The 273,801-nt window shown below is 41.6% G+C and overlaps 9 protein-coding genes across 9 annotated transcripts; 8 read left to right on the top strand and 1 right to left on the bottom strand.

Moving 5' to 3' along the window:
• Positions 1-15,176: 15,176 nt before the first annotated feature.
• LOC134612320 (olfactory receptor 11A1-like) lies at positions 15,177-26,555 on the bottom strand. Its single transcript, XM_063456659.1, has 3 exons — positions 26,471-26,555; positions 25,818-26,044; positions 15,177-16,109 (listed from the first exon to the last, which is right to left on the bottom strand). Exons 1-3 carry the CDS (start codon positions 26,553-26,555, stop codon positions 15,177-15,179), a joined length of 1,245 nt encoding a protein of 414 aa, XP_063312729.1.
• A 17,049-nt stretch (positions 26,556-43,604) lies between these two features.
• Positions 43,605-44,528, top strand: LOC134612319 (olfactory receptor 11L1-like). Its single transcript, XM_063456658.1, has one exon. It carries the CDS (start codon positions 43,605-43,607, stop codon positions 44,526-44,528), a length of 924 nt encoding a protein of 307 aa, XP_063312728.1.
• A 25,142-nt stretch (positions 44,529-69,670) lies between these two features.
• LOC134612318 (olfactory receptor 11L1-like) lies at positions 69,671-70,594 on the top strand. Its single transcript, XM_063456657.1, has one exon. The coding sequence runs from the start codon at positions 69,671-69,673 to the stop codon at positions 70,592-70,594; it is 924 nt and encodes a 307-aa protein (XP_063312727.1).
• Positions 70,595-78,404: 7,810 nt separating this feature from the next.
• On the top strand, positions 78,405-174,854 carry LOC134610459 (olfactory receptor 11L1-like). The gene is made up of 2 exons (XM_063453424.1): positions 78,405-78,517; positions 173,842-174,854. The coding sequence occupies exons 1-2, from the start codon at positions 78,430-78,432 to the stop codon at positions 174,801-174,803; spliced, it is 1,050 nt and encodes a 349-aa protein (XP_063309494.1). The 5' UTR covers positions 78,405-78,429; the 3' UTR covers positions 174,804-174,854.
• Positions 80,863-82,005, top strand: LOC134610458 (olfactory receptor 11L1-like). Its single transcript, XM_063453423.1, has one exon. It carries the CDS (start codon positions 80,950-80,952, stop codon positions 81,871-81,873), a length of 924 nt encoding a protein of 307 aa, XP_063309493.1. The 5' UTR covers positions 80,863-80,949; the 3' UTR covers positions 81,874-82,005.
• Positions 174,855-177,852: 2,998 nt separating the features above from the next.
• On the top strand, positions 177,853-178,776 carry LOC134612317 (olfactory receptor 11L1-like). Its single transcript, XM_063456656.1, has one exon. The coding sequence runs from the start codon at positions 177,853-177,855 to the stop codon at positions 178,774-178,776; it is 924 nt and encodes a 307-aa protein (XP_063312726.1).
• Positions 178,777-181,826: 3,050 nt separating this feature from the next.
• Positions 181,827-182,770, top strand: LOC134610457 (olfactory receptor 11L1-like). The gene has a single exon (XM_063453422.1). The coding sequence runs from the start codon at positions 181,827-181,829 to the stop codon at positions 182,748-182,750; it is 924 nt and encodes a 307-aa protein (XP_063309492.1). The 3' UTR covers positions 182,751-182,770.
• Positions 182,771-202,837: 20,067 nt separating this feature from the next.
• Positions 202,838-203,761, top strand: LOC134612316 (olfactory receptor 11L1-like). Its single transcript, XM_063456655.1, has one exon. It carries the CDS (start codon positions 202,838-202,840, stop codon positions 203,759-203,761), a length of 924 nt encoding a protein of 307 aa, XP_063312725.1.
• A 9,510-nt stretch (positions 203,762-213,271) lies between these two features.
• On the top strand, positions 213,272-214,195 carry LOC134612315 (olfactory receptor 11L1-like). The gene has a single exon (XM_063456654.1). It carries the CDS (start codon positions 213,272-213,274, stop codon positions 214,193-214,195), a length of 924 nt encoding a protein of 307 aa, XP_063312724.1.
• Positions 214,196-273,801: the final 59,606 nt, after the last annotated feature.

Below are 273,801 nucleotides of genomic sequence, written 5' to 3'. Positions count from 1 at the left end.
CCTTTATGGATTAAGAATATAATGTAGAGCTAAATACGATTCTACTGTAAGTGAGTAATGTAAAGATACATGTTAGATTTATCTTATCAATTAGTACAAGCCACTGAGTTATAAAAAACCTTAAAATAACTAAGTTTCAGGATGAAATGAATAATGTGTAGGTGTATCTAAGGGAGAGCCTGTCATTAGACCAAGCAATGCCCCACAATGTGATTCAAAGAATTACAAAAAAAAAAAAAACGGTGTACAACCAAGAGGAAATTGCCACTTACTGGTGGAACATCTACTTTGAGCAAAATTACATCAGTTATATCTAATATTTTCCATGAGTCGTTGTTTTCTCATTTATTAGGGAAGGGCACAGATATAATATCCAGTCAGTTTAGAATTGACTTATTATTACACAGCCGCCAACAACAGATACCTTGATTTGAAATATGCTGACCTTGTTAACATTATACCCTCAATCTGTATATAACAATCCGTATAAGAGTCTGTGATAATGTGTCTTATTATGGCTTCCTTTGAGTTTTTGACCTCTATAATACACATTGTAAAATAATGTTCTCAGTATGTAAGAGGCCACCAGGGGGGAAAAATCCAGTAGATCAGAACAATTTGGGCTCAGCAGTTGGTAGCACAATTTAATGGTTAGAAGATAACTGGGTCAGAAGGCAGGTAGGGGTTCAGAACCTGCACCGCACTCAGAGGTTAGGTATCCTAGAGATATCGACCAAGTTCATAGCAAGTATACTGGAAGTGAGGTTGGCAACCAAGCAAAGAGTCATGATCTCTTACAAATTAAAAGATATGGTGGATATGTTCATTGCAACATGTCTAAATTATTCTATTTGACTTCATCAATGTAACAATTGCTTTTACAATATCCTGGTTCCTTAGACTATAGATGATTGGATTGAAGAACGGTGTAAAGACAGAGTACAGAAGATACAATGCTTTGTTTATATCCCATTTATTTGGAACAATGTATATTGTGATCAGTGTTCCATAATATGCACTCACTGATGTCGAGTGGGAACTACAGGTTGAGAATGTCTTCCGTCTTCCAGCTGCGAATGGAATTTTCAGTATGACTAGAAAGATATTGACGTACGTTGAGAAAATAAAGACAAAAGGGATGAGTATAATAGGGATGGAAAGCACGAAGATGACAACTTCCACAACAAATGTGTCTGAACAGGACAACTTCAGAAGGGGAACGAGATCACAGATAAAGTGGTCGATAACATTAGGACCGCAAAAATCCAACTGAAACACCATTACAGTCGTACAAAGTGTTACGCAAAATCCCAGCAGCCATGAGCACGTAACTGATGTGAGACAAACCGCAAAGTTCATGATGTAAGTGTAATGTAAAGGACTACAGATGGCAAGGAAGCGGTCATAAGACATAATAGCAAGAATAGAACACTCTGCGATGGTCGATGCTCCATAGAGGTAGAACTGAATGACGCAGGCTTCGAAAGACATCGCAACTTTTCCTGCTAGTATAATGTACAACATATTGGGGGCAATATTCGTGGTAAATACAATATCACAGATGGATAAATGAATTAGAAAAAAGTACATGGGTGTATTTAATCTTGGACTCGCAGAAACCAAGCCAGCAATTAAAAAGTTTCCCCATAATGTTGCAAGGTAAATTATAAGAAAGAAAATAAAGATTAAAATCTTTAGATCGGGAAGGCTATCAAATCCAAGGAGAAAGAACTCAGATACACCTGTCTTGTTTCCTGTTGTCATTCCGTGATGGTGTCTGACTGTAGTAAGGAGTACAATAGTTACCAAGTCACGCAAGAATTCTGACTGTGATTTAAAGGAAACACATTAACTTTAATTAATTTACTTTAATCACCACATTATATAAATTATCCGCAAACCATTTGCAGACGGTGTAACATTTTCACGGAGTAGTTATTAATGTTATTAGCTGTCATAGAGTAATAGATGATAAAGGATGGTATTTTAATACACACATAATGCTTAGCTCAGAGACTAATGAAAGTATTTAGAAAACTGAGCAGACTAGATGGGCCGAATGGTTCTTATCTGCCGTCACATTCTATGTTTCTATGTGTTATAAGGTATGTAAAAAATATTTTAAAAAAAGATAAAAAATAAGTTGCTTGCAGAGTTAGAGGAGAAGCCCACCCTGCAATTTATGGGGCTGTTTACTTTACAGATTGTGGGTAGATTTGGATGAGGCTTAGTGACATCTGTGCAAAATGCAACTAACACAAGTTAATTAGCAATATTTCTAATTAGAGGATATTTTGATTATAAACATCGGGGAAAGGCTCTTGACTGATGAACTGACATAAATGAGAAATAGGACTAGTAAGGATTATAGATCTAATGCTACAGGGTTAATCACTAGCGTGAAAATTCAAAGTAAATTCAAAGTTAATTTAAAATTTAAAGGGACACTATAGTCACCAGAACAACTATAGCTTAATGTCGTTGTTCTGGTGAGTTTAATCATTCCCTGTAGGTATTTTCATGCAAACACTGTCTTTTCAGAGAAAAGGCAGTATTTACATTGCCCCCTAGGGATACCTCCAGTGCTTTCTGGGGCAGTGCTGCACAGTGTGACTGCCACTCAGCTGAATTTTCCTCATAGTGATGCACTAATTCAATGCGTTTCTGTGAGAGGAGGTGCTGACTGGCCAAGCCACCAATTAGCCCCACCTCCTTGCCGTTTTCAGCCAATCCTAAGCTTTCCCTATGGGCAAGCATTGGATTGGCTAAAAAACATAAATTCATGATGTCAGCAAGGAGGCAGATTGGGGGCGGGGCCAGCACTGGTAGCGCTGCAAATAATGTACGTTTTATTACCTTTTAATGAGGTTGAGGGAGGCCAGCCAAGTAAATTGTGGTTTTAACACTATAGGGTCAGGAATACATGTTTGTGTTCCTGACCCTATAGTGTTCCTTTAAGGTCAAAGCAGCTGAAGTCAGTTTTGCTTTCAGTTCTGCTATATAAAGCCTTACATTTGAAATTCACTCGTTTAGTAAATAACCCTGTTACAATTTATTTTGTTGTGTATTTCAGGTTTGCTGGCTATTACCACTGTCTTGTAAAAAGCAGGTCTGTATTTATTTCTTTAGCCTCTATATACACTCCTTTACCTCATTGGGATTTGTTATTGCCTGAATCCAAGCATCACATTCTGCCGTTTCGTGGAGCTTAATTGAGAAATAAAAATAAAACAGCCCCATTTTAATGGTCTAATAATTAATATTTACCAAATATATTTTTTATTCCCTTTAGACTTTTGGCCCAACCTGCAGTGATACAATCAAATATATAACAGGTGTAATATTGTAATAGCTTCCTGTACGGTTCAGGATCACATTCGAACTACTAACACTAACCTACAAAGCCCTCACTAACTCCACTCCCCACTACATTTCCTCTTTACTCAACAAATACATCCTTTCTCGTTCTCTTCGATCTGCCAACAACCTTCTCCTAACATCTGCTCGTTCCCGAATAGCCAACTATCATCTGTAGGATTTTTCAAGGGCTGCTCCTTTCCTTTGGAATTTGCTCCCCCGAGCCATCAGACTCTCCACCAGCCTCTAGCCCTTGAAGACGTAACCGAAAACACATCAGTTCCCTCAACTCCAAGGCCAAGCTCACTCTCTCTTCTGCTACTGTTCGGTTCTTCCACACACCACGTATGCAGGCTTATTTCAACACAAGCATCTTATCCATTAATCCCTACCCCCTCAGGCATGATGTTATTTCTCTTTTGTATCTTTACCCCTTCCTCACAGATTGCGAGCTCATTTGAGCAGGGCCCTCTTAACCTCTTGTTATATTCTGTATGTAAATTACTTGTCAAATATCACCATTTTATAATTGTAAAGCACTGCACAATATATTGGCACTGTATAAATGATAATAAATAATAATTATATAATTGTAATGTTGCGATAAATAACACCTTTAACTACAGATTTTAAGGATACTCGGGGGCTGACAATGAAACTAAGTGTGCTAAAATCAGACTTTTTAGGCTTTTCAGAAGCTGACTCAGATCTTAAGCCCATATCAGCCCCACTTGAACAACGTCCCTGTCCATGGAACAAACCTATGACTGTTTAGAATATGTAGCATCTAATTAAATTTGAGAATAAAAGGTGGAATGCCACATCTGCAAAGGTCCCCTGAAAGTTAAGCATCCACACACCTATCTACACTGATTAGCCACAACATTAAAACCACCTGCCTAATATCGTGTAGGTCCCCTACTGCTGCCAAACCAGCTCTGATGCATTGAGGCATGGACTCCATAACATCTGAACATGTCCGGTGGTATCTGGCACCAAGACATTAGCAGAAGATCCTTTAAGTCCTGCAAATTGCAAGATGAGACCTCCATGGTCAGATTTGTTGAAATCTGGGGAATTTGTACAACAGGACAACACCCTGAACTCTTTGTCATGTTCCTCAAACCATTCCTGAACAATGTTTGCAATATCGCAGATACATTCTCGTGCTGAAAGAGGCCACTGTCATCAGGGAACACCATTGTCAAGAAGGGATGTACGTGGTTGGCAACAACCTCTAGATCGGTGGCACGTGTGAAAGTAAAATCCACCTGACTGCCAGGGCAGAAGGTTTCCCAGCAGGACATTGTGCCCAGAGCATAACATTGCCTTCACTGACCTGCCTTCTTCCCATAGTGTATCCTGCTGCCACCTTTTACCAAGATAAATAATGCACATGCACCTGGCCATCCACCTGATCTAAAAGAAATGTGATTCCTCAGGCCAGGCAACCTTCTTCCATTGCGCCATGGTCCAGTTCTGATGCTCACATCCCCATTGAAGGATCTTTCAGCAGTTGACAGGGGTCATCATGGGCACTCTGACCGGTCTGAGCAGTGGCGTACACATGACCCATGGGGCCCTGGTGCGAAAATTGATCAGTGGCAACCCCCCCCCCCCCGCGCGCAGAGTTACTCTGGGCACCTGGTCGCAGGGGTTGCAGGGCTGCGACCCCTGCGACCGCGGTATGTATGCCAGTGCATGCAGATGCACACACACTTAACCCCTTAAGGACCAAACTTCTGGAATAAAAGGGAATCATGACGTCACACGTCATGTGTCCTTAAGGGGTTAAAGGACCACTACAGACACCCAGATCACATCAGCTCAATGAAGTGGTCTGAGTGTCAGGTCCCTCTAGTTTTAACCCTGCAGCTGAAAGCATAGCAGTTTCAGAGAAACTGCTATGTTTCACTGAGGGTTAATCCAGCCTCTAGTGGCTGTCTCACTGACAGTCGCTAGAGGAGCTTCCGTGATTCTAAGACACTGAACGTCCACAGGAAAGCATTGAGTAATGCTTTCCTATGGGCGGTTTGAATGCGTGCGTGGCTCTTGCAATGCATGCGCATTCAGAGCTGAGAGGCAGAGAGATCCCCAGCGCCAAGGGAGTCCGGCGCTGGAGAAAGGTAAGTGCTGAAGACACACACTCTCACGAAACAGACGCATACACACTAGCTAATAGACACACACACTTTTACTGACAGAGACACACTCAGCGACAGACATACATACACACTCACTTACAAAACATACACTCTCACTGACAAACAAACACTCACTAACAGACATCAAACAGACTCACTAGCAGACACACAAACACGCTCAGTAACAGACACTCACTAGCAGACACACACTCAACAGACACACTCACTGACACTCACTAGCAGACACACACACTAACACTCACACTAACACTCACAGTAACACTAACACTCACACTAACACACACACACACTAACACTCACACTCACAGTAACACTAACACACACACGAACACTCACACTAACACACACATACTAACACTCACACTAACACACACACTAACACTCACAGTAACACACACACTAACACTCACACTCACTAACACTCACACTAACACTCACACTCACTAACACTCACAGTAACACTAACACTCACACTCACAGTAACACTAACACTCACAGTAACACTAACACTCACAGTAACACTCACACTAACACTAACACTAACACTAACACTCACAGTAACACTCACACTCACACTCACAGTAACACTAACACTCACACTAACACGTTTTTTATTTAATTTAATCCCCCCAGCCTCCTTACCTTTTGGAGTGCTGAGGGGATTCCCTGGGGTCCAGTGATGCTGCTGGGCTCTTGGGCATCCAGTCACTGGGCGGGCATGCAGGCTGGCGGGCGCGCGAGGGAGCACTCTCCCCTGAGTGCTTCCTCTTCAGCTCCCTCGTGCGCCACGTAGGGATGCCGGCGCCGGAAGATGACATCATCTTCTGGCTCCGGTATCAGTGCGGTGCGCGAGGGAGCACTCAGGGGAGAGTGCTCCCTCCCGCGCCCGCAGGACCGGCCGCCGGGTGACAGCAGGGCCAGCCAGCCTCAGGGGGCCCTGAGGTGGCCGGCTCCTGGGCCCCCCAGGAGAAGAGGCTTGTCACAGTGGGTACATACTGGGTCGCAGGGCGACCGGGCCCCCTGGTGGGCCGGGCCCGGTCGCAGCCGCGACCCCTGCGACCCCGGTATGTACAGCTACATAGCCACATATACTGCAAACTGCAATGCGCTGTGTGTTCTGACACCTTTCTATCAGCCATTTCCTGATATAAGCAGAGCTGTATTAGTAAATGTCCATGAGAATATAATGTTTGATATGTTTTATACAAATTCTATAAGAGAATCAAAGTGCATTTCATTAATGTGATTGAAGAAAATATAAAATAATATAAGAGCTTCACTCAGATTCTTTAGCTCCCTTAGGTATTATTTTGTTTAACCCCTTAAGGACACATGGAAATATTCCGTTATGATTCCCTTTTATTCCAGAAGTTGTGTCCTCAAGGGGTTAAAAGACACAGCTGGCTGCTGTTTTATTTCCCAGCCCACGGAGCTATTAGTCTATTAAATCAACTATTTACGTCCGCACTTATCAGAGTTATCCATTTGAGGGCATTGGCTTATTTCCATCCTGTGTGTCTCACCATTTGTTGTTATTATGTACCATATAATTGTTTTATCTTACAATATTGCATTTAATTATAATTGTATTCTACTTAGGAGTTATTGGGTTCTCTATGTAGTTTTAATTTTAACTGTATTAGTTAATACATTTAAGGTACTTTTAGCACAATCTTATAATTACAGTTTTGTGAATGTAATGCAGTTCCTCATATTGACCACAAGATGGTGGCAAAGCACATGCATATCTGTGCTCTGTAATGTTGCATTCACATCCACTTCTCTCCAATGATCTCTGGATGATGGCCAAGCGTATGTGGCAGTACTTAGATGTAAACTGTGCAAGCGTCTACAGAAATGGTGCTTTTTTTAAAAAAATGTATCTTCCCTCCACTGCTGTTTCCAGCAGAGCATCCCAGTACTTAAAAACAGTAATGGACAGGGGAAGACGAGGTGCACGTAGTGATGCGACTGTTATAAAAAATATCACATTTATTTAGAAAAAAATATAATTTCTTACATTACGCACAGTGCTAGATTTATCATAGAATCAGCTTTGCTGAGACTACTTACCACCTCCTCATTCGGCTGGGATCAGCTATTCAGTTGTGCTGTCTAACGGATTGATCATCTTATTGTCAGATACTGTTTCCATGTTTATTTCACTGTTATAATTATTATTTATATTACATTATTATTTGTTTTTTTAATATGTTCCATTTGAGTGTGGGCTTTATATAACTTTTTTCAGAACATATAACCTCCTATTTTTGGTCCATCAGAGCGCAGTGACCTCATTGATATCTTGCTGAGTGATGTATTTCGCAGGTAGCGCTGAAATATTACGAAAATGGATAAAGTGTAAGGCAGATAGAAAGAATATAGAACTGAAGCCAGCCATTCTATTTGTTTAGACACTATACTGCCAAGTAAAGGAAAAAATCCCCCCCCCAAAAAATGACTGATTAGTATGTGAACCAATAATTTGTAATTGGCGGTATATATATAAAATATCAGCTTGTTATTTTGTTCTTTGCAAACCCTCCCCTTCTAACCCGCCCAGACTTTATGTGCCTGCCCAATCACAGACTTCCCAATGTAGCTCAATGAGAAGTCTTTCCAACTGCCTTGTGAGTTTAGTTCCACTGAACTAATCAAACCAGGAAGAAACAGGACTATTTGTCTGATTGACAGCCAGGGGTGTAACAAGATTTGTTCATAAAAATGTTTTCAATTTCTGTTGAAATCTGCCTATGTGTTTTAGGGGTCTTGAGTGTCTCTTTAAGTGGAGACTTACTGCTGCATGAGCATAGATAAGAACAAAAATGTTGATATGCATTACAATTGAGCAAATTATCTCCCAAATTACCATATTATCCAGGAGCCTTACAAATAGCATAGTTATAAAAAAGATTAACCAATGTACTATAGTCATCCTAAAGTATCAGGATAAATTTAATATAAAATTAAATTTTATCATTTTTGATAAGCTTTTCAACTGATTTTATATTTTTGAATACACTTTATATCATATTAATATATATATATATATATAAAAAACTAAAAAATCAGCATTCCCAGGTATTTTCACATAAACTTCTTTACTGAAAAGAGTGTCAAAAAATCATCAACGTTTCAGTTCCCAATAGGAACTTTCATCAGGACATATTCTACATATTTAGTGCAATTGAGCATCGGGTTAAACCAACCGTGAGTAGGAGTGCAAGGTTTTTTTTCTCTTTTTTATACATATATATATATTTTAAAAAAAAATATTTACCCATTTTAAATGACTTTATCCAAAAATATGAAATCAAGGTCAAAGTTAAGAAAATATTTGGAACAAGTCAAATAAGCCATTCCGTATATAATGGTAATGAAAAAGCGGTGGTTATTGGATATGGTAATACCATATTGTCCATCAGGCATAGTGGAAAGTCTATCCATGAAGTCATATGATGCTGTACACGTCCATGGTGCTTATAAAAAGTATAGGTTGAAATGAGAACATCCATCTTTGAAAAACTCCAGCACTTACACATCACCGTAGACCTCTCTGAGCCTCTTAGTGCTCGTTAAAGTCAATACCGTCCACCTAGCAGGCATCAAATATACCAAAGCAGTCACCAGATCCCCTGAGGTCCTCCAGTCCCTAACATCCTCCACCACCATTCTGTACCTTGTACAAGACACCATGAACCTCTACTTGGCTCCCCTCCATGATGGCCACTGATCCTCTCCAAGTTGAGACAAGGCACCCAACCACTAGTTTGTTGGTCATCTGATTCCCCCATGCAGCAGAGCTCACAGTGTATGATAGTGTGTTCCTTTAAGTTTCCCTTCAAGCTGGAGGTGCAAAGGTGACTTAGTCTGCTGCATAATGTACCAAAGGTATTCGGTGATGGGATACTCTCCTTCACTATTAAAGCTAGGACTTCAAAAACAAGTGTAAATCTGACTGTCACCTATACTGGACTAAAAAGATTTGCCAAGTTGTACCTGATACTGTATAATTATTGTGGTATATTAGTGCTGTAACCAACTTGGGCCCTAGGGTGCTACCAAAACTGCTTGTATTTTCATAACATCTACAATATCTTAAAGGTGAAAATTATGTATGACTAAATCTGTATATTTTTGCTTGACACAGCTAATGTTCTAGGCAAGATTTTTAACATAATTTTTTGTGTATTGATCCCTATCTGTGCAAAACGTTTCAATTCAATGTAATACTGTGAATTCTTATTCCTTTATATTAGAGATCCATAAACCACCCCCCGGAAATATATTTATTGGAAAATAAAGTTTTGGTGTTGCATGCTCTGTATAGTAAAGACCATTAATTATTTCAGTTTTTTTTAAATCACCCAGGAAATAAAAGGTAGCAGTGACTTTATCTAAAAAAAATATCTGATAAACCAACATACCTGTCCAATTCTCACTTTTCTTAATATTCAATGAGGTTAAGAGTGAAATATAAACAAACTAAAGAATACAAATATATTTACCACTCTGCTTTCATCAGACAAAGGAATTCTGTATCTTCAAACATTGCTGACAATTGTTTGTTTTTATATAGAATTCGGAACATACAGTCCGTAAAGATTTATCATTTAGTCCAGAGAGAAATTAGACTGTGTCACTGTGACAATATCCCAAGAGGAGGTTAAGATAGATCTCTATGTTTTATGTAATATTTGTGCTTGGGTCTAGTTTGCCTAAATAAATAAGGATAGAACAAAGGTTATTCATAAAAGTGTGAATTATTCAACGTGAATTCAGAGGTATTTTTGTGAATGGTTTTCAGTTTACAATAATTTGATATTTATTGATCTGACTTCTTTATCTTCAGGTATTCACATAGTAATGGGAATGCTAAAAATGCAGTAAAAATAGTAAAGTGATGAATCCTCAAGCCACGGCATTTAGGTATAGATGTACATATGTCTTAAAGGACAACTGTCACTCAAAAATATATTTTTTTAATTGTGCTTCGCACAGAGCACTCACCACACTGGCAGAGTAGCCACACACCTGGAGATCCAGGACTGAGACAGACTCAGGTGAGTTAGACACCATATATTGGCCATGGGGAGGGGAAACCGGAGAGGCCTCACACCTTGCTACCAAGCCTTCCAGAGCCACTACCAACTAAAAACAGGTTGAAGCTAGCCACAGACTATACTCCACGTGACTCTTACCTTACAAGGCCTACATGCTCCCCAGCTTCATTGGATCTCTTTTTTTTTACAAAGGGCCTGTGAAAGTCACACGCCAAATACACAATATTTCAAAGTGAATATTTTTGTATACTTTGCTTTATTTTGATTTGGTTTTGTGCCATTACTTTGCCTGCCCTATTTTAGCAACAGAACAAGCCTATTTACTGCAACAAGCCTTAAATAGTGTTTGTCTTTCTGACACACAACAAAGATGCTTACTAAATTCAGCTAACAGACATATAGGCAACAGACCCATCACGGATTGGGGGCGAAGCCTAACTGCTGAGCTGGCTAGGTGCACCGTATAAGAGCTCTGGACGATTTGCAACAATCTCATTAATGTTATCAGCCAAAATGGATTTTTCCATAATAGGAATGCTTCCCATACATCTAGAAGGTCCAGGCTGCTGCAGTTGATCTTGAAGCAGAAGCGCCAGTGTTTGGCAGTACCAGACAAAGTCAGAATTACGGTCTACTACGTGTGGGCAGAGGGTGGCGGACATTTCTTCTGCTCTTATACTTACTGTTCTATAAGGAGACCACCAAAGTATATCTCCCCCACCCCTGCCTGTGAGGGTGATCCCAGTACCCCTGTTACCCCCCAGATTACATTATGGCTCACAAACACAAGAATCCATACTACACCGAGATGGGTACACTCGCTGACATTAGGCTGTCATTTGAATAACTAGCACCACCTGTACCTGCCAGAGCGGCACTTGATTCCTGGAGAGAACTGAAGGCCTCAGATGACTCACATGAAAAGGGGGAAACGTGTACTTGATCTTATCCTTGTGAATGAATCATAAATCTCCCTCAACGAAAGGAGACACCAAGAGACTTCTTTTGAACTTAAAAGAGGTCTGGAATGCTGACCTGCAGTAGATTTAAGCTGAAATAGGTGTTCTGCACCAGAGAGTGAATGCCGTGGAGGAAAGGGAGAAGACGCGAGACAATCAGCTACAGGACAAGTGAAGGGTCTCATTGTTAACAGCTGCATAGGATGTTGGCCGTACAACAATCTCGTCACCAGAGTTGGAACATAGGCCTATGAGGCATACCTGAAGGGGTAGGAGGAGAAGAAATCTTTTGTCATTTGTTCAGAAACTAATTGCTTCCATGGGCATTGAATGCAGTGCAGATGCCCAAACTATTCTGTCTTCTTTCAGAATATGTAAATCAACTGCAGCAGCAGTAGACACATCCAGGGACATTATTACAACTACTAGAGACATTGCCGTGAGAACCGCTATAGTGAACAGATCCAGATCCTTGGGAAAGGTGACCTTTGAAGGCCACATAGTGTCACATAGTGTCCGTATACAGCGACATTTCCTTCTCTGCCCTCACAGGTAGAAGACAGCTGGCACCAGTTGCCAGGAAACTCGGGGAGCATTCTATTAATTATTGCTGGAACACAGAGGGTTTTTTTGCGGTTACACAAGGCACCGACCTACTTACCGTACTTACCCTGTCCTCCTCTGATAACCCAGAGACACACTGTTATAAATTGGGCTTAAAGGCAACCCGAGTAGACGTGCCGCAAAAGAAGAGAAATTGGTGAGAGGAGACTTATGCAGCGATTTGGCCCAACCGAATTCCTCCCAACCTAAATCATTCACAGGCACGAGGGGCATTGTTTTGCTGTTGTTAAATAATGCTGTTTCTTTTCTATTTTCTATTTCTTTCTGTGTGGCTTTGGGGCTGGGGATTTTTGTCTAGGGATATCCCACCTATTTAATATTACGTGTGAGCGAGTCAGACAGCTGACTACCTGAAGCATGTGATGGGCTATAGGTTATGTCACAGCTTTAACCTCGAGATTTCTCCATAAATATTATTATTATCTTTTTCATATTCTTCTTATTGAGTTACAGTTGCTGAGTTGCATCCAGGCTTGTTTATCGCTACTCGGCATGTATAGTTGTACAATTTCATACTATGTGTACAAAATCATCTGAAATGAAAAAGGAGAGTTTTCTGAAAACCGAAGTGATGAAACATAAAGAACCAAATGTATCCAGAGCTCAGAAATTTATCAAAAAGACTCAGAAGCCAAATAACAATGCATGGCTGCAACTAACCTAAAACTCTCGCTTGCATATGGTAGCTTGCACATTCTACGTTTTATGTCTCTGCTCTTTACTTTCTGGGTTTACTTGTTATGTCAGAATCCTTTCAGGCTTTTCTTTGTTAAAGAGAGACGAAAATGTGAGGCCACAAGGAGGGGATCTGTGCTAAGCAACCATTCTGTTTGTGACATGCCATCCAGAATAATAAAGAAGTCAATCAACTCTGCTTACATTTTGGTCAATTTAGGACCAAATTAGACACTGAAAATTGATCTGTAGTATTATCACACATAATATAAACCTGCAACACATGTCCCAGCACATACTCAATTAAGCAGATAGAGGCTGTCATCATTCCATATCTGGCCAAGTGGAACCTGGTAGAATTTGGCTCAGCTCAAAACATACATTCAGATAAGTCTAAGAACATTCCCATCCACCTCCCAAAAATATACACACATGCATACAAACATAAAGCTCACTGACACACAATCTCACACGCACGCACGCATGCACACACACACACACACACACACACACACTGACACACACTCATACACACATAGACACAAACAAGCTTAATGACAAACCCTCATACACCCACAGCCACACACAAAGCTCACTGACACATTCATACACACAAAGACACACACACACACACACATGCTCACTGACACACACATATACACATAGACACACACAGGCTCACTGACACACCCTCATACAAATATAGAAACAGAAGCTCACTGACACACACTCATACACTCACAGATGCACACAAAGCTCACTGACAAACATTCATACACACAAAGACACACACACAAGCTCACTGACACACACATACACACATAGACACGCACAAGCTCACTGACACACATATCTCCTTATATCTGCTTATCTTAATGCCTGCATTCTTTCTATAACTTTACTATAGGTCTCCCCATCTCTTTGATTCCATTCTTATTCCTATTCCATTTTCTTAAGCTTTTTCCATTGCTTCTCCACGTATTTCAGTATTCTTCCATTATCTTCCACTGTCATCGCACATATCTTCTGGAATGATGTTCGGTAGATTCCCACCGAATCATGGGAGCTTCTAGAAAGTCCCATCTTGTTTAGTCATGTATGATTACACAGGATAGAGAGGAGATATGGAAATGATGAAACTCCTAACACGTTTACCATGATTTTCATGGATCAACTTTGAGTAAATGTAAATCAATATAATTTATTCTCAACCTTTAAACTATTGTCTTTGGTGTTGTGTGCATGTGTTTCACAGAAAAATGTAAAGTACACAGACATGACAGTATGTACACAGACAGCTATATTTAAATTACCAGAAGGGGCTGAGACCCAGCCAAGGGCAAGTGAAAATACAGCCGTTAAAGGTAGACATTCACTCTGGCGAGTGTACCATGGACCCTGCAGGATGGCATTGGCTAGTAACACTTAGGCCAGGCTAGTAACGTAGAACGTGACATTTTGAGCCTTGCTCTATTAGGTCAGGGCTTTGAAAGGTGCTTGAATACCTTTTTTTATTGAAGCAAAGTTATAACAGTAGGAAAATAACATTGATTTGCATGGTAACAGCTCTAGTTTGATACTTGATTAAATAATTGAATGTTCTTTTTAAGTTAGATAATGTCCGCCCACCCCCTGCACATCTCTCAGATTATCAGTGGAGCGTAACCACATAGATTGCTTGCTGCTCTCAACGTCCGAGATTCTTTGTTTCACTAAACAGACTCAAACTTAGAAATTATCTGTTAATTGAGACTGTCAGTGAGTTTTAGAGAGAGTGATTTACTGACTCACCAGCTGTGGAATAAGCTTTAAAAAAAAAACAAAACCTCACATCACTTACACAAGCAAATAATTTGCTAAATACTAATTTAGTATTTACTAATTTACTTAAAAATAAACTTCATATGACAATGTGGTCCATGATCATCTGCAGTGACAGTGTTCACAATCAGCAACCTGTGCCATCGGCTATTAGCTTGAATAACGAACACACTATATTCTGGAGAATAAAAGATTTTCTTAAAATAAAATTAGTTTTTAGAAAAGAAAGTTCATTCGCTGTTCCAGAAAACCTGCAAGGGTCACATTCTGCCTGCAGTATGACATTTGTTTTAGACTGACTTAAATATGAATATTTTGTCTTTAGAATGAAACACTTAAGTTTATTTGCTCCAATTTGCTTTAGTTTGAAACAGTTAAAATAGAGTGCAGTTTCATAAGGAACTATTGTAATTTAAAAAAAATTAAAATAAATTTATTCTAAATCTGTACATTTTTTGTTAAAACAGCCATGGCCAAGTTTACGGCATAGCCAGTGTATAACATTAACACTTTTACATCATGCGAAGCATTTTCCACAATACAGAATGGATATCCTTATTCCTTAGACTGTATATGATAGGATTGCAAAGTGGTGTCACTACAATATATAATAGTGATAGAGCTTTGTTTACATTAAAAAAGTGCCCCTGACTAGGAACCATATAGACAATAATTAATGTTCCGTAATAGGTGCACACAATGATGAGATGAGAACTGCATGTGGAGAATGCTTTCTGTCTCCCGATTTTGGACGGAATCCTGAGGATCGTAACGAAGATGAAACCATAGGTTGCTATGATGAATACAAATGGAAACAGTATTACAGGTACAGAAGATACAATTATTTCAATTTCCACTCGGTGGACGTTGTCCGAACACGTTAGAGATAAAAATGGTGCAAGGTCACAGAAAAAGTGGTCGATGACATTGGGGCCACAAAACTTTAGCATACCAACCAGAATACCAGGGTATAGGGTAAGGACAAAACCCAAAAGCCAGGACCAGACGGCAAGATTAAGACAGAGCTTGAGGTCCATGATGGAGATATAATGTAATGGGCGACAAATTGCCAAATATCTGTCGTAAGACATTACCGTAAGCAAGAATGACTCAGTAGTTGTGGAGCCACCAAAGATGTAGAACTGAATAATACAGTTTGTCACAGGCATAGTGATTGCTTCTACCAATATGATACGTAACATGTTGGGTATTATGTTTGTTGTACATAGCACGTCACACAGCGACAGATGGCTGAGGAAAAAATACATAGGTGATCGAAGACTTTGACTTGATAAAACCAGTGATATGATCAGGATATTTCCAGTTAATATAACAAAATATACTAAAATGAACAAACTAAAGAGAGGAATTTTCAGAATGCGGTGTTGGCCAAATCCTATCAGCTGGAATTCTGAGATCGATGTCTCATTCTCCTCCTGTATAGACTGAAAAAGAGAACATTAATTTTCAGAAAATGTTTAGCAAGAAAAAGAAATACTAAAAAAATGATGATGAAACATGAAAAGAAAAATAATGTAAAGGGCATATACTCAGCATATTTTCATTTATCAAAGTTTTTAAATATAAACAATATATATTTTATATCATATGTGCTGAATTGTTTTTTTTTTAGTTACCAAAGTTTAAAAAAATAAATATATATATTTTAGGATACATGCCTTATATATTATTATCTATCACAGATTTAGCAAAATTACTTTTTAATTCTTACTTTCTTATTCTTTATGATTTATATTTACTATATAAGTCACCGAGGTATATTATGATCATCAAAATATTAGCAAAACAGAAAGAAACTATTAATTTTAAACTAATACATACCTTTAAATGGTTTACAATGCTTCCTGTAAACATATTTTTATTTTTAATCAGAAATGCTGCAGTCTCCGGGAGAAAAGAGCCTGAAACAACATTTTTATGGCCCATTATTAAAATGATAAATGTATGTGTGTATGTTTTTGTGTGTATATGTGTGTGAGCACTTTGTGTTACTGGTCATGACCTGAATTCTTGCTCAATTCTGTTTAGCTAAGAAGAACATACAGTTTAATATTCTTTATCAATCTAATGACATTATTTCCCTAAAATACAGGTGTTCAAAGAGTAGGAAAACACCCGATTAGCTGCATACACGTGGCTCGTTTCTATACTTGAAGGTCAAAAGCAGCTTGTAACGGATCGCCTGGCACCCCGACTTGGTACCTCCGTTAATGGATGCTCCTAGCGTTTCCTGAGGACTCCAAGCACTGCAGCAGACACCACAACCACCGAATCAGAGAAGCGTATAAATCCTCTCAAGCATATGAATGCTGTAGACAGTTGAATAGGAAACCATACGAATAGGTTTACACTCCTAGCAGTCAAACTGGAACAGCATGCAATAAATCCTCCCCCAATAATGAGACGACACTTCACTTTGAGGGTTAAACAGGAACTCTGGACTGGCTCATCCAGCCTGGCTTTTATTTCCATCTCACACATACAGGCCACACCCAGGGGGAGGCATAAAATGACCAATAGTATCACGGGTGCAACCCACACATCCCCTCCCCTTAGTGTGACACATAATCCCATTATGCATACAGTTTAAAACATACTTTTTACACATTATTTATAACTTCAAAACCATACATCACATTCACATAAAAATACATATCCACAATCAATCCATTAAGGGGAACAACATATTAAAAAATGGCATGGATCAGACCAGGGGTTCAAAAGTTAGTAAAGTATCTTTTAAAACCCCTAGCTTTCCAGCTCAGACCGTTTTTTACAGAGCCTTCTCTGTGCTGGAGAAGTAATCCAATTATCTCCAGCACAGAGACAGACTCCATTAACCACATGGGAGCACAAAGACAGTAAAACACTTTAAAATACATAAAGTTACTTTTTATCCATAACGCACAGACATTTCACATATCCCCAGATAGCTGGGATCTGAGCGCACAAAACTACAGAATAGCGCGCAGATCCTATTCACACAGTACAATTGCCATGGAGCTAAAGTCTTTCCCATAGTCTTTCATTATATGAATAGGCTCCATGGTATAGCTATCTGGGTTAACGCATTCACATAAAGTCTGGTCCATAGTCCAAAGGCAAGAGGCAGGCAAGCAGCCCCCTCCAAGGACACGTGGCGAGGTCGGTTTCGCCACACAGCTGTTGAGCACTGTTACTGCCAACAACAGGTACATCATTGTGGCTACAAAATATCGACCGGTATTCCACCCCTGACTTTAATGTTTGCACGGAACTCTAATCTATTCCATTTATACCAACCACTAGCTGCTGTTCACTATTTTACAAACTGGACAAAATTGCATGTTTTTGTAACTTTAGAGCACCTTCACCAGTACACTAAAAACTTTAATTTAGTGTGTTTGCATTCCAACTGCAGTGGTCTGAGCAATTTGCCGTATACCCAGAAAACGGGGCATTTTTTTCAAAAGTGCCTAAAACTCTTTTCTTTATTTGTCTTTTATATTATTTGTCTTTAGCCAAAAAAAACTTCTCCAGTGAGCCATGCGCCCAGTTCAGCTACCTTGGCCTAAATCTGAAATTCACTTTGAATCTTCACTTTAGTTAAAAAAAAAACTGTATTTTAATGTGTTTTGATCCTTGTTTGCGCTTTCAAAGCTTTTCAATTCAATGTCATATTGTGGATATTTATGCCGTTGTTCGTTTTTTTAAATAAATGTTCATCTTAGCATTTTTATACAACAAAGCTAAAATTGACCAACATTGATACAAAATACAGAAATATATAGGTTGCGAAATAAAGATATGGTTATTTTCATATTCTGTATAAAATATGACCAGTAAGCTCAGAGTTCCATCTAAAGCCATCTCCGATAAACCAACATACCTTTCTCACTTCTCTTAATATTCACCGGAACATTTAATGTGTGAAATGAAGACTGAAATATTAGAGCCTTTAGTATACAAATATATTGTCCTCTCCGCTGTCATAAAACAATGACATTTTGTATCTTTGAGCGTTGCTGTCAGTGCTTTGTTTGCTCTGAGTTTATATATGGAATATCTTGAAACAGGAATTCCACAAAGACGTATTATTTAGTCCAGAGAGAAATTAGACTGTCACACCGTGATAATACCCCGAAGGGAAGCTAGGATTGACATTTATCTTTTTTGGTAACAGATGTGCTTGGGTCTTGTTTAGCTCAATTAAAAAGCAAACAGAATTCTTAATTACATGGTGAATTAATGAGAATTCAATGTGAATTCAAACTGAATTACTCATTTTAGACCACAATAGCCAAATTAGAAGAATTAATCTTGGCTTTCAGCTTGGCTATTTATTCCAAAAATGTTAAATTAGTTTTGAATTTACTTTGAGTTCCCCAAATTTCACATTTTAGTGAATAAGCCCGGGAATATAAATAATACATTTACAAGGTAATTCAATAAAGTGGATGATAAAAATTAGGAAAATTAGATGGTTTGCAAAATTTTTCATCTTAATTATAGCCACGACTTGATTATTAGGCTTAGAGATTAGTTTTGGACCAAACCAAAATTATGCCAAATTTGGGCTGATCGAGTGTTGAGCTGAATGATATATACCCAAAGTGTGGACTAACCGGACCATGTCATGCTGAACATGTTCGAGGGGAGTATGGGGAAGGGGGGGGGGGGGGGGGCAATGAATGGCTGATGGCTAGGGAACAGCCACTAAAATAATTTTATTCAAGGACAAGAGGAGCAGTAAAAAAAAAATCTCTCTCTCTATATATAGATCATGTATTTCATAAATAAACAGGCTGAGCAGAAATTTGTCTGACTTTGGTATGATCGGGTGTTGTGCAGAATGAAATATCGCTGGGGATGGAGAACAGACACTTTATGAAGGTCCCCAGATTGCTCTTTTGTTTTGGTCATCCTGTGCCCAATAATGTATTGATTGTCCAGGTTGTATACCCCCCCACCCTTCTCCCGTCTTATTATTCTCCCAGCGTGGTGTTGTCTCATGGTTCCAGGGACACTTCCAGACCAGTTCTAAGTGGATACCCTGCCACTAGTTTTAATCCCCCACGTGATTCTCAGCCCTTGCTTTTGTCTGTCCCCACCACTGGGGCCGATTTATACTGGTTGTAAGTTTTGTAGTGTGATTGGTTGTTATCCCAAGTCCATATTGCTATTGGTTGGCTTGAAATCTTTTTATCCCAAATGTTATCTCCTTTTAGTTTTTCATCTCTAATTAATTACCTCAATAGCCCCATGTCTCCCCACCCATAATAGTGTGTGTTATTTCTTTTTTTTTTCTAACCTCAGACCTTATATTTCAGACTGGGCCCCTTAAAACAGCATTAACACCCAGCACTCCCAAGCAACCAAGTCCTGCTGAATCTTCAGAGCAGAGGTATCATCTCTGGAAGATTGCCCACCCTACCCTCCCCACACCATCCCACCCCATGGTCAACAACTTACTTATAGATAGTGCACATCAGCTGGTTTCCTTAACACACCAATCAAGTCACTAAACCTCTCCTCACCTGAATTTATTTAACACACTGCATCCTTACATTGGTTTAATCACTCATTGATATTTGTGTGTTTGTATATATGATCTACATATCTATATAATACACTTTTTCTAATGTTCTCCCTTCTATTTTTCACTTTAACACTAACTTCTCTCATCACTAAAATATCCCTATCCTTTCACTCACCTGTCCCTAGCAACACCATAATTATTACTTCCACCTTACTCCCCTCCCCTCTCTATTCATCCCATGCACTCTACACATACCTTTCCAGCCTATCTCCACCAACTCCTCCCAAATCCTCTACATACATACCCTCCTACAAAACTTTCAAATCCTACTCCCACCTTCACTTCCTTTCTATCCTTCTGCTCCTAGCTGCTGGTGATGTCTCTCCTAACCCCGGCCCCCTCGCAACAAACTCAGCACATACTAACCCAAGGATCCACACTAATCTCATACCCATCTCATGTTCCTCTAAATCCTCCTTCAATACTGCCCTCTGGAACGCACGCTCTGTTTGCAATATAACTAAATCCACTGCTGTCCATGACTTCTTCATCTCTCGTTCTATAGATTTACTAGCCATAACAGAAACCTGGCTCTCCCCCTCTGACACTGCCACCCCTGCATCTTTGTCCTTCGGTGGTCTCCAACTTACCCACAACCCAAGAAACTCTGAATGTAAAGGTGGTGGTGTTGGGTTTCTCCTCTCCCCTCACTGCTCTTTTAAACCTCTTCCCACCCCCCCTTCTCTCTCTTTCCCATCATTCGAAATACACTCAATTCGCCTTTTCAAACCCTTCTCTGCTAACATTGCTGTTATTTACCGCCCCCCTGGTTCCCCTCTTCTCTTCCTTGACCACTTTGCTGCCTGGCTACCCTATTTCCTCTCTTCTAACATTCCATCCCTAATTCTCGGGGACTTCAATATTCCTATAAACCCACCTTTGACCTCTGCAGCCACCAAACTACTTTCCATGACTTCCTCCCTCGGGCTATCGCAGTGGGCAGATTCTCCCACCCATGTAGCTGGCAATACCCTTGACCTAATCTTCACTTATGCATGTACAGTATCTAATATCTGCAACACTCCATATCCACTCTCTGATCACCACCTCTTATCATTTGCTCTCACATACCCCCTCACCCAAAAACCTCAGCCTAACCCCCCTCAACTCAGGAGGGACCTTAATTCTCTTGATCACCAACAGTTGTCAGCTGACATTGATTCACAACTGCTGTCCATCCCTTCCCTCTCCTGTCCTTCACAGGCCATCTCCATATATAACTCTACTCTTACATCTGCCTTGAACACTGCAGCGCCACTCCAAACAAGCACCTCGAGGAGGACCCGCCCCCAACCATGGCATACTAAATCAACGCGCTACCTGCAAAGATGCTCCCGTTGTGCTGAACGCTCCTGGAGGAAGTCTCGTACACAATCAGACTTTCTCCATTATAGATTCATATTGTGTTCATACAGTGCAGCCCTTGCCCTTGCCAAACAGTCCTATTTTTCCACTCTCATTAGTTCATGTTCCCGCAACCCCAGGCGTCTCTTTCACACCTTTAATTCTCTTCTTCGCCCTGCTGTGGCCACCCCCAAAACTAACCTTACTGCTGATAACTTCGCATGTTACTTCACTGACAAGATTGAACAGCTAAGGAAAGAATTCTCCCCTCCTTGCCTTTCTGTTTCTCAATCACACATAGATCATGCCTTTCCTACCCTTCAGACATTCTCCCCAGCTACTGACCAAGAGGTGGCTGCTCTTCTTTGCTCCTCTCGCCCCACCACTTGCCCGCTCGATCCTGTCCCATCTCACCTTATTAGATCTCTCTCCACTTGTCTCGTGCCTTCTCTAACACACATCTTCAACTGCTCGCTCTCCTCTGGCATCGTCCCTGCTGACCTTAAACATGCCACTGTAGTACCTATACTAAAAAAACCATCCCTCGACCCATCCACCCCCTCTAACTACCGTCCCATATCCCTGCTCCCTTTTTCCTCAAAGCTTCTGGAAAGACTTGTCTTTACCCGTGTGTCTCATTTCCTCAATTCCAACTCTCTCCTTGACCCTCTTCAATCTGGCTTCCGCCCTCTCCACTCTACAGAGACTGCCCTTATCAAAGTTACTAACGACCTAATCGCAGCTAAATCCAAAGGCCACTACTCCATACTAATTCTTCTTGACCTCTCAGCGGCCTTTGACACCGTTGATCATGCTCTCCTTCTTCAAACTCTTCAATCGCTTGGTCTCTGTGACTCTGTCCTCTCATGGTTTTCCTCTTATCTCTCCCAACGCTCATTCAGTGTCTCCTTTTCTAATGATACCTCCTCCCCTTGCCCTGTCTCAGTTGGAGTTCCCCAAGGCTCCGTCCTTGGTCCCCTTCTATTTTCTCTTTATACTGCCTCTCTTGGCAAACTTATTACCTCTTTTGGATTTCACTACCACCTGTACGCTGATGACACCCAGCTATATCTCTCCTCCCCGGACCTCTCCCCTGCCGTCCTGCAACGTGTCACTGCTTGCCTTTCTTCCATCTCTGACTGGATGTCCTCCCGCTTTCTGAAACTCAATCTCTCAAAAACTGAGCTCCTTGTCTTTCCTCCTCCTAATACTGATCCTCCTCTTTCGCTCTCCCTCCAAGTTTGTGGTACCAACATCAGTCCATCCTTGCAAGCGCGCTGTCTTGGCGTCATACTTGACTCTGGTCTCACCTTTGAGCCTCACATCCAGCATGTTGCCAAATCCTGTAGATTCCATCTTAAAAACATAGCCCGCATCCGCCCCTTTCTTGCACCAGATACTACCAAGGAGCTTGTCCATGCTCTAGTAATTTCCCGCATGGATTATTGTAACCCTCTCCTGATTGGTCTCCCCAATAGCCGTACTGCACCCTTACAGTCCGTAATGAATGCTGCTGCTAGATTGATTTTCCTCTCTAGTCGCTTCTCTCACACCTCACCCCTCTGCCAGTCCTTACATTGGCTTCCTGTATGCTATAGGAGTCAATTCAAGGTACTAACTCACACCTATAAAGCACTGAACAACTCTAGCCCCTCTTATATCTCCTCACAGATCCATAGGTATGTCCCTTCTCGGTCTCTCCGTTCTGCCCGTGACCACCTCCTGTCCGTTGTCCGCACTCGTACGGCCAACTCGCGCTTGCAGGACTTCTCGCGGGCGGCTCCCTTCCTATGGAATAGCCTGTCTACCGCCATCAGATTCTCCCCTAGTCTTGCATCTTTTAAGAAGTGCCTTAAAACCCATCTCTTTAGGAAAGCTTATGGCCTCCAAGACTAACCCTTACCTCACATACCTGTCTCTTGCCCTCTCCTAAAGGGCAGCCCACCTTATTTGATTGTAAATTCCTGTCCTAATGTGTTTTACACCCCACCTCCTATAGAATGTAAGCTCGTTTGAGCAGGGTCCTCTTCAACCTATTGTTCCTGTAAGTTTATTTGTAATTGTCCTATTTATAGTTAAATCCCCCTCTCATAATATTGTAAAGCGCTACGGAATCTGTTGGCGCTATATAAATGGCAATAATAAATAAATAAATAAATAAAGTGTAATTTGTTACTTACCCTAGTCCATTCCGCTATTGGTGGACTTGGGATATGTAGTGTAATTGGTTACTAATCCAACCCCATACTGTTATTGGTTGGCTTGGGATATATAGTGTAATTGGTTACTATCCCAAGTCCATGCTGTTATTGGTTGGCTTGGGATATGTAGGGTAATTGGTTACTAATCCAAGCCCATACTGTCATTAGGTACCACTGTAACCCTATTGAACGTAAACAAGGCTGTGGAGGTATAAATACATGTGCTGTTTTCAATAAAGGTAGTTGTTCTCCCCTTCACTAAGTGTCGTTTAGTGCTTGGGGAGATGGGAAATAATCCTTATAGCAGCATTCTTCCAACCTGAGGTCACTCCAGCGAAGATACTAATTGGAGTATTGGAGCTCCGCTACACCCAAATTATCGACTAACCGGACCATGTAATTCCTGATATGTTCAGGGGTGGTAGAGGGTATGGGACGGGGGAAATAAAAGATGATTTAAAAAAAAAAGAAAGTTGAATAATAGCTCGGGAACAGTCACTAGATTGATTTTATTTACAAATCAACGGAAAAGTAAGCAATAGCATGAAAATACATTTTATCTAGATTTTTAGATGATATATTTAACAAATACATATTCTATAATTATATGAATATATATTGTTTTTTGTTTTTTTTTTACTTTTCCTCCTTGTCTTCTCTCTGGTTACTTCTCTTGGTTACTTATTCTCATTGATCTGTGAACCAAGTGTACATTGCTCCTATCAGTGTACTCAAACATATATACATAACATTATAACATTTTCTATTTTTGGGAAAAATTATACAGAAGAACCAATATTTCTCACTGTGCACAAGTCTATTGGTTATTTAGGTCTCAGTTTTGAAATTATTATTAAAATTCAGAGTTTATTTAACACGCCTGTCAAACTTTCTCTCATTTTTAAGTATATCCTGGAGTTATCCTTGAGTTCAAGGTCAGATTCATCAATCTCATCCTGTCCTCCAGATAGCGATCCTTTCACAGTAATATGATCCTTCCTCCCTTTTTGTCCGGTTTCACAATAACTGTCTTCTTTGCCCGGTAATTAGGTTTTTGGAGAAGAAATACGTTTTTCTTTTTTTAGAGCCTGCCAATTGACAGAGAATAAAAAAGGACATAGGTACAAGCTTTTAACACCCACATATAACAATTAAAAAAATATCCACTAAAACAGCTAACTACGTGTTACATGAAAATGCAATTTATGGGTTGGTCTGTCCTCGTGGTCTTTAGTTTGTGGGAAGGACAATAAGACCACTACACATCCGAATAGAGGAAACCTGTAGAAATATCCTTAGTGAATCTGACAAACACAGTGTACCCGTACATCCTAGTTTATACCATAACGCTTATCCAAAAGGACTACAATTCTTTGTAATACAAATGATCTCAATGTAGCCTTTGAACTCTACCATTGTCTATGAACTGTCTCATTTACATTAACATTTATGTTAGATTAATTGGTATTCAAATGAATTGATTTATCTTGCATTTTAGCATTTTTTAATTATTTTAAATTTACGTTTTTAAGGGGTATTTTCCCTAGAATATTGAATTTTTTTACATCACAAATTATAATCGCCATCAAACATTTTGTAACCCTTTTTCCCAGAATAATTAGTAGTCAGTGTTAATTATTCTATATTACCCCTTCTGCCTGGAGAGGGTATTTTTGTGTCTATATCTATGTATATTATACATCATGTTGTAAAATATTATTGTTATTCTTTTAAATGTAAGGATGACATTTGTTCAGTACAAATATTTTATTTTCACATTCCATTATTTACTACAGAATTACCCAATGTTCTATTCTTTATTTTATGTTTTCATATCATGTAGAGCATCTCGATGTTAATGATACTCACAGACGGACTGGGAAAAAAAATTCAGCCCGGGCATTTTTTTACTCACAGCATTCCAGTGAGAAGGGTGTGGGACCAGTGTTTTGTCAATGTAGCGGACGGCCTCTTTTGTAGTAGCACTTTTGGCACTGATGGCAATGTACAGTGCTGGGCTGGCGGAACCGCTGCTGTGAGGTGGCTGGTGGGGGTGGTGGAAGCTGCCGAGGAGGTGCTGCTGAGCTGGTGGGGTAGGTAGTCCCCACTGTAGATCTTACTGCAGTCCTGGCTGGCACAGTTTTCTGTTGCCTGCGGGCATTCATATAGTCATCGGCTTTCCTGGCCGCTTCGGTGAGGGATGTGGGGGTGAGGTCTCTTATCCACTCCTGAACATCTGTTGGGACCCCATCATAAAATTGCTGCAACAATAACATTTGTAAAAGGTCCTCCATGGACCGTGCTTTGTTAGCTTGTACCCATCCTAGGACTGCCCGGTGCAGTCGACAAGCCCATTCACCATGCAAGTCTTTTCCCGCCTTCTTCAACTCCCTGAACCACCTCTGGTATGCCTCTGTTGTGATGGCATACCGAGCCAAGATGACTTCTTTTACCTGACTGTAGTTGCGAATTTCTTAGTCGGGTACGGTGCGATACGCCTCCACTGCTCTCCCGGTTAGCCGACCTGCTAGGATGGGGACCCAATCCTCTGCACTGATTTTATGTAGGGCACACAGTCTTTCAAAGTCCTGGAGGAATGCATCTATGTCTTCCTCTGCCTCTACTTAGGTTTGTAAAGCCTGGTAGGGTATCTAAGGCTTACCCTCCTGGATTGTAGTCATTGCTGGGTTTCTTTCTGGAATTTGCTGGTTTCTTTGTCGTAGCACAAACTCCTGAACTTCGGTCATTGTTCTGGAGATTATGTCCGCCGGTGGATTTTCCCCATAAAATGAACTCTGATTGTTCCTGTTCATTTGCTGAACTGCTCCGTTCGGGAACCAAACCGCCCTCCGTTCGGTATCCCACCATCACTTCTGAGGGTATTTTTGTGTATATATCTATTTATATTATACATCATGTTTTGAAGTATTATTGTTATTTCTTTAAATGTTCAGTACAAATATGTCACGACTAGTAATGTGGTCCAGCACGCAGAAACTATGTAAACATATACATAAGTAAGAAACGGAAAATAACAGGATAGAGCGTAAACCGGACCTTAGAATGGCCGGACTAATATGCTAGAGACAGAGAATGGTCAAAGGGAAAGCCGAGGTCAAGGAAGACAGAAAATACTCAATACCGATAAAACAAGCCAAGTCAGGGAAACCAGAGATCAGAATAACCAGGGAAACGCCAAGGATCAGGATACCAGGAAATCAGAAACACGAGAATAGCACTTTCAGGAAAACAGGAAACTGAAACCACGACATGGCAAAGTACTGGGGTGAATTAGGGGTTTAAATACCCCTCTCTAAGCTATGATTGGTCAGAGGGCGACCTCTGACCCCAGAACGTGCGTGTGCGTTGACGTCGTGACGTCACGCACACGTTAGTGTAATTCTCGGGGGCGGGGCTATCCATAGACGCGACCACGTGGTCGGCGCCATATTGGATTCGGGCGTGATGCCCGGAAGAACTACGTGCGCGGTTCCCGGCTCGCCGACGAGCAGGTAAGCTCGTGTAGTCGGTGCGGTCGTGCCGGTCGGGCACGGCCGTGAGGCTCGGCGGGCCGGTGACCGCAACAGTACCCCCCACTCGAAGACCGCGCACCGGGCGGGAAGGACCCGGCTTAAGAGGAAAGCGGTTGTGAAACGACCGGATAAGACGGGGCGCATGGACCCGGTCAGCAGGAACCCAACAACGTTCCTCGGGACCATAACCCTTCCAGTCAACGAGATAGGACAAGACACCTCTGGATAATTTGGAGTCCATGATAGAACGGACTTCATATTCTTCTTGATCACCCACTACCAAGGGCGGAGGAGGAGTGGATAACCTGGTGTAGCGATTGCAAGTAAGGGGCTTGAGCAGAGACACATGGAAAGTATTCGCAATTCTCATATGAGCCGGTAGTGCCAAAGAATAGGTCACTGGATTGATACGTTGGGTAACTCGAAAGGGACCTATGTACCGAGGGGCAAATTTCATGGACGGGACCTTAAGTTTGATATGTTTTGTGGAGAGCCACACCCTGTCACCTGGAAGATATACAGGATTAGCGCCCCGTTTTTTGTCAGCTTGGGCCTTTGCTCGTAATGAAGCTTTTTGCAGAGCTGAATGGACGGAATCCCAGGTATCATGAATTGATTCTAAACGGGTGTTCAAGGCAGGAATTTCCGTGTCTGAGAATTCAGAAGGAAAAACAGCGGGGTGATAACCCTGATTTACAAAGAATGGACTATGATTAGAAGATTCATGAGTGGCGTTGTTCCTGGCGAACTCAGCCATGGGTAAGAGTTCACACCAGTGTCACGTCTAAACATTTGTTATGAAGGAACACAACTGCAGATTTCTTATAGTTTGAATATTTATTATCAAAAGTAAAAGGTATTGACTTTAAGTCCAATTACAGGTACTGTAGCTTTAATTAATAAACGATAACTGAAGTCCACAATTACAGGCACTGTAGCTTTAAGTAGTAAACGATAACTGAAGTCCACAATTACAGGCACTGTAGCTTTAAGTAGTAAACGATAACTGAAGTCCACAATTACAGGCACTGTAGCTTTAAGTAGTAAACGATAACTGAAGTCCACAATTACAGGCACTGTAGCTTTAAGTAGTAAATGGTAGTAATTAGCAGACACTGAATCAAAAAGAGTCTCTTAGTAGTATTAATGAATTAGGTGATAAGAAGTTACAATAGCTGTTCCATAGACTTTAACTGAAGCGATACAGATGCAGCTAACTGAGATAACGTATGAGTTGAAGTTAGCTGTAACGGTTTTGTTTTATCGAAGGACTTTGAAGACAGGAAATAACAGCTTTGAAATGCAACGCTTATCACAGAGGTTTTACTTAGCTTCCGGCACATAGAACACTGGTTCCCGAGATCTCCTCAGAGGCGGTTATCCTGGAAGGAGAGAGTTCAGCTTTAGTCGTGGAAGAGGAGAGGTGAAGGGAACTTGAAGTCTTCTAGTCCGGTCCGGTAACAGAGGGCTTTCACAACGATGTTGCAGCCGGTTCGTGAGTACGGAACGTAGTTCAATAATCCAGCGTCGTTCAGCTGGTGCGGTCGGATTAAATAGGGAGACCGTGTCATAAAGGGGTGTGGTTAAGCTGCGTGGAACCAGGAAGTAAGAGGATACCATAGTTAAGGCATGACAGTACCCCCTCCTTAATGAGCAACCTCTGGGTGCTATTGACTTGGTTTAGAAGGGTAACGCTTGTGGAAATTGGAAATCAATTTGTCAGCATGAACGACAGAGGAGTTTTCCCAAGTATCTTCATCAATTCCATATCCTTTCCATCTGATGAGGTATTGTAAAGAGCCACGATGGATCCTTGAATCCAGTATACTTTGAATTTCGTATTCTTCTTCGCCCTAGACCAATATGGGATCAGGAGAAGTAGTGACATTTCTTTGGAAAGGGTCAGGATGATGAGGCTTTAGTAAGGACACATGAAAAACAGGATGTAGCTTCAAAGTAGGTGGAAGTTTCAATTTAACAACATTACGGTTGATAACCGATAGTATTGGAAAAGGACCAAGAAGGAGGGAACTTAACTTCTTTGATGGACGGTTTGTAGAGATGTTCTTTGAGGAAAGCCAGACAAGATCACCGATTTTATAAGAGGGTGAAGGTTGTCTTTTTGTATCAAAAAACTTCTTTTGATTGGAGGAGGCCAATTCTAGATTTTCATGTAATTTCTTAAATAAAGAGGACATATGATTGGATCTTTGGCATACAGAACAAGATTTGACATAAGATTCAATAGTTTGGTCTTGACGAGGCCACCAATAGTATCTTTTAGACAATTCAAGGGTCTTTTTTATACCTGGATGACCTGCCAGAGGAGAATCATGAATAAATTCGAGTACTTTAATTCTGAAAGAGGGAGGTACGTAAATCCGGTCTTTAAAATAGTAGAGACCGTTTTTCTTGGATAATTTAATTGATTTAGGAAGTTCAAGAGCATCTTCACTGAGACCTTTAATGTCGTCAATAAGAGAAGATAAGATTCCAATGACTGTAGACGGAGGAGGTTCAATTTTAGTGTCTTTATGGACCCTGGAAAGGGCATCAGCCTTTTTGTTTCTAGACCCAGGTCTAAAGACTATTTGGAAGTTGAACCGGGAGAAAAAGAGATTCCATCTTACTTGTCGAGCAGACAGTGTTTTATTGGAGTGAAGATATTCGAGATTTTTATGGTCAGTATATACGATTAAAGAGTTCTGAGCACCTTCAAGAAGGTGTCTCCAGGTTTCTAAAGCCACTTTAATACTTAATAATTCTTTTTCCCCTGTAGGATAATTCTTTTCGGCAGGAGATAATGATCGTGAGAAGAAGGCGACAGGATGAAGAGGTTCTTGAGGAGTTTTGTGTTGAGAAAGGACAGCTCCAATTGCAAATTCCGAAGCATCCGTTTCAAGGACATAAAGATATGAAGGATTTGGAAGTTGTAGAACAGGAGCTGTTGTAAACTTTCTCTTTAATTCATTGAAGGCACTTTGAGCCTTCTCGTTCCAATTGAAGGGATGTTTTTTACTGTTAAGTTGATTGAGTGGGTGAGCTATCTCAGAGTAGTTTTTAATAAATTTTCTGTAGAAGTTGGCGAACCCTAGAAATCGCTGTAATTCTTTTACTGTAGAGGGAACAGGCCAGTTGATGATACAATCGACTTTTGAATTATCCATAGGGGCACCAGGTATGAGGTCTATAGGACAATCGTAGGAACGATGAGGTGGGAGCGTTTCAGCTTCTTTTTTACTGAATACGTCTGAAAAGTCTGAATAACAAGAAGGTATAGTTGGTTCTTTGGAGATCTGAAGAATAGGAATTTGCTGTAAACATGTTTCTTTACAATAATGTGAGTTAAAGGTGAGAGAGAAAGGAGACCATGAAATTTGAGGGTTGTGGTTCCTTAACCAGTTGATCCCTATTATAACGGAATAGAGAGGTGATGGAATAACATCAAATACTAGAAATTCAGTATGAATATGATTGGTGGTTACCTTTAGAGGGATGGTTTCATGAAGAATCGGTCCCGAGGATATAAGGGAGCCGTCAATCACTTTAATAGGAACAGAAATGGCTTTTCGAACACAAGGAATTTTATTCTTTGTTACAAAGGTTGAATCTATGAATACTCCATTTGCACCAGAATCGATGATAGCTTCAGTCACAATTCTCACCTTGTCCCACTGTAGTATAAGGGATATAGGAGTGAACTGAGTGGTTGGTGTAGAAGGGAGTGCACTGAAGATTGCAGAGGTATAGGCTTGCCTACCGGCCTTTGTCCGTTTTAATAAGGGACAATCAGAAACCAAATGATCTTGAGAGGCACAATACATGCATAGGTTTAATTGACGTCTTCGGTTCTTCTCTTCAGGAGTGAGAGGACTTCTTATTACCCCTATTTCCATAGGTTCGCTTGGTAAGGAAGTCTTTTCAGGAGCTTTTGAGGGAATGAAAGGTTTGAGGTCTTTAGAATGTAGAAGGGCCTTTTCGTCCTTTCTTTCTCTTAATCTTCTGTCAATACTGATTGATAAGTGAATTAGAGCGTTCAAAGTAGTAGGGAGTATTGTTCTAGATAGTTCATCTTTTACAGCTTCAGATAAACCAATTCGAAACTGGTTGCGCAATGTGATGTCATTCCATTGCGTTTCTATAGCCCATCTTTTAAATTCAGCAATGTAGTCTTCAACGGGTCTATTTCTTTGCTGTAGTGTTCTGATTGTTAAATCAGCTGTAGCTTGTTTGTTAGGATCTTCATAGAGAAGAGACATGGCTTCAAAAAAGTCATCCAGTGAACCTAAGATGGGGTCATCATTGTCCAAAAAGGTATGGGCCCAGAACATAGGTTCACCTCTTAGAAAGGAAATAACTGAGAAAACCTTAGATCTTTCTGTGGGATAAGATCTAGGTTTTAAAGCAATCAATAATTTGCAGGAATAAAAAAACTCCTTATATTTGGAACGATCTCCAGAGAACTTTTCAGGGTTACATACAGCAGGATCGCTAGCTGAGTGCAGAACAGTATGAGGAGTATGAGTTTTTAAGTCTCTGACATAAGTGAGAATTCTTTCGTTAGTAACTTGCAGTTCTTGCACACCTTGGGCTAGTGTATCAACTCTTTGATTCAGCGTAGTTATCGTAGAATCGAAATCTGCTGGATCCATTACAATGGCTGGATTATTCTGTCACGTCTAAACATTTGTTATGAAGGAACACAACTGCAGATTTCTTATAGTTTGAATATTTATTATCAAAAGTAAAAGGTATTGACTTTAAGTCCAATTACAGGTACTGTAGCTTTAATTAATAAACGATAACTGAAGTCCACAATTACAGGCACTGTAGCTTTAAGTAGTAAACGATAACTGAAGTCCACAATTACAGGCACTGTGGCTTTAAGTAGTAAACGATAACTGAAGTCCACAATTACAGGCACTGTAGCTTTAAGTAGTAAACGATAACTGAAGTCCACAATTACAGGCACTGTAGCTTTAAGTAGTAAATGGTAGTAATTAGCAGACACTGAATCAAAAAGAGTCTCTTAGTAGTATTAATGAATTAGGTGATAAGAAGTTACAATAGCTGTTCCTTAGACTTTAACTGAAGCGATACAGATGCAGCTAACTGAGATAAAGTATGAGTTGAAGTTAGCTGTAACGGTTTTGTTTTATCGAAGGACTTTGAAGACAGGAAATAACAGCTTTGAAATGCAACGCTTATCACAGAGGTTTTACTTAGCTTCCGGCACATAGAACACTGGTTCCCGAGATCTCCTCAGAGGCGGTTATCCTGGAAGGAGAGAGTTCAGCTTTAGTCGTGGAAGAGGAGAGGTGAAGGGAACTTGAAGTCTTCTAGTCCGGTCCGGTAACAGAGGGCTTTCACAACGATGTTGCAGCCGGTTCGTGAGTACGGAACGTAGTTCAATAATCCAGCGTCGTTCAGCTGGTGCGGTCGGATTAAATAGGGAGACCGTGTCATAAAGGGGTGTGGTTAAGCTCCGTGGAACCAGGAAGTAAGAGGATACCATAGTTAAGGCATGACAACCAGTTAGACTGATTGGCATTTATAAAGCAACGTAAATAGGCTTCTAAAGACTGATTCGCCCTCTCTGCTGCTCCATTTGTTTGAGGGTGATACGCCGACGAAAAGGAGAGTTCGATGCCCAATTGCTTACAAAAGGAACGCCAAAACCTAGAAACAAACTGGGTACCTCTGTCAGATACTATGCTTTTGGGTACACCGTGCAACCGAAAGATCTCTCTCAAGAATATTTGAACTAGATCTTGAGCAGATGGTAATTTTTTAAGGGGAACAAAATGTGCCATCTTTGTGAATCTATCGATAACCATAAGGACTGTATTAAACCCGTTTGAACTGGGTAGATCCACAATGAAATCCATGGCTAAATGGGTCCATGGAGCATTAGGTATGGGCAGTGGTTGTAACAGTCCAGGAGGCGATCTAGGAGGAACTTTAGAAACGGCACATATTTGACATGCCCCAAGATATTCTTTGATATCGTTTCTAAGAGCAGGCCACCAAAACCTCCTGGAGATGGCAGAGAGAGTTTTATGGACTCCAGGATGGCCTGCTGTGAGGTTGTCATGGAACAAATCTAGTACCTTCTTTCGAAACTGAGGTGACACATACAGTTTGTCCGGAGGTTTTCCCACAGGTGCCTGAGTTTGATCTGCTATTATGGCACAGAAGAGTGGAGAAGATACTTCGGAAACTGTAGTGGCAATGAGGCATTCAGGAGGTATAATAGGATATATCACCTGTTCCGGAACTTCATCTGTCTCAAACTGCCTAGAAAGTGCATCTGCCTTGGTGTTTTTAGTACCAGGCCTGTACGTAATTATGAAATTGAATCGGGAGAGGAACAATGACCATCTAGCCTGACGAGAGGACAATCTCTTAGCGTCCCCAATATAAGCCAAATTCTTATGATCAGTAAAGATCAAAAGTGGCTCTTTGGAACCTTCCAAGAGATGCCTCCATTCCTTAAGGGCAAGTACAATGGCCAAAAGTTCCCTATTCCCTATGTCATAATTCTTCTCTGCAGGTGTGAGTTTGCGAGAGTAAAATCCACAGGGATGTAAAGGTGTATCAGGACTTTCTCTTTGAGACAGAATGGCTCCAACTCCTGTCTCTGATGCATCCACCTCTAGGATAAATGGTTTGGTTGGATCAGGATGGGTCAGGACAGGTGCTGAGGAAAATAAAGATTTTAACAGTTCAAATGCCTCTCTTGCTTCTTTGGGCCAAGATATACAATTTGCTCCTTTTTTGGTTAAATTGGTTATAGGGGAAATCACGGAGGAAAATCCCTTTATGAATTTGCGGTAGTAATTCGCAAAACCTATAAAGCGTTGAGTGGCTTTAAGGCCCTTGGGTAATGGCCACTGTAAGACTGCCTCCAGTTTGCGGGGATCCATCTGGAAACCAGACGGAGATATAACGTATCCAAGGAATTGTATCTCCGTTTGGTCAAACTGGCATTTCTCCAGTTTACAGTAAAGGCCGTTCTGTAACAGGGTTTTCAGTACAATTCTCACATGTTCGTGATGTGTCTCTAGGTCTGGGGAATAGATGAGAATGTCGTCCAAGTACACTAGAACGAACATGTGAAGGTACTCTCTTAGGACATCATTAATAAAATCCTGGAATACCGCTGGAGCGTTACATAATCCAAACGGCATAACCAAGTATTCGTAATGTCCCATTCTGGTGTTAAATGCGGTCATCCATTCGTGACCGTCCTTAATCCTGACTAGATTGTATGCACTTCGGAGATCGAGCTTGGTAAAGACTCGAGCTCCCTTCAATCTGTCAAACAGCTCTGATATAAGGGGAATAGGGTAGGCATTTTTTATGGTAATCCTATTCAAACCCCTATAATCAATACAGGGACGTAGGTCTCCTTCTTTTTTTTAGAGACAAAGAAGAATCCAGCCCCGGCTGGTGAGGAGGACCTACGGATATGACCCTTTCTGAGAGCATCCTTAATATATTCCTCCAAACAAAGATTTTCCTGGGGGGACAAGGCATAGACTTCTCCCTTGGGAGGCATAGTCCCTGGTAATAAGTTTATGGTACAGTCATAAGGTCTATGAGGAGGTAACCCTTCTGACTGGACCTTGTTAAATACCTCTTTCAAATCCATATACTGCGGTGGAATTTGTGTGGTCAAGGGAGGTGCAACAGGAACATTAATGGTACCAATAGGTTGTGGGATTTGCTTAAAGCAAACACCTTTGCATCTCTCACCCCAACTCACAATCTCTCCTTCAATCCAATCCAAACATGGATTGTGTTTCAGGAGCCAAGGGAAACCGAGTATTATCGGAACTGTAGGTGAAGATATGATTTGAAAGGTCATTTCTTCAGAGTGGAGAATACCCACTGAAACAGTGATTGGCAGAGTTTCGTGTGTGATGAAAGGCTGGGTAAGAGGCCTTCCATCAATAGCCTCGACTGCTATAGGTTTCTCTTTATGTCTTAAGGGCAGGAGATGTTTTGCAGAGAATTCTTTGTCTAGGAAATTCTCCGCTGCCCCAGAGTCAGTCATAGCCTCACACTGAACAGTAGTGTTCTTGAAAGATAAGGTTACTCTGACAAGGAAACGGTTCTTAGTCAATTTAGGGGACATATACATCACACCTAAGGTCGGTCCCCGTACGTGCCTTAGGTGTGCAAGTTTTCCGGCCGAACCGGGCATGACGATCTTAGATGTCCCTTCTTGCCACAATACATACATAACCCCTCGTTACGTCTGTGTTGTCTCTCTGCCTCAGTGAGTTTAGCGCTACCCAATTGCATGGGTTCAGGTTCTGGAAGAGGCGTTTGGCTACTCACCACTGGGTTAGAGAAACGAGGAGCTATGGACAAATTAGAACGTCTGTTACGTAGTTTGTTTTTCTCTCTCTCTCTGAGCCGGTTATCAATGTCTATCATGTAGGCAATAAACTCATTAAGATTAACCGGAAGGTCTCTAGCTGCAGTCTCATCTTGTATACTCTCAGCTAGACCTTCAGAGAAAGCAGCCACCAGACCACTATTGGTCCAATCAACCTCAGACGCTAATGTCCTGAACTCTATTGCATAATCGGCTACAGAACGACTGCCTTGCTTGATTCTCATAAGGGCTTTGGCAGCATTCTTCTCCCTGCCTTTAGGTTCAAACGTAGCCTTAAAGGCCGTAAGAAAGGTACTGTAATCACGGGCTACTGCATCACCACTTTCCCATAAGGGGTTAGCCCAGGTCAAGGCTTTTCCAGTTAATTGGTTCATCAGATAGCCTATTTTAGATCTATCTGTTGGGAATGAACCTGGGGAGGCCTCAAAGTGGTATTCAATTTGTTTTAAAAAACCTCTGAATTCCTTAGAATCACCTCCATAGCGAAGAACTACGTGCGCGGTTCCCGGCTCGTCGACGAGCAGGTAAGCTCGTGTAGTCGGTGCGGTCGTGCTGGTCGGGCACGGCCGTGAGGCTCGGCGGGCCGGTGACCGCAACAAAATATTATTTTTTTACATTCCATCATTTACTAGAAAATGACCCAATTTTCTATTCTTTATTTTATGTTTTCAAATCATGTAGAGCATCTCGATGTTAATGATACTCACAGGCAGACTGGGAAAAGAAATTCAGCCCGGGCATTTTTTTTACTCACAATGGTCCAGTGAGAAGTGTGTGGGACCAGTGTTTTGTCATTATCAATGTCAAGCATATCCCACCTCAAAGTGAGCATGTTGTCTCAATGTTCTTCCAGTGGAGACCATGTGCAGAGTCCTAAAAAAAGGCCCTGTATTTGTTCTGCACAGCACAAGCAAATTTAATGACACTCTTGCACTGTGTTTGCTTGTGACTTGTCTCTGGTGTCTCCATAAGTGCAACACCACAGGACAAAAGAGGCAGGAAAACGTATTGTGCATGTGTTTGGAGGCTGCTTGTGGGATTGCGTGTGTGTAGAGTGAGCTGATTGTGGTATGGTATTTTGTGTACATTTTCAGTCAGTTTCAGTCATGTTGTGTTTCTGGTGTACAATGTAAGTGGGGTGCAGTGTGTGTGTGAGGGGGTATTGCGTATGTGGGGCAGATGGGAGTAAAGCAAAGGTACTTATTTTTTTATTACTATAAAAATATATAAAAAATGTATATTCCCCCCTTCTTTTTTACCTTTGACCCAGGCGGGACATTGTTTGCAAGCCATGGTGGTCTGCTGATGAGAGAACTCTAGCCTGCAACTCCTCAGGCTAGAGTTCACTCTTGCAAAGTCTGATCGAAGCGTTGCCATGGTAACCATGGCAACACTCCGTCCTTGCGAGAGGAACCTTTAGGACCTGACGGAGCTTCTGGCTAGAGCTCTTGGGTCCTCCTCTACTGCATTTCAGTGCAAGTGGGCTAGTGAGGGAGATATTTGTTTTCCCCACCAGCCCTCATGGCACAAAGCAGGGCCAGCGCTTGGATAATCCCAGCACTCCAAGGGCCTGAGGGGGAGATCCTCTGATATTGTGTGGCCTGGGCAATAAATATACTGCAGTTTCTGTGTACTGAGTATTGGAACGATGTGGACTGATTGGATATGTTCAACACCCCTACATTGCAACGACACAAAGAGTTGCTCGCGCCACCAACTGATGACTTTGGTGGAGGGAGATCTAAATGTGGAAGCATGGAGACTAAACAAATAGCAATTGGTAAAACTCCAGTGATGCAGCAAAATGCACATTGGAAGCATCCTGTGGGCTTATCAATCTTACTATTATTTGTTTTTAGTTGTTTGGTTGCGTGCCAAATTGTTTAATATTTTAATGAAGTAGTTTTTTTTTTAATGATAGCCCTCTGCTTGCTGTTCCAGTTTCTTTGTAACACAAAGCTGATACATCACAAGCTGGGTTTACAGGCTCACTGTAAATAAATCCTTCTGCCCAGTCATTATAATTATATTATCAAAGGGAGTGGGGGGGGGGGGGGGGGGAAGGGCCTTCTTTGTGCCTTAAGCTGTGGTCATCTGGTGGGGGCATTAAATTAAATAATGGGGAAAGGACAGATCCGCCTGCCCCCACCTGTATCCAGTAAAAAAAAAACCATACAAGTGGTGGATGTTACCATTTGAGTCTTTGGTCAGGAAATGGGGAAAACATATTAAAAGGGAGTGATTTAATGTCCACCACAGTCATTACCAATAGGCAATTGGTGGGTCTATTAACTTAATAAACAAGGGGGTCCTAATGTTCCCCATCCCCCACCCACAGGTGGGAGGTGGGGCTATTAACCTTAAAAAGAGGGGGACCTAATACCTCTAGCCCAGAACCAGGGGCGGCAGGTATTTATTAATGAATGGGTGAATTACATGCTATTGTCCACACGTCAGTCTCTCCAGCCAAGGACTTTGGGTCGGTGGTATTAAATGTGATTACAGTTGGTGGACATGCCAACCCTCTTCCTCCAAGTTAGGGCCAATTCTACCACCAACATGTGGCTTGGGGTCTCCAAGCCCATATCCACCTCCCAAATAAAAAAAAAAATCATATCTCCATATCTACCATCTCTTAATAATTAAGGGGGAGGGATAAACCTAATACCTGTAAGAGAAAAAATATATATACATTTACCTTTAGAAGTTTTATTTTCTTTTATTCAATATCCCCCAGTCATTGGATGTGGGTGGGAGCTTCAGGATAAAACACTGATCTGTCAACCCCCATGATTTCATTTAAAGTACTGATCTGATGCCCACCTACCAGATCCACCGTTATTTAGCATTCTTCATCCCAATGGCATGGGACCTTTCTAATGACTGATCTGTCACTAGTTTTTAATTACACGGAGCATCCACTGGCTGCTCCCTGTTCAGCAGACATGTCCTGCCACATTTACATTGCAGGTAGGTTTTTAAAACACTTTGTAACACTTTTTAATGTGGTAGCTGTAATTTAAGGTGTGTGCTGCCGAGGGTCTTTTTTTTTTTTTTTTTTTTTTAAACTATTTTCCCCTTTTCCCTGCCAGCTAATAGTTTGGATTTTTAAAATTTGGGCAAGGATTTGATGCATTTTGACCTAGCTTCCTAGCTTTTAACAATCCGGTGCAGATTTCAGCAGCCCGGCAGTGTTGAATCTGGCTGAATTCTGGACCATATATACAATCATTTGGAACTTGCTCTCCAAAATGTGGACATTGTTAAAAAGTGTGGACAATGTCCGGATTTGGCAGTCTGAATGGAACCATACACATTCAGACTAAAGTGGATAAACCTGGCAAACATACGAAATTAGAGCACTCCCATGACTTTTAGATACATCTTCAGATGTATTTATTCCAAGTAAGACAAAGAAAGCAAATGGATCAACATTTCAGTGCTCTAACATGGACTTTTTTCAAGAAATATATGTATTTTTTTTCTACTGTTCCTCTGAATAAGAAATATAAAACTAATATTTTCGGACAATTCATAGAGCATTCCTGGCATCGTAGCATGTGACCACCTGCCGTACCCCTACTGTCAATTAAATCCACCTGCATCTGTTTAGTGTCAGTTTTATGGGATCATATAAAGTGAGGAAAAAAATTATTTGATCCCCTGCTGATTTTGAACATTTGTCCACTGATGAAGAAATGATCAGTCTATAATTTTAACGGTAGGTGTATTTTAACAGTGAGAAACAGAATAACAAAAAAAAAAATCCAGAAAAACGCATGTCAAATAAGTTATAAATTGATTTGCATGTCAATGAGTGAAACAAGTAATTGATCCCCTATCAATCAGCAAGATTTTTGGCCCCCAGGTGTCTTTCATACAGGTAACAAGAAAACACAACAGTGCTGAGATTAGGAGCACTCTCTTAAAGGACCACTCTAGGCACCCAGACGACTTCAGCTTAATGAAGTGGTCTGGGTGCCAGGTACCTCTAGGATTAACCCTTTTTTTATAAACATAGCAGTTTCAGAGAAACTGCTATGTTTATAATGAGGGTTAATCCAGCCTCCAAATCCTCTAGTGGCTGTCTCATTGACAGCCGCTAGAGGCGCATGCGTCCATAGGAAAGCATTGTAAATGCTTTCCTATGCGACCGGCTGAATGCGAGCGCGGCTCCTGCCGCGCATGCGCATTCAGCCGATGACGTCGCGATCAAGATGGAGAGGAGGAGGAAAGCTCCCCGCCCGGCGCTGGAAAAAGAGGTAAGTTTAACCCCTTCCTCTCTCCAGAGCCCGGCGGGAGGGGGTCCCTGAGGGTGGGGGCACCCTCAGGGTACTCTAGTGCCAGGAAAACGAGTATGTTTTCCTGGCACTAGAGTGGTCCTTTAAAGGGAATGCTTCTAATCTGTCCACAGAAGAAATCAATCAATCAGATTCCAAACTCTCCACCATGGCCAAGACCAAAGAGCTGTCCAAGGATGTCAGGGACAAGATTGTAGACCTACACAAGGCTGGAATGGGCTACAAGACCATCACCAAGCAGCTTGGTGAGAAGGTAACAACAGTTGGTGCGATTATTCCAAATGGAAGAAACACAAAATAACTGTCAGTCACCCTCGGTTTGGTGCTTCATGCAAGATCTCACCTCGTGGAGTTTTAATGATCATGAGAAGGGTGAGGAAACAGCCCAGAACTACACAGGAGGATCTTGTTAATGATCTCAAGGCAGCTGGGACCATAGTCACCAAGAAAACAATTGGTAACACACTACGCCGTGAAGGACTGAAATCCTGCAGCACCCGCAAGGTCCCTCTGCTCAAGAAAGCACATGTACAGGCCCATCTGAAGTTTACCAATGAACAACTGAATGATTCAGAGGAGAACTGAGTGAAAGTGTTGTGGTCAGATGAGACCAAAATAGAGCTCTTTGGCATCAACTCAACTCGCCGTGTTTGGAGGAGGAGGAGGAATGCTGCCTATGACCCCAAGCAAACTATCCCCACCGTCAAAAATGTAGGTGGAAACATTATGCTTTGGGGGTGTTTTTCTGCTAAGGGGACAGGACAACTGCACCGCATCGAAGGGACGATGGACGGGGCCTTGTACCATCAAATCTTGGGTTAGAATCTCCTTCCCTCAGCCAGGGCATTGAAAATGGGTTGTGGAGGGGTATTCCAGCATGACAATGACCCAAAACACAGCCAAGGCAACAACAGGAGTGGCTTAAGAAGAAGCATATTAGGAGTGGAGTGGTCTAGCCATTCTCCAGACCTTAATCCCATAGAAAATCTGTCGAGGGAGCTGAAGGTTCGAATTGCCAAACGTCAGACTCAAAACCTTAGTGACTTGGAGAGGATGTGCAAAAAAGAGTGGGATAAAATTCCTCCTGAGATGTGTGCCACCTGGTGGCCAACTACAAAAAAAGTCTGACCTCTGTGATTGCCAACAAAGGTTTTGCCACCAAGTACTAAGTTGAAGGGGTCAAATACTTAATTCACTTATTGACATGCAAATCAATTTATAACTTGTTTGACATGGGTTTTTCTGGATTTTTATTGTTATTCTGTCTCTCAATGTTAAAATACACCTACCATTCAAATTATAGACTAATCATTTCTTTGTCAGTGGGCAAACGTTCAAAATCAGCAGGGGATCAAATACTTTCCCCCCTTACAGTAGATGAGTTGAAGACATGTGTTTGATATGAAGGCTTAATTTTCTAAATTAAGGTAAATTGTAGTGAGCTGACATCTAAATAAAATAAACATAGATCAATATCTAAAAGATATGGCAAACTCAAATTAATAGATTTAAAAAAAAAATCTAATTAAAGATATTTGCCACATTTTTGAAAATTATTTGCCTACTCACACAATGAATTTTTTAGCAGAAAAATAAGATGTTTTGTTTTAATGAGATCATCAGTTTAACATATTAAGTTTAAATAATACTGTGGATATAAACTGTTTTATAAGTACTAATGATAATATTTGACATATTGCTATAATCCCATGGTGATTGCCATTCCTTTCTGAATTGTATCAGGAACATATAGTTTACCTATAAAAGAACACAATGTCTTTATTAAGTGATTATTAAAGGTAGGCGCTTGGCTTCATCATTTCTGTAAAAATTATTAACAGAAACAACCAACTTTTGTTCATTTATTTATTTACAAATGGGTATCAACACAGACCTCTGTATTCTCCACTCGATAAGAGCAATATGGATCCCGAGGTGAGCATAATAAAAAATACAAATGTAGACAGTGTATACTACAGCATGTAATAATAATACGAGGAGAGGACAAATATCAGAGACGACACGTAGGAAATTACTTTTACCTTGAAATAACCGAATCATCATCACAAGAACATCTACAGAGGTGAGTAATATAGGGTCGATGTAAAAAAAAAACAAAAAACATAATGGTGCTATAAGGAATATTTGCATGGAATAAATTTTTTAAATGGGTTTTTTAAAGCAAAACCGTGAATCACAGACATTTTAACAGTCCAAATAGTCAATACTCAAACTTTGGGTGTGTTAATCATAAAAATGGCAAAAAAAACTTTAATGTATGAAAACATAGCTAAATTAATGTCAGTTTGTGCCATGAGCAGTAAACCTACATCAGCAAAGATAAAGTGATTTAATACAGAATGAATCCAGGATTATTTTATCAAACCGCTCTCTAGATATTTCTATACTCCATGTGCAAGTGTGATACTTACTTGCAAAACACTTTCAAAACCGAGTAAAACGTTTAACAAAAATTTGCATGTTTAATACGGTGAACATAGGACGTAGGTACAAGCAGAATACTTAAGTGAAAAAAAACACAGCAATTCTTACAGAATCAGGTTCTAATAAACCGCAAAATAAAATAAAAATGTACCCTTTTAATTGTGAACCGTTTTTAAATGTGATAACTGTTGAAACATATTCACACATTTTCAAACATTAAAATTACGCAGAAACAGACTTTCTTTTGAGAAAATCTCCGTGTGCATTTCTGTTCAATATTTACCAGTCTGTCTCTATTTCATTGCCTTTCTTCATATCCTGTAGTTAAAGCTCAAATATGAAAAATTAGATGGATCAATAATTCGTTCTTTTTCTCACACTGCTACTCATTTTTAAAATATATTTTTCAGTTGTGGCCGAATCTCACATAATGTAGAGGATAGTTTAGCTTAGATTTTTTTGTTGTTGTTATTTTTCTCTCTGCATCCATCATTTAATGAAATACAGCAGGAATATATTGTATCACTGAACAATGTGAGAACAGACTGTCATTTCAATAAAAAAAATAAAAAAAAGAAAAACCCTCAGGATGTGTGTGCATGTGTGCGCAGATGCTATGCCATGTTTTAAAAAACACAAAACAAAAAAAAAAAGAAGACAGAGGTTATCACATCATTCTAAATATGATTTAAATATTGTATTTAATATTTTTTTCCAGTTGCAAAATATATTCATTCAGAAAGTTACTTTTTATTATATTCTACAAAAAATAGTAGATTATATGAGATTATATACCCTGCCGCTTTTATAGATTATCTGTTAATTTCAGATGTTATTGTATTATCCATAATGCATCCAATCTCATTTACTGTAGTGAAACATATTTGGAATTTATTTTATCATCTTTATTCTTTGATTATTTTGTATTGTTCGTTGCTACTCCTATTTTGTTTAGATTTCTATATTTGTGGTCTTTGTAAAATTGTCCTACGTTCTCCACCAGCTTGCCATCTTCCTCTGTTTTTGATAATGAACACAGTCAATCTGTAAGTCACCCGGATAACCTCCTATATATTTACAGATAGAAAAGGAATCATTTGTCATCTGACTATGTCCCCAACAAACAAGTCGCGGGTTACAGAGTTCATTCTTCTTGGCTTTGGAAACATCTACAGCTTCAACATTTTATACTTCATTGTATTCCAAAGTATTTTCCTCTTTACGTTAATCGCAAATCTTTTGATCATTGTGTTGGTTTCAATCAGCCATCACCTTCATTCTCCCATGTATTTCTTCCTTTGTCATCTGTCACTGTCTGACATCCTGCTTACAACAAATACTCACCCCAACCTTCTGGCTGCGCTCTTGCTGGGTAAAAAAAAAGTGTTGTTTCTTGATTGTATAACTCAATTCTATTTCTTTAGTGGCACAACTATTACAGAATGTTTCCTGCTCGCAGTGATGTCCTATGATCGATACTTGGCCATTTGTGTCCCTTTGCGTTATATCACTATCATGGACTTTACATTGCGTATGTGTCTGTCTGTCTTGCCTTGGGTTTTGGGATTTTTATTAAATCTAATAGCCGTCATACCTGTTTCCAAATTTCAGTTCTGTGATGGAAACATTATTGACCATATATATTGTGACCTGTCCCCTCTCCAAAAACTTTCATGTTCGGACACATCCCTTGCAGAGTTTGTTGTTTTTGTATTTTCTACCCCAATATTTATTTGTCCTTGTGGTTTTATTGTACTGACGTATGTCTATATCTTCCTTACAATACTTAAGATACCATCCACAACAGGAAGACAGAAAGCTCTTTCCACCTGCAGTTCACATCTTCTCATAGTGAGCATGTTTTATGGGACATTGATAACAAAGTACATGATACCATCTACAGGCCATTCACTGACTGTGAACAAGATAATATCTTTGCTACATACTGTATTTACCCCATTATTTAATCCTATCATATATTGTCTTAGAAACCAGGACATCAGGGTAGCTTTAAAAAAATTTTTATCCAGATAATTGTATCATTATTATTGTATTTATTATACAAACACGATAACCTAGCACACCACCATTATTACTCAAAACACAAACCATACCAAGAAGAATATTTGAATCAGTATGCACACGGCCATCTTTAAAGCGGGGCAAACGGGGCAGCTGCCCCAGGCCAACTCACTCCTGGGGGGCCCAAAGCAGCTGCCCCGTGGGCCCCGCTGTCCGCCCAATTTTTTTTATTTGCCCCCTGGGCCCGCCGGTGCTGCGGCTGCACCGGGAGCCCACACACTAAGAGGGCCCGGTCGTGCGCTGTGGCCCTTCAACAGCGCGACCGGGCCCCCTTGTTTTACCGCAGCAGGCTGGGAGGAAGTGACTGCCGTGAGTCACTTCTTCCCAGATAGAGTGAAGCCGCGCGGGATGGAGGAGGAGGCGACCGTCAGGAGGGAGCTGGAGTGCAGGAGCCTCACACTCCTAACGACCTCAGCCTGCCACTGGACCCCAGGGAACCCATAAGGTAGGCTAGAGGCTGGTTTTATAAATGTAAACTTTGCATGTGTGTGTGTCTTACTATGTGTGTATGTGTGTGAGTATGTCTGTCAGGGTGTCTGTGTGTGTGTGTCACCATTTCTGTGTGTGTGTCAGTATGTCTGTCAGTGTGTCAGTATGTCTGTCAGTATGTTTGTCAGGGTGGCTGTGTGTGTCAGTATGTCTGTGTGTCTTAGTATGTGTGTATGTGTGTGAGTATGTCTGTCAGGGTGTCTGTGTGTGTGTGTCACCATTTCTGTGTGTGTGTCAGTATGTCTGTCAGTGTGTCAGTATGTCTGTCAGTATGTTTGTCAGGGTGGCTGTGTGTGTCAGTATGTCTGTGTGTCTTAGTATGTGTGTATGTGTGTGAGTATGTCTGTCAGGGTGTCTGTGTGTGTGTGTTTATTAGTATGTCTGTCTGTGTGTGTCAGTATATCTGTGTGTGTCTTAGTATGTGTGTGAGTATGTCTTTCAGGGTGTCTGTGTGTGTCAGTATGTGTGTCTTAGTATGTCTGTGTGTGTCAGTATGTCTGTCAGGGTGTCTGTGTGTGTGTCACTATGTCTGTGTGTCAGTATGTCTCTGTGTGCATCAGTATGTGTCTGTGCGTGTGTCAGTATGTCTGTGCGTGTGTCAGTATGTCTGTCAGGGCCTTTGTGTGTGTCAGTATGTCTCTGTGTGTCAGTATGTCTGCCTGTGTGTCAGTATGTCTGTCTGTGCATGTCAGTATGTTTGTCTGTGCGTGTCAGTATGTTTGTCTGTGCGTGTCAGTTTGTCCGTCAGTGTGCGTGTCAGTATGTCTGTCAGTGTGTAAAAATGTAAACTGTACACGTGTGTCAGTATGTCTGTGTATGTATGTCTGTCAGGGTGTCTGTGTGTGTTTCAGTATGTCTGTCAGTGTGTATCTCTGTTGCCAGTATGTATATCGGTGTATCTGTATTTAGTATATCTATGTTTCTCTATGTGGTCTGAGTGTATCTGCATGCGTGTCAGGTTGTGTATCTGCGTGTCTGTATGTGTGTCAGTGTGTGTATCTGAATGTTATCATTGTATGTATTTGTATGTTTTTCAGTGTGTGTACCTGCGTGTGTATATCTGTGTGTGCATCTGTATATAGTCAGTGTTTTTATCTGTGTATGAATGTGTGTCAGTATATGCATCAGTGTGTCTGAGTATCCATATGTGTCAGTGTTTGTAAATATGTCTATGTATGTGTGTCAGGTCGTGTGTCTCTGTATCTGTATGTGTTAGTGTGTGTATCTGTGTCAGTGTGTATCTGCATGTGTGTTAGTGTGAGTGTCAGTGTTTATGTCTGTGTATCTGCATGTGTTTCAGTGTGTGTGTGTGTGGCAATCTATGTGTACCTGTGCATACATCTCATCATTCAAATCACCAACACTACACACAAGTGCACCCCTGCATTCAACCTTCAACACTACATACAAACACAGTCCTGCATTGAAACGTCAACAATACATAAACACCAAACATATATATAAACACACCCCAGCATTTAAAAAAACAAGCAAACAAAAAATACACATAGATGCATGCTTGCATTCAAACACCAACACCATATACAAACACACCCCTACATTTACACAAACATACTCCATACACAAACATGCTTCCATTCAAACACACAAACACAACTCAGTGCTAAATACGACTCTGCAAGCATGGGAAAATGGTTCCGCTACTGCGTTGGGAAGTGGAGAGCGTGATTTCATGTCAGGGAGTGGGGGTCAGGGGGCCCCATCAAATTCTTGCCCAGGGCCAAATCAATTTTAAAGACGGCCCTGTCATGTCTTGGTTCCCTTTACATTCTTACTTCTTAGAAACCGAAATTATGAGTGCAATCGATTCCTTAAAAAAAAGAAAAACACCAGGGCCGGATGGATATCCAAATATATTTTATCAACAATTTAAGGATGTCTTGGTATTACATCTTAAAGATCTTTTCAACAATAAAGTTAGAGAAAAAAATATACCTAAAGAAATATTATATGCAAATATAATTCCCATACAAAAGCCAGACAAACCTACGGAATTTGTAAAGAATTATCGCCCTATATCCTTGCTAAATTCAGATATAAAAATCTATGCAAGCATTTTGGCAAATAGATTACAAAAAGTCCTTTCGTCCTTAATTGATCGAGACCAGGTTGGTTTTATGAAGGATAGACAATCAAATAATAGTCTAAGAACTATGATTGATATTTTAGATTATACTCATAAGTCAGGTACTCCATTGCTGCCCCTGTCATTGGAAGCGGAAAAGGCCTTTTTCAGGGTCAGATGGGACTTCCTTAGGGAGACCTTGAAAGCTTTTGGCTTCGAAGGCTGGATTCTGAATGCCATTATGGTCATATACAGTGCCCCGATGGCTAGAACAATCGGGAAGGGCATAATCTAAGAATGGTTCAATATAAGCAACGGGACAAGACAGGGCTGTCCCCTGTCCCCGTTGCTATATTTGTTATATATAGAACCCCTGATTTGTGACATTAGACATAATGAGAAAATTAAGGGTATCACAATAGATCAAGAGGAATATAAAACGTTACTCTATGCAGATGATGTCTTAGTTACCATCTCAGATCCTCTAACATCAATAGATGAACTGCTGCGTGTGGTTCATGAATATGGACAGTATTCCAATTTTAAGTTAAATTTAGATAAGACAATTATTCTTGCTAAAAATATAAATAAAGAGGAGAAATCATATATTAGAACGAAACATACTTTCGAATGGGCAAATTTTTTTATTAACTATCTGGGTATAAAGATTCCTAGCAATCCGGCCAGGATTTTAGAATATAATGTTATGCCCCTAATGATGCAAATTAATAAACAACTGAAAGATATGAGAACTGTAGAAATATCATGGATAGGTAGAATTAATGTTGTAAAGGCTTACTTGATTCCCAGATGGAGCTATCTTTTCCGCATGTTGCCTTTGAAAATGCCTAGACCTTGGTTTATGATGATACAATCAGCTCTAGAAAAATATATATGGCTGGGGAAAAAACCCAGGGTTAATAAAAAAAATCCTTAATTTAAAGCCTAAACTAGGAGGGATGGGAGTACCTGATATTAAAGAGATATACGAATCTTGTTCATTGGCGCATATTGTATCCTCTATGAAAGAGAGCTCCAGGGGAGAATCATGGGCAAAAATTGAGGCTAGAAGAGCGAAAGTTCCAGATTTATTGGCCTTATTTTGGAAAATAAAAAGGGGTGAGAAAAAAGATACGGGTCTAATTTTAGACAATTTATTGGCCCAGTGGAAAAACTGGAAAAAAAGATTCAAAATTTCAGATAAAATTATTATAGACTTACCCCTGAATGTCTTGTCCATTAATATTGAGGATCTTATCCCTAAATCATGGATAGGTAAAGGCATTAATAGAATAAACCAGTTATTCCAACAACAGCAGATCAGACCTTTTGAAGAGATTAAACAAGCCTTCTCTCTTCCTTACAGAGACAATTTTACTTATCTAAGGATAAAACATTTCTTAATGGGACACAGCATAGTGGATATTTCGGAGGAATTACAAACTTTCACTGATTTATTAAATAGCAAACACGGTAAAAACGTAATCTCAAAATGCTCTAAAATATGCGACAGATTTAAGTTAATCCCTGAATTCCCAGCATTAAAAACTTGGGAAAAAGATTTACAAATCAGAATTACGAGAAATGAATGGCTTAAGGCTAATAGAGCAGTAATTAAAGCCTCACACTGTCTAAACCTATCAGAAAGCCATTATAAAAGATTATTAACAGATGGCACTATGTCCCAGCTAAGCTAGCAAAGTTATTCCCAGATATGCAATATCTCTGCTGGCGATGTGCTTCTTCTAGAGCAGATTATGTCCACACATGGTGGTCATGCCCGAATATATTCCAATTATGGCAAAAGGTAGCGAAATTCTGTAAGGAAGAAATAGAAGTGGATCTAGACTTTACGTGTAGTTCTATGATATTACATCTTGGATGGCCCATAATGCCAAAGGATAAAAAAGAAATAACTATCCATATCCTTACAGAAACTAAAGCTACTCTTGCAAGATACTGGAAGAATCCAGACTCCCCGTCTTGGGAGATGATAAAACTGCAGGTGCTGAATAATTGTAAAATGGAGATAGGGATATTGAGACAAGATAATTATTTTAATCCACGAATTGAATCTTGGCAGAAATGGATTATAAAGCTAGGAAGAAGAAATGAGACTTAGCTTTTACTAGGCTCTACACGCTTGGTGAAATTCTTTATTTCCCTTTCGTTGTATAAATTGTTCAATTATAATGAACTGTAAAGAACGGTAATGTTTTATTATATATCTTACACTTTCTGTATTTTTTTTTTGTAATATTATATGTGAATACCTTCTTTTTATTGTAAAGAGGAAAGAAAAAAAATGGGAAAAAAACTTTCAATAAAGATTAAATATATAAAAAAAAAAAAGAAATATAAAACTTATATTTTTGGACAATTCATAGAGCATTCCTGGCATCGTAGCATGTAACCACCTGCCGTATCCCTACTGTCAATTAAATCCACCTGCATCTGTTTAGTGTCAGTTTTTTGGGATCATATACAGTGAGGGAAAAATTTTTTGAGCCCCTGCTGATTTTGAACATTTGTCCACTGACAAAGAAATGATCAGTCTATAATTTTAACGGTAGGTGTATTTTAACAGTGAGAAACAGAATAACAAAAAAAAAAAAAATCCAGAAAAACGCATGTCAAAAAAGTTATAAATTGATTTGCATGTCAATGAGTGAAATAAGAATTTGATCCACTATCAACCAGTAAGATTTTTGTGTTGTCTTTTATACAGGTAACGAGCTGAGATTAGGAGCACTCTCTTAAAGGGAATGCTCCTAATCTGTCCACAGAAGAAATCAATCAATCAGATTCCAAACTCTCCACCATGGCCAAGTCAAAAGAGCTGTCCAAGGATGTCAGGGACAAGATTGTAGACCTACACAAGGCTGGAATGGGCTACAAGACCATCACCAAGCAGCTTGGTGAGAAGGTGACAACAGTTGGTGCGATTATTCGCAAATGGAAGAAACACAAAATAACTGTCAGTCACCCTTGGTCTGGTGCTTCATGCAAGATCTCGTGGAGTTTTAATGATCATGAGAACGGTAAGCAATCAGCTCAGAACTACATGGGAGGATCTTGTTAATGATCTCAAGGCAGCTGGGACCATAGTCACCAAGAAAACAATTGGTAACACCGTACGCCGTGAAGGACTGAAATCCTGCAGCGCCCGCAAGGTCCCCCTGCTCAAGAAAGCACATGTACAGGCCCGTCTGAAGTTTGCCAATGAACAACTGATTGATTCAGAGGAGAACTGGGTGAAAGTGTTGTGGTCAAATGAGACCAAAATCGAGCTCTTTGGCATCAACTCAACTCGCCGTGTTTGGAGGAGGAGGAATGTTGCCTATGACCTCAAGAACACCATCCCCACCGTCAAAAATGTAGGTGGAAACATTATGATTTGTGGGTGTTTTTCGGCTAAGAGGACAACTGCACCGCATCGAAGGGACGATGGACATGGCTATGTAACGTAAAATTTTGGGTGAGAATCTCCTTCCCTCAGCCAGGGCATTAAAAATGGGTTGTGGATGGGTATTCCAGCATGACAATGACCCAAAACACACAGCTAAGGCAACAAAGGAGTGGCTTAAGAAGAAGCATATTAGGGTCCTGGAGTGGTCTAGCCAGTCTCCAGACCTTAATCCTATAGAAAATCTGTTCAGGGAGCTGAAGGTTCGAATTGCCAAACATCAGCCTCGAAACCTTAGTGACTTGGAGAGGATCTGCAAAAAGGAGTGGGATAAAATCCCTCCTGAGATGTGTGCAAACCTGGTGGCCAACTACAAAAAAGTCTGACCTCTGTGATTGCCAACAAAGGTTTTGCCACCAAGTACTAAGTTGAAGGGGTCAAATACTTATTTCACTTATTGACATGCAAATCAATTTATAACTTGTTTGACATGCGTTTTTCTGGTTTCTTTTTGTTATTCTGTCTCTCAATGTTAAAATTCCCCTACCATTCAAATTATAGACTAATCATTTCTTTTTGTCAGTGGGCAAATGTTCAAAATCAGCAGGGGATCAAATACTTTCCCCCCTTAATGTAGATGAGTTGAAGACATGTGTTTGATATGATTCATTCATAAGATTGAAGGCTTAATTTTCCAAATTAAGGTAAATTGTAGTAAGCTGACATCTAAATAAAAACAATATAGGTCAAAATCTAGAAAGATGTGGCAAGCTCAAATTAATAGATTAAAAAAATCTAATTAAAGATATTTGCCAAATTTTTGCAAATGATTTGCCTACTCACACAATTATTTTTTTAGCAGAAAAATAAGATGTTTTGTTTTAATGAGATCATCAGTTTAATATATTAAGTTTAAACAATACTGTGGATATAAACTGTTTTATAAGTACTAATGATAATATTTGACATTGCTATAATCCCATGGTGATTGCCATTCCTTTCTGAATTGTATCAGGAACATATAGTTTACCTATAAAAGAACACAATGTCTTTATTAAGTGATGATTAAAGGCAGGCGCTTGGCTTCATCATTTCTGTAAAAATTATTAACAGAAACAACCAACTTCTGCTCATTTATTTATTTACAAATGGGTATCAACACAGACCTCTGTATTCTCCACTCGATAAGAGCAATATGGATCCCGAGGCGAGCATAATACAAAATACAAATGTAGACAGTGTATACTACAGCATGTAATAATAAGAGGAGAGGACAAATATCAGAGACGACACGTAGGAAATTACTTTTACCTTGAAATAACCGAACCATCATCACAAGAACATCTACAGAGGTGAGTAATATAGGGTCGATGTAAACAAAACAAAAAACATAATAGTGCTATAAGGAATATTTGCATGGAATAAATTCTTAAATGGGTTTTTAAAGCAAAACCGTGAATCACAGAAATGTTAACAGTCCAAATAGTCAATACTCAAACTTTGGGTGTGTTAATCATAAAAATGGCAACAAAAACTTTAATGTCTGAAAACATAGCTAAATTAATGTCAGTTTGTGCCATGAGCAGTAAACCTACATCAGCAAAGATAAAGTGATTTAATACAGAATGAATCCAGGATTATTTTATCAAACCGCTCTCTAGATATTTCTATACTCCATGTGCAAGTGTGATACTTACTTGCAAAACACTTTCAAAACCGAGTAAAACGTTTAACAAAAGGTTTGCATGTTTAACCCCTTAAGGACCAAACTTCAGGAATAAAAGGGAATCACGATATGTCACACATGTCATGTGTCCTTAATGGGTTAATATGGTGAACATAGGACGTAGTTACAAGATGAATATTTAAGTGAAAAAACCCCAGCAATTCTAACAGAATCATGTTCTAATAAACAGCAAAATAAAATAAAAATGTACCCTTTTAATTGTGAACCGTTTTTAAATGTGATAACTGTTGAAACATATTCACACATTTTCAAACATTAAAATTACGCAGAAACGTGTTGTTTTAAGACTTTCTTTTGAGAAAATCTCCGTGTGCATTTCTGTTCAATATTTACCATTCTGTCTCTATTGTATTGCCTTTCTTCATATCCTGTAGTTAAAGCTCAAATATGAAAAATTAGATTAAAGCTAAAAAAAAAAAAAATAACAAAACAAAAAAACAAGAAGACAGAGGTTATCACATCATTCTAAATATGATTTAAATATTGTATTTAATATATTTTCCAGTTGCAAAATATATTCATTCAGAAAGTTATTTTTTAATACATTCTACAAAAATAAATAGATTATATGAGATTATATACCCTGCCGTTTTTATAGATTTTCTGTTAATTTCAGATGACAGTAAACATAAGCTATGATATGACATTTTCACAAAAACTAAATTATGAAGATATTAAAGGTAATAGTAAGTGAGTTTACATAATTACAACTTTAAAAGAAAATAATTAGGCTGGAAAAATCTCATAAAACTTAAAAAATTATTTTTCATATTGACTACTGTGCTTTAATTTTTTTTTTGTATACTATACAATGATTGATTCTGTTATTGTATTATCCATAATGCATCCAATCTCATTTACTGTAGTGAAACATATTTGGAATTTATTTTATCATTTTTATTCTTTGATGATTTTGTATTGTTCGTTGCTCCTCCTATTTTGTTTAGATTTCTATATTTGTGGTCTTTGTAAAATTGTCCCACGTTCTCCACCAGCTGGCCATCTTCCTCTGTTTTTGATAATGAACACAGTCAATCTGTAAGTCACCCGGATAACCTCCTATATTTTTACAAATAGAAAAGGAATCATTTGTCATCTGACTATGTCCCCAACAAACAAGTCGCGGGTTACAGAGTTCATTCTTCTTGGCCTTGGAAACATCTACAGCGTCAACATTTTATACTTCATTGTATTCCAAAGTATTTTCCTCTTTACGTTAACCGCAAATCTTCTGATCATTGTGTTGGTTTCAATGAGTCATCACCTTCATTCTCCCATGTATTTCTTCCTTTGTCATCTGTCACTGTCTGACATCTTGCTTACAACAAATACTCACCCCAACCTTCTGGCTGCGCTCTTGCTGGGTAAAAAAAAAGTGTTGTTTCTTGATTGTATAACTCAATTCTATTTCTTTAGTGGCACAACTATTACAGAATGTTTCCTGCTCGCAGTGATGTCCTATGATCGATACTTGGCCATTTGTGTCCCTTTGCGTTACATCACTATCATGGACTTTACATTGCGGATGTGTCTGTCTGTCTTGCCTTGGGTTTTGGGATTTTTATTAAATCTAATAGCCGTCATACCTGTTTCCAAGTTTCAGTTCTGTGACGGAAACATTATTGACCATATATATTGTGACCTGTCCCCTCTCCAAAAACTTTCATGTTCGGACACATCCCTTGCAGAGTTTGTTGTTTTCGTGTTTTCTACCCCAATATTTATTTGTCCTTGTGGTTTTATTGTACTGACGTATGTCTATATCTTCCTTACAATACTTAAGATACCATCCACAACAGGAAGACAGAAAGCTCTTTCAACCTGCAGTTCACATCTTCTCATAGTCGGCATGTTTTATGGGACATTGATAACAAAGTACATGATACCATCTACAGGCTATTCATTGACTGTGAACAAGATAATATCTTTGCACCATACTGTATTTACCCCGTTATTTAATCCTATAATATATTGTCTTAGAAACCAGGACATCAGGATAGCCTTAAAAAATGTTTTAGCCAGATAATAGTATAATTATTATTGTATTTATTATACAAACACGATAACCTAGCACACCACCATTATTACTCAACACACAAACCATACCAAGAAGAATATTTGAATCACTATGCATCATGACTTGGTTCCCTTTACATTGTCCATGAAGATCAAGTCAAGTAACTGGTCAAAGTTCTGGGTGTGTGTCTTTTTTTTCTCTGGGTGTTCATGTGTGAGTTGGCCAAATAAATTACATGCTGCGTGTAAAACCATGATGTATATTTTACTTAAGACATATTCATGCAAAACCTGTGTCTTGAAAACAACTATAGAAAAGCCACATGATGTATGTTAGTTGAATAATAAAACCGAGATCCAGGATGTCCCACGTGCCCTTAGGACTGCCCAGTGGTGCTTGCTAAACAGGGGCCCGGTCGGGCATGATGGTCTTTTAAGAGCACAAATGGGCACCTTTTACCACATTTGCCAGCTGGGAGGAAGTGACAGTGATCACTTCCTCTCAGTTTAAATAGAGAGCCATGCAGGAGGGTGGAGGCAGCACAGGAAGCAAGGGGACTGACTGACCAAGTACTGGTCATATTGGAATGCCAGAAGCTGCATGTGAATAATCCTGCACTGAAGTCGGGACTGTATGAGTCAGTGTGTGTTTGTATGGGTCTATGTGTGTGGGTATGGGCAACTATGTGTGTGTGTGTGAATCACTGTGTGTGTGTTGGTTACTATGTCTGTGTGGGCCACTGTGTATGTGCATGGGTCACTGTGTGTACGGGGGGAGGGGCCCTGTGTGTATGTATCTGTCATTTTGTATGTGTATGTATATCTGTATCAATATGTATGTGTATGTGTGTCAGTATGTGTGTATATGTATCTGGGTCAGTATGTGTGTGTATCTGTGTGTGTCGGTATGTGTGTATCCATGTCAGTATGTGTGTGTATTTGTGTGTGTCGGTATGTGTGTATCTGTGTCAGTATGGGTATGTATCTATGTGTGTGTCAGTATGGGTGTGTATCAGTGTCAGTATGTGTGTTTATCAGTGTGTGTATGTATCAGTGTGTATGTGCTTCTTTGTCAATATGTAAGTGTATCTGTGTCAGTGTGTGTGTCAGTGTGCATATATATCTGTACATATGTCAGTGCATGCCTCTGTGCCAGTATGTGTGTGTATCTGTATGTATCAGTGTGTATGTATGTGTCAGTATGGGTGTGTATCTATATGTGTGTCAGTCTGTATGCGTATCCCGGTCAGTATTAAGAGAATTCAATAATTGTTTAGAGCTTCAGTAAAACACACATTTCCCCACTTTTTTTCTAAGGTTCCCCCCAAATTATATATATATTTATATATTTTTTTCCCAAGGCTTTACTCTATCACAGTATACAGTTTGTTTTTATGTTCAAGGGATCCTATAGTGCCAGGAAAACAAACCAGTTTTCCTGGCACCATAGGCTCCTGGAGTGCCCCCTCCCGTAGGGCGGAAGGGGTTAAAACCCCTTCAGCCACTTACCTGAATCCAGAGCCGATGTCCCTCGGCGCCGGGTCAGGTGTCCCCACGCTCCGCCCAACGTCAGCCGAGGGGGAGACCTAATGAGAAAGCGCGACAATGGCTGTGTGTGCATTAGACCTCTCCATAACAAAGCATTGTTCAATTATTTCCAATGGGAAAAATCTGACGCTGGAGGTCTGTGAGGTCATCCAGCATCAGAAAACAGACCAAAAGTCAGTTTGGATTCCAGAAGCCCTCTAGTGGCTGTCTGTTAGACTGTCTGTTAGACAGCCACAAAGGGCAGACTTAGAGCTGCAATGTAAAAATTGCAGTTCTCTGGAATTGCAATGTTTTACATTTCAGCACTAAGTGCAAAAGGGACACAGTACCCAGACCACTTCAATGAGCTGAAGTGCTCTGGGTTCCTACAGTGTCCCTTTAGCCCCTTGTGTGCATATATAATGCAAAAAATCTGAACATTTTAATCAAATAGATTAAACATATTTGTGTGTTAAACTACATTTTTAAAATCCAACATGAAAGATTTAAAATGTTAGGATCACCTAACATACATGGTTATATAATTTTATTCCACATTAAGCATTTAAAAAACAGTCCGCAAATCTGCTTTGTTGTATTCTAATGTTCAGCCATGACAAGGAAAGGAACAACTATATAACCTCTTGTTGCTAAACAGCTTTAAAATCTGCAATGTTTGGCCAATTTAGAGAAAATTCCAATAGATATAGTAAAAACAAGAGGTCAAAGCAAACAAACAAAAACAGACATAGACACCATAGAATACATAATACAACCTCAGATCTCTGCTGGAGGTGTAAACAAAGAGACGCAAATCATGCCCATATCTGGTGGCAATGTCCGTTGATAGCCAAATTTTGGAATAGGATCCACACGATCATACAAACAATATTTCAGGTCAAATTCCCTACCACAACTGACACCTACATCTTCCTCCTAACCCCACAAGGTTTCTCGAAAACTGAAGCGGACCTCTTCTACCACTTAGCCATGACAGCCTCCCAATTAATCCCCAAACATTGGAAGCAACCAAAAGCCCCTTCAATTAGGGAGTGGGTTCAGAGAGTAGAGAATACAAAATAGATGGAAGAAATAACACAAGCCAAACACGGGAACTTCACTAAATTCACGAAGACATGGGAACCCTGGATAAAATTTGTAACCCCAAAATACACACAACAACCCGATGTAGTCCCTAAAACCACAACAGAATGAATAACCATCATGACAGTAGTTATCCAAATCCCTGACAACTGGACAGATAAAGATACCTCATGACACCATTAGTCACCACCAGCTGGCACATCCACAACGACACCATATGCTCTTTACGCAAGACCCATTGTCACGAATTACCTACCTAGACTACGGTCCTGGCACCAGGATGACAGATACTATTGACAAAGCGTAATTTTAACAATCTATTAGTATCACTGCTGCAATGTATAGTACTGTCTTACTGATCCAATGTCCGGTTTGAACCTAAACTAATACTTAAATACCATAACTAGTAACCTCACGCTTCCACTGATCAATTTCCTATATATCACCTCTGTACTTATACTGCATTGTATACTTTTATCTACTATCATCGTTAAATTAATACCATTGTTAAATACTTTGTGCACTGTAACACGCTGTACCTATGCCTCATACGGTATCACTGTATTTATTTTACTATTACAAGACATATCTGTACTGTTAAAATATACGTTTAAACCATTGTATGCTTTACCTATGTTTGAAAAACAATAAAAAAATTAAATACAAAAAAAAAAAAAAAGACAGACAAAATTATCTTATTACTGTTATACCACAGATACTGAACAATTTTAGATTCCTTCTGATTTCTAACATACTCTAGTTCAAGGCTCAAAATTTCCACTCACCCAGTAGCCATTAATAAAACAAACGCAGTCTTGGCAAATAGAAATTCTCCTCTGGCTAGCAACTTGTAGGCCCCTTTGGAAGCAAACATTTATAGTCCCTCACTTATTTTTTCTCAAAAATGCCAACATAATTGTATAAAAATAATCTACTTTCAAAAAATGCATTTGTGCATTTGTAATTTTGCATTACCTAGAGGTGCCAAACGCTCTTATTTAATAAACAACAAACCAATCTCTCCAGTTAAGGTTGTTTTGAGTACTCTTACAGGGTCGTCATCATCGTAATTATGATCACCTGACACTAATGGAAAAAATAAATCCAGTTTCTTAGAGGTGTAAAAAGAACCCAAATTGTTAGATCTAAAAGCCATGGTTGAAAGGACATTGACATATTAATCCCCTTATCTCTGCAACAGAAACTCTACAACCCTATCCCCAACAGACATGCTAAATCATCAATACCTATATATTGGTACAGGTACATAAAAGATTATTTAAAACAAAAAGTTGATTGATGGATAGGAGACATTCACTAAGACACTAAATTATTTTATTCTCAGATCAACTGAGAAGTAAGCAATAGAGAGTAAGACAAGAGGAGCACTAAAGAAAATCTTTATTTTTAGATTATATCTTTAATAAATATTAAATTATTATATGAACGTAGATTTAGTTTTACTGCTCCTCCTGTTATTCTCTCTATTGGTTCATTTTTTTTTCAATGATCTGTGACCAGGTGTACGCTGCTCATATCAGTGTACAGGAAAATCTGCCGCCCCCAAAACAAAACCCCACAAATAGCCTCACCACACATACACACACACATACACACACACACACACATACACACACACACACACACACACACACAGACACACACACACACACACACACCTACCTCTCAGTTTAGTCCCTCTATTATCCTCTGGTATTCCGCTGACATGTCATGATTCCCTTTTATTCCAGAAGTTTGGTCCTTAAGGGGTTAAAGGAACACTCCAAACACTATAATTAAAGCATGCAAATTAGAGTACTAGATGTGCACTGGCTAATGGTTTTGCATCTTACCAGGGGACCACCGGTCCTTCCTTTACTTACAGCCACAAGCTCTCTGTCTGAGCTAATCTTGGTGGTGGAGGGCATAGCTCATTGACTGAGAGCAATCAGCCAGGGTTTATCCCAGGAGACCTAACGAAAGCACCTGGACGACCCCAGATAAAAAGCCATATAGAAGAGCAGTAGTGTTCCTCTAGATTTTCTTGCACTGAGTTAAACCAATTTATTAGAATTTCCCTGTGTGAGAGCACCAGCTGATGCACACTTTAGCATGTCATTGTTGATGACACAACATGCCCCCTCTCAGGTCCCATACCTCATATTGGGCTGAGGTATGGGATGCCTGGGTCAAATCTTTGTTCCAGTCCGACCCTAGATACAGCAGTAACTTGAAACTATTCTCACACTAGGATCACTGAAACAATGACAATCTTCTATCTCTAAGTTTAACAGACTTATTTTGTAAAGTGAGAATTCAAAGTGATTTCAAATCTAAGCTTTAAAAGCAAATATCTAATTGGGAAAATTCTCTAAATCAGCTTTGCTTTCAGTCCGGCTCCTCCGGCCTTAAAATGTTAAAAATTCTCTATAAAACCACTTTGAATGCATACTTTACTAAAATAACTCAAAGAGTTGTTTCAAGTGCCACTAGCACAAGCTAGCGAAGTAGATACAGCAGTAATCTAAACCTAGTCTCACTCATTACTGGGCATATAGCTCACATGATTGGACAGACATCTTGTCCATCAATGCAAACTATTGCTTATTTGAACTCTTATAACTATAATTCATGAAGCATTTGTTGGAGCAAACTTTAAAGATTGCAGCAACTTTTCTTTTCTGCATGATGAAATACTTCAACTCTAAACTCCAGCACTACAGGGACGTTCCACTAAACTCCCCCGGCATAAACAGCGTACAATATAAAAGAGGATCACAGAGGGTCTTAGCATTATTTCAAACATCTAATATGGCTTTGATGGAGCCCTGGAGTGAAGCTGAACCTTATTTCGGATGAGTTGCACCTTTCAAAAAAAGTAATTAGAGGATATTTTCCTCCTCTTTTCCTGCATACAGTAACCAGATTTCTAAGCAATCTTTTGGTAAGTAATTGTACTAATGTAGCTATTTTTTTAAAAGAATATACAACAAAAAAATTATTAAATGTTGAGTTAAACAAGATATTATACTCTGTGTAGTACATTGTTTATTAAATTATAGAGGGCACTGACCTGGCTATATGTTTGGAAATAGTGGTATATATTTTAATATGCTGAAAGAGTGTTTTAGTACAATATTTTTTCATGTTTCATTTAGCATTGTAATGGCAGTGGTTTGTTCTATTTACTAAACATATTTTAAACATATTTTAGAATTCTGAACTCTGCATCACAAAATGCAGCTATAATTTGCTGATCTGGTGAAATTCTTCTAAAGCCACAGAATGAGTATTTTAGCCTCAGTTTTGTAACTCAGATTTAAATCCTTGGTATTGTGGTATTTAGTTAAAAAAAGCGTGAATTGCCGACAATTTAAAGCAAAATTAAAGTGAACTTAAAATTAAATGCAAACACGGCTAAATTAGAAAAAAATCTGCAAGCCATCTATGTTTTTAGTTCAGTTTTTGTGGGCTGCAACTTTATGTTCATTAAATTATTTTAATTATAATTTTCACTGAGCAAATTTATAATTTGCATTAATAAAGTGTTTTTGAAGGTTACTCTGCCTGCCCTGTCTATTCGATATTGGATCCACCTGTAATCCGTGCACTATATAGGAGGGGGAGAAAATCGCTTGTAGTCTGAGCATGCTTACCTACTCCTGGCTTGTGAGTCGCATTCCATCTGCACTTATAAATTATTGCATCTAACAAAACTACTCTATATGTGTTTAATTTTATTTTTTATGTGCACACCAATTTTGATTGTGTTACTACTAAATGTCCTATATATGTGAGTAAAGTGTGATCCACTTTACACTAAAATTAAACTTTATAGAGGTTGCATGATTTTATACATTTTACAGTATAATAATGATCCCATTTGCACAGCATGAGTGGTAGTTTATATTTATTGCAACACAATTCATCAAAGTGAATAATAGAGTGAGTCACTATTCAAGATTTACAGATTTAGCGCACATTTTTTGGTAGATTTTATGTTATGTTGTTTTTCTGAGCTATTACACTTGTAAGGTGCAGCTCCCATTAGCGAATAATTCTTTTAACTAAATTGTTTTAGCACCATTTTCTTTTTACTTGATTTTTGGTAACAGAATTATGGATTAACGACAATTGACTTTCATGACAATAATGCAGATTGTTTTTTCAGGGTTTAATTAACTAAACTACAAATGATGGTAAATTGAAAACCGAATGACAACATTTAGACAAAAACAGTCAAATTGCGAAAATTGCGAAAATCGCTGGGTTGGGAAATATTTCCAAAACATTTCAGAATAAAATCTGCAATTTGATTTTCGACTCACAATTCACACTTTAGTGAATAACCCTGTGTGTCTAATTTAAAATCTAAATTCCAAAAATAAGACTTAAAATGCTTTTTCCCCTTTCTAAATTCTGGTAAAAGCCACAATCCATTAAACTGCGCAGATACTAAAATATTACCATGATTTACAAGTTTTGTAGCAGAGTGATATTTCCTTTACTAAAAATGTAAATTGCAAACAAATATTATTCTGTTTTACTGTCATGTATTGTTTATTACATTCTATTTGATCTTTATTTATATGATATGACAATGATTAATCAGTTATAACTTTGTTCACATTAATATCCTGCATCCGGTATAGCCCCATGTGAGCTCCCGCTCTGTCTATAATTCTGTTTGTCCAAAACAAGGAACAGGTGTAAATGTATTAGGATTCAAATCAGCACAACGTAAATGTTCTCTAATCACATTGCCTCGTTCAAATGACATCATAGGTAAATTCTGAAATTCCAGGATAAACAGATAACATTCTTGATACATACGACCAATACTCCTTAAAAATATGACTAAAAATGTGACATCAGTCTAATAGTAATTAAGTAATATTAATTACAAATACAAAAAGAGAAGTCCTGCGCTTAAGCAGCAAGGACTACAACACACATCAGCCCCAATATATAGTAAAAACCAAAGAAAAAAAAATGTTACTTGCGCTTTCTCCTTAATCCCTATGTATATTTAGACAAATGGAGGTCATTTAGTTGCTCCAATGGCCATTGGAGGGATGCCCGCCTGCCAACGTCAAGGCAGACCCCCCTAAGCGGGTCCTAACACTGACCCTTCAGCCTGCTTCCCTGAGCTTCTGGCAAAGATATCTCTAATGAGACAGAAAGGGGTATTTTTTATATACACCCCTTTACTTATTAACCCTTAATAGGGAACACATGGGATGGGTAGCAGCATTGTAACCAGGCTGTGTGATACAAAGTAAATACAAATACAAAAAGAGAAGTCCTGCGCTTAAGCAGCAAGGACTACAACACACATCAGCCCCAATAATGGCCATTGGAGCAACTAAATGACCTCCATTTGTCTAAATATACATAGGGATTAAGGAGAAAGCGCAAGTAACATTTTCTTTTCTTTGGTTTTTACTATATATTGGGGCTGATGTGTGTTGTAGTCCTTGCTGCTTAAGCGCAGGACTTCTCTTTTTGTATTTGTATTTACTTTGTATCACACAGCCTGGTTACAATGCTGCTACCCATCCCATGTGTTCCCTATTAAGGGTTAATAAGTAAAGGGGTGTATATAAAAAATACCCCTTTCTGTCTCATTAGAGATATCTTTGCCAGAAGCTCAGGGAAGCAGGCTGAAGGGTCAGTGTTAGGACCCGCTTGGGGGGGTCTGCCTTGACGTTGGCAGGCGGGCATCCCTCCAATGGCCATTGGAGCAACTAAATGACCTCCATTTGTCTAAATATACATAGGGATTAAGGAGAAAGCGCAAGTAACATTTTCTTTTCTTAAGTAATATTAATTAATCCTTTATTTGAGTCCTGATTTCTATCAGGTTTGGATATTAGAATTTTTCTCTTTCCTCTTGATTTTTAACATATTGCAACTTATTTTCTAAAAACCTTATTTTTCAGACCAGTTTTTTTTCTTTTTTTCAACAAATAAATCTATTAAATAAGCATTGTTTTTTTAAATTGTGGTGTCTAAGGAATTAATCTGCTTAACACTATAATGATGACTATAATTGTAGATTATGCTAACGTAGTGTACCTATAATCTTAATTTTAATAATGACAGGAGGCGAGTATTTTGCATAACTTTCTTTACTTTATGCCTCCAGCAGCACAAGTCAATCAGAAAACTTTAAACCAATCAGTAACAGGCATCACATCCATATATAAAGCCCTGACAGTCACATGATTTCCTCTTTCTTTGATGCGAAAAACAGTCCATTATAACGTCAGGGAATTCAAATAACAGTCTTGAGTAACGTGTAGAACATAATTTGGAACATGACTTGAAAAAAACCTTCCAGCTTTATCTTGATCTTTATCATTATGATGGTTACTCTGAAAAGAACAGAAATAAGTGAAAGGTGGTGGAACCCAACTGATGTCCACATTAAAAAAAAACCTGTACTATATGCATCTATATTTATATTACGTTAAAAAATTACAACATTAAACAACCATAGATTACTTTAATAATCGCCATGGCTGTAACACCCGTCAACCAAATAAGCATCCCGTAAATATACTGAAATATCCAAAATCTTATAATTAGACTGAAAATGGTAACCAGAAAAATTAGAATTTCCCAGAGTATAGGGAGGGAAAATACTCGCCTCCTGTCATTATTAAAATTAAGATTAGGTACACTATGTTAGCATAATCTACAATTTTATCACATCACAGGAGGCTTCGTATTTTGCATTTTTAAAGCTGTGGTATGATCGAAAGGATGCGTGTGTGGTTGACGAAATAAATATATGGAAGTTGTCTCGCCGTGTCCAATTTGCCGCCTGTAAAAAATATAGAGGCCCCTCGTGAAGGCCTGAGGAGCAGCCGTGCCTCATACCGAATGAGTACCTAAAGCACGTCTCCTCCCCCGTTAACGATAACAACCAGTGAAACCATCTAGACGGAGTGTTCATGGTAACTGGCTTGTATGGTTGTTATAAACCCCACCGATGTCTTAGTGTGTCAATCTAAGTGTTGTCGGGATCTCCCTATAACCAAACACCGCTATAACAGCACAAAGACTGTAAAAAAACCGCCGGGAACCGGGTAAAACACGGACGCGAAAAGGATTTAGTTCTACGAGACCGTAGAGGTCCTTCCTTCTGGTGATACCGAAAACCATATACTCCAGAATATCTGATATCCGACGAAAATCCGACGTAATGTGATTATGACTGATGGCTGACGAAGGGATAGGTTCGTGTTATCTGACTAGTTCCGAAAAAAAAAAACAATCAAAGTCTCACAACAGTGATACTTTAACTCATGGTTTTGGACCTGAATGCTACCCCGCGGAAACAACGGTCTATCAAAGTTTCTTGATCGACCGTAGTGTCGTGAATCGTACTATGCGCTGTCGAAATAACGGAACATATCCCGTTAATGGAGCGGTCGGAACGTTCCGATCGGCTCGTCGTGAAATTTATGAGCAAGATTCAACATCGAGGTAGATAGGGGTAATAAAAGGATCGTAGTCCCTTTCCATACCCCAGCGACTTCCAAGTGTTCCATGTGGATAAATCATTTCGGGGAATACCTGTTGTCCATGAGTCCCATGACTCTAGTTGGTTGTGATAGTCCCCTGACATACCAGTCTCCCTTGGAAGACACCAATCCACCAACTCTAGCCGCTCCTGCGTTAACAATCGATGATGTTCTCCCTTTGATCTGCCCGAAGGCAAGTTAAAACTGAAGAAGCAGAGGATGATCCCAATTAAAGACAATCATTCTAGAAGTTCCGCTTAGCTCCTTTACCTCTGCAACGAGTACTATCGAAGTCCTTGCCATTCTGATCCCAATTTCGTAGGTGTGTCCGGATCTCAGGCAGTGAGCTTTCAGCCGATGTCTGGCCCGTCAGTGAAGTGGTCCTGGGAAGTAGTCAAGGTACTATGGAGCCTTTCCGTCATATCCGTCGAATTTCCTTACGAAAGTCGTTATTGCTGATGTGGGGAAGATGCAATCCGTCCAATGTGGAATCTATTCCGAAGTAGAGGTACGTAGTTACTCGGAACTGGAATCGAATCGACTCCGCTCCGTTCACTATGAATCCCAACAATTCCAGGAGCTGTGACAATAAATCTCGTTTGTCTACGCAGTTAGGAATTGGGTTTGCAAAGGGTCAGCCAGTGTTACAGTGGATACCCTTTGCTCTTCAGTGCGTCCTGACCAGCTTCCAAAATTTCTTGAGGTACTATGTGAGCCAGTAGGTAAGTGTCCTTTCAAATCTAACCTTGCAAAAAACCTTTTCGAGGAGTAGGTCTCCTAATAGATGTATACCTTCCTTCTTGAGATGTCGGTACGTCCCCAAAACCATTGGGTTGGCCTATGTTGATGACGATGAGAGTCTCCTGTCTTCTTCTTTACTACTTTACGTGGACCTCGGTCTGATCGGAGCATAGATATCCCTGTAGTGACACCGAGCTCCCTGTTAAGGACTATCTTGTTCGTTCCTAGATGACATGGGCATTCCATCCTGAGCTTGTTTCGTACTTCTTTCCCCGAAGCCGGAGGTTTGCAAGGTGTGCCCGGTGCTTCGGCAGAAACCCTTTTCAGATGATCCTGGGTGTCTGGTGGTACGCGAGTCAACCGAGGTTTTCCAGTGTGCCAAAAGAAACCTTTTCTTGCCAGGCGGGTTCTGTCACTTTTCCTCTTCCGATGGAGACTCTCCGTTCTCTTATGATCTCCAGAGAAAGGGAAGAATGGAGTCCTCGTACCCTGATGAAGGGGTCTGAGATGTTCAATGTGTAGGACGTTCTGAGAGACGGTTCCGCTAAGTCGGGGTGTTCTCTTTCCCCTTAGGGGAAGTCGCGTTGGGCCCTTCCCATGGTGCTTAGGTGGTAAGGTGCCCGACTTGTTAGCCAGCCTCTTGGAGAGGGCTTCTTCCCCCGGAGCTGCCCTGGCGGCTTAATCCTCACCTGGAAATTTGTTCGGTGAATTGAGGGAAATCCGACCTGTTGGTTCACACCCTCTCGGTCTGTGGAGTCAGGATTGTACAACAGTACGCTTATTGCCCCTCAGTATGTCTCTGTGTATAACCGGGGTCACCCAGCATTTCGATTAATCGGTACCACTTTCACAGGATCTGGGTAGTGGTCTGAGAATGAGGACACCCTCCATAGGACCGGGATGTACCCTGGTATGGGAGACGTGAAAGTCTCCCTATATATAATCTAATGGTTCATCCTTATATGTCCTAGAGTTGTGGAGTTTGGCGGTATAGTGAGTTCTCCTTCTCGGTTAAGGGAAGGGCGTACGGGTCCTCCAATTGGAACATAGAGGTGTTGGAACACATGCATGTAGTGTGCCCTGGTCTGTGCATGCAATGCCAGAGCATACTCTGAAGGTAGAAGCCCTAGACAAGGGCACGGTGATCACCCCTTCGTACCTATGCCACTAGCGCCGGGGTAAGACTATCCTGGGGTCACCCAGCGTAGGGGGTCACCCCTGTATGTATGTCTCTTATGGCCTGTTTGGACCCTCTTCCGGTGTGTGGGGTACCGAGACAGGTGTCAGGTACGGTAATACACTTATTGCCACTAGTGGGTCTCCACATACCGCTGGGGTTCACCCAGAACTGTTTCCATCAGTACCACTTAGAGATTCCCTGGAGTGGTCTGAGGAGGGGGTTGCCCTCAATAAGACCGGGCTGAACGGTCAGGAATGTCGGGACGTAAGCCCGTATGGGGAGGTACGGTAGACTCCAAATTATCCAAGGGGTCACCCTTATTGGGTATAGTACTGTGGAGCTTTAGCAGCACCGTGAGCTCTCCTTTCTTGGTGCTGTCGACATACATGTGTCCATTGTGTTCCGATCTGGCATACAGTAACAGATCGTACTCCGTGGTTATCAGCCCGTCCTAGGGCGTGGGGGTTAGACCCCAATATCTATATGTCCTTAGCCCTTCCGGGTCTTGGTTGGGTTCTCTGACTTCCTGAGGTATGTCTTGCCAGACCTCCTCCTCTGAGGGAGAGTCCTCTGCCCTCCATTCGTCTATGATTTCTAAGGACGATGGAGATAATGGTTCCTCATCCCCTGATGAGGGTCTTGCGGAGTGTCTGACACAATGGTAGTATGATTTTTCTCTGTCTGTGGGGAGACAGAGTATACGTCAGTGCGTATGTGTCTACACAGTGGCTTCCACATACAACTGGGGGGCACCCAGGTACCATGTAATCAGTACCACTAGGAGTTTGACTAGTGGTCTGAAGAGGGGTCACCCTCTTATCGACCGGGGTGAACGGTCTTTAATGTTGGGACGGAGCCCGGTAATGGTCGGGACGGAGCCCGGTAATGGTCGGGACGGAGCCCGGTAATGGTCGGGACGTAAGCCCGGTAATGGTCGGGACGTAAGCCCGGTAATGGTCGGGACGTAAGCCCGGTAATGGTCGGGACGTAAGCCCGGTAATGGTCGGGACGTAAGCCCGGTAATGGTCGGGACGTAAGCCCGGTAATGGTCGGGACGTAAGCCCGGTAATGGTCGGGACGTAAGCCCGGTAATGGTCGGGACGTAAGCCCGGTAATGGTCGGGACGTAAGCCCGGTAATGGTCGGGACGTAAGCCCGGTAATGGTCGGGACGTAAGCCCGGTAATGGTCGGGACGTAAGCCCGGTAATGGGAGGTATCGAAGACCTCAGTACGCTTTTGTAAGGAGTCACCCTTGTGTATGGAATTTTGTGGAAATTTCGCCATTGCGGATTGTGCGTACTTCGTTATAAGCCCTTGATTGGGTGTGGTGGTCACCCTTTGTAAAACAAAATTGTCACTTCGGATAATGCCAGATTTTTTTTTGTTGTTGTTTGTTTGTTTGAAATGATTTCTGGGTAGTTCTTCAGTGCTTTGTGCCAACCATCATAGCCTTCTGTGAGTGTTCATCTAATTGGGCAGTGCAGCCTGAGCCTGATGGGAGTAGTTCCTGGATTGGTGTAATACAATCCCAATGGTAAGTTACCTGCAGTGGCCCTTTAACACAGAGTTGCAGGGATTAACTGCAGTGAGAAGTGTGTTTAGTTTTACACCTTTATATTATGTGGCAAAACTTTTATTTCCGACAATATCAGGAAATTTTACACTTTACCTTTAAAACTAGGTTAGGTGTCCTGTGGGTAGGACCAATTTATTCATGTAATTCTTTAATGGCACATATCCAACTTGTTGCAATGCCTGAGCCTGATGGGAGTTATCCTGCTGACTTGGTGTTTGGTAGTATACAGACCCACAGTGCAGTGTCTCCAGCCCAGGACTGTGATTAGTTATATGACATGTAGCATATGAATCCCACATATTGAAATCTTCCATTTATTGGTGTAAAAACATTTAGATATTGATAATTCTGTGCCAGTTCGTGGGAATGCGAGATCCAAGATGGCCGCCGTTCGCGCGCAAATTAGCCGCGCGGGCCGCGATCGCGGACCGACGGTATCGGACGGCACCCCCTCTAGCCCCCCACCTACCCTTCAGTACCCTGGGACTATTGTTGAAACCTGGCGTTCCAGCGCGATCACGGCAAAATGCAGCGGACCGCGAGAGACCAACAGGCAAGCAGTCAAACAGTAACAGACCCCAGCAGGGGAGAAAACAGGCAGTATGACAAAATACACCTAACAGTCCAGGGAGGAGGATGGATAAGGTCAAGGGAAAAAAAGGGGAGGCAGATGAAAGGGGTGACAGTGGAAAAGTAAATGTACAATGCCCCAAAATTATTTAAAGGGACCAGAAGACAAATTGTATTACATATAGATAAAGACAGTAGAGAGCTAATACTCTGACCTGTGCCTTGGCTGGAAGCAGCAAAGAAAGAGGAAATCATGTGACTGTCAGGGCTTTATATATGGATGTGATGCCTGTTACTGATTGGTTTAAAGTTTTCTGATTGACTTGTGCTGCTGGAGGCATAAAGTTAAGAAAGTTATGCAAAATACGAAGCCTCCTGTCATGTGATAAAATTATATTTTAGCTAAATTTAAGAAGGGATTCCAATGAAACTCCCCACAACACCAAAGTGTTATCAATCACTGAGCGTCCATTGGCTGAAGTTTTCAGAGATTGTCAATAATGGATCATGATATGTGGAAGGTGTGTCTATTGGTGGCCAAAGCTGCATTTGAAACACACTGTCGTGGTGTTTGGAGACGGGGGAAAGAGTCCTGGAGTCTTATCTATAAGCCAGTAAAAACTTACCTGGTTATGTTGGTATTTACTATGAGAAGTGTGGAGCTGGTGAGGACATTCAGAGATGAGCCAAGGGCAGCTACCCGGTGCTCCGGAGCACAACCAGCAATTCCACAACGAAAAGGTACTCAAGGTGTTCAAGCCTCAGGCAGTTTTAATAGAAGAGAAAACAGCAGCAACGTTTCGACCTGCTAAGTCTTTGTCAAGCCCAGGAGGACTGGGAAAGGTAAGATAAGAATCTCTTAAAACCAGTGCCATCTAGACAAAGGTTATGGAGAAAATAAGTTGACGGTCCACCGTGGGAAAAACATCAGAAATTAGAAAATCTATTCGCAGAGAGTCTTAAACTTTGGATTTAGTTACAATTAAAACATTGATTACATTTAGTTATGTCTTTCGAACTGTTGCCATACCTTTTTATTCTGTACATGGAAATAATATACACATCTTGTTATATTTTTTTAGATTGTAAAGTGTCTCATCTACATGTAGTTGATTGGACTATGACTGTAAGGAATGAATCGAGAGTCACAGAAATCATACTTCTAGGCTTTGGAAATCTTTACGGCTTCAACATTTTAATTTTCATCATATTCCTGAACATTTTCTTGTTCACAGTAACTGGAAATCTTCTGATCATTGTGTTAGTTTTAATCAGCCATCACCTTCATTCTCCCATGTACTTCTTTATTTGCCATCTATCAATGTCTGATATTGTCCTCACAACAAATACTTTACCTAGCCTAATAGAAGCAATCTTACATGGTGGGAAAGTTATGACAATTCTTGGCTGTATAACTCAATTCTATTTCTTTAGTGGTATAATTATTACAGAATGTTTCCTGCTTGCAGTGATGTCCTATGATCGATACCTGGCTATATGTGTTCCATTGCGTTACATGTCTATCATGAACTTTACATTGCATACCTGTCTGTCTGTCTTACCCTGGATGTTAGGATTTACCACAAACCTAATTGGATTCATACCTGTATCCAACTTACAGTTCTGTAATGGAAACATAATTGATCATATATACTGTGACCTTTCCCCTCTCCAAAAACTTTCATGTTCAGACACGTCTCTGGTGGAATTTATAAGCATTGTATTTTCTGCTCCTTTCTTTATTTGTCCTTGTGGTTTTATCATAGTGACTTATATTTATATCTTACTTACGATTCTTAGAATCCCTTCTACAACCGGAAGACAGAAAGCCTTTTCAACCTGCAGTTCCCACCTTCTCGTGGTTTGTGCATTCTATGGGACATTAATAATAAAGTATATGATACCATCCATAGGAAATTTATTGCTTTTAAATAAAATGATGTCATTGCTGCATACTGTATTTACCCCGCTATTTAACCCTTTAGTTTACAGTTTAAGAAACCAAGACATCAGGATAGCACTAAGAAAGATTTCTAAACATTAGAGACACTTTTTATACATACACATTATCATCTCAGAAAATGTCTCTAAATCAATCATTCTCTGACAACCTGCACTGCTTTGCTCTGATTCACTGACAGAATGAAGGAATCAACGAAAATGAATGTGTCTGCTTTCAATAAAATTACATAAAATTTTATTCTACATTTTTATATAATCTTAATGTATTAGGTATGAAAGGGTTAATGCTGTTCTGGACACAACTCCCCTCAATTCTCGATTCTCCGGTCACCATAATCAATATTGATGGAGAATCATATAGGGGTTGCATCGTGTGTATAATGAGCTGTTGTTATAATGTATGACAGGCTTGCAGCTCTGGATACAGAGAGCTAGTCTCTGTATTCACCGTTGGGGTGAGGGTGGCACGGTTGAAGGAGAAAGTGTGACAGGGCAATGGGGAGGTGAGAGTGACAGGATGAGGGAGGGTTATGTGACAGGGTGAGTGTGGCATGTCTAGGCAGGATAAGTGACATGATAGGAGAAGTTAATGTGATAGGGTGAAGGGGGATAAGTTTGACAGGGTTATGGGTTATGTGTTGCACAGCTGGAGGAGGGAGTGTGACAAGACGAGGGAAAGTGAGTTGGACAGGATTATGTGACAGGGTGGCATGGTTGGGCACGAGAGAAAGGGTTAATGTGAAAAAGGATGAGTGTGACAGGATGAGAGACGATGAGTGATAGGATTAGGGGTATTAATGTGATAGGGTGAGTGTAGAAGAGCAAGGGCTGGTAATTGTGGTATGGATGGAGGGGGTGAGAGTGACAAGATTAGGAGAGGTTAATGTGAGCAAGGCTGGGTGAAGGGGGCATGACAGCATGTGGGGGTGGCTGTATGTGTGTGGAATTGTGACGTGGGTAGGTGAGAGTGTGGGAGGCAGTGTTGGAAAGGGTAACAGTGTGTGCAGGGGCAGTGTGTGGGAGGCGTGACTGTATGTATTGGTGACATAGTGTTGGGGCTGACAATATGGTGTGTGAAAGGGTAACAGGGTGAGAGAGCAGTGTGGAGGAATGTGACAGTTTTGGGGGAAGGGTGTGAGTGGGTGACAGTGAGGGGGGCAGGGTGTGTTACAGTGTGGGACACAGTGTAGTGAGTGCAGGGTGTGTGACCTTGTGGGTGTCAGAGTGTGTGGGGGAGCAGGGTGTGTGACAGTGGGGGGCATTTTGTGTGAGAAACAGTGTGGGGAACAGTGTCTATGGTGGTCAGTGTGATGTTAGTGTGGGGGCAGTGTCTGTGGCGGTCAGTGTATGTGGTGGTAAGAGTGGGGGAACGGTATATAGGGGGCAGTGTATGTAGTGGTCAGTGTGGGGGGCAGTGTATGTGGTGGTCAGTGAGGGAGCAGGCCATGTGGGGGCAGGGCATGTGAGGGTCAGTGTATGTGGTGGTCAGTGAGGGAGCAGGCCATGTGGGGGCAGGGCATGTGAGGGTCAGTGTATGTGGGAGTCAGTGTGGGGGGCAGGGTGTGTGGTGGTCAGTGTGGTCATCAGTGTATGTGGTGGTCAGTGTGTGGGGGGCAGGGCATGTGGCTGGCAGGGCAACGTGGGTGCAGTGTATGTGGTGGGCAGGGTATGTGGGTGGGCAGTGGGGGTGGGAGGGTAGTGTATGTAGGTGGGCAGTGAGGGTGGGATTGGGAGGGTAGTGTATGTAGGTGGGAGGGCAGTGTTTGGGACAGTGAGGGTGGGCAGTGTTTGGGACAGTGAGGGTGGGCAGTGTTGGGGACAGTGAGGGTGGGCAGTGTTGGGGACAGTGAGGGTGGGCAGTGTTGGGGACAGTGAGGGTGGGCAGTGTTGGGGCAGTGAGGGTGGGCAGGCAGTGTTGGGTCAGTGAGGGTGGGTGGGCAGTGTTGGGTCAGTGAGCGTGGGCAGTGTTTGGTCAGTGAGCGTGGGCGGGCAGTGTTGGGGACAGTGAGGGTGGGCAGTGTTGGGGACAGTGAGGGTGGGCAGTGTTGGGGACAGTGAGGGTGGGCAGTGTTGGGGAGAGGGTGGGTGGGCAGTGTTGGGTCAGTGAGCGTGGGCAGTGTATTTGGGGCAGTGAGGGTGGGCAGTGTATTTGGGACAGTGAGGGTGGGTGGGGAGTATTGGGGCAGTGAGGGTCGGTGGGTAGTGTTGGGGACAGTGTGTGTGGAGGCTGTGACAAGCCTCCACACACTAAAATACCTTGTTTTGTAATAAAATTCCCTGGTGGTCCAGTGGCAGCAGTCCCTGGTGGTCCGGTGGGATGGATATTCTGTCTGCAGCTCCGCGAGAGCTGCAGACCTCGTTCTCGCGAGCGCCTGTCAGAGCATTGCCGTGGTAACCCGCGGCAATGCTCTGTGTGCTCGCGAGAACCTTATTATGTGATCTGCAGCTCTGCACTCGGCGGAGCTCCAGATCAGAGGCTGGCTCTCCCTGTGGACAGACCATGTGGAGGGGCCACCCGGCGGAATACTGGGCAAGCCGCCGGGCCCCCCCTCACTGTCGAGTCCTCGGTCACTGACCGAGGACCCGACAGTGCAGTCTGCCCTAAGGCGATTTAGGCGGCCGCGAGGCTCCAGCAAGCGCGAGGCCTTAGGCGGCCGCCTAAATCGCCTAATTAGAGAGCCGCCTCTGGCAACCACATATATCAAGTGCATGTGCAATATTTAGATTGTAAGCTCTGTTGAGCAGGGACCTCATTGCCTCTTGTTCCATGAAGTAAAATTTGTGAGTTGAAATTATTATATGTATTGTGACCCCCACAATACAGCACTGTGGGAAAAGTTCTTAATAAATAATACTACGACTAATAATAATACAAAATAATGATATGTTAAGTAAGCTACATTTTATGATGCTTATTATAGTCTTATTTCCTCTTGTCTGGAGTTTAAAGTGATCCACACTGATTAATAATTCATCAGAAAAGAACCCCATCAATGATAAAGAAGGGAAATAGTGAAAATTCAAAAGATATTTAGATTTCTCCACTTAATAAGCTACACTTACAAATTAAAAATGGGCCAATGGTTCTACAGACATATTAAATAATTATTTGGTATTCACTAACAAGCAGAAAGGGTAACCTGTTGTGTAGGTGGAGTAGGCACTCAGGAGATCAATCCAGCTGTAGAGATGATATGTAGAGATGTCCCGAATAGTTCGCTGGCGAATAGTTCCTGGCGAACATAGCTTGTTCACGTTCGCCACGGCGGGCGAACATATGCTATGTTTGGTCCGCCCCTATTCATCATCATTGAGTAAACTTTGACCCTGTACCTCACAGTCAGCAGACACATTCCAGCCAATCAGCAGCAGACCCTCCCTCCCAGACCCTCCCACCTCCTGGACAGCATCCATTTTAGATTAAAGGGAAACTCCAGTGCCAGAAAAACGATCCGTTTTTCTGGCACTGGAGGGTCCCTCTCCCTCCCACCTCCCAATCCCCGGTTACTGAAGGGGTGAAAACCCCTTCAGTCACTTACCTGGGACAGCGGCGATGTCCCTCGCCGCTGTCTCCGCCACGCTCCTCCTAGTGATTACGTCGGCCGGTGGGCGAGACTAATCTCGCTCACCGGCCGAGGAGACCTAATGCGCATGCGCGGAAATGCCGCACATGCGCATTACGTCTCCCCATAGGAAAGCATTGAAAAATCATTTCAATGCTTTTTTATGGGGTTTTGAGCGACGCTGGAGGTCCTCACACAGCGTGAGGACGTCCAGCGACGCTCTAGCACAGGAAACCTGTGCTAGAAACTAGGAAGTGACCTCTAGTGGCTGTCTAGTAGACAGCCACTAGAGGTGGAGTTAACCCTGCAATGTAATTATTGCAGTTTATGAAAAACTGCAATAATTACACTTGCAGGGTGAAGGATAGTGGGAGTTGGCACCCAGACCACTCCAATGAGCAGAAGTGGTCTGGGTGCCTAGAGTGTCCCTTTAATTCGGAAGCTACATTCTTAGTGAGAGGAGGGACAGTGTAGCTGCTGCTGATGTAATAGGGAAATTGATAGCTAGGCTAGTGTATTCAGTGTCCACTACAGTTCTGAAGGACTCATCTGATCTCTGCTGTAAGGACAGCACCCCAAAAAGCCCTTTTTAGGGCTAGAACATCAGTCTGCTTTTTTTTTCCCATGTGTAATCTAATTGCAGTTGCCTGGCTGCCAGCGTGTGTGTCAGGCTCACAGCGTATACTGTTCCCACTTGCCCAGTGCCACCACTCATATCTGGTGTCACAATAGCTTGCATTTAAAAAAAACAAACAAAAAAACAAAACTTGACTGTAATATAATAGCAGTCAGTTTCCTTCACACGTGTGCGTTTCAGGGCCTGTCAGGGCACAGTGTTCCGCAACACTTACTATAGCTCCAGCCAAAGACACACAAGTACATAAGCAGCCTCTCTCCACATGCAACTTCCAAAACAAACCCCACAAAATCAGTTTCACCACACACTGTTACCCTACTAGGGGTGATTTGGGTTGGAACTCAACTGCAGCTTGTAAACGCCCTAATTACAATAGTGAAGAAATGGAGAATCCTTAAGTATCAATACTGTAGCTTTAAGAAAAGAGAGAATCACTGGTAACTTGATTCAACTGAAGTTTTAATAAGTGTTAAATTTAAATGCATTTAGGCAATAATCCAATAATACGAAGTGCAAGTAATCAACAACACAAAGTTCATTATTAAGTATTTCTTCAGAGATGCATCAAGTAATATTAGTTCATGAGAATAATCTTCAATAGGAACAATAATCAAATAGCTGAGAATATTTGCAAAGCAAGAAACAGTTCATAGTGATTAAGCATGATGGGAGTTGTCCTTCATGAGATTAGTAACTTGAAGCACTGAATGTATTTGCAAAGCAAGAAACAGTTCATAGTGAATAAGCATGATGGGAGTTGTCCTTCATGAGATTAGTAGATTGAAGCACTGAATGTATTTGCAAAGCAAGAAACAGTTCATAGTGAATAAGCATGATGGGAGTTGTCCTTCATGAGATTAGTAACTTGTAGCAATGAAGATTTGAGTAAGCAAGCATTAGTTCATTAATACATGATATTGCAGACAATTACCTGAAAGATATACTTAAGGTTTATATGGGTAGTCCTCCAATAGTTCAGACATATGGTCCACTTGTAAAGTAGCAAAGTATCCGTTCTCCAGTAATCCTTTATGGCATGCAGCAATCCTTGCATTTGCTCAAAGGCTGAAAGGGCTTGTCTGAGCTTGTGGAGAGATAAGTCTGGTGGAAGCAGTTCCCAGTAGCTGAGACTGTGGAGCCCACAGAAGCAGCTCACACGTTAGCTCAAACAATCAATCACCAAGCACCCTCCCTCTGGCCCAGTCTCCCTAAATACTGTCAGAGCTGTGACAGAGGGGGGCGGGGTCCGGCTCCTCACAGCTGAGTGCCGAACCCAGAAGTGTTACTCCATGACACACACAACATATTAGATGATCTACCCCACACACGCAACACCACAGGCAGCCTACCTCCACAAACAAAACCTCACAAGCTATAAGAAGCCATATAGAAGAGCAGTAGTTTTCATTTAGATTTTCTTGCACTGAGTTAAACCAATTTATTAAAATTTCCCTATGTGAGAGCACCAACTGACGCATACTTTAGGGGCTTGCATGTCTTTGTTGATGACACAATATGACCCATCTCAGATCCCATACCTCATATTAAGCTGCTCTGCCTTTTAAATGTTCAGGTTACATTGTTGTTCCAGCTGGACCCTAGATACAGCAGTACCTTGAAACTATTTTAAATGATTTTAGTGATTTTAAATTTAAGCTTTAATAGCAAATTTCAAACTAAGAAAATCCTCTAATTCAGCTATGCTTTCAGTCCAGCATCTCTGGCGTAAAATGTGAAATTCTCTATGAAATCACTTTGAATGCTCAGTGTAACGGATCACCTGGCACCCTGACTGGGTACCTCCGTTGAAGGATGCTCCTAGCGCTTCCTGAGGACTCCAAGCACTGCAGCAGACACCATAACCACCATAGACTCCTTCAGAGAGCAAGACAGGAACAAGCTCTTACAAGAGCTTAGCAGTGAATATAGCAAGCGAGTATGCAGAGCATAGCAGACGGCACTCCAAATTGAGGGTGAAGTAGAACTCAGGTTTTTAATGACACACACTCTGCTTTTATGCAATTCTCCCATGCAAGGGAGACACCCACAGACAATTATGAATTACCCAATCACACACTGGTTACATGCCACACATCTCCTCCCCTTAGCCTGAGAGGTAACACAATTAGCCGTACAGTTTAAAACATACTTTTTACCCAAATTTCACAACTCTAAAACTATACACCCAATATTAATAAAATCACATATTATTAATCAGCACATTTCAAATACAAACATACCCAAAAATCATTTAAATCCGTTCAGCCGTTCGGGAGATAGATAGAAGTCACCTTTGACCGTCCGCAAGCACATTTTCATGCCCAAAACAGTTCCAGAGAATCAGGCCGTGCGGTCGGTCTATTTCCCATGTTAAAGTCAGTGCAAACAGACGAACGACAACCATTCGAATTGTCGAACTGTCGAATGAACTGTCAAATGAACTGTCGCATGAACTGTCAAATGAACTGTCGAATGAACTGTCGCATGAACTGTCAAATGAACTGTCGAATGAACTGTCGAACGCGTTCGAACTGTCGAATGCATTGAAGTCTGGAGAAGGTAAAACTTCAGCTGAATTAAAGATGGCCGCCGCCACATGTTCGTTTGCACGAACTGCGGCCCCCCAGTGGTCGGCAATTTACCTACAGCAGGCTCCCAGCCTGGGAGGTAAATTGCCTGCACACTTCCACTTCTGGGTGGTCCGCCTGTGTTGTACCTGGTTCAGTAAGCCCCATTTACTGAACCAAGTGGGAGAAAGCCAGGAACACAGTATATTAACAGTCTGGGGACACTGGGGACAAAGTCTTAAAGGAGCATTGTCCCAAATAAGTCTGGGGACACTGGGGACACCGTCTTAAAGGGGCATTGTTCCCAAAAGTCAGAGTAAGTCACCAGAAGGTTCTTAAAGGGCCAGCAGCAGCATAATAAAATACAATATGCCCAAATACTGTATTCAAAGGGCCAAATCTCCCAGGGGCCATAGTCAGCAGACAGGAGACGGGCAAGCAGGCTTCTCCATTGCCCAGTGGCGAGGTTGGTTTCACCACACTCAACGAGTTGTTTTAAGTGCCACTAGCACTGGCTAGAGAAGTAGGTACAGCAGTAATCTAAACCTCTAGTCTAGAATCAAGATCTTGACTATCTCCCACTACAACACAGGCACAGCAAAGGTAAATAGGTCAATAGAGGCCTGTCTCTCTCACTAGCTGCAGTCAAAGTGTCTGTAATTATTCTGCTTTGAAGTATAGATTGCTTTACTGCTAATCCTATGTTCCACTCTATTGGTTAGTTGTCATTTGATCTGTGGATAAAATCAACATTTACTGACTGTCCCCCAACCAATCAATCACTTTTTTGTTTACCTCCTCATTACTGGGCAGGGGATATAGCTCACATGATTGGGCAGACCTCTTGTCCATCAGTGCAAACTATTGCTTATTTGAACTCTTATAATTATAATTCAGAATCACCATGTTCATGCATTACATGAATCATTTGTTGGAGCAAACTTTTAACTTTAAAGATTGCAACAGCTTTTCTTTCCTGCGTGATGAAATACTTTAACTCTAAACTCCGGCACTACAGGGACGTTCCACTTAACTCCCCCGGCATAAACAGCGTACAATATAAAAGAGGATCACAGAGGGTCTTAGCATTATTTCAACTATCTAATATGGCTTTGATGGAGCCCTGGCGTGAAGACGAATCTTATTTCGGATGAGTTGCACTTTTAAAAAAAAGAATCAGAGGATTTTTTTCTCCTCTTTTCCTGCATACTGTAACCAGATTTCTAAGCAATCTTTTGGTAAGTAATTGTACTAATTTATATTAAATAGTGATTTATCAGGATGCATGTGCTGAGATTTCTTTCTATTTTTTTTAAGAATATCCAACAACAAAAAAAATAATGAAATGTTGAGTTAAACAACATATTATACTCTGTGTAATAAATTGTTTATTGAATGATAGAGGGCACTGACCTGGCTATATGTTTGGAAATAGTGGTATATATTTCAATATGCTGAAAGATTGTTTTAATACAATCTAATTTCATGTTTCGTTTAGCATTGTAATGGCAGTCTCTAAGGGGTTGTTCTATTTATTAAACGCATTTTAGAATTCTGAAATCTGATTTACAAAAATTCTCCAATTCATCTAAAGTCACAGAATGAGTATTTTAGCCTCAGTTTTGTAAATCAGATTTAAATCCTTGTTATTGTGGTGTTTAGTTAATAAAACGTGAATTGCCGACAATTCAAAGTGAAATTAAAGTGAACTTAAAACTGGATGCAAACACGAGTTAATTAAAAACCAAAATTCTGCACCTCATCCATGTTTCTAGTTCAGTTTTTCTGAGCTGCAATTTTAAGTTCATCAAATTATTTTAATTATAATTTTCATAGAGCAGATTTATAATTTGCATTAATAAAGTGTTTTTGAAGGTTTGGCTGCCCTGTCTATTAGATTTTGGGTCCACCTGTCATCCTTGCAGCATATTGGAGGGGGAGAAAATCGCTTGTAGTCTGAGCATGCTTACCTACTCCTGGCTTGTGAGTCGCATTCCATCTGCCCTTATAAATTATTGTATCTAACAATACTACACTATATGTGTTTAATTTTATTTTTTATGTGCACATCAATTTTGATTGTGTTACTACTAAATGTCCTATATATGTGAGTAAAGTGTGATCCACTTTACACTAAAATTAAACTTTATAGAGGTTGCACTTTTTTTTTATATATTTTACAGTATAATAATGATCCCATTTGCACAGCATGAGTGATACTTTATATTTATTGCAACACAATTCATCAAAGTGAATAATAGAGTGAGTCACTATTCAAGATTTACAGATTTAGCGCACATTTTTTTGGTTGATTTTATGTTATGTTGTTTTTCTGAGCTATTACACTTGTAAGGTGCAGCTTAATGTCATGTATTGTTTATTACATTCTATTTGATCTTTATTTATATGATATGACAATGATTAATCAGTTATAACTTTGTTCACATTAATATCCTGCATCCAGTGTAGCCCCATGTGAGCTCTCGCTCTGTCTATAGTTCTGTTTGTCCAAAACAAGAAACAGGTGTAAATGTATTAGGTTTCAAATCAGCACAAACTAAATGTTCTCTAATCACATTGCCTCGTTCAAATGACATCATAGGTAAATTTTGTAATTCCAGGATAAACAGATAACATTCTTTAATGATACGACCAATGCTCCTTAAAAATATGACTACAATTGTGACATCAGTCTAATAGTAATTAAGTAATATTAATAATCCTTTATTTGAGTCCTGATTTCTATCCAGTTTGGATATTATAATTTTTATCTTTCCTCTTGATTTTTAACATAATGCAACATATTTTCTAAAAACCTTCTTTTTCAGACCAGTTTTTTTTCTTTTTTTTTTTACAAATAAATCTATTAAATAAGCATTGTTTGTTAAATTGTGGTGTCTAAGGAATTCATCTGCTTAACACTATAATGATGACTATAATTATATTTTAGCTAAATTTAAGAAGGGATTCCAATGAAACTCCCCACAACACCAAAATGTTATCAATCACTGAGCGTCCACTGGCTGAAGTTTTCAGAGATTGTCAGTAATGGATCATGATCTGTGGAAGGTGTGTCTATTGGTGGCCAAAGCTGCATTTGAAACACACTGTCGTGGTATTTGGAGACGGGGGAAAGAGTCCTGGAGTCTTATCTATAATCCAGGAAAAACTGTTCCTGGTTATTTAGGGATTTACTAGGAGAAGTGTGGAGCTGGTGAGGACATTCAGAGATGAGCCAAGGGCAGCTACCCGGTGCTCCGGAGCACAACCAGCAATTCCACAACGAAAAGGTACTCAAGGTGTTCAAGCCGCAGGCAGTTTTAATAGAAGAGAAAACAGCAGCAACGTTTCGACCTGCTAAGTCTTTGTCAAGCCCAGGAGGACTGGGAAAGGTAAGATAAGAATCTCTTAAAACCAGTGCCATCTAGACCAAGGTTATGGAGAAAATAAGTTGACGGTCCACCGTGGGAAAAACATCAGAAATGAGAAAATCTATTAGCAGAGAGTCTTAAACTTTGGATTTAGTTACAATTAAAACATTGATTACATTTAGTTATGTCTCTTGAACTGCTGCCAAACCCTTTTATTCTGTACATGAAAATAATATACACATGTTTTTATATATTTTTTAGATTGTAAAGTGTCTCATCTACATGTAGTTGATTGGACTATGCTTGCAAGGAATGAATCGAGAGTCACAGAAATCATACTTCTAGGCTTTGGAAATCTTTATGGCTTTAACATTTTAATTTTCATCATATTCCTTAACATTTTCTTGTTCACAGTAACTGGAAATCTTCTGATCATTGTGTTAGTTTTAATCAGCCGTCACCTTCATTCTCCCATGTACTTCTTTCTTTGTCATTTATCAATGTCTGATATCGTTCTCACAACAACTACTTTACCTAGCCTAATGGGAGCAATCTTACATGGTGGGAAAGTTATGACAATTCTTGACTGTATAACTCAATTGTATTTCTTTAGTGGTATTACTATTACAGAATGCTCCCTGCTCACAGTGATGTCCTATGACCGATACCTGGCTATATGTGTCCCATTGCGTTACGTCACTATCATGGACTTTACACTGCGTACCTGTCTGTCTGTCTTACCCTGGATGTTAGGATTTACCACAAACCTAATTGGATTCATACCTGTATCCAACTTACAGTTCTGTAATGGAAACATCATTGATCATATATACTGTGACCTTTCCCCTCTCCAAAAACTTTCATGTTCAGACACGTCTCTGGTGGAATTTATAGCAATTGTAATTTCTGCTCCTTTATTTATTTGTCCTTGTGGTTTTATCATAGTGACTTATATTTATATCTTACTTACGATTCTTAGAATCCCTTCTACAACCGGAAGACAGAAAGCCTTTTCAACCTGCAGTTCCCACCTTCTCGTGGTTGGTGCATTCTATGGGACATTAATAATAAAGTATATGATACCATCCATAGGAAATTTATTGCTTTTAAATAAAATGATGTCATTGCTGCATACTGTGTTTACCCCGCTATTTAACCCTTTAGTTTATAGTTTAAGAAACCAAGACATCAGGACAGCACTAAGAAACATTTCTAAACATTAGAGACACTTGTTATACATACACATTATCATCTGAGAAAATGTCTCTAAATCATTCTCTGACAACCTTCACTGCTTTGCTCTGATTCACTGAAAAAATTAAGGAATCAACAAAAATGAATGTGTCTGCTTTCAATAAGATGACATTAAATTTTTTTTCTAAATTTGTATATAATCTTAATGTATTAGGTATGAAAGGGTTAATGCTGTTCTGGACTTAACTCCCCTCGATTCTCGATTCTCCGGTCACCATAATCAATATTGATGGAGAATCATTGTTAGCAATAAAGACACGGACACCACAAATGTGCTTTAACAAGATTCTCAAATGAGTGTATTTTCAGGGCTAGCATTTATACACAGTTTGTCACGCAAGCAGCGAGATGTATCACTTCCTTATAGTTAATAGTACATACTTGTCTGACATTAAAAAGATGAGCATTTGAATAAAGACGGGACAGGAACATCCTGAGGTCGAGCAAGGTCGCACATCCTCTAGAACAGGGGTAGGCAACCTTCGGCTCTACAGATGTTTTGGACTACATCTCCCATAATGCTTTTACAGCCATATTGCTGGCAAAGCATCAAGGGAGATGTAGTCCACAACATCTGTAGAGCCGAAGGTTGCCTACCCCTGCTCTAGAAGGAAGACCTTGGTACGAAATAACATCTGCCAAAGTCAGCATAATTATTTCAAATATTATTATTTATTTTTTTTATTTAATTTTTTTTGTTTTATTAAGTTGTAGTCAACGTGTACATTTATGCAAAAGAAACGGTTATGCATTATACATAGGTATGCCATATATACAGTAATGTAATATCTTTAGTGATGCAAGACTATAGTTATGCAATATAATTAGTAATATAATTAGTAATGCACTATCTCCAGCATTATAGTATTATAATAACGTAGTAATATAATTATGCAGTATATTTAGTAGTGCAAGATATATGGTAGTGCAGCTTGTATAAGTGTGCAACAATTTCAATAAAGCAATATCTCTGGTAATGCAACATCTCCAGCAATGCAACATCCCTGTTAGCGCAACACCCAGCAGTGCAACATCCCCAGCAATGCAGCTTCTCTAGCAATGTAGCATCCCCGGTTAGGCAACACCCCCAGCAATGCAACAGCCCCAGCAGTGCAGCGCGCCCAGCAAGGCAACGTTCCCATCAATGTAACATCTTTAGTAATGCAACATCTCTAGCGCTGCAATATTTCTAGCAATGCCATAGTTAGTGAAGCTATATTATAGTGTTGCACTAATACAGTGGTGTATTATATTTAGTAATGCAAGATATTTAGTAGTGCATTATTTGGTAATGCAGCTTATACAGTCAAGCAATATTAGTAATGCAGTGTAGTATGTAGGTAGGCACATATGCCAATTGTGTAGGTAGCCGCTTTATGTTAAACAGGTGTGCCGGCCCCTGGGTCTCTACGGGACTGTCCATGGAGAGTGTCTGATAAGTAATGGGGCACCAGTTGCTCGTCGTGTCCGCCTCTGTGTTGTGTTTCAGGGCCAGTGGCCGAACTTGGGCAGGTCAGCAGGTTAAGTCAGTTTACCAAAGGGAGTCCCTGGTGGTATCAGTTTTTGTTCGGTCCCTCGTCTCAGATGGTCGTGGTTCTGCAGCTCTGCGTGCTGGAGTCAGTCTCTTCACCTTGAAGCTGGGTAGCTTGTTTTGTGTGTGGTTGTTCTCACTGGGACTTTCTGGACTTTCGAGTCTCTTGGCGGGAGGGGGGATTTCCCGTGTCGGGGGTAGACCCACCTTTTGCAGGGAGGGCTCCGGATCATCTCCCGATGTCAGGACCACACTTTCTCCCTCTATTTCTGTTAGGAGGGTACCCTCCACTCCCCATCGGTATCTTATTCCTAAGTCTCGCATTTTCTTGGCTATAGGTGCCAGCTTTCTTTTCTCCGTGAGAACGGTGAATGGTATATCAGGGAATTTTGCCACTTTGTGACCTTCATTAATGATTGCCCCCATTTCTCTGGAACGTGCCATTATAACTGACCTTGTAGCTATATCTAGAGTCACCATGATGATGTCCCTGGGTGCTCAGCTTGGGGCTGCCGCCGATTTCCGCACCCGAAAAGCTGAGGAGAGCCGCTGCATGTCTTCACCTCCCCCTACGCCCATATGTGGCATATGGCAGGAGCTGCTCATCGGTCACTGATTCCGGGACCCTCTCGGAGACGGAGGTTTTTCCGCCGGTGCCTTGCCTCAATTGTGGTCACCGAGCGTCTCAATTGTTGCACTTGAGATGTGAGTTTTTCTAGGTGGGTGTCCCTGGCCGTTAGGTTAATTTCTGTGGCTGCCTCACGATTTTCCAGTGCCTGGACTTTTTGGTGCAACTCCACTACCCCTGCCTGGACTTGCTTGAGGTCCGCTCCCCAGATTTGTCTCATTTCTGTGAGGAGTCTTTTTATGTCCCCCTTTGTGGAGGGTATCTCGTCTTCCTCCATTTCAGAAAGGCAGGATGGTGTTTCTGACCTGGGGGAGGGTATGGATTCCTCTTCATCCTGCAAGGCCTCAGATTCCTCGTGTGTGCGGCGAGAATCAGGCGCCATATTTGTGACCTGTGAGTTTGTCGGCCGCTCAAAGGAGGTTCTAATATCCAGCTGGCGGGGACCTGCCGGTCCGTGAGCCTTCCTATTTTTTCGCCCCATTGTCTCTATTGGGGGATGTCTGCTTTTTGGGCTGAATCTCTGTTTTTTTGTGGCTATAAAGGTAGATATTTTCTCTACTTTTCTCTATTTTCTGAGCGGAGCTCTGCTTAGAGACGTCCGTTGGGTATCGTTGGTAGCCACGCCTCCTCTTCAAACATTATTTTAAAGCATATTAAGCAAAACGAGTTTAACTATTTCATATCCTTACAGTCAGCACTAATGATTATAAACCTTATCTAAGCATAAAATACATATGAACAAGAAAAGTTAACTACTTCATATTCTTACAAGGTATCCTTAAACAGCAATCTATATAAACAATGTCTTATTATTACATCCTACTTTCATGTTCTAATTGGCAACCACATATATCAAGTGCATGTGCAATATTTAGATTGTAAGCTCTGTTGAGCAGGGACCTCATTGCCTCTTGTTCCATGAAGTAAAATTTGTGAGTTGAAATTATTATATGTATTGTGACCCCCACAATACAGCACTGTGGGAAAAGTTCTTAATAAATAATACTACGACTAATAATAATAAAAAATAATAATATGTTAAGTAAGCTAAATTTGATGATGCTTATTATAGTCTTATTTCCTCTTGTCTGGAGTTTAAAGTGATCCACACTGATTAATAATTCATCAGAAAAGAACCCCATCAATGATAAAGAAGGGAAATAGTGAACATTCCAAAGATATTTAGATTTCTCCACTTAATAAGCTACACTTACAAATTAAAAATGGGCCAATGGTTCTACAGACATATTAAATAATTTTTTGGTATTCACTAACAAGCAGAAAGGGTCACCTGTTGTGTAGGTGGAGTAGGCACTCAGGAGATCAATCCAGCTGTAGAGATGATATGTAGAGATGTCCCGAATAGTTCGCTGGCGAATAGTTCCTGGCGAACATAACTTGCTCGCGTTCGCCACGGCGTTCGTCGGGCACCTAACTGGTACCCGTGGTGTTGTACGTGGCTGGGGGCAAGAACATACCTTCAGTGAGATCACTGAGGACGAGGAACGTGACATGAGTAGCTCGGCATCCAACCTTGTGCAAATGGGGTCTTTCATGCTGTTGTGCCTGTTGAGGGACCCTCGTTTAAAAAGGCTGAAGGAGAACGACCTGTACTGGGTGTCCACGCTACTAGACCCCCGGTATAAGCAGAAAGTGCCTGAAATGTTACCGAATTACCGCAAGTTGGAAAGGATGCAGCAGTTCCAAAATAAATTCAAAAGTATGCTTTACACAGCGTATAAGGGTGGTCACAGCACAACGGGAATCTAACAGGGGAAGAGGTGGAAGTCATCCTCCTCCTCCTCCCACGACCACGCCGGCAAGGACAGGACGCATTAAAGACGTGTTGTTGATGGAGGACATGCGGAGCTTTTTAAGTCCTACGCATCGCCACTGCCCTTCGGGATCCACCCTCAGAGAACGACTTGACCGACAGGTAGCAGACTACCTCGCCTTAACTGCAGATATCGACACTCTGAGGAGCGATGAACCCCTTGACTACTGGGTGTGCAGGCTTGACCTGTGGCCTGAGCTATCCCAATTTGCGATAGAACTTCTGGCCTGCCCCGATTCAAGTGTCCTGTCAGAAAGGACCTTCAGTGCAGCAGGAGGTATTGTCACTGAGAAGAGAAGTCGCCTAGGTCAAAAAAGTCTAGATTACCTCACCTTTATTAAGATGAATGAGGGATGGATCCCGAAGGGACTGACACTGGGCGATACATTCGACTAAAAAAGGCCTGATGAGATGAGCTGCCTTGGGCTAAAAATGGTCCACACGCTGCTGTATTTTAGCTCTGAATGCCGGTTGACTTGCGTGACTTATCCGCCACCAACTAGGGTTCAAGCCGCAATGTTTAAGGGCACTTTCTGCCTGGGAAACAAACATCATTTTTTCTGGGCTGCAACAATACCTAATATTTTTTTTTTTTTTTTTATTCTTTATTTTGGTTGTGCAGGTGGTTACAGATAATTAACAGACGCCACAACAGCGTATTGCAAGGTTACAGTAGTTATGCAGTGACAGAGAAATTGCTAATTTTTTATTATGTGATGGATAGCATGCTGGGCTAAACGGTTACGTTGTCAACAAGTTGTTGGTTAGCGTGAGGTAAAGCAAGATGTAGAACGAAACGTGGTTAACAGTGTCTGTGTAGCCATAACAGTCGTAACAGACGCATTCATGTATAACATAGTAAAACATTTTCATGGCATAAGTTAACTTAGTACGTTTTTGTAATTTAGTGAACAGGAAATACAATCTTAAGTGGTGTACGGTTCAACACATGTGTGAGCAAAGGTGTGTAAGTAGCTAGGTTGCATGTTGGTTTACGCCTTTATGTGCGGTATACAGTATTGTATTTCGGCAGTAGTTGTGGGTGTCGGTGCGTATGTATCGCTCGGGGCCTATGTACTAAGCAGTAGCGTGAAAACATTGCGCAAAACGAAACCATCTAAAGTATAACATTGGCAGAAGTCTGGGCTGATCTTGTGTGAGTAAGTAAATATATAGGTATAGTGTAGGGCACATACCTAGCTGATCTTATGGTGCTCCAGCAATATGTGTGGGTACAGGAGCATATATTTCGCTTAGGGCCTATCCGCTAAGCAGCTGCTTATAAACATGGCGCAAAGCCAAATTTGCTATAAGTACACAAGTTGCTTAAATCCTGGCCAATCTTAGCTAGTGTACTCATATTCTACAATTGAATAACTCTTTGGATAAGGAGGACCTGGTTCTCCAAAATACGGAAAAAGGAAAATTGCGTAACTGCAACATTTAAACAATAAGAAATAACAAGTGGGTATAGGTAGGATAGTGTTCATTGCTGCATAGTTACATGCCAAGTCCCTTGGATGTAGTGGGTGGCCCTGGGGTCATCGCAGTGGGGACAGCTTAGCCAATGCCTGCCTGATGGTGCACAGAGATCCGTGGCCATGTAGTATACAGCAGGCTGACTCATCCTGCGGTGGATCGGCAGTTAGGAGATTTCTCTGGGGTTCTCCTTAGCACCTTCGGTAAGTCCAGTAGGCTTGCCTCGTTGGTAAGAGTGTGAGGCTGTGCTGCATCCGAGCGCCCCATGGTGTCTTCACCGACAGGCCCGCTTTCTTGTGGAGTTGTGGAGGTCGGAGCCAGGGGTGGTAGTGTGTGGTTATGGCTGGGCCCACTTCCTGGTCTGTAGGCCAAAGCAGGTCCCTTGTGGCTTCTTTGTGCCTGTGAGTGGCATTGTGATACGTGACCCTGCCGCCCGGGTGCTTTGGGTAAGTGAGGTCGGTCCCTGCCGAGTAGTCGTCTGGTTGAGAGGGCCTGATTGTGTTGTCATCCTGCTTGGATGGTCTTGGGTGCTGCGTGGTGGCGCGGACGCCGGGATGCTTGAGGGGGTTCGCTAGGCAGTGCATGTTTTGAGGAACTAGGGGGCCAAGGTAGGGCAGGTCGGTTTAGCCTACTCTCCAGCTTCCTCCAGAATTCCTCGAAGTGCTGGTCGAGTCGCGTGAGGATATCTGGTTTGGTGTCTGTCGATTCATCGGCATATGTCTTGCCCGCCATTTTAGGTGTGCCTCCGCTCTTTTTTGTGGGCGATTTGCCGCTTCTCATCCTGTCCGAAGTAGTCCTCCTTAGGTGGACCGGGATCACCCCCGCCGGTCCAGGGGGGGGGGGGTAGCAGGGCTTGCTTACGTGGCTTGTAGCTCCAGGGCGCCCCCAGCTCAGGGGAGCGGCCGCCTCCCCCGCCCGGCGGGCGCTAGGTCGCAACGCCGTTCTTGGTTCCATCTGGTCCCAGTCAGGTAGCGAAACGTTCTGCTGTGAGCCCCTGGTATTGGGTGGCCAGTGAATGTTCGGAACTGATGGCTGTGTGACCGTTTTGGATCGATTTTCGCTTGTTTTGCCGAGATTGTGCTGGAGCTCGTGGAGAATGCGTCTCTCCGCCATGATGGTCAGGCCCCGCCCCCCCTAATTTTTAAGGCATGTGTACATGCCCAATTTTTCTGGCCTCTGGTGGCTTCAAAAACCAAACAAAAAAAAAGGCACATAACAGGGATTAAACTGATGAGAATAGAACTACTTAACACACCACTCCTATCTGGTGGCACATTAGATTGCACGCAAAGTGCCCCAAATTTGAAGTGGGAGGACCGACCAAGCATCTTTTTCCATCTCCCGGTGATACCGGAGAAACTGACGGAAGCCAAGCACAGAGAGATGGACACAGGTTTCTTCAGGAAGGAAGAGATTCTTTATTCGGTTCACCGATCGGGACTCAGAGGGACTAATGTCACCAAAATACAACAAGATCTGAGCCCCGGACAATAGTGTAGGCTCCTTATATAAGCATGTAACTCCACCCATAAGTAGCTCCACCCACACATTCTCTTACCCAATCAATCGAATAAGAACTAACTTCCGGTTTGACCGCATGGCTTGCCCAGCACAATGGAGGAGGGGAATACTACATCCGGTATTCTCGCACATGCTCCGTACACTACTGATCGTATCTTTGCCACGTGCAACCAACCGACCGATACACCAGTATATGCACGTACACATGCCACGTGGTAATCTCGGCCTACTAAATTTATTTTTACCGAGATTCCACCACACCGGTTCCTAAAATCGATGCCATATACACGTCCCCTGATAGGGGACGTAACAGGTATTAAACTGATAAGAATAGTACTACTTAACACACCACTCCTATCTGGTGGCACATTAGATTGCACACGCAGTGCCCCAAATTTGAAGTAGGAGGACCGACCAAGCATCTTTTTCCATCTCCCGGTTCCTAAAATCGATTCCATATACACGTCCCCTGATAGGGGACGTAACAGGGATTAAACTGATAGGAATAGTACTACTTAACACACCTTAAAATAATGCAGAGAGAGGCAACGCAGAGAGAGGAGTCTGAAGAAGAGGAGTCAAAGGAGGAAGGTGGCTTTGAGGAGGTGGAAGACCAAACACAGCAGGCATCCCAGGGGGCTTGTTGTCACCTTTCGGGGACCCTTGGTGTTGTACGTGGCTGGGTGGAGGAAGAGACCTTCAATGACATCAGTGAGGACAAGTAAACGGGACATGGCTAGCTTGGTATCCAACCTTGTGCAAATGGGGAGTTTGTGGTTGTGCAAATGGACTGTTTGCGGTTGTTTGCGGTGCATTAAACGGGGAGTTTGATCTGTCACTATGAAGCGGGCGTAACCCTTACACTACCTGATCGATACAACATCATACCTGATGTTTTAAAGCACATTATTCCAAACAATTTAGGAATGTTAGGTGATTTATGCCCTTTATGGATTAAAACCAGACTCTGCATCAACTATGTAATTTTCCATGGGAGATTTTTCATGGATCCCCCTCCGGCATGCCACAGTCCAGGTGTTAGTTCCCTTGAAACAACTTTTCCATCACTATTGTAGCCAGAAAGAGTCCCTGTGGGTTTTAAAAATCGCCTGCCTATTGAAGTCTATGGCGGTTCGCCCGGTTCGCACGTTTGCGAACATTTGCGGAAATTCACGTTCGCCGTTTGCGTAATTTGCGTAAAAATTTTATGTTCGCGACATCTCTAATGATATGTAGTCAGCATGGTCTAAAGAAACCACCGTGGTGTCCTGGACAGTATTTAATAATGATCTATAGCCATGAAATCAGCTTCACACTTACATATTATGATGATGGGAATGTGATGAACACATTACATGGACTTCTTGTAGATATCAGCATGAATAGAGTTTGCAATGTTTCTATACAAGCAGTTGATATTATTTAAGCAAAACATCCACTTCTGGGACTGAAATGTTGCAATGATTTATTGCATCCCCTATCTGCCCTACAGACACATTACACCCCCTATCTCACCCACAGATAAATTACATCACCTATCTCCCTGCAAACACATTACACTCTTTATCTCCCCCATAGTCATATTACACCCCCTTTCTCACTCACGGACACTTTACATCTCCTATGTCATCCACAGACACTCTACACCCCTATCTCCCCCACAGACACATCTGAACCATCATATTTCCCCAACAGACACATTACACATTCTATCTCCCCCACAAACACTCTTCACCTCCCATCTCCTCCACAGACACTTTACACTTCTGATCTCCTCCACAGACTCATTACACCCACTATCTACTACACCAGGGGTAGGCAACCTTCGGCTCTACAGATGTTTTGGACTACATCTCCCATAATGCTTTTACAGCCATATTGCTGGCAAAGCATCAAGGGAGATGTAGTCCACAACATCTGTAGAGCCGAAGGTTGCCTACCCCTGTACTACACAGACAAATTGAACCTCCAACTACCCCACTGGCACATTGCACCCACTCTCAGAAACAGAAACATTACACACTCTATTTCCTCTACACACATTACACCACCTATCTTCCCCACAGGCATCTTGCACCACTGTCTCCCCCTATAGACACAATACATTCCCTATCTCTTCCCAGACACTCTACACCCCCTATCTCCTCCACAGACACATTTCACGCCATTTCTCTACCACAGACCTCTTGTACCCTCTATCTCCTCCACAGACACATTAAGCAGACTATCTCCTCCACAGTCACACTACACCTCAATCCCTCACAGCCACACTCCACCACCTATCCCACCCACACACAGACACATTACAGCCCCTATCCCCCAACACTTACTACAGCCCATGTGAAGAAATGACCCTGTTATTTTGGTACTCTCCTTGTGTGGCCGCCGTTTGTATAGTTGAAAGCCACATGCAGGAGAAAACGACGGCCATCTTGTTCGCATGAAAGGAGGCAGCGGGACTTGGTTGTCGAGTGTCTGGAACTAAAATCGGACATTTGACTTACCGAACACTGGTCAAACTTTAAGAACGCCTGCTTCCTTTTCCCGACCAGCTAGGAGAGCGCTGTTCGGTAGTTTTGTTGCTACAAACTAGGGGGACAAACGCTACTATGAGCTAGGGGGTACTGTTCGTGGATCTGTTTGATTTGCAGACTTTCCAAAATAGATCGACCGCACAACCTGAACTCATAATTCTGGGCAAGAGCCTCGTGTGCGGTCGGTTAAACCTCCATGAAACTCCTAAACCCCTGAACTGATCTCGGTGATTTTTGGATATGTTGGTCACCCAGATCAGGGCTATCAGGGGATGTAACATTTATGGGGATTTCAGGTATTTTGGTGTACTTTTGAAGTTTTGTGGAAAAATTTTTTTCTGCCTGGAGATAATTGAGTTATTACAGTATCTGACAATTATCTCCTAGGCAGAGAGGAGGCTGTAACGGATCGACGGGAACCCCGACTGGGTACCTCCATTGAAGGATGCTCCTAGCACTTCCTGAGGACTCCAAGCACTGCAGCAGACACCACAACCACCGAACCGGAGATGCATACGAATGCTCTCAAGCCTATGAATGCTGTAAACTGCTGAACAGGAAAAGCATACAATCAGCTTACACTCCTGGCAATCAGCATACAATCCAATTCCCCCAATAACGAGACGACACTTCGTTTTGAGTTCAAGCAGAACTGACTGTACTGGCATATACAGCCTCTTTTATTCACAATCCACAAACATAGTACTGCCCACAGGGTTTTGAAATACAACCAATCAATCCGTACAATAAACACAGACACTCCCACACAAAATCCTCCCCTCTGCCTGTGATATGATTACTGAACACAATGGGTAATATAATTATCACAGGCAGAGAAATACAGTTTTTACAAACTATTAATAACTTCCAAAATATACATGGCATTCACATAAAACATACATTTTCAGAATCAGCATGCTTGAAATTGTCAGGCTCACTTGAATATTATGAATAGATTTGGAACACAACTGCAGATATCTGATGTTTCTTTAATTAGATAATTTGGTTTTAAGCAAACAAAGATATTGATACTGTAGCTTTAAATCTCAACGTAGTTAGACAGGTAAGTAGAGCAGTTTGAACTTGAATCAAGTAATGATACTGATACTGTAGCTTTAATTATCAGCGTAGTTAGGCAAAGCAAGTAGAAGCAGATTCAATTGAAGCAAGAGTTAATACTGATACTGTAGCTTTAACTGTCAGCGTGGTTAGATGAAGCAAGCAGAAGTAGTTTGCAATTTCAAGAAAGCAATTAGTTAGTCCATGAAAAATGACTGCTTCCTGGGAGTAACAATGAGGCAAGTTTGCAGGAAGGATTGTTAGTTGTAGCAATAGAAAGTTAGACAGACTTGTGTGTAGGTGAAATCCGAATTAGCACTGAAGATTCTACTTAGCTTTTGATGAGAGCAGTTCCAGCCTGCTTTTAGCTTGTCGCTGTCAGGATTCGAACCTGGGAACTTGGCAGCTCTGGTGCTTTGGCTTACCTCTGAGCCATCTCTCCACTTCTCTGTTTCCTGTATCTAGCCCTGTCTAGTATTTAGTACTAGAAGCTGGACATTCGTTGGAATCTCCTGTCACTCATGTTACACCTGAGCCTGATGTCTCGTTAGCCAGGTATATAACACTGCCTCTCCCAGAAGGCAGTGTCAGTTCCTTAACTCTGGTGATCATTCTGTTGTTTCGTGTTCTCCAGTTTATTATTGACCTCTGGCTTGTTACTCCGAATATCCTGACTTCTGGCTTCCTCTGACCCTTGGCTTCCCACGACTATTCTCCTGGTTTATTTGTTCCTGTACCGCGATTTGGATTTACCTTGCACAGCCCCCGTGCACCGACTCACAGGTCAGGTGAATTCTTGCCTGACCACCTTGGCCTGTGTTTTCTTGCAAGGGTGAGCATACTTCTCTGCCTGCCGGACTCCCAACCCAGGTAAGACCCTGACATAAGGAACTGACCAATATGGAGTCCGCAGAGATGTGCTCACCCCTGTCCCAGCAAGTGTCTAGCCTGGCCTAGACTATCTTGGAGCTGCAGCGAGAAGTTCGTTTTCTTAAAGGCACGGTAGGCCCAGCCCTGGAACCTGTTTTTCCTGAACCGTTTACAGTTATGCCGGAGAGATTTGATGGTAACCATGCTTCCTTCCTATGCTTTAAAGTGGATTGTGAAGTGGTGTTTTCCCTGAAGCCTCGGACTTATGCTAATGACTTCATAAAGGTCCGAGCAGCTATAAACCTGCTGTCTGGAAAAATGAAACAATGGGCACACAAAATGTTGCTGTCTCAGAGTCCTGTCCTTGCTGGATGGGATGCTTTCATGACTGCCATGGAAGCACAGTGCAAGACTCCTAGCAAGACCGCTGTGCCTAAACCAGCACCACGTCCCAGAGGATCCCAGATTCCCAGAAACAAAGGGAACCTGTACCTATACCACAACCCTGTGTTGCCTCATTATGCTCCTGATCCTAGGAAGGCCCCAGAGCAATCCTACCTTCCTCTCGACTCAGATGAACCTATGGAGATCGGATATATCAGGACTAGGTTGCCCCTAAAGGAAAGAGACCGTAGGAGAGCCCATGGCTTGTGCCTATATTGTGGAGAAAGAGGGCATTTCATCTCTTTCTGCCCAATTCGTCCACCCAAGCAAAGATCCCTTCTATTGAGTGCCCTACGTACCTATCCAGTCGTCTCCGAAACTTCGTCTATATGCTGGCAAGGTTATTGCCAGTCATGTCCCCATTATGTGACACAGAAGGGTACACAAACTATGGTGTATAACTTACCCAGTGCTCCTGAGAAATCTGAACCACCGCCGGTAGAAACTTATGTTAAAGCTGGTACAATCATCCCTTCCTGTCAACCTAAAGAGGAGTTACCTACCGTCTGTACCTATGCCTCCAATGGTAACGTACATAAGGAAAAAGGTTCAGAGAATAAGACTCCTGGGATCAAGTTACCTGCCACTTGCAATGTATCCAGTGCCAACCCTAACCTCTCTCCAGTAGTACCTGAAAATGCTAATTGTTCGGTGAAGAATGATCCTCCTTCTGGCTGTACCTATGCCTCTAATGGGACTCTAGTCCGGAAGGAGGACTTGCAAGCATTTGAAAGGGCCCTTATAGCTATGTCCTCCGATCCTGCTGGCAAAACCAGAAACAAGAAGTCAAAGAAGTGACCTCCTGGGCCGTACTTATTTTTGCCTTTTCTTGTTTTTTCTCGCCTGGAGGCGTCTTTGAGGAGGGGGTAATGTCAGGATTCGAACCTGGGAACTTAGCAGCTCTGGTGCTTTGGCTTACCTCTGAGCCATCTCTCCGCTTCTCTGTTTCCTGTATCTAGCCCTGTCTAGTATTTAGTACTAGAAGCTGGACATTCGTCGGAATCTCCTGTCACTCATGTTACACCTGAGCCTGATGTCTCGTTAGCCAGGTATATAACACTGCCTCTCCCAGAAGGCAGTGTCAGTTCCTTGACTCTGGTGATCATTCTGCTGTTTCGTGTTCTCCAGTTTATTATTGACCTCTGGCTTGTTACTCCGAATATCCTGACTTCTGGCTTCCTCTGACCCTTGGCTTCCCACGACTATTCTCCTGGTTTATTTGTTCCTGTACCGCGATTTGGATTTACCTTGCACCGACTCACAGGTCAGGTGAATTCTTGCCTGACCACCTTGGCCTGTGTTTTCTTGCAAGGGTGAGCATACTTCTCTGCCTGCCGGACTCCCAACCCAGGTAAGACCCTGACAGTCGCTAAGCTGGGGAGGATATTGAGCATGCAGGGGTGGTCCGTGATACAATCCAAGGTTGTAGTGAGAAGAGAGGGAGTCAGCGATATCCAGTCCGGGTCGGTACACGTGTAGAGAAAGCGAAGAACTTCAGCCGGATATGTGATTGCGGTCGTAATCTTTTTCAATAATCCAGCAATTTAGATCGGGCGCGGTCTCCCTAAGTAGCGTGGGATGACCGCGTCAGAAAAAGGGGGCGTGGCAAGGCTCCGGCTACCCGGAAGTGTCAGGGTATCGGTGATACCATCAATTAAGCTATGACAGAAATATACACATGTAACGGATCGCCTGGCACCCCGACTGGGTACCTCCGTTAAAGGATGCTCCTAGCGTTTCCTGAGGACTCCAAGCACTCTGGCAGACACCCCAATCACCGAATCTGAGAAGCATATAAATCCTCTCAAGCCTCTGAATGCTGTAGACAGTTGAATAGGAACCATACGAATAGGCTTACACTCCTAGCAGTCAACTGGAACAGCATGCAATAAATCCTTCCCCCAATAATGAGACGACACTTCACTTTGAGGGTAAAACAGGAACTCTGGACTGGCTCATCCAGCCTGGCTTTTATTTCCATCTCACACATACAGGCCACACCCAGGGGGAGGCATAAAATAACCAATCCGAGATATGGTACAACCCACACATCCCCTCCCCTTAGCCTGAGAGATAATCCACTTATTATACAGTTTAAAACATAACTTTTACATAATATATGTAACTTCAAAACCATACATCACATTCACATACAAATCACATATTCAGAATCAGCATACTTTAAACATAAACACTTCCAAAATGCAGGCAAATCCCTCCAGTGGATCAAAAGTTACACGGAAGTCCTTTTATGACCAACCGCAAGCACATTTTCTTGCCCAAAACAGTTCCATATATTTGGGCTGTGCGGTCGGTCAATTCCTGGCATAAAAACGGCTAAGTCCCATTCGAAGTGTGCCTGTACTTCGACTTTAGTCGAAGTGGAGTTGATGTTAAGGGTCGGCGGTGTTCGAAGTTAAAATGGCCGCCGCCACGTGGTCCTTTGTCCGATACCGCCCACTTCGACGACTTCGACAACTTCGACAGCTTCGACTGTTTCTGAAGTGCCATATACAAAAGTACCAATCTGTCCCCAAAGTATTTAAAGGGCTAGGGACAGTATTATACAATCCACATGCCCACAAGTAGTTCTTAAAGGGTCAGTACATTATGGTAGCAGTCCATAAGCCCCAATTCAGTCCCTTAAAGGGCAATATCTCCCAGGGACCATAATCACTGGGCAGGAGGCTAGCAACCAGGCTTCTCCAGTTCTCAGTGGCGAGGTTGGTTCTGCCACAACACATACTCAAAAATCAGGGCAATTGGTTCAGGGGTTAAAAAGTTAAGGGAAAGTTCTATTTGACCAAATGAAGCATGACTTTTCTGCCCAAAACCAGTAGATAGCTTAGATCTGAGCGCACATTATGACTGAATGGTGCTCAGATCACATACATACAGTTCATTTGCCATGGAGCCAAAGTCTTTCACATATTTTCCATGGCATAGCTATCTGGGGTAACACTGCTCACATAGGGAAAGTACAGAATGACCCGGCTTTCGGGTCTTTGCAGGGGAAAATCAAGCATTTCAACATGGGGCCATAGTCACAGGGCAGGAGGCTGGCAATCAGTCTTCTCCAATGCCCAGTGGCGAGGCTGGTTCCGCCACAGAGGCATTGTATGTTTGTTAGGGGAGTGTCATACTTTGTAACCCTGTTGTTATTGGTTTATAACTTTGTGTTGGAGTCCCCGACAAGGTCCATGTGGGAGTGCCCCTTGCATGGGGACTTGCATAAAAGCCAGTGTGGCACCAGTAAAATTATTCCTGTTAAACCCTTCATCTAGTTTTGACTGATGTTTGGGTACCTGTCTTCTTTGCTGGGAGAATACACTTGGGAGGCTGACATTCATAAGGAGAATCGTTCGACCCAAAACTCGAACTGCAAGCTATAATCACTCAGGCTCTAGCAGTTCGGGAGAAAATAGGCAAATGGATATCTGCGATACCAGCATTCGTTACAATTGGTGGCAAGCGGCGGAATTCCTATCGGGAATGGACGTCCAGAATTAAGGAAGGAGTGAATGGCTCAGCAATACAAACTATTGAAACAAACAACATTACTGGAAGCTCAAGGCATGGTGGCAAGCAACAAGAAAAAAGCCACGTTAATTGCAGAATTGGTAGAGAGCGACAGAACCAGTGATATGGAAATGGAACACCTGGAGGAAACGGAACTACAAAAGGATGTAAGATGGATGGTCAGCATTTTGGGGGGGTTTCCCAATCCATTGGCAGACGCTGCCATACAAATCATGGCACAAGCCAGGCAAGCGCAGAGAGATTGGGAAGAGAGAGTACCAGGATGGCTAGCGACTTGAACCAAGTGGAGGGCATCCTGCTTTCAGACCATCCTACCAGGTACAGTGTACTCCTCCACCACCCAGATCTGCTCCTTTCAACCAGGCACCTGCTCCAGCGCACCCAACGCGGGACACTTTTTTATGCCATCATTGCAACCAGCCTGGGCATATGAAACACGCCTGACCTAGTCGGAACAGAGGAGGTTGGGAAAGACCAGCACCCCAACTCCCCAGCGCTGCAGCACATTTTTTTTCACCAAGAGGGCCCCAGTGACACCAACACCAGAGAGGAGCAGTGGACAACTCTGCATGAAGCGAATCCAGTTCAGGAGGCAGGGGACAACCAAGAACATCGCCACCAGTGTGTTACCATTGACGGAATGGATGCATGGGGCTTGAGTGACACCGGCACCAGTCTCACATTGATCCAGCCACACAAAGTTCGTGCTCTAGCCCGTACTAACAAAACAGTAACAATAAGGGTGGCAGGAGGCGCCATCCATAAACTTCCTATGGCCAGGGTGCATCTCAACTGGGGTTCAGGAGACAAGCACCTCGAGGTGGGCATCGTGAGAGAACTACCAGTGAAGGTGTTATTGGGAAATTACTTGGGCTGTGTAACCTCCCAGCTCACACACAACTATCCAGCAGAATCCTATCCTGTGACCACCTGGAGGAACGGCTGCACTCCGAGGAACTTCAGGTAGGATCTTTGGTCCCTTCCCTAACCGAAGTCCCCTCCCCATTCTGGGATACTCCCCAAGGCTTTGAGCAGGAGCAGAGAGACGATCCCACACTAGAGGGGTATAGGAATGAGGCAGCATCCCCCAGAGAGAAAAAGCCCAGGAAAAGTGTGAAAGGAACAAGGGACTGTTATACCGAGTCACAGGGGGAACACGGAGTGGGGCGGCATAGATAACTAAAAGGCATTTGATAGTGCCCTGCAAATTTAGGGCTGGGCTACTCAAGCTCAGCCATGATATCCCCCAAGCAGGGCATCTGGGGGTCCGAAGGACTAAGAACCTGTTAACCCAAACCTTCTTTTGGCCAGAGATCACACAGGACCTAATGAATTATTGCAGGACGTGTGACACTTGCCAAAAGACTGGGAGAAGGGGTGATCGCCAAAAGGCCAAGTCATACCCGTTACCCATTATTGAGGAACCCTTCCACCAAGTAGCAGTAGATCTGATAGGCCCTCTCAGTAAGCCCAGCACCTCTGGGAAGAGCTACATTCTCACGGTAGTAGACTATGCGACTAGGTACCCGGAGGGTGGCTCCTTCTAATATAGAAGCGGAGGCTGTGGCAGAGGCTCTGGTAAAGATTTTTTACTAGGGTTTGGTTTCCCAGGGAGTTTCTGTCTGATAGGGGGACTCAATTTACTGCAACTGTGACCCAACAGTTATGGCAGAGTTGCAGAGTGAAACCCCTGTTCAGCTCTCCCTATCATCCCCAGATGAATGGACTCTGTGAACATTTTAATGGCACGCTTAAGCAGATGCTTAAAATGTTCACAGCCTCCTGTGTGGCTGTTTTCTAGCAACTCAAGGCCGCACTGAGCGAGGCACCTGTGTTGGCAGCCCCAAACCATACTAAACAATTTCTTGTGCACATAGATTCCTCCATGTTTGGGCTGGGAGCCGTGTTAAGCCAAGTGGGGGATGATGGTTGCATATCTCAGCCAGTATATATTACCCAGAGAAGTCAGTTATGCCACCGTGGAAAAAGAATGCATAGCCCTTGTATGGGCATTGAAGAAATTGCAGCCATACCTGTACGGTCGTTCCTTCACCCTCATGACTGACCATAAACTCCTTATTTGGCTGAACTGAGGGGCTGAAGACAATCCCCGTTTGTTGCGGTGGAGCCTGCCCATACAACCCTACAATTTTACCATGCAGTACAGGCCAGGCAAACAAAACGGCAATGCAGACGGTTTATCCCGGCAATCTGAGCTGGAAGGTTAGCTGACTTCCCCGGACATCCCCAAGCCAACCCAGCAGGGGTCTAGATGGGTATGCCGACCCATGGAACTAAGGGGGAGCGATGTGAAGAAATTACCCTGTTATTTAGGTACTACACCCAGAGTTCCTTTTTCTGTCTTCTTATACCTATATTGTGGAGAGAAATAGAGGCAAGATTCTAAATAACAAAAGGGGTTTAAGTTGTCTACCTTAAAGACACGGAAGCCTGGAAGTTTAGAGCCTAAAACCTTAAAAGGCTCTAAAAAATGTGAGTAAATTTAACCTCACAAAAAATACTTAATCACTGAGTACTTATAATACTGCACAATTATTTTGTACATTCTTTTGTTTTTTATGTACACCCCCTAACAAGAAAATTGAGAGGGGTGAGTTACATACACCTACTTCTAAGATCTGTATAGTGCTGCACTCAAACTAGAAGCTTGGAAGGTGGAGACACCAACCAGACCTCAAGTTATTTGTTTTTCCTGGTGTTTTTGTCTTAAGGTGGGGTATTTGGAGTACCCACAGAGTGCTTTCAGCAGCTAAAAATACACTGTATAAACTATAACAAGCGCCAACTAGAAACATAGAAACATAGAATGTGACGGCAGATAAGAACCATTCGGCCCATCTAGTCTGCCCAGTTTTCTAAATACTTTCATTAGTCCCTGGTCTTATCTTATAGTTAGGATAGCCTTATGCCTATCCCACGCATGCTTAAACTCCTTTACTGTGTTAACCTCTACCACTTCAGCTGGAAGGCTATTCCATGCATCCACTACCCTCTCAGTAAAGTAATACTTCCTGATATTATTTTTAAACCTTTGTCCCTCTAATTTAAGACTATGTCCTCTTGTTGTGGTAGTTTTTCTTCTTTTAAATATAGTCTCCTCCTTTACTGTGTTGATTCCCTTTATGTATTTAAATGTTTCTATCATATCCCCCCTGTCTCGTCTTTCCTCCATGCTATACATGTTAAGATCCTTTAACCTTTCCTGGTAAGTTTTATCCTGCAATCCATGAACCAGTTTAGTAGCCCTTCTTTGAACTCTCTCTAAGGTATCAATATCCTTCTGAAGATAGGGTCTCCAGTACTGTGTACAATACCCCAAGTGAGGTCTCACCAGTGTTCTGTACAATGGCATGAGCACTTCCCTCTTTCTACTGCTAATACCTCTCCCTATACAACCAAGCATTCTGCTAGCATTTCCTGCTGCTCTATTACATTGTCTGCCTACCTTTAAGTCATCAGAAATAATCACCCCTAAATCCCTTTCCTCAGATGTTGAGGTTAGGACGCTATCAAATATTCTGTACTCTGCCCTTGGGTTTTTACGTCCAAGATGCATTATCTTGCACTTATCCACATTAAATGTCAGTTGCCACAACTCTGACCATTTTTCTAGTCTACCTAAATCATTTTCCATTTGGCTTATCCCTCCTGGAACATCAACCCTGTTACATATCTTAGTATCATCAGCAAAAAGACACACCTTACCATCAAGACCTTCTGCAATATCACTAATAAAAATATTAAAGAGAATGGGTCCAAGTACAGATCCCTGAGGTACCCCACTGGTGACAAGCCCAAGCTTCGAATATACTCCATTGACTACAACCCTCTGTTGCCTGTCACTCAGCCACTGCCTTACCCATTCAACAATATTGGAATCCAAACTCAAAGATTGTAGTTTGTTGATAAGCCTTCTATGTGCAACAGTGTCAAAAGCCTTACTGAAATCGAGGTAAGCAATGTCTACTGCACCACCCTGATCTATAATTTTAGTTACCCAATCAAAAAAAATCAATAAGATTAGTTTGGCATGATCTCCCTGAAGTAAACCCATGTTGTCTCTGATCTTGAAATCCATGTGTTTTTAGATGTTCAACAATCCTATCCTTTAACATGGTTTCCATCACTTTCCCCACTACTGAAGTTAGGCTTACTGGCCTATAGTTGCCCGACTCCTCCCTATTACCTTTCTTGTGAATGGGCACAACATTCGCTAACTTCCAATCTTCTGGGACTACTCCTGTTATCAATGATTGGTTAAATAAATCTGTTAATGGTTTTACTAGTACACCACTAAGCTCTTTTAATAGCTTTGGGTGTATTCCATCAGGTCCCATTGACTTATTTGTCTTTACTATAACCACATCTGGTTGTGTCTACATTTTCTTTTGCATTTACTCCCCTTTGGTGTGAGGGCAGCTGAAAATATGTCTCTTTTTGAAAAAAAGAACAAATTATTGCACTAATATTGACGCTATGTTTGATACTTCTTCCATGAACCAGAACCCAGATAGTAGAACAAGTAACTATGAACTACAATGCCAAATTAAACTCACAAAATCAATGAGTAAAGAAGTACGTATAATTTGGGAAGTAGCAACACTTGAAAAATACATAAGAGAAAAAATTACCCCAAGGGGTTTAAGATATAATAAGTACCCTACTTTTGATAAAGGGGAAGAGGAGTTCATGGAAGAATGGCAAGAGATGTTAGAGTCCTTCTCATTTACAACTATGGAGATGATAATTAAAAGAAGGAAATTAACATTATTAAAATTCGATAAAGAAATTAATGAAACGCAAAATGGTTTATTGAATCATACATCCCCTGAGGAGTATGAAACAATACCCCAAAACATACAAAAATAAATAGAGAAAATCGAAACAGAGACAAAAAAAAGGAAGTATAAACGAGATAGGTATGACTACGATAATAATCAAGTAAAAACATGACACTAAATTTAATTATTCAGATACGCAATACCAAAGACATCCTAGGCAAAACCAAGTTTCTAGGAATATAAGAAGCTATGCCGAGGTAGTTAGGAAGGAGAATCCACAAAGAGGAGACAGACTACCCTTTAAACAAGCCCCTTTAAGGGAAAGACATTTTTCAAACAGCAGAATATCACCTATTAGACATCCAACAAATGATTTCAGACTCGCTAGACCTACTCAAATAACAAGAGAGGAGGAAAACAAAAGGGGAAGAAGGAGGAGTGAAAGATCACCCATAATCACTAGAAATAGAAAAGAACCCCCCAAAAACTATACCACAACATATAATAGATTTAATACTCTATCAGACACTCAAAGAGGAGAGGATTTTTTTCAGGAGGGTCGACAGAAAGGCAAATACAAAAATACTCAATGCCCTCAAGATACTACCCCACCCCACAGGTCCCCATACAAACGACAACGGAATTGCAGAGGGGGAAAGAAGTTAAATAGAATAAGGAATATATCCCAACCAAAATCAATGATTTTTAATCTGACCACGAAAAATCTTACTTTCGCACAACACAAAGTATTACATAAAGGATTAAAATTTGTCCCAACAAAGCCACTAGATAAATTTGATCTGTTCATAGATCTAAACAAATTTAAAAGACAACTATGCCTAAAAAAAATGCTTTATGCGAGTAGATAGACATCTAGAACAGGGAACAACATCACAATATGTTCGTACTAACCTTAAAGAAAAATCAACATTCTTTCCTCAAAACTTTATATCTAAAGAAATGACCACATTTGAACAATCTGTTATGAAGGATATAAATAATATTAAACCTATAAACAAGAAACAGATGAATCTCAATAAAGAGGAATGGACAGCACTAAAGATATTACAGAAAAACAAAGAAATAGTAATCAAACCTGCCGATAAAGGGGGTGGAATTGTAATCATGGAAACATCAAAGCATATACAGGAAGGTAAAAGACTGGTAGACGACCCATATACATATAAAAAATTAAAAGGTGACCCCACAAAGGATATAAAACAAAGATTTAAAAACCTGATAGATAAAGGAAAAGAGGAAGATATTCCAAACGAAAACGAACATAAATATCTAAATATTAATATACCCAAAATACCCGTCTTTTACCATCTACCAAAAATACATAAAGATCTGACTAACCCTCCAGGTAGGCCGATAGTCTCAGGCATAGGGTCAGTATCCAGCAGACTGTCAGAATACCTGGATAAATGTTTACAGCCGATTGTTTAAAAAACAAATAGCTATTTAAAAGACACACTGAATATCATACAAATACTGCAAGAAATAAAATTGGAATCAAACTTCTTCTTGGTAACTGCCGATGTCGGCTCTTTATACACTATTATTGCTCATTCAAAAGGCATAGAGGCAGTAAAATTATTTTTAAATGAAAGCGGTATATATCCTTTGGAACAAATTAACTTTATTTTGGAAGGAATAGAATTTAATTTTATCAAACAACTATTTTTGGTTTAATAATGATTTTTATCTACAAAAGGTCGGTACAGCGATGGGGACCAGGTTCGCTCCCACTTACGCCAATCTTTTTATGGCATTTTGGGAACACACTTTTATTCTATCTAATAATTACTGGGAAGCGAATCTGGTCTCCTATAAAAGATACATAGACGATATCTTCTTTATCTGGAAAGGCACGGAAGAAAGCTTAAAATCCTTTTTAACTTTTTTAACACCAATGACTGGGGAATTATTTTAACCTCAGAATATAGTAATATTAATGTAAATGTTTTGGATTTAACCATATATATATATATATAGATCAAGATCAAATCAAAACAAAAACTTATTTTAAAACAGTAGATGTGAATAATTATATTTATCTTAATAGTTGCCATTTCTCCCCATGGTTAAAAAATATCCCCAGGTCACAATTCCTTAGAATTCGTAGGAATTGTACAGACATTAGCACTTTCCAAACTCAAGCTACAAAAATAAAAGAACAATTTATGGAAAAAGGTTATGAAGAAGATCACCTTCAAACAATAATGGAAAATGTAGGACAAACAGATAGATCCCAACTTCTAAAATACAAACAGAAAGACAAGAATGAAACACACAACGTGTCCTTTATTTGTAATTATAATCAAAATAGTAGAAAGATTAAACAAATTATAAATAAACACTGGCCCATTTTAAGAAAGGACCCAATGTCACATACAATTCTGTCAGATACACCAAGAATTATACACAGAGGAGCACCAAATTTAAAACAAAAACTAACTCATAACCACATTAGGGAAAAAAATCCAACACCTTCTTTCATCAAGAAGGTTTTTTTGGATGTGGGAATTGTCTGGCATGCAGGAGTACTAAAGTGAGAAGAGACACCTGACCACATTTCAGGATCCAAAAAATAAAAAGGAATATAAAATAAAAGATATGCTAACTTGTTTTTCGAAACGAGTTATTTACATACTAAAATATCCCTGTAATCTCATGTATGTTGGGAGAACTAAAAGACCACTACAGGTCAGAATAAATGAACACATACGCAACATCAAAAAGGGATTCGATAAGCATAGTGTCTCAACACATTTTAAAGAAATGCATGAGAGCAACCTCCAACTTTTAGAATTTTTTGCAATCCAGAAGATAGAATTAAACTGGCGAGGAGAGGATGAAATTAAGAAATTGGGCAAAATTGAGACAAAATGGATTTTTAATCTAAACACTCTGGTCCCATTCGGTCTGAATGCCGATTTTGAATTGTGCCATTTTTTATAATAATATCTTTTTAAAACTTCAAACATAATTTTTCTTAACTTTTATATACAGCTTCTCTATATGGTAAAAGGTACTTCCTAAATAGAAAATCTAGTAGGAAGTACGAAGAGAAGTGGGTTATAGGGGTGGTAGTAAGGGCATAACCCTGCATATAGCACAAAATATTCAAAAAATAAAAGGTAAAGCACCCCGTATCGAAACGGGCTGCTCTCCTTTAAACCACCCCAGAAACAGCGTCTAAGCAAAACAAATAAATTTTATTAAATAACCATTAAAAACAAATCACCTAGGAACTCCTATGGCAAGCCTATTAGTTGCAAGGTTATAGTGACAATTGCAAATGAACAATCACTGGTAGTTGTAGCAATTTGAAACTTATACAAAGTTACTGCTAAGAGTGAAATATGCAATAGAAGCCCAGCCTTGCAAAAGGTCAAGGCTTGCAGGGTTACAGGCACTTAAATAGAAATCGAAAGGATAGGGGAGATAATATACATAGAGAAGAAAATGTAAAGGGTAGGAATGTTTAGATCCAGTCAAAAACAGGAATAAACTGGAAGAGGTTAAAGGACCACTTTAGGCACCCAGACCACTTCAGCTTAATGAGGTGGTCTGGGTGCCAGGTCCTTCTAGGGTTAACCCATTTTTTCATAAACATAGCAGTTTCAGAGAAACTGCTATGTTTATGAATGGGTTAAGCCTTCCCCCTATGTCCTCTAGTGGCTGTCTCACTGACAGCCGCTAGAGGCGCTTGCGTGATTCTCACTGTGAAAATCACAGTGAGAGCACGCAAGCGTCCATAGGAAAGCATTATGAATGCTTTCCTATGTGACCGGCTGAATGCGCGCGCAGCTCTTGCCGCGCGTGCGCATTCAGCCGACGAGGAGGATCGGAGGAGGAGAGCAGGAGGAGATCTCTCCGCCCAGCGCTGGAAAAAGGTAAGATTTAACCCCTTTCCCCTTTCCAGAGCCGGGCTGGAGGGGGTCCCTGAGGGTGGGGGCACCCTCAGGGCACTCTAGTGCCAGGAAAACGAGTATGCTTTCCTGGCACTAGAGTGGTCCTTTAAATAACCTAACAAATAACAAATCCTACTAAGGCTCACCCCAGCGTACTGAGCCAAACCCGATCAATCCTAGAGGTGGCTATGACACCCTATATCAATAGGAGTCTGTAAAGGTGTAGAGAACAAAATAAATAAATAAATCACATAGGTGAAAAGAGCCCTGCCCAACGCGCGTTTCGGCGGGATAACCACCTTTCTCAAGGGCAAAGTAGACTGCTTAGAACTCACCCATCCTCCGTGTTTAAATAGCTCCTTTGTGTCTCCCGCCGGCTCTCGCTAAACATTATCAGCTGATATCATCCAATCATCTCATTACGAGTGATTGGGCACTGCGCATGTCTAGTAGACCCTTCGCGCATGCGTGCCAAACATAGAATCTGTTCACATCGTTAGTTCATATTTGCACACTGCGCATGTCTGGTAGACCCTTCGCGCATGCGTGCCAAACATAGAATCTGTTCACATCGTTAGTTCATATTCGCACATGCGCACCAAACTTAGAATGTGTAGCTAATTCGTCAGTGCGCATGTCAGAACATATCGACGTGAACATAGCGAGTTAGGCACAAAGTGGAGTAGAAAAACACTCATATTGCGTTGTATGTGTGGGTAATTAAACCCTTTGGACGTTAGTACCGGGTAAGGGGCAAGTGTCCAATTAGGAAGAGGAATAGGAGTGGGCAAATTGCGCGTGTCCGGCCAAGGCCAAGCGCGCATGCGCACCAAACAGGGAATCTTCCACAGTATGCATATGCAAAAATATCCACATATATGCAAGGGAAAATATAGATTCCGTTCTCTCCAATCACAATATAAATGGTGCGGGCAATAAGCCCCCCAGGGGGAAATAACAATCTTAACTTCAGAGGTGTTAATAATTCACTAATAAATAATTAATAGTAATGGAGCGTAGAGCCGGTATAGAGCAGGAGGAGGGAGGAAGGGATGAGAAAACTAAGATCGTGTTGGTATAGTATAATAAAAATAAAAACAAAAACAAAGTATATACAATATAGACAAAAGTGGTTCAAAGTAAAGAACTTTCAATATAGCTGGTAGTAACAAATATAGATATAAATTTAGAGAAAGTAGATGATACATATATAAACGTATATATATATATCTATGTATAGTCATAGTGTTGTATCATATGAAGGGGGCGAAAGAGAATCCCTCATTCAGACCAAGAGGTTGGAGTGTTCTAAGTTCGTATATCCATCTCGATTCCCTCTGTCTGAGTGTTTTATCAAAGTCCCCACGTCTCTGGGTCCGCTTAACCAGTTCCAATCCACAGAATCTGAGGTTATTAGGGTCCCCATGATGAAAATCTCTAAGGTGTCTCGAGATCGGTGTCTCAAGACGGTTCCTAGGGGACCTCACGTGTTCCATGATCCTATCCTTGAATGCCCTAAATGTTTTCCCCACATATTTCTGTCCACATGTGCACGAGAGCAAGTATACAAGGCCTTTCGTTTTACAATTGAAGAAACTTCTAACTTTAAAGGAACCTTGTCCTTGACTATCGCTGATGGTCTTAGAGTTCTTAAGAATGAATTTGCAGGCTACACAATTGCCACAGCCATATGTGCCAGTTGGTGGGGTACCCAACCAGGTGGCTCGAGGTTGTAGTTTAGTGGAGAAATGACTGGGTACCAGTAGGTCGCGGATGTTGCGTCCCCTCCTGGCTGTGATATTAACATGTGGGCTTAGGACTCCCTTGAGATGTGTATCATTTAGTAGGATCGGCCAGAACCTCTCGAGTGACTTACGTACTTCCGGCCACCCCCTATCAAAGGTAGCGATCATACGGATAGTTCCCGCATCTTCCTTGGTCATCTTTTTAGGGAAGTCACACAATAAGTCACCCCTCTCAGTTTGTAGTGCCCTTTTGTATGCTCTTTTTAAGCAGCGATTCGGATAACCCTTCTCCTTAAAATATTGTCGAAGTTGTTTCGCTTTCGTGATGAAGTCCTGGATGGCACTACAGTTTCTCCGAAGACGGAGATACTGACCTACCGGAATACCCTCTTTGAGGGGTCGGGGATGGTGACTAGTCCAGTGTAGGAGAGAGTTAGTTGCCGTAGGTTTTCTGAACAGTGTAGAGTGGATTGTACTATCTTGGCCGATACTGATGGTCACATCAAGAAAGTTTATAAAAAGTCCTCCGAATTCAGATGTAAACCGAAGGTTTTCATCATTGCGGTTGAGTAGTTCTACCATATCAGAGAACTCCCTAGGGGTGCCCTGCCAGACAATCAAAATGTTGTCGATGTAGCGACCCCACCATAGGACTTTCGGTAGATATTCTCTCAACATGCCTGAATTACGGATCTGATGTTCCCACCAGCCAAGGTGGAGATTCGCATATGAGGGGGCACAGGCCGTCCCCATAGCGGTTCCCCTTATTTGGTGGTACATACGGTTATTAAATAAAAAATAATTGTGTGACAAAATGAAACCAAGAAGTCGTAGGACAAAAGCCGTGTGTAAATCATCTCTAGGGACCCTCTGGTCAAGGAAGAATCTCACGTGTTCAATTCCCCTATCGTGGGGTATGGAGGAGTAGAGGGATTCAACGTCCAAACTGCATAATTGTACAGTGGGGGAGAATTTAAGGCTCGAGAGTTTATTCAAAGCTTGCTTGGTATCCCTGATGTAGGAAGGTAGTGATTCCACAAAAGGTCTTAGGACTCTGTCAATATACAGGCTGCCATTTTGTGTGAGGTTATCAACCCCAGAGACTATTGGGTGTCTCCAAGCTCTTATGAATTTTAGGTAAGCAGAAGAAGGTTGCTACTTTGGGGTGACGAGTAAGAATGAATTCAAGCTCGTCACCCGATAGCAACCCCCCACTGCGTCCCTCTTCCAGTATCTCCCTATATTTGGACAAAAAAATCATCCGTAGGGTCTTTTTTAAGGACTGCATATGTCTCCGTATCCCTAAGAACCCGTTCGGCCATTTCCAGATATTTATCCACATCCATCACTACAATATTTCCCCCCTTATATGCCATTTTTTATATAAAAGCTTTTTCATTTGAAAAGATTATCAATTCCTATTTATTTGTATATATGTATTTATATATATATATATATATTACATATAGATTTGATGTATTTTTTATATTTTGTACTTCTTATTTTTATTATATATATATATTTTTTAATTTATTTATTTTTTATTTTTTATATGTTTTCTATGTATTATTTTTTAGGTACTTAATTAGAAGATATACACACACAAACACACAAGTAGATCATATAAAAATACATAGAAGATTTTTAGACAACTCCTTTTTTATATTAAGACGTAGGAAAATGCAATTTATAGATGTTTATTTATTTGTCTGAAACATTGATAGTAACATACAAAGAGATGTGATACATGATTCTTCTTATTATTTTTCCCATCTGTGGATATATTTATATTCTGAGCGGAATAATCACAAGGACATTAAAAGAACTATATAAAGAATGATTCACACGCCGACGAAACATACCGGAAATTATACAAACGCACAGAGAGCATCATAGGATTTGAAGTCCCAAAAGTGCCGGTCCGGAACGGAAGTGACGTAACGCAACATCCCGGACCGGAAATTACGTTACGCAAGCAATGAAGCAAACCCATACGGATTGGTTGATTGGACTACAGGAGGGCTTTTCAAAGAAATAAAAAACGGAACCAGCAGAGTAAAATTTACAGCCAACTGAGGAAGCTAATCGGAGCGAAACGCGTCTTGGCAGAGGACACACAGACTATTACTCAGAGTATCCACTCACTGTCTTATATATTGATTTTCTATTTTCTAGTCTTTATGTTAACTTTTATTGAATTTTTTTAATGTATTAAGGAATAAATTTAGATACATTCACTATCGAATCCTGCACTTTTCCCGGTAAGGGGAAGTGTCACCACAATTTGACAATAAGCCTGCAAACTTAGAGCCAGTGACTAAAAGGCTCTAGAAAAGGTGAGCACTAGAGATGTCCCGAACAGTTCGCCGGGAACCGTTCGCTGGCGAACATGAAAAGTTTGCAAACGTGTTCGCCACGAACACGCGCGATGTGTCGGTCCGTCCCCTATTACGTCATCGATGAGTAAACTTTGACCCGGTACCTCACAGTCAGCAGACCACCCGGTGCTCCGGAGCAGGACCAGCAATCCCACAACGATAAGGTACTCAAGGTGTTCAAGTCGCAGGCAGTTTTAATAGAAGAGAAAACAGCAGCAACGTTTTGACCTGCTAAGAGGTCTTTGTCAAGCCCAGGAGGACTGGGAAAGGTAAGATAAGAATCTCTTAAAACCAGTGCCATCTAGACCAAGGTTATGGAGAAAATAAGTTGACGGTCCACCGTGGGAAAAACATCAGAAATTAGAAAATCTATTAGCAGAGAGTCTTAAACTTTGGATTTAGTTACAATTAAAACATTGATTACATTTAGTTATGTCTCTTGAACTGTTGCCATACCTTTTTATTCCATGCATGAAAATAATATACACGTTTTTATATATTTTTTAGATTGTAAAGTGTCTCATCTACATGTAGTTGATTGGACTATGCTTGCAAGGAATGAATCGAGAGTCACAGAAATCATACTTCTAGGCTTTGGAAATCTTGGAAATCTTGGAAATAATTTTCATCATATTCCTTAACATTTTCTTGTTCACAGTAACTGGAAATCTTCTGATCATTGTGTTAGTTTCAATCAGCCATAACCTTCATTTTCCCATGTACTTCTTTATTTGCCATTTATCAATGTCTGATATCGTTCTCACAACAACTACTTTACCTAGCCTGCTGGGAGCAATCTTACATGGTGGGAAAGTTATGACAATTCTTGGCTGTATAACTCAATTGTATTTCTTTAGTGGTATTACTATTACAGAATGCTCCCTGCTCACAGTGATGTCCTATGATCGATACCTGGCTATATGTGTCCCATTGCGTTACATGTCTATCATGGACTTTACACTGCGTACCTGTCTGTCTGCCTTACCCTGGATGTTAGGCGTTACCACAAACCTAATTGGATTCATACCTATATCCAACTTTCAGTTCTGTATTGAAAACATCATTGACCATATATATTGTGAATTTTCCCCTCTCCAAAAACTTTCATGTTCAGGCACGTCTCTGGTGGAATTTATAGGCATTGTAATTTCTGCTCCTTTATTTATATGTCCTTGTGGTTTTATCATAGTGACTTATGTTTATATCTTCCTCATGATACTTAGGATCCCTTCTACAACCGGAAGACAGAAAGCCTTTTCAACCTGCAGTTCCCACCTTCTCGTGGTTGATGCATTCTATGGGACATTAATAATAAAGTATATGATACCATCCTTAGGAAATGCATTGCTCTTGAATAAGATTATATCATTGCTGCATACTGTGTTTACCCCCCTGTTTAACCCTTTAGTTTACAGTCTAAGAAACCAAGACATCAGGGCAGCACTAAGAAAGATTTTTAAATGTTAGAGATGCTTTTATACATACACATTATAATCTCACAAAATGTCTCTAAATAATTTTTTGATAAGTTTCTCTGCTTCGCTCTGATTCACTGAAAAAATGAATGAATCAACGAAAATGAATCTGTCTGCTTTCAATAAAATTACATTAAAAAGACATTTCTATATTTTTATATAATCTTAATGTATTAGGTATCTATAAACAGCGATCTGTAGAAACAATGTCTTGTTATTACTAGTGATTAGTGATGTCGTGAACACGAAAAAAAACGGGAACTTCCGCGAACCGGCGAACCGGGCGAACCGCCATTGACTTCATTGGGCAGGCGAATTTTAAAACCCACAGGGACTCTTTCTGGTAACAAAAGTGATGGAAAAGTTGTTTCAAGGGGACTAACACCTGGACTGTGGCATGCCGGAGGGGGATCCATGGCAAAACTCCCATGAAAAATTACACAGTTGATGCAGAGTCTGGTTTTAATCCATAAAGGGCAGAAATCACCTAACATTCCTAAATCACAATGGATATGGATTGACACCTGACATATGACATATTGACACCTTGACATATGGATTGACACCTGTCTTCAGAGACCCTGATACACACTGACACAGAGCAGAATAGGGACTGTTCCCCCTACATAGGGTCACTTGGCAGATAATGATTGACACCTATCCTAAGGATCCCTGATACACACTGACACAGAGCAGAATAGAGACTGTTCCCCCTACATAGGGTCACTTGGCAGATATGGATTGACACCTGTCCTAAGGATCCCTGATACACACACTGACACAGAGCAGAATAGGGACTGTTCCCCCTACATAGGGTCACTTGGCGGATATGGATTGACACCTAGCCTAAGGATCCCTGATACACACTGACACAGAGCAGAATAGAGACTGTTCCCCCTACATAGGGTCACTTGGCAGATATGGATTGACACCTGTCCTAAGGATCCCTGATACACACTAACACAGAGCAGAATAGAGACTGTTCCCCCTACATAGGGTCACTTGGCAGATATGGATTGACACCTATCCTAAGGATCCCTGATACACACTGACGCAGAGCAGAATAGGGACTGTTCCCCCTACATAGGGTCACTTGGCAGATATGGATTGACACCTGTCCTAAGGATCCCTGATACACACTGACACAGAGCAGAATAGGGACTGTTCCCCCTACATAGGGTCACTTGGCGGATATGGATTGACACCTAGCCTAAGGATCCCTGATACACACTGACACAGAGCAGAATAGAGACTGTTCCCCCTACATAAGGTCACTTGGCAGATATGGATTGACACCTGTCCTAAGGATCCCTGATACACACTAACACAGAGCAGAATAGAGACTGTTCCCCCTACATAGGGTCACTTGGCAGATATGGATTGACACCTATCCTAAGGATCCCTGATACACACTGACACAGAGCAGAATAGGGACTGTTCCCCCTACATAGGGTCACTTGGCAGATATAGCGTGGTCGTGGGAGGAGGAGGATGACTTCCACCTCTTCCCCTGTTAGATTCCCGTTGTGCTGTGACATCACCCTTATACGCTGTGTAAAGCATACTTTTTAATTTATTTTGCAAATGCTGCATCCTTTCCGACTTGTAATTCGGTAACATTTCCGCCCCTGTCCGCTTATACCAGGGGTCTAGTAGCGTGGACACCCAGTACAGGTCGTTCTCCTTCAGCCTTTTTATACGAGGGTCACTCAACAAGCACGACGGCATGAAAGACCCCATTTGCAAAAGGTAGGATGCCGAGCTACTCATTTCCCGTACCTCCTCCTCACACAGAGCAGAATAGGGACTGTTCCCCCTACATAGGGTCACTTGGCAGAGATGGATTGACACCTATCCTAAGGATCCCTGATACACACTGACACAGAGCAGAATAGAGACTGTTCCCCTACATAGGGTCACTTGGCAGATATGGATTGACACCTGTCCTCAGAGCCCCTGATACTCACTGACACAGAGCAGAATAGGGACTGTTCCCCCTACATAGGGTCACTTGGCAGATATGGATTGACACCTATCCTAAGGATCCCTGATACACACTGACACAGAGCAGGATAGAGACTGTTCCCCCTACATACGGTCACTTGGCAGATATGGATTGACACCTATCCTAAGGATCCCTGATACACACTGACACAGAGCAGAATAGAGACTGTTCCCCCTACATAGGGTCACTTGGCAGATATAGCATGGTCGTGGGAGGAGGAGGATGACTTCCACCTCTTCCCCTGTTAGATTCCCGTTGTGCTGTGACATCACCCTTATACGCTGTGTAAAGCATACTTAATACTGTAATTCGGTAACATTTCCGCCACTTTCTGCTTATACCGGGGGTCTAGTAGCGTGGATTCCCAGTTCAGGTCGTTCTCCTTCAGCCTTTTTATACGAGGGTCCCTCAACAGGCACAACAGCATGAAACACCCTATTTGCACAAGGTTGGATGCCGAACTACTCATTTCCCGTTCCTCCTCCTCAGTGATGTCAATGAAGGTATGTTCTTCCCCCCAGCCACGTACAACACCACGGGTACCAGATAGGTGACAACGAGCACCCTGGGATGCCTGTTGTGGTTGGTCTTCTTCCTCCTCCTCAAAGCCACATTCCTCCTCTGACTCCTCTTCCTCACAATCCTCTTCCAGCGTTGCCGCAGGTCCAGCAAGCGATGCTGATAAGGCTGTTTCTGGTGGTGATGGTGACCACAACTCTTCCTCTTCAGGCTCATCTACGGCCTGATCCAGCACTCTTCGCAGGGCACGCTCCAGAAAGAAAACAAATGGTATGATGTCGCTGATGGTGCCTTCTGTCACCTCCTCAAAAGGACGCATGAGCCTACAGGCATTGCGCATGAGCGTCCAGTAACGTGGCAAAAAAATTCCCAGCTCCCCAGAGGCTGTCCTAGCACCCCGGTCATACAAATATTCATTAACAGCTTTTTCTTGTTGGAGCAGGTGGTCGAACATTAGGAGTGTTGAATTCCAACGTGTAGGGCTGTCGCAAATCAAGCGCCTCACTGGCATGTTGTTTCGCCGCTGTATATTGGCAAAGTGCGCCATGGCCGTGTAGGAACGCCTGAAATGGCCACACACCTTCCTAGCCTGCTTCTGGACGTCCTGTAAGCCTGTGTACTTATGCACAAAGCGTTGTAAGATCAGATTACACACATGTGCCATGCAAGGCACATGTGTCAACTTGCCCAACTTCAATGCCGCCAACAAATTTGTTCCGTTGTCACAAACCACTTTGCCGATATCCAGTTGCTGTGGAGTCAGCCACTTTTCCACCTGTGCGTTCAGGGCGGACAGGAGTGCTTGTCCGGTGTGACTCTCTGCTTTCAAGCAAGTCAAACCCAAGACGGCGTGACACTGCCGTATCCGGGATGTGGAATAGTACCTGGGGAGCTGGGGGGGTGCCGTTGATGTGGAGCAAGACGCAGCAGCAGAAGAGCACTCAGCCGAGGAGGTTATGGAAGAGGATGGAGTAGGAAGAGTAGAGGAGGTGGCAGCAGGCCTGCCTGCAAGTCATGGAGTTGTCACCAACTCCTCTGCAGAGCCACGCATTCCATGCTTGGCAGCCATCAGCAGGTTTACCCAATGCGCAGTGTAGGTGATATACCTGCCCTGACCATGCTTTGCAGACCAGGCAGACCATGCTTTGCAGACCAGGTAGTGGTCAGATGGACCCTTGCCCCAACACTGTGTGCCAGACATGCCATTACTTCCTTTTGCACAATCGAGTACAGGTTGGGGATTGCCTTTTGTGAAAATAAATTTTGTCCGCGTACCTTCCACTGCGGTGTCCCAATAGTTAAAAATTTTTTGAACGCCTAAGACTCCACCAGCTTGTATGGTAAAAGCTGGCGGGCTAATAGTTCGGACAAGCCAGCTGTCAGATGCTGGGCAAGGGGGTGACTTTCTGACATTGGCTTCCTACACTCAAAAATGTCCTTGACAGACACCTGACTGTGGGCAGATGAGCGGGAACTGCTCAAGGCGGTATACGGAGTGGCGGATGGTTAAGTGGCGGCAAGGAGGACAGCAGTGGTTGACGTGGCTGAAGATGCTGGACCAGGAGGAGGATGGCGGCTTTGAGCTTCCGTGCTGCTTTTAATCATGTGTTGATCCCATAGGCATTTGTGATGTACGATCATGTGCCTACGCAAAGCAGTTGTACCTAGGTGGGTGTTGGACTTCCCATGACTCAGTTTCTTTTGGCACAGGTTGCAAATGGCATCGCTGTTGTCAGAGGCAGACACACAAAAAAAATGCCACACTGCTGAGCTCTGCAATGACGGCATTCTGGTGGTGGACACAGCATGCGTTGATTGGCGTGCTGTCGGGCTGACCCCGGGTGAAAAAAGTGAAAAACTTTTTTTCTTTTTAAAGGCACGCTCTAGTCACACCAGATATGAGTGGCAAAGTGCACTTGCTGAGGTTGGCATAGTACACGCTGAAGGCCTGACATCCAGACACTTGCAGACAACTAACTGCTATTAGCTTACAGTGAAAAACTTTTTTCTTTTCAAAGGCACGCTATAGTCACACCAGATATGAGTGGCAACGTGCACTTGCTGAGGTTGGCAGAGTACACGCTGAAGGCCTGACACCCACTTGACGACAACTAACTGCTATTCAATCTATAACAGTGAAATTTTTTTTGTTTTTAAATGTCAAGCTTAAGCTAATGTGACACCAGATATGAGTGGTGGCACTGGGCAAGTGGGCACTGGGCAAGTGGGTACAGTATCCACTGTGAGCCTGACACAGAAGCTGGCAGACAACTAACTGCTATTTAATCTATTACAGTGAAAAAAAAAATGTTGTTTTTAAATGCAAGCTTAAGCTATTGTGACACCAGATATGAGTGGTGGCACTGGGCAAGTGGGCACAGTATCCACTGTGAGCCTGACACAGAAGCTGGCAGGCAGGCAACTGCAATTAGAAAAAAAGCAGACTGATGTTCTAGCCCTAAAAAGGGCTTTTTGGGGTGCTGTCCTTACATCAGAGATCAGATGAGTCCTTCAGGACTGTAGTGGACACTGAATACCCTAGCCTAGCAATCAATTTCCCTATCTAATGAGCAGCAGCTACACTTTCCCTCCTCTATCTAAGAATGCAGCTTCAGAATGAATCTAAAATGGATGCTGTACAGGAGGTGGGAGGGTCTGAAAGGGAGGGTCTGCTGCTAATTTGCTGAAATGTGTCTGCTGACCGTGAGGCACAGGGTCAAAGTTTTCTCAATGATGACGAATAGGGGTTGGATCGAACCGCGCATGTGTTCGCCCACCGTGGCGAACGCGAACACGCTATGTTCGCCAGGAACTATTCGCCAGCGAACAGTTCGGTACATCACTAATGGTCAATGATGTTTCCATCACAGAACTGAAAGCTGAATAAAGGTATGATACATGTTAGGTTCCAGCATGGGGTCTCCAGTAAAAACATAGTAAAACCCTCCCACAACACGCCCAGGAGTCTCTGTGTCTTGGAGATAATTGAGTGTACTTTGCTTAAACTAATTATCTCCCACGCACAAGAGATACAAAATATAAAACAAAAAAAACACCCCAAAACATATATAATATTATTAGGGACCCCTACAAATCCTATTTCCCCTGATATCTTGGATCTGAGCACCCAAAGTGTCCAAATAGATACAGCCGAATCCCCAGTGTAAAGTTATGACCGACCGCACACGTGGAATCTGACCAAAATAGTTCCATGAGAAAGGTGGTACTTTGGAAAGTCCAAAAACAAAAGAAATACTGAATGGTTCCCTTGGCTCATAGGTAGTGATTGTTCGTCTGGTTCGATAAACAATCCTACTGAACAGCACTCTCCTGGCTTGTCAAGAACAGAAGCAGGCGTTCGTATGAAGTTACTGGTGTTTGCGGGTTACCAAGTACAGCTGCCTGCTTTCTGAAGATAAGATGGCCGCCGTTTTCCAGCGCACATGTTGTTCGGTTATACGAATGGCGGCCATACAGAGAGAGCACTTAAGTTTGTGGTTTTCTTTGAAATTCAATGAGCCAGAGGGGTGGTCAGTTTTTGGTAGATTACAGCTCCTGGACTGAGGAAACATATTTGTGTTTAGGGAAACTTTTAACACGAACAAGGAGGGAACTGTCCTTAGAATAAGAGAAATAGTGATTTTGTCACATTGTATATGGCCCTTATTCGGTGGGCAGGATTCCAGCTTCCGCACTCCTCCAGGAGTTCGTGGCAAATGAACAGGGTAAAGAGCGTTTGTCACAAAAATGTTTTCTTGTTTCAAGGTGTTTCACCTTAAAAAAATTTAAATTATTTTCTAAGAAGTCAACATGAATATGAATGTATTATAAATAATAAAGAAAATAGATTTTGACTAGAGTAAAATCACCAATCATTTTCAAGAAAAAAAGGATATTAGACAATGAGTTGCAGCATGTTGAAAATCTTAGCAGAGAGGAAATTTTAACATCTACACTAATCAGGACACAAATAAAAGACTAATATTAATCAATTACATTTAGCTTTATGTTACATTTTTAAGCATATTTTTAGGAAGCATTGATCATATCATTAAATAATGTTATCTGTTCATCCTGTAATTTCAGAATTTACCTGTGATGTCATTTGAATGAGGCGCTGTGATTAGAAAACAGAATGTTAGTGCTGGTTTAACACCAAATACATCTCCATGTTTTCCTTCTTTTGAACAAACAGAATTACAGACAGAGCAGGAGCTCACATGGAGGCTACACTGGATGCAGGATCTTAATGTGAACCCAGTGATTACTGATTGGTTATTGTGACCTCGTATAAATAAAGATCAAAATATAATTTAAGAAACAGTATTTCACATTAAGACAGAATATTATTTGTTTTCAATTTACGTTTTAGTAAAGAAAATATCCCACTGCTATAAAACACACTGTTTTAAATCATGATAATATTTTAAGATCTCTGCAGTTTAATGGATTGACATTAACTGGAATTTAGAAAGGGAAAGAGCATTTTAAGTCTTATTTTTGCAATTTAGATTTTAATTTAGACACACAGGATTATTCACTAGAGTGTGAGTTATAGTGAGTTGAAAACCAAATTGCAAAGTTTCTGCCGATAGAGTTAATTCGGAAACATTTCCCAACCCAGCAATTTTCACAGTTTGACTGATTTTGCCTAAATTTTGCAATTCTGTTTTCAATTTACGATAATTGAAGTTTACTGTAGTGAATTAAACCCTGAAAAGCAGGCACGTTTACTTAATATATTTAAACATTTGCACTTTGTTTTACTTCCATAATTTAATTCAAAAATAAATAATACAATTCATGTGTACCTGATTTTCTCTGCAGTTTCAAGCATTCAGCAGGATTCAGTATTCAGTAATGATTTATACCTTACTGACAGCTCCCGCTTCGGTGGAATTCCTTTTTTTTTTACTTTGTATTCCTCTGATCTTCTTTTTAGCTGTTTAAGTTTGAATCCTTATCCAAAAAAATCTGGAGTAAAGTAGAGCTGTGCAGAAAATCTTCACAGGCAGCCTCCTCGTCACTTATCTCTTTATCTCTATCTTATCTCCTGTAGCTGTATCAGTCGCGTTCTCTCCTTACTCGAACCTTGAACTCAGCTTTTCAGCATGCCTCCTGGCCCACTCTCTCCCTCATTCCTCGGAGTCCCTTTTCTTCCATGTTGAAACATTCCCCTCCCCTCACGGCATGTGCGTATTATGTCATAAATAAGAATATATGCAGAAATATTCTGTTTAAAAAAAAAAAAAAACATATATTTAAATATGTAAAATTAAAGTGTAAAAAATGAGAAAAAAGGACAAAAACAAGAAAAACAGCTTTCATCCATTTTCTCCATACAAGACCCTGAATTAATGGAGAAAAACAGTGCAGATAAATCTCTGTCATTATCTCAAAATATACAGTCTCACGCAGCAGAACACTGTCTTCCCAAGTTTCCTAAAAGATTGCCTCGATATAGTGCTGAAAGAGCTTAAAAATCAAATAAATAATAAATTTATAGACCTGAAATCAGATATCCTGTCTCTTAACCAGAGAATTCAACATATGGAACAGACAGAAGAACAGAGAGGAAATCAACTTCAGGATATGCAAGAAAAACGGAATAGGATGGAATCTAAACTAATGCAGTTAGAAGAAAAAATAAATGACCTCGAAGATAGATCAAGGAGAACAAACGTAAGATTCCGGAACATACCAGAATACATTGAAGATAGTAAATTAAAAGATTTCTTAAAAGAACGCTTTCAAAAAATGGATGGATGCCATAGACTTCCACGTAATAGAACAACACCAGATCATCTACCATGTGACGTCATAGTGGCTTTCCACTCTTACGAATTCAAATGGAGAGTTATACAGGAGTTTAAGAGAAGGAGTTCATTGGAAGATAAATTTAAAGGACTTAAATATATTGCCAGATGTCTCTTACCATACACGTGCAAAGAGGAGATCCTTTTCATTTATTTTTTAGAATTATAAAACAACAACACTTAAAATTCAAACAGGGATTTCCAACTGCCCTGAGAATTATGTATGAGAATAATTGGTACATATTTAATAATCATGTCCAAGCTACGGAATGGGTGAAAAATAAGAATTGGTTATAATATGGGAAACTTGTTTTGTGTTTTGGGAGGATTGTTTGAGGAGGGGTTGAGGGGATAGAGGGATGAACTATGGTGTGTTAATAAAAGGAAAAACATAATTGTCACTAGAAATAATTTAAATTAATATAATTATAAATAGATAAGGTACAAAGAGAAATTCAATACAGATACAGACAGTTAAAATAGATGAGAAATATCACTACTCGATGACAGATTTATTTAAACACGTCTTATAGATTAAATCTTTATTAAACAAAATATAATCACATGGGATTTAACACTAAATGAGATGCCAATAAAGGAATACCCACATGGTCACTTGTAGATTATAGCCTAAGAAAGATTAGACAGTCCCAAGACAAATATTTTTATTCTATTTTTTTTAAATACATAATGTACTAAGAGATTTGTAATCAGCAGCATGACATAATTAAAGCACATTTAGGGTTTTCTTAATTACATAGTTAACAAGATATACAGAAATAACATATAGTGTATAATGTATAATAATTTGAATGAATTATTGATTAAGCACATTAGGGCAATGATTGAAGACATAAATGGAGTGTGATATGGAATTATTCCAAAGCTCATAATTTAACCTCTCATTAGATAACCATTACTAAACTTGTACTGAGCAGGATTATCACAATAAATTTAAATTTACTTGTGGATTAGACACAACATTTCTTAGATTTAAACTTGAGAGTCGAAGGCAAGTACTATGAAAAGAACTCTACACACAGAAGATAAGCTGAGGAAATAGGTCTAGAGGTTATTAGAGTTCTAGTTTTCTATTTCATTTATAATTGCTTATCCGTTACCATCCCGGGGTACAAAATATTGTATTGAGATTAAAAAGAGATTTCCCCTACCTGTGGGTACTAAGAAGGAACTTAGGACTTGAAGACAGGGCAAGTCTTCAAGAGATATGTTAGTCAGGAGTGATAGGAAATATGTATTGTCTTAATGTTATGTCTGTCTGTTGTTGTTTTTTAAGACAGCAAGGCTGTAGTGCTTATTAGGGGTGATATGGAGTAATGCTTAGGATAATTTCAATAAATGCCCAGGGTCTTAATTCTCCTGGTAAAAGGGGTTTCCTGTAAGATACACTATTGAAAGAAAAGGCACAGGTGGGTCTTGTACGGGAGACACATTGGGTTCAGGAACATAGGCAACTATGGAAATGTAATAAAATCCTCACTGCAACATCCAGACTGCCAGACAAGGTCACCCCAGAAGTGCCCAACAAGGGAATTGAACCTGTGTCTGCTGTTTTGCCTCTGAGCCACCATACAGCTCTAGTAATAGCCTGAAGTCTAATCTTGCCTTGTATCCAGCACTGGGTGCTGGACGTTATCTGTGGCTGCTCCAATATTCTCAGCACACCTGAAGCTGATGGCCCCATTAGCCAGGTATAAGACACTGCCTCTCCCCTGGTTCCTGTATCGCTGTTTGTGTTCCAGTGTTTTCCAGTTGGCTCCTGACCTTGGCTTGTTATTCATGTATCTTGTCTTCTGGTATCCTTTGACTTTGGCTTTCTACTCGTTTATCCTGACTTCTGGCACCCTCTGACCTTTGGCTTACCCACGACGATTCTCCTGCTTATGTCCGTATCTGTACTGCGACCTGGAGCATTATCCTGTACAGCCCCCGTGCACAGACCCACAGGCCAGGTGAGTTCTTACCTGACCACCTTGGCCTGTGTTTAATTGCAATGGTGAGCACATATCTCTGCATACCGGACTCCCACTAAGGTAAGCCGTGACACATAGTTTATTCCGCATCAAATGAAAAAAAAATGAAAGCTGGCGTAGCAATAGTGTTTTCTAAAGAAGTTCATTTTCAGTGCCAATACAAAAAGGTAGATCAGGAAGGAAGATTTATTATTTTAATAGAGCAAATAAATGGAGAAGCTTATACGCTAGTTAATGTCTATCTGCCAAATATGGCCCCCACAAGATTATTGTCAAAAGTTATCAAATTGATAGAACCAATTCGTATAGAGATTTTGTTGATTGCAGGTGATTTTAATTGTGTGGCAGACCCTGTCTGGGACAAGTTTGTGAGTTTTGGGCAGAACATAGATAAGAAAGTAATAAAACAAGCAGCAATGCTGATTAGACTAATTAAGAAATATGACTTATATGATTGTTGGCGACTTTCCATCCAGGGGAGAAAAATCGTACTCATAGGTCTATTCCTCATGGATCTGTGGCCAGAATTGACATGGCATTGGGGAATAACGAATTAGTGAATTCTATTAAAAATATTATTATTAGAGATTACACCTGGTCCGACCATGATTTTTTAATTGGTAATTTAAAAGAAACATATAGACGTTCACCCCCAGCATGGAGACTGAACCATACTTTACTATATTCAAAAGATAATACGGATTATATTGAGAAAATGTCAGATCTATTCTTCAAAGAAAATGTTTCAGAGGGAATTTCCTTCGAATGCCTTTGGAATGCGTACAAAGTAGTAACTAGAGGATATTGGATCAAACTGGCCAGTCAAAAAAGACATAAGAGAGGTATTAGTTTATCTGATTTATACATCAAATATTTTAATCTGTCAACTGAAAATAAAAACAAATTTTCAATAGAAAATATGGGTCGGTTCAAAGAATACAGAGACTTGATCAATCTAAAGATAACAGCTAGAACAGAATATAATTTACGTAAATGAAAAATGAAATTCTACAATCGAAATAACAAGATAGATCAAATGCTGTCGAACAAACTGAAGGGAAAAAAATGGATAAAAATATTTATAAAATAAATTCAACTTGTATTATGAAAAATTATATAATTCAGCAGCTGAGATTCCAGAAGATGCAATTCTCAACTATTTAAATAACTCTTTAGTACCAAGGAGCTCAAAAGATCAATTGAAGACTCTGAATAAAGAAATTAATCAAGAAGAGGATACTAATGGGATTCGCAGAGTAGATAAAGCTAAAACACCGGGCCCAGATGGTTTTTATAATGCATTCAATAAATATTTTGGAAAATGAATTACCCCTCACTTAACAGCAATGTTTAATGAAATAGCTGGTAAAGGTAAAGCATCAAATGATCTATTGAGGGCAAATATTCTGCCGATTTTAAAACAGGATAAGTCTCCTATTGAACTGGCCAACTACCATCCGATCTCTCTGATCAATGTTGACGTAAACTTATATGCATCCGATTTTGACAGAGAGGATCAAACAAGTGCTTCCATCAGTTATTCATGAGGATCAAATTGGTTTCTTATTGGATAGACAATCAAATAATACACAGAGAGTGATTGATTGATTGATTGATTCACTGAACTCGGCTCAGTCCAGGAGAGTTCCCCTTCTGACCCTGTCGGTGGATGTAGAAAGGGTCAGATGGGGATTTGAGAAAGGTGCTGACTCAGTTTGGATTTATTGGTTGGATAGCGGGAGCAATTTAATCTTTATATTCATCACCTATGGCGAGAATAGTTGGTTATGATATCTCTACTGGTCGGATGAACATCACAAGCGGAACCAGACAGGGCTGCCCACTATCTCCACTATTGTACGTATTGTGTATAGAGCCGCTGGCGATTAATATAAGGAACAACACTAATATAACTGGAATTGTATTAGATGATAGAGATTTTGGAATGTGTCTGTATGCAGAGGACATTCTATTTTTTCTAATCCAACCCTAAAGAACCTCTTGCAGAGACTATGAAAGAATGTCAAGAATATAGTCGTATAACTAATTATAAGTTAAATGTAAATAAAACCATCGCTCTTGTTAAAAATATAGACATCGATACCCTCCACTCACTTAAAAGTCAATTCGTATTCAGATGGACTGAAAAAGAATTCCAATATTTAGGTATTTTGTTATTACCTCTTATCCTAGAGCTATAATGAGAGCTAATTTTCTGAGACTCATTAAGGATACAAATAGGCTCTTAAAAGAATGAGGTTCTCATGAGTTCTCTTGGTGGGGACGAGTGAACACAATCAAGTCTTATATCTTGCTAAAATAGGCATATTTATTCAGGATGATTCGGTTGTCAATTTCTAATAATTGGTTTGACATAATTCAATCAACTTTTACAAGTTTCATCTGGAAAGATAAAAAATAGTGTATGAAAACTAAGGCTTTGGCTCAAAGAGGGTATCAAACAGGAATAGGCTATCCTTTAATAAAATACATATCAAGTGAATATGATTATACGCATATACAAATTACAACTAAAATAATCAATATCCCAACCATGGTATGCGATAGAGTCTAAAAAAGCAGAAATAGGTAATTTATCACCCTTTTTATGGTGTGAGACAGGCAAGTTCAAATTTTCAGTATCAAATAATAAAGGATATGGAATTAAGACAATGTATTCAAAAGCAAAAGAGTTAGTTAAAAATGAAATAATACCAGAGATCCCCTCAGTCTTTAGAAAATGGGAAAAGGACTGTCGGAGATATCTACACATTTTAAGGATTGGGGAACAGCCTTTATGAAACTGAAAAAAATCAATACATTGTCTAAATTTATTGGAAACACAAGTTAAAATTTTATATAAATGGTATCTAGTTCCTACTAGATTAACATGGATCTCTCAGACTAATCCCACTACATGTTGGAGATGTATACAATCAGAGGGTAATATGGAACATATTTGGTGTAGGTGCCCTAGGATTATAAGATTTAACTGGTATAACATTAGATAAGAAACAGGAAGTAGCATTGTTACATTTAAATTGGCAGCAACAGTCTAAACCCCATATTACTTTGATAATACATTGTTTTATGACAACTAAAGTCCTTATTGCCAGACACTGGAAACTAATAGAAGTCCCATCTAAAGATTATTTTATAAATCAACTTCTTTATCAGCTTGGTATGGAAAAATAAATCAATATATTAAATCCAAGAACAAACCGTAAACAGGCAGAGAAATATGAATATTATATGAATTAGGTTAAGTACTACCATAACAGACTACCTATCGGATTAAATTTAGATCCATAAGCATTAGACTATTACATGATAAAGACGGAATGGTGTTGCCACGGCCTTGACGTCAAGTTTAAAGGGACAACTAAAGATAACAATTTTCTGTATTTATAACATGATAAATACTTCCTTTTGTAGTATCAATGTATTTGTTGTAAGATAAATGTTTCTATTTAATGTACTTCTCTTATGTATGTTATTTATTGGAAAAAAAATAAAAAATAATAAAAAAATAAAAAAATGAAACCCTGAAAAGCAATCAGCATTATTGTCTTAAAAGTCAATTGTCAGTAATTCATAATGAACCTAAAATTGCAGCCAGAATTACTGAACTAAAAACATAGACTTTTTTTTTCTAAATTAGCAGTGCTTTAATTTAATTTTAAGTTCACTTTAATTTCACTTTGAATTATCGGCACCAAATAAACACCAAATTCCCAAGAATTTAAATCTGAATTACAAAACTGAGGCTAAAAAACTCATGTTGTGACTTTAGAGGAATTGGAGAATATCTCCAGACCAACAATGTTTAGCTGCATTTTGTAATACAGATTTTTAGAATTAAGATTCACGTCAAACAATCTTTCAGCAAATTGAAAATATACCATTATTTCCAAACAGTCACATACGTCAGTTCAGTGCCCTCTATTATTAAACAAATCATATATTATACAGCGTATGATATTTTGTTTAACTCAACATTTTATTATTTTTCCTTGGATATTCTTTAAAAAAAATTAGAGCAATCTCAGCACATTCTTCCCAGTAAAACATTTTTTAAAGAAATTAATAAAATTACTTACTAAAAGATTGCTTAGAAATCTGGTTAAAAAAAAAAAAAAAAAAGAAATCTGGTTACAGTATGCAGGAAAAAGGGATAAAATATCCTCTGATTATTAAAAAAAAACAAACTATAACTTGTCAGTAAGAAGATACGGTTGAATACCAGAAAACTCCATAAAAGCCAGATATTTTAAATATTGCTATTCGTCTATAATCCCATTTCATATTTTATGCTGTTTACACAAGGGGCATTTAGTTCAAGGTCCCTATAGTGCTGGAGTTTAGTGCAAAGTTATTTCATCATACACATAAAGAAAAAAGGAATGTTGTTACAACACGTTAAAAGTTAATTCCAACAAATGATTCATGTAATGCGTGACAAACTGCCATTTGCCACTGGGCATTGTAGAGGACTGATTGCTAGCCTCCTGCCCTGCTACTATGGCCCTGGGATGTATTGCCCTTTAAGGACTGTATTTGGGCTTATGGACTTTTATTGTACAGTGCTGGCCCTTTTAAAAACAGTGTATGGACACATGGAAACTTTTTGGACACTTTTTTTCCCCCTTTGAATCCCTGGGAAGTTGAGGCTCTTCCCCTCCCCCAGCTCCATTGTTCTCCAGCAGGGCGTTGTCCCAGGGACACTACCAGACCAGTGGGAACTGGTTTGGGCAGGAAAAGCCATGCTTGCAAGTGATAATAATGGGCTCATCCGCCGTCTGTGACAGGAAGGCGGGCAGTGACCGCGAGAAGCGGTCACGTGTCCCGCCTGACTCTAAGAGGGCGCCGCGGGTATCGGGCGCGCTCTTAAAGGGACAGTGGGAGCCTAAATTGGCAAAGGCCTCCCATTGGTCCCTGTCATGCCACACTCCCCATACACTTACCTTTTGGGGGCGTGGATATGACAGGGGCCAATCAAAATAGAAGTTTAGGTATATATACTCACCTTTTTCCCTTAGTTCCTTGCCCTATCGTGGTTTCTGTTTCAGTTCCCTTTAGCGCTTGTTGTGTTCAGTTGTGTTCCTTCGTACTTGACCTTGGCTTTGTTTCTGACTACGTTATCTCTTTATCCTTATCTGTTCTGTTTGCCGGCTTGCTGTTTACTGTGTACCAGACCCCGGCTAGTCTTAGTTTACGCTGTCTCTTTGTGCCCTTGACCTCGGATCGCTCCTGACTCTGTACTCCTCTCATATACGTCGAGTCCGGCCATTCTAAGGTCCGGTAGACGTATCTCCCCTCTGTGTTGTCTTCTGTTGAGTTGAATCCTGCGTGTTGGGGTATATTTTCGTTACACATACAGGGTGGAAGGAAGACGGCGAGACTCCAGTTAAGGTACGGCGGTTGTGGAGTATGCAGTGGTTGTGGTGTCTGGTGCGGTGCTTGTGGTCCTCAGCGCAAGCTAGGAAGTGTCCATCAATGGAGGGTACTCGGTCGGAGTACGGGGAGCTCCGTTACATTATGAATATAAATATTTTGATTCATGATTAAGAGTGCAGGTCCTGGGGCCAGATAATAGAGGGATTATGTTGAGAAGAGGAGTGTGAGGTAGCCACCATCACCAAGAGCTTAAGATGGACACTTCAAGTAGGTCCCTGGATGACTCATATGTTTAAGTCACCCTGTGCCCATGGTGGGTGAAGGGTGTGTGTAATGTAGTTTGGTGTTAACTGTTTTGTGTGCTCTGCTGTCCTGCTGATGCTTTCTTTGGTAGCAACTGCTAAATTCACTACCTGAATAGCAAGACTCTGTAATACAGGAGAGATATTTCTTGTTAGTTATTTTTTTACCTACCCATTTATTAATGTGCTATTGTATTGTTATGGTTGCAAACAGTGGGGACATATGGCCCGGGAATGTACCCAAAACTGTGGCAAGCCCGCCTGGAATCAAGGGCGCCCAAACCCAGCCCCCAGGGCTGCTGCCCATCACTATCAAAGGGAACCGGCCACACAGGAGTTGTGGAGTGTTCACGCAGAGGAACCCCTGGGCATTTTACATGAAGTAATGTCAGTCCGGGCCACAGATAACCGGCAGCATCACCGACAGCTGGTAACCCTAGAGGGGAAAGATGTTCAGGGGCTGCGAGATTCGGGAGCTACCTTAACCCTGATCGCACCCCATTTGGTCTCCGATGTGGCACACCCTGGCGGATCTGTGGCAGTCCGAGTGGCAGGGGGGGCAGTATACCAACTACCCACTGCTAAAGTACATTTGAATTGGGGTGCGGGAGAGGGGACAGTAGAAGTGGGACTGATGCAAAATTTACCAGCAGATGTTGTACTGGGGAATGATTTGGGCCAGATGACCTCTGCTTTTGTCCCACAGGCTCCCTACCAGGAAGCCCATCCAGTCACCACACGGCAACAGGCTCGCACCACGGCTCCTCCAACACACTCTGAGGCTCAGGTAAGAGACCGAGACCCCCACCCGACACGTATGTCTTGGGATACCCCAGCTAAGTTTGAAGCCGAGGTGAAGTCCGACCCCACACTACAGGTGTACAGGGACAGAGTACGCACTGACCAGGGGGGGGCTAGAGGGGGAGCGGTACACTTGGGAGAAAGGGCTACTGTACCGCATTGCTGAACAGGAAGTAGGAGGGTCGGTCACAGTGACCACCAAACAGTTAGTGGTTCCCCAGAAATACCATCCAGAACTACTTAGGATTGCTCACGATATCCCCTTGTCTGGACATCTAGGGATGACCCGTACCCGATATAGGTTAACCCATGCATTTTTCTGGCCAGGGATTTCTAAAGATGTGAGACAATACTGCACATCCTGTGATATATGCCAGCGAGTAGGTAAGCGAGGTGACCGTCACAAAGCCAAACTATGTCCCCTCCCTATTATTTCAGAACCTTTCAGTAGAGTGGCCGTTGACATAGTAGGACCCTTACCCAAACCCAGTCCCTCCGGGAAATGGTTCATCTTAACCGTAGTGGACTATGCCACCCGATACCCCGAGGCCGTAGCCCTCACTAATATCCATGCAGAGACAGTGGCCGAGGCTTTAATGAACATATTCTCCCGGGTGGGGTTTCCCCAAGAAATAATATCCGATAGGGGCACCCAATTTACCGCCGAGGTCACCCAGCAATTGTGGAAAATATGTGGCATTAAGCCCATAGTAAATTCAGCCTACCACCCCCAGTCCAATGGGCTATGCGAAAGGTTTAACGGTATGCTGAAACAAATGCTCCGTACGTTTGGAGAAGCGCACAAAGACTGGGAGCGGTTTCTACCCCACCTGCTCTTCGCGTATAGGGAGGTACCCCAAGAATCAACAGGGTTTTCTCCTTTCGAATTACTGTTCGGAAGGAGGGTACGAGGGCCGTTAGACCTAATTAGGGAACATTGGGAGGGGGAGGATAGCCCAGAGGGAACCCCTATCGTATCTTACGTATTGGAGTTCCGGGACCGTCTGGAGGCGCTTACTCAGACTGTGCGCACCAACCTCCAGGCGGCCCAGCAACGCCAGCGCCGCTGGTACGATAGGGAAGCCAGAGACCACAGCTTTCAAGTGGGGCAGAAGGTTTTGATTTTAAAACCTGTTCGCACAGACAAGCTGCAGGCCATTTGGCAAGGCCCATAACTGGTGGTGGAACAGAGATGTGACACCACCTATGTGATTGGCCCCTGCTCAGGGGTAGGGAAGAGACACATGCTCCATGTAAACATGCTAAAACCCTACCATGAGAGGATAGAGGATGTGGCGGCGATATGTGCCTCGGCCTCAGAGGATCAGGAAAACCTTCCCCTACCCGATCTATTAGAACCCGAAGAACAGATAGAGCCGTCCTGGGGGATTTAGCTGGGGGAGCGGCTAAGCCCTCAAGAGCATGCTCAGGTACAAGAGCTGATTGTAGCTAAAGGGGCTACCTTCCAATTTGCCTGGGTACACTCCATTAGCCACCCACCGAGTCGAATCCCCGGGGCAGCTACCCATGCGACAGGCTCCATATCGTGTCCCTGAATCAGTCAGGACCCACATGAAGGCAGAGTTAGACGAGATGTTACAGCTAGGGGTTATCGAGCCCTCAGATAGCCCCTGGGCATCGCCGGTAATGCTGGTACCTAAGAAGGAGGCACAACACGGTTCTGTGTCGACTACCGGAGGTTAAACGACAAAACAGTGTCGGATGCCTACCCGATGCCCCGGATAGACGAGCTGTTAGATAAGATGGCACGGGGCCAGTATCTCACTACCATCGATTTGTGTAAGGGATACTGGCAAATTCCACTAGCCGATGATGCCATCCCCAAGTCGGCGTTTGTCACCCCGTTTGGCCTGTACCAATTCCGGGTCATGCCATTCGGGATGAAAAACACTCCGGCAACCTTTCAGCGGATGGTAGATCGGCTACTGGACGGCTTCCAAGGTTATGCCTGTGCGTACTTAGATGACATAGCCATATTTAGCCAGACCTGGGAAGAGCACCTCCAACATATAGGGGCTATTCTAGATCGTATTGGGGAGGCAGGGTTAACCCTCAAACCCAGCAAGTGTCACATAGGGATGGCCGAAGTGCAGTATTTGGGCCACCGGGTGGGGTGTGGGCAACAGAAACCCGAGCCAGCCAATATTGAAGCCGTAGCAAAGTGGCCCACCCCAAGGACCAAAACCCAAGTGCTAGCTTTCCTAGGTACAGCGGGGTATTATAGAAAGTTCGTGCCCAATTACAGTGCCCTGGCCAAACCCCTGACTGACTTGACCCGCAAGAACCTTCCCCGACAGGTTGTCTGGGCCCCAGAGTGTGAGCAGGCATTTCAACAACTCAAGACTGCTTTAACTAATGCTCCTGTACTTACGGCTCCTGATCCAACTAAAAGATTTCTTGTCCACACAGACGCTTCAATGTTTGGATTGGGAGCAGTGCTGAGCCAAGTTGGAGCCGATGGCGGAGAACATCCCGTAGCTTACTTGAGCCGAAAGTTGTTGCCCCGTGAAGTAAGCTACGCCGCCATTGAAAAAGAATGCCTGGCTGTGGTGTGGGCCCTCAAAAAGTTACAGCCGTATTTGTATGGACAACCTTTTTCCTTACTCACAGATCACAACCCGTTGGTGTGGCTGAACCGTGTGGCTGGGGACAATGCCAGGCTGCTGCGCTGGAGTTTGGCGCTGCAGCCCTTCGACTTTACCATACATTACCGCCCAGGGAAACAAAACGGTAACGCCGACGGGTTATCTAGACAAATTGAACTTGAAAAGTGATCTGTGAGTACTCTCCCGGACATCCCCAAGCCGATCCGTTGGGATCAGACTGTGTATGCCGGCTTGGTTCTGGGGGAGCATTGTGGCAAACCTAGCCACTTCTGGACTATAATGTAGAAAGGTTGTCTGTAGGCTGTATTATGTGCTGTGTGTATTTTGCTGTGTGTATACTGTACTATGGTGGTTCGCATGCTGGCAGCCGTAAGCTACCAGCATGCAAGTACTTAGTTCGATGAACAGCGGCTATCCGGGCTGTTCGTGGAACGAATGCGGGCTCCCCTGATAGACCACACACTTAGAGGCGTGTGGCGCTTGTTAACCGATTGCAACAATGTTGCAATCGGTAATTAGAGGCTCTCCTAGGTGGCCGTCGTTCGGCTACCGACCATGCGGCAGTCGGCCATCTTGGATCGTCTATTCTTCAGCGGTGTTTGGTCGTCGAGCGCCTGGAACCGAAATCGGCTACTCGATGAAACGAACACCGCTGGACTTCCAGACCGTTCGGGAGCCCGGTGTTCGGTAGGATCGTTCCCCTAAGTGCAATCGGCAGATTGAGGGGAACTTCCATATATAACTGTATTTGTTGCGGCGTTCGGTCAGTTCAGCTGGGAACTGAGCAGTATTCTCTCAAAAGATGCGCTCAGCCCCCAGCTATCTACCGAACGTTCGGTTACCTCTGTATACCGAATAAAACTCAGAAACGGTATTTTAAAGTAAATTGTCCGTTTTGCTGCACGAGGGGATAATCCACTTAATCGTCCATTTTAGTGGGAGTATCCTTCTCGTGCAGCAAGGCCTGTTGGGAGAATTATGTTGCATGATGGGATAAATCCCCTGAAACCTCTGTAAGGAAACCCCTTGCATGGGGAACTGTATAAATATGCAAGCTTGTGAATAAAGCCAGTTAGTTGACTCCCAAACTGTGTTTTGTCCGGTTATTGGGAGGATTGGGATATTGCCTTACTTTTCAGCGCTGACTATGGATTTACCTGTGATACCTGCGGAGATCGTGGACTCTAATACTGCCCTCCGCTACAGTCACCCGGTGCCCATTATTGGTGCAGGGTATGTTCAATGTATTGCTTGTCTGTGCCTCTCCCCCTCCCCCTTTTTCCTGTCCTATTGCTTCCCCAGCAGGGCGTTGTACCAGGGACACTGCCAGACCAGTTTAAACTAGCTGCTTTGTCCCTTCTCAATCTCCTATCAGCCCTTACTATTGTCTGACCCTACTCTTCCTTGTACTATAGTACTCTTTGCACCCTGTTGTATGTAAATGAGGTTGTTGGGGGTTTTAAACTATGTCTGCTATTCCTAGTAAAATCAGTTGACTCCCAGAATTGTGTGTCGTCCAGTTTCTGGGGGAAAGTGTCTTGGGATATTTTACTGCTTATTTCCGCTACGAGAACTAAACATCAGAGATACCTATGTTAGGTATTGGAGCTCCGCTACAATTGGTACTAGCTGTGGGATATAAGCCTCACAGCAAAAGGAAGCAGCTTTTATATGTGTCTGGTTATACGAATGGAAATGTGAAGCAGCAAGTTTGTATGCAAACAGCGGTTTGTATGCAGTTTGGTTATACAAATGAAATAGTGAATGGAGATGAAATATGCAGCATTGAAACGAACAACATTGAAAGAGTTGCTGGAGCCAAGGCTACACTTAAAGTAGAACTATCACAGAGGGAGACCGGTCCCGCAACAATGGAGACAGAGTTTGATAAAGAGGTAAAACGCTGGCTATTGTTTTATGGAGAAAACCCCATATGGAAATTATACAGGCAACGTTAGTCTGAGTCGATGCCTTCATCACAGCAAAGGAAGGACGGGAGAACCAACTCTGACTGGCTGAACAGCGTGCCTTTGAGAGACTGCCAGCTACCACACAGGCAAAACATAAGGTAAGTTTAAAAAGTGTGTGGAAACAGAGGAAGAGATGGACGGCTTCCTACAAGATTTTGAGCGGCAATGCATACTATATCTAGTACCCCCAGAAGATTGGGTGCGAATTCTGGCTGGTAAGCTTTCAGGCAATGCAGCAGAAGTCTACAGAGCCGTACAAAAGGAAGAAATCACAGATTATGCCCGGGTGAAGGAAGTGATTTTGGCAAGATATGCCACCATACTGGAACCGTACAGGAGACGCTTCAAGGAGATGCCAAGACAGGAGAGACTCTCACACAGAGTGGGCCTTCCGAATGCAGCAAACAGCCCTAGCTTGGTTTCTAGCCAGCCAAGCTAACACTGGGGAGGAGATCACGCAGCTGAACTTATTAGAACAGTTTTACAACGGGCTGAACCCAGACATACAAGAGTGGGTAAGAGATAGGAAACCCACTACCCTGACTGAAGCTGCCTGCCAAGCTGATGAATACCAGGACGCTCATGATTCCTTATTGACAATTTCTGTAGACATCTGCCAGTGGACGCTCAGTGATTGATGACATCTTGATGTTGTCAGAAGTCTCAGTGGAAATCCTTCTTAATTGTATCTAAAATATAGTTTTCATTATAATGATAAGCAGATTATTTTGTTTGACACCTAAGCTGAAAAACCAATGCTTATTTAATAGTTTTGTTAAAAAAAAAAAATAACTGGTATGAAGAATGTTCTTATGATTCAAAGTGTTTCTTAAAAAAATATTTGCAAATATTTTCCAAGAAGTCAAGACAAATATGAAATGTATTATAAATGACAAAGAAATATTTTTAGACTGGAGTAAAGTCACCTGACAGCTTGATGTTGTGGGGAGTCTCAGTGGAACCCTTTCTTAAATTTATCTAAAATATAATTATAGTCATCATTATAGTGATAAGCAGATTGATTTCTTAGGCACCAAAACTGAAAAGCCAATGCTTATTTAAGGGGTTTATTTGTAAAAAACAAACAAAAAAAAAACTGGTATGAAGAATGTTTCCTTGTTTCAAAATGTCAAATCATTGTCACCTCATATAAATAAAGATCTAATAGATCTAATAGAATAAAAAAAAAAGACATGACATCAAGACAGAATACTATTTGTTTGCAAGATGTTACTTACCTCTCCTGCAGCTCCTGTCAGCTCTCTCCTCCTCCGCGCCGTCCGGTCAGCTCTTCTGTCAGCTCCCACTGTAAGTCTCGCGAGAGCCGCGGCTCTCGCGAGATTTACACTGGGAGCTGACCGAGGTGCTAAACGGACGGCGCGGAGGAGGAGAGAGCTGACAGGAGCTGCAGGAGAGGTAAGTAACATCTCTGCCAGCCCCCACAGCCCCTGTCTGTATTATGGCAATGCAAATTGCCATAATACAGATTATTGACTCGAGTATAAGCCGAGTTGGGGTTTTTCAGCACAAAAAATGTGCTGAAAAACTCGGCTTATACTCAAGTATATACGGTACTTAACATGTCATTATTTTTTTATTATGATTAGTAGTAGTATTATTTATTAAGCACCTTTCCCACAGCTCTATATCGTGGGGATCACAATACAAATAATAATTTCAACTTTACTTAATGGAACAAGAGGTAATGAGGTCCCTGCACAACAGAGCTGACAGACGTGACAATCTAAATATTGCACATGCACTTGATATACGTGGTTGCCAATTAGAACATGAAAGTAGGATGTAATAATAAGACATTGTTTCTACAGATTGTTGAAACCCTTTTACAATCTTGAAAGCAGACACATTCACATTCGCTGATTCCTTAATTTTTTCAGTGAATCAGAGCAAAGCAGTGAAGGTTGTCAGAGAATAATTTAGCGACATTTCCTGAGATTATAATGTGTATGTATAAAAAGTGTCTCTAACTGCATATTACTCTAGGTCTATAGTATTTAAAATGTCAGAATGTCCTGCTTACTTCCGTGCTACATCTACAAATGTGCACAGTATTCCCAATGCCAAGTTGTATACAGATGCTCCTCGATTGCCTACCGCTAGTGTGGCGCGGAAAACACGATAGATACGTAAATTTTTACTATGCCCAACACGTACCCTAAGCGAGAACCCCCACGCATACTATTTAAAGCCTGCATATTACCCTAGGTTTCGACAACACACAGTAGGTACAATGACTGAATAGCGTGTTTACTAGTGATGTACCGAGCTGTTCGCCGGCGAATAGTTCCTGGCGAACATAACGTGTTCGCGTTCGCCACGGCGGGCGAACACATGCGCAGTTCGATCTGCCCCCTATTCGTCATCATTGAGTAAACTTTGACCCTGTGCCTCACGGTCAGCAGACACATTCCAGCACATTAGCAGCAGACCCTCCCTTCCAGACCCTCCCACCTCCTGTACAGCATCCATTTTAGATTCATTCTGAAGCTGCATTCTTAGATAGAGGAGGAAAAATTTAGCTGCTGCTCATTTGATAGGGAAATTGATACCTAGGCTAGGTTATTCAGTGTCCACTACAGTCCTGAAGGACTCATCTGATCTCTGCTGTAAGGACAGCACCCCAAAAAGCTATTTTTAGGGCTAGAACATCAGTCTGCTTTTTCTTTTTTTTCTGTATAATGTAGCTGCAGTTGCCTGCCTGCCAGCTTCTGTGTGAGGCTCACAGTGGATACTGTGCCCACTTGCCCAGTGCCACCACTCATATCTGGTGTCACAATAGCTTAAGCTTGCATTTAAAAACAAAAAAAAAAATTCACTGTAATAGATTGAATAGCAGTTAGTTGTCTGCCAGCTTCGGTGTCAGGCTCACAGTGGATACTGTGCCCACTTGCCCAGTGCCACCACTCATATCTGGTGTCACAATAGCTTAAGCTTGCATTTAAAAACAAAACATTTTTTTCACTGTAATTGATTGAATAGCAGTTAGTTGTCTGCCAGCTTCTGTGTCAGGCTCACAGTGGATACTGTGCCCACTTGCCCAGTGCCACCACTCATATCTGGTGTCACAATAGCTTAAGCTTGCATTTAAAAACCAATTTTTTTTTCACTGTAATAGATTGAATAGCAGTTAGTTGTCTGCCAGCTTCTGTGTCAGGCTCACAGTGGATACTGTGCCCACTTGCCCAGTGCCACCACTCACATCTGGTGTCACAATAGCTTAAGCTTGCATTTAAAAACATTTTTTTTTAACTGTAATAGATTGAATAGCAGTTAGTTGTCTGCCAGCTCCTGTGTCAGGCTCACAGTGGATACTGTGCCCACTTGCCCAGTGCCACCACTCATATCTGGTGTCACAATAGCTTAAGCTTGCATTTAAAAACAAAACATTTTTTTCACTGTAATTGATTGAATAGCAGTTAGTTGTCTGCCAGCTTCTGTGTCAGGCTCACAGTGGATACTGTGCCCACTTGCCCAGTGCCACCACTCATATCTGGTGTCACAATAGCTTAAGCTTGCATTTAAAAAAATTAACCTCTGCAAGTGCACTTTGCAACTCATATCTGGTGTCACAATAGCGTGCCTTTAAAAAGCAAAAACGTTTTTCACTGTAAGCTAATAGCAGTCAGTGTCCTTCAAGTGGGTGTCAGGCCTTCAGCGTGTACTCTGCCAACCTCTGCAAGTGCACTTTGCCACTCATATCTGGTGTCACTATAGCGTGCCTTTAAAAAGCAAAATAAGTTTTTCACTGTAAGCTAATAGCAGTCAGTGTCCTTCAAGCGGGTGTCAGGCCATCAGCATGCACTTTGCCACTCATATCTGGTGTCACAATAGCGTGTCTTTAAAAAGCAAAAATGTTTTTCACTGTAAGCTAATAGCAGTCAGTGTACTTCAAGTGGGTGTCAGGCCTTCAGCGTGCACTTTGCCACTCATATCTGGTGTCACAATAGCGTGCCTTTAAAAAGCAAAAACGTAAGCTAATAGCAAAAACGTAAGCTAATAGCAGCCAGTGTCCTTCAAGCGGGTGTCAGGCCTTCAGCGTGTACTCTGCCAACCTCTGCAAGTGCACTTTGCCACTCATATCTGGTGTCACTATAGCGTGCCTTTAAAAAGCAAAAAAGTTTTTCACTGTAAGCTAATAGCAGTCAGTGCACTTCAAGTGGGTGTCAGGCCTTCAGCGTGTACTCTGCCAACCTCTGCAAGTGCACTTTGCCACTCATATCTGGTGTCACTATAGCGTGCCTTTAAAAAGCAAAAACTTTTTCACTGTAAGCTAATAGCAGTCAGTGTCCTTCAAGCGGGTGTCAGGCCTTCAGTGTGCACTTTGCCACTCATATCTGGTGTCAAAATGGCGTGCCTTTAAAAAGCAAAAAGTTTTTCACTGTAAGCTAATAGCTGTCAGTGTACTTCAAGTCGGTGTCAGGCCTTCAACGTGTACTCTGCCAACCTCTGCAAGTGCACTTTGCCACTCATATCTGGTGTCACTATAGCGTGCCTTTAAAAAGCAAAAATGTTTTTCACTGTAAGCTAATAGCAGTCAGTGTCCTTAAAGCGTGTGTCAGGCCTTCAGCGTGTACTCTGCCAACCTCTGCAAGTGCACTTTGCCACTCATATCTGGTGTCACAATAGCGTGCCTTTAAAAAGCAAAAAAGTTTTTCACTGTAAGCTAATAGCAGTCAGTGTACTTCAAGTGGGTGTCAGGCCTTCAGCGTGTACTCTGCCAACCTCTGCAAGTGCACTTTGCCACTCATATCTGGTGTCACTATAGCGTGCCTTTAAAAAGCAAAAAAGTTTTTCACTGTAAGCTAATAGCAGTCACTGTCCTCCAAGCGGGTGTCAGGCCTTCAGCGTGCACTTTGCCATTCAAATCTGGTGTCACAATAGCGTGTCTTTAAAAAGCAAAAAAGTTTTTCACTGTAAGCTAATAGCAGTCAGTGTACTTCAAGTGGGTGTCAGGCCTTCAGCGTGTACTCTGCCAACCTCTGCAAGTGCACTTTGCCACTCATATCTGGTGTCACTATAGCGTGCCTTTAAAAAGCAAAAATGTTTTTCACTGTAAGCTAATAGCAGTCAGTGTCCTTAAAGCGTGTGTCAGGCCTTCAGCGTGTACTCTGCCAACCTCTGCAAGTGCACTTTGCCACTCATATCTGGTGTCACAATAGCGTGCCTTTAAAAAGCAAAAAAGTTTTTCACTGTAAGCTAATAGCAGTCAGTGTACTTCAAGTGGGTGTCAGGCCTTCAGCGTGTACTCTGCCAACCTCTGCAAGTGCACTTTGCCACTCATATCTGGTGTCACTATAGCGTGCCTTTAAAAAGCAAAAAAGTTTTTCACTGTAAGCTAATAGCAGTCACTGTCCTCCAAGCGGGTGTCAGGCCTTCAGCGTGCACTTTGCCATTCAAATCTGGTGTCACAATAGCGTGTCTTTAAAAAGCAAAAAAGTTTTTCACTGTAAGCTAATAGCAGTCAGTGTACTTCAAGTGGGTGTCAGGCCTTCAGCGTGCACTTTGCCACTCATATCTGGTGTCACCATAGCGTGCCTTTAAAAAGCAAAAAGTTTTTCACTGTAAGCTAATAGCAGTCAGTGTCCTTCAAGCGGGTGTCAGGCCTTCAGTGTGCACTTTGCCACTCATATCTGGTGTCAAAATGGCGTGCCTTTAAAAAGCAAAAAGTTTTTCACTGTAAGCTAATAGCTGTCAGTGTACTTCAAGTCGGTGTCAGGCCTTCAACGTGTACTCTGCCAACCTCTGCAAGTGCACTTTGCCACTCATATCTGGTGTCACTATAGCGTGCCTTTAAAAAGCAAAAATGTTTTTCACTGTAAGCTAATAGCAGTCAGTGTCCTTAAAGCGTGTGTCAGGCCTTCAGCGTGTACTCTGCCAACCTCTGCAAGTGCACTTTGCCACTCATATCTGGTGTCACAATGGCGTGCCTTTAAAAAGCAAAAAAGTTTTTCACTGTAAGCTAATAGCAGTCAGTGTACTTCAAGTGGGTGTCAGGCCTTCAGCGTGTACTCTGCCAACCTCTGCAAGTGCACTTTGCCACTCATATCTGGTGTCACTATAGCGTGCCTTTAAAAAGCAAAAAAGTTTTTCACTGTAAGCTAATAGCAGTCACTGTCCTCCAAGCGGGTGTCCGGCCTTCAGCGTGCACTTTGCCATTCAAATCTGGTGTCACAATAGCGTGTCTTTAAAAAGCAAAAAAGTTTTTCACTGTAAGCTAATAGCAGTCAGTGTACTTCAAGTGGGTGTCAGGCCTTCAGCGTGTACTCTGCCAACCTCTGCAAGTGCACTTTGCCACTCATATCTGGTGTCACTATAGCGTGCCTTTAAAAAGCAAAAATGTTTTTCACTGTAAGCTAATAGCAGTCAGTGTCCTTAAAGCGTGTGTCAGGCCTTCAGCGTGTACTCTGCCAACCTCTGCAAGTGCACTTTGCCACTCATATCTGGTGTCACAATAGCGTGCCTTTAAAAAGCAAAAAAGTTTTTCACTGTAAGCTAATAGCAGTCAGTGTACTTCAAGTGGGTGTCAGGCCTTCAGCGTGTACTCTGCCAACCTCTGCAAGTGCACTTTGCCACTCATATCTGGTGTCACTATAGCGTGCCTTTAAAAAGCAAAAAAGTTTTTCACTGTAAGCTAATAGCAGTCACTGTCCTCCAAGCGGGTGTCAGGCCTTCAGCGTGCACTTTGCCATTCAAATCTGGTGTCACAATAGCGTGTCTTTAAAAAGCAAAAAAGTTTTTCACTGTAAGCTAATAGCAGTCAGTGTACTTCAAGTGGGTGTCAGGCCTTCAGCGTGCACTTTGCCACTCATATCTGGTGTCACCATAGCGTGCCTTTAAAAAGCAAAAAAGTGTTTCACTGTAAGCTAAAAGCAGTCAGTGTACTTCAAGTGGGTGTCAGGCCTTCAGCGTGTACTCTGCCAACCTCTGCAAGTGCACTTTGCCACTCATATCTGGTGTCACAATAGCGTGCCTTTAAAAAGCAAAAAAGTTTTTCACTGTAAGCTAATAGCAGTCAGTGTACTTCAAGTGGGTGTCAGGCCTTCAGCGTGTACTCTGCCAACCTCTGCAAGTGCACTTTGCCACTCATATCTGGTGTCACTATAGCGTGCCTTTAAAAAGCAAAATAAGTTTTTCACTGTAAGCTAATAGCAGTCAGTGTCCTTCAAGCGGGTGTCAGGCCATCAGCATGCACTTTGCCACTCATATCTGGTGTCACAATAGCGTGTCTTTAAAAAGCAAAAATGTTTTTCACTGTAAGCTAATAGCAGTCAGTGTACTTCAAGTGGGTGTCAGGCCTTCAGCGTGCACTTTGCCACTCATATCTGGTGTCACAATAGCGTGCCTTTAAAAAGCAAAAACGTAAGCTAATAGCAAAAACGTAAGCTAATAGCAGCCAGTGTCCTTCAAGCGGGTGTCAGGCCTTCAGCGTGTACTCTGCCAACCTCTGCAAGTGCACTTTGCCACTCATATCTGGTGTCACTATAGCGTGCCTTTAAAAAGCAAAAAAGTTTTTCACTGTAAGCTAATAGCAGTCAGTGCACTTCAAGTGGGTGTCAGGCCTTCAGCGTGTACTCTGCCAACCTCTGCAAGTGCACTTTGCCACTCATATCTGGTGTCACTATAGCGTGCCTTTAAAAAGCAAAAACTTTTTCACTGTAAGCTAATAGCAGTCAGTGTCCTTCAAGCGGGTGTCAGGCCTTCAGTGTGCACTTTGCCACTCATATCTGGTGTCAAAATGGCGTGCCTTTAAAAAGCAAAAAGTTTTTCACTGTAAGCTAATAGCTGTCAGTGTACTTCAAGTCGGTGTCAGGCCTTCAACGTGTACTCTGCCAACCTCTGCAAGTGCACTTTGCCACTCATATCTGGTGTCACTATAGCGTGCCTTTAAAAAGCAAAAATGTTTTTCACTGTAAGCTAATAGCAGTCAGTGTCCTTAAAGCGTGTGTCAGGCCTTCAGCGTGTACTCTGCCAACCTCTGCAAGTGCACTTTGCCACTCATATCTGGTGTCACAATAGCGTGCCTTTAAAAAGCAAAAAAGTTTTTCACTGTAAGCTAATAGCAGTCAGTGTACTTCAAGTGGGTGTCAGGCCTTCAGCGTGTACTCTGCCAACCTCTGCAAGTGCACTTTGCCACTCATATCTGGTGTCACTATAGCGTGCCTTTAAAAAGCAAAAAAGTTTTTCACTGTAAGCTAATAGCAGTCACTGTCCTCCAAGCGGGTGTCAGGTCTTCAGCGTGCACTTTGCCATTCAAATCTGGTGTCACAATAGCGTGTCTTTAAAAAGCAAAAAAGTTTTTCACTGTAAGCTAATAGCAGTCAGTGTACTTCAAGTGGGTGTCAGGCCTTCAGCGTGTACTCTGCCAACCTCTGCAAGTGCACTTTGCCACTCATATCTGGTGTCACTATAGCGTGCCTTTAAAAAGCAAAAATGTTTTTCACTGTAAGCTAATAGCAGTCAGTGTCCTTAAAGCGTGTGTCAGGCCTTCAGCGTGTACTCTGCCAACCTCTGCAAGTGCACTTTGCCACTCATATCTGGTGTCACAATAGCGTGCCTTTAAAAAGCAAAAAAGTTTTTCACTGTAAGCTAATAGCAGTCAGTGTACTTCAAGTGGGTGTCAGGCCTTCAGCGTGTACTCTGCCAACCTCTGCAAGTGCACTTTGCCACTCATATCTGGTGTCACTATAGCGTGCCTTTAAAAAGCAAAAAAGTTTTTCACTGTAAGCTAATAGCAGTCACTGTCCTCCAAGCGGGTGTCAGGCCTTCAGCGTGCACTTTGCCATTCAAATCTGGTGTCACAATAGCGTGTCTTTAAAAAGCAAAAAAGTTTTTCACTGTAAGCTAATAGCAGTCAGTGTACTTCAAGTGGGTGTCAGGCCTTCAGCGTGCACTTTGCCACTCATATCTGGTGTCACCATAGCGTGCCTTTAAAAAGCAAAAAGTTTTTCACTGTAAGCTAATAGCAGTCAGTGTCCTTCAAGCGGGTGTCAGGCCTTCAGTGTGCACTTTGCCACTCATATCTGGTGTCAAAATGGCGTGCCTTTAAAAAGCAAAAAGTTTTTCACTGTAAGCTAATAGCTGTCAGTGTACTTCAAGTCGGTGTCAGGCCTTCAACGTGTACTCTGCCAACCTCTGCAAGTGCACTTTGCCACTCATATCTGGTGTCACTATAGCGTGCCTTTAAAAAGCAAAAATGTTTTTCACTGTAAGCTAATAGCAGTCAGTGTCCTTAAAGCGTGTGTCAGGCCTTCAGCGTGTACTCTGCCAACCTCTGCAAGTGCACTTTGCCACTCATATCTGGTGTCACAATAGCGTGCCTTTAAAAAGCAAAAAAGTTTTTCACTGTAAGCTAATAGCAGTCAGTGTACTTCAAGTGGGTGTCAGGCCTTCAGCGTGTACTCTGCCAACCTCTGCAAGTGCACTTTGCCACTCATATCTGGTGTCACTATAGCGTGCCTTTAAAAAGCAAAAAAGTTTTTCACTGTAAGCTAATAGCAGTCACTGTCCTCCAAGCGGGTGTCAGGCCTTCAGCGTGCACTTTGCCATTCAAATCTGGTGTCACAATAGCGTGTCTTTAAAAAGCAAAAAAGTTTTTCACTGTAAGCTAATAGCAGTCAGTGTACTTCAAGTGGGTGTCAGGCCTTCAGCGTGTACTCTGCCAACCTCTGCAAGTGCACTTTGCCACTCATATCTGGTGTCACTATAGCGTGCCTTTAAAAAGCAAAAATGTTTTTCACTGTAAGCTAATAGCAGTCAGTGTCCTTAAAGCGTGTGTCAGGCCTTCAGCGTGTACTCTGCCAACCTCTGCAAGTGCACTTTGCCACTCATATCTGGTGTCACAATAGCGTGCCTTTAAAAAGCAAAAAAGTTTTTCACTGTAAGCTAATAGCAGTCAGTGTACTTCAAGTGGGTGTCAGGCCTTCAGCGTGTACTCTGCCAACCTCTGCAAGTGCACTTTGCCACTCATATCTGGTGTCACTATAGCGTGCCTTTAAAAAGCAAAAAAGTTTTTCACTGTAAGCTAATAGCAGTCACTGTCCTCCAAGCGGGTGTCAGGCCTTCAGCGTGCACTTTGCCATTCAAATCTGGTGTCACAATAGCGTGTCTTTAAAAAGCAAAAAAGTTTTTCACTGTAAGCTAATAGCAGTCAGTGTACTTCAAGTGGGTGTCAGGCCTTCAGCGTGCACTTTGCCACTCATATCTGGTGTCACCATAGCGTGCCTTTAAAAAGCAAAAAAGTGTTTCACTGTAAGCTAAAAGCAGTCAGTGTACTTCAAGTGGGTGTCAGGCCTTCAGCGTGTACTCTGCCAACCTCTGCAAGTGCACTTTGCCACTCATATCTGGTGTCACAATAGCGTGCCTTTAAAAAGCAAAAAAGTTTTTCACTGTAAGCTAATAGCAGTCAGTGTACTTCAAGTGGGTGTCAGGCCTTCAGCGTGTACTCTGCCAACCTCTGCAAGTGCACTTTGCCACTCATATCTGGTGTCACTATAGCGTGCCTTTAAAAAGCAAAAATGTTTTTCACTGTAAGCTAATAGCAGTCAGTGTCCTTAAAGCGTGTGTCAGGCCTTCAGCGTGTACTCTGCCAACCTCTGCAAGTGCACTTTGCCACTCATATCTGGTGTCACAATAGCGTGCCTTTAAAAAGCAAAAAAGTTTTTCACTGTAAGCTAATAGCAGTCAGTGTACTTCAAGTGGGTGTCAGGCCTTCAGCGTGTACTCTGACAACCTCTGCAAGTGCACTTTGCCACTCATATCTGGTGTCACTATAGCGTGCCTTTAAAAAGCAAAAAAGTTTTTCACTGTAAGCTAATAGCAGTCACTGTCCTCCAAGCGGGTGTCAGGCCTTCAGCGTGCACTTTGCCATTCAAATCTGGTGTCACAATAGCGTGTCTTTAAAAAGCAAAAAAGTTTTTCACTGTAAGCTAATAGCAGTCAGTGTACTTCAAGTGGGTGTCAGGCCTTCAGCGTGCACTTTGCCACTCATATCTGGTGTCACAATAGCGTGCCTTTAAAAAGCAAAAAAGTGTTTCACTGTAAGCTAAAAGCAGTCAGTGTACTTCAAGTGGGTGTCAGGCCTTCAGCGTGTACTCTGCCAACCTCTGCAAGTGCACTTTGCCACTCATATCTGGTGTCACAATAGCGTGCCTTTAAAAAGCAAAAAAGTTTTTCACTGTAAGCTAATAGCAGTCAGTGTACTTCAAGTGGGTGTCAGGCCTTCAGCGTGTACTCTGCCAACCTCTGCAAGTGCACTTTGCCACTCATATCTGGTGTCACTATAGCGTGCCTTTAAAAAGCAAAAACGTTTTTCACTGTAAGCTAATAGCAGTCACTGTCCTCCAAGCGGGTGTCAGGCCTTCAGCGTGCACTTTGCTATTCAAATCTGGTGTCACAATAGCGTGCCTTTAAAAAGCAAAAAAGTTTTTCACTGTAAGCTAATAGCAGTCAGTGTACTTCAAGTGGGTGTCAGGCCTTCATTGTGCACTTTGCCACTCATATCTGGTGTCACAATAGCGTGCCTTTAAAAAGCAAAAAAGTTTTTCACTGTAAGCTAATAGCAGTCAGTGTACTACAAGTGGGTGTCAGGCCTTCAGTGTGTACTCTGCCAACCTCTGCAAATGCACTTTGCCACTCATATCTGGTGTCACTATAGCGTGCCTTTAAAAAGCAAAAACGTTTTTCACTGTAAGCTAATAGCTGTCAGTGTACTTCAAGTCGGTGTCAGGCCTTCAACGTGTACTCTGCCAACCTCTGCAAGTGCACTTTGCCACTCATATCTGGTGTCACTATAGTGTGCCTTTAAAAAGCAAAAATGTTTTTCACTGTAAGCTAATAGCAGTCAGTGTCCTTAAAGCGTGTGTCAGGCCTTCAGCGTGTACTCTGCCAACCTCTGCAAGTGCGCTTTGCCACTCATATCTGGTGTCACTATAGCGTGCCTTTAAAAAGCAAAAAAGTTTTTCACTGTAAGCTAATAGCAGTCACTGTCCTCCAAGCGGGTGTCAGGCCTTCAGCGTGCACTTTGCCATTCAAATCTGGTGTCACAATAGCGTGCCTTTAAAAAGCAAAAAAGTTTTTCACTGTAAGCTAATAGCAGTCAGTGTACTTCAAGTGGGTGTCAGGCCTTCAGCGTGCACTTTGCCACTCATATCTGGTGTCACAATAGCGTGCCTTTAAAAAGCAAAAAAGTTTTTCACTGTAAGCTAATAGCAGTCAGTGTACTTCAAGTGGGTGTCAGGCCTTCAGTGTGTACTCTGCCAACCTCTGCAAATGCACTTTGCCACTCATATCTGGTGTCACTATAGCGTGCCTTTAAAAAGCAAAAAAGTTTTTCACTGTAAGCTAACAGCAGTCAGTGTCCTTCAAGCGGGTGTCAGGCCTTCAGCGTGCACTTTACCACTCATATCTGGTGTCACAATAGCGTGCCTTTAAAAAGCAAAAAAGTTTTTCACTGTAAGCTAAAAGCAGTCAGTGTACTTCAAGTGGGTGTCAGGCCTTCAGCGTGTACTCTGCCAACCTCTGCAAGTGCACTTTGCCACTCATATCTGGTGTCACTATAGCGTGCCTTTAAAAAGCAAAAAAGTTTTTCACTGTAAGCTAAAAGCAGTCAGTGTACTTCAAGTGGGTGTCAGGCCTTCAGCGTGTACTCTGCCAACCTCTGCAAGTGCACTTTGCCACTCATATCTGGTGTCACTATAGCGTGCCTTTAAAAAGAAAAAACGTTTTTCACTGTTATTGATTGAATAGCAGTTAGTTGTCTTCAAGCGGGTGTCAGGCCTACAGCGTGTACTCTGCCAACCTCTGCCAGTGCACATTGCCACTCATATCTGGTCTCACAGTAGCTTGCACGCATAGTACCACTAATCCCCCAAAAAATATAAAAATAGAATAATGCCCAGTTTTCAGAGGCCACGTACACTGAACTTGAAAAATTCTGAGGACATAGTTGACTGGCTAACACAGGACACCCAATCTTCTACAGCTTCCGCTCTGAACCTTGACGCACCATCCTCCTCCAGCTTAGCTTCGGGAACCTCTCAAGATACACTCATCCGCCTGCCGCCACCACCAACACTAGCACCACAGCCGCTTCACTTGGTATGTCAGAGGAGATATTTACACATCCGTTTGAAGAAATGAGTGATGCGCAACCATTATTGCCAGAGGATGTAGATAACAGGGATATGTCTCAGGCAGGCAGCATTACACACATGGGCGTACGTTGTGATGATGATGATGATGTTGTACCCGCTGCTGCTTCCTTTCCTGAGTTGTCAGATACAAGTGAAGCGGTTGATGATGACGATGCGTCCATGGATGTCACGTGGGTGCCCGCTTGGCAAGAAGAAGAACAGGGCGAAAGTTCAGATGGAAAGACAGAGAGGAGGAGGAGACGAGTTGGAAGCAGGGGGAGGTCGTTGCAAGGAGCTAGTAGCACAGTCAGACAGCATGCATCGGCACCCGGGGTCAGCCCGACAGCATGCCAATCAACGCATGCTGTGTCCACCACCAGAATGCCGTCATTGCAGAGCTCAGCAGTGTGGCATTTTTTTTGTGTGTCTGCCTCTGACAACAGTGATGCCATTTGCAACCTGTGCCAAAAGAAACTGAGTCGTGGGAAGTCCAACACCCACCTAGGTACCTTCTTTGCATAGGCACATGATCGCACATCACAAACGCCTATGGGATCAACACATGAGTACAAGCAGCACACAAACTCAAAGCCGCCATCCTCCTCCTGGTCCAGCATCTTCAGCCACGTCAACCACTGCTGTCCTCCTTGCTCCTCTCAACCATCCGCCACTCCGTCTCTCGCCTTTCCCGCTCATCTGCCCACAGGTGTCTGTCAAGGACATGTTTGAGCGTAAGAAGACAATGTCAGAAAGTCACCCCCTTGCCCAGCATCTGACAGCTGGCTTGTCTGAACTATTAGCCCGCCAGCATTTACCATACAAGCTGGTGGAGTCTGAGGCGTTCAAAAAATTTGTGGCTATTGGGATACCGCAGTGGAAGGTACCCGGACGAAATTTCTTTGCACAAAAGGCAATCCCCAACCTGTACTCGATTGTGTAAAAGGAAGTAATGGCATGTCTGGCACACAGTGTTGGGGCAAGGGTCCATCTGACCACTGATACCTGGTCTGAAAAGCATGGTCAGGGCAGGTATATCACCTACACTGCGCATTGGGTAAACCTGCTGACGGCTGCCAAGCATGGAATGCGTGGCTCTGCAGAGGAGTTGGTGACACCGCCACGATTTGCAGGCAGGCCTGCTGCCACCTCCTCTACTCCTCCTACTCCAGTGTTTCCCAACCCAGTCCTCAAAGCACACCTACTAGTCCAGGATTTAAGGATTACCCAGTTTTGTCTAAGGTGTTTTTAGAAAAAAAAGAAAAAACACCTTAGACAAAACTGGGTAATCCTTAAATCCTGGACTGGTAGGTGTGCCTTGAGGACTGGGTTGGGAAACACTGTCCTACTCGATCCTCTTCCATAACCTCCTCGGCTGAGTCTTCTTCTACTGCTGCGTCTTGCTCCACATCAACGGCACCCCCCCAGCTCCCCAGGTACTATTCCACATCCCGGATACAGCAGTGTCAAGCCGTCTTGGGTTTGACTTGCTTGAAAGCAGAGAGTCACAATGGACAAGCACTCCTGTCTGCCCTGAACGCACAGGTGGAAAAGTGGCTGACTCCGCAGCAACTGGATATCGGCAAAGTGATTTGTGACAACGGAACAAATTTGTTGGCGGCATTGAAGTTGGGCAAGTTGACACATGTGCCGTGCATGGCACATCTGTGTAATCTGATCGTACAACGCTTTGTGCATAAGTACACAGGCTTACAGGACGTCCTGAAGGCCAGGAAGGTGTGTGGCCATTTCAGGCGTTCCTACACGGCCATGGCGCACGTTGCAGATATCCAGCGGCGAAACAACATGCCAGTGAGGTGCTTGATTTGCGACAGCCCGACACGTTTGAATTCAACACTGCTAATGGTCAACCGCCTGCTCCAACAAGAAAAAGCCGTTAATGAATATTTGTATGACCGGGGTGCTAGGACAGCCTCTGGGGAGGTGGGAATTTTTTTGCCACATTACTGGACGCTCATGCGCAATGACTGTAGGTTCATGCACCCTTTTGAGGAGGTGACAAACCTAGTCAGTGGCACCGAAGGCACCATCAGCGACATCATACCATTTGTTTTCTTCCTGGAGCGTGCCCTGCGAAGAGTGCTGGATCAGGCCGTAGATGAGCGTGAAGAGGAAGAGTTGTGGTCACCATCACCACCAGAAACAGCCTTATCAGCATCACTTGCTGGACCTGCGGCAATGCTGGAAGAGGATTGTGAGGAAGAGGAGGAATGTGGCTTTGAGGAGGAGGAGGAAGACCAACCACAACAGGTATTCCAGGATGCTCGTTGTCACCTATCTGGTACCTGTGGTGTTGTATGTGGCTGGGGGGAAGAACATACCTTCATTGAGATCACTGAGGAGGAGGAACGGGAAATGAGTAGCTCGGCATCCAACCTTGTGCAAATGGGGTCTTTCATGCTGTCGTGCCTGTTGAGGGACCCTCGTATAAAAAGGCTGAAGGAGAACGACCTGTACTGGGTGTCCACGCTACTAGATCCCCTGTATAAGCAGAAAGGGGCGGAAATGTTACTGAATTACAACAAGTCGGAAAGGATGCAGCATTTGCAAAATAAATTAAAAAGGATGCTTTAAACAGCGTATAAGGGTGATGTCACAGCACAACGTGAATCTAACAGGGGAAGAGGTGAAAGTCATCCTCCTCCTCCCACGACCACGCCGGCAAGGACAGGATGCTTTAAAGACGTGTTGTTGATGGAGGACATGCAGAGCTTTTTAAATCCTACGCATTGCCACAGCCCTTCGGGATCCACCCTCAGAGCGGCTGCAACAATACCTAATTTTTCAGGCATGTGTACATGCCTAATTTTTCGGCCCTCTGGTGCTGCACTGTGGCTTCAAAAACCAAACCCCAAAAAAAGCACATAACAGGGATTAAACTGATAGGAATAGTACTACTTAACACACCACTCCTATCTGGTGGCACATTAGATTGCACGCGCAGTTCTCCAAATTTGAAGTAGGAGGACTGACCAAGCATCTTTTTCCATCTCCCAGTTCCTAAAATCGATGCCATATACACGTCCCCTGATAGGGCGCCAGCTTATTATTCTCTTGGGCGCCAGCTCGTTATTCTCTTTTTTCACTTCACTAGGGACACTTTATGCACTATGGGCACTTAGACCCACTCTTTGTCTTGCACACTGTTATTCCTAGCCAGCATCTGTGTTGGGAAATCAGGCAGTCATCTAAACGTTTAGATTGAGCTTTAGCTTAGAACACCCTTGAAGGTGTTTAAGGAGATTAGGGCTAGTTTAGAGGATTCTTCTTAGACCTCTCTGATGTCAGGATCGGGACAGGGATCCAACACGCAGAGTACAAAGAGTAGTAGGTACGTATACCGGACCTTAGAATGGCCGGACTAACGTAAGGACTAAGTAGAGAATGGTCAGAGACAAGCCGAGGTCGAGGGAACGAGAAGACAGGTAAGCGAGAGACACGCCGGGTCAAAGGATAACAGAGATAAGCAGGGTAATACAAACAAGCCGGGTCAGAACCAAAGAGACAATTAGAATACAAGAGCACTGAGTGACTAGACAGGCTAGAACCACGACAGGGCAATGAGCAAATGCGGGAAGCTCTATTAAATACCCCGGTTCTAGGAGGTAATCACACCCCCGACGAGTCCTGATTAGTGTTCAGGACTTGACTGACAGGTCGAGCTGGATTGGCGTCATGACGTCGGCTACTGAGCGTTGCGTCATAAAAGGACGTGGATCCCTCGCGGCCGGCGTGTAATTGACCGAGGGAACCGCGAGGAACGGGGGAAACAGCCCTTCTGGAAGGAAAAACGTCTAAGTCTCTCCTCTTATCAGAGGTAGAGACTACAGGTACCCTGACATCTGAGTCTTTATAGCCCTTCTACCTATCCAGCATTTCTGGAAGCTAGATAAGAGAAATGGTGGCTGTGTGTCTGTGATACATTTAACTTTATATCACCTTATTGACACTTTATCACAGTCTCTGTATAACAGTCTCTATTCTGCTCTGTGTCAGTGTGTATCAGGGGCTTTGAGGACAGGTGTCAATCCATACCTGCCAAGTGACCCTATGTAGGGGGAACAGTCTCTATTCTGCTCTGTGTCAGTGTGTATCATGGTCTCTGTGGACGGGGAACAGTCTCTATTCTGCTCTGTGTCAGTGTGTATCAGGGGCTTTGAGGACAGGTGTCAATCCATATCTGCCAAGTGACCCTATGTAGGGGGAACAGTCCCTATTCTGCTCTGTGTCAGTGTGTATCAGGGGCTCTGAGGACAGGTGTCAATCCATATCTGCCAAGTGACCCTATGTAGGGGGAACAGTCCCTATTCTGCTCTGTGTCAGTGTGTATCAGGGATCCTTAGGACAGGTGTCAATCCATATCTGCCAAGTGACCCTATGTAGGGGGAACAGTCTCTATTCTGCTCTGTGTCAGTGTGTATCATGGTCTCTGAGGACAGGTGTCAATCCATATCTGCCAAGTGACCCTATGTAGGGGAAACAGTCTCTATTCTGCTCTGTGTCAGTGTGTATCAGGGGCTCTGAGGACAGGTGTCAATCCATATCTGCCAAGTGACCCTATGTAGGGGGAACAGTCTCTATTCTGCTCTGTGTCAGTGTGTATCATGGTCTCTGAGGACAGGTGTAAATCCATACCTGCCAAGTGACCCTATGTAGGGGGAACAGTCTCTATTCTGCTCTGTGTCAGTGTGTATCATGATCTCTGAGGACAGGTGTCAATCCATATCTGCCAAGTGACCCTATGTAGGGGGAACAGTCCCTATTCTGCTCTGTGTCAGTGTGTATCAGGGATCCTTAGGACAGGTGTCAATCCATATCTGCCAAGTGACCCTATGTAGGGGGAACAGTCTCTATTCTGCTCTGTGTCAGTGTGTATCATGGTATCTGAGGACAGGTGTCAATCAATATCTGCCAAGTGACCCTATGTAGGGGGAACAGTCTCTATTCTGCTCTGTGTCAGTGTGTATCATGGTCTCTGAGGACAGGTGTCAATCCATACCTGCCAATTGACCCTATGTAGGGTGAACAGTCCCTATTCTGCTCTGTGTCAGTGTGTATCAGGGTCTCTGAGGACAGGTGTCAATCCATATGTCAAGGTGTCAATATGTCATATGTCAGGTGTCAATCCATATCCATTGTGATTTAGGAATGTTAGGTGATTTATGCCCTTTATGGATTAAAACCAGACTCTGCATCAACTGTGTAATTTCCATGGGAGTTTTGCCATGGATCCCCCTCTGGCATGCACCAGTCCAGGTGTTAGTCCACCTGAAACAACTTTTCCATCACCTTTGTGGCCAGAAAGAGTCCCTGTGGGTTTTAAAATTCACCTGCCCATTGAAGTCAATGGCGGTTCGTCCGGTTCGCCGGTTCGCGAACGCTTGCGCAAGTTCCCGTTCGCCGTTCGGGAACCGAAAATTTCATGTTCGTGACATCACTAGTGTTTACTTGCATATTACCCTAAAATCTACGACTAACACGTACCCTAAGCGAAAACCCTTACACATACCACTTAAAGCCTGCATATCACTCTAGGTTTCGGCAACACACAATGTTTAAAATGTCTGAATACCTTGTTTACTGTCATGCTACTTTTAAAAATGTGCACAGTACTCTCAATGCCAAGTTGTATATCGCTGCCCCATGGTTGCCTACCGCCATTGTGGCGCGGCACACCAGATTGTTACATTTTTCATGCACTAACAAAAATAAAGAATTAAAAAACAAAAGTGTCTCTAACGTCCAGAAATCTTTCTTAGTGCTATCCTGATGTCTTGGTTTCTTAGACTGTAAACTAAAGGGTTAAACAGGGGGGTAAACACAGTATGCAGCAATGACATAATCTTATTCAAGACCAATACATTTCCTAAGGATGGTATCATATACTTTATAATTAATATCCCATAGAATGCACCAACCACGAGAAGATGGGAACTGCAGGTTGAAAAGGCTTTCTGTCTTCCGGTTGTAGAAGGGATCCTAAGTATCATAAGTAAGATATGAACATAAGTCAATATGATAAAACCACAAGGACAAATAAATAAAGGAGCAGAAGTTACAATTGCTATAAATTCCACCAGAGACGTGTCTGAACATGAAAGTTTTTGGAGAGGAGAAAGGTCACAATATATATGGTCAATGATGTTTCCATTACAGAACTGAAAGTTTGATACAGGTATGAATCCAATTAGGTTTGTGGTAAAGCCTAACATCCAGGGTAAGACAGACAGATAGGTGCGCAATGTAAAGTCCATGATAGAGATGTAACGCAATGGGACACAAATAGCCAGGTATCGATCATAGGACATCACTGCAAGCAGGAAGCATTCTGTAACAATAATACCACTAAAGATATACAATTGAGTTATACAGCCAAGAATTGTCATAACTTTCCCACCATGTAAGATTGCTTCCATCAGGCTAGGTAAAGTAGTTGTTGTGAGGAGAATATCAGACATTGATAAATGGCAAATAAAGAAGTACATGGGAAAATGAAGGTTACGGCTGATTAAAACTAACACAATGATCAGAAGATTTCCAGTTACTGTGATTAGGAAAATGTTCAGGAATATGATGAAAATTAAAATGTTGAAGCCGTAAAGATTTCCAAAGCCTAGAAGTATGATTTCTGTGACTCTCGATTCATTCCTTGCAAGCATAGTCCAATCAACTACATGTAGATGAGACACTTTACAATCTAAAAAAATATAAAAACATGTGTATATTATTTCCATGTACAGAATAAAAAGGTTTGGCAACAGTTCGAAAGACATAACTAAATGTAATCAATGTTTTAATTGTAACTAATCCAAAGTTTAAGACTCTCTGCTAATAGATTTTCTCATTTCTGATGTTTTTCCCACGGTGGACCGTCAACTTACTTTCTCCATAACCTTGGTCTAGATGGCACTGGTCTTTAGAGATTCTTATCTTACCTTTCCCAGTCCTCCTGGGCTTGAGCAGGTCAAAACGTTGCTGCTGTTTTCTCTTCTATTAAAACAGCCTGCGGCTTGAACACCTTCAGTGCCTGGAGATTTTATTTTTCGCCTTATCGCTGTGGAATTGCTGGTTGTGCTCCGGAGCACCGGGTAGCTGCTGGGACTGAGTGCGGCTCCTATCTTCATTGTTGCAACATCCTCTTCCCTTGGCTTATCTCTGAATCTCCTCACCAGCTCCACACTTCTCGTAGTAAATCCCTACATAACCAGGTACAGTTTTTACTGGCTTATAGATAAGACTCAGGACTCTTTCCCCCATCTCCAAACACCACGACAGTGTGTTTCAAATGCAGCTGTGGCCACCAATAGACAATCCTTCCACAGATCATGATCCATTATTGACAATCTCTGAAAACATCTGCCAATGGACGCTCAGTGATTCATAACACTTTGGTGTTGTGGGGAGTTTCATTGGAATCCCTTCTTAAATTTAGCTAAAATATAACTATAGTCATCATTATAGTGTTAAGCAGATTAATTCCTTAGACACCACAATTTAACAAACAATGCTTATTTAATAGATTTATTTGTAAAAACAAAAAAAAAACTGGTATGAAAAAGAAGGTTTTTAGAAAATAAGTTGCAATATGTTAAAAATCAAGAGGAAAGAGAAAAATTATAATATCTAAACTGGATAGAAATTAGGACTCAACTAAAGGATTAATTAATATTACTTAATTACGATTAGACTGATGTCACATTTTTAGTCATATTTTTAAGGAGCATTGGTCGTATGTATCAAGAATGTTATCTGTTTATCCTGGAATTTCAAAATTTACCTATGATGTCATTTGAACGAGGCAATGTGATTAGAGAACATTTACGTTGTGCTGATTTGAATCCTAATACATTTACACCTGTTCCTTGTTTTGGACAAACAGAATTATAGACCGAGCGGGAGCTCACATGGGGCTATACCGGATGCAGGATATTAATGTGAACAAAGTTATAACTGATTAATCATTGTCATATCATATAAATAAAGATCAAATAGAATGTAATAAACAATACATGACATTAAGACAGAATATTTGTTTGCAATTTAAATTTTTAGTAAAGAAAATATCACTCTGCTACAAAACATACCATGTATAAATCATGGTAATATTTTAGTATCTGCGCAGTTTAATGGATTGTGGCTTTTACCAGAATTTAGAAAGGGGAAAAGGCATTTTAAGTCTTATTTTTGCAATTTAGATTTTAATTTAGACACACAGGGTTATTCACTAAAGTGTGAATTGTAGTGAGTTGAAAATAAAATTGCAGATTTTATTCCGAAATGTTTTGGAAATATTTCCCAACCCAGCGATTTTCGCAATTTGACTATTTTCGCCTAAATGTTGTCATTCGGTTTTCAATTTACCATCATTTGAAGTTTAGTGAATTAAACCCTGAAAAAACTATCGGCATTATTGCCTTGAAAGTCAATTGTCGGTAATTCATAATTCTATTACCAAAAACCAAGTAAAAAGAAGATGGTGCTAAAACAATTTAGTTAAAATAATTATTCGCTAATGGGAGCTGCACCTTACAAGTGTAATAGCTCAGAAAAACACCATAACATCAAATCTACCAAAAAATGTGCGCTAAATCTGTAAATCTTGAATAGTGACTCACTCTATTATTCACTTTGATGAATTGTGTTGCAATAAATATAAACTACCACTCATGCTGTGCAAATGGGATCATTATTATACTGTAAAATGTATAAAAAAGTGTAACCTCTATAAAGTTTAATTTTAGTGTAAAGTGGATCACACTTTACTCACATATATAGGACATTTAGTAGTAACACAATCAAAATTGGTGTGCACATAAAACATAAAATTAAACACATATAGAGTAGTATTGTTAGATACAATAATTTATAAGGGCAGATGGAATGCGACTCACAAGCCAGGAGTAGGTAAGCATGCTCAGACTACAAGCGATTTTCTCCCCCTCCAATATGCTGCAAGGATGACAGGTGGACCCAAAATCTAATAGACAAAGCAGATAAACCTTCAAAAACACTTTATTAATGCAAATTATAAATCTGCTCTATGGAAATTATAATTAAAATAATTTAATGAACTTAAAATTGCAGTCCACAAAAACTGAACTAAAAAAGTAGATTGCTTGCAGATTTTTTTTTGGTAATTTAGCATTTTTTTTTGCATTTAATTTTAAGTTCACTTGAATTTCACTTTGAATTGTCGGCAATTCACGCTTTTTTAACTAAATACCACATTACCAAGCATTGAAATCTGAGTTACAAAACTGAGGCTAAAATACTCTTGCTGTGACTTTAGAAGAATTTCTCCAGATCAGCAAATTATTGCTGCATTTTGTGATACAGATTTCAGAATTCTAAAATACGTTTAGTAAATAGAACAAACCACTGAAAGACTGCAATTACAATGCTAAATGAAACATGAAAATAGATTGTAGTAAAACAATCTTTCAGCATATTAAATATATACCACTATTTCCAAACATATAGCCAGGTCAGTGCCCTCTATCATTTAATAAACCATTTATTACACAGAGTATAATATGTTGTTGAACTCAACATTTCATTATTTTTTGTTGAATATTCTTTAAGAAAATAAATAGAGAAATCTTGGCACATGCATCCTGATAAATCCCTTTTTAAAATAAATTAGTACAATTACTTACCAAAAGATTGCTTAGAAATCTGGTTACAGTATGCAGGAAAAGAGGAGAAAAATATCCTCTGATTAATTTTTTTAAAAGGTGCAACTAATCCGAAAAAATACTCGGTTTAACGCCAGGGCTCCATCAAAGCCATATTAGATGTTTGAAATAATGCTAAGACCATCTGTGATCCTCTTTTATATTTTACGCTGTTTATGCCGGGGGAGTTTAGTGGAACGTCCCTGTAGTGCTGGAGTTTAGAGTTATAGTATTTCATCATGCAGGAAAGAAACGCTGTTACAATCTTTAAAGTTAAAGGTTTGCTCCAACAAATGATTTATATAATGCATGAACATGCTCAGTAAATGATTTAATGACAGATCAGATGACAACTAACGAATAGAGTAGAACAAACGATTAGCAGTAAAGCAATCTATTCTTCAAAGCAGAATAATTGCAGACACTTTGACTGCAGCTGATGAGAGAAACAGACCTCTATTGACCTATTTACTTTTGCTGTGCCTGTGTGGTAGTGAGAGATGGCCAAGATCATTGATTCTAGAGTGAGACTAGGTTTAGATTACTGCTGTATCTACTTCACTAGTTAGTGCTAGTGGCACTTGAAACAACTCTTTGAGTTATTTTAGTAAAGTATGCATTCAAAGTGTTTTTTTTTTCCTTTTTTTAAAATTCTTTGTTTTCAAGTTTTCCGACAGTTAATGTGGGGTACAGAATAAAGAAGAGGGGAGGGGTACAAGTACAAACCAATTAGTCGAGTGAGTTAACAGTTGACAATTCAGAATTTGGATTATTGAAACCGGGATAGCAGTGGTTCGAGTGCCAGGTGTCATTGGCGGTAGTCTCTTTTGCTGACATTGGTTATTGGTCATAGGGTCGTCAAGCTGGTGGAATGTCGTTCAGTGTCAATGAATATAGGCTAGTGCCTCGTACGTTTGGGGTTTAACAGAGGCAGGTGGGGTATTTGGAAGATGGGGGGTTGTGTTCCCCGTCGTGTTTCGGGCAAGGTCTCTGTAGTCCCCGTAAGGTCAGTTCCTCGCGGTGTGGTTCGGGGTTGGTTGCGGTGGATGGGCCATGAGCCGTTTATTTCAGTAATCTGCGGTGTTAGCTCTTGATCAGAGGCTTTTTGCCAGGTGGTGTGGGGCCCTGTGGTGGGAGTCAGGGGGTGAGGGGTGTGGGGGTGTTGGCCCCTCGTAGGGTTCAGATAGTGAGGGGTCGGTGTTGTGGGGGGTCACGTCGCCGCTGCTTCCGATTGGGTGTCATCCATTGTATGAGGTAGTAGTTGGGGCTTTGGTTTGGATTGGAGAAAATTATGGTGAATTGGTTGCAGGTGGTCTGGCGAGTATGTTTGGGGGATCCGCTGGGGGGTGTGGGGGTTAGGGGAGGTCGGAGAGGCGGTATCTTAGAAGGGTTGTAAAGGGGGGGAGCGGGGCGGCGGGTGTTTCCAGTAGTTGGGAGGCTTTAGGGGTGGGTCAGTCGATATATGACCCAGGGGGCCCATATTTTGTTGTGGTGGTGGGTTGTTTCATGCAGTAGGGCCGAACGTTTTTCCATCTCCTTGGCCTCCTCTATTTTCTTGAGAACCATGTCTAGGGTGGGTACATGTTTGTTGCCCCATTGTTTGGCGATTGTGCGCCGTGTAGCTAAGGCAATTTTGGCGAGTAATTTGTTTTGTGCCCTAAATAGGGGGGCGTGGGGTTTAGATAGTAGCCAGACCCACGGATCTAGAGGGATCTCAGTGTGTAGGAGAGCTGATGTTAGGTCTGCTACTTTCTCCCAGAGTTGTGTTATGTGTGGGCATTGCCACCAGGCATGGATGTAGGTGCCCTGAGACCCGCAGCTCTTCCAGCATTTGTCGGCGGTCGAGCATTTCATTTGCTTCAGCCATAGGGGCGTCAGGTACGATTGTAGGAGCGTTTTATAGGCCAGTTCCCTATGGTTAACGCATATGGTGAGGGATGCAGTCGCTTCCCATATTGCCGACCAGTCTGATGGGTCATTGGGGGGGCCGATGTCTCTTTCCCACGCTTTGGTGTATGTGAGTGCGTCTGTCGGGGAGGAGGAGTTCAGTTGGAGGTAGATAGAGGAGATTTGGCCTTTGCGTATCGGGGTGTGTACGCAGTCCCGTTCAAATTGGGTCAGGGTAGCGGTGGCCGTGGAGGAGTGTGGGTGGTTTTGCAAGAAACTGCAGATCTGGAGGTACCGAAAGTGGTCAAAGGTGGTTAGCGTGTGTGTCTGGGTAGATCTGGGAATTGGAGCAGTTGATTGGATCGAAAGAAGTGGTAGAAGCGGTAGAGTTCGTTCTCTTCGAAGTGTGCGAAGTCCCGGGGGTTCAGTCCAGGAGGGAATTGTTTGTTTCGTAGGATTGGGGTTAGGGGTGAGGGGGAGTTGACAAGTCGGGTGTTCGGTATGGTTTTGTCCCACACCTGGAATGAGGTATCGAGGGCTGGGGACATTCGTGGGGTGGTGGGTCTGGATTGTTTAGGAACCCAGAGGAGCAATGAGGGGTGGCCCCTACTTAGCAGGCCGTGTTCGAGATCTACCCACAATTTAAGTCCTGGGGGGGGGCGTGCAGTTGTTGTATTTGTGTCAGTTGGGCAGCCTGAAAATAATGTAGGAAGTTGGGGAGCCCTAATCCTCCCGTTTTCGGAGTTTTGTACATTGTGGATCTTTTTATTCTGGGTTTTTTGTTGGACCATATAAAATTGTCGATTTTCGTCTGAAGTGCTTTGAAGTCTTTTCAGGAGATTAGGACGGATAGGGTCTGAAATAGGTATAGGAATCTGGGGAGTAAATTCATCTTAGTGGAGGCTATCCTCCCCATCCATGAAATAGGCATGTTGTTCCAGTTCTGGAGGTCCGTATAGGCTTGGTGGAGTAGGGGGGGGGGTAGTTTAATGCGTATGTGGAGTCGGGGTTAGCCAGTAGGAGTATGCCGGTTCCTGGTGAACTGTTCGGGACATCTCTAGTGAGTGGGAGCATAGGCTGTGGTGGGAGCATAGGGGCTTGGGTGGGAACAGGGCTAGGTAGATCCTGGGGTGGGTGTTGGGAGAAATGGTGGCTGAGGTGAGTGCAGGGGAACTGAGGTGGGTTCAGGGGGGACTGAGGTGTGTGCAGGGGGAGCTGTGGTGAGTACAGAGGGGCTGAGGTTGGTGCAGAGAGACAGGAGGCTAAGGTGGGTAAAGGTGGGTGCAGGGAAATATGTGGTGAGTGCAGAAGGAGCTGTGGTGGATGCGGGTAGACAAGGGGCTGTGGTGGGTCTAGGGAGGGACATAGGGGCTGTAGTGGGCACAGGGAGGTACATAGGGGCTGTGGTGGATACTGGAAGGCAAAGGAGCTATGGTAGGTGGAGGTGGAATAGGGGCTGTGGTGGGTGCATAGGGACTTAGGTGGGTACAGGGATAGGTAGATCCTGTGGTGAGTGTAGGCAGGAATGGTGGCTGATGTAAGTTCAGGGGAATTGAGGTGGGTGCAGGGGAGCTGTGGTGAGTACAGGAGTCTGAGGTGGGTGCAAGGGGAGATGTCGTGTGTGGAGGAGTAGCTGAGCTGGGTGCAGGGGGGGCTGAGGTGGGTACAAAGAGGGGTTGAGGTGGGTACAGAAAGGGGGCTGAGGTGGGCAGAGAGGGGGCTGAGGTGGGTACAAGGGGGGCTGAGGTGGGTACAGGGGTGCTGAGATGGATAAAGAGGGGCTGAGTTGGGTGCAGGGGGGCTAAGGTGGGTACACAGGGGCTGAGATGGTTAAAGGGGGGCTGAGGTGGGAACAGGGGGGCTGAGGTGGTTAAAGGTGGGCTGTGTTGGATACGGTGGGTGAACTGGGTACAGGGAGTGCTGAGATGGCTAAATGGGTGCTGAAATGGATAAAGTGGGGCTGAGGTGGGTACTGGTGGGCTGAGGTGGGTATAGAGGGAGATGTAGTGTGTGCAGAGAGACAGGGGGTGCTAAGGTGAGGATGTAAAAAATAAAATCTATAAGGAATTTACCTGTGCTGTCTGACTGTCTGCTGCAGCTTCTTCTCTTAAGGCCGGGCAGAAAGTGATGTCAATTCCCAGGCCAAGCTTTTCCTCTTTATATACAGCACTGCACATTGGGAGGAGACCTGATAGCAAGAACTGGATGATCACTGTCAGGTCTCCCTAAGAAATGAGAAATGGGTGAAGGGGGTGAGGTGGGTTTATCTACAGAGTGATATGTTACAGGGGCCCTGCAGCATATCACTGGAATATGGGAGAAATCATGTTTTTCTGGCTGAGGAGATCTCTGATCTCCTCGGCCAGAGCATGGCTGTGTTACCGGGGCCCTGACTGCCTCGGGCCCTCGGTCCATGACCAATCTGCCCAACCTGTCAATCCGCCCCTGTTCAGTATGTTCCTTTCCCTGTTAAGCCTGATTCTAATATAATATAAAATTGTGCACGTTTGCTATACTATCCCAACTGTAAAGTATGATATGGAGCTTGAGGATTGCCGTTGGGGAACCTCAGGCCTGCATGTACCAATCTTATGCACTGCAAAAATATATATATAAAAAAATAAGAGCAGTGGTGTTCCTTTAGATTTTCTTGCACTGAGTTAAACCAATTTATTAGAAATTCCCTATGTGAGAGCACCAGCTGACGCACACTTTAACATGCCCCCTCTCAGGTCCCATACCTTATATCTCATATTGGGCTGCTCTGCCTAGTAATGCCCGGGTCAAATCTTTGTTCCAGTCCGACCTTTGATACAGCAGTTCGTTGAAACTATTCTCACACTAGGATCACTGAAACAATGACAATCTACTATCTCTAAGTTTAACAGACTTATTTTGTAAAGTGAGAATTCAAAGTGATTTCAAATTTAAGCTTTAATAGCAAATTTCAAACTGGGAAAATTCTCTGAATCAGCTACGCTTTCAGTCCATCTCCTCCGGGCTAAAATGTTAAAAATTCTCTATAAAACCACTTTGAGATGGGGGCGGAGCCTGACCGCGAAGGAAGATGGACGCCTGATTCCTGAGCTCTCTCTCCCCACAGCACAATTATCCACTACCATCGCAATCCCTACCAGTCACAGCCATCCAAAAACAACATTGCACGGTACCACACACCCTGCCCGACCTCCGGAACCATGGGCGGCGAAAAAAAAAAAAAGTAATGACCCCGTCAGTGGCGACAATCTTCCGCACACCGAACACCTCACAGAGGCCCACTAACTCCCAACCAACGGAGGATGAAGACTCTGAACCCGAAAACACCGTCCCCTCATCTGACCCAACGGCTCCACTCACCATCGGGGTACTCCGTGCCATGCTCCACGAGGCCACCGCTGACATCAAGACCCACGTGGCCGCGGAAATTACCAAACAGCTAGAAGGACTCAAAACTGAGGTGACCACCCTTGCCTCCAGAACGGAACAAGCAGAGATCCGCATATCCAATCTTGCGACCACCTCAAAGGAACAGGCCCAAGACATAGCATACTTCCATGGCAAGATTGCGGCCCTGGAGGACGGCATGGAAGACCCTAATAATAGGTCGCAGTGAAATAACATCCGGATCCGCTGCCTACCCGAAACGGTCACCCAGGAGCACCTATTACCCACACTCAAGGCCATTTTCAAAGAAGTGGCCCCGGACCTTACACCCAGAGACCTGGAAGTAGATAGGGCTCACCTATCTACTTCCTGATCTCCCCCTGAAACCATCTAATCTCAACCAGGCCACCCCCAGGGACATCATCACCCGCCTCCACCATTTCCCGGCGAAAAAGAAAAACTACTTCAAGCGGCCAGACACAAACAGCCGAAGTACAAGTAATATACACTTACCTTCTTCCAAGACCTCTCTCTGTTGACACTGAAGAAACAGAGAGATCTTAAGCCTCTCACAATGGCCCTCTTACAACAGGGACTGAAATACATGTGGGCCACCCCTTTAAATTAATAGTAAGGAAAGACGAACAAACCCTCCTACATTTCCTACATCCAGCGGAGATGGCACCTTCGCAGAATCCCTGGGGGTACAACATACCCCGGCCCTCCGACAAGGGACTGGCTTCCGCCCATAAGATAGACCCCGTTCTCCACGCCCCTCCAAGAAGAAGAGGCCGCAACCACGAGAACCGGGGGCCAGTCATGCTTCACAAGACTGGTAAATGACCCACTCCTCTGACCCCGATTACACCTGCTCCAAGATGCCGCTCACCACGACACCACACGACAAAAGAAGACACCCTGCCACTCTGTGACCACTTCACCCGAAGGACAAGATCACAACCTTCCACCCGACCCGAACAACACTCCTGCAGAAGGACCTGATCCTGACTGCCTCTCGCTGACCCCACAGAGGAACGCACCCTCAGACACGGCTCACTACCGAACCTAAGCAGCGGGGATCATTCCCTGGACTCTGACCACGCACAGCAGGTATGCCTAGGCCTCCTGGGAGGGATGGGGGGGACTGGGGGAGGCCCACAGGACCTGGGAAATAAAACTAACCTAGTGAGAACGGAGCCTGTACCCCCAGCACAACCCCTCCACCACCCGGAGGGTACACGCACGCTTCCCTGTGCCCCCCAGTCCCTCTCCCCCTACAAGAATCCTGAATAGAACCTAAGCACTGTAGCGACATTGGCTCCTAAGCCCTCCATCAACGCCATCATCCACAAACAACAACAACAACAAAAAAAGAAAAAGAAAAGAAAAGGAAATATATATTTAAATAAGAAGGGAGGGGCGGTGAAGGTATCTCAATATATGTGTTTTGCTCCGTGCGTGGGTCCGTGTAGGTATACGGTTATCTCCTACGGGCACCCACACCTTATACGGTTCCCACACGGACTCACACTTTACCATGACACAAAGGGTTTTGGAACTTCCAGGACATACCCCAGGGCAGAAAGGGACCATCAGGAAAAACCCCTACAACTCTGCCTAGACACCTCTGAAACACTCATAGGACCCCCATACCTCACCCACACTAGCATAGGCCCACGCACGGAGACCGGGTGACTCCCCCACGGGGGCTCAAACTCCTAACTCGGCACCCCTCAGATTGATCAATGCACTTCCACACAACAGCGGGTAAACGCAACCTAAATTCCCTACTTGTTCAATGTTGTACATTACTGTTCATTAATCTCTTTGCATGCATTAGTTTTTTATGTTTATATCTGTCTGGTATAGCACTTTGTCCTCTGAAGACGAAAGGACTGGAACTCGACACTGGACCAAACCCCACACCAACTACACTCCTTACAGACCAAAGATCCCAGGATGAGACATCCAAACCAGACACCAGCTAACCCCTACTTCCCACCTGTGACACTATGGAGGGACCACTCACGGCTCTACTATGGACCAATCTATGAGGAAACCTCAAACCGTGAGTGAACCATCCCAACGCGTGCTGGTAGGGGGAGGGCGAAAGGTATGTGAAAACCTTCCTCCTCTCTCCCCCAGGATCCCCACCCTTCAGGCGACACTACCACCCCCCCAACACCACCTGGCTAATAACCTGTAAGACCAGGGACTCTACACACCTGACTCCCCAACCCCCCCTGGCCCCCCGCCATCAACCCCCCCCCCTTCCCTTACCCCAACCCTCTCCACCAGCCGCCAACCCACATCACCTTTCGGGTACCCTCTCAACCCCCCACACTCTCAACACACCCAAAGCACCAGAGATGCCTAGAACACTCTCGTGCATATCACTCAACTGCAAGGGCCTTAACAACCCAGCTAAAAGACACCAACTTTTAAGATGGGCGACCTGCTCGCGAGCTGACCTAATCCTCCTCCAAGAAACACATTATGCCGACTCTAGGCCCTTCCCTCTACGCAATAAACACTATACCACATGCCACCTAGCCAACTCTTATCACGGCAAAAATAATGGAGTGGCCATCCTGATCCATAAATCCTGTCCAATCCACTTCACACGCACTGTCCCAGACCCCCAGGGCAGATACCCCACAATAGCGGGCCACCTGGGGTACTGTAATGCCTTAACTATGGTATCCTCTTACTTCCTGGTTCCACGGAGCCTAGCCACACCCCTGTATGACACGGTCTGCCTATTTAATCTGACTGCACCAGCTGATCTAGGCTGGATTATTGAACTACGTTCCTTACTCACAACCCGGCTACAACTTCGTTGTGAAAGCCTCTGCTACCAGACCGGACTGAAAGACTCTGCAAAGTTCCCTTCACCTCTCCTCATCCACGACTAAAGATTAAACACTCTTCATACGCCTCTGAGGAGATCTCGGGAACCAGTGTTCTATGTGCCGGAAGCTAAGTAAAACCAATGTGATAAGAGTTGCATCTAAAAGCTGTTATTACCTGTCTCCAAAAGTCCTTCGGTAAAAACAATCCCGTTACAGCTAACTTCAACTCATACTTCATATCAGTTATCTGCATCTGTCTTGCTTCAGTTAAAGTATGGAACAGCTATTGTAATTACTTATCACCTAAACCGTTAACTCTACTAAGAGACTCCTTATTGATTCAGTGTCTGCAATTTACTATCGTTTACTTCTTAAAGCTACAGTGCCTGTAATTGTGGACTTCAGTTATCTTTTACTACTTAAAGCTACAGTGCCTGTAACTGTGGACTTCAGTTATCATTTACTACTTAAAGCTACAGTGCCTGTAATTGTGGACTTCAGTTATCGTTTACTACTTAAAGCTACAGTACCTGTAAATTGGAATTAAAGTCTTTACCTTTTACTTTCTTTAATAAATTTTCAAACTATACGAAATCTGCAGTTGTGTTCCTTCATAACAAATGTTTAGACGTGACAGAATAATCCAGCTCTTGTAATGGATCCAGCAGATTTCGATTCTACTATAGCTACGCTGAATCAAAGAGTTAATGCACTAGCCCAAAGTGTGCAAGACCTGCAAGTTACTAATGAAAGACTTCTCACTTATATCAGAGATTTACAAACTCATACTCCTCATACTACTCTGCACTCGGCTAGTGATCCTGCTGTGTGTAACCCTGAAAAGTTCTATGGAGATCGTTCCAGATACAGGGAGTTCCTCAACTCTTGCAAACTTGGGGGGCGGGGCCTAACCATCATGGCGACTAGACGTGCATCTCAAGAGCTCCTGCTTAACGCTGATATAACAAGCGACAGAAAGCTGCATCTGCGGAGAAAAAAAGCGACACCACACGACAGTAAACACCCTGCAACAGTGGAAGGGCAGTGGGAAGATGAGAGACCCGCTAGAGGCCCGCTGACACCGGGACCGATAGTGAGGCCTAACATGCAACGGGCGGGTGAGACGGCCGCTCTCCCGACCTGGAGGCACTCCAACGAAGCACATAACCCAAGCAAGTCCCGTCACCCCCCCCATGGACCGGTGGGGGAGATCCCGGTCCGACCAGCGGAGGCTACCCCAGGCGTGCTGAGGTGTCACAGACTGCCTTGGGGGAAGAAAATGAGCACGAAGCTTCAGCCAAGATGGCCGACGCTACAGATACCGAGCGTCCCATCAAAGAGGCAGACGACATACAAGCCAGGCTGGACAAACACTTTGCAAGGTTCTGGAGGGAACTGGAGCGCAGGCTACACATACCTGCCCCACTACTCAGTGCCGTCGTCCCAGAGCGGAACCTGCGACTACCCAGCCAAACTGCGACCCACCGCACTGACAGCCGACCGGTACCACAAACGAGGAAGAGGCCACTGGGGATGACTAAGGCCCGACACCGGCAAAGACAACGAGCTGCGCGTCAGAGACCCCAAGAGAGGGATTCCCGACCATCAGTCACAGCACCACAGACCGGCTACCGCCACACTACTGATCGGAGAGCCCCAGGAAAAGGAGCTCAGGCGCCTATCATACATCCACAGGGAGGCCACCGTGCAATCCCCTACCAGGACATTGCCTGCGGCAAAGGGGAAAACGGCAACAACAATACGCTGCAGCGGAGGGGTCAGCGGCAACTCTTATACCCGCAGGGTCCTCCACACAGTCCTCGGGCATCAAAGCTCCACCGGGCATCCACAATAGTACCGGCAGTGAGGGCCCCAAAATGGCGGAGACGCAAGCGGCGGAACTCACCTGCACTAAAAGCAGCACGGTGGTCGCAGATCTCACAGTCCAAGCCTGAACCTAGCAACAAGCCGAGGGTGTCGTGGAGAGCCCTGCTCACGGGCTCTGATCAAACCTGCCGACTCTCACCTGGGTCCCAGAGCCTGAAGTGTCCCTGCATACTCATGCACTCTGAGTGGAATGACGCCATGGACTGTGTTACAACCTGGGGACGGCAGGACTCTGCTGTGCAGGACTTGTGTCTTTGCTACTACAGGGGCAGTGCCCACCATATGAGAGGAATTGGCTGAATGTTTAGCTTTGTTTTGTTGCCTGGGTGGCCGCTGCGCCCCACCTACTCACCAGCAATACCTTTCCATGTTTTCTTACACTGTCCCTCAGATGATATTGATGACACCACCTGTAATTTCGCTAGAGTCGATCTGGCATAAGGCAGCGCACGTATGTCATTAAGGCATCTCCTGCACCTACTCCCCACATTACTCGAGTGCCTTCAGAAACCGTAAATTGTTATGGTAGTATTATGCTACCAACCTATATGCCTAGAAAATTCTGTAACATTGTTATAATAATTTAGCTGCACCTACTCGCTCTAGACGTATGTCCCCAGCCTGATTGCCTTAACAACGTTATTTGCATGCACAACTTAATCATACTGTTAAAGTCTTACCACTCAGTCTTTTGCTATCGTTCCTCTCTAGTCTAGATATAATTTAATTATTATTTTTTTTATGATCAAGCGTAGATTCTAGTCTAAGTCTAGACGGGCCTGCCTACTCAAAATCACTCATAATTTTATTTATTTATTTTTTATCACCAACTGCCGGAAGGTATACCTCTTTATTTTACAAGCCTCCTGCGAGCATTATCTACCTACCCTAAACGCAGCTGGCTCGACCCCAGGGGTCAGTACAATAATCTTGTTCACCTTCTATGTTATCGACTAACACTTAAACGAGGCCAACTGCGCAATACCTAGCATGTAACGACACGAGTAATCGCAGTGGTGCCCTGTCCAGCATGTTACTCAATCTTAACTATTACCTAAGCAACCTTATTATTAGCAATGTTTTGCCGAATTTATTTGACCTATCTACGTTACGTTTATGCTCCACAAAAGTTAATTTGTGAATTATCTTGATCAACTGAATACTAAATATAAAAAATGTGCAAGCTCTAACATACTCCTGATTGTTATAAATGTTTTGAAAAAGCATGGGGAATGCCGTCGGGGTACCCCAGGCATGTTGTTCTCTTATTTGCACTACAAAAATAAAGAATTAAAAAAAAAAAAAAAAAAAAAAAAAACTCTTGCAAACTTTTAATTGCTTTGAAACCTAGATCCTATCCTACAGAAAGAACTAAAGTTTGTTCGGTTATTTCCTTTCTAAGAGGTGAACCTATGTCATGGGCTCATTCCTTTCTGGAAAACGATGACCCCATTTTAGATTCACTGGATGAATTTTTTGAAGCCATGTCTCTTCTCTATGAAGATCCTAACAAACAAGCTACAGCTGATTTAACAATCAGAACACTACAGCAAAGAAATAGACCCGTTGAAGATTACATTGCTGAATTCAAAAGATGGGCTATAGAAACGCAATGGAATGACATCACATTGCGCAACCAATTTCGAATTGGTTTATCGGAAGCTGTAAAAGATGAATTATCTAGAACAGAACTCCCTACTAATTTGAACGCTCTAATTCGCCTATCAATCAGCATTGACAGAAGATTAAGAGAAAGAAATGCCGAAAAAGCCCTTTCACATTCAAAAGACCGCAAACCTTTCACTCCCTCAAAAGCTCCAGATAAGACTTCCATACCAAGTGAACCTATGGAAATAGGGATAATAAGAAGTCCCCTCACTCCTGAAGAGAAAAATCGAAGACGTCAATTAAACCTCTGCATGTATTGTGCCTCTCAAGTTCATTTAGTCTCTGATTGTCCTTCATTAAAACGGATAAAAGGCAGAAGGCAGTCTCATGCCTCTTCCATCCTAAGTGTACTTCCCTCTACAGCAAATACTCAAATGTCCCCTATCGTTCTTGTATTACAGTGGGACAATAAAAGAATCATAACCAAGGCTGTTATCGATTCCGGTGCAAATGGAGTATTCATCGACTCAGCCTTTGTAACAAAGAATAAAATTCCTTGTGTTCGTAAAAGAACTTCTGTACCTGTTAAAGTGATTGACGGGTCCCTCATCTCATCGGGACCAATACTTCATGAATCCGTCCCTCTAAAAGTAACCATCAATCATACTCATACGGAAAGTCTTATATTTGATGTTATCTCATCACCATTTTTTCCTATTATATTAGGGATCAACTGGTTAAGGAACCACAACCCTCAAATCTCATGGTTTCCTTTCTCTCTCACCTTTAACTCACATTATTGTAAAGAAACATGTTTACAGCAAATTCCAATTCTTCAGTCTACGAAAGAACCAGCTAAAACCTCATGTTGTTCTGACACCGAGCTGGAGTCTCCTCCTCCTACAGTCATTGGTGAATTAAAGAGAAAGTTTACAACAGCTCCTATCCTTCAACTTCCAAATCCTTCATATCCTTATGTCCTTGAAACGGATGCTTCGGAATTTGCAATTGGAGCTGTCCTTTCTCAACACAAAACTCCTCAAGAACCTCCTTTGCCTAAAGTCATTGGAATCTTATCTTCTCTTATTGACGACATTAAAGGTCTCAGTGAAGATGCTCTTGAACTTCCTAAATCAATGAAATTATCCAAGAAAAACGGTCTCTACTATTTTAAAGACCGGATTTATGTACCTCCCTCTTTCAGAATTAAATTACTTGAATTTATTCATGATTCTCCTCTGGCAGGTCATCCAGGTATGAAAAAGACCCTTGAATTGTCTAAAAGATACTATTGGTGGCCTCGTCAAGACCAAACTATTGAATCTTATGTCAATTCCTGTTCTGTATGCCAAAGATCCAAACATGTGTCCTTGCTAAAGCCTTATCATCCTGACCCTTTCCAAAGAAATGTCACTACTTCTCCTGATCCCATATTGGTCCAGGGTGAAGAAGAATACGAAATTCAAAGTATACTGGATTCAAGGATCCATCGTGGCTCCTTACAATACCTCATCAGATGGAAAGGATATGGTGTTGATGAAGATACATGGGAAAACTCCTCTGTTGTTCATGCTAATAAATTGATTTCCAAATTTCACAAGCATAACCCTTCTAAGCCAAATCAATAGCACCCAGAGGTTGCTCATTAGAGAGGGGGTACTGTAATGCCTTAACTATGGTATCCTCTTACTTCCTGGTTCCACGGAGCCTAGCCACACCCCTGTATGACACGGTCTGCCTATTTAATCTGACTGCACCAGCTGATCTAGGCTGGATTATTGAACTACGTTCCTTACTCACAACCCGGCTACAACTTCGTTGTGAAAGCCTCTGCTACCAGACCGGACTGAAAGACTCTGCAAAGTTCCCTTCACCTCTCCTCATCCACGACTAACCCTCCCCCCCTACAACCCTTCTAAGATACCACCTCTCCGACCTCCCCTAACCCCCACACCCCCCAGCGGATCCCCCAAACATACTCGCCAGACCACCTGCAACCAATTCACCATAATTTTCTCCAATCCAAACCAAAGCCCCAACTACTACCTCATACAATGGATGACACCCAATCGGAAGCAGCGGCGACGTGACCCCCCACAACACCGACCCCTCACCTATCTGAACCCTACGAGGGGCCAACACCCCCACACCCCTCACCCCCTGACTCCCACCACAGGGCCCCACACCACCTGGCAAAAAGCCTCTGATCAAGAGCTAACACCGCAGATTACTGAAATAAACGGCTCATGGCCCATCCACCGCAACCAACCCCGAACCACACCGCGAGGAACTGACCTTACGGGGACTACAGAGACCTTGCCCGAAACACGACGGGGAACACAACCCCCCATCTTCCAAATACCCCACCTGCCTCTGTTAAACCCCAAACGTACGAGGCACTAGCCTATATTCATTGACACTGAACGACATTCCACCAGCTTGACGACCCTATGACCAATAACCAACGTCAGCAAAAGAGACTACCGCCAATGACACCTGGCACTCGAACCACTGCTATCCCGGTTTCTACAATCCAAATTCTGAATTGTCAACTGTTAACTCACTCGACTAATTGGTTTGTACTTGTACCCCTCCCCTCTTCTTTATTCTGTACCCCACATTAACTGTCGGAAAACTTGAAAACAAAGAATTTTGAAAAAAATTAAAAAAAAAAAAAAACACTTTGAATGCATACTTTATTAAAATAACTCAAAGAGTTGTTTCAAGTGCCACTAGCACTAACTAGTGAAGTAGATACAGCAGTAATCTAAACCTAGTCTCACTCTAGAATCAATGATCTTGGCCATCTCTCACTACCACACAGGCACAGCAAAGGTAAATAGGTAAATAGAGATCTGTCTCTCTCATCAGCTGCAGTCAAAGTGTCTGCAATTATTCTGCTTTGAAGAATAGATTGCTTTACTGCTAATCCTTTGTTCTACTCTATTGGTTAGTTGTCATCTGATCTGTCATTAAATCATTTACTGAGCATGTTCATGCATTATATAAATCATTTGTTGGAGCAAACCTTTAACTTTAAAGATTGTAACAGCTTTTCTTTCCTGCATGATGAAATACTTTAACTCTAAACTCCAGCACTACAGGGACGTTCCACTAAACTTCCCCGGCATAAACAGCGTAACATATAAAAGAGGATCACAGAGGGTCTTAGCATTATTTCAAACATCTAATATGGCTTTGATGGAGCCCTGGCGTTAAACCGAGTATTTTTTCGGATTAGTTGCACCTTTTAAAAAAAATTAATCAGAGGATATTTTTCTCCTCTTTTCCTGCATACTGTATCAGATTTCTAAGCAATCTTTTGGTAAGTAATTGTACTAATTTATTTTAAAAAGGGATTTATCAGGATGCATGTGCCAAGATTTCTCTATTTATTTTCTTAAAGAATATTCAACAAAAAATAATGAAATGTTGAGTTCAACAACATATTATACTCTGTGTAATAAATGGTTTATTAAATGATAGAGGGCACTGACCTGGCTATATGTTTGGAAATAGTGGTATATATTTAATATGCTGAAAGATTGTTTTACTACAATCTATTTTCATGTTTCATTTAGCATTGTAATGGCAGTCTTTCAGTGGTTTGTTCTATTTACTAAACGTATTTTAGAATTCTGAAATCTGTATCACAAAATGCAGCAATAATTTGCTGATCTGGAGAAATTCTTCTAAAGTCACAGCAAGAGTATTTTAGCCTCAGTTTTGTAACTCAGATTTCAATGCTTGGTAATGTGGTATTTAGTTAAAAAAGCGTGAATTGCCGACAATTCAAAGTGAAATTCAAGTGAACTTAAAATTAAATGCAAAAAAAAATGCTAAATTACCAAAAAAAAATCTGCAAGCAATCTACTTTTTTAGTTCAGTTTTTGTGGACTGCAATTTTAAGTTCATTAAATTATTTTAATTATAATTTCCATAGAGCAGATTTATAATTTGCATTAATAAAGTGTTTTTGAAGGTTTATCTGCTTTGTCTATTAGATTTTGGGTCCACCTGTCATCCTTGCAGCATATTGGAGGGGGAGAAAATCGCTTGCAGTCTGAGCATGCTTACCTACTCCTGGCTTGTGAGTCGCATTCCATCTGCCCTTATAAATTATTGTATCTAACAATACTACTCTATATGTGTTTAATTTTATTTTTTATGTGCACACCAATTTTGATTGTGTTACTACTAAATGTCCTATATATGTGAGTAAAGTGTGATCCACTTTACACTAAAATTAAACTTTATAGAGGTTACACTTTTTTATACATTTTACAGTATAATAATGATCCCATTTGCACAGCATGAGTGGTAGTTTATATTTATTGCAACACAATTCATCAAAATGAATAATAGAGTGAGTCACTATTCAAGATTTACAGATTTAGCGCACATTTTTTGGTAGATTTGATGTTATGGTGTTTTTCTGAGCTATTACACTTGTAAGGTGCAGCTCCCATTAGCGAATAATTATTTTAACTAAATTGTTTTAGCACCATCTTCTTTTTACTTGGTTTTTGGTAATAGAATTATGAATTACCGACAATTGACTTTCAAGGCAATAATGCCGATAGTTTTTTCAGGGTTTAATTCACTAAACTTCAAATGATGGTAAATTGAAAACCGAATGACAACATTTAGGCGAAAATAGTCAAATTGCGAAAATCGCTGGGTTGGGAAATATTTCCAAAACATTTCGGAATAAAATCTGCAATTTTATTTTCAACTCACTACAATTCACACTTTAGTGAATAACCCTGTGTGTCTAAATTAAAATCTAAATTGCAAAAATAAGACTTAAAATGCCTTTTCCCTTTCTAAATTCTGGTAAAAGCCACAATCCATTAAACTGCGCAGATACTAAAATATTACCATGATTTACAAGTTTTGTAGCAGAGTGATATTTCCTTTACTAAAAATGTAAATTGCAAACAAATATTATTCTGTTTTACTGTCATGTATTGTTTATTACATTCTATTTGATCTTTATTTATATGATATGACAATGATTAATCAGTTATAACTTTGTTCACATTAATATCCTGCATCCAGTGTAGCCCCATGTGAGCTCCCGCTCTGTCTATAAGTCTGTTTGTCCAAAACAAGGAACAGGTGTAAATGTATTAGGATTCAAATCAGCACAACGTAAATGTTCTCTAATCACATTGCCTCGTTCAAATGACATCATAGGTAAATTTTGAAATTCCAGGATAAACAGATAACATTCTTGATACATACGACCAATGCTCATTAAAAATATGACTAAAAATGTGACATCAGTCTAATCGTAATTAAGTAATATTAATTAATCCTTTAGTTGAGTCCTGATTTCTATCCAGTTTAGATATTAGAATTTTTCTCTTTCCTCTTGATTTTTAACATATTGCAACTTATTTTCTAAAAACCTTCTTTTTCATACCAGTTTTTTTTTTTTTTTTTTTTACAAATAAATCTATTAAATAAGCATTGTTTGTTAAATTGTGGTATCTAAGGAATTAATCTGCTTAACACTATAATGATGACTATAGGTATATTTTAGCTAAATTTAAGAAGGGATTCCAATGAAACTCCCCACAACACCAAAGTGCTATCAATCACTGAGCGTCCACTGGCAGATGTTTTCAGAGATTGTCAGTAATGGATCATGATCTGTGGAAGGATTGTCTATTGGTGGCCACAGCTGCATTTGAAACACACTGTCGTGGTGTTTGGAGATGGGGGAAAGAGTCCTGAGTCTTATCTATAAGCCAGTAAAAACTGTACCTGGTTATGTAGGGATTTACTACGAGAAGTGTGGAGCTGGTGAGGAGATTCAGAGATAAGCCAAGGGAAGAGGATGTTGCAGTAATGAAGATAGGAGCCGCGCTCAGTCCCAGCAGCTACCCGGTGCTCCGGAGCACAACCAGCAATTCCACAACGATAAGGCGAAAAATAAAATCTCCAGGCACTGAAGGTGTTCAAGCCGCAGGCTGTTTTAATAGAAGAGAAAACAGCAGCAACGTTTCGACCTGCTCAAGCCCAGGAGGACTGGGAAAGGTAAGATAAGAATCTCTAAAGACCAGTGCCATGTAGACCAAGGTTATGGAGAAAGTAAGTTGACGGTCCACCAGGAGAAAAACCTTCAGAAATTAGAAAATCTATTAGCAGAGAGTCTTAAACTTTGGATTTAGTTACAAATAAAACATTGATTACATTTAGTTATGTCTTTCGAACTGTTGCCAAACCTTTTTATTCTGTACATGAAAATAATATACACATGTTTTTATATTTTTTTAGATTTTAAAGTGTCTCATCTACATGTAGTTGATTGGACTATGACTGTAAGGAATGAATCGAGAGTGACAGAAATCATACTTCTAGGCTTTGGAAATCTTTATGGCTTCAACATTTTAATTTTCATCATATTCCTTAACATTTTCTTGTTCACAGTAACTGGAAATCTTCTGATCATTGTGTTAGTTTTAATCAGCCATAACCTTCATTTTCCCATGTACTTCTTCCTTTGTCATCTATCACTGTCTGATATTCTCCTCACAACAACTAATTTACCTAGCCTGATGGAAGCAATCTTACATGGTGGGAAAGTTATGACAATTCTTGGCTGTATAACTCAATTGTATTTCTTTAGTGGTATTACTATTACAGAATGTTTCCTGCTTGCAGTGATGTCCTATGATCGATACCTGGCTATATGTGTCCCATTGCGCTACGTCACTATCATGGACTTTACATTGCGTACCTGTCTGTCTGTCTTACCCTGGATATTAGGATTTACCACAAACCTATTAGGTATCATACCGATATCCAACTTTCAGTTCTGTGATGGAAACATCATTGACCATATATATTGTGACCTTTCCCCTCTCCAAAAACTTTCATGTTCAGACACGTCTCTGATGGAATTTATAGCAATTGTAACTTCTGCTCCTTTATTTATTTGTCCTTGTGGTTTTATCATATTGACTTATGTTCATATCTTACTTATGATACTTAGGATCCCTTCTACAACCGGAAGACAGAAAGCCTTTTCAACCTGCAGTTCTCACCTTCTCGTGGTTGGTGCCTTCTACGGGACATTAATAACCAAGTATATGATACCATCCATAGGTCATTTATTGCTTTTAAATAAGATGATATCATTGCTGCACACTGTGTTTACCCCGCTATTTAACCCTTTAGTATACAGTCTAAGAAACCAAGACATCAGGACAGCACTAAGAAAGATTTCTAAACATTAGAGACAATTTTTATACATACACATTATCATCTCAGAAAATGTCTCTAAATCATTCTCTTAAGCAGAGTAGATAGTGGGAACCGCACTCAATCCGAACGGCCAAGGGTGCTCCGGATCAGGACCAGCAATCCCAGGATAATATACAAAGAATAAAAGATCACAGGCACTCCAAATTCAAGCCGTATGCAGCTTTATTGTAACAAAATGCAACGCAACGTTTCGACCACAAAGGTATTTTTCAAGCTGACACCACATAGTGATAAATGTGCTTATATAGCAAAAAAATGACAAACAGGAAATCAGTCCATAATTCAATTAACTAATTAACAAGAGTTGTTAATTGATACAACAAGGTTTTTTTTTTAAAAAAAAAAACATATATCAAAGAAGTGATATTACAAAAAAGACAAATATAAAACATTTATTGTCAAATTCAACTATCAAATTCAACAGACAATAATATATCAATCACCAGTTGAAAAGACATAAATTACTAAACAATTGTGTAATAGCTAGGGATAGTCTGGAATGTATATAAATAAGCATCCTATTGTGACATCAAAGATCAACAATTATGACCAGTTGTTTAAATGAGTAGCTTACCTATAAGTGCCCAAAAGAAGGAGGAGAGAAAAAAATGGAAGTTAAGTGAATCAGGCAAAAAACCAAAAACACAATATATGGTAAACATCCCCTCTGTCCTCTGACCGCGGTTCACTTCCGGGTATGTGAACCGCACGTGACGTCACTGGAACGCACACGCGGCAGCCCTTCAGAAACGAATCGGCATAGTGACCAAATTCACATGGCTCCATGCCCGATCATGCAGACAGCAAAGCTGAGCATGCGCAATGTGCTACAAGGCACAGAGCACATGAATACTACAAAGTGTATCTCCCAGAGCATCCAGAGGATAAATTAGTTAAAACTTTGGTCCCTCAGCCTAGCAGTGCTTCAAGTGTTGTGAGACAAGGACATTTTCCTTGTTATAACAGTGTCTCCTGTCATTCTATGATCCGGGGAGATGTTATTTATCACCAACATAGTGGCAGAAAGTACTTGATCAGACAACATTTGACTTGCAACTCTGACTTTGTTGTTTATACATTGAAATGCCCGTGTGGCCTTCTATATGTTGGGCAGACTAGTCAGAAATTTAAGACGAGATTTTCTAAACACAAGTCGACGATTCAGACTGGACTGACTGACTTGCCCATACCATCACATTTTGTAGAGGCTAGACATGGTGTCTCTCAACTTAGATTCCAGATCTTGGAACAAATTATAGAATTACCTAGGAGGGGAGACAGGAATAGGAGACTTCTACTACGTGAGGCATTTTGGATATGGGAACTTGACACACTACATCCAAGGGGCTTGAATTATGAATATGATTTATCTATGCTCATTTAAGGAATGATTGGTTGATTTTATTGTTTTTAATTGAATTTTCTTGTTTTACAGGATGTTTTAGATTATTGGTGCTGGGTTTTTTTGACACCCTTTTCTCTCTGTTACATGGCATAATACCTTGGACTTCTTGGGGACTACTTTATAAGTAAAAGCCACAATCCATTAAACTGCGCAGATACTAAAATATTACCATGATTTATACATGGTATGTTTTGTAGCAGAGTGATATTTTCTTTACTAAAAATTTAAATTGCAAACAAATATTCTGTCTTAATGTCATGTATTGTTTATTACATTCTATTTGATCTTTATTTATATGATATGACAATGATTAATCAGTTATAACTTTGTTCACATTAATATCCTGCATCCAGTGTAGCCCCATGTGAGCTCCCGCTCTGTCTATAAGTCTGTTTGTCCAAAACAAGGAACAGGTGTAAATGTATTAGGATTCAAATCAGCACAACGTAAATGTTCCCTAATCACATTGCCTCGTTCAAATGACATCATAGGTAAATTTTGAAATTCCAGGATAAACAGATAACATTCTTGATACATACGACCAATGCTCATTAAAAATATGACTAAAAATGTGACATCAGTCTAATCGTGATTAAGTAATATTAATTAATCCTTTAGTTGAGTCCTGATTTCTATCCAGTTTAGATATTAGAATTTTTCTCTTTCCTCTTGATTTTTAACATATTGCAACTTATTTTCTAAAAACCTTCTTTTTCATACCAGTTTTTTTTTTGTTTTTTTTTACAAATAAATCTATTAAATAAGCATTGTTTGTTAAATTGTGGTATCTAAGGAATTAATCTGCTTAACACTATAATGATGACTATAGGTATATTTTAGCTAAATTTAAGAAGGGATTCCAATGAAACTCCCCACAACACCAAAGTGCTATCAATCACTGAGCGTCCACTGGCAGATGTTTTCAGAGATTGTCAGTAATGGATCATGATCTGTGGAAGGATTGTCTATTGGTGGCCACAGCTGCATTTGAAACACACTGTCGTGGTGTTTGGAGATGGGGGAAAGAGTCCTGAGTCTTATCTATAAGCCAGTAAAAACTGTACCTGGTTATGTAGGGATTTACTACGAGAAGTGTGGAGCTGGTGAGGAGATTCAGAGATAAGCCAAGGGAAGAGGATGTTGCAGTAATGAAGATAGGAGCCGCGCTCAGTCCCAGCAGCTACCCGGTGCTCCGGAGCACAACCAGCAATTCCACAACGATAAGGCGAAAAATAAAATCTCCAGGCACTGAAGGTGTTCAAGCCGCAGGCTGTTTTAATAGAAGAGAAAACAGCAGCAACGTTTCGACCTGCTCAAGCCCAGGAGGACTGGGAAAGGTAAGATAAGAATCTCTAAAGACCAGTGCCATGTAGACCAAGGTTATGGAGAAAGTAAGTTGACGGTCCACCAGGAGAAAAACCTTCAGAAATTAGAAAATCTATTAGCAGAGAGTCTTAAACTTTGGATTTAGTTACAAATAAAACATTGATTACATTTAGTTATGTCTTTCGAACTGTTGCCAAACCTTTTTATTCTGTACATGAAAATAATATACACATGTTTTTATATTTTTTTTAGATTTTAAAGTGTCTCATCTACATGTAGTTGATTGGACTATGACTGTAAGGAATGAATCGAGAGTGACAGAAATCATACTTCTAGGCTTTGGAAATCTTTATGGCTTCAACATTTTAATTTTCATCATATTCCTTAACATTTTCTTGTTCACAGTAACTGGAAATCTTCTGATCATTGTGCTAGTTTTAATCAGCCATAACCTTCATTTTCCCATGTACTTCTTCCTTTGTCATCTATCACTGTCTGATATTCTCCTCACAACAACTACTTTACCTAGCCTGATGGAAGCAATCTTACATGGTGGGAAAGTTATGACAATTCTTGGCTGTATAACTCAATTGTATTTCTTTAGTGGTATTACTATTACAGAATGTTTCCTGCTTGCAGTGATGTCCTATGATCGATACCTGGCTATATGTGTCCCATTGCGCTACGTCACTATCATGGACTTTACATTGCGTACCTGTCTGTCTGTCTTACCCTGGATATTAGGATTTACCACAAACCTATTAGGTATCATACCGATATCCAACTTTCAGTTCTGTGATGGAAACATCATTGACCATATATATTGTGACCTTTCCCCTCTCCAAAAACTTTCATGTTCAGACACGTCTCTGATGGAATTTATAGCAATTGTAACTTCTGCTCCTTTATTTATTTGTCCTTGTGGTTTTATCATATTGACTTATGTTCATATCTTACTTATGATACTTAGGATCCCTTCTACAACCGGAAGACAGAAAGCCTTTTCAACCTGCAGTTCTCACCTTCTCGTGGTTGGTGCCTTCTACGGGACATTAATAACCAAGTATATGATACCATCCATAGGTCATTTATTGCTTTTAAATAAGATGATATCATTGCTGCACACTGTGTTTACCCCGCTATTTAACCCTTTAGTATACAGTCTAAGAAACCAAGACATCAGGACAGCACTAAGAAAGATTTCTAAACATTAGAGACAATTTTTATACATACACATTATCATCTCAGAAAATGTCTCTAAATCATTCTCTTAAGCAGAGTAGATAGTGGGAACCGCACTCAATCCGAACGGCCAAGGGTGCTCCGGATCAGGACCAGCAATTCCAGGATAATATACAAAGAATAAAAGATCACAGGCACTCCAAATTCAAGCCGTATGCAGCTTTATTGTAACAAAATGCAACGCAACGTTTCGACCACAAAGGTATTTTTCAAGCTGACACCACATAGTGATAAATGTGCTTATATAGCAAAAAAATGACAAACAGGAAATCAGTCCATAATTCAATTAACTAATTAACAAGAGTTGTTAATTGATACAACAAGGTTTTTTTTTTTTTTAAAAAAAACATATATCAAAGAAGTGATATTACAAAAAAGACAAATATAAAACATTTATTGTCAAATTCAACTATCAAATTCAACAGACAATAATATATCAATCACCAGTTGAAAAGACATAAATTACTAAACAATTGTGTAATAGCTAGGGATAGTCTGGAATGTATATAAATAAGCATCCTATTGTGACATCAAAGATCAACAATTATGACCAGTTGTTTAAATGAGTAGCTTACCTATAAGTGCCCAAAAGAAGGAGGAGAGAAAAAAATGGAAGTTAAGTGAATCAGGCAAAAAAACAAAAACACAACATATGGTAAACATCCCCTCTGTCCTCTGACCGCAGTTCACTTCCGGGTATGTGAACCGCACGTGACGTCACTGGAACGCACACGCGGCAGCCCTTCAGAAACGAATCGGCATAGTGACCAAATTCACATGGCTCCATGCCCGATCGTGCAGACAGCAAAGCTGAGCATGCGCAATGTGCTACAAGGCACAGAGCACATGAATACTACAAAGTGTATCTCCCAGAGCATCCAGAGGATAAATTAGTTAAAACTTTGGTCCCTCAGCCTAGCAGTGCTTCAAGTGTTGTGAGACAAGGACATTTTCCTTGTTATAACTGTGTCTCCTGTAATTCTATGATCCGGGGAGATGTTATTTATCACCAACATAGTGGCAAAAAGTACTTGATCAGACAACATTTGACTTGCAACTCTGACTTTGTTGTTTATACATTGAAATGCCCGTGTGGCCTTCTATATGTTGGGCAGACTAGTCAGAAATTTAAGACAAGATTTTCTTAACACAAGTCGACGATTCAGACTGGACTGACTGACTTGCCCATACCATCACATTTTGTAGAGGCTAGACATGGTGTCTCTCAACTTAGATTCCAGATCTTGGAACAAATTATAGAATTACCTAGGAGGGGAGACAGGAATAGGAGACTTCTACTACGTGAGGCATTTTGGATATGGGAACTTGACACACTACATCCAAGGGGCTTGAATTATGAATATGATTTATCTATGCTCATTTAAGGAATGATTGGTTGATTTTATTGTTTTTAATTGAATTTTCTTGTTTTACAGGATGTTTTAGATTATTGGTGCTGGGTTTTTTTGACACCCTTTTCTCTCTGTTACATGGCATAATACCTTGGACTTCTTGGGGACTACTTTATAAGTAAAAGCCACAATCCATTAAACTGCGCAGATACTAAAATATTACCATGATTTATACATGGTATGTTTTGTAGCAGAGTGATATTTTCTTTACTAAAAATTTAAATTGCAAACAAATATTCTGTCTTAATGTCATGTATTGTTTATTACATTCTATTTGATCTTTATTTATATGATATGACAATGATTAATCAGTTATAACTTTGTTCACATTAATATCCTGCATCCAGTGTAGCCCCATGTGAGCTCCCGCTCTGTCTATAAGTCTGTTTGTCCAAAACAAGGAACAGGTGTAAATGTATTAGGATTCAAATCAGCACAACGTAAATGTTCCCTAATCACATTGCCTCGTTCAAATGACATCATAGGTAAATTTTGAAATTCCAGGATAAACAGATAACATTCTTGATACATACGACCAATGCTCATTAAAAATATGACTAAAAATGTGACATCAGTCTAATCGTAATTAAGTAATATTAATTAATCCTTTAGTTGAGTCCTGATTTCTATCCAGTTTAGATATTAGAATTTTTCTCTTTCCTCTTGATTTTTAACATATTGCAACTTATTTTCTAAAAACCTTCTTTTTCATACCAGTTTTTTTTTTTTTTTTTTTTACAAATAAATCTATTAAATAAGCATTGTTTGTTAAATTGTGGTATCTAAGGAATTAATCTGCTTAACACTATAATGATGACTATAGGTATATTTTAGCTAAATTTAAGAAGGGATTCCAATGAAACTCCCCACAACACCAAAGTGCTATCAATCACTGAGCGTCCACTGGCAGATGTTTTCAGAGATTGTCAGTAATGGATCATGATCTGTGGAAGGATTGTCTATTGGTGGCCACAGCTGCATTTGAAACACACTGTCGTGGTGTTTGGAGATGGGGGAAAGAGTCCTGAGTCTTATCTATAAGCCAGTAAAAACTGTACCTGGTTATGTAGGGATTTACTACGAGAAGTGTGGAGCTGGTGAGGAGATTCAGAGATAAGCCAAGGGAAGAGGATGTTGCAGTAATGAAGATAGGAGCCGCGCTCAGTCCCAGCAGCTACCCGGTGCTCCGGAGCACAACCAGCAATTCCACAACGATAAGGCGAAAAATAAAATCTCCAGGCACTGAAGGTGTTCAAGCCGCAGGCTGTTTTAATAGAAGAGAAAACAGCAGCAACGTTTCGACCTGCTCAAGCCCAGGAGGACTGGGAAAGGTAAGATAAGAATCTCTAAAGACCAGTGCCATGTAGACCAAGGTTATGGAGAAAGTAAGTTGACGGTCCACCAGGAGAAAAACCTTCAGAAATTAGAAAATCTATTAGCAGAGAGTCTTAAACTTTGGATTTAGTTACAAATAAAACATTGATTACATTTAGTTATGTCTTTCGAACTGTTGCCAAACCTTTTTATTCTGTACATGAAAATAATATACACATGTTTTTATATTTTTTTTAGATTTTAAAGTGTCTCATCTACATGTAGTTGATTGGACTATGACTGTAAGGAATGAATCGAGAGTGACAGAAATCATACTTCTAGGCTTTGGAAATCTTTATGGCTTCAACATTTTAATTTTCATCATATTCCTTAACATTTTCTTGTTCACAGTAACTGGAAATCTTCTGATCATTGTGTTAGTTTTAATCAGCCATAACCTTCATTTTCCCATGTACTTCTTCCTTTGTCATCTATCACTGTCTGATATTCTCCTCACAACAACTACTTTACCTAGCCTGATGGAAGCAATCTTACATGGTGGGAAAGTTATGACAATTCTTGGCTGTATAACTCAATTGTATTTCTTTAGTGGTATTACTATTACAGAATGTTTCCTGCTTGCAGTGATGTCCTATGATCGATACCTGGCTATATGTGTCCCATTGCGCTACGTCACTATCATGGACTTTACATTGCGTACCTGTCTGTCTGTCTTACCCTGGATATTAGGATTTACCACAAACCTATTAGGTATCATACCGATATCCAACTTTCAGTTCTGTGATGGAAACATCATTGACCATATATATTGTGACCTTTCCCCTCTCCAAAAACTTTCATGTTCAGACACGTCTCTGATGGAATTTATAGCAATTGTAACTTCTGCTCCTTTATTTATTTGTCCTTGTGGTTTTATCATATTGACTTATGTTCATATCTTACTTATGATACTTAGGATCCCTTCTACAACCGGAAGACAGAAAGCCTTTTCAACCTGCAGTTCTCACCTTCTCGTGGTTGGTGCCTTCTACGGGACATTAATAACCAAGTATATGATACCATCCATAGGTCATTTATTGCTTTTAAATAAGATGATATCATTGCTGCACACTGTGTTTACCCCGCTATTTAACCCTTTAGTATACAGTCTAAGAAACCAAGACATCAGGACAGCACTAAGAAAGATTTCTAAACATTAGAGACAATTTTTATACATACACATTATCATCTCAGAAAATGTCTCTAAATCATTCTCTTAAGCAGAGTAGATAGTGGGAACCGCACTCAATCCGAACGGCCAAGGGTGCTCCGGATCAGGACCAGCAATCCCAGGATAATATACAAAGAATAAAAGATCACAGGCACTCCAAATTCAAGCCGTATGCAGCTTTATTGTAACAAAATGCAACGCAACGTTTCGACCACAAAGGTATTTTTCAAGCTGACACCACATAGTGATAAATGTGCTTATATAGCAAAAAAATGACAAACAGGAAATCAGTCCATAATTCAATTAACTAATTAACAAGAGTTGTTAATTGATACAACAAGGTTTTTTTTTAAAAAAAAAAACATATATCAAAGAAGTGATATTACAAAAAAGACAAATATAAAACATTTATTGTCAAATTCAACTATCAAATTCAACAGACAATAATATATCAATCACCAGTTGAAAAGACATAAATTACTAAACAATTGTGTAATAGCTAGGGATAGTCTGGAATGTATATAAATAAGCATCCTATTGTGACATCAAAGATCAACAATTATGACCAGTTGTTTAAATGAGTAGCTTACCTATAAGTGCCCAAAAGAAGGAGGAGAGAAAAAAATGGAAGTTAAGTGAATCAGGCAAAAAAACAAAAACACAACATATGGTAAACATCCCCTCTGTCCTCTGACCGCAGTTCACTTCCGGGTATGTGAACCGCACGTGACGTCACTGGAACACACACGCGGCAGCCCTTCAGAAACGAATCGGCATAGTGACCAAATTCACATGGCTCCATGCCCGATCGTGCAGACAGCAAAGCTGAGCATGCGCAATGTGCTACAAGGCACAGAGCACATGAATACTACAAAGTGTATCTCCCAGAGCATCCAGAGGATAAATTAGTTAAAACTTTGGTCCCTCAGCCTAGCAGTGCTTCAAGTGTTGTGAGACAAGGACATTTTCCTTGTTATAACAGTGTCTCCTGTCATTCTATGATCCGGGGAGATTTTATTTATCACCAACATAGTGGCAAAAAGTACTTGATCAGACAACATTTGACTTGCAACTCTGACTTTGTTGTTTATACATTGAAATGCCCGTGTGGCCTTCTATATGTTGGGCAGACTAGTCAGAAATTTAAGACAAGATTTTCTAAACACAAGTCGACGATTCAGACTGGACTGACTGACTTGCCCATACCATCACATTTTGTAGAGGCTAGACATGGTGTCTCTCAACTTAGATTCCAGATCTTGGAACAAATTATAGAATTACCTAGGAGGGGAGACAGGAATAGGAGACTTCTACTACGTGAGGCATTTTGGATATGGGAACTTGACACACTACATCCAAGGGGCTTGAATTATGAATATGATTTATCTATGCTCATTTAAGGAATGATTGGTTGATTTTATTGTTTTTAATTGAATTTTCTTGTTTTACAGGATGTTTTAGATTATTGGTGCTGGGTTTTTTGACACCCTTTTCTCTCTGTTACATGGCATAATACCTTGGACTTCTTGGGGACTACTAAAATATGGACACAAGCTGTTCTCTTCTCATGGCACTATATGTTTATAAGTAATAAACACCTTTAATAGAAGTATTTAATCATGGTGTTATCGTGTTTTAGTGTTTTACACTGTTATGACTATGTTATTTGTTTTAATATATATTTCTTTGATTTTTTAATTTGTAGCACTTGCACTTTATCACTATAGTTTACACTGTATTCAATTACACATATAATATATTAGTGATTTCAACCGTATTCTTGCACTTAAAGGGACACTCCAGGCACCCAGACCACTTCTGCTCATTGGAGTGGTCTGGGTGCCAACTCCCACTACCCTTAACCCTGCAAGTGTAATTATTGCAGTTTTTCATAAACTGCAATAATTACATTGCAGGGTTAACTCCCCCTCTAGTGGCTGTCTACTAGATAGCCACTAGAGGTCACTTACTGGGTTCTAGCACAGGAAACCTGTGCTAGAGCGTCGCTGGACGACCTCACGCTGTGTGAGGACCTCCAGCGTTGCTCAAAACCCCATAGGAAAGCATTGAAATGATTTTTCAATGCTTTCCTATGGGGAGACGTAATGCGCATGCGCGGCATTTCCGCGCATGCGCATTACGTCTCCTCGGCCGGTGGGCGAGATCAGTCTCGCCCACCGGCCGACGCAATCACTGGGAGGAGCGTCGCGGAGGCGGAGACAGCGGCGAGGGACATCACCGCTGTTCCAGGTAAGTGACTGAAGGGGTTTTCACCCCTTCAGTAACCAGGGATTGTGGGTGGGAGGGAGAGGGACCCTCCAGTGCCAGAAAAACGGATCGTTTTTCTGGCACTGGAGTTTCCCTTTAATATTTGAGAGCTATATATTTGCACAGTAGATATTTTCTTTGTCCCTGTCTTCTTCATAGTTAATATTGTGATATGTATCTCATGCATGTAAAGGCTATATTTTTTCTTCTTTAATTCTTCTTTTGTTTAAACCTGGAGGGGGTCATTTTGCACCTATGAGGAGGAGAACATATATTTTAGTATTTTTTGTATATTATTTTTTATTTTATTTTTTTATTTATTATTTTTTCATTTTTTTATTTTTCTAATTTTTTTATTTTTTTATTTTTTAGATTCTTTTTATTTTTTTATATTTTTGGTATTTTTTATATTTTTTATATTTTTTATTATTTTTTTATTATTTAATTTAATTTTTATTTGTATTATTTATTTATTATTTATTACTTTTTATTATTTTTTCATTTTATCATTTTATTTTTTATTATTTATTATTTATTTTTTATGTATTTTTTTATTCTTTTATTATTTGGAGTGTTTTTAGTATTTGTTCATTTTGTTTTTCAATTAGATATGGGCATGATTAATCATTATACCCTTGAGCATATTGTATATTATACATTTTGACCATGATCTATTATACTTGTACATTTGATTACATGGATGCTCTGGGAGATGTAGTATATGTAGTATTCATGCGCTCTGTGCCTTGTAGCACATTGCGCATGGTCAGCTTTGCTGTCTGTATGATCAGGCACGGAGCCATGTGAATTTAGTCACTATGCTGATTCGTTTCTGAAGGGCTGCAGCGTGTGCGTTCCAGTGACGTCACGTGCGGTTCACATACCCGGAAGTGAACCGCGGTCGGAGGACAGAGGGGATGTTTACTATATATTGTGGTTTTTGTTTTTTGCCTGATTCACTTAACTTCCATTTTTTTCTCTTCTCCTTCTTTTGGGCACTTATAGGTAAGCTACTCATTTAAACAACTGATCATAATTGTTGATCTTTGATGTCACAATAGGATGCTTATTTATATACATTCCAGACTATCCCTAGCTATTACACAATTGTTTAGTAATTTATGTCTTTTCAATTGGTGATTGATATATTATTGTCTGTTGAATTTGATACAATGAATGTTTTATATTTGTCTTTTTTGTAATATCACTTCTTTGATATGTTTAAAAAAAAAAAAAAAACCTTGTTGTATCAATTAACAACTCTTGTTAATTAGTTAATTGAATTATGGACTGATTTCCTGTTTGTCATTTTTTTTGCTATATAAGCACATTTATCACTATGTGGTGTCATCTTGAAAAAGACCTTTGTGGTCTAAACGTTCCGTTGCATTTTGTTACAATAAAGCTGCATACGGCTTGAATTTGGAGTGCCTGTGATCTTCTCTTCTTTCTAATTCATTCTCTGACAAACTTCACTGCTTTGCTCTGATTCACTGAAAAAATGAAGGAATAAACTAAAATGAATGTGTCTGCTTTCAATAAAATGACATTAAAAAGACATTTCTATATTTTTTTTATATAATCTTAATGTATTAGGTATACTTAAACAGCAATCTGTAGAAACAATGTCTTATTATTACATCCTACTTTCATGTTCTAATTGGCAAGCACATATATCAAGTGCATGTGCAATATTTAGATTGTAAGCTCTTTTGAGCAGGGACCTCATTACCTCTTATTCCATTAAGTAATATTTGTGAGTTGAAATTATTATATTTATTGTGACCCCCACAAAACAGCGCTGTGGGAAAGTTGCTTAATAAATAATACTACGACTAATAATAATATAAAAATAATGATATGTTAAGTAAGCTAAATTTTATAATGCTTATTATAGTCTTATTTCCTCTTGTCTGGAGTTTAAAGGGATCCACACCGATTAATTATTCATCAGAAAAGAACCCCATCAATGGTCAAGAAGGGAAATTGTGAAAATTCTAAAGATATTTAGATTTCTCCACTTAATAAGCTACACTTACAAATTAAAAATGGGCCAATGGTTCTACAGACATATTAAACAATTCTTTGGTATTCACTAACATGCAAAAAAGGTCACCTGCCGTATAGGTGGAGTGGGCACTCAGGAGATCAATCCAGATTTGGAGATGAAATGTAGTCAGCATGGTCTAAAGAAACCACCGTGGTGTCCTGGAAAGTATTTAATAATGATCAATAGCCATGTAATCAGCTTCACACATACATATTATGATGATGGGAATAATTGAACACATTAAATTGACTTCTTGTCCACAGAAATGTGTCAGTGACAATGTGTAATATAATACAGATACTATCATTAATGGTATAAAATAAACACATAATGTGTTAATTACAATGATAAACTATATGGCAAAGATAAACTATATGGCAAAGTCTTTTCTTAATCACCTTCATAGATGCATCCAAAGTCTTTCACAAGCATCTGTGCCATCTTTTTCTGTTTTCAGCATGCTTTGCCATCATTGTTAAGTCCATTATAAGATTTGTAATAGTCCAATCACATCTTTCTCATGTATAATCGGTTTTTGGAATTATCTCAATAGGTTCCTTGTGAAATACCAGTGTAGGTCACATTAGCAATCATTTCACTGTGAGCTATGTCTCTCCTTTTGAGATAGTTCTTGGAGATAGTCCTCACGATCAAAGAACTTGTATAGTGTGTAGTCACAATTGCTTCCTGCTTGTTAACATAATTCCAATGCAGTTTTAAAACGACAGCTAAGGTTGATATTATGATAATGCTGCAGATTGTAAGAAGGAGACACCATAACCAATTTTCTAGCATCCTTTTGCTTGCATCTTTGCATTTCTTTCTTACTGTATAAGATTATTCAGGTTCAGTCTGTTTTCTCCAGAGTCTTTCTGATAATGATGTTGATGTTTCATTTTTCATATATTCCATGTTAACTGTGAATGTATCACGTCTGTCTGTTCATCCTTCTCCTTCACATTTGCAAGTTCAGATGTCAGATCATGATTCAGTCTGGTACGTGGCTATGATTCTAGTGGCTGTGTTCTGGTGGCATTTCTGTCGTCCTCTGTTTGTTTTATCTTGTCATCTTTAACAGCATCCATTGTATCAGTCAGTGGTTCTGTGAACGTCCTGGAAGTATTTAGCAGGTTGTAAAATATCAAAACTTACTGTTCTCTGTTGGCTCTGATTGTTCTCTGTAGTAAAAGTTCTCGGAGTTACCCTCTCCAGGACAAACTGGCCAACAGTAAGAAAAAGTTGGTGGTGCATGGTGAGGTGGGCTGGAAAAATAAAATCTCAAAATTTCTCTAATAGAACCAATGGTTCAAAGCTCTCCCTGGTGCAGATATATATTTGTCAGTGACAAACATGTAACATTTCATATGGTGTCTCACCATTTGTATCATCAGGTGTGTTGTGAATGCTCATCTGTACCATAGGAATAAATAGATACCACTGTATGGGGCAAGGATTATAGGTGTGCATTCGGATGCAGAAGGGTGAACAATTAACCTGGATGAATGCTTGATTCACGTGGTATCGTATGATGTGAAATGTTGTGATGTGCCATGATCTCATGTACGTTCAGGTCATTAACCATTTCCTTGCCATCAAATAACTACATTTTCTAAGCAGGTTACTAGCTTGTTTAACTGCTATAGGCATATTGCTGAAGAGTCAGTAATAAATGTAGTGAGGGATGAAGTTATAAAAATAGAATTAGAGAGAATACATATGTTGATGAATCGTAATAATGTGTTGTCCTAGGCCAAGTGATGTCACACTGTTATAAGTTTGTATGCTTAACAAACCTTGAATCATTAGTTGATAAGTCTGAAACGAGTTCTTGATCCATGGCTGTCGAAAGATGTCCAAGAAGGATGTGGCGTGTTTCTGGATAGTACTGCGCCTGTGCCAAGAGCTACGGACCGACCCGATCGCAGAGATGGGACCATCCTCCGGCATCCTGATTCAAGAGACACCAGGGTTCATCTTGACAGAGAAGAGGATCCTTACCCGACGTGTGTTCGTCAGCTTGGACCCCAAGATTTCCATCGAGAAGGTGTACAACATTTCATCGATGCAGCTTCCTGAGTTACAGACTTGGTACCAGATGCACCTCCAAAGAGCACAGGACTGTGTGCAAAACATCTTGGAGCAAGCCCGGAAACCATTTGTATCCAGCACTATTTCGATGAGTAACTGACCCAAAAGGTTCCTCACCGCCATAATTGTTGCATTAGTTTGTGCCACTGTCGGTGTGAATGTCTGCAGCCAACTCTATTACTGTCCAAAAACTGGATATGGAAATCTATGCGCTAAAGCAACATATTAACGATATTCATCAGGTGATAAACTAGCAAAGAACACTTCTCCAAGATGTGTTAACTATTGTGCAAGACACAAATTTGCATTTGGAGTTAATTGCCAAATCCACTGAGTTGCACCAAAGTCATGACTTATTTAAGCGTGAACTTCTATTTCTGCATGACCCAATATTGTTCCACACACTTGCTTTTCTTGACGAAGTGCAAACTGGAATGATTGAATTGGCAGGGGGACGCATACCTCTGTATTTTGTATCCAAGGATATTGTTCATGCGATGCTTGCCAATGTGGATGGAGAAACAATTGAGCCTATGCAATTAAATCTGGCCTTTGAGATGGGGAGCGCTATACCTCTCTTAATTGATCCGGAACATATGGAGATTTGCTTTTTATTGGCCATACCATGTGTAACTCCCAAAAACATTTTTCAAATGAAAACAATTTACAATGTCGGTACATGGAAGGAAAATATCCATGTAAAAGTCCAAACCCCAGACGTTTTGGCTTTTCAACCGTGGATACCAGATTGGTATTCAATACCCATTTTGAATGACTGTGAAAAATTCAAAGACAATAATTTCCAATGTGATGGAAAACCTTTTGTCTACGATTCTACCAATGCTTTGTGTGGGATCGAGTACCTTAAACATGGCTCTGAAACATGTCAAGTGACTATGTCAAAAACCGACAGTAATGCGTTAGTACATGCTATCTTAGTAAAAGATAAATGGTTGGTAAGCACGTGTCTTAAAAACATGAGTGTTTTTCGCAGGGACCAGGTGACTAATAAAGTAATTGCCTTATCAGCATCTGTCTCACTGATCAAGGTACCCCACGACTCTCGTATCACCATCGGTGACGTTACGCTATACCCAGTGTACAGTGACGTCATCGAAAGTGCTATTGAGATGGTGGATCCCTTAAAGAATCTAGATATCCCTCTAGATCCTAATCTAAAGTTCTTGCTGGACCATAAGCCCAACCACACTATCCAAATGTCAATCAGGAAAGATAACATTTCTGTGGATACATTTAAGTACTCTGAGTTAGATACTGACCTTATTGTTCATGTTGACTGGTTCATCCATGTTAAGATTGTTATTGGGTGTACAATGATAATAATGATATTATGGTTGATTGTACTAAGTGCAAAGTTCAAAACTCTTACAGGTACAAAAATATGCAAACATGTTCATTCCACGCAAAGGCCTGTGTCAGTGGAAATGATGTGATTGCACAATCTGGTAACATCCATAGTGCTTATTCATAAGCTAAATTAATCGTTGTTTAGATAATCACTAAGGGGGGTTATGTCAGGATATTTATATCGGCAGACATTTTGTGCTATCATAGGAATTAAAGTGTATATTGTCAGTAGTCACCCTGAACAGATCAGACTCCATCTTTGTTATTTTCAAGCTAACAGGGACACAGGATTCCTATCCTTTCTAAAACTAACCACTGAAACCGGACCTAAAGAATGTGTTGTATATACGAACCAAGTGATACAATGAAAGCAGTAAAACAACTGTCTAGATGCTAATGGAATATAAATAATTCTAAACCCAGACATTTGTGACAGAGAAGATTAAATAATTTAATTTTACTTTCTATATTTTACAAGATCCCATTGTAAGTTAGGGGTCAAAATTAGTTTCTGACTGTCATTTTAGGAATTACTACAGAAAATGCCGACACATAGTCTGGAAAAATCCCAAAGAAACACTTTGAAATGACAAGTAAACTTAAAATATGCTAGCCATAAAGATAAGACAAATGACGTCGAAATCGTCACCAGGAAAAGTTAACTCTTTCCTGGATAGGAATGTTTTGTTAGACAATACTACCCCCTATGGACCAAATACTTAAATTGATATCTGGAAGGTAACCACACCTCCAGTCTTTCTATTGGTCTATCACCTAGTGACGAACAGAAAATCTTTCCCTTTAAAAATTAGAACAAAGGGACAGAGGGGCTAAGTCAAGACAAGCGGAGTAAGTCAGGCAATCGAAGTAAGCAGTCGGGGGAAGCAATCAGGAAGCAACTAACGAAAGCAAGTCAGGATCGCAGGCTAAGAAAGTCAGAGAGTCAGAGCGAGAAAGAGACCCATGCAAACAAATTCCTGAGACTACCTAAAAGCATCCGATGAAAACATCTCCATTACTGGTAATTATACTGGTTTATTTTAATTAATTTAAATTAATTAAAATTGTTCTAATAGCATGATATATGACTGGATAAATCACGGTCAGATTTCGATATTTAGAAATCTTAGTTAACCAAGGAATATATATATTTATAGCATCCCATTCTGCAGGTGGGATTAATGATAATTATATATTAAAGTGTGATTACATCACATATTAGTATACCGTTGTATTTATCCAGGTTTATTGATTTGCTCTAAAATAGGATAAATATCTTTTTAGGCAAGTTAAAATTCTGCTTATAGAACATGGTAGATTACTCTTATTGGATGGTTCCAGGAAATGATTAATGAACTGGTTTAGATGTTATTTTATTAAAAATTACATGAGAATAGATCTTAAATACCTAGGAGGTCTAACCAGCATTGAAAGGGTTATTTCAGTTGTTAACTGCTAGCTAAAGTTTTATTGCCTTACGCTGCAAAAGAAAGTTTTCTTTGTCTGTGAAGTACCGTCATAAATCTTGTCTTCACCATTAAGGCTGTTAACCATTGGAACGTGTTATTTACATTGCCATATTGTATTACACACTGGTGTTATACTAAATATTCATTGATTATTATCACGCATGTTACTTATTATTATTATTATTTAATTTGTCACAATAAATTGTATCTCTTTTTATAAAAAAATCTGATTTTATTTGTATGGAATACATTTCCCTTCCATGATAACGAATCTTTGGGATCTGAGAATTGAAATAGTGGGCAATTCTCAACTGTTTACTATTATTATCCCATAAATATCCCCACAGTTTAGAATATTGCAGGCTTTGCAATATCAAATTAATTTTGCATTATTATATTCACAATGCTCTTACAACATATTATTATTATTATTATTATTATTAGTCTCTTTCAGCATTAGCACTATCTCCCACTCTAATTAGTGTAGGATACACCAATATTTGGGGTACTGTAGAAAATGTAGTGGAACTGAATACCCATATATGAGATTTAAAACTGTATTTTTATTTCTACGCTGTGCCCTAATCTGTATTTATATACATAATTTCGGCAGCATATAGCTTTTATTTCACCCATCATGTCTGGTTAACTGTAGACTTTTTAAAACCTATTTCTTTTTTTATAAATCCGTTTCTGGCTCTGAGAGAGCAGGCTGCTGAATGCATGTAAATGCTCCTATTGCCTAGTCTATATACATTTATTTATAAACAACATTGATATATTTATATATAAACAACTTTGATATTTAATCTTATTTTATGTTATTTTATGAAAACCTGCTTTATGAAATTCACTGAGATTACATGTGTCTGATCTGATTACAGTCAGTAAAGTATCACTGTTATAATTTAATTACTGCTAGCACTACAGGTACAGTGGCATAGTACCACTTATTTAAGTAAGCTTTTCCCTTTTAAAATTGGTGGACTTTAATCCTTCTGCCATTGCAATAGACTAAAGACTGTACCTGAGTAGGCAAAGTCATTCTGTGCAGGAATTGTGCACTTTAAATAGTAGAATACTTATGTTATTCTAGTGAATTGCGCTGGTTGCTTAACACATCATTAATATCGTTTGGTCACATTTAAAGCTGTAAATGTATTTTATTTAACATTTTATTTAAATAAGCCTTTCAACAATTTCAGTTTAAAAGTTTTCAGAGAACCCGTACAGTTACAATTTTATTTTGCCCTGATTTATCTTACATATATATTATTTTTAATTATTTTATAAATATTTATTTTTGCAGAGCATTTAGAGAAGCAAAGAATGTATAACCACCGGTTGCCCTTCTGTTATATATATTTTTTTTATATTAACAGATTTTCTAGGAGGGAAGTAGAATTTCAACTCTGTTTAGAAAAAAAATATGAGCTAGTTAGCATATATTATATAAAATATATGCTGCAGTGTACTGCACTGAATGTATTTTAAAGCCATGTCTTTCTCTTTATGGCTGTATGTAATAATGTTGTTCATAATTTGGAATATAAAAAAAAAAAAAAAAACGACTTCTCAATTCTTTGGAATGGAAGTAATGTTTACCTGTCTGTGTATCTCTCTCAACCTTGGCTGGAAATTCCAGACTCCAAAAATAGTTATACTGTTCTAATTCCTGATTTTTTAATCAACAGCTAGTGTAACTGACAGTATGGAAATTATCACTGTTTTATAAAACTTTTCTTATATAGTGGACTGTCTGTCGCTCCTGTGTCATGAATGTTTTCATTAAACCAAAATCCAATTTTCTTTGCATTCTTTGAATTCTCTTAGTAATATAATAGCAAGTCTTTCATCGCTCTCTGTCTTATCACTTTTCTTATGACAACATTTTGCATTAATCTTTTTCCTGCGCATGCATACTAAGCAGCTGCAAAGAGAACTTACCCCCCTGCCTGCAATCCACTGTCCTTGAACTAATGGACCATGCTATGCTGGTGTATTAGGCATATTAGGGTGTTTACCAAATATGTATATTTGTTCTTTTATGATATTAATTAAGATCCACAATGTCAGCATTCTCTTACGTATGAGAGGTTACCTAGGTATTTATTATTTTATATTTAAATCTTCCAAGTCCCTTCGTAGTCGCCAATTGTAACCGCAGCAGGTTCCCTTATTTACCACTATAACGTCTTAAAGCATAGAACTTAGTAGAGCTAACCATACAGATATCTTAGCCATCATTTTATCTAGTTAGTGTAAGAGAATAAATAATTGAGAATACAATATAAAATAAGGATTGTCTTGGAAGCAATAAAGTTTTGTCTTTTAGATATTTATTATATAAAAATGTAAATATATACATATAAAATCCATTATAGCAGAGTTTATAAAATTAAACTTAATGCTTGCAAATATCATTAACAGGTTAACATACCCTTCTGAACATGTCATCATGTCAGCCTCTCTTGTCATTTTAAGATGGAGCAGCGTGACTTGGTCATCGAGTGTCTGGAACTAAAATCGGACATTCGACTTCCTGAACACTGGCCAAACTTTATGAACGCCTGCTTCCTTTTCCTGACCAGCTACGAGAGTGCTGTTCGGTAGTTTTATTCCCACAAACTAGGAGAACAAACGCTACTATGAGCTAACGGGTACTGTTCGTGGATCTGTTTGATCTGAAGACTTTCCAAAAGTCGGTTAAACTAAGACCTTCATGAAACTCCTAAACCCCTGAACTGATCTGTGGGATTTTTGGATATGTTGGTCAACCAGATCTGGGTTATCAGGGGATGTAACATTTATGGGGATTTTAGGTGTTTTGGTGTACTTTTGAAGTTTTGTGGAAAATATGTTTTTTCTGCCTGGAAATAATTGAGTTATTACAGTATCTGACAATTATCTCCTAGGCAGAGAGGAGGGATTGTATGTGTTATGGCTCCCCCGGTAGGAGAGGGGTTACTGTCATAGGAGACGTTCCCTTCCCGAATACAGAGTTAGCCACTGAGAGCTCCAAACTGCTGAACAAGTGTCATACGAATCAAGTATTCTCCCAAACAGCCGAACAAGCGTACTCCATATGAATAATCCCCCCAATGACGAGGCAAAGCTCCGTGTTGAGGGTCAGCAGGAATCTGGTTTACTGAGGGCTACTTGCCCAGTATTTATGCAGGTCTCCCACCTGGTGGACACTCCCCTAGGGGACCAGATGGGAGACTGTGACAAGGACATTACATTGACCAATCAGAGTGTTACACATGTAGCCATGCCCCTTTAATTACCCAAGACCCTCTGCTCTGTCCGGGAGATAATTGTGAAGTAATTCAATTATCTCCCTGGACAAAGACCACCCGCCATCTTAAATGACTATGACAATATTGGTTAAAAATATATAATTGAACAATATTTCAATATAACATAAGTGTTCAACGTGTCCGCAGATAGCTGGGATCTGAGCGCACACAAGTACCGAACAGTACTCAGATCCTATGCACACAGTCCAATCGCCGTGGAGTCAAAGTATTCACCAAGTCTGTTCTCCATACGAATAGACTCCACGGGATGGCTATCTGGGGTATGGCTTTTCGGGAATAAAAATACAGAACTTAGGACTTCCGTGGGTTTTCTACCGAATGAGAAGGGAGGTCGGCGGTTTCAGCGGTGTTCGTGCCAAATAGTGTCCGTTTTGAGTTCCATGGTTTCGTCCTCGAACACCGCTGAGAATTTGTGTGTTTAAAATGGCCGCGATCTCGTGTTCGGGATACTAACGGCAGCCACCCAGCTAGAGGTACCAATTAAGAGGTGTCTGCGGTTAACCTCAATGCTCTAATGGGGCCAAGAGGTTAACCAGCAGCACACTTCTCTACTGGGTGGTCGACCGTTCGGGAGTTTTGTTCAGTAGTTTCAGGGGAATTATATGAAGTCCATACGAACGGGGAAAAACATGAATCAAGTAAAATCACACGAATCCAATAAACGTTTCATGGAAGTCCAAGACAGAGGGATCTGTCACACGGCTCCCCCTTTGTGGGACACTCCGGCAGACCCAGCTTGATCCTTCAACGGGTTAACTTGGGGATGTCTGGACAAAGAAGCTGGAGTGGGGTCAGTCTGCCGTGACAACCCATCAGCATTACCATTGTGCTTACCGGGTCTGTAGGTAATCCTTTTCCTGACCAGCTACTAGAGTGCTGTTCGGTAGTTTTGTTCCCACAAACTAGGAGAACAAATGCTACTATGAGCTAACGGGTACTGTTCGTGGATCTGTTTGATCTGAAGACTTTCCAAAAGTCGGTTAAACTAAGACCTTCATGAAACTCCTAAACCCCTGAACTGATCTGTGGGATTTTTGGATATGTTGGTCAACCAGATCTGGGTTATCAGGGGATGTAACATTTATGGGGATTTTAGGTGTTTTGGTGTACTTTTGAAGTTTTGTGGAAAATATGTTTTTTCTGCCTGGAAATAATTGAGTTATTACAGTATCTGACAATTATCTCCTAGGCAGAGAGGAGGGATTGTATGTGAGAGAGGAGGGATTGTATTAAGAGGTGTCTGCGGTTAACCTCAATGCTCTAATGGGGCCAAGAGGTTAACCAGCAGCACACTTCTCTACTGGGTGGTCGACCGTTCGGGAGTTTTGTTCAGTAGTTTCAGGGGAATTATATGAAGTCCATACGAACGGGGAAAAACATGAATCAAGTAAAATCACACGAATCCAATAAACGTTTCATGTAAGTCCAAGACAGAGGGATCTGTCACACGGCTCCCCCTTTGTGGGGCCCTGTAAGGTTGCAGGGCCAGGCTCCACCTTAGCAACCTGTCGTTGTCCCCTGCAACCCGGTTCAGCCTACACTAATGGGTTGTGGTCTGTAATCAAGTAGAATTCTTGTCCGTATAAGTAGGGGGTTAGTTTTTTAAGAGCCCAGACCAGGGCTAAGCATTCTTTTTCTACTGCCGCATAACTCACTTCACAGGGTAGTAATTTCCTGCTCAGGTAGGCGACAGGGTGCTCTCCTCCATCCTCCCTGACCTGACTTAGCACAGCTGCATGTCCAAACATGGAAGCGTCTGCATGGACGAGAAAACGTTTATTAGGTAATGGGGCAGCCAAGACGGGGGCATTCACAATGGCTTGCTTTAAGGCCTTAAACGGTTTCACAAGCTGGAGACCACAGGACCTGCTTAGGGAGATTCTTCTTGGTCAGGTCTGTCAGGGGCTTGGCTATCGTACTATAGTCGGGGACAAAACGTCGGTAATACCCTGCCGTCCCTAGGAAGGCCAGTACCTGGGTCTTGGTGGGGGGTGTAGGCCAGTTAGCTGCTGCCTTTACCTTGGCTGGCTCCGGCCTCTGGTTTCCGCACCCCACCCGGTGTCCCAAGTACTGCACCTCAGCCATGCCTAGATGGCATTTATCTGGCTTCAGGGTCAGGCCAGCGGCCCGAATCTTATCCAGCACAACCGCTACATGAATTAAGTGCTCCTCCCAAGACCCACTATAGACCGCAATGTCATCCAGGTATGCACAAGCAAAGTCCTGGAAGCCATCAAGGAGCCTATCCATCATACGCTGGAAAGTAGCCGGGGCATAATTCATCCCGAAAGGCATGACCTTGAACTGGTATAGGCCAAACGGGGTGATGAATGCCGACTTGGGGATGGCATCCTCGGCCAGGGGAATCTGCCAAGAGCCCTTACACAGGTCTATGGTGGTCAGATAGCGCCCCCTGGCTATGCGGTCTAGCAGTTCATCTACCCTGGACATCGGGTAGGCGTCAGTGGTGGTCTTCTCGTTGAGACGCCTGTAATCCACACAGAACCGGGTGGTCCTATCCGTCTTAGGCACCAGGACTACAGGCGAAGCCCAAGGGCTGTTGGAGGGCTCAATGACCCCTAGCTCGGTCCTCTTCTGGATCTCCTTTCACATTCCTTCTTGGACTGCTTCAGGGATACGGTAGGGGGGTTGTCAAAGGGGTGTCTGTCCAGGGGGTCTCTACTTTATGCACAGCTAGGGTGGTATACCCCGGTTCCTGAGAAAAGGTGACCCTTTTCTCCCATAGCAGCCACTTAGCCTGTTCCTTTTCCGAAGGGCTCAACTGTTCCCCTAGCTGTACCAGGCTCGTCAGTTCAGTCTGGGGGTCCCTCTCTAAGGGATATAAGTCAGGGAGAGGTAAACTTTCTGGATCATCGGTAGTGGGGGCACATACAGCAGCAACATTCTCCTGCCTTTCCTGGTATTCCTTTAGCATGTTCACATGTTCACTGCACAGCTGGCAATAATATATATAGTGTCACACACCTGGGCCACGACTTTATCCGGCCCCTGCCAATATGCTTGCATCTTGTTGTGTTTCACAGGCTTAAGTACCAAGACCTTTTGTCCCACCTGGAAGACACGCTGTTGGGCGCCCCGATCATACCATCTCTTCTGTCTCCCCTGGGCCGCTTGGAGGTTCTCTCTGACCATCAGAGACAGCTGCTCCATGCGTTCCCCGGAGTTCCAGGACGTATGGTACTATGGGGGTTCCCTCCTGCTCTCTCTCACCCTCCCAGTGTCTCCTGATGAGATTTAGGGGTCCGCGGACCCTCCTCCCATAGAGCAACTCGAAGGGAGAGAACCCAGTAGATTCCTGAGGTACTTCTCTGTAAGCAAACAGCAAATGAGGCAGGAACCTCTCCCAGTAGCTGCAAGCATCAGTAAAGGTCCTCAGCATCTGCTTGAGGGTACCATTAAAACACTCACAGAGACTGTTAGTTTGTGGATGGTAGGGTGAGCTGAGCAAGGGCTTAATATTGCACACCTTCCACAATTGCTGGGTGAGCACAGTGGTGAATTGGGTTCCTTGATCGGAGAGGATCTCCTTGGGGAACCCCACTCTAGAAAAGATCTTAACCAGAGCATCAGCCACTGTCTCCGCCTCAATGTTGGACAGGGCTACTGCTTCTGGGTAACGGGTGGCGTAGTCCACCATGGTGAGAATGTACTTCTTCCCGCATGGACTAGCCCTGGCTAGTGGGCCTACAATGTCAATGGCTACATGAGAGAAGGGTTCCCCAATTATAGGCATGGACATAAGTCTAGCCTTAGGGTGGTCCCCCCTCTTCCCTACCCGTTGACAGGTGTTGCACGTGCTACAATATTGTTGCACAGCCTGGTTGAAATTGGGGCAAAAGAAATTCTGTGTAATCCTATAGGTTGTGCAGCGGGACCCTAGATGCCCCGCTAGCGGCACATCATGCCCAATTCGCAGAATCTCCTGCCGGTACTTCGCGGGCACCACCAGCTGTCGTTTTTTACTCCCTGGGGATGGTTTAGGGATCCTATATAGTCTATCCCCCACCCACTGAAAGAGTTCCTGTCTATCCCTTCCTCCTGGGTGTCTGCCTTGGCCCTGTATTTCTGTAAGGTCGGGTCCTCCCGGGTCTCTCTCCCAAATGCCTAGGGGAACCTGGTCTAGCGTACAAGTCAGGGAAGATGGTCTTACCTGGGTCTCAGCAGCAGGTGGGCCAGTTTCAGCAGCACGAGTGGTCACAGGATTGGCTTCCGCAGAGCCGTCGGGGCGTAGGCAGAAACCAGAGGGACCCAGTAGTACATTGGCTGGCAGGTCTTTCATCACCAACAGCAGCACAGACAGACGGTCAAGGTCAACGGGAAAGTTGTCAGCGGATTAAGGGATACTGGTGCCACTATGACTTTGTTGCAGAAAAATCTGATTCCAGAAAGTCAACACACCGGGGACACTGTTGCTGTACTGGTAGCTGGAGGCACTGTATTTCAACTACCTGTGGCCTGAGTTCACTTGGATTGGGGAGTTGGTTCGGGGCATGTTAACGTGGGGGTGATGAAAGACCTGCCAGCCAACGTACTACTGGGGAATGTTAGCGGCCTGTACAGGGTCTTCCTCATGCAGTACTCCCCAACATTCCTCTTCTTCCACACAGTGATCAGCCGGCATTGCTGTGCGGGTGTTACCCTCGGCTGGCCTCCTCCAAGACTGGGTGTCATGATCGCCACCGTGACATCCCGACTGCCAGACGTGGTCACCCCAGAAGCGGCAAACAGGGGATTTGAACCGTGGTTCTTCTGGACTGTATCCTGCTATGTTACCTCTGAGCCATTTCAGGACTTTGGATAACTCCTGTTTATACTTGAATTGGCTGCAGCACTAGGGGGCTAGACTTCACAAGGCTCAGACCTGTCAGTAACTCTCCAGCTGAATCTGATACCTAATTAACAAGGTAAAAGAGCATCACAGACGGTCTTAGCATTATTACAAAACATCTAATATGGCTTTGATGGAGCCCTGGCGTGAAGTTGAATCTTATTTCGGATGAGTTGCACTTTTAAAAAAAATAATCAGAGGATATTTTTCTCCTCTATTCCTGCATACAGTAACCAGATTTCTAAGCAATCTTTTGGTAAGCAATTGTGCTAATTTATTTTAAAAAGTGTTTTATGAGGATGCATGTGCTAAGATTTCTTCCTATTTTTTCTATTTTTCTATTCATTGGCTTGTTCTATTTACTAAACGCATTTTAGAATTCTGAAATCTGATTTATAAAATGCAGCTAAAATTTACTGATCTAGAGAAATTCTTCTAAAGTCACAGAATGAGTATTTGAGCCTCAGTTTTGTAACTCAGATTTAAATCCTTGGTAATGTGGTGATAAGTTAAAAAAGCGTGAATTGCCGACAATTCAAAGTGAACTTAAAATTAAATGCAAACACAGCTAAATTAGAAAAAAAATCTGCAAGCCATCTATCTATGTTTCTATTTCAGTTTATCTGGGCTGCAACTTTAGGTTCATTAAATTATTTTAATTACAATTTTCATTAAACAGATTTATAATTTGCAGCAATAAAGTGTTTATGAAGGTTTGGCTGCCCTGTCTATTCGATATTGGATCCACCTGTAATCCTTGCACTATATTGGATGGGGAGAAAATCGCTTGTAGTCCGAGCATGCTTACGTACTCCTGGCTTGTGAGTCGCATTCCATCTGCACTTATGAATTATTGTATCTAACAATACTACTCTATATGGGTTTTTATTTTTTTTAATGTGCACACCAATTTTGATTGTGTTACTACAAAATGTCCTATATATGTGAGTAAAGTGTGATCCACTTTACACTAAAATGAAACTTTATAGAGGTTGCACTTTTTTTTAAATACACTGTACAGTATAATAATGATCCCATTTGCACAGCATGAGTGGTACTTTATGTTTATTGCAACACAATTCGTCAAATAGAATATTGGGGCTGATGTGTACTGTAGTCCTTGCTGCCAGCCCAGTAGTGATGGGAGTGAGTGCAGGACTTCTCTTTTTGTATTTGTATTTACTTTGTATCACACAGCCTGGTTACAATGCTGCCACCCATCCCATGTGTTCCCTATTAAGGGTTAATAAGTATATAGGGGTGTATATAAAAAATACACCTCTCTGTCTCATTAGAGATATCTTTGCAAGAAGCTCAAGAAAGCAGGCTGAAGGGTCAGTGTTATGACCCTCTTAGGGGGGTCTGCCTTGACGTTGGCAGGCGGGCATTCCCTCCAATGGCCATTGGAGCAACTAAATGACCTCCATTTGTCTAAATATACATAGGGATTAAGGAGAGAGCGCAGGTAACTTTTTCTTTTCTTTGGTTTTTACTATATATTGGGGCTGATGTGTACTGTAGTCCTTGCTGCCAGCCCAGTCGTGATGGGAGTGAGCGCAGGACTTCTTTTTGTATTTGTAGATAACATTCTTTAATGATACGACCAATGCTCCTTAAAAATATGACTAAAAATGTGACATCAGTCTAATAGTAATTAAGTAATGATAATTAATTCTTTATTCAAGTCCTGTTTTCTATCCAGTTTGGTTATTAGAATTTTTCTCTTTCCCCTTGATTTTTAACATATTGCAACTTATTTTCTAAAAACCTTTCTAAAATACCAGTTTTTTTACAAATAAATCTATTAAATAAGCATTGTTTTTTAAATTGTGGTGCCTAAGGAATTAATCTGCTTAACACTATAATGATGACTATAGTTATATTTTAGATACATTTAAGAAGGGGTTCCACTGAAACTCCCCACAACACCAAAGTGCTATCAATCACTGAGCGTCCATTGCCAGATGTTTTCAGAGATTGCCAATAATGGATCATGATCTGTGGAAGGATTGTCTGTTGGTGGCCACAGCTGCATTCGAAACACACTGTCGTGGTGTTTGGAGATGGGGGAAAGAGTCCTGAGTCTTATCTATAAGCCAGTAAAAACTGTACCTGGATTTACTACGAGAAGTGTGGAGCTGGTGAGGAGACCCAGAGATGAGCCAAGGGAAGTGGATGTTGCAGTAATGAAGATAGGAGCCGCGCTCAGTCCCAGCAGCTACCCGGTGCTCCGGAGCACAACCAGCAATTCCACAACGATAAGGCAATAAAGAAAATCTCCAGGCACTGAAGGTGTTCAAGCCGCAGGATGTTTTAATAGAAGAGAAAACAGCAGCAACGTTTCAACCTGCTAAGAGGTCTTTGTCAAGCCCAGGAGGACTGGGAAAGGTAAGATAAGAAGCTCTAACGACCAGTGCCATCTAGACCAAGGTTATGGAGAAAATAAGTTGACGGTCCACCGTGGGAAAAACATCAGAAATTAGAAAATCTATTAGCAGAGAGTCTTAAACTTTGGATTTAGTTACAATTAAAACATTGATTACATTTAGTTATGTCTCTTGAACTGTTGCCATACCTTTTTATTCCATACATGAAAATAATATACACGTTTTTATATATTTTTTAGATTGTAAAGTGTCTCATCTACATGTAGTTGATTGGAATATGCTTGGAAGGAATGAATCGAGAGTCACAGAAATCATACTTCTAGGCTTTGGAAATCTTTACGGCTTCAACATTTTAATTTTCATCATATTCCTTAACATTTTCCTAATCACAGTAACTGGAAATCTTCTAATCATTGTGTTAGTTTCAATCAGCCATAACCTTCATTTTCCCATGTACTTCTTTATTTGCCATTTATCAATGTCTGATATTGTCGTCACAACAACTACTTTACCTAGCCTGATGGAAGCAATCTTACACGGTGGGAAAGTTATGACAATTCTTGACTGTATAACTCAATTGTATTTCTATAGTGGTATTATTGTTACTGAATGCTTACTGCTTGCAGTGATGTCCTATGATCGATACCTGGCTATATGTTTCCCATTGCGTTACATGTCTATCATGGATTTTACATTGTGCACCTGTCTGTCTGTCTTGCCCTGGATGTTAGGATTTACCTTGAATATATTAGGTATCATACCGGTATCCAACTTTCAGTTCTGTGATGGAAACATCATTGACCATATATATTGTGACCTTTCCCCTCTCCAAAAACTTTCATGTTCAGACACATCTCTGGTGGAATTTATAGGCATTGTAATTTCTACTCCTTTATTTATTTGTCCTTGTGGTTTTATCATAGTGACTTATATTTATATTTTCCTTACAATACTTAGGATCCCTTCTACAACCGGAAGACAGAAAGCCTTTTCTACCTGCAGTTCCCACCTTCTCGTGGTTAGTGCATTCTATGGGACATTAATAATAAAGTATATGATACCATCCTTAGGACATTTATTGCTTTTAAATAAGATTATATCATTGCTGCATACTGTGTTTACCCCCCTGTTTAACCCTTTAGTTTACAGTTTAAGAAACCAAGACATCGGGATAGCACTAAGAAAGATTTCTAAACATTAGAGACGCTTTTATACATACACATTATCATCTCAGAAAATGTCTCTAAATCATTCTCTGACAACCTTAACTGCTTTGCTCTGATTCACTGAAAAAATTAAGGAATCAACTAAATTGAATGTGTCTGCTTTTTATACAATCTTAATGTATTAGGTATCCTTAAACAGCAATCTGTAGAAACAATGTCTTATTATTACATCCTACTTTCATGTTCTAATTTAGATTGTAAGCTCTGTTGAGCAGGGACCTCATTACCTCTTGTTCCATTAAGCAAAATTTGTGAGTTGAAATTATTATTTGTATTGTGATCCCCACGATATAGTGCTGTGGGAAAGGTACTACTAATCATAATAAAAAAATAATGACATGTTAAGTAAGCTAAATTTTATGATGCTTATTATAGTCTTATTTCCTCTTGTCTGGAGTTTAAAGGAATCCACACCGATTAATTATTCATCAGAAAAGAACCCCATCAATGGTAATGAAGGGGAATAGTGAAAATTCTACAGATATTTAGATTTCTCCACTTAATAAGCTACACTTACAAATTAAAAATGGGCCAATGGTTCTACAGACATATTAAACTATTCTTTGGTATTCACTAACAAACAAAAAGGGTCACCTGTCGTGTAGATGGAGTGGGCACTCAGGAGATCAATCCAGCTTTGGAGATGATCTGTAGTCAGCATGGTCTGAAGAAACCACTGTGGTGTCCAAGAAAGTGTTTAATAATGATCTATGGCCGTATAATCAGCTTCACACTTACATGTTATAATGACGGGAATGATTGAACACATTACGTGGACACATTACATTACATTACGTGCATTAATAGAGTTTGCAATACTAATACTAATACTTATACTGACAGGACTCCATACAGAAAACGAATTACATCTCACAATCAATATCATAGAGGTTCTCCACATATTCAAAAATCTTTTGCTCGTAACCCTACACACATATATAAACAACAGGAAGATTTTTTAGAGAAGGAGCTAGACCAAAGGGAACAGCATCCCTCATATTCCATCCCCACCCAGAATCGTTTTGCAAGTCTAAGATCTCCCATAAAAAAACGACCTAATTTAGAGGTAGAGGATCAGGGAGAAACATCACATCCGGCTCTACCTCAAAGACAACACTAACTAATACAGAGGGAATTTTCAATCTATCAGGCATCCCTTTAAATGCAGATCAATTGTCATTATTACAAAAAGGCTTAAAATTTCCCCTTACTAGTAAACCTAATGCTTTTCAATTGTTTTTGGATAATCAAACTTTTCTTGAAAAACTGACAAGGAAAAGATTTTTTGAAAGAATTAAAAATGAGAATATTTTTAAAGGAAATGATGTCGTTAATAGTTCCCATTCAGACCTAAACATAGATACTTCCACTAATTCGGATATTTCTATACAACATTCTGATTTAAAACTAAAATCCAACTTTTACCCATGGTCAGACCGCAACAAATATTTGGAGGTTTTTAGTGAGTCCGTACAAGAATATTTTGATAAACTTATACCAAAAATTGATAGCAAGAATAAATATCTACCAAGTAATCTCACTATAGCAGAGAGAAAGTCATTACAGTTACTGCAAAAAAATCATGATTTAGTTATTAAAGAAGCGGACAAGGGAGGGGGTACAGTGGTTTTGTCTAAGACCTATTATATGGAGGAATCATATAGAATTCTAAACGACGATAACACTTATAAACGTTTAGATAAAGACCCGACAGACTTGTTCCTTAAAGAATTAGATAAACTTTTAAAAATTGGATTGGAGAATAACATTATTACCAAAGATGAATATAATTGATTGTACAACCCACACTGCAAAACCACATGTTTTTATTTTCTACCTAAGATACACAAGTCTATATCACACCCTCCTGGCCGCCCCATCATAAGTGGCATAGACTCTCTTTCTTGCAACCTATCGGATTATGTGGATTTATTTTTACAACCTTATGTATCTAAGATACCTTCGTATATCAAATATACTAAACATCTTGTAAATGATTTAAAATCAGTAGAATGGAAACCTAATTATATTTTGGCTTCAGTAGATGTAGTTTCACTCTACATCAGCATTCCCCACCAAAAAGGATTATGGGCAATTAAAGAATGGCTAAATCAACACTCTTCTATTATGGCCAAACAGATCGATTTTTTGATTGATTGTATATATTTCGTCTTAACAAAGAATTTTTATTGGTTTAACGAACCAATATTTTTTACAGCTATGTGGTGTCGCCATGGGGATGAGATTCGCCCCCAGCTTCGCTAACTTGTATGTCTCACATTGGGAATCCTGGGGGGAATCTCGTTTTGTGGCGACGCTACATAGACGATGTCCTTATTATTTGGGAAGGAGACAAAATCAGTTTAGATAATTGTATTTCCTATATTAATTGCAATGAATACAATTTAAGTTTCACTTCCACTTGCCACACTACACACAAATTTCTTGGATCTAACGATCTATATAGAAAATGATGTTTTGAAGACCAAAACTTTTTTTAAAAATACAGATTGCAACTCCGCTATAGATTATTCCAGTTCTCACCACCCTATGTGGCTAAAAAAAGTCCTGTAAGGACAACTAACACGTCTGAGACGTAACTGATCAGATATAGATACTTTTAGTGCCCAATCAAAAATCATAAAAAATAGATATATAGAAAAAGGATATGATTCAAAAATGGTCGAAGAGGCCACTTCTTCGACCATGGTCGAAGAGTCCACTTTGATTAATACGTGATAGATTACTTACTAAAACAAATGCCAATGTTTCAAAAAGTAAGAATAAAAATGGGAATAAGTTCGATTTTGCTTTTATAACCAAATATCACTCCCAAGCTAGGGAGATTAATAATATCATTAATCGTCATTGGCATATATTAAAGAAGGATAATTTTCGGAATAATATTTTACCTAAGAAACCAATTATAATTTATAAAAAAGCAGATAATTTAAAGAATAAATTGGCCCCAAGTATACTTCCCACAGTTAAAACTATTCCAACACAACCCACATATTTTTCTAATGAAGTATTAAAAGGTTTTTTTTCGATGTGGAAAGTGCTCCACATGTACTTTCCAAAAAAAAAAAAAGAATACTAATACATTTACAGGCACATATACACAACAAACATATCATATTAAAAAATGTATTCAATGTTCCACTACCCATGTAATTTACTTATTACAATGTGGTTCTGGAGCACAATACATTGGTCGGACTATTCGAAAACTTCATGTCAGACTATTAGAACATTTCCAAAATATAAGAAATAAAAAAATAGATCATAATGTATCTAAACATTGTACTTATTGTCCACATTTTCAATGGAATACATTTTTAGCAATTGGGATAGACAGGATAGAAAAACATTGGAGAAGAGGAAACATTGAGACCTTGTTAAATACTAAAGGGGCCCAGTGGATATTTAATCTAAAGACTTTAAAATATGGTTTGAATCAAGAAATCGACCAAGCTGGACTTATTTGATTTTTGGTTTATTTATTTTTATTTTTATATTTATTTTAAATTTTACATTCATTTTCATTTTTATTTTTATTTTCATTTTTATTTTTATTTTATTTCATTTTCATTTTAATTTATTTTAATATATCCAGATGTATGCTCATAATGGATGTAACTAATACTCGTTTTTTCTAATTACAGATAGATCATTTAGTCCATTCTAACATATCATTTTGTCCATTTTTGATCTGTATATACTTGTGTTTTCATGTATATGTGGCTTCATGTAAAGGTGTTGAGCATAAAAACATTTTACTGCCTATATATCATCTCCCATATCCATTTTATTTTATGCATATATATTTCATATATATATGTATATATGTTTTTTATATACATAAACTGATGGATTGATATATTTTCATTTTTTTATTTTTTTATATTTTTATTTTTTAATTATTTGAATTAATGAATTTTTTTTTTACTAATTTTGACTAATTTTTACTAATATTAACCTTTAAAGAAAGTTTGAATGTTTTGGCATTGAAAATGCTCAATACCTATATGGTGTTATGTAGTGTGTTGATATAGTTTATATATGTCCCTCTGCTTACAATGAAATACATTTGACATTGCTGCTAATAAGTATTGGATATTGAATTTTCTGCCCGGTCCATGAAACCGGAAGTGATACGAAGTTTCTGCTCGGTCCGTGAAACCGGAAGTGACGTCACCCGGAAATAATGAATGCGTTCCAAACTGGAACGCACACCATCATCTGTAAGCAATTTCTCCACTCTAAGGTGGATATAAAAGAAGATTCTACTCGGATTGGAGTCATACATCTCTGAGGAAGTCCAGAAGAGGACGAAACGCGTTGGAGCAGCTCATTGGTTCATATGAACTTTTATTTTTAATTTTATTTTATTATTGCTGGTGCTGTTTTTGCCATTTACTGCTGTGATTGGACTGGCTGAAATACGTGGATTCCACTTTGATGTGGAGACATGCTGTCTTTGATCTGATACATTGTGAGTGCAATATATATAATAAATTGTTATTTTTATATATAGAATCTGCACTATCTATTTTCTTTCCTTCTATTTTGAGTGGGCAAGAAGATTTGTTACTTCCCATCCAGAATTACATCGCTGGAGGTCCCTCACACTGCATTATTCCCTAATATTAAGGGAGACACGCCTGAATTCATCTTAATCTTGTGAGTTCTCTACCACCCCCACCCTCTATTTGTGTTAATGGTATTACACTATATACTTTTATATTTCTCGCCTTAGATATATATCTAAGGCAGAATATACCTACATTATCCAGTTTGTATTATTTTTTATTATTATCACTTTGTGGTGAACCTACACATTTTTTTCTTTTCTTTTTTTCTTTTCTTTTTTACAGAAAATAGCAAGGGCTGATGGGAGATTGAGGAGGGACAAAGCAGCCAGTTTAAACTGGTCTGGCAGTGTCCCTGGGACAATGCCCTGCTGGAGAACAATAGGACAGGAAAAAGGGGGAGGGGAAGGGGCACATTTTCCCATGGATTTAAAGGGGCAGAAAAAGTGTTTTTAAAATCCAATAAGGCCAAATAGACTTTTTAAATTGCAATACACCCCGGGGCCATAGTCACAGGGCAAGAGGCTGGCAAGCAGGCCTCTCCAAAAGTCAATGGTGAAGTGTAGTTCATCACATTGGAGTCCCCTACAAGGCCCATGTGGGAGTGCAACTTGCGTAAAAGCCAGTGTGGCACAATTAAAATTTTCCCTGTTACACCCTTCATCTAGTTTTGACGGCTGATTGGGTACCTGTCTACTTTGCTGGTTAAAGGTGGGCTGTGTTGGGTACGGGGGGGTGAGATGGGTACAAGGAGTGCTGAGATGGATAAAGAGGGGCTGAGGTGTGTACAGGGGGGCTGAGGTGGGTACAGGAAGGCGAAGGTGGGAGCAGAGGGTGCTGAGATGGATAAAGGGGTGCTGAGGTGGGTACAGGGGGGCTGAGGTGGGTACAGGGGTGCTGAGGTGTGAGCAGAAGGGGCTGATGTGGGAACAAGGGGGGCTGAAATGGATAAAGGGGGGCTGAGGTGGGTCCATGGGAGCTGAGGTGGGAGCAATGGGGGACAATGTGGGTACAAGGGGTGTTGAGATGGATAAAGAGAGGTTGAGGTGGGTCCTGGCGGGCTAAGGTGGGTACAGAGGGAGAGGTGGTGTGTGCAAAGAGACAGGGGGTGCTAAGGTGAGGATGTAAAAAAAAAATCTATAAGGAACTTACCTGTGCTGTCTGACTGGCTGCTGCAGCTTCTTCTCTTCAGACGACGGCAGGAAGTGATGTCACTTCCCGGCCAAGCTTTTCCTCTTCATACACAGCACCGCACATTGGAAGGAGACCTGGCAGCAAGAACTGGATGATCACTGCCAAGTCTCCCTAAGAAATGAGAAATGGGTGAGAGGGTGAGGGGGGTTTATCTACTGAGTGATATGTTACAGGGGCCCTGCAGCATATCACTGGAGTATGGGAGAAATCATGTTTTTCTGGCTGAGGAGATCTCTGAACTCCTTGGCCAGAGCATGGTTGTGCTGCTGGGCCCCTGACTGCCTCTGGCCCTCGGTCCATGACCGATCTGCCCGACCTGTCAATCTGTCTCTGTTTAGTATGTTCCTCTCCCTGTTAAGCCTGATTCTAATATAATATAAAATTGTGCACGTTTGCCATACTATCCCAACTGTAAAGCATGATATGGAGCTTGAGGATTGCTGTTAGGGTACCTCAGGCCTACATGTACCAATCTTATGCACTGCAAAAATAAAAATAAAAAATAAGAGCAGTAGTGTTCCTTTAGATTTTCTTGCACCGAGTTAAACCAATTTATTAGAATTTCCCTATGTGAGAGCACCAGTTGATGCACACTTTAGCATGTCACTGTTGATGACACAGCATGCCCCTTCTCAGGTCCCATACCTTATATCTCATATTGGGCTGCTCTGCCTAGTAATGCATGGGTCAAATATTTGTTCCAGTCCGACCTTAGATACAGCAGTAACTTGAAACTAGTCTCACACTAGGATCACTGAAACAATGACAATCTTCTATCTCTAAGTTTAACAGACTTATTTTGTAAAGTGAGAATTCAAAGTGATTTCAAATCTAAGCTTTAATAGCAAATTTCCAACTGAGAAAATTCTCTAAATCAGCTATGCTTTCAGTCCATCTCCTCCGGCCTAAAATGTTAAAAATCTATATAAAACCACTTTGAATGCATACTCTACTAAAATAACTCAAAGAGTTGTTTCAAGTGCCACTAGCACTAAATAGTGAAGTAGGTACAGCAGTAATCTAAACCTAGTCTCACTCTAGAATCAATGATCTTGGCTATCTCCCACTACCACACAGGCACAGCAAAAGTAAAAAGGTCAATAGAGATCTGTCTCTCTCATCAGCTGCAGTAAAAATGTCTGCAATTATTCTTCTTTGAAGTATAGATTGTTTTACTGCTAATTCTTTGTTCTACTCTATTGGTTAGTTGTCATCTGATCTGTCATTAAATCATTTACTGAGCATGTTCATGCATTATATAAATCATTTGCTGCTACAAACTTTTAACTTTAAATATTGCAACAACTTTTCTTTCCTGCATGATGAAATACTTTAACTCTAAACTCCAGGACTACAGGGACGTTCCTCTAAACTCCCCCGGCATTAACAGCGTACAATATAAAAGAGGATCACAGAGGGTCTTAGCATTATTTCAAACATCTAATATGGCTTTGATGGAGCCCTGGCGTGAAGCTGAATCTTATTTTGGATAAGTTGCACTTTTAAAAAAAATAATCAGAGGATATTTTTTTCCTCTTTTCCCGCATACAGTAACCAGATTCCTAAACAATCTTTGGTAAGTAATTGTACTAATTTATTTTAAAACGTGATTTATCAGGATGCATGTGCTAAGATTTCTTTCTATTTTTTTTAAGAATATCCGGCAAAAAATAATGAAATAAATAATGAAATAAAATAAAGTAGATACAATAAATTAGGTCCAGGCACTCAGGATTTATTGGAACAAAATGTGCAACGTTTTGGCCTTACACAGTAGCCTTTATATTGAGTCAAGCTTGATGATGGCCTTTGTGTAGACGAAACGTTGCACTTTTTGTTCCAATAAATATGCCTTCCTGCAGCAATCCTGAGTGCCTGGACCTAATTTATTTTATCTACTAAACTGGGTTTTGCCCTCCCTGTCCCTGATAAGCACCTGGATTCCTAACTGTCAGTGTGGTATCCTCCGTTTGTGAATTACTATAGTTAGAAAGTGGGAATTTGCCGACAATTCGGAGTGAAATTAAAGTGAACTTAAAACTGGATGCAAACACAGCTAAATTAGAAAAAAATCTGCAAGCCATCTATGTTTTTAGTTCAGTTTTTGTGGGCTGCAATTTTAAGTTCATTAAATTATTTTAATTATAATTTTCACTGAGCAGGTTTATGATTTGCATTAATAAAGTGTTTTTGAAGGTTTGGCTGCCCTTTCTATTCAATATTGGGTCCACCTGTCATTGTTGCAGCATATTGGAGGTGGAGAAAATCACTTGTAGTCTGAGCATACTTACCTACTCCTGGCTTGTGAGTCGCATTCCATCTGCACTTATAAATTATTGTATCTAACAATACTACTCTATATGGGTTTTATTTTATTTTTTATGTGCACATCAATATTGATTATGTTATTACTAAATGTCCTATATATGTGAGTAAAGTGTGATCCACTTTACACTAAAATTAAACTTTATAGAGGTTGCACTTTTTTATCCATTTTACAGTAGAATAATAATCCCATTTGCACAGCATGAGTGGTAGTTTATATTTATTGCAACACAATTAATCAAAGTGAATAATTGAGTGGGTCACTATTCAAGATTTACAGATATAGCGCACATTTCTTGGTTTATTTTATGTTATGGTGTTTTTCTGAGTTATTACACTTGTAAGGTGCAGCTCCCTGTAGCGAAGTATTTAATTGATATTAATTAATCCTTTATTTGAGTCCTGATTTCTATCCAGTTTGGATATTAGAATCTTTCTCTTTCCTCTTGATTTTTAACATATTGCAACTTATTTTCTAAAAACCTTCTTTTTTTATACCATTTATTTTTTTACAAATAAATCTATTAAATAAGCATTGTTTTTTTTAAATTGTGGTGTCTAAGAAATTAATCTGCTTAACACTATAATGATGACTATAACTATATTTTAGCTAAATTTAAGAAGGGATTCCAATGAAACTCCCCACAACACCAAAGTGCTATCAATCACTGAGCGTCCATTGGCAGATGTTTTCAGAGATTGTCAATAAGGCATCATGATCTGTGGAAGGATTATTTATAGGTGGCCACAGCTGCATTTGAAACACACTGTTGTGGTGTTTGGAGACAGGGGAAAGAGTCCTTTGTATTATCTACAAGCCAGAAAAAACTGTACCTGGTTATGTAGGAATTTACTACAAGAAGTGTGGAGCTGGTGAGGAGATCCAGAGATGAGCCAAGGGAAGAGGATGTTGCAACAATGAAGATAGGAGCCGCACTCAATCCCAGCAGCCACCCAGTGCTCCGGAGCAGGACCAGGAATTCCACAACGATAAGGTACTCAAGGTGGTCAAGACAGTTTTAATAGAAGAGAAAACAGCAGCAACTTTTAGACCTGCTAAGAGGTCTTTGTCAAGCTCAGGAGGACTGGGAAAGGTAAGATAAGAAGCTCTTAAAACCAGTGCCATCTAGACAAAGGTTATGGAGAAAATAAGTTGACGGTCCACCGTGGGACAAACATCAGAAATTAGAAAATCTATTAGCAGAGAGTCTTAAACTTTGGATTTAGTTACAATTAAAACATTGATTACATTTAGTTATGTCTCTTGAACTGTTGCCATACCTTTTTATTCTGTACATGAAAATAATATACACATGTTTTTATATATTTTTTTTATTGTAAAGTGTCTCATCTACATGTAGTTGACTGTAAGGAATGACTGTAAGGAATGAATCGAGAGTCACAGAAATCATACTTCTAGGCTTTGGAAATCTTTATGGCTTCAACATTTTAATATTCATCATATACCTTAACATTTTCCTAATCACAGTAACTGGAAATCTTCTGATCATTGTGTTAGTTTCAATCAGCCATACCCTTCATTTTCCCATGTACTTCTTTATTTGCCATTTATCAATGTCTGATATTGTCGTCACAACAACTACTTTACCTAGCCTGATGGAAGCAATCTTACACGGTGGGAAAGTTATGACTATTCTTGACTGTATAACTCAATTGTATTTCTATAGTGGTATTATTGTTACTGAATGCTTACTGCTTGCAGTGATGTCCTATGATCGATACCTGGCTATATGTTTCCCATTGCGTTACATCTCTATTATGGATTTTACATTGTGCAACTGTCTGTCTGTCTTACCCTGGTTGTTAGGATTTACCTTGAATCTATTAGGTATCATACCGGTATCCAACTTTCAGTTCTGTGATGGAAACATCATTGACCATATATATTGTGACCTTTCCCCTCTCCAAAAACTTTCATGTTCAGACACGTCTCTGGTGGAATTTATAGGCATTGTAATTTCTACTCCTTTATTTATTTGTCCTTGTGGTTTTATCATAGTGACTTATATTTATATTTTCCTTACAATACTTAGGATCCCTTCTACAACCGGAAGACAGAAAGCCTTTTCTACCTGCAGTTCCCACCTTCTCGTGGTTGGTGCATTCTATGGGACATTAATAATAAAGTATATGATACCATCCATAGGACATTTATTGCTTTTAAATAAGATTATATCATTGCTGCATACTGTGTTTACCCCCCTGTTTAACCCTTTAGTTTACAGTTTAAGAAACCAAGACATCGGGATAGCACTAAGAAAGATTTCTAAACATTAGAGACGCTTTTATACATACACATTATCATCTCAGAAAATGTCTCTAAATCATTCTCTGACAACCTTAACTGCTTTGCTCTGATTCACTGAAAAAATTAAGGAATCAACTAAATTGAATGTGTCTGCTTTTTATACAATCTTAATGTATTAGGTATCCTTAAACAGCAATCTGTAGAAACAATGTCTTATTATTACATCCTACTTTCATGTTCTAATTTAGATTGTAAGCTCTGTTGAGCAGGGACCTCATTACCTCTTGTTCCATTAAGCAAAATTTGTGAGTTGAAATTATTATTTGTATTGTGATCCCCACGATATAGTGCTGTGGGAAAGGTGCTTAATAAATAATACTACTACTAATCATAATAAAAAAATAATGACATGTTAAGTAAGCTAAATTTTATGATGCTTATTATAGTCTTATTTCCTCTTGTCTGGAGTTTAAAGGAATCCACACCGATTAATTATTCATCAGAAAAGAACCCCATCAATGGTAATGAAGGGGAATAGTGAAAATTCTACAGATATTTAGATTTCTCCACTTAATAAGCTACACTTACAAATTAAAAATGGGCCAATGGTTCTACAGACATATTAAACAATTCTTTGGTATTCACTAACAAACAAAAAGGGTCACCTGTCGTGTAGATGGAGTGGGCACTCAGGAGATCAATCCAGCTTTGGAGATGATCTGTAGTCAGCATGGTCTGAAGAAACCACTGTGGTGTCCAAGAAAGTGTTTAATAATGATCTATGGCCGTATAATCAGCTTCACACTTACATGTTATAATGACGGGAATGATTGAACACATTACGTGGACACATTACATTACATTACGTGCATTAATAGAGTTTGCAATGTTTCTACCCAGCAGTTGATATTATTTAAGCAAAACGTCCACTTCTGGGACTGAAATGTTGCAATGATTCATTGCATCCCCTATCTACCGCACAGACACATTACACCCCGTATCTCACCCACAGATAAATTACATCACCTATCTCCCCACAAACACATTACACTCTTTACATCCCCCATAGTCTTATTACATCCCCTTTCTCACTCACAGACACTTTACATCTCCTATCTCCTCCACAGACACTCTACACCCCCATCTCCCCCACAGACACATCGTAACCACAATGTTTCCCCAACAGACACATTACACATTCTATCTCCCCACAAACACTCTTCACCTCCCATCTCCTCCACAGACACTTTACACCCTCTATCTCCCCCAGAGGCACATTGCACCCGATTTCTCCTCCACATACACATTATACCTCCTATCTCCCCCACAGACACATTACACCCCCATCTACTCCACAGAGACTTTACACCCCCGATTTCCTCCACAGACTCATTATACCCGCTATCTACTACACAGGCAAATTGCACCTCCAACTACCCCACAGGCAGGGCCGGCCTTAGGTGATCAGACGCCCTGTGCGAGCCCAACATATGGCGCCCCCCCTTCAGCAAAACCCCTGCCCCTTCTACAATAGCCCTGTTCCGCCTACTACAAAGCCCTTCCACAAAACCCCCACCTCCCTTTCTACAAAAACCCTGCCCTCCTTTTTACAAAACACCTGCCCCGTCTACAAAACCCCTGCTCTCCCTTTAATACAACCCCTGCTCTCCCTTTAATACAACCCCTGCCCACCCTTCTACAAAGGTTTTTCTCCCCCTTTAACAAACACATGCTATCATTGTATATATCAACTATACAGCAATGTACACATAATATCACTAAAAACCTTCCCCCTCCACCAAAACCACTGCCACCCTCTACAAAAACCCTGTACTCATTCTACATAAACCTCTGCTCCCCTTCTACTAAACCCCTGCTCCCCTTCTGCTAAACCTCTGCTCCCCTTCTGCTAAACCTCTGCTCCCCTTCTGCTAAACCTCTGCTCCCCTTCTGCTAAACCCCTGCTCCCCTTCTGCTAAACCCCTGCTCCCCTTCTGCTAAACCTCTGCTCCCCTTCTGCTAAACCCCTGCTCCCCTTCTGCTAAACCCCTGCTCCCCTTCTGCTAAACCCCTGCCCCCTTCTACTAAACCCCTGCCCCCTTATACTAAACCCCTGCCCACCTTATACTAAACCCCTGTCCTCTTATACTAAACTCCTGCCCCCTTATACTAAACCACTACCCCTTATACTAAGCCACTGCTCCCCTTATACTAAATCCCTGTCCCCCTTATACTAAACCGCTGCCCCCTTATACTAAACTCCTGCCCCCCTTATACTAAACTCCTGCCCCCCTTATACTAAACTCCTGCCCCCCTTATACTAAGCCCCTGTTTCCTCTACAAACCCCCTGTTCCCTCTACAAACCCCCTGCTCCCCTTCAACAAAACCCATGCCCCCTCCACAAAATCCTTTCCCCTGCCACTTCACCAGAAATGCCTGCCCCCTCTTCTACAAAACCCTTCTATAAAACCTCTGCTCCTCCCTAAACCAAAACCCCTCCCCTTCTACAAAACCCCTTCCCCAAAATCCCAGCCAGAAAACCTCTGCTCCCGTTCTGCAAACCCCCCACACACAAAGACAACAATTTATTTAATAAAAGGAAAACAATAGTTACAACAAGAATAAGCAGACTTACATTAAATCTTTCTGCTCCCTGGACCCTCCTGGCAGTGTCCCAGTGTGCCGACCTTGATACCAGCACTGACCTCCTCCCTCACACTCACTGTGCGGATCCTTCCGCGAATGACTGTGGAGGCGGAGCATGCTCTTCCTCCGTGCTCCTGACCTCCTCTCTCTCCCGGCCGCTGCTCTCTTCATAATTTGCAAGTCAAGTGCACAGCACAATGCACTTGACTTGCTCTGCACAGGACTCGGGCCGGCCTGTGAGTGACTGAGTGCGAGCTGTGTCGGCCGCCCGGCGCCCCTGCTGCCATGGCGCCCTGTGCGGCCGCACAGCTCGCACACCCCTAAGGCCGGCCCTGCCCACAGGCACATTGCACCCACTCTCTTCCCCCACAGAAACATTACACACTCTATTTCCTCTACACACATTACACCACCTATCTCCCCCACAGGCATCTTGCATTACTATCTCCCCCTGCAGACACAAAATATTCCCTATCTCTTCCCAAACACTCTACACCCCCTATCTCCTCCACAGACACATTTCACACCCTTTCTCTACCACAGACCTCTTGTACCCCCTATCTCCTTTACAGACACATTAAGCATGCTATCTCCTCCACAGTCACACTACACCTCAATCCCTCACAGCCACACTCCACCACCTATCCCACCCACACACAAACACATTACAGCCCCTATCCCCCAACACTTACTACAGCCCCTGCGAAGAAATGACCCTGTTATTTTGGTACTTTAACTTTTTTCCGTTCGGCAGTTGAAACTACCAAACACCGACCACCCCCTGGCTCATTAACTTCAAAGAGAACAAGGAATTAAGTGCTCTCCTTGTGTGGCCGCCGTTTGTATAATCGAACGCCACATGCAGGAGAAAACAACGGCCATCTTGTTTGCACAAAAGGAGGCAGCTGAACTTGGTCATCGAGTGTCTGGAACTAAAATTGGACTCTCGACTTCCCAAACACCGGTCAAACTTTACAAACGCCTGCTTCCTTTTCCCGACCAGCTAGGAGAGCACTGTTCAGTAGTTTTGTTCCCACAAACAGAGAGGAGGGATTGTATGTTTGTTAGGGGAGTGTCATACGTTGTAACCCTGTTGTTATTGGTTTATAACTTTGTGTTGGAGTCCACTACAAGGTCCATGTGGGAGCGCCCCTTGCATGGGGACTTGCATAAAAGCCAGTGTGACACCAGTAAAATTATTCCTGTTACACCCTTCATCTAGTTTTAACTGATGTTTGGGTACCTGTCTACTTTGCTGGGAGAATACACTTGGGAGGCTGACATTCATAAGGAGAATCGTTCAACCCAACACCCGAAATGCGAGCTATAATCACTCAGGCTCTAGCAGTTCGGGAGAAAATAGGTAAACGCATATCTGCTATACCAGCATTCGTTACAATTGGTGGCAAGTGGCGGAATTCGTATACCGAATGGACGTCCCGAATTAAGGAAGAAGTGAATGGCTTAGCAATACAAACTATTGAAACAAATGACATCGAAAGAGCTACTGGAAGCTCAAGGCATAGTGGCAAGCAACAACAAAAAAGCCACGTAAATTGCAGAATTGGTAGAGAGCGACAGAACCAGTGATATGGAAATGGAACACCTGGAGGAAACAGAACTACAAAAGGACGTAAGATGGATGGTCAGCATGTTGGGGGGTTGCCCAATCCATTGGCAGACGCTGCCATACAAATCATGGCACAAGCCAGGCAAGCGCAGAGAGATTGGTGTCAGGGTACCTGAAGCCTCTACCTCTGAGAGAGGTAGAGACTTAGAAGTTTATCCGTCCGGACGGCATGTCTCCTCGGCCTCTCGCGGTTCACTCGGTCTTGCTAACGCCGGCCGCGAGGGAGTCACTTCCTTTTATAGCAGGAGGACCGGAGGTCGACGTCATGACGCCAACCCGGAACATCCTGTCACTCAAATCTCGGGAGACGAATCAGGACTCGCCGGAGGCGTGTCTTCTCCCTCTAGCCAGGATACTTAACAGTGGCCCTCTCATTTACTCATTGCCCTGTCGTGGTTCTAGTCCGCCTAGTCACACAGTGCTTTGTTATTCTCTTGCCTTTTGGTTCTGATCCGGCTTTGGTATTTACTCTCCTGTCTTTCTGTTGTCCTTGACCCGGCTTGTCTCTCGCTTACCTGTCTTCTCGTTTCCTCGACCTCGGCTTGTCTCTGACCATTCTATCGTAGTTATACGTTAAGTCCGGCCATTCTAAGGACCGGTATACGTATCTGCTACTCTTTGTACTCTGCGTGTTGGATCTCTGACCCGATCCTGACATTACGACAGGGCCATGGATGCTGCAGGTACAAATTGTCAGCTTGGTTCTCCTGATCCTAGGTTTGACGCCATGGATCATAGGATGGATCAGATGGCTCTAGCACTACAGGCGCTGCTATCTCGTCCTATTAATCCACCTGAGGAGATGCGTAATATATCTGCTTCTTCTGTGGGTTCAGGGCTAGAGGTAGTTACTGTAGGTGCTTCTTCCCGAGTTACCCCACCTGTACGTTATGCTGGTTCTCCGGAGAGGTGTCGTGGCTTTTTGAACCAGATCAGTATCCATTTCGAGCTACAGCCCCGTTCATACCCTACTGATAGGGCAAAAGTGGGATTTATTGTTACCTTACTCATTGAGAAAGCTCTGAGATGGGCTAATCCGTTGTGGGAGAATGATAATCCATTAGTCTATAACTATAATGCCTTTGTAGCTGCTTTTAAAAGAACTTTTGATCCCCCTGGCAGGAGGGTCAATGCAGCCAGGTTACTGTTGCGCCTTAGACAAGACAACCAAACACTTGTGGATTACGCACTAGAGTTCAGGTCTTTGGCGGCAGAGGTAAAATGGAATGAACAGGCCTATATAGACGTATTTTTAAATGGATTATCCGATGTAATACTTGATGAGGTAGCGACAAGAGAGCTTCCCGAGAACCTGGAAGACTTAATTTCCTTTATCTCTCGTATTGACGAACGTCTAAGGGAGAGGCAGAATACTCGAGATAGAACCGGTAAATCTTCCTCTAGACTAGCACCATCATTTCAAATTTCTGAAACCAAAACTCCACAGGTTTCAGAACCTATGCAGTTAGGCCTTACTCGTCTCTCAGAGGAGGAGAGACAATACAGGAGAAGGGAGGGACTGTGTATGTATTGTGGGTCCAGAGGTCATGTACGTTTGAGCTGTCCCAGTCGTCCGGGAAACGCTCGCACCTAAGTTTCTCTAGAGGACAGACCTTGGGTGTTTCGATTTTGTCCTCTACTCATAACTACAAAGAACATAGACTCCTATTACCGGTCTCTTTAACTTGGGAAAAGGGAACTTTAGAGACTATGGCATTGATAGACTCCGGCGCTGCTGAGAGTTTTATCGACCAAAAGTTTCTCACCAAACACACTATCCCATCCCAGTTAAGGAAGACACCCTTGGCTGTTGAGGCCATTGATGGTAGACCTTTAGTTGAGCCTGTGATTTTCCGGGAGACCACACCTCTTTACTTAACTACTGGTATTCTACACAAGGAGGAAATATCCCTACTACTCATTTCATCTCCTTCTGTTCCCATAGTCCTGGGATACTCCTGGCTTAAGAGACATAACCCCGTTATAGATTGGAGATCAGGGGAAATAGTTTCATGGGGTCAGGATTGTCAAGAGAATTGTTTAAAGAAAGTGTCACCTCTTTGTAGTGTCAACTCACTTAATAACGCTACCGACTCTACCAAAGTACAGATACCGTCTTTGTATCAAGATTTAAAGGCAGTATTTGACAAAGGAAAGGCTGATACCTTACCACCACATAGGCCTTTTGATTGCAAAATTAATTTACTTTCTGGTACTATGCCCCCCAGGGGTCATGTATACCCTTTGTCTACGAATGAAAACTTAGTTCTAGAGGAGTATATTCGTGAAAACCTAGACAAGGGGTTCATTAGAAGATCCTCCTCTCCTGCTGGGGCTGGATTTTTTTTTGTTAAAAAGAAGGATGGTTCTTTAAGACCCTGCATTGACTACTGAGGTCTTAACAAGATAACCATTAGAAATGTGTATCCGATTCCCTTGATCACCGAGCTTTTTGATCGATTAAAAAGTTCTAAGATTTTCACTAAGTTAGACCTTAGAGGTGCTTATAATTTGGTGAGAATTCACGACGGAGACGAGTGGAAAACTGCGTTCAATACTCGATATGGGCACTATGAGTATACTGTAATGCCTTTTGGTCTCTGCAATGCCCCGGCGGTATTTCAGGACCTTATTAATGAGGTTCTTAGGGAGTTTCAAGATGACTGTGTGATTGTATACCTTGATGATATACTTATACATTCCAGGGATATTGAAACTCACCACGGACAAGTCAGAAGGGTTTTACACAAACTTCTTCAGCATGGCTTATACTGCAAACTAGAGAAATGCAGCTTTGACCAATCCCAAACTACCTTTCTTGGTTATGTGATTTCTGGGGAGGGGTTTGAAATGGATCCGGAGAAGCTCCAATCCATATTAGATTGGCCTTTACCTAAGGGTCTCAAGGCTATCCAGAGATTTATTGGTTTCTCCAATTACTACAGACGTTTCATTAAAGGATACTCCTCTATCATTGCTCCCATCACCAATATGACCAAACAAGGGGCTGATACTAAGAATTGGTCTACTGAAGCACTTCTGGCTTTTAAGACACTCAAGGAGCTGTTTGCTTCCGCACCAATTTTAGTTCACCCTGATACTACACTACCTTTCCTACTCGAAGTTGACGCTTCTGAGACAGGTATAGGTGCTGTTCTGTCCCAAAGGTTGGGTGTAGATAAACCATTACATCCTTGTGGATACTTTTCCAAAAAATTGTCAGGTACTGAAAGCAGATATGACATTGGTGACAGAGAACTACTAGCGGTTATAATGGCCTTGAAGGAGTGGAGACATTTATTGGAGGGTACTTTGCATCCTGTTACTATTTTGACAGATCATAAAAACTTATCCTATATTGGAGAGGCTAAACGACTATCATCTAGACAGGCTCGTTGGTCCATATTTCTCACTCACTTCAACTACGTACTCACATATAGGCCAGGTTCTAAGAATTCTAAAGCCGATGCCTTATCTCGCCAATATGAACCTGCTGCTGTATCTGAGCCGGTTTTGTCCTCTATAGTACCCAAGTGTAACATTATCGCTAACACTACTCTCAAAGTTCATTCTCCGCTACTTGATCAGATAAGGAGCTTGCAGCATCTGGCACCTAGACTGACTCCGGTTTCCAGACATTTCGTTCCTCCTGAACTCCAATTGGAGCTCTTACAGTGTCTTCACGAGAGTAAGGTGGCTGGTCATCCGGGTGTTCGCAAGACGTATTCTCTGATCTCCAAAGATTTCTGGTGGCCTTCGTTACGGAAGGATATTAAGGATTTTATCGGAGTTTGTGAAGTCTGTACTAAAACTAAACTTCCGCATTCGCTTCCTTGTGGCCTTCTACAACCTCTGGAAATTCCTGACAAACCTTGGTCCTGTGTGGCAATGGACTTTATTGTGGATTTGCCTGTTTCTAAAAAGCACACTGTTATCCTCACCGTAGTCGATAGGTTTACCAAGATGGCACATTTCGTACCTTTGCCTAAACTCCCGACTTCTCCTGAATTGGCGGAGATCTTTGCTAAAGAGATTTTTCGCTTGCATGGGATTCCTTCGGAGATCACTTCTGATAGAGGCTCCCAATTTGTTTCACGTTTTTGGAGATCCTTCTGTTCTCAATTAGGCATCAAATTGAATTTTTCGTCCTCCTATCATCCTCAGTCTAACGGAGCTGCCGAACGAACCAACCAGAAGATTGAGCAATACTTACGTTGTTTTGTTTCCGAACACCAGGACGATTGGGTCGGTTTGATTCCTTGGGCGGAGTTTGCGCACAACAATCTCGTTTGTGACTCTACGCATTCAAGCCCCTTCTTCATGAACTATGGCTTTCATCCATCTATTCTTCCCTCGGTTTCTCCTTCCCAAGGAGTGCCGTCGGTTGATGTCCATGTGGCCAATTTGAGGAAGTTGTGGGATCAGACTCGACAGATTCTTCTACACAATTCTATACTGGTTAAGAAACATGCTGACAAACGTAGAAGGGCGGCTCCGAATTTTGTTCCAGGCGATAGAGTTTGGTTGAGTACTAGGAATATTCGCCTTAAAGTTCCTTCCATGAAATTCGCTCCTCGTTATATTGGTCCCTACAGGATCTTGACTCGAATTAACCCAGTGGCGTATCGTCTAGCTCTCCCAGCTACTTTACGCATCCCGAACTCCTTTCACGTGTCACTGCTGAAACCTCTAATCTGTAACAGATTCTCCTCCACAATCGCCCCTCCGCGCCCTGTTCAGGTGGAGGGTCAGGAGGAGTATGAGGTTAACTCCATTATTGACTCTCGTGTCTCCCGGGGGAGAGTACAATATTTGGTTGACTGGAAGGGTTATGGTCCTGAGGAGAGGAGTTGGGTACCACAAGAGGATGTTCACGCTCCTCGCCTTCGCAGGGCATTTCACTTCCGCTTTCCATCTCGCCCCGGCTCCTTCCGCCCGGTGGGCGTATCTGAGAGGGGGGGTACTGTCAGGGTACCTGAAGCCTCTACCTCTGAGAGAGGTAGAGACTTAGAAGTTTATCCGTCCGGACGGCATGTCTCCTCGGCCTCTCGCGGTTCACTCGGTCTTGCTAACGCCGGCCGCAAGGGAGTCACTTCCTTTTATAGCAGGAGGACCGGAGGTCGACGTCATGACGCCAACCCGGAACATCCTGTCACTCAAATCTCGGGAGACGAATCAGGACTCGCCGGAGGCGTGTCTTCTCCCTCTAGCCAGGATACTTAACAGTGGCCCTCTCATTTACTCATTGCCCTGTCGTGGTTCTAGTCCGCCTAGTCACACAGTGCTTTGTTATTCTCTTGCCTTTTGGTTCTGATCCGGCTTTGGTATTTACTCTCCTGTCTTTCTGTTGTCCTTGACCCGGCTTGTCTCTCGCTTACCTGTCTTCTCGTTTCCTCGACCTCGGCTTGTCTCTGACCATTCTATCGTAGTTATACGTTAAGTCCGGCCATTCTAAGGACCGGTATACGTATCTGCTACTCTTTGTACTCTGCGTGTTGGATCTCTGACCCGATCCTGACAATTGGGAAGAGAGAGTACCAGGACGGCTAGCGACTTGAACCAAGTGGAGGGCATCCTGCTTTCAGACTCTCCTACCAGGTACAGTCTACTCCTCCACCACCCAGATCTGTTCATTTTAACCCGGCACCTGCTCCAGCACACCCACGGTGGGCCACCTTTTCATGCCATCATTGCAACAAGCCTGGGCATATGAAAACACATTGTTTTCACCAGGAGGGCCCCAATGACACCAACACCAGCGAAGAGCAGTGGACAACTCTGCAAGAAGCAAATCAAGTCCAGGTGGCAGGGAACAACCAAGAACATCACCACCAGGAGGCAGCAGGACTCGGTCTTTGAGTGTCTGGAACTAAAATTGGACACTCGGCTTCCCAAACACCGGTCAAACTTCACGAACGCCTGCTTCCTTTTCCCAACCAGTTAGGAGAGCGGTGTTCGCTAGTTTTGTTCCCATGAACTAGGGGAACAAACACTACTATGAGCCAGGGGGTACTGTTCGTGGATCTGTTCGATTAGCAGACTTTCCAAAATAGACCGACCACACATCCTAATTTCATGGAACTATTTCTGGACATGAGCCTCGTGTGCAGTCGGTTAAACTAAGACCTCCATGAAACTCCTAAACCCCTGAACTGACAGTGGAATATTTTCTTTACTAAAACGTAAAAGGCAAACAAATAGTATTCTGTCTTAATGTCATGTACTGTTTATTAAATTCTGTTAGGTCTTCATTTATATGAGGTGACAATGATTTGACATTTTGAAACAAGAAAACATTCTTCATACCAGTTATTTTTTTTAAACAAAACTATTAAATAAGCATTGGTTTTTCAGCTTAGGTGTCAAACAAAATAATTTGTTTATCATTATAATGAAAACTATATTTTAGATACATTTAAGAAGGGTTTCCACTGAGACTTCTGACAACATCAAGATGTCATCAATCACTGAGCATCCACTGGCAGATGTCTTCAGAAATTGTCAATAATGAATCATGAGCGTCCTGGTATTCATCAGCTTGGCGGGCAGCTTCGGTCCGGGTAGTGGGTTTCCTATCTCTCACCCACTCTTGTATGTCTGGGTTCAGCTCATTGTAGAAAAATGACACAACTCAAAATCCACATTAAGATCAAAATGGGCAAGTTTTTTAATTACATCTTCCCCTCTCCAGTTTATCTCCACTTTCTGAATAGCAAAATTTGTTAAAAGACTAGGGTCACTATTATGCAGTGTTTTAAAATGAAGGGACACATTGTGCTTTTCATATCCTTTTTTGATATTTCTCACGTGTTCATTGATACGTACATGTAGGGGGCGTTTTGTTCTCCCCACATAATACAGACCACATGGACATTGTAGGATATAAATAACCCTTTTAGAAAAACATGTGGTCATAGTCCTCAATCTGTATTCTTTTTTACTATGAGGGTCTTCAAATGATGTGAGATGTCTCTTGCTACTACTAGTATTCCTGCAGGCCAGACATTGTCCACACCCAAAAAAGCCTTGCTTTTGAAAAAAAGGGGTCGGCTTTTTTTCTCTCATGTGGTTATTGGTTCAAAAGCGTTTTAGGTTTGGTGCACCTCTATATACAATTTTAGGCTGATCTGGTATTATACTGTACAGCAGGCTTATATTCTAGAAGGGATTTACGATCTATATTCTCTACTTCCCTCTCAGTATTCTGTAGTACCAGATTTTCATAACCTTTCTCTATAAACTGATTTTTGATTCTATGAACTTGACTTTTAAAAATATCTACATCTGTGCAGTTTCTCCGAACTCCTAAAAATTGTGATCTTGGAATATTCTTTAACCACGGGGGAAAATGACAGCTTTTAAGACTGATATAATTGTTAACATCAACTTTTTTCCACCAACATCAAAGAAAGGATCACCCCTCGGGGGCTTAGATACAATAAGTACCCCACTTTTGATAAAGGAGAGGAGGATTTCATGGAAGAATGGAATGAGATGCTAGAGTCATTCTCATTCACCACAATGAACATGATTATTAAAAGAAGAAAATTCACCCTTGAAAAATTAGACCAGGAAATAAATATAACTCAAAATACACTTTTAAATCACACAACAGCAGAAGAATATGAGGAAATTACTAAAATTGTCCAAAATCAAATAGAGAGAACAGAAAAAGAGACAATAGAAAGAAAAAATATAAAAGAGACAAATTTGATTATGAAAATAACCAGGTGAGGTCATACCATCAAAGTAGTTCCAACTATAGGGAATCACAATAAATCAGACCTGTTAGTAAATATAGAGAGAGACCCCACTATATAAACACATATACCAATGGAGCAAGCAAAAGAATACCTTCAAGGGGAAGGATAAATTCCCATAGAGATAAATCACCCCTACCCAGGTATAATAATCAAGACAGTAATACATCACGTAGAAACTTTTCACCAGATAAAAATCAACCTAAAGAACAAAGACAAGCAAGGGATAGGAATAGATCCCCCATTGAAACGAGAAACAGGAGGAAAGAAATTCATGAGAGGCCATTACAGCTACACAATAGGTTTGAAGCTCTTTCTGATTCACACAAAGAAGATTTTTTTTCAGGAAGGGAGACAAAAGGGAAAGTTCAAAACCAACCAAGAATCTCTATACAGAATGACCCATCAAAGGTCACTATCCAAAAGACGGAGAGATATGGAATTAGAGGAAAGAGAGAGGGCAAGAAAGTAAAAGATAAAAAAGTACAGCTAAAAAAAGAGATGGATCAACCATCTTCAATCTGACCACTATCCCTTTAAGTAAGATAGAAGAGAAAGTACTGAACAAAGGTCTTAAGTTTGCCCCCACCAAACCCTTGGATAAATTTGAATTTTTTGTAGACCTCAATAGGTTTAAACGCCAATTGTGCTTAAAAAAGTGTTTTATGAGAACAGATCAACATCTCATACAAGCCCCCAATCAAACTTTGTACACACTAATCTAAGAGAAAGATCTACTTTCTTCCCAAATAATTTTATTTCGGACGAGATGGTTTCTTTTGAAAAATCTGTTATGCAGGATATAAACAAAATTAAAGGGAATAAAAAATCCATGAACCTTAATAAACAGGAATGGTTAACCCTTAAGAAATTACAAAAAGATAGTAGCTGGGTAATAAAACCAGCGGACAAGGGGGGAGGGATAGTAGTTATGGACACTAAAAGGTACATTCAGGAAGGCCTGAGATTAGTTGAGGACCCCAATACATACTGCAGACTACCTGGAGACCCAACTAAAGATATAAGCAAAAAATTTGAGGAACTATTTCTAAAAGGTAGAGAAATGGAAATAATAAATGAGAACGAGTTTAAATATCTAAATATCAATAGGCCAAAAATTCCAGTGCTATACCATCTCCCCAAAATACATAAAGATCTATTAAATCCACCGGGGAGACCAATAGTCTCGGGATTGATTCAGTCTCAAGTAGACTTTCAGAATATTTGGATCGGTGTTTGCAACTGGTGGTAAAGAACACACCTAGCTATCTTAGGGATACACTCAATGTAATTCAGGTTTTAAAAAATATAGAATGGGAACCTCATTTTATTTTAGTTACTGCGGGTGTAGGATCTCTGTATACCATTATATCCCACCAAAAAGGGTTAGAAGCAACAAGATTTTTTCTGAAACAAGCACAGATTTATCCAGAGGAACAGATCCAATTTATCCTCCAAGGGATTCAACTTATTTTAGAGAACAATTATTTTTGGTTTCACAACGACTTTTTCCTACAAAAGTGTGGTAACGCTATGGGAACAAGGTTCGCGCCCAGCTATGCTAATTTATTTATGGCTTTTTGGGAACATAGCTATATTCTGGAAGACGCTGGCTGGAGCGCTAACCTTGTTACCTATAAGCGTTACATTGATGATATTTTTTTTGTTTGGAGAGGAACGGTAGAGGAGTTACAAAATTTTCTCTGCTTTCTGAATAATAACCAGTGGGGAATAGTGCTGACCACGGAATACAGTAAAGAGAAGGTTAATTTTTTGGAATTTACCATTTATGTGGAAAACAACACACTAAAAACTAAAACTTATTTAAAAAAAGTTGATGTTAACAATTATATCAGTCTTAAAAGCTGTCATTTTTCCCCGTGGTTAAAGAATATTCCAAGATCACAATTTTTAAGAGTTCGGAGAAACTGCACAGATGTAGATATTTTTAAAAGTCAAGTTCATAGAATCAAAAATCAGTTTATAGAGAAAGGTTATGAAAATCTGGTACTACAGAATACTGAGAGGGAAGTAGAGAAGATAGATCGTAAATCCCTTCTAGAATATAAGCCTAAGAAGGAGGAACATTTTAAAGAGATTTCTTTTATTTGCGGTTTTAACCAGAACAGCAATCAGATTAGGAAAACAATAAGAAAATATTGGCCTATTCTAAGGAACGACCCTATGCTGTACAGTATAATACCAGATCAGCCTAAAATTGTATATAGAGGTGCACCAAACCTAAAACGCTTTTGAACCAATAACCACATAAGAGAAAAAAAGCCGACCCCTTTTTTTCAAAAGCAAAGCTTTTTTTTTTTTAATTCTTTATTTTGGTAGTGCATTATTCAGTACATAGCTTGGCATGAACATGTTATTAGATTGCGTTACAGAGTATCATGAGTAATAACGTTATTCATGTTAAGATTGCTGCACATTTTTTTTATATAAGACAAGAAATGGTAACGAAATGGTTATATTCATCGCTTATGGAGGGAAACTGCCATATGCTGCCTATTGGATACGATAATTAGCATTACAATATAGCGAGCAATAGCAAGCATGAATCTTTAGAGATTAAAAGGTAAAGATGATTGCCACCGGTGTTAGACCTGTCTTTAAGCATGTCCCTGTCCCCAGAGTGCCGCTTGTTCCATCAGTGTTCTGAGGTAACATAGGGGGGGCACTGCGTGGTCGGCAAGTCCAAGGCTGGGGTCAGCCATCTTCATTAGGTGGTGAGGTATGGAGGTCTGTGCTTGAGTCTCCTGGTGTGGGCGAGCCGCTCGTTGGTTAGTAGCGCCTGGTTATATGCGAGTGGTGAGGGTAGCCGTTGGGCTTTATTGCTTTGGCGTCGGCTTAGGTTTTCTGTGGGTGCCGCTAATGTGTCGCTTCCGTCGGCCTTTGTCCAGGCCCAGCCTCAGAGAAGTCAGGTGTATGGTGCTTCTGTGGGCTCCGTTCGCAGATGATACCCTCCATCTCCTGCCCCGGCCCGTTCTCCATGCAATCAGAAGGCATGTGCATATTTATTTTGTTTTCGCCTGTAGATTGTGTGGCATAGTGCAGATCGCAGTGCCGCCATTTTAGAGGTCTGGCTCGTGGTGCGCGCCTTCAGGTAGGTCCGATGCTGGGCTTTGTAGGGTGATGATTCCCTCCGGTGGGGACCGGGATAACCCCCCCGGTCCATGGGGGGGAGCGGGGCCTGTGAGGTGCATCACAAGGCTGTTGCGTGGCGGCCAGGTTCGCAAACAGGACGGCGGCCGTCCGTCCCGCTCTCCACCCTCATAGGTCTGCGGTGGCTCCAGCTTCTGCCCGGATGCTCGACAAGTATTCAGGTCACTCAATTTGCTTTGTTGCTTGTCTTTTTAGCTTTATCGGGAGCCTCTCCGGCCTGCGACCGGTCAGCATGGCGGTCAGGCCCCGCCCCCCAAGCAAAGCTTTTTTGGGTGTGGACAATGTCTGGCCTGCAGGAATACTAGTAGTAGCAAGAGACATCTCACATCATTTGAAGACCCTCATAGTAAAAAAGAATACAGTTTGAGGACTATGACCACATGTTTTTCTAAAAGGGTTATTTATATCCTACAATGTCCATGTGGTCTGTATTATGTGGGGAGAACAAAACGCCCCCTACATGTACGTATCAATGAACACGTGAGAAATATCAAAAAAGGATATGAAAAGCACAATGTTTCCCTTCATTTTAAAACACTGCATAATAGTGACCCTAGTCTTTTAACAAATTTTTGCTATTCAGAAAGTGGAGATAAACTGGAGAGGGGAAGATGTAATTAAAAAACTTTGCCAAACAGAAATTAAATGGATTTTTAATCTCAATACCCATGCCCCTTTTGGTCTTAATGTTGATTTTGAGTTGTGTCATTTTTTATAACATTTACTTTTATTCAACAATTTTGCACTTCTTATTCTCCTTTTTTTTTCTCATGTAAATTTATAGATATTAACAAATATGCGCTTAAAAGCAATAATTTTTATTATACTTACTCTTATTTTATTTCTTATTGTCTCCTCCACACTCAAAAGTATATTTATTTTCAGTTGAATATGAAGGTTTATATTACACCTATAATTTATTCTGATATCATTTTTTGTAGTAGTATCCTATATCAGTATGTATGGGTATTATTAAATTATTGATCTAATACTCTGATATAGACCTATATGCTTTTTAATATACTAATTATGTTTGTATTTTTTGAGCCTCAATAAAGGACTTTTTGTTCAGCTCATTTTATCAAGTAAGATATCAGAAGCACAGACTTTAGAAATCGAATGAGAAAACTGAAGCATGCTGGGATTTGTAGGAACAACTAGAGCCCGGAAGTGATGTATCGGCAAAACAAGCCGAACCGGAAGTGACGCGGCGGCGCATAACCGGAAATGAAACCCAGCTGTACGAAAAAAAGGCGCGAGGACATGACTTAAAACCGGACACCAGCAGACTTACAAACACAGACTGAGGAAGCCGAAAAGGATGGCGAAACGCGTTTCTGACTGAAGAGGAGAGAGGATATTTAATATTTATGCATGCCATTTTTACATGTATTTTATTTTCTGTTTGAATAAATTGGAATTTTAAGCTACTTATATTCCATCTCCTCCCTATATTTGGTATCCGGTTGAGGGAAGTGTCACCTCTAATTTGACATTGATGCCTGCAGTACTTAGAGCCAGTTTCCAAAAGGCTCTATAAAAGGTGAGCACTGAGCTTATATTTATATTCTGCACCATCTGGTATAAGATAATCTGCACCAGGAATCTCTTTTGTGTTTTATTTGGAGATACAATCTACAGAAAGAGGGAAGAAAGAAACATCCTCTACCCCTAGGTGTTACTGCCTACCGTAAAAGGCACGTTGGCTGATGTGTTTAGAGCCTATACCCTTATAAAAGGCTCTTCACAATGTGAGTTTCCCTTTCTTATTTATATACTTTCCACTAAAAGATTACTTGACAGTACTACCCTATATATCTCTTTTCTTGTTTACTTTACATGCATACCCCGTGTGTACTGTAAGGGGTAAGTGCATAAGGAGTACTATCATTACACCTCTAGCGCTGCACTTATATCAAGTTGGTTTGAAGTTTGTTGCATTCTGATTCACTGCTTGGTATTTTGTTTTCTTTTGGTTTCACAATTATAGTGGTTTTGGAGTATCCACTAAAAGTGCACATAGCAGCTACACCAAATAATTTGCACTAAATAATTATTAAGCGCCTTTATTCTAGCCACACCCATTTTCGTATCTTTCTATTAACTAGGTAACAGAACTCCAATCACAAGGTAGTTGAGTAAACAGCCCCAAAAAGCCCATCCATCCTGGCAGCTTCCTTAACAAAGTTCCACATTATAGATGTGGTGTTGAAGAGGAAAGCCAACTGCCTTCTCCATCAGGATTTTCTCCTGCCGCTGGGTAGTGAGGATACTAAAATCCATTCCCTGGTACCTCTGCTGCTTTGGAGGAAGACAGACTACTTCTGCTCCCTGTGGTCCAATCTGCCACTAGGGAGGGAAGAAAGCTGCCTCTACCTCTTCTTGCTGGGCTAGTGTCAGGATTACAGTATGATCTAGCACGTAGAATTGTGTAACACAGAGGACTGATAGGTAACATATACTGGACCTTAGAATGGATGGACTAATGTTCCAAAGAATAGTCAGTAATAGCCAAGGTCAAGGGACACAGAAAGACACAGCGATAAGGAAAAGCCAGGGGTCACGGATTCCAGAAAACAAGGAAGTCAAAATCAATGCCAAAGTCAAAATACCAGAATAACCAGAATCAGTAACGCGCTCTCGTACAACCACAAGGGAAATTATGACAGGGCACTGAGCAAGAGGAGAACTGGGCCTAAATACCCCGCCTGTGGATCTGATTGGTTTTTAACCGGCCTTTGACTCCCCAGGTTCATTCCCTACAGATAGATCAAAAATAGGCTATCTGATGAACCAATTAACTGGAAAAGCCTTAACCTGGGCTAACCCCTTATGGAAAAGTGGAGACGCAGTAGCCCGTGATTACAGTGCCTTTCTCACAGCTTTTAAGGCTACGTTTGAACCTAAAGGCAGGGAGAAGAACGCTGCCAAAGCCCTTATGAGAATAAAACAAGGCAGTCGCTCTGTAGCCGATTACGCCATAGAGTTCAGAACACTGGCATCTGAAGTTGACTGGGCCAATAGTGGTCTGGTGGCTGCTTTCTCTGAAGGTCTAGCTGAGAGTATACAAGACGAGACCGCAGCTAGAGACCTTCCGGTTAATCTTAATGAGTTTATTGCCTACATGATAGACATTGATAACCGGCTCAGAGAAAGAGAGAAAAACAAACAACGTAATAGACGTCCTAATTTGTCCATAGCTCCTCGTTTCTCTAACCCAGTGGTGAGTAGCCAAGCTCCTCCTCCAGAACCTGAACCCATGCAATTGGGTAGCGCTAAACTCACTGAGGCAGAGAGACAACAAAGACGTAACAAAGACGTAACGTATGTATTGTGGCAAGAAGGGGCACCAAAGATTATCATGCCCGGTTCGGCCGGAAAACTTGCACACCTAAGGCACGTACGGGGACCGACCTTAAGTATGATGTATATGTCCCCTAAATTGACTAAGAACCGTTTCCTTGTCAGAGTTACCATGTCTTTTAAGAAGACCACTGTTCAGTGTGAGGCTATGATTGACTCTGGGGCAATTTCTTAGACAAAGAGTTCTCTGCAAAATATCTCCTGCCCTTAAGACAAAAAAGAGAGACCTATAGCAGTCGAGGCCATTGATGGAAGGCCTCTTACCCAGCCTTTCATCACCCACAAAACTCTGCCAATCACTGTCTCAGTGGGTATTCTTCACTCTGAAGAGATGACCTTTCAAATCATATCTTCACCTACATGTCCGATAATACTCGGTTTCCCTTGGCTCCTGAAACACAATCCACGTTTGGATTGGGTTGAAGGAGAGATTGTGAGTTGGGGTGAGAGATGCAAAGGTGTTTGCTTTAAGCAGATACCACAACCAATTGGTACCATTAATGTTCCTATTGCACCTCCCTTGACCACACAGATACTGCCGCAGTATATGGATTTAACAAGGCCCAGTCAGAGGGGTTACCTCCACATAGACCCTATGATTGTACCATAAATTTATTACCAGGGACTATGCCTCCCAAGGGAGGAGTATATGCTTTGTCCCCCCAGGAAAATCTTTGTTTGGAAGAATATTGTCAGGGTACCTGAAGTCTCTACCTCTGAGAGAGGTAGAGACTTAGAAGTTTATCCGTCCAGAAGGGCTGTTTCCTCCGTACCTCGCGGTCCTTCCGGTCATTTACACGCCGGCCGCGAGGGATCCACTTCCTTTTGTAACACGACGCCCAGCAGTCGACGTCATGACGCCAACCCGGACCGACCTGTCACTCAATTGTCTGGAGACTAATCAGGACTCGTCGGAGGCGTGTCTACTCCCCTGAGCCAGGGTATTTAACAGTGCTTCTTCCATTTGCTCATTGCCCTGTCGTGGTTCTAGCCTGTCTAGTCACCCAGCGCTCTTGTATTCCAGTTATCCTTTTGGTTCCGACCCGGCTTGTTTGTATTACTCTGCTTATCTCTATTACCCTTTGACTCGGCTTGTTCCTCGCTTACCTGTCTTCTCGTTCCCTCGACCTCGGCTTGCCTTTGACCATTCTCTATATCTCCGTACGTTAGTCCGGCCATTCTAAGGTCCGGTATACGTACCTTTCTACTGTCTGTACTCTGCGTGTTGGATCCCTGTCCCGATCCTGACATTACGACAGGGCCAATGGATCCTGCAAGTACAAACAGTCAGCTTGGTCCTTCCGATCCTAGGTTTGAAGCCATGGAACACAGAATGGATCAGATGGCCCTAGCACTACAGGCGTTATTATCTCGTGCTAATAACCCACCAGAGGAGACGCGTACTACTTCTATTTCCCCTGTGAGTTCAGGCCTAAAGGTAGCCACTGTAGGGGCCTCTTCCCGTATTACCCCACCAGTACGTTATGGTGGTTCACCTGAGAAGTGTCGTGGTTTTTTAAACCAGATCAGTATCCACTTTGAATTACAACCTCGCTCCTATCCTACAGATAGGGCGAAGGTTGGATTTATTATCACCTTACTCATTGAGAGAGCTCTGAGATGGGCCAACCCATTATGGGAGAATGATAACCCGTTAGTATATAATTATAATGCCTTTGTAGCTGCCTTTAGAAGAACTTTTGACCCCCCTGGTAGAAAGGTCAATGCAGCTAGATTACTTTTGCGCCTGAGACAACAGAACCGAACACTTGTGGATTATGCACTAGAGTTCAGGTCTTTGGCGGCAGAAGTTAAGTGGAATGAGCAGGCTTATATAGATGTATTTTTGAACGGGCTATCAGATGTAATCCTTGACGAGGTTGCTACTAGAGAGCTTCCTGAAAGTTTGGAGGATTTAATTTCGTTCATATCTCGTATTGATGAGCGTTTAAGAGAGAGACAGAACACTCGAGAGAGGAACTTTAGACCTTCCTTTAAATTAGCTCCCGCATTTCAAAGTCCTGATTCCACTACCTCACTGTTTCCTGAACCTATGCAGATAGGCAATACTCGCCTCTCTGAAGAGGAGAGACAGTACAGGAGAAGGGAGGGATTGTGTATGTATTGTGGAGTCAGAGGTCACTTACACCTGAATTGTCCTAATCACTCGGGAAACGCCCGCACCTAAGTTTCTCTAGAGGACAGGCCTTGGGTGTTTCTATTTTGTCCTCTACTCATAACTATAAAGATCACAGGCTTCTGCTACCAGTTTCTTTAACTTGGGAGAAGGGAGTACTAAAGAACATGGCTTTGATAGATTCCGGAGCTGCCGAGAATTTTATCGACCAGGCCTTTGCTACTAAACACACTATCCCATCCCAGTTAAGGGATACACCCTTGGCCGTTGAGGCCATAGATGGTAGACCTTTACTTGAGCCTGTTATCTTTCGTGAAACCATACCCGTTAACTTAACTGTTGGTATCTTACACGAGGAAAACTTATCGCTTATGCTTATTTCGTCCCCTTCTGTTCCCATAGTCCTGGGTTACCCATGGTTAAAGAGACATAACCCTATTATTGATTGGGAGTTAGGGGAGATACTCTCATGGGGTCAGGGTTGCCAGGAGAGGTGTTTACGGAGGGTTTCTCCATTGGGTGTAATTAACACACCAGGTAGTTCTACCCAGTCTACAGATTTACAGATACCGCCTCTGTACCTGGATTTAAAAGCAGTATTCGACAAAAGGAATGCTGATACTCTACCTCCACACAGGACTTTTGACTGTAAAATTAATCTGCTACCTGGTACCATGCCTCCGAGGGGTAATGTATATCCTCTATCCACCAAAGAGAATTCAGTTCTAGAGTATGTGACAAAGGATTCATTAGGAGATCTTCTTCTCCTGCCGGGGCTGGTTTTTTTTTTGTTAAAAAGAAGGATGGTTCCCTAAGACCTTGCATTGATTACCGAGGTTTGAATAAAATAACCATCAGAAATGCCTATCCGATCCCCTTGATTACCGAGCTGTTTGATCGCCTAAAGGGCTCTAAAATTTTCACCAAGTTGGATCTCAGAGGGGCATATAACTTGGTGAGAATCCAGCAAGGACACGAGTGGATGACAGCGTTCAATACCCGTTATGGGCATTATGAATACACGGTCATGCCTTTTGGTCTTTGTAACGCACCGGCAGTATTTCAGGATTTGATTAATGAAGTTCTCAGTGAATTTCAACATGATTGTGTTATTGTGTACCTGGACGACATACTCATACACTCTAGAGAGATTGAGACCCACCACAGACAAGTCAGAAAGGTATTACACAAACTTCTTCAACATGGGTTATACTGCAAATTGGAGAAATGTAGTTTTGACCAGTGTGACGAAACCAATCTCGCCACATTGTATTGGAGGAGCCTGGTTGCCCGCCTGCTACCTCTGGACTATGGACCGGCAGCTAAAGGGTTAATTTTACTGTGCAGAATGATTTATTTCTCCCTTTCTGCACAGCAGTTCGGTAGATTTCATCTACCGAACAAACAGCCGTTCACCAACCTCCCCAGAGCCGTGGGAAGCCGGCCGGCGTTGTTAATTGGCCACCCAGAAGCTGGAGTGTGCCCTCCATTTACCTCCCTGAAGCTGCGGTTAATTGCCTGTTAACTGTGTGGCCGCTGTTACACTTAGCGGCCGCTAGGTGGCGCTGTTCTGGAGCTCCCCGGGCAGCCAACACTTTTCTGCCCGGCTTTCATGCACCAAAATCGGACACTTTTACGTGCAGGCACCGCTGAACCTCCAGCCCCTGGTTCTAATTCGAATGGATTTGGTGAATGCAGGGAAATTCGGTAGTTTATGTTTTATGTGAACTGTAGTAACCCAGATAGCCTGCCATGGAGCCTGTTCGTATAATTAAAGACTTTAGCTCCATGGCAATTAAAATGTATTTGTGTGGTCTGGGTGCCATTCACCTAATAATGTGCGCCCAGACCTGAGCTATCTGGGGATATGTTACATGTCTGTGTTTTATGTATAAAATGTGTCTGTATGTATTTTAAAGTGATAGTCTGTTTCTGTGTCACCATGTGCATAATGGAGTCTGGCCTTTGTCTTAGGAGATAATTGAATTACTTCATTAATTATCTCCAGGGCAGGGAGGAGGAAACCAGGATGCATTGTGGGAAAGTATTGTGGCTGTGTGTACGAAAATGATACATGTCTGTCTGCTGTTTCAGTCTTCCATCTGGTCCCCTAGGGGAGTGTCCACCAGGTGGGAGACCTGCATAAATACAGGGGCAGGTAGCCCTGAATAAACAGACCACTGCTTGACCTTCAACACGGAGCCTTGTCTCGTTCTTGGGGGGATTCACTGTATGCTGTTGGAGATTGATTGCTAAGGAGTGTAAGCTGATGTCTGCTTTTCCCTATTCATCTGCTAGCAGCTATTCGTGAGGTTCCAGCTGGAGTGCTACCTTATTCCCTTGTATGCAGTTCGGGAGTTTGGTGCATTCATTTATATCCGAATTCGTGAGTTTTGGTGCTTTTATAGTAGCTGTGCCTTGTTTGGGAAAAGGGGATTATCGCCTAAACGGATTTTTCCCCTTTTATGCTGAAACGGTCCGTAACAATTGGTGGCAAGCGGCGGGATCGTTCCTACAGCCAGAAGGACAGCTACAGAACACCATTGCTTTGGATTTTTACAATTTGAGGGCAACGCATGTCCCAGTACAGCGACCCTAAAAGCAACAGCATGGAACCAGCAGTGGAGTACGATGAGGGTGACATGGATGACCGGGAGGCGTTAAGGAAAGGCATCTGGTACCAGGCACTGGACATTGTGGAATACCAACGAGGTGAGAGACTTCCCAAGGAAGATCAGCGTTTGCAGGAGCGACTAGCCCTGCGGATGCCCTTTCTGGGAGAGCAGCCCAGGGAGGAATGGGTAAAAGAATTGGAGCTCCGGGTATGGCAGGAGATGTGGCTGGAGGATGCCTACCAGGCGCTTTGGTGGTATGTTGCACGGCACCTGCCCTGGACAGCCGAGCATGACAAGCCAGAGGGAGAGGAGTTTGATGGTCCTGGCTTGTTATGGGAGACTTTTGCAGAGCCTGAATTTGGGAGCCCCACACAAGCCCGGTTCAGTGATCTCTTTGAGTGGAGGGAGAGCAGGTATGACTGGGACGACACTCATGAAATTGAGCAAGACCTGGTCCACCTAGTAACCCTAGAGATGGAGCTGGAACAGGACTACCAAAATCTGTTCCACTCCAGTGAGAAGGCTCAACAGGGAAGCGCAGACCCAGATCCAGACCCCTTCAGCTGGGAAGATATTGTACAATTTTACTGGGAAGAACCCCAGGTGGCCAGTGGAGATGGGACCGAGGTCTCTCCACCGAGCCTGCAGGGAATTGGGAGCCCAGTCTCCATTCCCCAGCGGCAGGCTGAGTTACAGGGGGCAGAGGTAGTTGTTCCTGCCCCCCAGCAGCAGAGTGATATGCCAGGAGGGCAATGTGAAGTGCAGGGAGAGGAGAGCAGTGGCCTCCCTCCCCAGCGGCAGGCTGAGTTACAGGGGGCAGAGGTTGTTGTTCCTGCCCCCCAGCAGCAGAGTGATATGCCAGGAGGGCAATGTGAAGTGCAAGGAGAGGAGAGCAGCGTCCTCCCTCCCCAGCGGCAGGCTGAGTTACAGGGGGCAGAGGTAGTTGTTCCTGCCCCCCAGCAGCAGAGTGATATGCCAGGAGGGCAATGTGAAGTGCAGGGAGAGGAGAGCAGTGGCCTCCCTCCCCAGCGGCAGGCTGAGTTACAGGGGGCAGAGGTAGTTGTTCCTGCCCCCCAGCAGCAGAGTGATATGCCAGGAGGGCAATGTGGAATACAGGGAGAGGAGAGCAGCGTCCTCCCTCCCCAGCGGCAGCGTGAGTTTTCGGGAATTGGGGGCCCAGTCTCCATTCTCCAGCGGCAGAGTATCCAGCAGGGAATAGAGAGCCCTGTCTCCTTTCCCCAGCGGCAGGACTCTGTATTGGGAGGAGAGACAGTCGGTCTCCCTCCGCAAAGACTAGGAATATGTATGGGAGAGGAGCTTGTTACCACCTCTCCCCAGCGGCGGATCATTAATGTGCAGAGTGTTCTATCGGGAGAGGAACTTGTTACCCCCTCTCCCCAGCGGCAGCTTAATGTACCAGGGGGAGACTGTAAACCCCCCACCAGTGCAGATGGGACCGTGGTCTCTGCACTTACCACACAGGGGGTAGGGATGGTCGGTCCTACCCCCCCACGACAGAGCTGTGTATCCAAGGGGGAGACAACCGGTCTCCCCACTCAGCAGCAGAGCTATGCAACTAAGGGGGAGACAGTCCGTCTCCAGCAACCAGGCTCCAACCAGACTACTCCGGTGGTAGTGCTGGCACCAGGACAGAGTACCGCTGGTCTCTGCCCACTCAGCAACCCACCAAGGCAGCCTACCAGTCCCCTACACAGCCGTGGTGAGGCACCTGGACCGGGACAAACTTCTCCTCTACCCAGGTGTAGTAACTATTTATTGTGGGTGGGCTGTACTGTTTTTTTTTGCTTTGTGGGTGGGTTGCTGGACTAACAAGGGCACTGACCGGCAGGAGGTCAGGTACCCTGTTAGTCTTTTTGGAAAGGGGGAGAGATGTGACGAAACCAATCTCGCCACATTGTATTGGAGGAGCCTGGTTGCCCGCCTGCTACCTCTGGACTATGGACCGGCAGCTAAAGGGTTAATTTTACTGTGCAGAATGATTTATTTCTCCCTTTCTGCACAGCAGTTCGGTAGATTTCATCTACCGAACAAACAGCCGTTCACCAACCTCCCCAGAGCCGTGGGAAGCCGGCCGGCGTTGTTAATTGGCCACCCAGAAGCTGGAGTGTGCCCTCCATTTACCTCCCTGAAGCTGCGGTTAATTGCCTGTTAACTGTGTGGCCGCTGTTACACTTAGCGGCCGCTAGGTGGCGCTGTTCTGGAGCTCCCCGGGCAGCCAACACTTTTCTGCCCGGCTTTCATGCACCAAAATCGGACACTTTTACGTGCAGGCACCGCTGAACCTCCAGCCCCTGGTTCTAATTCGAATGGATTTGGTGAATGCAGGGAAATTCGGTAGTTTATGTTTTATGTGAACTGTAGTAACCCAGATAGCCTGCCATGGAGCCTGTTCGTATAATTAAAGACTTTAGCTCCATGGCAATTAAAATGTATTTGTGTGGTCTGGGTGCCATTCACCTAATAATGTGCGCCCAGACCTGAGCTATCTGGGGATATGTTACATGTCTGTGTTTTATGTATAAAATGTGTCTGTATGTATTTTAAAGTGATAGTCTGTTTCTGTGTCACCATGTGCATAATGGAGTCTGGCCTTTGTCTTAGGAGATAATTGAATTACTTCATTAATTATCTCCAGGGCAGGGAGGAGGAAACCAGGATGCATTGTGGGAAAGTATTGTGGCTGTGTGTACGAAAATGATACATGTCTGTCTGCTGTTTCAGTCTTCCATCTGGTCCCCTAGGGGAGTGTCCACCAGGTGGGAGACCTGCATAAATACAGGGGCAGGTAGCCCTGAATAAACAGACCACTGCTTGACCTTCAACACGGAGCCTTGTCTCGTTCTTGGGGGGATTCACTGTATGCTGTTGGAGATTGATTGCTAAGGAGTGTAAGCTGATGTCTGCTTTTCCCTATTCATCTGCTAGCAGCTATTCGTGAGGTTCCAGCTGGAGTGCTACCTTATTCCCTTGTATGCAGTTCGGGAGTTTGGTGCATTCATTTATATCCGAATTCGTGAGTTTTGGTGCTTTTATAGTAGCTGTGCCTTGTTTGGGAAAAGGGGATTATCGCCTAAACGGATTTTTCCCCTTTTATGCTGAAACGGTCCGTAACAACCAGTCTCAGATAGACTTTCTTGGTTACGTGATTTCTGGGGAAGGCTTTAAGATGGATCCCGACAAACTCCAGTCTATTTTAGATTGGCCATTGCCTAAGTGACTCAAGGCTATTCAGAGGTTTATTGGTTTCTCCAATTATTATAGGCGCTTCATTAAGGGATACTCTTCTATTATTGCGCCTATTACCAATATGACCAGACAGGGGGCTGACACTAAGACTTGGTCTACTGAAGCTCTCGTTGCTTTCAAGACTCTCAAGGAACTTTTTGCCTCTGCTCCAATTTTAGTCCACCCTGATACGACTCTGCCGTTCCTACTCGAGGTCGATGCCTCTGAGACAGGCGTAGGTGCTGTTCTGTCACAAAGGTTGGGTGTGGACAAACCACTACACCCTTGTGGTTTTTTTTCCAAGAAACTGTCTGGTCCTGAGAGCAGGTATGACATCGGTGATAGGGAATTATTAGCGGTCATTATGGCTCTAAAGGAGTGGAGACATTTATTGGAGGGGACCTTACATCCTGTTACCATTTTAACGGATCACAAGAACTTGTCCTATATTGGGGAGGCTAAGCGACTGTCCGCCAGACAAGCTCGTTGGTCCTTATTCCTGACTCACTTCAATTATGTACTTACTTATAGACCTGGTTCTAAGAACTCTAAAGCCGATGCTTTGTCTCGCCAATATGAACCTTCTACTATATCTGAACCTGTTCTTTCCTCTATAGTTCCGAAATGCAATATTATCGCTAACACGAATCTCAGGATTCACTCTCCGTTACTTGCCGAGATCTTAAAGCTGCAACATCTAGCTCCTAAACAGACTCCCGGGGGTCGACATTTCGTTCCTCCTGCTCTTCAACTGGAACTGTTACAATGTTTCCACAACAGCAAGGTGGCTGGACATCCTGGCATTCGCAAGACGTGCGCTTTGATCTCCAAAGACTTCTGGTGGCCTGCTTTACGTAGGGATATTAAAGATTTCATCAGTGCGTGTGAGGTTTGTACTAAGACCAAGCAACCTCATACGCTTCCATGTGGATTTCTGCATCCCTTAGAGGTTCCAGAAAAGCCCTGGTCCTGCTTGGCTATGGACTTTATTGTCGATTTACCTATATCTAAAAAACAGACTGTTATCCTCACCGTGGTTGACAGATTCACCAAGATGGCTCACTTCGTTCCTCTGCCTAAACTTCCATCTTCTCCCGAGTTGGCAGAGATATTCGCAAGGGAGATTTTTCGTTTACATGGGATACCCTCCCAAATTGTATCTGACAGAGGTTCCCAATTTGTTTCTCGTTTTTGGAGATCCTTCTGCTCTCAACTGGGTATCAAATTGAATTTCTCTTCCGCCTATCATCCTCAGTCTAACGGAGCTGCTGAACGCACCAACCAAAAGATTGAACAATATTTACGTTGTTTTGTTTCCGAACACCAGGACGATTGGGTCGGTTTGATTCCTTGGGCGGAGTTCGCGCACAACAATCTCGTTTGTGATTCTACTCATTCAAGCCCCTTCTTCATGAATTATGGCTTTCATCCATCCATTCTTCCCACGGTTTCTCCTTCCCAAGGGGTACCGTCGGTTGATGTTCATGTTGCCAATTTGAGGAAGTTGTGGGATCAGACTCGACAAATTCTTCTGCACATTTCTATGCTGGTTAAGAAACACGCTGATAAACGTAGAGGGTCGGCTCCGGTTTTTGTTCCAGGCGATAGAGTATGGCTAAGTACTAGAAACATTCGTTTAAAAGTGCCTTCCAGGAAGTTCGCTCCTCGTTATATTGGACCTTACAGGGTTCTGACTAGAATTAACCCAGTTGCGTATCGTCTAGCTCTCCCATCTGCCTTACGCATCCCTAACTCCTTTCATGTTTCATTGCTGAAACCGCTAGTCTGCAACAGATTTTCCTCCACGGTATCCTCTCCTCGCTCTGTTCAGGTGGAGGGTCAGGAGGAGTATGAGGTCAACTCTATCATCGATTCTCGAATATCCCGGGGGAGAGTACAATATCTGGTCGACTGGAAAGGATATGGTCCTGAGGAGAGGAGTTGGGTACCTCAAGAGGATGTTCATGCTCCTCGCCTCCGCAGGGCGTTTCACTCCCGCTTCCCATCTCGTCCCGGTTCCTTCCGCCCGGTGGGCGTATCTGAGAGGGGGGGTACTGTCAGGGTACCTGAAGTCTCTACCTCTGAGAGAGGTAGAGACTTAGAAGTTTATCCGTCCAGAAGGGCTGTTTCCTCCGGACCTCGCGGTCCTTCCGGTCATTTACACGCCGGCCGCGAGGGATCCACTTCCTTTTGTAACACGACGCCCAGCAGTCGACGTCATGACGCCAACCCGGACCGACCTGTCACTCAATTGTCTGGAGACTAATCAGGACTCGTCGGAGGCGTGTCTACTCCCCTGAGCCAGGGTATTTAACAGTGCTTCTTCCATTTGCTCATTGCCCTGTCGTGGTTCTAGCCTGTCTAGTCACCCAGCGCTCTTGTATTCCAGTTATCCTTTTGGTTCCGACCCGGCTTGTTTGTATTACTCTGCTTATCTCTATTACCCTTTGACTCGGCTTGTTCCTCGCTTACCTGTCTTCTCGTTCCCTCGACCTCGGCTTGCCTTTGACCATTCTCTATATCTCCGTACGTTAGTCCGGCCATTCTAAGGTCCGGTATATGTACCTTTCTACTGTCTGTACTCTGCGTGTTGGATCCCTGTCCCGATCCTGACAAATATATAAAGGATGCTCTCAGAAAGGGTCATATCCGTAGATCCTCCTCACCTGCCGGGGCTGGGTTCTTCTTTGTCTCTAAAAAAGAGGGAGACCTACGCCCCTGTATCGATTATAGGGGTTTGAATAGGATTACCATAAAAAATGCCTACCCTATTCCCCTTATATCAGAGCTGTTTGACAGATTGAAGGGAGCTCGAGTCTTCACTAAGCTCGATCTCAGAAGTGCGTACAATCTAGTCCGGATTAAGGATGGTCACGAATGGATGACCGCATATAACACAAGAATGGGACATTACGAATACCTGGTTATGCCGTTTGGATTATGTAATGCTCAAGCGGTATTCCAGGATTTTATTAACGATGTCCTAAGAGAGTACCTTCACATGTTCGTTCTAGTGTACCTGGACGACATTCTCATCTATTCCCCAGACCTAGAGACACAACACGAACATGTGAGAGTTGTACTTAAAACCCTGTTACAGAACGGTCTTTACTGTAAACTGGAGAAATGCCAGTTTGACCAAACGGAGATACCTTCCTTGGTTTCCAGATGGATCCCCGCAAGCTGGAGGCAGTCTTACAGTGGCCGTTGCCCAAGGGCCTTAAAGCTACACAACGCTTTATAGGTTTTGCGAATTAATACCGCAAATTCATAAAGGGGTTTTCTTCCGTAATTTCTCCTATAACCAATTTAACCAAAAAAGGAGCAAATTGTATATCTTGGCCCAAAGAAGCAAGAGAGGCATTTGAACAGTTAAAATTTTTATTTTCCTCAGCACCTGGCCTGACCCATCCTGATCCAACCAAACCGTTTATCCTAGAAGTGGATGCGTCAGAGACAGGAGTTGGAGCCATTCTGTCTCAGAGAGAAAGTCCTGATACGCCTTTACATCCCTGTGGATTTTACTCTCGCAAACGCACACCTGCAGAGAAGAATTATGACATAGGGAATAGGGAACTTTTGGCCATTGTACTTGCCCTTAAGGAATGGAGGCATCTCTTGGAAGGTTCCAAAGAGCCACTTTTGATCTTTACTGATCATAAGAATTTGGCTTATATTGGGGACGCTAAGAGACTGTCCTCTCGTCTGGCTAGATGGTCATTGTTCTTCTCCCGATTCAATTTCGTAATTACTTATAGGCCTGGAACTAAAAACACCAAGGCAGATGCACTCTCTAGACAGTTTGAGACAGAGGAAGTTCCTGAACAAGAGATATATCCTATTATACCTCCAGAATGCCTCATTGCCACCACAGTTTCCGAAGTGTCTTCTCCACTCTTCTGTGCCATAATAGCAGATCAAACTCAGGCACCCGTGGGAAAACCTCCGGACAAACTGTATGTGTCACCTCCGTTAAGAAAAAAGGTACTAGATTTATTCCATGTTAACCTCACAGCGGGCCATCCTGGAGTCCATAAAACCCTCTCTGCTATCTCCAGGAGGTTTTGGTGGCCTACTCTTAGGAACGATATCAAAGATTATGTTGGGGCATGTCAAATATATGCCATTCTAAAGTTCCTCCTAGATCGCCCCCTGGACTGTTACAACCACTGCCCATACCTAATGCTCCATGGACCCATTTAGCCATGGACTTCATTGTGGATCTACCCAGTTCAAACGGGTTTAATACAATCCTTATGGTTATCGATAGATTCTCGAAGATGGCACATTTTATCCCACTTAAAAAATTACCATCTGCTCAAGACCTAGTTCAGATATTCTTGAGAGAGATCTTTCGGTTGCACGGTGTACCCAAAAGCATAGTTTCTGACAGAGGTACCCAGTTTATTTCTAGGTTTTGGCGTTCCTTTTGTAAACAATTGGACATCGAACTCTCCTTTTCGTCAGCTTATCACCCTCAAACAAATGGAGCAGCAGAGAGGGCAAATCAGTCTTTAGAAGCCTATTTACGTTGGTTTATCAATGCCAATCAGTCTAACTGGTATGAGCTCTTACCCATGGCTGAGTTCGCCAGGAATAACGCAATTCATGAATCTTCTAATCATAGTCCATTCTTTGTAAATCAGGGTTATCACCCCACTGTTTTCCCTTCTGAATTCTCAGACACGGACATCCCTGCTTTGAACACCCGTTTAGAATCAATTCATGATACTTGGGATTCTGTCCATTCAGCTCTGCAAAAGGCTTTGTTACGTGCAAAGGTCCAAGCTGACAAGAAACGGGGTGCTAATCCTGTCTATCTTCCAGGTGACAAGGTGTGGCTCTCCACACGACATATCAAACTTAGGGTTCCGTCTATTAAATTTTCCCCTCGGTACATAGGTCCTTTTCGAGTCATCCGACGTATCAATCCAGTGACCTATTCCTTGGCACTTCCTGCTCATATGAGGATTGCAAATACTTTTCATGTGTCTCTACTCAAGCCCCTTACTTGCAATCGATACACCAGGATATCCACACCTCCTCCACCCTTGGTAGTGGGTGACCAGGAGGAATATGAAGTTCGTTCTATCATGGATTCCAAAATGTCCAGGGGTGTCTTGTCCTATCTTGTTGACTGGAGGGATTATGGTCCCGAGGAACGATGTTGGGTTCCTGCTGACCGGGTTCATGTGCCCCGTCTTGTCCGGTCGTTTCACAACCGCTTTCCTCTTAAGCCGGGTCCTTCCCGCCCGGTGCACGGTCTTCGAGTGGGGGGTACTGTTGCGGTCACCGCCCCGCCGAGTCTCACGGCCGTGCCCGACCGGCACGATCGCGCTGACAACACGAGCTTACCTGCTCGTCGGCGAGTCGGGAACCGCTCCCCCAGGTCTTCGGGCATCACGCCCAAATCCAACATGGCGCCGACCGCGTGGTCGCATCTATGGCTAGCCCCGCCCCCGAGAGTTATACCAACGTGTGCGTGACGTCACGACGTCAACGCACATGCACGTTTTGGGGTCAGAGGTCGCCCTCTGACCAATCACAGCATTGAGAGGGATATTTAAACCCCTAACTCACCCCAGTACTTTGCCCTGTCGTGGTTTCCGTTTCCTGGTTTCCTGAGAGTGCTATTTTCGTGTTTCTGATTTCCTGGTATCCTGATCTTGGCTTTTCCCTGGTTATTCTGATTTCTGGTTTCCCTGACTTGGCTTGTTTAACCCCTTAAGGACACATGACGTGTGAGACACGTCATGATTCCCTTTTATTCCAGAAGTTTGGTCCTTAAGGGGTTAAACGGTATTGAGTATTTTCTGGCTTCCTTGACCTCGGCTTTCCCTTTGACCATTCTCTGTCTCTAGCGTATTAGTCCGGCCATTCTAAGGTCCGGTTTACGCTCTGTCCTTTCATTTCCCTTTCCTTATATATGTATATGGTTACATAGTTTCTGCGTGCTGGACCACACTAGTAGTCGTGACATTGTGATAATCCTGCTCAGTACAAGTTTAGTAATGGTTATCTAAATTTTATGTTTAATGACTGTTTAATGAATGCAGGGGAAAATGAGAGGTTAAATTATGAGCTTTAGAATAATTCCATATCACACTCCATTTATGTCTTCAATCATTGCCCTAATGTGCTTAATCAATAATTCATTTAAATTAATATACATTATACACTATATATTATGTCTGTATATCTTGTTAACTATGTAATTAAGAAAACCCTAAATGTGCTTTAATTATGTCATGCTGGTGATTACAAATCTCTTAGTATATTACGTATTTAAAAAAAATAAAATAAAAATATTTGTCTTGGGACTGTCTAATCTTTCCTAGGCTATAATCTACAAGTGACCATGTGGGTATTCCTTTATTGGCATCTCATTTAGTGTTAAATCCCATGTGATTATATTTTGTTTAGTAAAGATTTAATCTATAAGACGTGTTTAAATAAATCTGTCATCGAGTAGTGATATTTCTCATCTATTTTAACCGTCTGTATCTGTATTGAATTTCTCTTTATACCTTATCTATTTATAATTATATGAATTTAAATTCTTTCTAGTGACGATTATGTTTTTCCTTTTATTAACACACCATAGTTCATCCCTCTATCCCCTCAACCCCTCCTCAAACAAACCTCCCAAACCACCAAACAAGTTTCCCATATTATAACCAATTCTTATTTTTCACCCATTCCGTAGCTTGGACATGATTATTAATTGTGTACCAATTATTCTCATACATAATTCTCAGGGCAGTTGGAAATCCCTGTTTGAATTTTAAGTTTTGTTGTTTTATAATTCTAAAAAATAAATGAAAAGGATCTCCTCTTTGCATGTGTATGGTAAGAGACATCTGGCAATATTTTTAAGTCCTTTAAATTTATCTTCCAATGAACTCCTTCTCGTAAACTCCTGTATAACTCTCCATTTGAATTCGTAAGAGTGGAAAGCCACTATGACGTCACACGGTAGATGATCTGGTGTTGTTCTATTACGTGGAAGTCTATGGCATCCATTCATTTTTTGAAAGCGTTCTTTTAAGAAATCTTTTAATTTACAATCTTCGATGTATTCTGGTATGTTCCGGAATCTTACGTTTGCTCTCCTTGATCTATCTTCGAGGTCTTCTTTTTTCTTCTAACTGCATTAGTTTAGATTCCATCCTATTCATTTTTTATTGCATATCCTGAAGTTGATTTCCTCTCTGTTCTTCTGTCTGTTCCATATGTTGAATTCTCTGGTTAAGAGACAGGATATCTGATTTCAGGTCTATAAATGTATTATTTATTTAACAAAGAAAAAGTTAGCCTCAGAGTGAATGTCTTGAGTCTTAGAGGAATAGATAGGGAGGGGGTAACCCTCAGAGATTTAATGACAAATTAGAAAAAGGGGAAAGCAAGGAATCTGTTCCCACTGCCTTTATTGGGTAACTAAAGAACAAGAAAATTAATATAACAAATGCTTTCTTGATCGATAGGGGACACCTATCCAAGATAAGCCACAACAATGGTTGCCTGACTGAATAAAAGTCACTAGCGGCAATCCAATGTTAAATAAAGAGGAACAGTATAATCAAGAAAAATAACAAATACTTTATTAATCGATAGGGGACACCTATCCAAGGTAAGCCCCAGCAATAGTTGCCTAACTAGATAAAAAGTTACTAGCGGCAATCCAATGTTAAATTTAAAAAGAGAGAACAGTGTAAATCAATAGATGAGTTTGACACTCTTCGTGGTATACATATGTATCAGAGAAATAATAATAAGATACAATGTGAGAAATCCCACAGAGCGAGTCTGCTCACTGTCATTAGAAATGCTAGTAACAGTGTGTCAGAAAGAGAAATGTAATGCACAGTCTCGATGTGGTAATTAACGATATATTTCTGTACAGTCAGAAATGCAAGCTCAATCTATTGTAATAAGAGCGAAAAAAGTGTCAGTTTGACAATATCTCATTACATTTAAATCACATCGGTATAGTATGTTAGTCTCATATAATACTGCATCAGTATAATAGTGGTAAGAGATAATTGCAGCTGATCCCATATCCTGATAAATAATATCGTCAGAGAAGGCGATGTCTTAAATCTTTCTGTGCAAACCTGGGCACATAATATCAAATGGATGATGAGCTGTGACTGATGCTGAAATAAGACTCACACTATCGTGAAAAAAAGGGGGATAGAAAAATTAACACCTACAGCTAATCCTGTTGTTCATTCGTCAGAAGGGTATAAAGACCCTTAATAAAGGAGAAGTAGGAAGGGTGCCTTCATGGGCACTCAATATAGGATAGGTAGAAAGAAATAGACAAGTAATGCAGATGTTAATTAATCCCTGGAGGATTAAGTAATCCAGGTATTATCGTCAAATAGAGCTATCAAAAGTACATGTCCAGAAGGTCTCCGTGTGTCTCACCGGCGGAAAGATCGCCGCCTAAGTTCCCAGCCCGTGGTAAAGTGTGCATGAGGGCAAAGGGGTGTCCGAGGACACATGAGTGGAACCTGATTGTATCGGTAAATACCCGATATTCGCGCCCCGACGCGCGTTTCACCTAGCTTCAAGGTTCATCAGGGGGAACTGGTTGACGGGCTGCTGGGGTTTAAATAGCCCGCCCTTGAGTCTGATTGGTTGCGTCAGACTCAGGGGATAGGGATTGATACAGTGGCCGAGTTGGCTCAAAATTTAATAGTGGGAATGTGTCCATTATCTAGTAATGTTAATTCATGTTAATTAAAAGAATCTTAGCCATTACCCATCGTAAAGTTAATATGTATGAGAGTCAAATATACATCAGATGGACTCAAATATCAGGGGGGGGATTGGCACAAAGGAAGGAAAGAGCCAACATAGAGGATACCTATAATTCTTATAGCAATGTGGCAGATAACCCAATGGCAATGTTAGGAAAAATCAATAGATACAATAGGGAACCTTAATTATTAAGGTAATAGATTGATTTAATATAGTGCTCAAATTATAACTGAAAATAAATATAAAGTGTGAAAAATGCACATAAATGGCTAGTATACATAAATGGCTAATATACATATGTAATAGGTAATATAACCTATGTATGGTCTACTCAATTACTCCTTGGGTGATGAAAAAATTATTCGTGTATAAATGGAGTATAGTTAAATTCCTCGTTCAAACCTGAGGGAACCAAGGTCTTAAATGTAAAAATCCATTGTGACTCTTTTCTAAGCAGGATTTTATTGAAGTCACCCTTTCTAGGGTTTGGTAACAATTTCTCAATTGCCTGGAATTTAAGATTGTCAGGATTCCCATCATGGAAATTGAGAATATGTCTTGCAACCGGGGTCGGGGTAATGGTGTTTTTGACAGATGTTATGTGTTGCAAAATCCTGCGTCTGAACTGCTGGAAAGTTTTGCCAATATATTGACTGCCGCAGCTGCAGGTGATCACATAGATCAGTCGTGTTGAACTGCAGTTAACCAAAGCGTTGGTTTCGACTCTGATTTTGGTTTGAGTTGACGTGGTAAATTTTGAGGGCAGAATATATTGGCAAGCCTTACAATGCCCGCACTAATAAGTTCCCTTGGTGTTAGATAACCAGTTCAGTGGAGCTGAGGGAGATGCCAAATGGCTATGGACAAGATGGTCTTGTAGGCTAGTTGGTCTCCGTGCCGTTAGGGATGGATACTCAGGTAACACGTGTTGGAGCTCAGGGTTATGTAGAAGTATTGGCCAGTTTTTTCTTAGGATTGTGACATAAGTTCCCAGCCCTGGTCAAATGTTGCAATGCAACGGGGGGCCTTGCCGCTTTCCTTAGGTTTAGAGGAGAGGAGGCTAACGTTTCTGTCAATACCACATACCCTGTGAAAAGCACGTTTTAGGACACGATTGGGGTACCCTAGTTCCCTGAATAGGGTTTTCAGTATCTTACATTCATTGTAGAATGTTTGGTCAGTGGAGCAATTTCTCCTAGCTCTAAGGTACTGGCTATAGGGAATGGAGGCTTTAAGTCTGTACGGGTGATGACTCTCCCAGTGTAACAGGCTGTTTGTTGAAGTTGCTTTTCTAAATAATTCTGTATGTATTGTTCCATCTTGTTCCAGAAGAATTTTCAGGTCCAGGAATACCAATTCATGCTCGTCTATCACATGTGTCAGTTTTAGGTTGATGTCATTTTCATTGAGGGCTTGAACAAAATCCTCAAACATCCTCAAACATGGGGATAGAGCCTGTCCAGAGGAGCAACATGTCGTCAATGTATCTATGCCAGCTTAAGATGAAGACTTGAAAGCGGCTAAATCTTGGTGTCATGACGACATGTTGCTCCCACCATCCCAAAAAGAGATTCACATAAGTGGGTGCACAGGCTGTCCCCATGGCAGTGCCAGAGGTCTGTAGATAATAGCAATCGTTGAACGTGAAATAGTTATGTGTCAAAATGAATTGCAAGATAGCCAAAATGAAAAGTTTCTGTTTTTCATTGTAATGTGTGTTGTCTAAGAAAGATTTGACTGCCCTGATCCCCATGTCATGGGGGATGTTTGTATACAATGCCACCACATCCAGACTTGCTAGTTGTGTATAGGGCGGTACTGTCATGTTTTGCAGCATAACCAGGGTAGACTTGGTATCTTGGAGGTACGATGGTAATGTCAGTACTATAGGATGCAAGATTTTATCAATACATTTACTTAAAGATTCTGTAAGGCAGTTATTCCCAGATACAATGGGTCTGCCAGGGGGAGGTATTATGCCCTTGTGTACCTTCGGTAAGCAATAGAATGTTGCAATCGTAGGGTTTTTATGGGGTAGTAGGAATCTGAATTCATCCTTACTAATCACCTGTTGGTCCAAGGCGTCATGGAGTAGAATGTCAAGTTCACCTACAAAATTGCTAGTTGGATCCGAAGGGAGAGTCCTATAATGTGATTTGTCATTGAGGTGTGACATACACATATCGATGTACTCAGGGCGGTTCATAAGGACAATATTGCCCCCTTTATCAGCTGATTTTATTATCACATCACTTTGTTGTTGGAGATGTTTTAATGCTTCACGCTCATGGTAGCCTAGATTCCTGGTATCTCCAATCTTATTGTCCATGTTTTCCAATTCTTTTAATGACATTTGGACAAAAAGATCGACATGGGGGGTATCTACAAAGTTAGGGGTAAAGTAACTTGGAGGTTTACAGTCTGTCAAAGGTCTAGAGAGGTCATTTTCATCCAGCAGGCTGTCCAAGGTTTTAGAAAGTTCGTAATCCTTTCTGGAAAGGCCCAATTCGTTGGCTGCTGCTTGATCTTTTTTCGCATGCATGATATTAAGGGCCAGTTTCCTGCTGAACAAATTGAGGTCCTTAGACCAATTAAATTTGTTACAGGAGGGGGTCGGTACAAATGACAGGCCCCTACTTAACAAGGTGATATGGTGGGTGGATAGTTGGAGATTAGACAGATTAATTATTTTGTTAGGGGTTATGACCTCTGGGTTCGGCTCTGATACTTGTAAGCCCACCGATCCCTGTCTCTCAATCGACCTCGTTGTTGACGAGGCTGGTCCTGTTCTAAAAAAGGATTGGATAGGGTAGTGGTTGTGGTTTGTAAATTATTGGTTTCTGTAGTGATTGGTATGTCCAGGAACGCTACAGCTTTCTCTGGATTTTTCAGAATACTTTTATTCGAGTTAGATTGGAAACTCAGGTCTCTTGTACGTTCAGTATTGTGTTTAGATGGAAATCTACGTCTGTATTGAGGTGTTTGGTCTTGATCTGACCAGTCAGTTTCTCCGGAGGAGGAACCTCTATTGGGATTCTTATGTCTCGGGTATTTGTTAGTTTGTCTAAAGATCTTCCCGTATTTGAAATCCTTAAAGTCTCGTTGGAACTTTGTATGTTTTTTAACCTTCAGATGGTATCTAAAGTTATTAATGTTTTGTTGTAACTTCGTTTCCATCTGAACATATAAGTCATAAGTTTTATGTTTTTTTTTTTTTTTTTTTTTTTTTTTTTAATTCTTTATTTTGGTGTGCAACATAGTATTAACATACAGGCTTGCATTGCCACGACAGCTTCTACAAGCTCAATGTAGATAAACAATTCCATACAGTGTCATGACATGAGAAAACACTTGCACTTTTTTATGTATTAAAGAGATATGCTTCAGTATATGTTGTATTATAATTTGCTTTACAGGTATACGCATACAGATTCTCTGCAACACTGGAAAGTTTTATGTTTTTTAATAGAGGTGATGTCTTGTTTTAATTTTGTGTTAACCACATCAAAATTAGTAGATTCCAATTTGACCAGAAAATCCATTAACTTAAAGGAGCAGCCCAGTAGGATGGAGTTCCATTCACTGAGCTGCTCCTCAGATTGGATTTTATCCGGCAATAAGATATCCGGGCGCAATCCTCTGGGAACCAATTTTTGTTCCAGATATTGTTTGAGGCTTGTGAGTTCCCAAAAGCTTCTTATTTGATCCTGATAGGATTTTTGAATCTCAAAAAAGGCGGTATTAATATTACTATTAATTACATCATGTGATGTTAGCGGATTAATTGAGAAGACATTTGTAATCTCCTCCTGACCTAGAGTAGGGTCAACCAATCTGTCTAGGAGGTCTGTCATTAATTAGCACTATATAAAAAAGTAAATAAATAAAGAAATTAGTGGACAGTGGTAAGTAATATCCAATAATTGATTAGATAGGGTGGATAAGGTATTAAAACCTAGGGAAATTAACAAAGAAAAAGTTAGCCTCAGAGTGAATGTCTTGAGTCTTAGAGGAACAGATAGGGAGGGGGTAACCCTCAGAGATTTAATGACAAATTAGAAAAAGGGGAAAGCAAGGAATCTGTTCCCACTGCCTTTATTGGGTAACTAAAGAACAAGAAAAATAACAAATGCTTTCTTGATCGATAGGGGACACCTATCCAAGATAAGCCACAACAATGGTTGCCTGACTGAATAAAAGTCACTAGCGGCAATCCAATGTTAAATAAAGAGGAACAGTATAATCAAGAAAAATAACAAATACTTTATTAATCGATAGGGGACACCTATCCAAGGTAAGCCCCAGCAATAGTTGCCTAACTAGATAAAAAGTTACTAGCGGCAATCCAATGTTAAATTTAAAAAGAGAGAACAGTGTAAATCAATAGATGAGTTTGACACTCTTCGTGGTATACATATGTATCAGAGAAATAATCATAAGATACAATGTGAGAAATCCCACAGAGCGAGTCTGCTCACTGTCATTAGAAATGCTAGTAACAGTGTGTCAGAAAGAGAAATGTAATGCACAGTCTCGATGTGGTAATTAACGATATATTTCTGTACAGTCAGAAATGCAAGCTCAATCTATTGTAATAAGAGCGAAAAAAGTGTCAGTTTGACAATATCTCATTACATTTAAATCACATCGGTATAGTATGTTAGTCTCATATAATACTGCATCAGTATAATAGTGGTAAGAGATAATTGCAGCTGATCCCATATCCTGATAAATAATATCGTCAGAGAAGGCGATGTCTTAAATCTTTCTGTGCAAACCTGGGCACATAATATCAAATGGATGATGAGCTGTGACTGATGCTGAAATAAGACTCACACTATCGTGAAAAAAAGGGGGATAGAAAAATTAACATCTACAGACCTCTGGCAATGCCATGGGGACAGCCTGTGCACCCACTTATGCGAATCTCTTTTTGGGATGGTGGGAGCAACATGTCGTCATGACACCAAGATTTAGCCGCTTTCAAGTCTTCATCTTAAGCTGGCATAGATACATTGACGACATGTTGCTCCTCTGGACAGGCTCTATCCCCATGTTTGAGGATGTTTGAGGATTTTGTTCAAGCCCTCAATGAAAATGACATCAACCTAAAACTGACACATGTGATAGACGAGCATGAATTGGTATTCCTGGACCCTTAAAATTCTTCTGGAACAAGATGGAACAATACATACAGAATTATTTAGAAAAGCAACTTCAACAAACAGCCTGTTACACTGGGAGAGTCATCACCCGTACAGACTTAAAGCCTCCATTCCCTATAGCCATATATATATTCCCTATAGCCAGAGCTAGGAGAAATTGCTCCATTGACCAAACATTCTACAATGAATGTAAGATACTGAAAACCCGATTCAGGGAACTAGGGTACCCCAATCGTGTCCTAAAACGTGCTTTTCACAGGGTATGTGGTATTGACAGAAACGTTAGCCTCCTCTCCTCTAAACCTAAGGAAAGCGGCAAGGCCCCCCATTGCATTGCAACATTTGACCAGGGCTGGGAACTTATGTCACAAGTCCTAAGAAAAAAATGGCCAATACTTCTACATAACCCTGAGCTCCAACACGTGTTACCTGAGTATCCATCCCTAACGGCACGGAGACCAACTAGCCTACAAGACATCTTGTCCATAGCCATTTGGCATCTCCCTCAGCTCCACTGAACTGGTTATCTAACACCAAGGGAACTTATAAGTGCGGGCATTGTAAGGCTTGCCAATATATTCTGCCCTCAAAATTTACCACGTCAACTCAAACCAAAATCAGAGTCGAAACCAACGCTTTGGTTAACTGCAGTTCAACACGACTGATCTATGTGATCACCTGCAGCTGCGGCAGTCAATATATTGGCAAAACTTTCCAGCAGTTCAGACGCAGGATTTTGCAACACATAACATCTGTCAAAAACACCATTACCCCGACCCCGGTTGCAAGACATATTCTCAATTTCCATGATGGGAATCCTGACAATCTTAAATTCCAGGCAATTGAGAAATTGTTACCAAACCCTAGAAAGGGTGACTTCAATAAAATCCTGCTTAGAAAAGAGTCACAATGGATTTTTACATTTAAGACCTTGGTTCCCTCAGGTTTGAACGAGGAATTTAACTATACTCCATTCATACACGAATAATTTTTTCATCACCCAAGGAGTAATTGAGTAGACCATACATAGGTTATGTTACCTATTACATATGTATATTAGCCATTTATGTATACTAGCCATTTATGTGCATTTTTCACACTTTATATTTATTTTCAGTTATAATTTGAGCACTATATTAAATTAATCTATTACCTTAATAATTAAGGTTCCCTATTGTATCTATTGATTTTTCCTAACATTGCCATTGGGTTATCTGCCACATTGCTATAAGAATTATAGATATCCTCTATGTCGGTCCTTTCCTTCCTTTGTGCCAATCCCCCCCCTGATATTTGAGTCCATCTGATGTATATTTGACTCTCATACATATTAACTTTACGATGGGTAATGGCTAAGATTCTTTTAATTAACATGAATTAACATTACTAGATAATGGACACATTCCCACTATTAAATTTTGAGCCAACTCGGCCACCGTATCAATCCCTATCCCCTGAGTCTGACGCAACCAATCAGACTCAAGGGCGGGCTATTTAAACCCCAGCAGCCCGTCAACCAGTTCCCCCTGATGAACCTTGAAGCTAGGTGAAACGCGCGTCGGGGCGCGAATATCGGGTATTTACCGATACGATCAGGTTCCACTCGTGTGTCCTTGGACACCCCCTTGCCCTCGTGCAAAATTTACCACGGGCTGGGAACTTAGGCGGCGATCTTTCCGCCGGTGAGACACACGGAGACCTTCTGGACATGTACTTTTGATAGCTCTATTTGACGATAATACCTGGATTACTTAATCCTCCAGGGATTAATTAACATCTGCATTACTTGTCTATTTCTTTCTACCTATCCTATATTGAGTGCCCATGAAGGCACCCTTCCTACTTCTCCTTTATTAAGGGTCTTTATACCCTTCTGACGAATGAACAACAGGATTAGCTGTAGGTGTTAATTTTTCTATCCCCCTTTTTTTCACGATAGTGTGAGTCTTATTTCAGCATCAGTCACAGCTCATCATCCATTTGATATTAGGTGCCCAGGTTTGCACAGAAAGATTTAAGACATCGCCTTCTCTGACGATATTATTTATCAGGATATGGGATCAGCTGCAATGATCTCTTACCACTATTATACTGATGCAGTATTATATGAGACTAACATACTATACCGATGTGATTTAAATGTAATGAGATATTGTCAAACTGACACTTTTTTCGCTCTTATTACAATAGATTGAGCTTGCATTTCTGACTGTACAGAAATATATCGTTAATTACCACATCGAGACTGTGCATTACATTTCTCTTTCTGACACACTGTTACTAGCATTTCTAATGACAGTGAGCAGACTCGCTCTGTGGGATTTCTCACATTGTATCTTATTATTATTTCTCTGATACATATGTATACCACGAAGAGTGTCAAACTCATCTATTGATTTACACTGTTCTCTCTTTTTAAATTTAACATTGGATTGCTGCTAGTAACTTTTTATCTAGTTAGGCAACTATTGCTGGGGCTTACCTTGGATAGGTGTCCCCTATCGATTAATAAAGTATTTGTTATTTTTCTTGATTATACTGTTCCTCTTTATTTAACATTGGATTGCCGCTAGTGACTTTTATTCAGTCAGGCAACCATTGTTGTGGCTTATCTTGGATAGGTGTCCCCTATCGATCAAGAAAGCATTTGTTATTTTTCTTGTTCTTTAGTTACCCAATAAAGGCAGTGGGAACAGATTCCTTGCTTTCCCCTTTTTCTAATTTGTTATTATTTATTTAATTTTTAAGGTCTTTCAGCACTATATCGAGGCAATCTTTTAGGAAATTTGGGAAGACAGTGTTCTGCTGCGTGAGACTGTATATTTTGAGATAATGACAGTGTCACGACTAGTAATGTGGTCCAGCACGCGGAAACTATGTAAACATATACATAAGTCAGAAACGGAAAAATAACAGGACAGAGCGTAAACCGGACCTTAGAATGGCCGGACTAATACGCTAGAGACAGAGAATGGTCAAAGGGAAAGCCGAGGTCAAGGAAGCCAGAAAATACTCAATACCGATAAAACAAGCCAAGTCAGGGAAACCAGAGATCAGAATAACCAGAGAAACGCCAAGGATCAGGATACCAGGGAATCAGAAACACGAAACTAGCACTTTCAGGAAACCAGGAAACTGAAACCACGACATGGCAAAGTACTAGGGTGAATTAGGGGTTTAAATACCCCTCTCTAAGCTATGATTGGGCGACCTCTGACCCCAGAACGTGCGTGTGCGTTGACGTCGTGACGTCACGCACACGTTAGTATAATTCTCGGGGGCGGGGCTATCCATAGACGCGACCACGTGGTCGGCGCCATATTGGATTCGGGCGTGATGCCCGGAAGAACTACACGCGCGGTTCCCGGCTCGCCGACGAGCAGGTAAGCTCGTGTAGTCGGAGCGGTCGTGCCGGTCGGGCACGACCGTGAGGCTCGGCAGGCCGGTGACCGCAACAGTACCCCCCACTCGAAGACCGCGCACCGAGCGGGAAGGACCCGGCTTAAGAGGAAAGCGGTTGTGAAATGACCGGATAAGACGGGGCGCATGGACCCGGTCAGCAGGAACCCAACAACGTTCCTCGGGACCATAACCCTTCCAGTCAACGAGATAGGACAAGACACCTCTGGATAATTTGGAGTCCATGATAGAACGGACTTCGTATTCCTCTTGATCACCTACTACCAAGGGCGGAGGAGGAGTGGATACCCTTGTGTAGCGATTGCAAGTAAGGGGCTTGAGCAGAGACACATGGAAAGTATTAGCTATTCTCATATGAGCCGGTAGTGCCAAAGTATAGGTCACTGGATTAATACGTTGGGTAACTCGAAAGGGACCAATGTACCGAGGGGCAAATTTCATGGACGGGACCTTAAGCTTGATATGTCTTGTGGAGAGCCACACCCTGTCACCTGGAATATAGACAGGATTAACGCCCCGTTTCTTGTCAGCTTGGACCTTCGCTCGTAATGAGGCTTTTTGCAGAGCTGAATGGACGGAATCCCAAGTCTCATGAATCGAATCTAAACGGGTGTTCAAAGCGGGGATTTCTGTGTCTGAGAATGCAGAAGGAAAAACAGTGGGGTGATAACCCTGATTAACAAAGAATGGACTGTGATTAGAAGATTCATGTGTGGCGTTGTTTCTGGCGAACTCAGCCATGGGTAAGAGCTCGTACCAGTTAGATTGATTGGCATTTATAAAGCAACGTAAATAGGCTTCTAAAGATTGATTCGCCCTCTCTGCTGCTCCATTTGTTTGAGGGTGATATGCTGACGAAAAGGAGAGTTCGACGCCCAATTGTTTGCAAAAGGAACGCCAAAACCTAGAAACAAACTGGGTACCTCTGTCAGATACTATGCTTTTGGGTACACCGTGCAACCGAAAGATCTCTCTCAAGAATATTTGAACTAGATCTTGAGCGGATGGTAATTTTTTAAGTGGGACGAAATGTGCCATCTTCGTGAATCTATCAATGAACATAAGGACTGTATTAAACCCGTTTGAACTGGGTAGATCCACAATGAAATCCATGGCCAAGTGGGTCCATGGAGCACTAGGTATGGGCAGTGGTTGTAATAGTCCAGGAGGTGACCTGGGAGGAACTTTAGAAACAGCACATATTTGACATGCCCCAACATAATCTTTGACATCGTTTCTAAGAGCAGGCCACCAAAATCTCCTGGAGATGGCAGAGAGAGTTTTATGGACTCCAGGATGGCCCGCTGTGAGGCTGTCATGGAACAAATCTAGTACCTTCTTTTGAAACTGAGGTGACACATACAATTTGTCCGGAGGTTTTCCCACAGGTGCCTGAGTTTGATCTGCTATTATGGCACAGAAGAGTGGAGAAGACACTTCGGAAACTGTAGTGGCAATGAGGCATTCAGGAGGTACAATAGGATATATCACCTGTTCCGGAACTTCATCTGTCTCAAACTGCCGAGAAAGTGCATCTGCCTTGGTGTTTTTAGTACCAGGTCTGTATGTAATTACGAAATTGAATCGGGAGAGGAACAATGACCACCTAGCCTGACGAGAGGACAGTCTCTTAGCGTCCCCAATATAAGCCAAATTCTTATGATCAGTAAAGATCAGAAGTGGCTCTTTGGAACCTTCCAAGAGATGCCTCCATTCCTTAAGGGCAAGTACAATGGCCAAAAGTTCCCTATTCCCTATGTCGTAATTCCTCTCTGCAGGTGTGAGTTTGCGAGAGTAAAATCCACAGGGATGTAAAGGCATATCAGGACTCTCTCTTTGAGACAGAATGGCTCCAACTCCTGTCTCTGATGCATCCACCTCTAGGATAAATGGTTTGGATGGATCAGGATGGGTCAGGACAGGTGCTGAGGAAAATAAAGATTTTAATCGTTCAAATGCCTCTCTTGCTTCTTTGGGCCAAGATATACAATTTGCTCCTTTTTTTGTTAAATTGGTTATAGGGGAAATCACGGAGGAAAATCCCCTTATGAATTTGCGGTAGTAATTCGCAAAACCTATAAAGCGTTGAGTAGCTTTAAGGCCCTTGGGTAATGGCCACTGTAAGACTGCCTCCAGTTTACGAGGATCCATCTGGAAACCAGACGGAGATATAACGTATCCAAGGAATTGTATCTCCGTTTGGTCAAACTGGCATTTCTCCAGTTTACAGTAAAGGCCGTTCTGTAACAGGGTTTTCAGTACAATTCTCACATGTTCGTGATGTGTCTCTAGGTCTGGGGAATAGATGAGAATGTCGTCCAAATACACTAGAACGAACATGTGAAGGTACTCTCTTAGGACATCGTTGATAAAATCCTGGAATACCGCTGGAGCGTTACATAATCCAAACGGCATAACCAGGTATTCGTAATGTCCCATTCTGGTGTTAAATGCGGTCTTCCATTCGTGACCGTCCTTAATTCTAACTAGATTGTAGGCACTTCGGAGATCGAGCTTGGTAAAGACTCGAGCTCCCTTTAATCTGTCGAATAGCTCTGATATAAGGGGAATAGGGTAGGCATTCTTTATTGTAATCCTATTCAAACCCCTATAATCAATACAAGGGCGTAGGTCTCCTTCTTTTTTAGAGACAAAGAAGAATCCAGCCCCGGCTGGTGAGGAGGACCTACGGATATGACCCTTTCTGAGAGCATCCTTAATATATTCCTCCAAACAAAGATTTTCCTGGGGGGACAAGGCATAGACTCCTCCCTTGGGAGGCATAGTCCCTGGTAATAAGTTTATAGTACAGTCATAAGGTCTATGAGGAGGTAACCCTTCTGACTGGACCTTGTTAAATACCTCTTTCAAATCCATATACTGCTGTGGAATTTGTGTGGTCAAGGGAGGTGTAACAGGAACATTAATGGTGCCAATAGGTTGTGGGATCTGCTTAAAGCAAACACCTTTGCATCTCTCACCCCAACTCACAATCTCTCCTTCAATCCAATCCAAACGTGGATTGTGTTTCAGGAGCCAAGGGAAACCGAGTATTATCGGAACTGTAGGTGAAGATATGATTTGAAAGGTAATTTCTTCAGAGTGGAGAATACCCACTGAAACAGTGATTGGCAGAGTTTCGTGTGTGATGAAAGGCTGGGTAAGAGGCCTTCCATCAATGGCCTCGACTGCTATAGGTTTCTCTTTATGTCTTAAGGGCAGGAGAAGTTTAGCAGAGAACTCTTTGTCTAGGAAATTCTCCGCTGCCCCAGAGTCAATCATAGCCTCACACTGAACAGTAGTGTTCTCGAAAGATAAGGTTACTTTGACCAGGAAACGGTTCTTAGTCAATTTAGGGGACATATACATCACACCTAAGGTCGGTCCCCGTACGTGCCTTAGGTGTGCAAGTTTTCCGGCCGAACCGGGCATGACGATCTTAGATGTCCCTTCTTGCCACAATACATACATAACCCCTCGTTACGTCTGTGTTGTCTCTCTGCCTCAGTGAGTTTAGCACTACCCAATTGCATGGGTTCAGGTTCTGGAAGAGGCGTTTGGCTACTCCCCACTGGGTTAGAGAAACGAGGAGCTATGGACAAATTAGAACGTCTGTTACGTTGTTTGTTTTTCTCTCTCTCTCTGAGCCGGTTATCAATGTTTATCATGTAGGCAATAAACTCATTAAGACTAACCGGAAGGTCTCTAGCTGCAGTTTCATCTTGTATATTCTCAGCTAAACCTTCAGAGAAAGCAGCCACCAGACCGCTATTGGTCCAATCAACCTCAGACGCTAATGTCCTGAACTCTATTGCATAATCGGCTACAGAACGACTGCCTTGCCTGATTCTCATAAGGGCTTTGGCAGCGTTCTTCTCCCTGCCTTTAGGTTCAAATGTAGCCTTAAAGGCCGTAAGAAAGGTACTGTAATCACGGGCTATTGCGTCACCACTTTCCCATAAGGGGTTAGCCCAAGTCAAGGCTTTTCCAGTTAATTGGTTCATCAGATAGCCTATTTTAGATCTATCTGTAGGGAATGAACCTGGGGAGGCCTCAAAGTGGTATTCTATTTGGTTTAAAAAACCTCTAAATTCCTTAGAATCACCTCCATAACGAGGGGGCGGTGACAAAGTTATGGACGGTGGTTTATGGGGTACGGGAACCACTACAGGTGGCGGAACCACAGGTGGTACAGGAGGGACCTCTAAATAGGCAGTCCTCTGGAGCAAGGTCTGAAATGCCTGAGCAAATTGGTCTAACCTGTGGTCCATATCCTCCACCTTATTTTCACAGGCGATCATATGTTTGCATAGTTCTGCAGGATCCATGGCCATGTCGTAATGTCACGACTAGTAATGTGGTCCAGCACGCAGAAACTATGTAAACATATACATAAGTCAGAAACGGAAAAATAACAGGACAGAGCGTAAACCGGACCTTAGAATGGCCGGACTAATACGCTAGAGACAGAGAATGGTCAAAGGGAAAGCCGAGGTCAAGGAAGCCAGAAAATACTCAATACCGATAAAACAAGCCAAGTCAGGGAAACCAGAGATCAGAATAACCAGGGAAACGCCAAGGATCAGGATACCAGGGAATCAGAAACACGAAACTAGCACTTTCAGGAAACCAGGAAACTGAAACCACGACATGGCAAAGTACTAGGGTGAATTAGGGGTTTAAATACCCCTCTCTAAGCTATGATTGGTCAGAGGGCGACCTCTGACCCCAGAACGTGCGTGTGCGTTGACGTCGTGACGTCACGCACACGTTAGTATAATTCTCGGGGGGGGGCTATCCATAGACGCGACCACGTGGTCGGCGCCATATTGGATTCGGGCGTGATGCCCGGAAGAACTACACGCGCGGTTCCCGGCTCGCCGACGAGCAGGTAAGCTCGTGTAGTCGGAGCGGTCGTGCCGGTCGGGCACGACCGTGAGGCTCGGCGGGCCGGTGACCGCAACAGACAGAGATGTATCTTCACTGTTTTTTTCCCATTAGTTCAGGGTCTTGTATGGAGAAAAAGGATGAAAGCTGTTTTTCTTGTTTTTGTCCTTTTTTCTAATTTTTTACACTTTAATTTTACATACTTTAATATATCTTTTTCTTTTAAAACAGAATATTTCTGCATATATTCTTCTTTATGACATAATACGCACATGCCGTGAGGGGAGGGGAATGTTTCAACATGGAAGAAAAGGGACTCAGAGGAATGAGGGAGAGAGTGGGCCAGGAGGCATGCTGAAAAGCTGAGTTCAAGGTTCGAGTAAGGAGAGAACGCGACTGATACAGCTACAGGAGATAAGATAGAGATAAAGAGATAAGTGACGAGGAGGCTGCCTGTGAAGATTTTCTGCACAGCTCTACTTTACTCCAGATTTTTTTGGATAAGGATTCAAACTTAAACAGCTAAAAAGAAGATCAGAGGAATACAAAGTAAAAAAAAAAAAGGAATTCAACCGAAGCGGGAGCTGTCAGTAAGGTATAAATCATTACTGAATACTGAATCCTGCTGAATGCTTGAAACTACAGAGAAAATCAGGTACACATGAATTGTATTATTTATTTTTGAATTAAATTATGGAAGTAAAACAAAGTGCAAATGTTTAAATATATTAAGTAAACGTGCCTGCTTTTCAGGGTTTAATTCACTACAGTAAACTTCAATTATCGTAAATTGAAAACAGAATTGCAAAATTTAGACAAAATCAGTCAAACTGTGAAAATTGCTGGGTTGGGAAATGTTTCCGAATTAACTCTAAACTAAACTTTGCAATTTGGTTTTCAACTCACTATAATTCACACTCTTGTGAATAATCCTGTGTGTCTAAATTAAAATCTAAATTGCAAAAATAAGACTTAAAATGCTTTTTCCCTTTCTAAATTCCAGTTAATGTAAATCCATTAAACTGCAGAGATCTTAAAATATTATCATGATTTAAAACAGTGTGTTTTACAGCAGTGGGATATTTTCTTTACTAAAACGAAATTGAAAACAAATAATATTCTGTCTTAATGTGAAATACTGTTTCTTAAATTATATTTTGATCTTTATTTATACGAGGTCACAATAACCAATCAGTAATCACTGGGTTCACATTAATATTCTGCATCCAGTGTAGCCTCCATGTGAGCTCCTGCTCTGTCTGTAATTCTGTTTGTTCAAAAGAAGGAAAACATGGAGATGTATTTGGTGTTAAACCAGCACTAACATTCTGGTTTCTAATCACAGCGCCTCATTCAAATGACATCACAGGTAAATTCTGAAATTACAGGATGAACAGATAACATTATTTAATGATATGATCAATGCTTTCTAAAAATATGCTTAGAAATGTAACATAAAGCTAAAAGTGATTGAGTAATATTAGTCTTTTATATGTGTCGCAATTTCTTTCTAGTGTAGATGTTAAAATTTCCTCTCTACTAAGATTTTCAACATGCTGCAACTCATTGTCTAATATCCTTTTTTTTCTCGAAAATTATTGGTGATTTTACTCTAGTCAAAATCTATTTTCTTTATTATTTATAATACACTCATATTCATGTTGACTTCTTAGAAAATAATTGAATTTTTTTTAAGGTGAAACACCTTGAAACAAGAAAACATTTTTGTGACAAACGCTCTTTACCCTGTTCATTTGCCACGAATTTCAATTATTTTCTTAGAAACTAATTGAAATTTTTTTAGGGTGAAACACCTTGAAACAAGAATTTTTTTTTGTGACAAACGCTCTTTACCCTGTTCATTTGCCACAAACTCCTGGAGGAGTGCGGAAGCTGGAATCCTGCCCATCGAATAAGGGCCATATACAATGTGACAAACTCACTATTTCTCTTATTCTAAGAAAACTTCCCTCCTTGTTCGTGTTAAAAGTTTCCCTAAACACAAATATGTTTCCTCAGTTCAGGAGCTGTAATCTACCAAAAACTGATCACCCCTCTGGCTTATTGAATTTCAAAGAAAACCACAAACTTAAGTGCTCTCTCTGTATGGCCGCCATTCGTATAACCGAACAACATGTGCGTTGGAAAACGGCGGCCATCTTATCTTCAGAAAGCAGGCAGCTGCACTTGGTAACCCGCAAACACCAGTAACTTCATACGAATGCCTGCTTCTGTTCTTGACAAGCCAGGAGAGTGCTGTTCAGTAGGATTGTTTATCGAACCAGATGAACAATCACTACCTATGAGCCAACGGAACCGTTCAGTATTTCTTTCGTTTTTGGACTTTCCAAAGTACCACCTTTCTCATGGAACTATTTTGGTCAGATTCCACGTGTGCGGTCGGTCATAACTTTACACTGGCGATTCGGCAGTATCTATTTGGACACTTTGGGTGCTCAGATCCAAGATATCAGGGGAAATAGGATTTGTAGGGGTCCCTAATAATATTATATATGTTTTGGGGTGTTTTTTTTTTTGTTTTATATTTTGTATCTCTTGTGCCTGGGAGATAATTAGTTTAAGCAAAGTACACTCAATTATCTCCAAGACACAGAGACTCCAGGGCGTGTTGTGGGAGGGTTTTACTATGTTTTTACTGGAGACCCCATGCTGGAACCTAACAGGTATCATACCTTTATTCAGCTTTCAGTTCTGTGATGAAAACATCATTGACCATATATATTGTGACCTGTCCCCTCTCCAAAAACGTTCATGCTGTGACACATCCCCGGTGGAATGTATAGCCTTTTCATGTCCTACTCCTGTATGTATATGTCTTTGTTGTTTAATCATAGTGACTTATGTTCATATCGTCCTTATGATAATTAGGATCCCTTCTACAACAGTAAAAAAGAAAACCTTTTCAACCTGCAGTTCCCACATTGTGGTTGATGTATTCTATGGGACATTTAACCAAGTATATGATAACATCCATAGGACATTTATTGCTTATGAATAAGATTATATAATTAAAGAGTGAAAATCAAGTAGCAAGAGAGGTGAGAACAGACAACAGCTCAATTAGCCTGCCTTTCGGAGGGTCCCCACTCAAATCCCAAGCTGGTTTTAGCTCATCTTGTGCAATTACAGAGAGAACATATCTGAAGCATTTCCGACTGGTCCCACCCACACGGGCAGTCCAGATCCAAAATGACAACCATTTCCCTCTGCACGAGAGATACAGCAAGGTATCATCAGTGAGGTATGGCCAATATCCCTCTAGGCACTGTGAGCAAGGGGTCCACGTCTGGATAGACCTTTAAACTAAAAGGGACACTATATTGGCTTTACATTTTGTATAGGGTAGTGAGTGGTTTTTATTCAGATTGGTTCCAGCTGGAGAATGGCACAAGGCAGGGGTGTCCACTTTCCCCCTACTATATTTAATGACAATAGGACCACTAACGAGTAAAATCAGAGATAAAGATCCATTAAAGGAGTAGAGATTTCAGGAGAGTCAATAAAACTTACAATGTATGCTGATGACGTGATACTCAAGTTGAGTGACCATCTGATATCCCTGCAAGAGTGAGTTCTCATTATACTAATAAATCTGCAGCAATTCCATTTAATTTATCACAAACGGTAAAAAAGAAATTATCTGAAAGATTTGGTTTTGACTGCAATAGAAATTCTCTTGAATGTTTGGGTATAGAAATTACTAATGAGCCAACTATGAATGAGGGAACACAATTTGTTAAACTTGTTGAAATATATGAGCAAAACATTAAATAAATGGAAGAGTGTAGAGGCATCCTGGTGGGGGAGAATTAACATGATAAAAGCATATATACATACAAAGCGGGTTTATCTCTTCCGCATGGTACCTCTACACTGTCCAGAAAGTTGACTGACCTTTGTCCACTCAATTTTTAATAAGTTTATTTGGGCAGGGAAACACCCACGGATAAGTTCAAATATTGCTGTTAAAGATCAACCAAGGGGGCTTGGAAATTCCACAGTTACAACAAACATGGAAAGCGTGTAATATTGCACAAACAATTATCACTCAATCTGATACTGCAAAGAACCAAATATGGTACAAAATGGAACAATTTCTATATAATGAAGGAAAGCGAAGGAGGAATTGAGTACTTTTTTTGGACAATTGGAAGTAAAAACAAATATAGGTATAGTCTAAATTCTAATAGTCAAATTCTAAATAATTTATTTACTATATGGAACAAGCTTAGAAAGGATCTAGATGTACAAGGCAAAATAGCTACTAGTCTTCCTATAAGTCAATTAAATCGCAACATGATGGACTTAAATATACAGAAATGGATTTACCTTGGGGACAAGGAAAATGACAACATAGTCGAAAATGGTAAAATCAAAGATTTTAATTCCTTAAATATGGAATATGGAATATAATATTTATAGTAAAGAGATTTTCACATACATAATGGTAAAGGGTTATCTCAATGATCATCTACTCAAAGATAATTAAAATAAACAAGTAAAAGGAAGAAATAATAAAAAATAGAAACTCTGTAAAAAAATTGGTGTCAAGATGTCTTGATTTATATGAAAGGGAACCTGAAAATCTTATTCGCTTTATAATAAACAAATGGGAAAAAGATATACACACAAATATAAGTTACGATGAGTGGAAAAGATCTATAGCTATCGTTTCAAAGAATATACACTGCCTTAATCTGTCTGAAGTACAGTACAAGATGATAATTAGATGGTACTTAACTCCAAGTAGACTAGCAAAATGCAATTAAATATTTCCAACCGATGTTGGAGATGTGATTCTCATAGTGCAGGGATGATGCATATATGGTGGGGTCAATATTTCTTTTTTGGAGTATGATTGCCATTAAAATAAAGAAGCTGACAAATATCAAGATAGATTTATTCCCGAGCATCTTTTTGCTGCACCTAAATAAGTACCACATTTTTGGGCAATTCTCTGTGCTAGTTATACATATTTTGATGGCTGCAATAATATTGGTGGCAAGAAACTGTAGATCTACTAAGGTTCCATGTTGGGGTTTAGTTAAAGAACAATTGGTATGTCAGCTAAAGATGGAAACGGTAATAACATCAAAACATAGGATAAGTATGAAAGAATGACTATGTAAGATACAACTGACGTAATATATTTTTTTCTCTTCTCTTTCTCTTTTAAATGTAACCCCCTAAATACAACATAAGGCATAATATAGCCAAACTAATGTAGAATGGTAACATGATATATGAAGTCCTATTTATTCTGGTCCCCCTTGCAGGAAATTTTTTAATTAACTAGAGTTTTTACAATATTATATATTTTGTTTTGTGTTGACGTGCTGGTTATGTGATGTGAAATTTAAATCTAGAATATGAGTCACTTATTAAATAATGGATATAGAAGAGGATATAATATTAAGCTATATATATAGACACATAACGGTGTATAACATGTATGTTATAAAGTATGATCTTGTGATTGTATATTTCTATAAAATATTTTTCTGAAATAAAGAGTAGCTATGGAAACAATAAATAAAATGTTAGTTAGAAATAATCTTTTTTTTGGTTACTTGATGGAAGAAAATAGTTAAGCTGACTATTCATGTGAGAAACATTGTTTCTTTTAGTTGCACTATTCAAGTGTTTAGCCTGTGAGAATTGTTGCCAGCAGTGAGTGAGTGATTCTACCAAACTGCCAGCATCAAAAGGTATTTATGACTTGAAGCTGTGATGCTAACACTCCGTGTTACGTTCTGTGTGGAGGAATTCTAATGCTGAAAGTTTCCTAGAATATTGTTGAAATGCATGTTGAAATAACTGTTAATTAAATTCTAGAGTAATTATTTGTAACTTTGCATGTAACTTGTTTAGAAATTGATATACTCTAACATAATATATGTTGCTTGATATGTTGCTATTACGCCATCTTTAATTGTGATTATTGTGACATACCTGCAAATGTTTATACTTATTGTTATACCTAAATATTCACTGATATTGTCATGCATGTTACATATTATTAATAATTATTATTGTCACAATAAATTATATTTTTATAATGGGTTGTGATTAATGTGTGAAATACAAATACTCAAATAAATGTACTCCAGGGTCTATGAGAGTTAAAATAGTAGGTAACTCTTCTCTTTAAGTCAATAAAAGGGGAAACAGTGCCAACATATACATTTTTGATATTAATGAAAGTTTTTATATTCATTTGTTAATTTTTATAAAAATAATTTGTTTAATATTTATTACCCCATGAATATGCTCACAATTTCAATATTTCTATAGAATTTATATGCAGAGGAAGCTCTCTAATTAGGTGATTTAGTTGATGTCTAAGGCTTTGAGCTGTCTGGAGACACCTAAATCACTAGAGATCTGCCTTGCGGAAGTTCAGAGAGACGAAACGGGTCAGCATTGAGGAGCCATCAAATCTCTATTTCTCCAGTTTGGCCCAGCAAAGGAGGGTGGACTGAGAATTGAATCCATTTCTAGAGATATATTCTAGAGATCTTTCAGACCTTTTGATATGCTCTACTGACCACTTACAGTGGTCTTGAGTTTGTGAGTGCAATATTTTATCCTTTTTTTATTGGTTGGTTTTACACTATGTTATGTTTTTATGCCTTTCACATGATTTTAAGTGATTAAAGAAATGGAAGAATTGAATTCTAACATTTGACATGTATATGTGAATTCTGGAACAACTGATGGGAAAGATTGAATAGGTATAAATATTGTGGATTATATGTGGATTCTGGAACAACTGATATGAAACATTTAATAGGTATAAATATTGTATTATCCTTTGTTATGTCTGCATGTCTTTTGACTGGAGACAGGGAGAAATCATATAATGGAGTGACACGTTTCAGGAGAAATGCATAAAAATAGGTAAAGCCTTTTAATATCCCTACTGCTTCACCACTGTCTACAGACATACCCTCCTCTTACATATACTTCAAGGCGGTGTTTGATAAGAGGTAGGCAGACAGATGACCACATCGTAGGCCTTATGATTGTGCCAAAGATATCCTACCTGGTACCATGCTACCTAAAGGAAGGGTTCCCAGGAGGGTACTATCATGGAGGAATATATTAGTGATTTGTTAGTGAAGGGTTTTATACATAAATCATTCTCTCTAGCTGGGGCTGGTTTCTTGTTTGTATCCAAAACAGAGGGAGATCTACGTTCCTGCATAGAATATAGAGCGTTGAATAATATTTTCCCTCAAAGAAACAGCCTAATAAATGGTGACCACCGGGATCAAAGGGTAAAAGCGGAAAAGCCAATTCCACATCAGCTTTAGCCAGTAGCGCCCTTGGACCTGCCCTCCTAAACAACTAGACTGCTTGGTCGAATGAAGCATAGAGTCTTCCCTCTGTCAGACCTTACATTGGCTTCCTGTATCCTATAGGAGTCAATTCAAGGTACTAATCCACACCTATAAAGCACTGACCAATTCTAGCCCCTCCTATATCTCTTCACTGATCCACAGGTATGCCCCTTCTCTGTCTCTCCGCTCTGCCCATGACCTTCTTCTGTCCGCTGCTCGCACCCGTACGGCCAACTTACGCTTGCAGGACTTCTTGCGGGTGTCTCTATTCCTTTGGAATAGCCTGCCTAGGACCATCAAGCTCTCCCCTAGTCTTCAATCATTTAAAAAGTGCCTCAAAACCCATCTCTTTAGGAAAGCTAATGGCCTCCCAGAGTAACCTCTACCTCACATACCTGTCCCTTGCCCTCTCCTAAAGGACAGCACTCGATTCTCTCCTCCAGCTCTGCTTCTCTCCACCTTGTTTGATTGCTACCTCCTGTCCTGTTGTGTTTTATGCCCCACCTCCTAAAGACTGTAAGCTCATTTGAGCAGGGCCCTCTTCAATCTATTGTTCCTGTAAGTTTTTGTAATTGTCTCATTTATTGTTAAATCTCCCCCTTTGATAATATTTTTTTTTTTTTTTAATTCTTTATTTTATTTGTGCATGGAAAACCATAACATAATTACATTGCCACAACAGCATGTATGCATAAACAGTATGTCGTAGTGTTGCCATAGTGAGGCGTTCAGAGGTTTCTGCACCTTTTTTTTTTGAAATGAACGTTACTTAACAGGTTGTTCGTTCTTTTCAGTTCAGCTGAATAAGAGGAATACAGGCTTGACCATGAATCATGAATACACAAAAATAATAACAATTTAAACGACCAGAAGAGTAGTGCTAGGTTTTTAAACAATGTGTTATATATCTGAAAACTGCTTTACCAGATAGGGAAGCGAGAGAGCACATACTTTGCTTTGTCTGCCAGGGCTTGTAAGTTACGCTAAGGGCTTGAGGGAAGTGTTTCGATCCAGCAAACCATCTATGCCGGTGACTAACGGTCAAGCGCCGTGCCGAGGCTGTAGTGGGTCGAGGGCTTAGCAAGTGGGTGGGGAGCTTGCGGTACCATCGCTGATTGTGGGATTACCTGGCTACGCAGCCTCGGAACTGCTCTAAAGCCATTGTGATACAAGGGTTAACTAGAGGCTGTCTTTCAATTTGGGAGGCCTGTGAATTATGGACTGAAATGTTAGCATATGTACCTGTAGTGGGGCGCAAAGCTTAATTAGAGGTCTGGGAGAAGGTACTGTGAGTTCTCTTAAGTCAACGGGCCAACACAACAGGCCTGCTCTCTGGTAAACTGCCTAAGAGGTATCAGACCTGCTGAGGAATGGTCGGGAGAGAAGGCTCAATTATTAAACATATGCAATGTGGTGTCGGGTAGATTCTGAAAACAAACGTATAACAAAGCAAACAGCAATAATAAAACAAATATCAAGAGAGTGTAAGTCTCTGGGTGGGCAATCAGTTACGTTTCCCCAATAGCTTCATGTGTCTCGTTGTGCAACCCGGTAGGTAGGTATCCGAGGTGAGGGCCATAGATGTCATGTAGTCGATGTTCCATGTGAGCTTTATGAGGCGATCTCCGACTAGGGCTGCGTTCGCCTTAGATCACTCAGTCCAGAGGACCACAGCAAAGTGAGGGGTGATGGTTTTAAAGTTCGTCTGTGGTCTCAACGAGAGTTCATCGATATTGCTGTTTGGTGGGAGGTTCTCGGGACAAATGTCTCGGAGGTGGCCGGATTCCACGTATGGGAGTTGGAGGGCTTGTCAGGCTGCTGTAAGGCGTCTTGAGGGAGGCCCCATGCCGCCAGGTGCTTTTTTGCCTCTGGTAGGTCAGTAATTAGATATGTGTCAGTCCCGTGTAGCACTTGTAGTTTGCGGGGTGGGCGCCATTGGTATTGTATGTTATGTGCGCGGAGTAAGGTGGTAAGTGGCCTGAGGTTTGCGCGCCATTGCATTGTTCCCCTAGATAAGTCCGTATAAAACGAAAGGGACATGTCCTCAAAGGCATAAGGTGTGTTTCCCCTGGTGGCTGCCATTATTGCCATTTTATCTTGGCGTTTATGGAATTTCACGATGATGTCCCTGGGTGCTGCTTTTGGGTCTGTCGTGGGTTTGGGTAGACGGAATGCGCCGTCTATGCTTATGCCCTTGGCTTGTCTCGCAGGGAGAATTGTGCTTACCAGTCGCCGAATGAGGTGAGGCATCTCGGCATCTGAGACTGAGTCTGCTACGCCCCGAATCTTGAGGTTTTGGGCTCGCCGCGTGTCCTCCATTGCCGCCATTTTGTGTTCTGCTTGCATGTGCTGCTGCCGTAGAGTAGCGACATCCTTCTGGATAGCGGTAAGTTGTTGTGCGTGGCTCCTTGTATCTCGTTCGATGACATCCACACGGTCCGACAGGCCTTGGATGTCTCTCTTCATGTCCGCCATGTCGGCCTGGATGCCCCGTCGGAGTTCCGCCAACAGTTCCCTCATCTCCACTTTCGTGACCGGTGTTGCATCTGCCTGTGCCTTGGGCAGTGTCGGCTGTTTCGCGGCAGGTAAGGTCACCTCTTCCTGGTCCGAGAATGGGTCGTCAGAGTTTGTGAAGTCGTCCACATAGCCAGCGTAGTCCGCCATGTTGGGCTCCAGGGCTCCCTGCGCTCTCCGCCACAGGTCCCCGATGGTTGCGCCCGGGCGTGTTCCGTCCGATTTAAGTTTTTTGCTCTTCTTCCCCATGCTGTCTAGGGTGTTGGGGCTATCTGCTTGTTTCTTGCGATTTTGGGGGTAATATATCGTAGTTTTGTGGATTTAAGCTTGTAAATATACGGAGCTCGCTAGAGTTGCGACCGCTCTGTTCGGCTGTTGGCTCCGCCCCCCTTTGATAATATTGTAAAGCGCAACGGAATATGCTGGTGCTATATAAATACCAGTAATAATAATAATAAGTGAAAAACCACCTTTGACACCTGAAGCGGGCATTATGAACACACAGTCATGCTTTTCAGCCTTTGTAATGCTCCAGCAGTTTTCCATGATTTTATCTATGATGTCCTCAGAGACTTCATCCTTCATCATATCGTCCAGTGTACTTGGACGATATCCTGATATACTCCCCTGACCTAATTACACATCACGTACACGTCTCTAAGGTTTTGCAAACACCTCTGTATTGTTTGTATTGTAACTGGAGAAGTGTTTGTTCAATCAAGCGGAAGTCCATTTCCTGGGTTATGTTATTTCGGCCTCTGGATTCAATATGGACCCTAAGAAGTTGTCAGCTGTTAATTGACCTCTGCCTCAGGGATTAAAACCTATCCAGTGGTTCATAGGGTTGGCCAACTATTATAGGAGGTTTACAAAAAAGATTTCTATCCTTATAGCTCCTATCACGAACCTCACTAAGAAGGTTGCGAACCACTATGTTTGGCCTCCTGAGG

This window comes from Pelobates fuscus, chromosome 5 (genome assembly GCF_036172605.1).
Source record: "Pelobates fuscus isolate aPelFus1 chromosome 5, aPelFus1.pri, whole genome shotgun sequence".
In the NCBI taxonomy this organism is placed as follows: Eukaryota; Metazoa; Chordata; class Amphibia; order Anura; family Pelobatidae; genus Pelobates; species Pelobates fuscus.
This window is presented reverse-complemented; position numbering and strand designations above follow the sequence as displayed.

What these genes read in the sequence shown, in the direction of transcription:
- LOC134612320 (XM_063456659.1), bottom strand. Translation starts at nt 26,555, where the DNA reads ATGACCGAAGTTCAGGAGTTTGTGCTACGACAAAGAAACCAGCAAATT. An exon ending in AATGACTACAATCCAGGAGG is followed by an intron (nt 26,045 to 26,470) that starts GTAAGCCTTAGA and finishes GGGTCCCAACAG; the next exon opens with ATGTTCAGGAGTGGATAAGA. An exon ending in GGTTCCGCCAGCCCAGCACT is followed by an intron (nt 16,110 to 25,817) that starts GTACATTGCCAT and finishes TCTCTTTTTCAG; the next exon opens with TCTATACAGGAGGAGAATGA.
- LOC134612319 (XM_063456658.1), top strand. Translation starts at nt 43,605, where the DNA reads ATGTCCCCAACAAACAAGTCGCGGGTTACAGAGTTCATTCTTCTTGGC.
- LOC134612318 (XM_063456657.1), top strand. Translation starts at nt 69,671, where the DNA reads ATGACTGTAAGGAATGAATCGAGAGTCACAGAAATCATACTTCTAGGC.
- LOC134610459 (XM_063453424.1), top strand. Translation starts at nt 78,430, where the DNA reads ATGAGTTGCACTTTTAAAAAAAAGAATCAGAGGATTTTTTTCTCCTCT. An exon ending in GATTTCTAAGCAATCTTTTG is followed by an intron (nt 78,518 to 173,841) that starts GTAAGTAATTGT and finishes ATATTTTTTTAG; the next exon opens with ATTTTAAAGTGTCTCATCTA.
- LOC134610458 (XM_063453423.1), top strand. Translation starts at nt 80,950, where the DNA reads ATGCTTGCAAGGAATGAATCGAGAGTCACAGAAATCATACTTCTAGGC.
- LOC134612317 (XM_063456656.1), top strand. Translation starts at nt 177,853, where the DNA reads ATGACTGTAAGGAATGAATCGAGAGTGACAGAAATCATACTTCTAGGC.
- LOC134610457 (XM_063453422.1), top strand. Translation starts at nt 181,827, where the DNA reads ATGACTGTAAGGAATGAATCGAGAGTGACAGAAATCATACTTCTAGGC.
- LOC134612316 (XM_063456655.1), top strand. Translation starts at nt 202,838, where the DNA reads ATGCTTGGAAGGAATGAATCGAGAGTCACAGAAATCATACTTCTAGGC.
- LOC134612315 (XM_063456654.1), top strand. Translation starts at nt 213,272, where the DNA reads ATGACTGTAAGGAATGAATCGAGAGTCACAGAAATCATACTTCTAGGC.